The sequence below is a fragment of the Anomaloglossus baeobatrachus genome, chromosome 3 (assembly GCF_048569485.1).
Source record: "Anomaloglossus baeobatrachus isolate aAnoBae1 chromosome 3, aAnoBae1.hap1, whole genome shotgun sequence".
NCBI classification, from domain to species: Eukaryota; Metazoa; Chordata; class Amphibia; order Anura; family Aromobatidae; genus Anomaloglossus; species Anomaloglossus baeobatrachus.
The window spans coordinates 164,932,728-165,221,085 of record NC_134355.1 but is presented as its reverse complement, the minus strand read 5'-3'; the positions used below and the strand labels follow the sequence as shown (position 1 = coordinate 165,221,085).

At 46.4% G+C, this 288,358-nt stretch overlaps 1 protein-coding gene across 5 annotated transcripts; it reads left to right on the top strand.

The window, feature by feature from the left end:
* Positions 1-89,155: 89,155 nt before the first annotated feature.
* On the top strand, positions 89,156-261,203 carry RGS17 (regulator of G protein signaling 17). Of its 5 annotated transcripts, none has more exons than XM_075339568.1 (5): positions 89,156-89,465; positions 192,144-192,281; positions 213,364-213,441; positions 246,536-246,770; positions 259,259-261,203. In XM_075339568.1, the coding sequence occupies exons 1-5, from the start codon at positions 89,167-89,169 to the stop codon at positions 259,445-259,447; spliced, it is 939 nt and encodes a 312-aa protein (XP_075195683.1). In that variant the 5' UTR covers positions 89,156-89,166; the 3' UTR covers positions 259,448-261,203. The 5 variants fall into 5 exon arrangements, with proteins under 5 accessions (XP_075195683.1, XP_075195682.1, XP_075195687.1 ...); XM_075339567.1 differs by having other exon boundaries at positions 213,352-213,441; XM_075339572.1 differs by having other exon boundaries at positions 89,373-89,469; positions 213,352-213,441.
* The last annotated feature ends 27,155 nt before the right edge of the window (positions 261,204-288,358 follow it).

Here is a 288,358-nt window from a genome sequence, read left to right as displayed (position 1 = left end):
AACCAACCACCCCTTTCACTCACGGGCGAGGAGCGCCGCTCGAGTCCCCGGATCCGGCCCACCGCTCGAGCCACCGAGTAGGCGCAGCAGCGCCGGACCCGAGCGTTGGCGAGCGAACAGCAGCGGCGCCGTCCTCCCCGCCTGCGACAGCAACTAGAGTAAGTGATACTTTACAATTGGTGCTTGGCAGGGTTGGATTGGCCCACCAGGAAATTGGGGGATTCTCCGGTGGGCCTGCTCCCTGCCCATCTCCGCAGCTCCTGCCTCCTTCACATTATTTTCTGGCACTGCCCTGATCACGTGCACTGTTCATCAGCAAAAAATGTACCAACTGGTCTATGCAGCCAGCTGCTTATTAGGAGTACTCATCAACACTGCCATATTTTCATCAGTATTTTGAAGAATAAATGTTAATCTTTCTATTTTATACTGTGTGAGCTCAACTATGGATTTTGTGTTACAAATACTCATGATAAATGTTGACCAAAATATAGTCTTGTGTCCTGCTCTGTCTTCTAAAGGTATGTATCTACGATCAGGGTTATGTGACGTTGTGGACGCAGCGTATTTTCGCTGCATTCTCTCGCACAGGAAACTCAAGCGTCTATAGGAAATGTATAACATGCTATGAAGAAAAAGAGGAAATGTGCACTGCATGTCAGTGTGCCGCCCCCATGTCAGCAGCCGAGCTGCTCGGATCCGAGTTCTCAGTGGCTCGAGGGTCTCCGGACCCGGCGGTCGTGCGGCCACTCAAATGAAGGGGGTATATAGAAGGGATATTAAAGAGTTCGTGACGCCACTCGTGGTGTACGGTAATTTGGGAAGTACCGCCGCTGCCCCTGGGAGTACCTGGGGTGATGAAGTAGGGCAGCAAGGTGTAACCCTCCACGGGTAGTGAGGAAGGCCCTGGGACTCTGTGTTTGTTGGGGGGATTGCCGTGCGATGCAGGGGGTCACTCTGGTACTCACTCAGTCCATTAAGCAGACACGGTCAACTGGTAAAACAAGTCTCTGGACATTGCTGCCGCTGAGGGGAGCTAGTTCGGGTCCCGTCCCCAATGGTGCTGCCTGGTGATTCGTGACCTGCCTCCTGGCACTAAGTTTACTTCTCTGGTGGTCCCGGTAGTGTGAAACTTGCCAAGTCCCGCTCCCCACTATGGTAAGTGTGGGGGCTTGCTTTCAGGGCTCACGCTTGAGATTTTCTTGACCGTTTTGGATGGAAAGTTCTATCCCCCTCGTTGCGCTAGTGCCCCAATTTTGGAGCATTTGGGAACGAATCTTGAAGGCTCCGTTCTCCTCGGGTAAATTATTGGGTTGCCTGAAGCTACTCCCTGACCTAGGGTCCACGTACCCCGTCGTGCCTCGATCCAAGACCGCTGATGGTGCAAGGCCGCAGGCTGTCGACAGATCCGTGCCCTTTTCCATGATCCCCTGCAACCGGGGGTCCGACTCCTCTAGGCCCAGACTACCGTCTGCAACCTAAACAGTTTTCCAGGAGACCCGCTCCCGACCTTCTCTAACTTCCACTGCTCAGTCTACTCTCTCTTGACATTCCTCACCTCCCCTCTCCAACCCCCCATGTGTGTGACTCTATTCCACTCAAGTTGTCCACTGGTGTGTTTGGTGGGTGTGGTGCAGGGTGTATCTAGGATTTGATTAGCTAATGGAGGCAACACCATATGGTTAAGGACCCATAACCAAAAGGGAGGTGGATACTGCACTGGAGGGAAGATTGTGCAATACCCTGTGATGACCCGATAGTCCAGGGGCGTCACATCAGCGTTCACAGCTTTAAATGAAGCACAATGGGATTTCCATTAATCCCATCAACTGTTCTTATACTGTACTTTGCAGAATTTTGCACACAGCAAAAATATGCTGCATCATAAATGCTACTAAATCTGATCATGGACACAGCACAGTCCCTTAGTTTCCATTTCAGTACGGGGGCCATTGCTGTACAATTACATTACATTCTACAGTGTTGAGTTCTGCACTGGAAATTGGAATGTAGGAGAGCTATAAGGAGCATGAGCTCTGGTTGTCTGTGCATGTGTGCTGCCCCCACGTCAGCAGCCGGGCTGCTCGGATCCGTATCCGTGGTGGCATGAGGGATCTCCGGACCCGGGGGTTGGGGTTGCGCGGCCACTCGGAATAAAAGGGTGGTATTTACACGGGGAAGTATGTTTGAAGTTCGTGACGCCATCCGTGGTGTGTGGTGAGGGGGAGTACCACTGCTGCAGTTGCAAGTACATATGAACGGTGGTGTGGGCAGCCAGATGTTAAACCCCTCCACGGGTAGGGGAATGCCCCGAAACTCGATGAGGGTGATGGGGAGGCACCGTTGGGATGGTAGGAGGGTTGTTTGTGTATTTACTCAGTCCAACAACACTGACACCGACAACTGTGGTAAACTAAAGTTCTGGACACCGCTGACGCTTGAAGGGAGCACGCCTGGATCCCGTACCCGTTGGTGTTGCCTGTTAGTCTGTGACCTTTGCCTTGGCACCTCTTTCTCTATTTGGTCCCTACAGTGTGAAACTGGTCGGGTCCCGCTCACCAGTATGGGTAACTGGGTGAGCTTGCTCTCAGGGTTCACACTTGGGATTTTCTGGACCGTGTGAGTGGAAAGTCCAATCCCCCTCGTTGTGCTAGTACCCCGATTTTGGAGCGGGTGAAGAATGGATCTTGAAGGCTCCGTCCTCATCGAGTAAATTGCCAGGACGCCTGAAGCTTCTTCCTGACCTAGGGTCCACGTACCCCGTCGTGCCCTGGCCCCTGCCCAGTGATAGCACAAGGCCGCTGGCTGTCCTCCTCAACAGTCCGTGCCCCTTGTCACGATCCCCTGCGACCGGGGTCCAGCTCCTACCAGGTCCAGACCAACGTCTGCCTCTGCCACCTAGTAGTCTCAAGGAGCCCAGCTCCTGATCTCTTCTCACTCTCTCTCCTACAACACTTCACCGCCCCATGACCTCTCTTCTTGAGAGTCACTAACCGACTGACTGACTGACTCCTGACACTCCTGACCTCTCCTTAACTAACCCCCCAAGTGGGCAACCCTATTCCACTCAGGCCATCCACTGGTGTGTCTGGTGGGTGTGGTGCAGAGTGTTCCTAAGATTTTGATTAACTGGTTCTTGGCAACACCAAAGGTCAGGGACCCGTAACCAAGGAGGAGGTGGATACTGTGCAGAAGGGCAGATTGCACAATACTCTGTGACGACCTGATAGGCCAGGGCGTCATACATGTATATGCAAGTCTAGCGATTGGGTGCATGTATATGGTGTAAAAATTTCATCACCATATTTGCATCTCTTGCCCCAAAAATATATATAAAAAAAAACAACATTTTTTTCTGCCAGGAGGTATAGATTTGGTGCCGAAATCTGGTGCAGACATTTCAGCACCAAATTTGTACTGCCTGGCAGAAAATTGCACCAAAATTATGTCAAAACTTTTATTTTCATTTTTGGGAAAGTAGTGCATATGCAATGAAAGCTATTGCGCGGTACTGGAAGTGAATGGGCAGCCTGGAAGCAGTGTACAACTGCGTTGGAGCCTCGGTAATTACAGCGCGCCTGCTCGCATCTCCCTTTCCCTTCTACCAACATTTTTAATTGCCGATTTCTAGTCCCCATAGACATATGTGGAGATCGGCATCTGGCCAGTAACAAGAGTTTAAAAAACAGATAACAGGGACCCTCTGGTCCCTGTTTATCTTTGAATCTGCTCATCACTTGCAATCACCTCTCCACAGGATAAGTGATGACTTTTTGATCGGTGAGTGCCTGACCGCTGGGTCTTGCACTGATCACCAGCATCTGGAACTTTTATCCCCTATAGAATAGAGCTCATGTTCAACTTTACCACTTATCCCTCAGTCGCTGCGAGTGCTGAAATTGGCTTTTTCTGGCAGCTCCAAAGAGGACGACTAGAACTGCGGCAATTATCCGAACTGCCGCTGCATTTTGAAATGTGAATAAAAGTTCCCTATCAGGGACAAAGTTTCCCTATTCTTGTGATCAGTGCGGTTTCTAGTGGTCAGATTCCACCGATTAATGAGTTATCACTGATCCTGTGGATCCTTTGGATTGGTTATACCAAAGAACCTGTTTGATGCAAACTACTGTAATTGTACATCACAGGTTTGATGTGCGCAGATTAGATGTGCAGGAGCCTACTGTAAGCTGATTAAAAAGCTGGTGCAGGCCAGTATTCGGCAGCAATAGCAATTGCAGCTGCAAACAGCAGATTTAACAGGAGTCCAATAAACTCCTGATACAGCAGTTCAAGCTACAGCAGCAGCATAGATGGAACTTCTGGCAGAAGCTGTCCACGGCCGAGTAATTGCATCAACTCCAATCCAAGGTGACAATGTTGCGGGTGGAGGAGGGGACGCTGCGCTCTCCCACTGCTCGGGTCCGGCTGCCGCTGCTGCTGCAGCCGCTGCTGCTCGGTGGCTCGAGCGATGGGCCGGATCCCGGGGACTCGAGCGGCGCTCCTCGCCCGTGAGTGAAAGGGGGAATGGTTTGGGTTTTGGGGATATTGTCCGTGATGCCACCCACGGTTGTGGTGATTGTGTGGACACCACCGCTGCTCTGGACGGGGATCCCGGGAGCGGTGACAGGGAGCAGCTTTGTTGTTATTCCTCCCCTCCGTGGGTAGGGGGTTGGTTGTCCCGGGGCCCGGTGATGGGGTAGGGGTGGATGGCAGGCCGGATGCGGGGCCTGGTGAGGTGCAGGGTCGCAGGGGCAGCGCTGTGCCGCACGGCACGGTGGTACTCACTCAGCCTGATACGTTGACACAGTTCTCGGTAAAACACACGGCTGGAAAGACGGTTCCCACGGACGGCTGCTGTTGTTTTTCCCCGGTAGTTAACGGTGACTGTCTCTTTCCCTGCACCTAGTACTTCTGTTGGTTGCGATGGGTTCCCACCGGTAACCCGCTCCCCGACTTGGATATGGGCCGGAGGAGCCCCTCTTTGCCCGCAGGCGCTGGCCCTGAGAAACCGGTGCCTTGGCGGTGGCGGTGTCTCTCTCATACGGTTGGACTGTTGCCTTCAATCGGGACTTAGTTGTTTGGAGACCCGGAGGTCCCCTTCACTGACGGATTTGGCAAATTCACGGCGACTTCAAGCCTTGCTGGGATCCGAAAGGCCCCTGCCAATGGTGCTGGCTTCTCCTTGTGTACCAGTCCGATACCGCCGGGCCACCACCCGTCCACGGTCCTTACGGCAACTCTGATAGGCCAGTCCTGCCGTCTGCTAACCTTGCTGTGTCTGTCCGGGGCACACACCCGGACGCTCTCAGTTAGTTACTCTACTACCACTTTCCTCTTCACACTCTCCTGTCCAACACTCAACTGGTTTCTTTTCCCGCCTCCAGGACTGTGATCTCCTCGGTGGGCGGGGCCAACCGCCTGGCCCACCCCCTGGTGTGAACATCAGCCCCTGGAGGAAGGCAACAAGGATTTTTGGGTCTAGCTTGGATGTGCCTAACCGGGGTGTAGGGTGTGGTGATGTCATTACCTGTGACCCCTGGCTTGTCCAGGGCGTCACAACAATACTCAACTAAGAAAAACAGTAAGGAGGGCATTGCAAAGATGACTTCTGGTGATGACATTGAGACATTCCTGATGCTGTTTGAGCGGGTGGCAAAAAGGGAAAAGTTATTTCCAGAGCAGTGGTTGGAGGTTATGGCGCCATATTTGACTGGGGAACCACAGGAGGCCTATAATGGCTTTACACTGCAGTATGCCAAGGAGTACGGCAAGCTCAAGACAGAGATCTTGGCTTGGTTGGGCATAAGCGTAACCCAGGAAGCTGTGGCACCCCTGAGGCTTCAATTGTCACAGGGTACTGCACCTCACTTAAGGTAAATTACTTATCCTGGATCCAGAGGAAGTCAGTACCGGTTCCGCCACGCACTATCTCATACACACAACCAGGTTGGCCTCCCCACTGGGGACAGGCTAGGGTTGGGTCTTAAGGCAGTCACCAAATATGGGGGGCTGACACCCACTAGCAACAGGGAACTGGGGGAGGAACAGCCACCAGGGGGAGTCAGAAGCAACAACAGCTAGAGAGTTCTCTAGCAGGAGAGGAAGAGAGCAGTCGGGTTTTACCAGTGGCTCTGGTGGGACGCAGGAGTCAATACGGTCGCCGAGGGGAGAGCTTCATTGCTCCCTCGGGACCGGCGCTGAGCAGGGAGCAGAATTCTAGGGTGGATCATACTTCAGGTTGTCCACCAAAATCTGCAGGAAAGGAGTGCTACAGTGCTACATAGGGACCGGGGTCGTGTTCTATGGCAGGCCCTAAAACGGACCCATGGCACCTACATACGGGATGAGAGTAAAACACTTTTTCAATAACCGGGGTCACCAAGAAGCTTCAGGCTACGGGGATCCAGCACAAAGCGCAAGGAGGAAGGGCCCACCGTCCACTGTACCGGTTCTGACCTCCTATAATTGGGGGATATGATTTTTCTTTATTTTGGAACCTGTAGGAGAAAACAATGTCACCTGGTAGCATGGATGACAACCAGTTCACAACTAGAGAAACCTTGTCGCATACCGCGGTCAACAAGTTTCCATTTTCTGTGCTGGCTGGCCTTGAGGATGAAGTAGCTTCACCTGAAGTCAATGTTCCTGAGCTAGAGGTGTCCAGAGGAAATTTGGAACAGCCCAACTCAGGAATTCAACATTAAAAGGTGCTCTGGAAAATGTGATGATATTAAATGGGCTTTGGTCAAGAGGAGGGGGTCAATAGTCAATTTACTCATTTTCCATGAATGGGAATTTGTTGTATCAGGTAATTAAACAAAGAAATTAGTTAATATAGCAGTTGGTGGTGCTCGGACCTTATAGACACAAAATGTTAGATCTGCCCCATTCTCATGTGTTAGGTGGGCATCTGGGGGTAGAAAAGACCCAGGAAAGGGTCCCCCAAAGATTTTATTTGCCCGACTGCTGTAGAGAAATCCACATACAAGCTAACTTCCCCGGTGGATTATTTCCACAGTCCTCTAGTTCCGTTGCCTATCATGAGGTTTTGTTTGAACACATAGCTATGGACTTGGTGGAACCCCTGGTAAAGTCCGCAAAGGGGCATCAATACATCCTGGTGGTCCTGGGCTATGTTACACGGTAACCGGACTATGTAACATGGTTACCGGAGGCAGTGCCAATAAGAAACTCCCTCGCAAAGTGCATAGCTCAGGAGTTGGTCCATATCTTCTCTCAATTGGATCTGCCCAAGGAGATACTAACAGATTATATGATCACGTTCATGTTGAACGCCATGAGAGAATTATGCAAGGTACCACCGATCTTGCAGTTAAAGACCTCAGTGTGGCACTTGCAAACAGACAGACATCTGGATAGATTCAATAAAATCTTGAAGGCTATGCTGAAGAAGGCGGTAGAGAAGAACATCTGGGATTTGGTCTGTCTCCTATCCTACCTATTATTCTTCATTAGAAAAGTTCCCTAAGCCTCCACAAGCTTCTGCTTGTTTGAACTGGTATACAGTCTTCACCCTCATGGGCTACTGGATCTGGCAAAAGAGTCCTGGGAAGCTGAGACCACACTTTACAGAAGTGTGATATAGCATTTGACTCAGATGCAAGATAGGATTGCCAACATGATGCCCATTGTGAAAGAACATCACTTCAAGGCACAAGAGGTGCAGTTAAGGGTGTATAATCAGTTAGCCTTAGTAAGATAGTTCAACCCTAGGCATTGGGTACTCATGTTGATGCCCATGATGGAGAGCAAATTCCTGGCCAAGTGCAAAAGTCCATATGAAATGTTGGGTAATGTTGGTGAGGTCAGCTACTATGTTCACAAGCCAGACAGAAGGAAACCCTACCAGTTATACCATGTCAACCTGGTCATACCTTTTCAGGACTAAGAACACTTTTTAACTACTTGTCTGGTGGCCAAGTCTGAAGTCACCATGGAAGATATCAAGGTGGCATAAACCTTGTTCCAGTACAAAAACCAGCTGTGTCAGAAGCTGTTGCATCAAAATAGAGACCGGTTCCTAGAGTTACCAGGTCTCATGTAGGTTATTGAGCATGGATTATGTGATGCCCCTGGACTAGTCAGGGCGTCACAGGGGACTGCACGCTCTTTATTCTTAGTGCAGGACTCAACCCCTCTTGGTTCCGGGTTCCCAACTTGCAACACTGCCTCCGTCAGCATACAAAAATCCCAATCACACCTCGCACCACACCCTGTCAGGTACACCAGTGGGCTGCTAAGCTGGAATAGGGCCGCCCACCTAGGGGTCAGGCAGGGAGGTGGGAGGTGACAAGTCAGTTCAGTGGTAGCCCTCGAGCAGTGAGGAGCTAGGAGGGAGCATGTGGCTCCCGGGGAGGAGAAGATTGGGTTGCAGACAGTGGTCTGGACCGGGAGGAGTCGGAGACCCGGTCGCGGGATGTTGGGACTGGGTGCCTGGCTTAGTCTCAGAAGATGGTCAGCAGCAAGCACAATAGTTGGTCTGGGACCGAAAGCACGTTGGGGTACTGGACCGTAGGTCGGGGAGAGGCTTGAAGCAACCCGGCAATTAACCTGGGGAGGATAGGGCCTTTATAGACTATCTTCACGAAGCCCAGAGATCGGGGGCACTAGCGCAACGAGGGGGATAGGGCTTTCCAACCAAAGCAGCCCACTGAAATCCCAAGCGTGAGCTCCTGAGTGCACAGCTCCTTCACACAAAAAGTGGGGAGCGGGAGCTGGACAGTTTCAAGGTTTCAGACCACTTGGACACTACTAAAATTTGTGCACGGAGGCAGGCTCCGGACCATCAGGCAGTACTGCAGGGGACGGAGACCCAGATGAGCTCCCCCAAGAGGGCAGCAGCACCCAGAGACTTGGTTTACTACGTTGTCAGCGTCTGCTTTCCTTCTGAGTGAGTACCTGATCACTTCCTGCTCCCAGTGAGCCTGCGCTCCCCTGCAATCCCCTCATCATCCAGAGTCCCATGGCCCTCCCTACCCTTGGAGGGTAGCGTCATCTGGCTGCCCCAATCCATCACCATGGGTACTCCAACTGGCAGTGGCGGTACTCCGTTACCGCACACCACGGGTGGCATTACGAACTATCTAATCCCCTGGAAATAATCCCCCATTATATTTTAGACTGACCCTGAGCCCCTTATTGAAAAGTCAGGGCTGGTTCAGTACATCACCACTCTGGATCTGACCAAGGGTTACTGGCAGATTCCCCTGTCCAAGGAAGCCAAGGAGAAGACTGAAGTTAGCTGTATGTCAGGGTGCCTTTAGGGTTGCAAGGGGCTCCATCCACGTTCCAGAGAACCATGGATTAGGTCCTGACACCTAACAAGAAATAAGCAGTGGCCTACTTTGATGACATTGTCATATTCAGCCAGGATTGGGGAAATCACCTGAACAAAGTCTAGGCAATACTTGATGCTCTGAGGAAGGTGAGCTTTACCATCAAACTGAAGAAATGTGCCTTAGGGACAGAAGAAGCCAAATATTTGAGCTAAGTATGAGCCAGTATGAGTACAATAACCTCAGATAAATAAGGTAGAGGCCATATAGAGATGGCCACAACTCCTGTCAAAGAGGAAGATCAGAGTCTTTCTGAGCACAGTGGGTTATTATTGGAGATTGGTCCCCAATTTCACCCTGAAAACTGCCCCTCTGACAGACCTCCTAAAGTTTACAAAGTCAGCCATGGCTAAGTGGTCACTAGAAGCCGAGGATGCATTTCAGGAACTAAAGCTAGTACTCTGTAAACAGCCGTATTGGTAGTGCCCAACTTCACAAAATAATTCATAGTCTAGACAGGTGCAACAGATGTCAGGTAGAGTGCTGTCATGTCACAGGAGATAAACGAGGAGGAGTACCTCGTCATCTATCTGAGTAGGAAGTTGTCGTCCTATGACCGGAACTACTCTATTGTATAAAAAGTGGGCACTGAAAATTTTAAGCCATTACCTACTGGGCGGAGGTTTAAGTTTGTCTCTGATGATGCCGCACTGAAATAGATGGGAACAATACTCGGGTGACACAAGAGTTTCTATCCCTGCAAGATTTTAGTTTTCAGGTAGACTATAGGCCTAGAAAACATCATGGGATGCAGATGCCCTTAAAAGAGTACATTGTTTGTTAGCAAAAGCCTCTAATCTCCCAGGTTTTGAGCTGAGGGGAGGAAGTATGTAAGATAGAAGCGGGTTAGGTCCTAGACATTAAAACTCTAAGGAACTAATAGTGCTGAGAGGTTTATTTAACGGGCTTAGATTTTGGGTCTGGGTTTTAGGAACAGCAACTAGAGCTGGATGGGACTGGCCTTTCCCTTGACTCCAATTTCAGGATTCGGAATGAGATATAAAAGGTAGTTCACCTGCCCCATTGACTGTGTGGCACGAGAGGTGAAAACACCTCTGTTAATTTTGTCTGTAAGTCAGTGGTGGAAGACCTTTTGGAGATGACCTCCTTCTCAGGAGTTGAGTGATAGTTGGACATTTAGGCCCTTTGCGCAACTGCGCTTTTTGCCACGGATTTGCCACGGCTTTTGCTCCAGAAAAGGTGCGCTTTTTGTTCATAATGTTCATGCAGTCCTTCCCCAGCAAAATCTATGAGAAATCCAAAATGCTGTGCTCACACTGCGTTTTTTTTCTCTGCAGGTGTTGCTGCAGAATTTCTTTAGCAAAAAGAAGCAGCATGCCACTTCTTTTGTGCAGGTATCTGTGGTTTTGCCATTGATAAATGGTTAAAAACCACAGTCACAAATTTGCGGAAAATCCGCACCAAAACTTCACCAAAATCTCACCAAAACTGCAGTAAAACCGCATGCAGATTTTGGTTGCGTTTTTTTGCCATAGGTGCGGAATAGGTGCCAGAGGGTGCCGATTTTGTTTAAGAAACACATTTTTCCAGTGCGCACAGACCCTTAGGCTGTTTTGTTTTCCTTAACCTGTGTTGTTTTTTTTTCTTTTTGTTAAAGATTTATGGAATATAATCTACATGTTTTGCACCAAGCAACTTTGTGTCTGTGCCTACCTCAAGTCACTGCCAGAGTGAGTGATCCCTTACAAGGGGTATTTCTGTTACCCGTTCCCAGTGGTGTGACCTCTGGTATCTGCACTTATGTTGAACTGGAACATTACAGCTTTCTCTATTGACTTTTACGGGCATCATTTAGTATTGTATAAAATATAATGGTATGGTATTAGCCCCCAAATTTATTGTATTATTATTTATTATACTGACCATTGTTTTTTGGGTCTGTCCGCACGTTGCGTTTTTTTCTTTCATTTTGCTTGCGTTTTAAACTGCACTGTGTCAATGACAAAATGCACTTCCCAGCAAAGCCTATGAGAAATCTAAATTTCCATCCGTACGTTGCTTTTTTCTTAGGCAGAGTTTTGTTTGACAAATATTTGTCAAAATCTTTGCCTAAAAAAAACCCAGCATGTTCATTCTTTTTGTGTTTTGGTCACGTTTTGTCGCCCATTGAAATTGAATGAGGTGTGTTTAAAAAGCAACCAAAATGTTAGCTGTGCGTTTCCATCCCATTTTTGTTGCACTTTGGATCCGTTATTCTCAACAAAAATGCAGGTCACCAACTTTTATCAATTCTCTCTCTCTCTGTCTCTCTCTGCTTCATACTCACTGATAACCGACACGGCTGTCACACTGCACACTGCCCTCCTGCTTCTGAAAGTGCCGGCCACTCATTAGGCTCATTTCATATTCATTGAAACCCGCTCATTAGACTAATTTCATATTCACTGTTTTCCCTGCCCACGGCGCCTATACTTGGTTGCAGTCAGATGCGCCCCCACGCTGAGTGACAGCTGTCTGACTGCAACTAATCATAATCAACTAATCATAGCCGCTGGTGGGAGGGTCTATATCGTGCAGGAAAATAAATAATTAAAAAGAAGGCTTACGGTCCCCCTCAATTTTGATACCCAGCAATGATAAAGCCTCACAGCTGGTGGCTGGATTTTCTCAGGTTGGGGAGACCAACGTTATTGGGAGCTCCCCAGCATAAAAAATATCATCGAGCAGGTGCCCGAAATTGCCGCATCCATGAGATGTGACAGTCCCAGGACTTTACCCGGCTTTACTCGGCTATCCCAATTGCCTTGGTCGATGGCAGTCGGGGTAATAAGGAGTTAATGGCAGCCCACAGTTGCCACTAAGTCCTAGCTTAGTAATGGCAGGTGTCTGAGACACCCCCTTATCAAAAATCTGTAAATGAAAGTAAATAAACACAAACACCGAAAAATCCTTTATTTGAAATAAAAGACAAAAAAGCCACCCTCTTTCACCACTTTATTAACCCCCAAGCACCCCTCAAGGGCTGACGTAATCCACACGAGGTCCCAAGATACTTCCAGCACTGCTACATCTGACACTCACAGAGAGTGCCACATAACAAGACTGCCCACTGTCAGCTCCACACAGCAACTGAAGTGAGTTGCGCTATCAGGTTAGCCGCTGCAGCAGCTGGAGTCCTCCACCTGTGACAGCAAATCACCTAACTGACTGAAATGAGGAGCGCGATCAGCGGTGCTGTCACTCAGGGGATTTCTGGTCACAGCTGGAGTCCTTCACCTGTGACTGCATATCAGGCCGCGAAACAGAGACCGAACCGCGCAATGAGAATGAACACTGGCGAACCTCTGACATCCCAACTGTGGGCCCCGCACTATTACCTGTGTGGCGGCACTGACATCAGAGGTTCACCAGAGTTCATTCTGATTGCGTGGCTCTGTCTCTGTTTGCTGTCAGTGGGCAGTCATGCTTTATAGTGCTCGTATTGACAGGACAGGGATGTAGCAGAGCTGAATCGCCGTGGGACCTCGTGTGGATTACTTCGGCGATGCAGAGTGTGTTGGGGTTAATAAAGGTGTGAAAGAGGGTGTTTTTTTTGTATTTTATTCCAAATAAAGGATTTTGAGGGTGTATGTGTTTTATTTACTTTTACTTACAGATTAGTGCTGGGGCAGGGTCTCATAGACGACTGCCATCACTAATCTAAGACTTTGTGGCTGCTGTGGGCTGCCATTAACTCCTTATTACCCCGATTGCCACCGCACCAGTGCAATGGGAATAGCCAGGTCCAGCGCCAGAATTGGTGCATCTTATGGATGTGCTACGTCTGGGGCGACTGTGGGCTGCTAATAAATAACCATGGCCCTTCCCACCATAATAATATTAGCCCCTAGTTGTCTGCTGCATCTTGGCTGGTTTTAGAAAAAATGGGGGACTCCACGTCATTTAAAAAAAAACAACGTAATTTTCGGACTATAAGATGCACAGAACCATAAGACGCACCCTAGTTTTAGAGGAGGAAAATAGGAAAATAAAATATTAAGCAAAAATGTGGCCATGACACACTGTTATAGGGTGAGGATCTGCTGCTGATACATTATGGGGGTAATGTCCCCCAATTCTCTACTAAGGCACCCCATCCTGGTAATGATCCTCCTGCCTTGTATATGATCCCCATTCTTGTATATATATGTCCCTCATCCTGGTAAGTGTCCACATCCAGATACCGTATATGCCTCCATTCAGGTATATGCCCACATCCTGATACGTGCCCCAATTCTACTATATACCCCCATCCTGATAAATAACACCCATCCTAATAAATACCCCCATCCTGATAAATAACACCCATCCTGATAAATACCCCCATCCTGATAAATACCCCCATCCTGATATATGCCCCAATCCTGATATATGCCCCAATCCTGATAAATACCCCCATCCTGATAAATACCCCCATCCTGATATGTGTTCCCATCCTGCTATATACCCCCATCCTGATATGTGCTCCAATCCTGCTATATACCCCTATCCTGCTATATACCCCCATCCTGATAAATACCCCCATCCTGATATGTGCCCCAATCCTGCTATATACCCCCATCCTGATAAATACCTCCATCCTCATAAATACCCCCACCCTGATATGTGCTCCCATCCTGCTATATACCCCCATCCTGATATGTGCTCCAATCCTGCTATATACCCCCATCCTGCTATATACCCCCATCCTGCTATGTGCTCCAATCCTGCTATATACCCCCATCCTGATAAATACCCCCATCCTGATATGTGCCCAAATCCTGCTATATACCCCCATCCTGATGAATACCCCCATCCTCATAAATACCCCCATCCTGATATGTGCTCCCATCCTGCTATATACCCCCATCCTGATATGTGCCCCAATCCTGATATATACCCCCATCCGGGTATATGGCCCGCATCCTGTGACACATAAAAAAATAAACGTTTATACTCACCTTTACTCACTCCACGCAGCATCGCTCATCTTCCTGTCTGTGCTAGCAGCAGCGCCGCTGACCTGTGTGGAGCTATGCGCACAGCTATGACGTCATCGTTGTGTGCACCGCTCTCCACACACATCAGCGGGCAGGCAGACAGGAGGTCATCGCGATGCTGCAGGGAACGGTGACCGGTGAGTATACTTATTCACTGCCCCCTGCGCTGAGGATGATACGTGGGGGGAAGTGAATATTGCCACACATGATCTCTCTAGGCTGTAGTTGCCAGGGATGTTAATTATGCGTACATCCCCCGCCCATCATTCAACACACCTGTCAGCGCCGGCTTCAGTGCTGAGAAATGATGGTCGGGAGTATGCAGTGCATGTCAAAAGAAATAATGAGCGGGCCCACGTGGTCACGGTAGGCGCTGCTACAGCCTGGTCCTGCGCCGATGACCAGCTCTACCACCACCGCACCCCCTTTCACCGCAGCCATCGGACTATAAGATGCACCCCCCACCACTTTCCCCCAAAATTTTGGGGAAAACAGTGTGTCTTTTAGTCCGAAAAATACAGTAAATCAAATAATTAAAAAAAAGTGTGGGGTCCCCTCTACTTTTCATAACCAGCCAAGGTATAGCAGACAGCTGAGGGTTGCAGCCTGCAGCTGCTGTTTTTGTGTTGGATATGAAAAATGGGGGGAAACCACGTCATTTTTTTACTGAAAAAAAATTAAAAACCAGCTAGCCAGCTGGCTATCCCTCCATCAAACTATGCTTTCTATCTATTCTACCTGTTCTTTTTTATTATCTATTCTATATGTTTTTCTATCTATTCTATATGTTCTTTCTATCTATCAATTATCCTATCCTATCATATCTTATTTCTCCTTTAAAAAAACGCACTGACAAAAACGTATTGAAAACGCATCAAAAACGCATCGAAAATACATGCGTTTTTACCACGTTTTTTTGTGAAACGCGGGGTTTACAGTGGTCAAAGTCTTCCAGAGTGTGCATTTTTTTGTCAAATCAAGAACGAAATGTGCAGACATACCCTTACAATGTGTATCTTTATATAATTTTGGCTTGAAACTTTTGTCTTTCCTAGTAGTTACAGTAGTTATGTTTTGACATTTATGTTGTACCAAGGACGTGTTTCAGATAAATTAAAGTAACCAGATGAAACTAAAGAAATAAGCTATTTTACTGCATGTAAAACTCCACCTTTCATGAATAGGCTTGCTCTACCTTTATATTACTTTTTTTGCTTAATGTATATTCTATTTGATTTATGTAGCTACTAGCTACAAAACAAAATAGGTTCTATTTTCACACTGTATTATTTCTTTATGTGTAAAATAGTGGGAATGAATGAATTTTCTCACCTACAAATTATATTTCATTACATAGCATCCTATCGAGATGTTTTATGTTCATTGATCTCAGCATGATTCCTCAGTGGGATCACTTCGGGACTGAAAATATAACTAAACAAAATCCAACAAACTTTTAATATATACAAACCATTGGATGAATGATGAGCATTGTTTGGTACTACATTAATTACTCTACAAAATTTAAATCTCATCTGTTAGGTTTTCTGGTACCAGTAACTTGGTTCAGTCCTATATAGCAGATACCTTTTAGGCAGGGGTGTAACGATCATGGTCGCAGAGGTTGCCATCGTGACCGGGCCCGCAGGCTTAGGCTGCTTTCACACATCCGTTTTTTGCCATCAGGCACAATCTGGCGAATACCGGATAAAACGGATTTGGCGCCGGATACATTTTTATCCTCATTGAATTGTATTAGCGCTGGATTGTGCCGGATGCCCTTGAGTTTCATCCAGCGAAATTTCTGTGTTCGGCTGTTGGAAAGGATGCACAAGGGAACGTTTTTTGTCACCGGCAAAAAAACGCACCGTGCCGGATCTGTCATAATGCGGCAAAAAACGCATCTACCGACGTATCCGTTCTTTTAACTGAGCATACTCTGATGTGTAAATTCCTTTCTGTTTAGAAAATCTCTCTCTCTGTCTATCGGTCTCTGTCGATGTCGGTCTCTCTTTCTCTGTTGATGTCGGTCTCTCTCTCGATGTCGGTCAGTCGGTCTCTCCCTCTCACCCCATCCCTCATACTTACCGATCACCGATCACCGGCACGGCGCTGCATGGCTATCACACTGCTCCCGTGGCTTCTTCTGCTTTGAAAATGCCGGCCGCTCATTATTCCATCTTGTATTCACTGCTACCCTGCCCACCGGCGCTTATGATTGGGTGCAAAGGAAAGCGTAAAGTCTAGCTCGACCCCATGAAAGTGGGTGTTCTAGAGTAAAAATAGAGTAGTAGTAAGACTCTAAGGGGTAGTTTGCACACTACGACATCGGAAGCCGATGCTTGCGATGCTGAGCGCGATAGTCCCCGCCCCCATCGCAGCAGCGATATCTTGTGATTGCTGCTGTAGCGAACATTATCGCTACGGCAGCTTCACATGCACTCACCTGCCCTGCGACGTCGCTCTGGCTGGCGAACCGCCTCCTTACTAAGGGGGCGGGTCATGCGGCGTCACAGCGACGTCACACGGCAGGTGGCCAATAGAAGCGGAGGGGCGGAGATGAGCGAGACGTAGACACAGTCCTTGGTAAAACACACGGCTGGATGGACGGGGCCCACTGACGGCTGCGGTGGTTTCTGCTCCCGGTAGGTTGATGGTGACTGCCTTTCCCTGCACCTGTGTAGTGTGTACGGTTCCAATGGGTTCCCACCGGTAACCCGCTCACCAGCTTGGATGGGTGCTGAAGGAGCCCCTTTTGCCCGCAGGCTCTGGCCCTGGGAACTTTAGCCTTGGCGGTGACTGTGTTTCCCTTCATGGTTTGAGCTGTCGCCTTCTATCGGGACTTGGCTGCTGGGAAACCCAGGAGGTTCCATTCACTAACGGATTTGACAAATTCAACGGCGACTCCTAGCCTTGTCGAGGCCCGTAAGCCCTGCCGGATGGTGCTGGCTTCTCTTTGTTCACCGGTCCGGTACCGCCGGGCCACCGCCCGTCCACGGTCCTTATGGCTCACTTCAATCGACCTCTCCTGCAGACAGTCACCACCGTCTGCCAACCTTGCTGATCCGTCCGGGCCACACACCCGGAACAAATTCAGACAGTTGCTCCACTACCACACTTCCATTCCTCCAACTTCAAACTCCAACACTAAACTGCCTCCTTTTCCCGCCTCCAAGACTGTGAACTCCTCGGTGGGCGGGACCAACCGCCTGGCCCACCCCCTGGTGTGGACATCAGCCCCTGGAGGAAGGCAACAAGGATTTTATGTTTGGCTTTGGTGTGCCTAACCGGGGTGTGGGGTGTGTTGGTGTTGTTCTGTGACGACCTGGCTTGTCCAGGGCGCCACATTTCCCCTTATTAAAATGCAGACCGTCCGCGGGCTGCCCGTCCATCACCGGTTTTATTTTCACAAACTGGAAAAAGAATAAAACATATAAAAACAAGCATTCTCAATCTTCCCATAACGGCAGGCACATTTCTTAAACGTTACCAACATTTTAATACATAACGGTACGGCTTCCGCTCTCTCCCACCCAAACAACCTGGCCCTGATGCTGACCCTAAGCAAATGAGCAGCACCCCTTGACCCCAGTCCAGCACCAGATTGCCCGAGCGGGTTCTGTCCCTTTCAGGGGACCCACGTCCATGGGGGACCCCTGAACCCCCCGGAGGATCGCCACCGGTTACGGTAGTGGCGGGCCTGGGCCATCCCTTTCCTCCAGGCCCATCCTCCCAAATCTGCCTCTCCGGAGGCGGTCACGGTTTCAAGCCAACATTTTTATTTACATACCACAAGTTTGTGGTTGCCCTGCTAGTTCTCGGGCTTGTCCGTAGCAGTTTCTACGCGTAATTGCAAAACAGTCCCCACGGGGACAACAGTTGCCGGCAACGACCGGTTTAATCAAAGTAGTAAATCAGATGACATTTTCGGTTAATCATTCTTTTCTTATCATTCACAAACTTCTAACAGTACTGGTGGTCCCAACGGGAACAACTTTTAGGCGGAGGACCGCCGACTTTGGAGCGGCTACCACCGCAGGGGGTCGGCCCACTCGGGGACCGGTCGGTACATCTGGTTCTCTTTCCACAGGCAGTTCAGTCCAGAACCACTGACGGTTGTTAAGAACGGTGGCGGGGGCAGCATGGTCGGAACCCCCTCCTCCATCAGCGACATCCTCTCTTGACCTCCGGCTGCGGTGCCAGCCCCCGGCTCCCATGCAATCAGGGTCGGTTCTGGGGTTTGGGTGGACTGGTCGCGATGCGGCACGGCCGCAGCAGCCCCTTGCTCACGGGCCCCCACTACGGCAACCATCCTGCGCATCTCTGCCTTCCAGTCCAGCAACTGCTGCAGGCTCTGCGCCCTCACCTTCAAGCAGAACCGGCCCAGCTCCCGCTCCAGCCACGCAGCGGTCCCAGCGGGGAGCTCACCCAGGCCGCAGTCTTCGAAGGCTACTCCTCCTCGGTTTCCCCAGAGCTTAGACGCTCCGATAGCGGGTACTCCCGTGCTCCAATTCGAGGACGCCGCCATCTCTCCATCCGCGTCCCCCTTAGTCTCTTTCCGGCTCCTCCTCTACAGGGGCGGGGTTTAGACCTTCGCGCCTCCACTGCTCGAGGAGACGCTCGAGTGGGGATTTTTCGCGCCCAAGATGGCGGCTTCTCAAATTTTTCGGCCGGACACCTCCGGCGGTTACAAGGCACACCTCTACCAGACGGCAGAGCGGTAAGATCCTGTTTGTGACGCCAAGTTGTCACGGGCGGAGGAGGGGACGCTGTGCTCTCCCACTGCTCTGGTCCGGACGCTGCTGCTGCGGCTGCTGCTGCTCGGTAGTGGCTCGAGCGGTGGGCCGGATCCCGGGGACTCGAGCGGCGCTCCTCGCCCGTGAGTCAAAAGGGTGAGGATTTGATTGTGGGGATTGGATATTGTCCGTGACGCCACCCACGGTTGTGGTGAGATTGGTGACACCACCGCTGCTCTGGACAGGGATCCCGGGAGCGATGACAGGGAGCAGCCTGGATGGTAGTTCTCCCCTCCGTGGGTAGGGGGTTGGTTGTCCCGGGGCTCGGTGATGGGGGTAGGGATGGATGGCAGGCGGGTTACGGGGCCTGGCGAGGTGCAGGGTCGTGGGGGCAGCGCTGTGCCGCATGGCACAGTAGTACTCACTCAGCCAATGATGCACACAGAGTCTCCGGTAAAACAAACGGCTGGATGGACGGGTCCCACAGACGGCTGCGGTGTTTCTCCTCCCGGCAGGTTGATGGTGACTGCCTTTCCCTGCACCTGTGTACTGTAAACGGTTCCAATGGGTTTCCACTGGTAACCCGCTCCCCAGCTTGGATGGGTGCTGAAGGAGCCCCTTTTGCCCGCAGGCTCTGGCCCTGGGAACTTTAGCCTTGGCGGTGACTGTGTTTCCCTCTCTCGGTTGGACTGTTGCCTTCTGTCGGGACTTGGCTGCTGGGAAACCCAGGAGGTTCCCTTCGCTAACGGATTTGGCAAATTCACGGCGACTCCTAGCCTTGCCGGGGTCCGCAAGCCCCTGCCAGATGGTGCTGGCTTCTCTTTGCGTACCGGGCCGGTACCGCCGGGCCACCGCCCGTCCACGGTCCTTACGGCTCACTCCAATCGGCCTCTCCTGCAGACGGTCACCACCGTCTGCCAACCTTGCTGATCCGTCCGGGCCACACACCCGGACCAACTTCAGACAGTTGCTCCACTACCACACTTCCCTTCCTCCAACTTCAAACTCCAACAATAAACTGCCTCCTTTTCCCACCTCCAGGACTGTGAACTCCTCGGTGGGCGGGACCATCCGCCTGGCCCACCCCCTGGTGTGGACATCAGCCCCTGGAGGAAGGCAACAAGGATTTTATGTTTGGCTTTGGTGTGCCTAACCGGGGTGTGGGGTGTGTTGGTGTTGTTCTGTGACGACCTGGCTTATCCAGGGCGCCACATAAACATCCCGCCCACCTTCGTCCTTCCGCATAGCCGGTATGAGCCGCGGTGACGCAGGTAAGTTGATGTTCCTCGCTCCTGCGGCTTCTCACACAGCGATGTGTGCTGCCGCAGGGGAATAAGGAACATCGTACCGTCGCTGCAGCTACATTATAGAAATGTCGGACACTGCACCGATGATACGATTACGACGCTTTTGCGCTCGTTAATCGTATCATAAAGGATTTACACACTACAATATCGACAGCGACGCCGGATGTGCGTCACTTTCAATTTGACCCCACCGACATCGCACCTGCGATATCGTAGTGTGCAAAGTACCCCTTACTCTGGCACACCAAATATAAACGTGAAGGTAGAAAAAAAACTGGAGAGTTGCTTTCTTTGGTGATGCTTTAATGTGAAAATGTTACAAAATACACATACAGTCCATAATTCAATCCGACATTTCGGCCTACAATTTGGCCTTCATCGAGGATTTGTTATCTATAAACATAAAGTGAATATAGGGTATTCACATGAAGGGGATGTGAGAAAGACTGTATAACCTCTAACTAAGGTAGAGTTGGGTATATTGTGTGTAAATTTCAGGGTTTATTGATTGAGGGGGGAGAAATCTGGTGCTATAGGTAACTCATATATCATAGCGTAAGATACTGAGAACATGCATGATATTATCACATATGATACATAAAAGAAAACTATGTTGTACCATAAATGACACGGTCAGAGTATGTTACCCTGTACTTAAGCAGGATTCCAAGCTAGCAGCATTGGACCAATGGGGGCTACGGACAAGGAGTGTGAAGACCTGTGCACAGACAGGATCCCAGGCTGAGATGAATGAATCAGCGGAGTGTCACAAATTATGTGTGGACCTAAGGAGACATTAACATGGTGGTGTTTATGGCATTCAATATATGAAGATGTAAGATAACCACGCTGTAAGGCGACTCCAATATCATAGGGGTTACAATAAGGATCCTTAATATTTCAAAGGTATTGTTCAGACATACGGCTTCATCTGTCTGCTAGAAAGGAGAAGAAGGTATATCCATATCCAGCCTTGTGGATTCATATTGTGAACTAGGATAGTGTCAGGCAGCCTATCTGTGCACCTCCTGTAGGTCTGTGCAGAGGACTCCCCTCACCAGTGCGGACTGCACAAACCCACAGAAGGTGCATATATGGTACACCATAGTTTTCTTTTATGTATCATATGTAATAATTTCATGACGTATCTAAAAGGGATAATTGGGTCTCCAATGTACAAGACACCTCTTAACCACTCTACTTGAAATAAAGACATAACAACTTTTTATGGACGAATGGCCACAGCTTATATTTAAACGGTATACATGTATCAAAACTTGTGGCTCAACATGCCACCCTCTTTTAACATAAACCGATACATGTATACCCTCCCAACTGACAAACAACCGATAGGTCCGTCCAAGAAGCCAACAATCATCCTTATCCCCCGGCCGTAACATACAACCGGCCCAGAGGACCACCTCGGCCGTGACCAACCGACCCAAGGTGTGGGGAATAACGTTCCATCGTTAAAATACCCCTCCCCAGAACCTGCAGGACCTACGCCCACAAGTTCCCAATCCTGTCTGAAGCCACTACCCCTGAGTGACTTCATACTCCCCACCGACTCTCGGTGCTCCCGGCCTCTAGGAACGGACCTATCCCCCCGCTGCGACAAACAAAGAGCCACCATAAAAAAACATTTGTTGTTTTGTTTGTTTTTTTTTAATTTTTAATTTTTTTTTTTTTTTACAGTAAGGGCGGGTGGGCGGGCCACACAAGAATGGCACCAACGGCAAAAGAGGAGGTACTGTAACTAACTGCCCCTTATAAACCCCCCCCTTTCTCCCCACCCCTTATGACCTCTGGCCCAATCCTCGCCGCTCACCAAACCACCAATCCCCTAATCCCTTACACAGCCCTATTACCCTCCAAGATTAACCCCTTCCTACCCTCTACCCTCCCAATAGTCATGGGGCTCATTCACCCCTATGGGGCTCATTGCCCATCTTGACGTATCTAAAAGGGATAATTGGGTCTCCAATGTACAAGACACCTCTTAACCACTCTACTTGAAATAAAGACATAACAACTTTTTATGGACGAATGGCCACAGCTTTTATTTAAACGGTATACATGTATCAAAACTTGTGGCTCAACATGCCACCCTCTTTTAACATAAACCGATACATGTATACCCTCCCAACTGACAAACAACCGATAGGTCTGTCCAAGAAGCCAACAATCATCCTTATCCCCCGGCCGTAACATACAACCGGCCCAGAGGACCACCTCGGCCGTGACCAACCGACCCAAGGTGTGGGGTAATAACGTTCCATCGTTAAAATACCCCTCCCCAGAACTTGCAGGACCTACGCCCACAAGTTCCCAATCCTGTCTGAAGACACTACCCCTGAGTGACTTCATTCTCCCCACCGACTATCGGTGCTCCCGGCCTCTAGGAACGAACTTATCCCCCCGCCACAAACATACGTGGCTCGGGCGCCCCACACCCCCATGGCTTGCTCCAGACCATCCCGCAAACCAAGCATCCACAAGTCCAAGCCGATATCTGTGAGATGCACCCCATCTCTCCGCAAATATTGACCTGCCGACTCCTCCAATTCCTTATGTCGCACCACCAAAACCCCATTCCGCGCCACAAACCGGCCAATCGCCCTATTCAATTTAATACGTGCCCTGTTAATACGGTCGACCGACCTCCCAAAACGCCAGTTCTCACTAGCCACAATATCCGACCACACTATAATAATACCCGGGAATGCTTTCCACAGGTGCAGAAGATCCAGCTTAATGTCCCTTTTCAATTCCCTCGCTGTCCTCACCCCTAAATCATTTCCCCCAACATGCAAAATGAGAACATTAGGATCCTGGTCGATCCTGCTATAGTAAGCCACCTCTGGTCGAACTCTCCCCCAGGTCATGACCCGAATCCCGATCCACTTGACCCGCGCATCCGTTCTCGCCACTCCAAGTTGCCGACCGTCGGGACGCACATCCGCCCGCAACGCTCCCCAGTGAACAAAGGAATGCCCAAGAATCCACACCAGGCACACACCTAAAAAATATAAAACCAAGAATAAACAGCAACTGAACTAAGAAAACAAGTCTCAAAATAAACACCTATTAACCCCAGTAATTCCAAACCAGCCGAATCACTCCCCGTCACCCCTCAGCAGGTGCGGCCTTATGTACAAACGGAACATGGATGACTCCCATCTCCCAATGCGCCGTATACAATCATCGCTCAAACCCCACCTAGCCGCCTCTGTCACTGCCCCAATCCGAAAGGTGTGTGACCCATAGTCACCTGGCACCTCCCCCACTCATGCCAACACAGTTTTTAAAACCGCAATAAACTAGAATCTGGACAGTGCAGATCCATCCACGTGCCTCAAGAAAACCCCAGGATAACCTCCCCTTATCTTCAAAAACTCTGTTACCTGCACAACCGGGCACAATTGGTGGCCAGGTATCCCGTACAAAACCACCAGGCGCCCGCGCCCCACCTGATCCGTTTTGGAAAAACGTAATCGACATTCCACTCGATCTACTCCAAGCGTTACGTCTCCCAATAACAACCCTCCTACTACCTGCTTCGCCGGACTAACCAACTCGCCAATCCGAAAGGCCCCGAAAAAGGCCAATACAAATGCCACTGCAAACAACCTCTGTTCATAAGGGGACGCACACACTTCCCCCAAGCACCCCACTAAACGCACTAACAATGGAAGCGATATCGGCCGCCTAGTGTCCCGCGACCGCACCCCTCTTCTAAAACCCCTCATGGCCTGCCGCACCAGAAAATCCTTCGTGGCATCCCGCACCCCTTGCAACTTGAATAAAAAAGCCAAGGCTGACAACCGGTAACTCATTACCGATACGGACCGTCCCGCTGAAAAATCGCCACTAATCACCGCCAAAACCCCCACCACTCGGCCATTATAACCCGGCTCCATGAAATCCGACCTGCCTAACTCATCCCACTCATTCCACACTGCCTGGTATCGGCACCAAGTAGCCTCAGACACCGATCTCCTAATGCCCTCCAAAGCTACACCAATGCTAGATCCCACAACCATCCCGGACATTGTGCTCCATCGTCGTCTGCTCCCGGCACCAGCCTTCTGAACCTGCGAAACTGAAACCGAGACAGCGCATCAGCCACCTCATTCTGAACCCCCGGCACATGCCTCGCCACAACACAAATGTTCAGTGCCAAGCAATGGAGCACCAGATGCCTCAGATACCCCACCACCGGGGGAGATTTCGCTGAGAACGAATTGATAGAATGAACCACCGCCATATTATCACAATGCATGCAAACCTTTTTTCCCGAAAATTCAGAGCCCCACAGCTCGAGCGCCACTATGATCGGGAACAATTCAAGCAAAGCCAAATTCTTTACCAGCCCCTTCTCCTTCCATGCTTGTGGCCACTGTTCCACGCACCAATGAGTCTGGAAAATCGCTCCAAAACCCGTCGCCCCTGCCGCATCCGTAAACAGCTCAATCTGACTATTGGACATTGCCTTTCTCATCCACAGTGTCCTACCATTATACCTGTCTAAAAAGGAATCCCAAACCAGCAGATCCCCTTTCATCACCCTCGTCACTCTGACAAAATGATTCGGCGCTGTCACCCCAGCAGTCGCACTCGCCAATCTCCTATTACATATGCGCCCCATCGGCATGATGCGACAGGCAAAATTCAATTTACCCAAAACTGACTGCAACTCTCTCAGCCTCACCTTTTTAGCCTGGTATAATGAACGCACTGACGCTTTTAAATCCACCAACTTCCCTTCCGGCAAGCGGCATTCCATTGCCATCGTGTCAATTTCTATGCCTAAAAAGCAAAAGGCCGTCACTGGCCCTTCCGTTTTTTCTTTTGCCGAAGGAATACCCAAACTCTGCGCTATCCGCTGTAACGTAAACAACAACAACGAACAAACCGAAGACCTTGCCGGCCCAACACATAGGAAATCGTCCAAGTAATGGATCACAGAGTGAACCCCCGCCATGTCCCGGACTACCCATTCCACAAAAGAACTAAATGCCTCGAAATAAGCACAAGAAATAGAACATCCCATGGGCAGGCAACGGTCCACATAATACTCTCCCTCCCACATACATCCCAACAGGTGCAGACTGTCTGGATGCACTGGGAGCAAGCGAAAAGCTTCTTCCACATCCGCTTTCGCCATCAGGGCCCCACGCCCGGCCGCCCGCACCAAATCCAAAGCTCTGTCAAAAGAAACATAACAAACCGCTGACAGCTCAGGTGATATCCCATCATTCACCGATAACCCGGCCGGGTAAGATAAATGATGTATGAGCCGAAATTTCTTCGGCTCTTTTTTGGGAACCACCCCCAATGGCGAAATCCGAAGATTGGAAAATGGTGGGTCCCGAAACGGGCCCGCCATCCTCCCTAATTCAACCTCCTTGTCCAGCTTCTCTTTCACAACCTCTGGGTGTTCCCTTGCGGACCTCAAGTTACCCGGGCGAAACACTGGGGCCCCAGATTCAAACGGAATCCGAAAACCCTCAGTAAAACCCTTCCTCAATAACTCGGCCGCCCGAACATCCGGATACCTACTTAAATAGGGAAGCATCGCCTCTACCTTCACCGGCGTCCTCCCTTTTTCCAGCCCCCTCCCCGGGCTTACCCTTCCCTTTCTTAAAGCACTGGGACAAAGGATGGGAACCACCACACCCAGAACACTCGTGCTTGAAACGGCACGAGGCCCCGAATTTACACTGTCCCTCATTGAATTGCCAGCAGGCTCCTTTTCTCTGACCCGCCGGGGACCCGTTGCTTGTACCCGAACCCCCGGCAGCCCCCCGAAAGGGCTAGGCCGGGGCTGTCATTAACCTCATCCACAAGGAGATGTCCTTGTGGTCCCATTTTATTCCGGCCCGCAGAGCCTTGCACTGCCGAAACTGTTCGTCGTACCTCAACCACCCTAAACCGCCGTACACTCTATATGCCTCCCCAATCGAATCCATGTACCCGAAAAGTGCGGAACAATGTTCTGGCTCCTTTTCCCCAATGACGCTGGCTAGGATCGCAAAGGCCTGTAACCAGTTGGTAAATGTCCTGGGAATAAGCCTATACCTCCTCTTTTCCTCATCCTCCTTCTCCTTTTTTGAATCGCTTGGCTTCACCTTATCCAAGTTAAACTTCTCAAGGGGAAGCAGGGAAAAAATTTCCACATACTCCCCTTTCCATATCTTCTCCCTCACCTCCTTTTTTAAATGCACCCCCAGCGGACTCTCGAAGCAAACGTATACCTCGCTCCGCGCCCTATCATCTAGCCGCACCACCTCATCCTCTTTCTCCTTCTCTTTTTCCCCGTCATTTACCGCGTCCGACCCGGCCGCAACTCCTACCAACTGCCCTGCTTCTGTCGTCACTGCAGCTCCCTGCGTAGCAACACTCTGCGCCGCCACCCCCAGCGGCACGCCACCCGAGGGACCCACCCAAGCCCCCGCCGGAGAACCAGACCCACTCGTACCTGCTCGCTCAGCCGACAGCCCCCGCAGCACCCCCAATAACTGGCCCCAAAACTCTGCCCCCGGTAACGCCGACAGCTCCCCAACCCCAGAGCCCTGCGCACTCACAGACACAGAAGACACCCCCCCGCACTACCCGCAACATTAAGCATACTCGTCGTTCGCTCACCGGGCTGCCTCTGAATTGGATCCGGAACAGCCGTATCACGATTCTCCTGACGCTCCATCCGTCTTGCCGCGTTGTCGCTTCCATCCTCGTCGCCAGAGTCCGAATCGCCGCTGAGGACCTCAGGGGGGACCAGCAAGGGGACAGCCTGCAATTGGCGGCCGTCAACCCCCACGGTCACCGCACCCTGCTCCTCCAATCGCCTCCTGCTGGACCTTTTTCGTGTCGCCCGACGCGGCGTCCTGCCGCCGTCCACCCACGATGATCCCGAGGCCAACTGCTGCACTGCGGCTCCACTTGCCATCCCCACTGGTCTCCCTTCCTGCCGACTGCAGGAAGGCCGTCCGCCCTCTGATCGACGCTGAGTCCACCCCCCAGCACGATCCACGCTGGGGGGGACCGTCACCACTGACCGCCCGCTGTGGCCATGCCAGTTGCTGGACCCCTCCTCTGCAGCCCTTTGGCTGGTGATCTGCAGCTCCTGTGCTGCACTATCTGTGCGCCTCCCCTGCCGTCTGCAGGGAGTCTCCACCGCCACATTATTCTGCAGAGCTCTGCCCCCGGCCGGCACATCACCGGGGGCTGCTGTTAATCTGGTCCGGGGCCTTGCCGGCCGCGGACCGGAAGTAGGCCGCACACAAGCTCCGCCCACCTCCGACCCGCGGGATCTCCGATGAGGATTCCTCCCGGAGGCCGGCGAAGCTCCTGCAGGCTGGTGAGGGCTCCCCTGCCCCGGAGGGTCCCCTAAGGGGCTCCTGGATCTCGCTCCCCTCCCGCTGGGGGAGTAACGCTCCGGCGGCCGCGACCGCCGAGCGCGCAACACAGGTCCGGGTGCTGCAGCAGCAGCCACAGCAGAAGGCACCATCGCTCCGTCCCCACAGGCCGCACGCAGCTGCTCCCGCACCACATCCACTCCCAGGACTTCCGAAGCTCCACGGACCCACTCCAGCAGCGCCGCTAGGTCAGCCATTCTGGAACAGGCGATGCTGACCACACAAGAATGGTACCAACGGCAAAAGAGGAGGTACTGTAACTAACTGCCCCTTATAAACCCCCCCTTTCTCCCCACCCCTTATGACCTCTGGCCCAATCCTCGCTGCTTACCAAACCACCAATCCCCTAATCCCTTACACAGCCCTATTACCCTCCAAGATTAACCCCTTCCTACCCTCTACCCTCCCGATAGTCATGGGGCTCATTCACCCCTATGGGGCTCATTGCCCATCTTGCATGTTCTCAGTATCTTATGCTATGTTATATGATTTACCTATAGCGCCAGATTTCTCCCCCCTCAATCAATAAACCCTGATATTTACACACAATATACCCAACTCTACCTTAGGCCTGCAACACACATCCGTGCCTCCGGTACGTGTTTGGTACGTTTTTGCACGTACCGGAGACACGTTGACCAATGTTACCCTATGGTTGATGGCACACACATGTAAAATCACACGGAACAGTGTGTGGTTAGTACATGTGTGCGTTTTTCCACACGGTCGACATGTCCGTTTTTGGCCGTCAACACGCAGGCACGGACCCGCTAAAGTCAATGGGTCTGTGCCTGCATGGACGGCACACGTAGCATGTCCGTGTTCAGCACGTACCGTCCGTGTGCATTTTTAAACGAACGATGTCGGGTTGTTTTTTTTTGTTAAATGTCAGTCTACTTACCTTTTTTTCTGCTGTTCTCAGTCATCATCCCTTTGGCGCTCGGTCTGTATCTTCCCCTGTCGCATACTCACCGATCCCCGATCATCAGTGCGGAGAAGAACAGCTGTTCCAAAGATACGCGGCTTCAATTAATTTGAAAATGCCAGCCGCTCATTAATCAATCTACTATTCCCTGCTTTCCCCGCCCAGAGGTGCCTATGATTGGTTGCAGTTAGATATGCCCACACGCTGAGTGACAGCTGTCTCACTGCAACCAATCACAGCCGCCGGTGGGCGGGTATATACTGTGCAGTAAAATAAATAATTAATTAAATAAAAAAAAAACACGTGCGGTCCCCCCCAATTTTGATACCAGCCAGGGTAAAGCCATATGGCTGAAGGCTGGTATTCTCAGGATGGGGAGCTCCACGTTATGGGGAGCCCCGCAGCCTAAAAATATCAGCCAGCAGCTGCCCAGAATTGCCGCATCCATTAGATGCGATAGTTCTGGAACTCTACCCGGCTCTTCCCGATTTGCCCTGGTGCGTTGGCAATCGGGGTAATAAGGAGTTAATGGCAGCAACCCATAGCTGCCACTAAGTCCTAGATTAATCATTGCAGGCGTCTATGAGACACCCCCAATGATTAACCTGTAATTTAAAGTTAATAAACACACAGAACGAAAATTCCTTTATTTTCAATAAAACACACTAACAAATACCCTCGTTCACCACTTTATTAAGCCCCAAAAACCCATCCATGTCCGGCGTAATCCACGGAGGTCCCGCGTCGCTTCCAGCTCTGCCACATGAAGGTGACAAGAGCTGCAGAAGAACACCGCCACTCCTGTCAGCTCCACGCAGCAACTGAGGTGAGTAGCGCGATCAGCGATGATGTCACTCAGGTAACTCGCGGCCACCGCTGGATCCTCCAACTGTGAAAGCAAGTCACCCAAGTGACAGCGATGAAGTCACAGGTGAGTTGTGGTCTCGGGGGAGGACTCCAGCTGGCCGCGGGTAGCCTGAGTGACGGCAGCGCAAATCACGCTGCTCACTTCAGTCATTCAGGGGATTAGCGGTCACCGGTGAGTCCTTCACAGGGGATCGCTAATCAGTACGCGACACCCAGACAGAGCCGCGGTATGGCAATGAAGTCGGGTGAAGTTCACCCGAGTTCATTCTCATCGCGCAATTCTGTCTGCTGTCAGCCGACATGTATCAACGACATTGAGCATCACACACGGATCTTTTCACACGGACATTACACGTACGCATACACAGCCATTCCACATGCACACACGGCATGCATACGCCATCACACGGATGTCATACGTACCAGAGAAACGCCCATAAAAAATGGAACACGGACCCAAAAAACGAAACGTGAGACACGTACGTTTTTATGCGGAAGTGTGTTTTAGGCCTTAGTTAGAGGTTATACAATCTTTGTCACATCCCATTCTTCATGTGAATACCCTATATTCACTTTATGTTTATAGATAACAAATTCTTGATGAAGGCCAAATTGTAGGCTGAAACGTCGGATTGAATTATGGACTGTATTTGTATTTTGTAACATTTTCACATTAAAGCATCACCAAAGAAAGCAACTCTCCAGTTTTTTTTTTACTACCTCCACGTTTACATTTAGTGTGCCAGAGTTATGATTGATTGCAGTCGGACGCCCCCCCACGCTGAGTGACAGCTGTCTCACTGCAACCAATCACAGACGCCGGTGGGTGGGTCTATGTGTGTGTGTGTATGTGTGTATGTCCGCTAAAGGAATCCGCACCGTCACATTTACAATCATGAAATTTTGCACAGACACCTCACGTGACTAAGGAAACATCATAGACTATGTTTTGAGGGGAAAATTTAACCTCACACTTTACAGTTACTCACCATAAAACCTGCTTACACTGTAGCGCCCCTGAGACCATCAGGGTCCTACAAGGTTCTGCATCCCCACAAGAATGCAGGGCCTACCCTCTAAGGGACCCAGAACCCCAGTGCCGGTACCAACAAAAACCCAGGTAATCCCAGTTTTCCCCGACATTACCCCATACAATGGTAACCAGCTATGGTGGAACCAATGGATGGCTGCCTAGACGTGGAGCCAATCCAGTCCACTAGTTGACCAGGTGGGAGGGGAGACTGTGGACAGAGAGAACACAGGAAGTCAGGAGAGGGGACTGCAGTGACTGGAGGAGTGTGAAGGTGGAAGCAAAGTGACATCCTGACTCGGGTTAACAGTGACCTGGTACCCAGGAGAAGTGGTTGCCGGTGGAGTATTCCCGAACTACGCACTGACGGTGTATAGGACCCTAGGACAGGAAAGAGTTTCAAGGCGACCTGTTAACACCTGCACAGCAAGGGGACCACAAAGGACCTTGCTGACCCCAAAGAATCTGAAGACTCAGTAGCAAAGGGAGAACCAGGGACAGGACCAGAGACATCAACCCCACAGGGTTCACGCTACCGTCAGGCGGACAGAAGTAGACAAATCACAGAATGGGGACCCCCAGTTGTTCTATACCACGGGGACCCACTTACCAGAGACAGGTGCAGGGGAAGAAGGTACCAGAGAACTAGACTGGCACTGGGACAAAGGGGAACTGGAGGCGAAACCAGCCGGCCTCGGGCAACCAGACAACATCTACCAGCAGTGAGTAAACCAGTTGCACTGAACTTCTGTGTGGACTCCCTTCTTCCAATGCCCACTGCACCATACACCCTCTGGGGCAAAACCCTATTTGCGGAAGGTCTACCATTCAAGCTGCCAATATCATCAGCCCCAGTAGAGACATTCTGCAGTGGCGGCTCCCTATACGTAGCCGCAACACCGCAAGTGGTGTCAGAAGTGAACATTATTTTATTCTCCCCTGTAAATATCCCCATTACAAAAAGGGCCCAGGGCACGGAACCGGGTAATGGCCACCGCCGTGACATTCCCAATAGAGACTCTGCCCGGAACCAAGTACCCCATATCCCTGGGTGCTACAACATTAAAGTCAATGGAGCTGGGAGCTACAGGTCAATAGCTGTGATTGGTTGCTATAGGCAACAAAGAAGATTCTTTGTATAAGACAGCTTATGTGTGATGTAATATAATGTCAGAGGAGAGACGGACACACACAAAGACAGAGACACACAGAGACACAGACACACAGAAACACACTGTACAAACACACACAGAGACAGAGAACCACACAGAGACACAGAGATGAAGACACACACAGAGACAGATACACACAGAGACAGATACACACAGAGACAGATACACACAGAGACAGAGACACACAGAGACAGAGACACACAGAGACAGAGACACACAGAGACAGAGACACACAGAGACACAGACACACAGAGACACATAGACACACAGAGACAGAGACACACAGAGACAGAGACACACAGAGACACATAGACACATACAAAGACACAGAAACAAATACGCACACACGGAGACACACAGACACAGAGACACACACAGACAGACACACAGACTGATACAGAGACACACACAGAGACAGAGACACAGACTTACACACAGAAACACACACAGACACACACGTACAGAGACACACATAGAGACAGAGACATACCGAGACTGATACAGAGACACACAGACATACACAGAGACACACAGAGACTGACACTTCTGGGAGTGCCATAGGACCCGCGGCTTCGATCAGATAGCTCAGCCTGGGTTCTCTACAGCTACACGTGATTCCAGGGTCCGGGGAGAGTACAGGAAACACCCACGGCCCGTTCCACATTCCACATACACCGGGATTGGAGGGACCCCGACCAGAAAGGACTCACAGTGGGAACACCGGCAGTGACCTCGAATTGCTCGGGATCAACTGGGGCCCAGCAAGGCAGTGACCAGCATCTCCTGGGTAAACCAGGACTGTGAGTAAAGTAACCTTGAAACTGCAGAGACGGTGTCCGCCTGTCCTTGCCGGCACTGTCGCCCCGCGCTTCGGCGCCAGCCATTACTACTCCACTCATCATCCTGCCCGTGGCCCACTCCACCTGTGGGGAGCAAAAAACATCTTAGCTGCTACTACCATCAGCCCCGGAGGACAGCGATAGCAACGGAGGCTAATCCCTTATCGGGACTTCGGTCCAGGCACATTTTCTCTGTACTTTCACACTTCTGGGAGCACTGCAAGACCAGTGGCTTGGAGCAAGTTGCTCGGCTCGGGTTCTCACAGCTACACGAGATTCCAGGGTATGCGGAGAGTACAGGGAACACTCGCAGCCCATTCCATGTTCCACCTACACCGGGATTGGAGGGACCCCAACCAGAAAGGACTCACAGTGGGAACACCGGCGGTGACCTCGATTTGCTCGGGATCGGCTGGGGCCCATCATGGCAGTGACCGGCATCTCCCGGGTAAACAAGGACTGTGAGTAAAGAAAACCTTGAACCTACAGAGACTGTGTCCACCTGTCCTTGCCCAGCTCCGTTGCCCAGCGGTTCGGCTCCCGCCATTACTACTCCCCTCATAATCCTGCCCAGGGCCCGCTCCACCTGTGGGGAGCAGAAACATCTTAGCTGCTACGACCATCAGCCCCGGAGGACAGCGTCAGCAATGGCGGCTAAACCCTGGCCGCGTACTGCAGGTGGCGTAACGAAACAAATCCTCCACCATCTCAACCCCAACCCTTCTTTATTGTACACCTTGGGGCCACAAATCCGGGCAGGGCCATCTGTGACACCCCCAGACCCGACATCACCGAGCCTGGTGACAAGTAAAGTTAACACCTTGCCCCGTCGGTGCTACACATACATGTCACACGTACCGGAGAAAATACGGGTCTTTTATAAAAAGATTTTCTATATTTACCTGTATCCAGTTCTGTTTTCTTTGGCTCTGCTGCCTCCCGCTCCTGACCGCCGCTCATTATACGCACTGAATATTCACCGCAGTGAGGACCTGGAAACCGGAGCATTGCGGGGACAGCGCTGGGTACAGCACCGCCGAGGACAGCAACGCGGGGACAGGTGAGTATTCACAAAGCAAGCAGTGGGTGTGCAGTGACGTCCAGGAGGTCATTGGAGTTCCCAAAAAACTCTGATGACATCCTGATGACACCCGCGCTACAGCGGGTGTCAGGACGGTGACTTCACAGGTTCATCATAATTTACTGGAAACTGATGAGTCCCCTATGGTGTCCCCACAATAATCCGGCTTCCAGGTCCTCACTACACACAGAGACACACACACACACACACACACACACACACACACACACATATTGCACATGCATAGCACACACATAGCACACTCATGCATTCACTGAGCACATGTACACACATTATGTATTCACACATAGCAGACACACATGTATATAGTACACTGAGCACATATACACATACATGTATACACACATAGCAGGCACACATGGATACACTGAGCACATACACACACATAGCACACATGCCTGTATACACTGAACACAGACACACACATATGTCTTCACACACACACACACACACACACCTGGATACTCACCTGTCCCTGGCACTGAAGTCCCCATCGCTTCTTCGGCTTCCAGCTCCTCAGTGCGGTGAATATTCAGTGAGTATGAGTGGCGGTCAGAAGCTTTAGGCAGCAGAGCTGAAGACAGCACCACTGGATACAGGTAAATATAGAAAATCTTTTTATTTAAAAGACCTGTGTTTTAGCCGGGGTGTGTCACACAGATCACATCAGTGTGCGATCTGAGTGAAACCCGTGCTGCCGGAGAAAAAACGGACATGTCTCCGTGTGTGCGTGTGGGGATAAGAGGGGTCACACGGTCAATATATGAAAACACGAACATGTGAGTAACAGTAAAGAATAACATGGGTATATGTGGCATCCGTGTTAAAAACGAATGTCACACGTACCTGAAACACGGACGTCTGAAACCGACCTAAGGATAGAATTACTACCTACAGGCCTGTGGTTTCACGATCCCTATTGCAGCAGTTTGTCCTACACTAAATGCAGCTAAAAGAAGAATAAATTAAATTAAATTTTTTGTAGGTATCAGTAGCACATTGTGTAAAGCTACTATCACTGCCTAAAAACCTGTAATACACAATCAATACTCCAGAAACCTGTCCTACACTAAATGCAGGCAGGAGCAGTCTTAGTAAAGAACAAGTTACATTTTTAAGGTATCATCAGCACGCTGTGGAAGGCTAACATCATTACCTACAGGCCTGTAAAACACGATACCTGTTGTAGCAGGCTGCATAACACTAAATGCAGTTAAGAATTGTATTATTAGAGAATAGATTACATTTTTTTAGGTATCAGCAGCACGGTTTATAATGCTAGTGTGACGCCCTGGCCTATCAGGCCGTCACAGAGTGTTGCACAATTTTCCTTTCCATGCAGCATCCATCTCTCCCTTGGTTCCAGGTGCCAACCAGTGATGTGCTAAGACCAGCATGCAAACCCCACACACACTCATCGGTGGGAAAGTCCAATGAGGAAAGGGCCGCCCACCGAAGGGTTAGCAGACTGGGTGGGAGGTGACTAGTTAGTCGTCGGCAGAGGAGCAAGGAGACCAGTGGCTTTCAAGTAGCTCTCAGGGGGAGAGCAGGCTGGGAAGTTGGAGCTCCCAGAACAGCAAGAGAGAGCAACCTCAGAGAGTGAGGGCCTGTGAAGTAGAGGCTCCTGGAGGGTTGGACTAGACCAAAGCACACTAAGTAACATCACTGGGAACGGTCACCTGGACGTGCCCCCCTCAGCGTCAGCGGTACTGAACGACATTTGGTTTAATCACAGACAGTGTGTTTACTGACCTCCCAAATCAGCACAGCCTCATCCAGCACCACGACAACCAACTGAATTTCTCTGCTCCCTGTCTCCCAGGCCTACAGCCCATGGCTCCCCCTTACCACCATCACTGGGCTCCCGGAGCACAAACCCCCTACCCACGGAGGGGCTAAACACCTTGCTGCCATACCACCGCTACCGGGTTCTCCCACCAACAGCAGCGGTGGTACTCCATCTTACCACGCACTGTGGGTGGCGTCATGAACTTCTAGTCCCCCTGTACATAGTCCCCCTTTTATTGAGTGGCCGCATGACCCCCGGGTCCGGAGAGCATCCGAGCAGCAACACCTCAATTTCTGAAGTCACGAACAGGATTGCAAGCAGGACCCCAACTTACCTGGGTGACGTGAGCCTTAAGGGCCAAGAGAAGCGGGTCAGGAGTCCTTTTCCCGCCAATTCCGCCGTTTTCCCGCCATGTTTTCACGCCAAGACGCTGTCTTATCCGACAAAACGCGTGAAGCCTAAGCCCCGCCCTTCGTCTTGCGTGTGAGGCCAGAACCAAAAGTTACCAGAGGGCCACAGCACGTGAAGGAATGCTGCGAAAGACTGAGGGGGCGTGCCGGAATGTAAAGAGAGCGGAAGTGGAGCAGGGATGCCAGGACTCTGCAACAGCGTTCCTGGACACCGAGAGGCAAAATGTCTGCGCCAGAGGAACAGGAATCCAGCCATCCTGTACCAGGAACCACTGCCTGGCTGGAGCGAGAACTAGCCCGGTTCTATGTCCAGGTGCGAGTACAGTCCCTTCGTCAGATGGTGGACTGGAAAGCGTAGGTCCGGAGATTGGTGGCAGCAGTATGGGCCTATGAGAATCAGGCCGTGCACACAGAGCAGTGTTGGGAGATGGGAACGCAGACCCCCTTAACCTCACTGACCTGTCCGGAGCCGGAACCCGTCTTCAATGTGGTTGTGGAGCGCCAGCCAGCTTGGCTCCGTGAAGCTGCAGCCCCGTCGACCACACCACCTCCATTCCCACTTGTGAACCCGACTCCCGGAATGTGCTGCAGCTGTTCCTGGAATGCTGGCCCTGGAGGGCTGAGTGAACCTCAAGACCCTATGCAGCAGTGGTAGTTGAACATGGATAGCTACCCGCAAGTTAGCTAAAAGTTTTAAAAGTTTATATGGACTGTCACCCTTGTTGAACCTTCCCGTGTTCCTTGGAGAAGACCATCTGGATCCCCAGGTGGAGGGTGACAGGAAGTTCTGCTATAATTAGACTGCGCCCTCCTTGTTGAACCTTTTTCCACCCGTTGTTATAGGAGAAAGATTGCCAGGGCCTTGGACGGTGCTATGCTGGTAGACGGCACCAGGAGGCCTTGTTGGGGGTCGGCGCAAAGGGGCAACGGCTACCAGGTTGCTCAGGACTGTTACCAGAGTTGTCTGTTACAACACCTGGGATCTTAACCTGGTCACGGACCCACCATAGGTTTCCAGGGGATCAGGTTGTTTGGGTGGTGGGTTAACGGGATCCGGGACATTGGGAGTGTGGACTCTGAGTCTTTTTGCAGTGTTGGGAAGTGTGCCTCCCCTGTGAGGGATGGAACCTGTTTATACCATGTTATCCCTTTTTCCCTCCTTACAGGAGCAGTTTTAAATAAAACCTGATGTGTCCTGTAGCTCGGGGACTAGCTACGTTTAACCAAGGGGGAATGTGACGTCCTGGCCTATCAGGCCGTCACAGAGTGTTGCACAATTTTCCCTTCCGTGCAGCATCCATCTCTCCCTTGGTTCCAGGTGCCACTTAGTGATGTGCTAAGACCAGCATGCAAACCCCACACACACTCACCGGTGGGAAGGTCCAGTGAGGAAAGGGCTGCCCACCGAAGGGTTAAGCAGACTGGGTGGGAGGTGACTAGTCAGTCGTCGGCAGAGGGGCAAGGAGAGCAGTGGCTCTCAAGTAGCTCTCAGGGGGAGAGCAGGCTGGGGAGTTTGGGCTCTCAGAACAGCGAGAGAAAGCAGCCTCAGAGAGTGAGGGTGTGTGAAGTGGAGGCTCCCAGAGGGTCGGACTAGACCGAAGCACACTGAGTAACATCTCTAGGAACGATCACCTGGACGTGCTCCCCTCATTGGCAGCGGTACTGCAGGACGTTTGGTTTAATCACAGACTGTGTGTTTACTGACCTCCCAAATCAGCACAGCCTCATCCAGCACCACGACTACCAACTGTGAGTTTCTCTACTCAATGTCTCCCAGGCTTACAACCCACGGCTCTCCCCTACCATCACAGAGCCCCGGGGCATCCCCCTACCCACGGAGGGATTAAACACCTGGTAGCCAGCCCATCATGACCGGGTGCTCCCAACGGCAGTGGTGGTATTCCACCTTACCACACACTGTGGGTCGCATCATGAACTGTAAATATACCGTCCCCTGTAAATATCCCCCTTTATTGAGTGGCTGCATGACCCCCGGGTCCGGAGACCCCTCGAGCCACTGCGGATTCGGATCCGAGCAGCCCGGCTGCTGGCACCGGGGCGGCACACTAGGCCTACATGCCTCTTATGTACCATGAGTACTCCAGAAGCCTACCCAACACTAAATGCAGAATAACAACAGTATTATCAGGGAATACAGTAGATTTCAATTGCCCTGAAAAGGACTGTTTGTTTACTAATCACTAATCACCAGCCAGTACTGTCACTCTATAACACACTGTCCCTTCTCCAACAGACACTCTCCCTAGTCCCTACACTATGTTCGGTTAGATTGCGGCAAACATGGCATCTCAGAGACCAATCACAGTAATGCCAGTAGTAGAGATGAGCGTGTTCGAGGTTCGCCAATTTCATGTTCGAGTGATTTTGGGGGGTGCTCAAGATCGAACTCAAACTTGAGCTTTTTGCTAAAAGCTTGTTAGAACCGTTCTCGAACGTAACTCGAGCTATCAGCAAAAAGCCTAGCTATTTACTAGCTGGCTTATCACTATAATAGTGTGAGTCACTGTGATTCACACTATTATCAAATTTCAGCGTATAGTGTGCCAGGGGGGACGCAGTTTAGATCTGTGCTGCAGCTGAGTGCTAAGATAATGCCGATCGCCTTTTTTTTTTTTTTTTTTCCTAAGCGCGCGTGCAGTGGGGCGGGCCAGGATGTCAGCCAATCACAGACACACACAAAGCTAAGTGTACTTTTTGCCAGACAAGAAAGGGCATGTGTCATAGGCTGTGAATGTCACATGTCCTTGCCTTATAAATACGGCCATTTTCCCTCACGCCGCCATTATCTGCCTTCTGCGTGTGGGTGACAGTCACCGCTCACGCTGCTGCTGCCGTCACTCCTGCTGTGTGCGCTATAGACACAGCGCTGTAGAGCTCAGGGACTGCTGTTTATTTCAGGCCTTTTCAGGGCTGATTTCCAGGCGCTCAGAGCCATAGCTGCTAGGCATGTCCGTGCAAACGCTGTATACAGCTTTAGATAACAGCGTCTGTGTACCTCAGCTCTGGGAATTCTTTGCTGCATTTCATCATTAGGTGGGATATAATGGAGGCTTCCTTTCCTGTCCTGGTACCCACAGAACCCGGGCACTGTACCCACCTGCACACTTTTGCCTCGCTATTTTATTTGCCCAAAGAGCTGACACTTTTTCTGCCATTATAAAAGTGTCTGGAATACTACATTAGTGTTCCTTTTTCTGTCCACTGATCCACAAAACACGGGCACTGTACCCACCTGCACACTTTTGCCACGCTATTTTATTTGCCCAAAGAGCTGACACTTTTACTGCCATCCTAAAAGTGTCTGGAATGCTAAGTTACTGTTCCTTTCCTGTCCACTGACCCACAGAACCCGGGCACTGTACCCTCCTGCCCACTTTTGCTACGCTATTTTTATAGCAAACCGTGCTGAAACATAGGGGTACTTTGCACACTACGACATCGCAGGTCAAATTGAAAGTGACGCACATCCGGCGTCGCTGTCGACATCGGAGTATGTCAATTCTTTTTACTACGATTAACGAGTGCAAAAACGTTGAAATCATATGATCGGTGTAGCGTCGGTTATTTCCATAATTTCGGAAGGACAGAGGTTATGATGTTGTTCCTCGTTCCTGCGGCAGCACATATCGCTGTGTGTGAAGCCGCAGGAGCGAGGAACATCGCCTTACCTGCATCCCGGCTGCAATAAGGAAGGAAGGAGGTGGGCGGGATGTTTACATCCCGCTCATCTCCGCCCCCTGCTTCTACTGGACGGCTGCCGTGTGACGGCGCTGTGACGCCACATGACCCGCCCCCTTTGGAAGGAGGCGGTTCGCCGGCCAGAGCGACGTCGCAGGGCAGGTAAGTGCATGTGAAGCTGCCGTAGCGATAATGTTCGCTACGGCAGCTATCACAAGATATCACAGCTGAGACGGGGGCGGTGACTATCGCGCTCGGCATTGCTACCATCGGTTTCCGATGTCATAGTGTGCAAAGTACCCCTTAGTGGCATCCAAAAAATGTCTGCTATACTAAATTAGTGTCCCACTGGTGCCAAGCAAGTTCTACCACCTCTGCTTTCTACCCTCCTGCACATTTTAGCTTCGCTATTTTTATAGCAAACTGTGCTGTCAGTTTTAGGTCCATAGTTGCATTGTCAGGGATAGTCAGTTTTGGTTCTTCAGCTGTCAATAAAGCTAGACCACCTCTGCAACCTACACCACCTCTCCATTTTTGCTACCACATTTTAAGTGTCCAATCTGTCGCTAACAAAATGAGTGGCAAAAGGACAGATGCTGGTGGAAAGAAGAACAGGCGTGTTGGAAAAGGAAAAAAAGTTTGTGTCCGTGGGGAAGGTGGGAAAGGTACATTAACATCTGCTGAAGATAGGCCATCTTCCAGCAAAAGTAAGATGTCTACTACTTTCCGTGGAAAATCCGATGTGCTCCCTTTTTTTACGGAACAAAACAACTGGAACAAAGGTAGACGATGCACAAAAAAAACAAAAGCTTGAATGGATCTCAAGTGCTACAACAAGTGGCCTCTCCTCCACCTCAACTTCAAAATCCAAAAAACAACATTCCTCTGAGTTGTCATCCCAATCGCACTTGCTTTCTCCCAGCTGCTCAAGTCTCCACCCGCCCTGCAGAGTATGGTGTAACAGAGATGGCTGAGTCTGCAGAGCTGTTAAGTCACACTATAGGCTGGGAATCAGAGGTCTGTTCCCAAGCTACAGTGAGTACAGACCAGGAAATGGTCTGCAGTGATGCCCAGAAGCTTTGTGACTCAGATTCATGCCGTGATTACCAAGTTTCTGAGCATAATGTAGACCCTCATTCCCAAACTGTAACACCTGTTGGTGGAGACAATGAGGAACATACTGATGATGATGAGACGCAGATACCAGATTATGATGACAACTTAACTATTCAGTCAGGGCAGGAAGAGGTTAGGTCTGAGGGCGAGGGGAGTGCAAACACAACACTTGATGATGAAGTTCTAGATCCCACATACTGTCATCCCTCAGGCGGGCACTCGAGGAGGTCACCAGAGGTGGGGGAGGAGGATGCAACTGACGACGAAGTAACCTTGCGCCTTCCTGGACAGAGTTGGAGTACTGGAAGCACGTCAACAAGTGCATCCTCAGCCACCACTCTGCCTCTGAGCACAAGTCGAGGTGGGTCTGCAGGTCGCATGTCCTCTAAGCCTTGCATAGCTTGGTCCTTTTTGACCTTGCAAAGGATCTCCCAAATCATGTGATCTGTAAAATTTGTCGGCAATCTATAGGTAGAGGCCAAAACCTTACCAGTTTGACAACTTCTTCCATGAATCGTCACATGAATAACAAGCATAAGTCCCAGTGGGAAGCTCACTGTGCTGCAATGCGGCCTAGCGGAGCGGGCCAACCACCGCCTGCCCCTTCCAGTGCATCCATGCGCGCTTCATCTTCTATGACTGTGGGGACAGCTGTCAGACCTGTTCTTCCACGCAGACCTTCCACCACTTTAACCGCAACAGGCAGTTTGCTTAGTACGTCATCAGTTGGTTCGGAAGGGGAAACAAGTGCTAGTGTACAGCTCTCTGACATCGAGAGCACCAACTTTGGATGAAGGCAACATCATGTTTCCGCCTGCACTTTCCTCACAGACCTGGAGTTTTGCAGGGACACCCTATTCACCACTGTCTCCACACATCTCGGTCCCTCAGATGTGGACAAATAAAAGGTCATTTCCTCCAAGCCATGACAAAGCTAAGAGATTGACTTTAGCTTTAGCTTACAGCTCTTGGCTACCGAAATGCTGCCTTTCCGCCTGGTGGACACAGAGGATTTTCGAGACCTTATGTCCGTCGCAGTGCCCCAGTACCAGATGCCCAGTCGCCACTATTTCTCCAAGAAAGGTGTGCCTGCGCTACACCAGCATGTCGCATACAACATCACCGCTTCGATGAGAAACTCTGTGTGTGCCCGGTGCATTTCAACACCGATACTTGGACCAGTAAGCATGGACAGGGGCATTACATGTTGCTGACTGGGCACTGGGTAACCATGGTGATAGATGGAGAAGGGTCTGCTGAACAAGTCTTGCCATTCCCACGACTTATGCGTCAATCCTCTGTATGTTGAAGTTCCTCCACTGCTTCTGCCTCCTCAACCTCATCTGGGAAATAAAAGTCACACAGCGGATGAGTTGTGGTCAGCTCTGCAGTCCGAGTTTCGTAAATAGTTGTCTCCACTCAACCTGCAGCCAGGGAAGGCCATGTGCGACAATGCTGCAAACCTGGGTGCAGCCCTTCGCCGGGGAAAGGTAACACACGTGCCTTGTATGGCTCACGTGTTGAACCTTGTTGTCCAGCAATTTTTAACCCACTATCCCGGCCTAGATGGCCTTCTGCACAGGGCACCGTCACTCTCTACTCACTTCCGCTGTTCAACCGCCACAGCTGACCGACTTGCATCGCTCCAGAAGTCATTCGGCCTGCCGGTTCATCGCCTGAAAGGCGATGTGGCGACATGCTGGAATTCGACTCTCCACATGTTACAGCGACTGTGGCAGCACCGTCGAGCACTGGTGCAATACGTTATGACGTATAGCCTGGGCCATCGAGATGCAGAGGTGGGGCAGATCACCCTCATGGAGTGGTCTCAGATCAAGGACCTATGCACCCTTCTGCACAGTTTCGACATGGTGACGAATATGTTTAGCGCTAACAATGCCATTATCAGCATGACAATTCCAGTCATTTACATGCTGGAGCAAGCGCTAAACACTATTCGGAGTCAGGGGGTTGGACAAGAGGAAGGGGAGGAAGTACAGGAGGATTCATATTCAGAAGGGATACCAACATCTACAAGGTCCAGACGTTCATCATCACCAAGGCGGCAGGCATGGGACGGTGGTGGAGAGGGATTAACAAGGGCGCATAGTAGCAGACAAAATGTTGAGGAAGGTGCAGGAGACCAGGAAGAAATGGAGGACGAACTCTCGATGGACATGGAAGACTCAGCAGATGAGGGAGACCTTGGTCAAATTTCGGTTGATCGAGGTTGGGGGGAGATGTCAGAGGAAGAAAGCACGGTTAGCACCTCTATGCCACAAACACAGCGAGGACTTGGTCCGCATGGATGCGCAAGACACATGAGCGCCTTCTTGCTGCACTACCTACAACATGACCCTCGGATTGTCAAAATTAGAAGTGATGATGACTACTGGGTTGCCACACTATTAGATCCCCGGTATAAGTCCAAATTTTGTGAAATAATTCTAGCCATAGAAAGGGACGCACGTATGCAGGAGTATCAGCAGAAGCTGTTACTCAATCTTAGCTCGGCTTTTCCACCAAACACCAGTGGTGTGATTGGAGTCAATCTCCCAGTTGTAACTTGACAAACATGGGACTGTCTCGTCATCAACAGTCTAACCGTACCAGCAATTTTATTGAATCTTTTCATAATTTGTTTAGACCATCCTTTGCAAGGTCACCAGAGACAACAAGTCTGACACATAGTCAATGGCTGGAGAGGATGATACAGGAGTATCTCCAAATGAACGTCGATGCCATGACTTTGCAACTGGAGCCTTGCTCATTTTGGGCTTCAAATCTTGAAAAATGGCCTGAGCTCACCACTTACGCCTTGGAGATCATGTCGTGTCCCGCACCCAGCGTTGTCTCTGAACGTGTCTTCAGTGCTGCAGGTTGTGTGCTGACAGATAAGCACACGCATCTGTCCAGTGACAATGTGGACAGACTAAGGTTCATCAAGATGAACAAGTCATGGATCCGCAAGGACTTTACTACCCCTGTGTAATCCTGGGTAAAGGCTTGTGGATTTGGAATGTGCTTGATGCTAATGTACCTGTCAAGTTTGCAACTGGGACCCAAGTGATGCCACTTAAGTGGTGTCTGTGTGGCTCAAGTTTTGGAAAAAAGGGAGACTCTACTTGGAGTCCGCTTGCTGTGTTTTTAAAAATGAGCCAAGATGACCAAGTCTTGGTTCAGCAAGGACTTTGCTACATACCCTGGTGTCATCCTGGGGACAGTTAAGGCTGGCGTATTTTTGAATGTGCTTGATGCAAATCAAAACATCCTGTTTGCAACTAGGGCACAAGTGATGCCACTTAAGTGGTGTCTGTGTGGCTCAATTTTTGGAAACAAGGGAGACTCTGCTTGGAGTCCACTTGCTGTGTTTTTAAAAAGGAGCCAAGATGAACAAGTCATGGTTCAGCAAAGGCTTTGCTATACCTACCCCAGTGTCATCCGGGGGACAGTTAAGGCTGGCGTATTTTTGAATGTGCTTCATGCAGATCAACATGTCCAGTTTGCAACTGGGGCACAAGTGATGCCACTGAAGTGGTGTGTGTGGCCCAATTTTTGGAAAAAAGGGAGAGTCTGCTTGGAGCCCCTTGCTGTGTTTTACATGATTTTAGAAGGGCATACCATGCCAATATCTGTGTCTCCTCCTCTTTTTCCTCGTCCAACTGTTTAGTTTTCGCATGAGTATTTGTCCTTGTCACTTTCCCATGTGTTTGTGTTGTCTTGGGAGTTGTTTGTCACCTTTTGGACACCTTTGAGGGTGTTTTCTAGGTGTTTTTATGTGTTTATGATTGCCTCCCATTGTTTTCAATGGGGTTCGAGAGGCTCGTCGAACAGTTTGCCGAACTGAACTCGAACGTGGCCTCCGTTCGACGAACCGAACTCGAGTCTCTAGAGGTTCGCTCATCTCTAGCCAGTAGCAAACATATTTGCAGCATTACCATAATTGGATGGCAAATTCTACGAGGGTAACGTTCTAACTGGAAACAGGGGCTCCTAAACTGGCCCTTATCCCAGAGGTACTTCTGAAGGTGAAGCGGTCTGGACCGACAGCTTAGACCTGACTCCTGATCAGCCCTAAGTCTAATACCTCCTTACCCCCAAACCAGGAGAAAGCCGGGACGGAGTGGAAATCTCTCACAGAAAAATAGACTGAGGGAAACCCAAACACAAACTCATAGCAATAACTCACAGAGGTATAGACAAAATGTGCTCAGGAGTAAATAAAGGAAAAGAAAGAAATAATGAAATGACAAAAGTATTTCTACAACACACCAAAATAGCATCCAGCTGTTCATCAGAAGCTGGATTACCATGCACATAGATAGACAGTAATCACAAAAGATATTATTGCATGGAGGAGAAGATTCGAACATCTTATAAATGGGCAGAAGCTGCCGTGATAGTGTGACGCCCTGGCAAAACCAGGTAGTCACAGATAGGCCGCGGCATAACACCATCCCTCACTCAGGAAACACACAGCTGACCTGAAACCCTAGTCACCCCCCCTTAGGGAAAGATAGACACACTAGTGGGCGTGACCAGGCGGTTGGACATGCCCACCCAGGGGTCTAGAAAGCCCAGGGCGGGAAAACAAGCAGTTAAGCATACAGTCGATCCTAGAGTTCAAGTTGAGAGGAGTGTTGGCTGGAGCTAGGTGTAGCTCCAGCAGAGGAGGTTCAAGTTGAACAGGACCAGGGTTGGAGCCCTGGTGCCTCTGGCTAGGTGGCAGACGATGGTCTCCGTCAGCAGGAGATGGGAAGACAGCTCAGCAGAACCAAGGTGGACCGGGACAGGGTTGTAGCCCGCCGGTACAGACACGGTGAACCGACCCAGAAACCAGAGCACAAAGGGGGGTACTCGGACCCTCAAGCCAGGACTGGAAACAAGCGGACTGGTTAATTAACCGATTGAAGCCAGGATTATAGGTCCTGTCCCACCCAAAGTTCCTCATAGAAGACAACAGCCCACCGATAGGGATAAGAGGTCACCGCCAGGGCCCATAGATCCAACAGGCCAGCGTCTGCGGGCACGGCTTCTCAGGCCACATCCAGCCGGGAGCGGACTCCTGAGTTCCAGACTAGGAAGTCCACATACACAGTCAGTGCAGAGGAAAAGGATAGAGACCACCAGCCCAGGTGGGGGACCCGAATGCAACCGGCCACGGCACCGGCCACCAGCACCTTGGTTTACCAGAGACTCATGGGATTTATTGACAGTGAGTAATCAAGTATCCCCTTGCCATCGGTATACCCTGCACTAGACACTGGGTCCCGGGGCAACCATCCCTACCCACGGAGGGGTTAACATCCAGCTGCCACTACATCTCCCCCGGGTGCCCCATAACAGCAGCGGTGGTGTCCCAACTCACCACACACCGTGGGTGGCGTCACAAACCTAATACGGCCTACATCTACGTCCCCCCATATATTCGGCGTGTCCGCGAGACCCCCGGGTCCTGAGACCCTCGAGCCACCACCCCGGAAGGCCCAGACCCAAGCAGCGCCGGCGAAACCCATGACCCTAGCAGCAATTCCCAGACCAGCAGAAATTAACTCCTGCTAGACCGATCGTTAGTAAACACACAACAGATTGACACCAGTCTCCCAGTGAGCAACTCAAAAGCACCAGGTGGTGTGTCAAACTCTGCAGTGTGAACAGGGTCAGAAGGCCTAATGATAGCTGGTGAGTTTAGAGCTGTATACAGTGTGACAGCAGTCGCCGCATGTTTACTGGCTAATAAAATGTGAGGGGCGAGACACAAGGATGGCTCTTAGTACCAGAATACTCGATCGACTATCGAGTGTCTCCAGTACCGACAAGTGCCTATCACGCTCTCCCATCACTAGTAAAAAACAAATCTGTTTTAGTCTTCAAGGACACCTGCAAAAATTCCTGACTGTTGCACTATAGTTAATAACAAAATCTTGAAATCCATGCCATTCTTTTTCTCTTTTTGAAATGTATTCTCTTTTTGAAATTCATTATTGTACCTAAAACATTGACCCATAACTTGACCAGAATGACCACAGTACTAGCAAAAAAGAGTTGGAGCTCCGTGTTCATTAACCTCTCTAGGATACCTGCAAGCATGAATTGGAATAGGTTCACTAGTCAACTGTTGAAGAAGGTGCTACCAAAATACCCTTAAATGTGTGTCCATCTCAGTGATGCCTGTCTAGATAAATATCATGGGTCATGGGGTCATGGCCTCTTTCAAAGACTATGGACAGGAATTCGAAGCAATTATTTCCTGAATTTGACAGTACCTGACAGACCTTTTTCCGAAGAGCAGGGGCATTCCAGGAGGTCTCTACAGCCCAAAGTTTAAGGGGTACTTTGCACACTACGACATCGCAGCTGCGATGTCAGTGGGGTCAAATCGAAAAAGACGCACATCTGGCGTCGTCGTCAACATCGGAGTATGTGAATCCTTTTTACTACGATTAACCAGCGCAAAAGTATCGAAATTGTATGATCGGTGTAGTGTCGAGCATTTCCATAATGTCGCTGCAGCGACAGGTACGATGTTGTTCCTCGTTCCTGCGGCAGAACACATCGCTGTGTATGAAGCCGCAGGAGCGAGGAACATCTCCTTACCTGCGTCCCGCCTGCAATGAGGAAGGAAGGAGGTGGGCGGGATGTTTACGTCCCGCTTATCTCCGCCCCTCTGCTGCTATTGGCCGCCTGCCGTTTGACGTCGCTGTGATGCCACACGACCCGCCCCCTTAGGAAGGGGGTGGGGACTATCACGCTCGGCATCACTACAATCAGCTTGCGATGTCGTAGTGTGCAAAGTACCCCTAAGCTCTAAGCAGTAGTCCTCCACTCTACGACCTCTGTAAACCGATCTCTGAATATTAGATTCAGCTAAGGTGATGTTATCAGGGCCATGATAAATGAGGCCGAGAGCTGAGAGAAATACATCTACAGAGGCCAACTTTGTAGAATCCTCCGTTAAATAAAATGTGCAGGTCTGTGTATCTCCATGGAATAAAAACAAAATAAGGTTTACTTGTTGACTCTCAGACCTAGGGGATACTGAACGTGAATGGAAGTATAATTTACATAAAGCAGAAAAAAACCCCACAAAACTTACTTCCGTCACTGTAGATGCAATCTGGCAGGTTTACCTTGGGTTCCAACGTAGTAAACGGAGGACCTTGGTCATTAATAGCATCCGAATGTTCCCACTGCATTTGGTCCCTAATTTCTTCTACCTTGAGGGATAAGACCTGTAATTGTGCAACCACAGAGCTAACTGGACCCATATTGGTGCCCCAGAAAACACAAAATGGCCTGTCTATAATGTTACGGCTGAACCCTTCTACTCACATGGGAGATCTTAACCACAGGTCCCTATACATACTAGGAGTACCTTAAACCTGACCCTGTTTTGTCCCTGCCTGACCACGGAGGTTGGCACCCTAAAATTACGCAATGGTGCCCACACTCAACATCGGTTCATCCTGAGTGTCCTTAATGTATCCTACACCATATACCAAGGGTAACACAAAACACCAATAAACATAAAAGAAGTGCACACAGACAGATAGTGACACACAGGGCTAAAAATGTACATGGAAGACGGAAGAAACTGAAAGAAACCCAAAAACACTTATGGATTAAGTGTGTGATGCCCCTGGACTGGTGACCAGAAAAATGCCCACAGGAAAATTGCCCACAGGAAAAATGCCCACATGAATATTGCCCATAGGAAAAATGCCCACAGGAAAATTGCCCACACGGAAAATTGCCCACACGGAAAATTGCCCACATGGAAATTTGCCCACACGGAAAATTGCCCACATAGAAAGTTGCCCACACGGAAAATTGCCCACACGGAAAATTGCCCACATGGAAAATTGCCCACACAGAAAATTGCCAATTGCAGCATCAGAAAGTTTCAGATCTATGATATTTGAGGTGCAAGGTGAGGATGTTCACATGATATGTGAAAAATGTCCACAGAAAATTGCCAACAGACATGAATGCCCACTAGGATTGGGGACCATGTAACTCAGGATGGGAACATATATACCAGGATGGAGACAACGTGGACCATACATACCAGGATGAGGACCTTATATACCAGCATTGGGTCATATACACCAGGATGAGGACATATTCACCAGGATGATGGGCATATATACCAGGATGGAGGACATTACTACATAATGAAGGGGGAGGGGAGGCAGTTCATAAGTCTTGATAGAAGTTAGAACACTACAAGGGCCCGTACATGTGAGAACATGTGTGAGTGTGTGGGGATGGGGGGGCAGGTCCAAATTTCACACTGGGGCCCATTGGACTCTAGTTACACCACTGCAAAAACATATCATACATTCCCAGCACAAACACAAGGTAGTACACCTCTCTGCTGTGCCTTTGGGGCTTTCAGGACAAGCTATGGCTACTTTCACAATTGCGTTGTTTGACATCTGTCACAATGCGTTGTGTGACGCATGTGACGGATGCGTTGTAAATAGTGTGATAATAAAGGCAACAGATTCCTGTGAAATAACATGTTGCGTTAGTTTTCTTTAGCCGAGAGAGAGAGAGCCCCCATCATCACCGCACACACACAGGCACTACCGCCCCCATCATCACCGCACACACACAGGCACTACCGCCCCCATCATCACCGCACACATGCAGGCACTACCGCCCCCATCATCACCGCACACACACAGGCACTACTGCCCCATCATCACCGCACACACGCAGGCACTACCGCCCCCATCATCACCGCACACACCCCGGCACTACTGCACCCATCATCACCGCCCCCACCCTGGCACTACCGCCCCCATCATCACCGCACACACGCAGGCACTAATGCACCCATCATCACTGCACACACCGGCACTACCGCCCCCATCATCATCGCACACACGCAGGTACTACCGCCCCCATCATTAATACACACACCAGCACTACCTCAGTGACATCCCCGCTGACAGCGCAATTCACTTCAGTTGCTGTGTGGAGCTGACAGAGAGCGGTAATGGTCTGTGGCCGCTCCTGTCAGCTTCATGTAGCAGAGCTGAAAGCGTCATGGGACCTCTGTGGATCACATCGGATCTGGAGGGGTATTTGGGGATTTTAATAAAGTGGTGAAAAAGGGTGTATTTTTGTCTTTTATTTCAAATAAAGGATTTTTTTGGGTGTATGTGTTTATTTACTTTCACTTACAGGTTAATCATGGGGGATTTCTCATAGACGCATGCCATGATTAACCTAGGACTTAGTGGCAGCTATGGGCTGTAATTAACTCCTAATTACCCCGATTGCCACCGCACCAGGGCAATTTGGGATGAGCCGGGTAGAGTCCCGGGACTGTCGCATTTAATGGATGCGGCAATTTTGAGCGGCTGCTGGCTGATATTTTTAGGCTGGGGGGCTCCCCATAACGTGGGGCTCCCCATCCTGAGAATACCAGCCTTCAGCCATGTGGCTTTACCTTGGCTGGTATCCAAATTGGGGGGGACCGCACGCCGTTTTTTTAAAATTATTTATTTATTGTACTGCATGATATAGACCCGCCCACCGGCGGCTGTGATTGGTTGCAGTGAGACAGCTGTCACTCAGCGTGGGGGCGCATCTGACTGCAACCAATCATAGGCACCGGTGGGCGGGGGAAGCAGGGAATACGAGATGGAATAATGAGCGGCCGACATTTTCAAAAGAGGAGAAGCCACCAGAGCATGGTGACAGCTGTGCAGCGCCGCGCCCATGATTGGTGAGTATGAGAGAGGGGGTGAGAGGGAGAGACCGACCGACAGAGAGCGATAGAGAGACCAGGAGTGGTTTTAAACAATTTAGATCGTTCTGCTGGACATGCTGAGCATGTGTGACGGCCTGGATTAGCCAGGTAGTCACAGGTAGGCCCTTGCACAAACACCTTCCCCTAAAAAGGTACCAGCAGCTAACCTTAAAACACTGAGTCACCCCTCTCAGGACTTGACGTTCACACCCGAGGGGTGGAGCCAGGCGGTTGGCCACGCCCACCGAGGAGTTCGGAGAGCCTGAGGCGGGAAAAACAGAGAGTTCAGTGACAAGAGTGGAGGAGAGGGGTAGCAAAGTGTGCACGTCTGTCAGGGATCTGGGTTGGAGCCCGGATACCCTGTGGCCAGGGGGCAGACGGTGGTGGCCGCCTACAGGAGCAGGGATTACAGCCGGTGGAACCGTAAGGAACCGGGACCGGGTAGTGGCCCGCCGGTACCAAACCGGGGAACCGATTGGAAACCAGAGCACCAGGAGGGGTACTCAGACCCAGTACGAGGCCCAGAAGCCACTGGACCGAGTTGAATTCACTGATTGGGGTCTGGACTTTAGGTCCTTTCCTACCCAAGACCCGACTGAAGACAACAGCCCAACCAGAGGGATAGAAAGCCACCGCCCAGGCATCGAGATCCCACGGGCCAGCGTCTGCGGGCAAACGGGCTCTACTGGCACACACAACGCTGGGAAGCGGACTACTGTTGCTCAGGCATGGGAGTCACCATTTTACTAAAAGTGAGGTGCAGGAGAAAGGCGGAAACCACCAACCTGAAAAAAGGGGAGAAGCGCAGCCGCCTGCGGGCATCGTCCATCATCTTGTTTGGTTAACCAGAGACTCCAGTGTGTCTGTAATAGTGAGTACAACAGTTCCCTCGGGCCGCGCACCGCATCGCACCAACAAGCAAGCATGCATCCCCCCTCCTCAGCACCCTCGGGCCCCCGGGACCATCACCCCCTACCCACGGAGGGGTCAACACCAAGCTGCGCAACACCATCCCCGGGAGCCTAGTCAACGGCAGCGGTGGTGTCCATCCATTCACCACAACCCATGGGTGGCGTCACAAACTTAACCCCCAAAAACAGCCTCGGCCGTGGACCTCCCCACTAAACACCACCCCTCACGTAGCGTCAGCATCCCTTCAGAGTGACGTGACCCCCGGGTCCGGGAAGAGCTCGAGCCACCCACCGATGAGCCCGGATCCGAGCGTCTCGGCAAGCCCCGGGGCGGTACATATGCTCAGTAGAATGTGATGGAATGCATCAGCGGATTCCGCTGCTTAGCGCATAGCGGCGGAATCCGCCACCATAGACGATCATTAGACACTTTGGCGGATTCCAACGGAATCCGCCAAGGTGAGTTGTTTTAACAACACCAAAAACGCTACATGCTGCGTTCCCCCCTCCCGGTGCTCAGTCAAAATAACGACTCAGTGTCGGCCAGCGGATGAAACGCAGACACTGCGTCACAGTGCGTTGTCAATATAAGTCTATGGAGAATAGCGCAGTCCGTTAACGGACTACGCTATTTTCCATAGTGGCGGATTGCGATGAACGCAAGTGTGAAAGTACCCTATCTCTGCCAGCAGCACCCTGCTTTTGGTGGGCTCCCCTGAGATGATAATGTATTAGATGTGACCTGCAGTCACATGTAACTCAACAGATAATACAGTGATACTTTTGTGAGTACAGATAGTAGTGATTTCTCCTCTTGATCACACTGCTGCTGTTTCTGCATGTGCTGCTGGTTCTGCATGTGCTGCTGTTTTGGGCTAGTGGAAGGAGTAAGGCAGAATCAGTGAGATTAGAGCAGACTGTATCTATCTATTGCTGATAATGACAGACTGCTACAGACCACAGATCTTCAGCATTTTTGCAGTTTTGCACTAGGTCAACTGTAAATCTCAAGTTGATGACCTATTATGTGAACATCCTCACCTTGCACCTCAAATATCATAGATCTGAAACTTTGTGATGCTGCAATTGGTGATTTTCTGTGTGGGCAATTTTCCGTGTGGGCGATTTTCCGTGTGGGCAATTTTCCTTGTGGGCAATTTTCCTGTGGGCAATTTTCCTGTGGGCATTTTTCAGGGAACCCCCTGGACTATCAGGTCGTAACAGGGTATTGTACAATCTGCCCTCCCGTGCAATATCTACCTCCTTCTTGGTTATGGCTCCCTAAGTACATGGTGTTGCCTACATCAGCTAATTAAAGTCCTAGGTACACTCTGCACCACATCCACCAGACATACCTGTGGACGGCCTGAGTGGAATAGGGCTGCCCACTTGGGTGGTAGGTTAGGGGAGGTCAAGAATGTCAGGAAGTGTCAGAGGAAGAGAGTAGTTTTGGAAGTGAAGGAGAGAGGAGGTCAGGAGCTGGGCTCTTAGGTAGCTATATAGGTGGAAAACAGTGATCTGGGCCTAGAGGAGCTGGACCCCCGGTTGCAGGGGATCGTGGCAAGGGGCACGGATCTGTCGAGGAGGACAGCCGGCGGCCTTGCACCATCACCGGGCTGGGACCATAGCACGACGGGGTACGTGGACCCTAGGTCAGGGAGTAGCTTCAGGCAATCTGACAATTTAACCGATGAGAACGGAGCCTTCAACATCCGCTCTCCACCCGCTCCAAAATTGGGGTACTAGCACAAGGGGGATAGGACTTTCCACTAAAACGGTCCAGAAAATCCCAAGCGTGAACCCTGAGAGCAAGCTCCCACACTTAGCCAGAGTGAGGAGCAGGACCCGGCAACTTCCATACTACCGGGACCAACAGAGAAGTAAACTTAGTGCCAGGAGGAAGGTCACGGATCACCAAGCAGCACCAGTGGGGACGGGACCCGAACTAGCTCCCCTCAGCGGCAGCGGTATCCAGAACTTTGATTTATCCAGTTGTCGGTGTCAGCTTAATGAACTGAGTGAGTACGAAAGTGACCCCCTTCGCTTGGCACCCCCAAACATCATCACCGAGTCCCGGGGCATTCTCCTCTACCCAGGGAGGGTTCTAACACCTGGCTGCTCCATTCCATCACCCCGGGTACTCCCAACCGCAGCGGTGGTACTCCAAATTACCACATACCACGGGTGGTGTCACGAACTTTAACACAATCCCCTGTAAATACCCCCTTCTTTTGAGTGGCCGGACGACCCCCGGGGCCGGAGACCCTGCGAGCCATCACGGATCCGGATCCGAGCAGCCCCGGCTGCTGGCACGGGGGCGGCACAAGTGTATCCCCACCAAATCCCAAATTACATAGAAAGGGAGAATGTTGTGAGGGGAAATACACTAATAAACCACAGGGTAAAGCAAAAGTGATAACGCAGCAAGATTATTCTGAACTGAGAAGTTGGGATTTTAAACATCCATCAACCTAGGAATATAGCCAGCATGGAAGCATGTGCATAGCGTGTTTTAATAGCCTCTCCCAAGATGTGATCGTGCAGATAAAACAAGGAACTGAATACACCTGAAAGGAAAACTGTATTGGTCATAGGGGGAGCAAGGGGTTAGTGGATCCAGTGGACTGAAGGTATAAATCACTTGCCTGGAGGAGCGAACTAGAAAGGCTATGAGACTTCACTAAAGCCACAGGAGGTGATAGGTAGATAACAGAGGGCAGCTCCAGGGGATCAACGGTACCTCAGCAGCTGGCGCCATGGACACAAACAGTTTCTGATTGCAGAAGCAGCGACAGCACCTCTTATAGGAGTGGCCGGTGTTGATAGTTGCAAAAGCCGATATCGTAGGACGATCCCATAGTTTCATCTTGACGAACCCATGCAGTTGGGGGTGTCTCCCCTCTTACTAGGTCACTTGTGGTTTGCCATGGGATAGGGGCATGTTTCTATTGCGGTCTCAAGGGTCATTATATTGGGGTCTGTCCCTCGATGTCCAAAAAGGTATCACCATCTAAAAAGCTGCACCCCCCCAGTCATGTGGAGGAAAGCAAACAGGGTGTGTACCTTTACTGCATATAAACATCTCAGTTCATGATATGGTTTTCAATGAGAAAACTGAGAAAATTTCTATTCTTATGGACAGTGGTGCAGGAGCCAACATGGTAGACTCCCGCTTAGCTTAGATGCATGGCCTGGCCAATAGTCCTTTAGCGAGATCTATTCCAGCATTGGCCATCGATTCTGTCCCCCTCAGAGAGAATTTCCCAAGTTATATGTAATATAAACTTGCGGATAGGGATCACAATTGGCACTAGTCCTGTTAGGCCTTGGAGGATTTGCCCACCCCCATCATATTGGTTCTTGCCTGGCTGAAAAAACATAGTATGGCGATTGATTGAAAGTTTGGGAAGTTGTCATTGGGGCAGTTTTTGTAATAACAATTGTTTGTGTGTAACTATCTCCGCCATCTTGGTAAAACCTGCTCCCCCATTTCTGTCTGAGGTGAGTAAAGTGCTGCTGAGAGAAGGGGCGATAGTCTACTCTCTCCTCAGGGCTATACCAGGCCTCAGTGGGCCCCCGGGAAAAGTGATCAAGAAAAGGTGAGCATTTCCCTTAAGTGTCCTGGCCCTAAGGTTAAGGCTTTTAAGACACAGGGGGCACCTCTGTTGTCTGTCCTTCTAGAGGATTTCCTTCGCTGAACAATTGCATGCATTGTAATAAATGTTCAAGTGCAGACCTGTGTGTGAATGACTGTTTGGGTATCCACTAAAAAAACATCAGGAGAAAGTGTGCATCGGAGTCTCCGGGCTCTACGTTTATTGGTCCATATAGAGTGATGGACATAATTAATTCTATGGCTTTTCAGCTGGAGCTATCCCTAGCATTGAAGTTGCAAAATATTTTTCACATATTGTTGCTCAGGAGATTTGTCACGTCTCTGGAGCCTGCGTCATTACCATCACCATATGATTGTGTGAACCTTGAAGGATAGGTGTCAATAGAGGGGAACATGAGTGAGTTTGTGTGTCTCTTCCGTGGGTCATATCCATATGAGTCTGGTCTTGAGGGTCCCGAGGCCCCTCGTAGAAAGGGGTCACGAGTGTCTCTTGCCGTTGAGAGATTTGTAATGGTTCACATTTAGTTTTGAGGTTCTGCAATTTAAACATATATGCTTTCTGTTGGCACTGCAATGGTTAATCTTGTTTTTCCTTGCAGTCTACTGCTAACTAGTTGATCTCAGCTGCAGCAGATTTCTGACCACTTCCCTCCGCTTGAAATAGTCACATGATCCTTTATGTGACACGGGCTATAAATTCATTCTATACTGACCACCCAAAGAGACAGAAAGGTTCTTGTGAGTCTAAATATCTTGCTATTGGAGCCATGTTGTGTGCTGTCTGGTTTTTGACTACTACTGTTGGTTGATTATCCTCTTGTTGTCTGCCTTAACTCGTGTTGTCTTATACCCCCGTGTTAGCGTGCTATTTGATAGAGTTTTTAGTGTCTCCTGTTTGTCTATTTTTATGGGATTATCACTTTGGTCCCGGACCTCCAGTGAGGTGGGGGAGCGGGGATATTTGATCAGGGCTGGCCAGGATCAGGGTCAAGAAAGCGGTCCAGATGTCCTCACCATCAGAGGTATCTCTGCGAGCAGGGTTAACTAAGGCCCCCTAGTCTGAGGGCCAGTCTAGGAGCCCCTATCCCCTGTTATCTCCCCTCTGTGACAATTTCGGTTTCAGACAGACTTCAGGCTGTGAGCGGTGATGTCACTGAGTTAACCTGCGGTCACAGCTGGAGGTTCCCATGGTCCCCCCACCTTTGACTGCAAGAAAAGCCACCTCAGGTAAACTCATTGAACTCAGTGACCTTATCTCAGTTGAACTCATTGACTTCAACGAGACCTGCATGTCCTAGAAGAAAACCACATTTGTTTTTGGGAAGAGACGCCAATTTGGTGCTGAAATTTATACACGAAATTCCTCCACCAAATCTGTATCTTCTGGCAAAAAAAGCAACTAAACGTGATGCGGTTTTGATGCGATATTGATTGATTTTGTGTCAGGAGATTTGGTGAAGAAATTTGGCATATAAATGCCAGCACCAAATCTGCATCTCCTTGCAGAAAATCACACTAAAAACACAGTTTTTACACTATTTTGGTGTGGTGTTGTGCCAGGAGATCCAAATGTGGTGCGGAAATCTGGGACAGAAATTTCTGAACCAAACTTGCATATCCTTGCAGAAAACCACGCCAAAATGGCGTCAAAAATGTGATTTTTTTTTATGCTACTTTTTTGCCAAGAGATGCAGATTTGGTACTGGCATTTATACACCAAATTGCTATATCAAATCAGCATCTCCTTGCAAAAACCCGCATCAAAATTGTATTAAGTTTAGAAGCATTTTTTTTTTTTTTGCCAAAAGATGCAGATTTTGTGTAGGAACTTAGTGTATAAATCTGCATCTCATGGCAAAAAACACAGTTTAGGTGCGGTTTTCTGCCAGGAGATGCAGATTTGGTGCATAAATGTCTGCCCCAGATTTCAAAACCGCATCAAATCCCCAGCATCAAAACCGCAATCTTTTTTTTGTGTGATTTTCTGCAAGGAGATGCAGATTTGGTACAGAAATTTATACAGAGAAAGAAGAAATGCATAGTTTATTGGAGAAAATTAAGGGTGGTGGTGCACAAACAACCTGCTCTGGCTAGCAAGTGAAGAGCAAAATTAAGTGGAAAAAAATCCAGCACCAACATATAATTTATTGAAGCATAATTAAAAAGCCCATAACAAAAATTGTTAGGGCGGGTACAGTGCAAAGAAATGTCAACGTGTTTCAAGCTAAAAAAGGCTCTAAGCTATGAGTCATGATTAAGAGCCTTTTTTCACTTGAAACACGTTGACGTTTCTTTGCTATGTACCCGTCCTAACAATTTTTGCTATGGACTTTTTTAATTATGCTTCAATAAATTTTTACATTTTACTTGCTGGTGCTGTATTTTTCACCTTCTAATTCTGGAATTTATACACAAAATTTCTGCACCAAATCTGCATCTTCTGGCAAAAAAACGCATCAATTTTGCATCAAAACAGTATTGTGTTTAGATGCGGTTTTTTTACCAGAAGATGCAGATTTGGTGCAGGAATTTGGTGTATAAATACCAGCACCAAATCTGCATCTCTTAGAAAAAAAAATGCAGTTTTCTGCCAGGAGATGCAGGTTTCATTGTACTCAATGAGTTCACCTGAGGAGAGCTCACTGAGTTCACCTGAGATGAATTTACATGCGGTCACAGGTGGGAAACCTCCAGCTGTGATCACAGGTAAACTCAGTGACATCACCTCTCACAGCTGCGGCTCAGTCAGTGTCTGCCTGAAACCAAAGTGGGTGGTCATGATTTCTAATGTAAACCAACAGACATAGGAAGTCTTTTAAATTTGCCAAATAAATACCCCCTTATTTATCTTTAATTGGCTCAATAAGGTATGACAAAAAATGCATATATTGCCCTCACAGTAACGCCGCAGCCATCTTTGTTGTGGTGTTACTGTGATTGGCTTGGTCGCACAGCGTCATAGGGGCTATATAAGGCAGCCGCCATTTTGTCTGCACGCATTCATTCCTGAGCTCCCGGTGTAGTGAAACTGCTTTGTGTCTGGTACAGCGTTTTTACAGCCAACTAATACTAGTCCTTCTAAGGCTATGTGCGCACTTACCGGATTTTGCCGCGGATTTTCCGCGGATTTGCTGCATGTTTCGCTGCAGAAAATGTTCATAACATCTCTGCAGTGAATCACCAGCAAATCCTATGGAGAAAAAAAATCCTGTGCGCACTGGGCGGAATTTGACAGCTGCATGTTTTGCTGCGGGAATCCCGCAGCAAAAACAAGTGCATGTCACTTCTTTTCCGCACATCGCTGCGGGATTTCACTCCATTGACGCCAATGTTAATCATGAAATCCCGCAGGGAATAACGCAGGCAGCAAATTCTGTGCGGTTCACTGCGTTTTCCTGCGTTATTCCCTGCGGTATTTCGCGGTTTACCTCCGGTAATGTACATCGCCTGTCTGCGGTTTTGCAGGGAAGTGATGTCATTACAGGAAGAGGAAGCAAAGCAGAGAGTAAACACACACAGATCACAGACACACACACATCACAGACACAGACACATAGAACACACATAGAAAGAAAACGGAAATATAGAAAACAAAGCACGTGGGCTCCGCTGTATATTTACCGTCCAGCCGAGGTAAGCACACAGCGGCGGCCCGGTATTCTCAGGCTGGGGAGGGAAAGGGGCAGGGTTAATGTCCCCCGCCTCACTCCCCCTCCCGCAGCCGAGAATATCAGCCGCAGCTGCCCCGGCACTGTCGCATGCATTATGCGGCAATACCGGCGTGTCCCCGGCTCTTCTTGCCGCCGTGTAGCAGTGGCAGCAAGGTAATACAAGGGGTTAATGATGGTGGGGGACCACCGCCATTAACTCCAGGCTTGATCATGGCAGTGTCTATGTGACAGCTGACATGATCAACCCGTAAGTAAAGTGAAAAAACACAACACCGAAAAATCCTTTATTTTAAATAAAACAAACAAGCCTCGTTCACCATTTTATTAACCCCTCCCGCACCAAAGCTCCGGCGTAATCCACAGCTCCGGCGTAATCCACAGGTCCTGCGCTGCTTACATCCAGCCGTGACTGTCACAGCGCTGAATTAATGCAGCAGACAGCAGAGGTAATTACCGGTCATTTCCCACGGCCGGTAATGTGAACTCACTGCCAACCGTGGGAAATGCAGCGATCTGTCATCTATCTATCTATCCCTCTGTCTGTCTATCTATCTATCCCTCTATCTATTCTTCTGTCTATCTACTATCTCAGAATTAAATGACTTTTTTTTTTTTTTTCAATGTGCTTTATTGCATTGAATGCAATAAAGCACATCCCAACCCGCACGCGGCAAAACCGCGGCAATACCGCGAATATTACCGCGGTAAAACCGCAGCAAACCGCGGCAAACCGCATGCGGTTTTCGAGTGCGGTTTCCCGCGGTTTTTTACCGCGGGTGCGGTAATCTTTGAGAGCATGCGGAATTTTCTCAAGAAAATTCCATTTCCCAGTGCGCAGGGCTGAAAGTATTTAGCATTAGCTGTTAGGGAATGTGTAAATCATAGAAACAGGTATAGGGGCAGTGCAGTTCATTCTATGAGATAGTGTTCCTGCTGCAGAATCCAAAATAGTCCTTATAAGGGGTGAAGCTATTTAGCATTAGCTGTTAGGAACTGTGTAAGGCATAGAAACAGGTATAGGGACAGTGCAGTTTGTTCTATGAGATAGTGTTCCTGCTGCAGAATCCAAATTAGTCCTTTTAAGGGCTGAAGACAGTGTCCACTGTGCTAGCAGCTGTGTATATCATAGAACTGCTGCTGCAAAAAAAAGAAATCCTCTTCTTAGTGCTGCATATGCTCTGTTACTGCAGTGTGTGATATAGGGACAGCTAGGGACAGCTTACTCAAAGGCAGGGAGAGATTTAAAGCTGTCCTGACATCTGCTACTAATAATCAACAATCTCAGCACTGCTACATCCCTTGTGTCTGTTATACTAGCAATAGGTATTACAACTTGCAAAAAAAGGTCCCAAAATTGTAAAAACAAGTGGTTCAGGTGTAGTGTAGTGCCTGTCAGCCACCATCTCAATTCACAGTCTGAGTGTTAGCCAATTTTTATTAATACTTGCTGTCAGGGGAACAACTTCTGCCTCAAGGCCAGTACCTTCCTACCAGCCACCTAGCATATTTTGGGGGGCTTCATATCTTACAGAACCTAGATAGTGGCTTTCTGCAACTAAAGGGGGATTTACATGCAGCAATATCGCTAGCGAGCGTACCCGCCCCTGTCATTTGTGCATCACGGGCAAATCGCTGCCCGTGGCACACGATATTGTTAGGAGCTGTCACGTGGACTTACATGCCTAGCACCTACCTAGTGGCTTTCTGCAACTAAAGCCTGCTTTACATGTTGCAATTTCGCATACGATATCGTATGCGATTTGCAACGCCCCCATCGTATGTGCAGCACGTTCAATTTGTTGACCGTGCCGCACAAATGATTAACCCCCTTTACACGTACTTACCTTCCATACGACCTCGATGTTGGCGGCGAACGTCAACTTCCTAAAGTGGGAGGGACGTTCGGCGTCACAGCGACGTCACGCGGCAGCCGGCCAATAGAAGCGGAGGGACGGAGCTGAGTGGGACGTAAACATCCCGCCCACCTCCTTCCTTCCGCATTGTGGGCCGGGAGCCGCAGGACGCAGGTAAGATCTGTTCATCGTTCCCGGGGTGTCACACATTGCGATGTGTGCTACCCCGGGAACGTTGAACAATCTGACGTTCAATTCTAGGGAAAGGTATGATGTGTATGCAATGAACGTTTTAATGTTCAATCGCAATCGCACGTACCTGTCACACACTGCAATGTAACTTACAATGCCGGATGTGCGTCACTTACGACGTGACCCCGCCGACACATTGTAAGATATATTGCAGCGTGTAAAGCAGGCTTAACACACAGTCTCAATGTTAGCCAATTTTTATTAATACTTGCTGTCAGGGGAACAACTTCTGCCTCAAGGCCAGTACCTTCCTAACAGCCACCTATCATATTTTGCCGGGACTTCATATCTTACAGCACCTAGAAAGTGGCTTTCTGCAACTAACACATAAGGGTGCTTTACACACTGTAACATCGCTAGCGATCTTGTTAGCGATGTGACACGCTAGATCGCAGATGCGATCTGCCAAGATCACACATAGGTCATTTTTATAGTCGCATGTGCGATCTAGCGTGTAACATCGCTAAAGAGATCGCTAGCGATGTTGCAGCGTGTAAAGCACCCTTTAGTCTCAGTGTTAGCCAATTTTTATTAATACTTGCTGTCAGGGTCAGTAATTGTGCCTCAAGGCCAGTACCTTCCTAGCAACAACCTTGTAAAGTTTTGGGGGCTTCATATCTTACAGCACCTACATAGTGCCTTGCTCTTACGAAAACACAGTCTGAGTGCCAAAAAGCAATACAAAAAGACAAGTGTTGTCAAACCAGTTTTCTTTTGGGGCTGAAAGACATTCACAACATCTTTGTCGACTCCTCTAAGTGGTAGTTTGTCCAATAAAGTTACCTTTTGGTTTTTAGACTTACAGAAACCGCTATTGTGAGAAACAATTAACGCAAGTTTAACAATCCAGCATAAGTGTTGTTCCACTTCCTGTAGAAAAGGTCACGTTACAGTATTCACCTTGAATAATCAAACCAAAAAAATGGGAAAAAGAGGGGGTAAGGGCCATTGACGAGGTGGTAGTGACAGTGGTGGTCGCCCAAGCAGTGTGATCGAGCCAAAGAAAAAGGTTCCTGCTTTATCGACCTCTGCCTTCCTATCCGAATTTTCTTCTCAACGTGGGAAAGCACTCTTGCGCCCTGAACAATGCGAACAGGTAATGAGTTGGATAGCAGAAAATGCCTCCAGTTACTTGCCGAGTAGCAAATCCCAAGGGTCCACACAGACAGACTTGAGTAGCCCAGAGGCTGGTTCATCGAATCCTCAGCCTGGTCCTCCTTCCTCACAACATCAGTATTCTAAGGAAACATATGACACCAAAGCAGGTTACTCTGAGGAACTGTTTACAGGACTCTTTGACCTTTCTTGACTCTCACCGCGCAACACCACCAACGCAGGTGAGGCCGTAGTGTGCAGTGATGCACAGGTCTTTGAGCACCCAAGGCCAGAAGAAATCCATGTTCTTGGCCGTGACATGCTGGACAATCAGGTGGAAGTGTTGGAGGTTGATGAGACACAGTTGCCCTCAGGTCAGCTTCAAACCTCCATTACCAAAGATGTTGACCTTGAGGAATTTGAAGACGACCTTGTCGATGAGGAGGTGACTGATCCAACATGGACGGGTGGCATGGATTGCGAGAGCAGCAGTGCAGAAGAGCATGTGCCCATAGTCCGCAATAAGGCTGTAACACATAGAAGAAGTCAATCAACTGTGCACATGACACCACCACCTGTGGCATCTGAGTCCAAGGGTCCGTGCACCACCTGTGCCATCTCAGAGTCCAAGGGTTCGTGGTGAGATTGTGTGGGAGTTTTTTTCCAGGAGTCCTTCAGACCAAGTGGTTGCCATTTGTCAAATCTGTCAGACCAAGCTTAAAAGAGGCAAAAATACTTCCAGCTTGGGCACCTCCAGCATGAGAAACCATATGTTAGCCAAGCACACCACTAGGTGGTTGACAGCTCCAGGTGAAAAACACGATTTCCAGACTCAAAACTCTGCCACTTCCCCTGGGCTGCCTGCTTCCCAAACTAATGTGCAAGAAGGTGGTGCTGATGCCTCCTTCTCCCAAGCTGATGTTGGCTAAACTCAATCATCAACGAAATCAGCTTCGGTGTCCCAGCGTTCCGTTCAGTTGTCCTTACCACAGACCTTCGAAAAGAAGTGAAAATATCCCGTTACGCACCCCAGGGCAGAAACCATAACTGCACACATTGCACAATTGATAGCCCTGGAGATGTTGCCGTATCAGCTTGTGGGAACAGAGGCTTTCAGCGACCTTTTGGCAGTGTTAGAACATCGGTACTCTGTGCCTAGCCGCCAATATTTTTCTCGTTGTGCCGTCCCCGCGCTCCACAATCACATGTCCGTAAACATCAAACGGGCTCTCACCAACGCCATAACAGGGAAGGTCCACTTAACCACAGACACGTGGACAAGCGGAAGTGGACAGGGACACTACATCTCACTGACGGCACACTGGGTGAAAATGGTGGCGGCTGGTACATAGGTCGGGTCTTGTGTGGGAAAGGTCCTAAAGTCCAGTCCTCAATCAGTTGATTCGACTTAGCCTAGTGGGTTCTGGGCTTCGTACTGGGTCTGGGTCTCCTGGTGCTCCGGTTTCCAATCGGCTCCCCGGTTCGGTACCGGCGGGCCACCGCCCGACCCCGGTCCCTACGGTTCCACCGGCTGGAATCCCAGATCCTGCAGGCGGCCACCACCGTCTGCCTCCTTGCCAGAGGTGACTGGGCTCCAACCCAGCCACCTGAGTAGACTATTGGCAGGCCTGGTCACAGGTCTGCCCTAGAACTCGACTTGTCTCCTCCACTGTCAAAGCTACTCTCTCTACTCACTATTTTTCCCGCCTCCAGGCCTGTGAACTTCTCGGTGGGCAGAACCAACCACCTGGCTCCACCCCTCTGGTGTGGACATCAAACCTGGAGGGAGGTGACAAGGGTTTTGAAGTTTGGCTGCTGTCACCTTTCTAGGGAGGGGGTGTGTGTGCATGGGACTACCTGGCACGACCTGACTAGTCCAGGGCATCACACTTATCCTACAAATTTTTTTTTAAAAAAAGGTGTTGGTAGTACCTACTGATGCAGTGCTCCATAGTGTCTGAACCATTATCCCCTGGGGAAACTGAATGTATTAAACTCCTTGGCATGTTATGCCCTGTTGCTTATGCTACCATTTTTTTATTAAAAAGCTGTTGGGAGTACCTACTGATGCAGTGCTCCATAGTGTCTGAACCATTATCCCCTGGAGAAACTGAATGTATTAAACTCCTTGGCTTGTTATGCCCTGTTGCAAATCCTACCAATTTGTTTTTAAATAAGCTGTAGGGAACTCTTGGGAGTACCTTGTAATGCTTAGTTACATGATGTCTGGACCACTACACCCCAGGGGAACTGAATGTATTAACTCCTTGGCATGTTAGGCCCTGTTGCAAATCAAACCTTTTTTTTTTTTAAATAAGCTGTTGGGAGCTCTTGGGAGTACCTACTGATATAGTGCTCCATAGTGTCTGAACCATTATCCCCTGGGGAAACAAAATGTATTAAACTCCTTGGCATGTTAGGCCCTGTTGCAAATCAAAGCAATTTTTTTAAAATAAGCTGTTGGGAGCTCTTGGGAGTACCTACTGATGCAGTGCTCCATAGCGTCTGAACCATTATCCCCTGTGGAAACTGAATGTTTCAAACTTCATGGCATCTTATGCTCTGTTGCTTATCCTACCATTTTTGAATAAAAAGCTGTTGGGAGTACTGACTGATGCAGTGCTCCATAGTGTCAGAACTATTATCCCCTGGGGAAACTAAATGCATTAAACTTCTTGGCATATTATGCCCTGTTGCTTATGCTACCGATTTTTTTTAAAATAAGCTGTTGGGAGCTCTTAGGAGTACCTTGTGATGCTTAGCTAAATGATGTCTGAACCTCTACACCCTAGGGGAACTAAATGCATTAAACTCCTTGGCAAGTTAGGCCCTGTTGCTTATGCTACTAATTTTTTTTTTTAAAATAAGCTTTTGGGAGCTCTTGGCAGTACCTTGCGATGCTTAGGTACATGGTGTCTGAACAATTATCCCCTGGGGAAACAAAATGTATTAAACTCCTTGGCATGTTATGCCCTGTTGCAAATCCTACCAATTTTTTGAAAAAAAACAGTTGGAAGTACCTACTGATGCAGTGCTCTATAGTGTCTGAACAATTCTCCCCTGGGGAAACTGAATTTTTTTAAATCCTCGGTGTTAGCTAGTGGAATAAAGCCTGAGTTCCAGACTCAAAACTCTGCCACTTCCCCTGGGCTTCCTGCTTCCCAAACTGGTATGCAAGAAGGTGGCGCTGATGCCTCCTTCTCCCAAGCTGATGTTGGCCAAACTCAATCATCAACGACCACATCCGCTTCGGTGTCCCAGCATTCCATTCAGTTGTCCATACCACAGACCTTCAAAAAGAAGCGAAAATACCCTGTTACGCACCCAAGGGCAGAAACCATAACTGCACACATTGCACAATTGATAGCCCTTGAAAATGTTGCCATATCGGCTTGTGGGAACAGTCTTTCTGCGACCTTTTGGCGGTGTGAGAAAATGAATGCATTAAACTCCTTGGCATGTTATGCCTTGTTGCTTATGCTACCATTTTTTAATAAAAAGCTGTTGGGAGAACCTACTGATGCAGTACTCCATAGTGTCTGAACCATTATCCCCTGGGGAAACTAAATGTATTAAACTTCTTGGCATATTATGCCCTGTTACTTATGCTACCATTGTTTTTTAAAATAAGCTGTTGGGAGCTCTTGGGAGTACCTTGTGATGCTTAGCTACATGATGTCTGAACCACTATACCCTAGGGGAACTGAATGTATTAAAGTTCTTGGCATGTTATGCCCTGTTGTTATCCTACCATTTTTTAATAAAAAGCTGTTGGGAGCAGGGGGGGGCGTGGCCAGCAGGCAGCATGAGCGGTCGCACTTGAGAGCAGCTCCGTAGTCCAACGCTGATTTATCCTATTAATCCTGCCGAAATTGGTGCCTAAATACACCTCCGGATTACCTGTGGTGCGGTGATCATTCTGACCGGTAATATGAGTAGGGGTCGCAGTGCTGCAGCGGCTGAGAAGCTGAAGAAATTTGCCCGAGACTCCCAGCAAGATGGCGCCGGTAAACAGACAGAGCGGGAAGCCAGTGAGGCGGAGGAGGAGGAGGACATGGAGGCCGGATCCAAGGGATCGCAGGAGATGACCTTGCAGCAAGTCACTACGCAATTACTTGCAGCGATCCAGGATTCAAAAGTGTCGCTGACTGGCAAAATTGAGGAGGTTAAGATCGATGTGGGTCTCCTCAGGCTGGATTTTCAAAACCTAAGATAGCGGGTAAAGGAGATGGAGCAGCGGATCTCCACTCTGGAGGACGACGCAAGAGCGACGCCGGGCAGACTATCCTCTTTGGAAAGTGCGGCAAACAACTGGGCACAGAGGGCTGATGATCTGGAAAATCGCCTGCGTCGCAACAATTTAAGAATCCTAGGGATGCCGAAGAGCACAGAAGGGAGCGACCCATGTAAGTTCATGGAAACATGGCTTTCCGAAACTTTCCCTGATGCGATGTTATCAGCGGCCTTCGCCATAGAAAGAGCCCACCGGGTGCCGGCCAGACCTCCTCCTCCGGGAGCGCAGCCCAGACCCCTCTTGGCCCGACTGTTGAGCAGCAGGGATAGAGACGCGATCCTTAGTGCAGCGAGACGCAAGGGCCCGATCTCACATAACAACGCTTCCATATTGATCTTCCCTGACTTCTCTGCATCTCTCCAGAAAACAAGGGCATCCTTCATCCATGTGAAAAGACGCCTTAGAGAACACCAAATTGCCTACTCCATGATCTTCCCAGCTCATCTCATAGTGGTTCATCAAGAGCGTTCCCTGTTCTTCACCTCTCCTGCGGAAGCGGATGACTGGATCAACTCACTGAAAAGAAAACGCTGATGAGCTGCAGATATGGGCGACGTCCAGATGGTTGTTGTTGTGCTGGCACCGCGGTTTTGACCCACTTATTCCTTCTTCTCCGGAGTGAGGTCGGTAATGCGATTCTAATTCCTGGGACGTCGTGTCTGAAATCGCTGTTGCGATCGCTTTATGATCCTCCACTGCTGGTATTCGATGTCCCTTGTTACTGAAGGCGCAAATTATTTTTTTTCCTACTCTTCTTCTGTCGTGTGAGTGGAGCGGGGCTCGGGATCACTGATGCGCCCGTTCCCCGATCTCCTGGTTCCAGATCGCTGACAAGCTGATGATCATATCAAGATGCGCTGGTGCACTTGTGGCCCTCCGGAAGTATGTGAGTTACTGGGTGCGATCATTATTGGCCCTCCATTGAGCCGGTTTCCTGGTCGGCCCCCTCGCGTCTGGTTTGCTGGAGGTCGCGTCTTTGGATGTGACGTGGCCTGCGATCACTGCTAAGTTCAGTTTGAGTTCCAGATTACTTTGGTCGCAGGTGCGTCGCTTATGGGACCCGGACCAAGGTGAAGTCAGGCAGGACTTGGGCCAGACCGCTGCTGCGGCACCAAGAGCACTCTCAAGCGAACTCATGCCATCCTGTATTTCTTGATCCAGTACGGGACTTCGCTTTGGGTTCGCAACATTTGGCAACGCACTTAAGTTCATAATGTTGATTTCTATTGTAGAGCTGTATTAAGTCTCTTAAGCTACCATGTATCATAGTATCTTATAACCTAAGGCTACCTGCAAATTTCCCTTTCATTTCCTTCACACTTCCATTCCTTCTCTCCCCCTCCCCCCCTTGCTTAACCCCTTATCCTCCCTCTCCCCCCCCACTTATCCCCCCTTGTCCTCTCATCCCCCCTTCCCTCTTTAGGCCTCCCCTCTGCTCTTCCCCCCCAGCCTCACCCTCACCCCCCTCCCTCCCCCTCTCCCCCCCAGCTTCCTCCCATGTCCTCCCCCCTCTACATTTTTTCCTTTCTCACATTTCTTCCCCCCTCCATACTTCTCCATTTTCTACATTCTCCCTCCCCCCCCTTCCTCTTTTTTGTTTCTTTTTCTTCTCTCTTCTTCTCTCTCATCTGTCTTCTCCTCTCTCTCTTTCTCTCCTTCCCCTACCCTCTTTCTCTTTCCTTCTCCCCCCTTCTTCTCTCCCTTATTTCCATACCCCTCTATACTTGTTCTTTCTCTAATTTATGCATGTTAAATGGTATGTAGCAAGGTAATTGACAAAATTCAAGTTATTGGACTGCAGGAGACGCTTAAGTCCTTGTTTGAGGACACCCCTGATACCAAGTACACCATCTAGCCACGTTGGTTCACCCTAGTCGTTGCTAGGGAAAATCTCTCCTGGTCACACTACTGGACCAGTTCTTGTCGGCTGCGTAAGTGCAGCCGATTGTTTGCATTCAAGGGTACGTTTACCCAAGTTCTACTGTAGGTTAAGTTTTTGACATTTTCCATTCACTCTAGCAAGTGGTATCTTTCAATGGCTTTAAGCTTGATGACATGGAATGTTCGGGGACTGGGCACATCCAGGAAAAGGGCGGCAGTATTCGCACATATCAAAAGATCCAAAGCTCAGATTGTATGTTTACAAGAGACCCACTTATTGTTGGAGACCACTAGAGTGCTTCAGAAGCCTTGGGTTCAATGGTCAGCTCATTCTGTTCATTCCTCATATTCTAGGGGAGTATCAGTGCTAATCCACAAAACACTGCGTTGGGACCCGGGTAAGATTATAAAGGATAATGATGGGAGGTATGTGTTTATCCAGGCTCATATCGATGGGGTAATGATAGTGATCCTGGCCATATACATCCCCCCTGCGACGGGAATCTCGATACTGTATGAGGCGGCTAAGTTTGCCTCACAATTCCCACAAGCTTTGGTGCTCTGCATGGGGGACTTTAACTTGATTAATAACCCAGGACTGGATAGATTCAGCACCCGACAGGTCCCAATCTCGCCTACGATACAAACTAGACTGAGTGCATTCCTACAGGAGGTGGGATGGTACGACATGTGGCGGTTTTATAACCCAGTACTGAGAGAATATACATGTTATACTCCGGGGAAAAATTCCCTATCTAGAATTGACTACATCTGTGGAAACGAGAGAGTCTGTGCTCATATACAATCGGTATGTCACCTGCCCAGATCAGTATCAGATCACTCCCCGGTATTTGTAGGCATTAAATTGGAGGGATGTAAATCACACAAACTATCACGGAAAATTAACCCTTGGTGGCTTTCACTCTTTGGAACCAATGATAGGATTCCTGATCAAATCAGGGCATATACTGAGACAAATTCCATAGAAGAAAATCACTCGGCCTATTGGGATGCACTTAAAGCGTATTTGAGGGGATGTTGTCATTCCTCTATCTCCTATCTCAAGAAACAGGCGGCCAGAGAGGAGGAGGAATTGGCCACTCAAAATAGAACGCTAGATTATCGATTTACCTCGGACCCATCTGAGGAAAACAGATCTCAATGGCTACAGGCTGGGAGGAAATATCTTCTGTACTTGCAAGATAAGGCTAAGAGACATGTCTTCTTCACGAACCAGAGGTATTTTGAGCAAGGGAACCAATCTAGTAGTTTACTAGCGTTCTTGGTGCACCAATCCAATAGTTCACCTGCGGTCCTTAAGATTAGAGACCTTAGTGAGGAACCAGTCACTTCCGTCAATGGAATCCAGACTGACAGTGTCAAGGGAGGAGATCGCTGATTATCTACGAGGTCTGGAGTTTCCCAGATTGACTTCGGCCCAGAGATCGGCCTTGGATGAGCCCATTAGTATGGAGGTAGGGGCGATGGGGGCCCTTAACAGGGGTATGGTTTCCGGTCCGGACGGACTCCCGATTGAAATGTTTGACAAATATCAGGGGGGCGCTTGCTCCAGCCCTCCTGGAAACGGTTGAGGCTTCGTTCCGCAGGGGACGGTTGCCTGACTCTTTCTATGAGGCAACCATCGTTCTGCTGTTGAGACCAGACAAGGATCCATTGGACTGTGGCTCGTACAGACCGATCTCTTTGTTGAACTCTGACTATAAAATTCTCACCAAAATACTAGCAACTAGACTCAACAAAGTAATCTCCTCCATAATACATGAAGACCAGTCTGGATTCATTCCGGGTTGGAGTACCTCGGATAACCTGAGGAGGGCGCAGGTGGTCTTACAGATGGGCACCAAGTTAGGGGAGGATTGGGCTCTGGTCTCATTGGATGCGGCCAAGGCCTTTGACTCTATAGAGTGGCTATACCTGCTGGAATTACTGCGGGCATTTGGTTTCGGCAACGAATTCATTAGATGGATTGAGATTATATATAAAGCACCATCTGCTAACATTCAGGTGGGTGGCGGGGTGTCGGAAACTTTTCCCCTGGGGAGGGGAACCAGACAGGGATGTCCCCTATCCCCTCTCCTGTTCGCCCTGGCCATGGAGCCGTTGGCGGTGCGCATTCGGGCAGACCCAATTTACCGTGGAGTGAAGCACTGTAAGGGAGATGAACGCTTGTCTCTGTATGCAGACGACTTGTTATTGTTTGCATCTGATCCGGATTCCTCCATTCCTAGGGCTGTGGAACTAATTGACCGATTCGGGGAGTTCTCGGGCCTGACAATAAACTGGTCAAAGTCGTACCTCCTCTTCTTGTCTCGGGACAGAGAGGAAACGGCGAACACCCACATATGTAGGGTTCCAGTGGTAGATCACTTTAAATACCTTGGGATTATACTGTCAAGAAGCCCTTTGGAGATGATAGCAAGAAATATTGCCCCCCTGTTATCACACGTCGGGGAGAAATTTAATAGATGGAGCCAGCTCCCGCTTTCAGTGGCGGGAAGGATTAACCTCCTTAAAATGATAGTGCAACCAAAGTGTCTCTACATTACCAGCATGTATTTGTGCAGATCCCCCGCTCCTTCTTTCGGACCCTGGATTCCTTAATGATCACCTTTGTCTGGGGTGCTTCCAGATCGAAAGTCCAATTGGCCAAATTACAGAGACCCAAAGACCTGGGGGGTATGGCCCTTCCTGATCTTTATATATACTACCTGGCCGGACAATTGAAATATCTGGGTCAATGGACACTTTCTGGGCTGAGGGGTTCTCCGGAGGGATTCTTGGCAGAGTTCACGGGTGTGGATCTTCTATTGCCACTGTTGACAGATCAGAAGAGAGCCCCTGAGGGCCGTGTCCTCCCGATACACAAACTAGGTGCCAGGATTTGGAAAGAGGCTAAAGCCATATTCGGATTCCATGACATACCAATTGAGACCCCCTTATGGGATAACCTGGACCTTCCACACTTTTGTTGGTTGCCGGGTTTTGGTGAATGGAGGAATTGCGGAATAGTCTCCCTGAGTTCAATTGTCCGTGATGGTGAACTCCGCCCTTTTGCGCAACTGCGAGCGGAATTCGATCTGCCGGAATCTCACGGGTTTCAGTACCTCCAGATCAGGCACGCCTTTCGGGCTGAGTTCTCTGGTCGTGGGGCTAGATTCTCTTCCTTCCCAATCATTGGAATTTTCAGATCACAGGGCCCTGGCGGTCTTATTTCCAAACTATACTCCTCTCTCATTCGGGCCAAAGCCATGAACAGTCCTCTTTCTGTCCGGGAGAAGTGGAGTGCCAGGATTTCTGAAATTGATGATGTAGTGTGGGACGACATTGTCGAATCCCACACTCTGGTCTCTCCCGCAATTAATAATAGACTGATCCAATTATACATAATACACCAGAGTTATATCACTCCCCAGAGACTGAAAAAGATGAATAAATTGGTGGGAGTGGGTTGTCCGAGATGTGGGAGAGACGGTGCAGATTTCTGGCACATGATATGGGAATGCCGGGTCATTCACTCCTATTGGGGTGAGGTTATAGCGACTCTTTCAACCATACTTCAAAAAACGGTTACTATGAGCCCAATTCTGTGTTTATTCGGTGTGGTAGATGTACACTCCTGGTCCCAAGATGAGAATCTATTAATAAAAAAGGTCCTGTTTTTGGCCCGGAAGGGCATTATACTAAATTGGATGAGCACTCATCCCCCCACTAGAGCCTCTTGGATTGCATTGGTAAATGCTATAATTCCGTTAGAACAATTTGTATTTAAGACGAGAGGTTCTTTAAACAAATTTGACAAAATATGGGGCAGATGGTTGGGTTCACCCTTGACCGGGGGATCACCCGGTTCCCTGACCGATAACCTACAGTCATTACTGTCGCAGTAATAATTGATACTACCAGTGATGGGGAAAGAGAAATATGTAATCCATAAAACTCCGTATCAGCAATGTGACGTGGTCCCTGACACTTAGGTTGTACATTCCTTGTCAATATGGGCTTTTTGCCCCAGGTTGGATATGGCTCGCGAGCTGACACCTTTGAAATATCTACTGTACCAATGCCATACTGAAAGTAATAGATGTTGACTTGATTGTTGATGTATTATCAATCTAGCTATTAACCAATTTACACATATTATTATTGTACAAATTGCTGAATTGACTTTTGTTGTAATGATATACTTAACCTTCAATAAAACGAGTTTAAAAAAAAAAGCTGTTGGGAGCTCTTAGGAGTACCTTGTGATGCTTGGCTACATGGTGTCTGAACAATTATCCCCTGGGGAAACAAAATGTATTAAACTCCTTGGCATGTTATGCCCTGTTGCAAATCCTACCAATTTTTTGAAAAAAAAAAACCCCAAAAACTGTTGGGAGTACCTAGGTGATGCTTAGCTACATGATGTCTGAACCACTACACCGTAGGGGAACTGAATGTATTAAACTCCTTGGCATGTTATGCCCTGTTGCAAACCCTACCACTTTTTTGAAAAATAACTGTTGGGAGTACCTACTGATGCAGTGCTCCATAGTGTCTGAACCATTCTCCCCTGGGGAAACTGATATTTTTTTAAATCCTCGGTGTTAGCTAGTGGAATAAAGCCTGAGTTCCAGACTCAAAACTCTGCCACTTCCGCTGGGCTGCCTGCTTCCCAAACTGGTGTGCAAGAAGGTGGCGCTGATGCCTCCTTCTCCCAAGCTGATGTTGGCCAAGCTCAATCATCAATGACCACATCCACTTCGGAGTCCCAGCGTTCCGTTCAGTTGTCCATACCACAGACCTTCAAAAAGAAGCGAAAATACCCTGTTACGCACCCAAGGGCAGAAACCATAACTGCACACATTGCACGATTGATAGCCCTTGAGACTTTGCCAAATCGGCTTGTGGAACAGAGTCTTTCTGCGACCTTTTGGCGATGTGACAAAATGCATGTATTAAACTCCTTGGCATGTTATCCCTGTTGCTTATTTTTAATAAAATATGCCCTGTTTTTTAATAAAAAGCTGTTGGGAGAACCTACTGATGCAGTGTTCCATAGTGTCTGAACCATTATCCCCTGGGGAAGCTCAATGTATTAAACCTCTTGGCATCTTATGCCCTGTTGCTTATACTACCAATTTTTTTTAAAATAAGGTGTTGGGAGCTCTTGGGAGTACCTTGTGATGCTTAGCTGCATGATGTCTGAACCACTACACCCTAGGGGAACTGAATGTATTAAACTACTTGGCATGTTAGGCCCTGTTGCAAACCCTAACAATTTTTCTGAAAAATAACTGTTGGGTGTACCTACTGATGCAGTGCTCCATAGTGTCTGAACCATTCCCCCTGGGGAAACTGAATTTTTTTAAATCCTCAGTGTTAGCTAGTGGAATAAAGCCTGAGTTCAAGAGTGAAACAACTGCCACTTCCACGGTGCTGCATGCTTCACAAACTGTGGTCTAGGAAGCAGGTGATGATGCATCCTGCTCCAAACTTGCTTTTGGTCAGATGCAATCATCATCAACGACATCAGCTTCGATGTCCCAGTGTGGTGGTCATTTGTCCATAAAACATACATTTCTGAATCATTTGAATACAATTTGAATAGAGGGCCACTGGAGATGGTGGTGCTGGTGGGGGAGGAGAAGGAGGAAGAGGGCAAGGCCAACATCCAAATGGCCACATTGGCAATAGCACTGTAAAGTGTCATGGAGTACGTATTCCAACTTTCGCACTAATCATATAGGGGACGCAGAAAAGTCCAAATGACTGCCATCCCTCCCCAATGTATGTTATAGGGCCCACCTGAGAGCCCTATGAAGTCTGAGATTTGAGAACAGCCAGTGGCCCTTAGAGGGCCACTTGAGCCGGTGGTGCTGGTGGAGTAGGAGGAGGGCAAAGTCAACATCCCAACGGGCACATTGTAGCTGACCTTTTAAAGTGCTGTCAAATATGTCCCAAAAAAGAAGGTATGAGACAGACACCAATATGTAAAAAACGAAAAGTGTGAACATATGCTAAAGTGTTATTTTTTTGGGAGGTCGGGGCTTGATTTGACATTTTATTACATTTATTAGGCACTAGATCTTAGATTCTTAGCAATTTCCCCTGTTTACTTTGGTTTGAGAGCTGTTCTGGCCACTAAGTAAACGCCGTGTGCTGCTCTGACCACGTTATTCAAAGACACCAGAAATGCAGTCAGGCACATTCTACAGGCTGTACCCATTCTATTTTAGCCTTTTCCCATCGATTTTAGCCTTTTCCTCAGTCACCACAGGTCACCGACAGGTTCAACGTAAAATTATTTGAGTTTCCCATAGACTTACATTGGGGCCCGAATATTCGCGAATACTCGAATAGCGGCGAGGTATTCGGTGAATAGCTGTCAAAGCAAATAATAGGGTATTCGATCGTCCCTAGTAATGAACGAACCCGGAAGCAGTGTTAGGGTTCGTGCGCATGTTTAGCACTGGAGCCATAACTCCACCACCTCGCTCTGCCACCCCACCAGGTAATTTCTGGCTCTTGCATTGCACGTGCCAGCGATACTTTGGGTATCCATTCACACTGTGTTTTGCTGACATGGTCTCTCTCCTTATACTTTGCTTGCAGTATACTTATCCTTCCATACTCCTTTACCTTCCAGTCCCTTCTCCTCCACTTTACCACTGGATGGTCCGGTTTGCGGATGTGCCACTGTCCACCACAGGAACAAATTTTTACTTTTGCATACCCTTTGGCATTCCCTGTTTTACACAGGTTTATGTATCTGGGCTATATATATTTAATTTACTAATTTGCTGCTCTGGTTGACATTTATTAATGTGCTTGACAACAAGAACGTTTTCGGCCCAAAATTGGCGGCCCCCATGCAGCGGTGGATTCCGCGCCTGCAGTCCACACTACGTTCCTCCTCACATATGTTCCACTGAGGAAGGTCCAATTTTGGGCCGAAAACGTTCTTGTTGTCAAGCACATTAATAAATATACCTTTCATTAAATTCTGGGAGTGCCTTGTTACTTCTTGTTTACATGGCCTTGGAACCTGAAGTGCACCCCAGCATCCTTTGAAATTATACGAAGGAAGTGCCATTTTCTTCTTTATAGCTCTGGTTAACATTGGCACATCTGTTTACCGCACAATTCCCCCCCCCCCCTTTTTCCTTCCTTTCCCACCTCATACACATATAATACTGTGTTTTTTCATATACCCCATATGGTTTGATTTTGATAATAAGGGGGCTGCATTTTTTATGTAGGCACTTCTTGGCTTTACCCCTATGTTCTACGGTTTATTTCTAACCATACTGATTGGCTTTCCATCTGAGGTAGCTTTATCTCCTAATCTTTGCAGCCTTACCTCCGTGACCTACGACTATTTTCACGTACTATAACCTCTGGGTATGTTTTTAACAATTGGTGGGCTGCATATATAGTGATCTTTTGCCTTACCCTCGTGACCCATGACTATTTTCTAGTCACCTTGAATATTATTCTGTCTGGGGTAACCCCATTCCTTTAACCTTTGCAGCCTTACCTCTGTGATTCACGACTTTCATACACCCACTCCCCTGGTTACCTCCACACAACTACAGGGGCCCCTGTTGGCCTTTGGTCATCGTTGTGGTGTCCGGTTTTACTGCAGCCTTTTATAAGAGCCACTTACCTGGTTCTTTTACAAACCCCTTTTCATCTTGGCAGGGTTAATAGAGGTGGTGTTCTGGTTTTATTACAATTGTGTTCTCTATTGTACTCATCAATGTTATCCACCTACATCTCTTTGACCTCGATTTTATTCTCCTTGCAAATTTATTAACTGTTTTGATACTAATGATTAAATATTTTGATAATATTTTTCAATAAACTTTTATTCTTGTTTGCAATCATTCAAGGGCCATTTCCTTCTTTGTCCTCTTTGTTTCGCATGTTTAGCACTGCAGTGTAAATGCATGCGTCCTGCGTCCCCAGCACAATCTATGTAGATTGTGCATAATCCATGAGCACTTTGCTTTTTTCAACGCAGCGATTTGGATCCTAATGTGCCGCCCCCGTGCTGGCAGCCTGCCGCTGCTCGGGTCCGGGCCTTCCGGTGGGTGGCTCGAGGGTCTCCGGACCCGGGGGATCCTGCGGACACTCTGAATGAATAGGGCTGGGGGGTGGTGGATGTAGGACGTATATGTACGGGCTGGGCCGTACTAGGTTTGTGATGCCACCCACGGTATGTGGTGAGTTTGGACACCACCGCTGCAGTTACGGGGCACCCGAGGGAGATGTTGTGCAGCAAGCTGTTAACCCCTCCGTGGGCAGGGATGGTGGCCCCGGGACCCGTTGAGGGTTTGTTGGTGCAGGGAGATGGGCGACCGCAGGGTGCTGGTGTACTCACTATTGAAGGAAACACACGAGTCTCTGGTAAACCAAGGTAATGGTGGTCAGTGCCCGCAGCCGGCTGTGTTCCTGTCCCCCACCCGGCTGGGGGTCTCTGTCTTTCTCCTGCACTTTTTAGAACGGTGGACTGCCTGTGCTTGCAACTTCAGGAGTCCACTCCAGGCAGGTTGTAGCCTAAGGAGCCCTTGCCCGCAGACACTGGCCCGTGGGATCTCTGAGCCTTGGCGGTGGCCTGTTATCCCCCTTGGTGGGCTGTTGTCTTCAATCGGGACTGTGGGTGGGACAGGACCTCTAGTCTTGGCCTCAATCGGTTAATTAGCTGGTTCCAGTCGTTTCTGGTCCTGGCTTCAGGGTCCGAGTACCCCCCTGTGTGCTCCGGTTTCCGAGTCGGCTCCCCGGATCGGTACCAGTGGGCTACAACCCTGTCCCGGTCCACCTCGGTTCAACCGAGCCGTCTTCTCGGCTCCTGCAGATGCAGAGCGCCGTCTGCCTCCTAGCCAGTGGCACCAGGGCTCCTACCCTGGCGCCGTTCAATTTGGGGTATTCGCCTCTGATGGAGCTGGACACAGCTCCAGCCCACACTCCTCTCCAACTTGAACTCTAACAGAATCTAACTTCAGCTGTTTACTTTCCCTCCCCGGGCTGTCTGGACTCCTTGGTGAGCGTCTTCCAACTGCCTGGTTCCGCCCTCTGGTGTGTGTATCTAGCCCTGAGGGGGGGTGACTAGGGTTTTGAAGGTCGGCTGATGTCACCTGAGAGGGAAGGTGTTGTGTAGGGGCCTATTTTTGACTACCTGGCCTGGCCAGGGCGTCACACTCCCCCTTGGTTAAACACAGACCGTCCGCGGGCTGTCCGACCACCACCGGTTTATTTTGTTTAACTGAAAAAGATAAAAGTTTTTGAAAGACATATACAAGTATAATAACATATTTACTTTCATGGATATGCTGGTTTCTTTCCTTTCGGGAGGCAGCTTACTTAAACTTTGCATAAAAACATTTTTATTAACCGGGATGGGATGGGACCGGGTCCTTTTCACCTTAGCCCACCCAAACAAACCTAGCCCTGATGCCACCGCTAAGCACTGGTGCGCACCCCTTTTCCCCAGTCCAGGAAACGGGTTCGGATCTGGGTGTTGCCCAACGGGCCGGGTAAAAAGTTCCTTACCCGGCAGTCTCTTTCAGAGGCCCCACGTCCAGGGGACCCCTGACCCGGAGGGTAGTCACCGGTTTCCGTGGTGACAGGACCTCGGCCTACTCTGCCGCAGGCCCTTCCTCCAACCAGCCTCTCCTCTATTTACAAGACCCAATAGTTTTTGGGTTGGCCTGCAAGTTCTCAGCCATGTCTTTTTATAAGGGTATTGAAACGGGGAATATCAAAGGGTCCCAACGGGGAACTGAATTGATTGGTAGCCGGGAACCACTACCACTTTAATACTCTGAATCAGGTGAGAATCTCGGTTAATTGGAATTCATTCACACATCCATTTACACGATCAACATGCAACACCCCTAGATTGCGGTCTCCCTGTATCTGAGCGGGGGCTGACTGAAGTTAGGGCGTGTGGACCTTCTGAGCCCAATACTCTCGTGTGGGGCTAGTGGAGGAGAGGGGACGACAGGTCCCTCTTCTTGAGTGTTAGGTAGGGCTGGCAGAGACCTGCGGGGGCGTGGTGTAGGTGCATCCCTGGGCGCTTGCTCTGGTGACTCGCTGACAGACCTCTCTGGCTCTATCTCTTCTACGGGTTGTGGAAACATTATAACGGGAACAATTATCGCGCCATTCTACATAGGCTAATCAGCCGGAAAATCACCCATCACTGTGTGGATAACCTCCTTCTTCATTTACACGCTTGGCGTAGGAGCAGGAACCTCGTCCACCAGCTTCAGGGACCTTGGGTACTTCTTCAGGTTGTCCCTGGAAACAGTGGCTGTGGTCTTCCCCTGGTCACGACTAATCAGATACGTCTTCCTATCTTCCCATCTTGTAGGCTGTATAATGTAGGGGGTCCTCATCCACTGGTCGTCGAGCTTATGCGTTCTCCTTTTCCTTTTCAGCACCACATCTCCGGGTCCGAACGGGGCAGCCTGAGCCCGTTTGTTGAAGCGTTGTTCTTGCCTCTACGGACTCTGGCGCAAGTTCTTTTCCACATACTCTTGGATCTGCCGGTACTGCTTCAGTCGCTTGAGATCCCAATTGGCAGTGGAGGGAAGAGTTTCAGGTACTTCGACATCCAATTCTAAATCCACCAGCAGCCTTCCCGGCCGGGCTCTCATCAGGTACGCAGGTGTGCACTTGGTGGAGCTGCAGAGGATAATATTGTACATGTCCACCAAGTCGGGCCGCTTCTCGGTAACCATGCTGCCGGCAGAAGTACGCCTGAAAGACCCCGGCTGCAGTGTGGCCTGTTAAATCCTTGACGGGGACCACCACCATGAACCTTGAGTAGTGGTCTACGATGGTCAGAGCATAGGTATATCCGCTCCTGCTAGGCGTGAGCTTGACATGGTCCAGAGCGACCAATTCCAACGGCTGGCGGGTTACAATCGGCTACAGTGGGGCCTTCTGACTGGTTTCGTCCCGTCTTCTCAGCGCACAGGGACCAAACTCTCTGCACCAGGCCTCTAGGGACTCTCACATCCCACTCCAGTAGAAGCGCTCTCTCAGCAGCATCTCCAACTTCTTCCAGGCTCTGTCATGGTAAGCCTTCAGGACCTTGGGCACGCATGCCTGCGGCTCCACCAGCTGGCGGACTTTCTCATGTGTTTTCGGGTTAATCAATCCCCTATACAGCTTTCCTTGTTGCAGGTAAAGGCGGTCCCTCTCTTTCCACAACCGCTAAGCTTCAGAGGGGGCTGTAGGTTCCAGTCTGGAAGTGCCTTGGGCAATCATCATATTGACGAGCTGGACTGCAGGCTCCTGATCTTGAGCTTCCTGCCACCCCTGGCTGGGCATCGGGTCGAGGTTCACTTGCTGTTGACCAACATAGGGTTTCTCGTCCCTTGGCTGATGAAATGCGGGCAACTCGATCTCCTCCAGACCGTCTTCCTCCATTTCTTCATCGGGTAGGTGTGGCATTCGGGACAATGCATCTGCGTTGGTGTTCTTGCCCTGTACTTAATGGTGAAGTCATAGTTGGCTAGCCGGGCCACTCATTGCTGCTCCAAGGCCCCCAGTTTTGCCGTGTCCAGATGCGCCAAAGGGTTGTTGTCCGTGTAAGCGGTGATGCCAGGTAATGTTTGAACCTTTCTGTTATTGCCCAAATGAGTGCCAAGAACTCCAAATTGAAAGAGCTGTAATTCTCGGGATTCATCTCTGTCGGCCGACGCTTCCTGCTTGCGTAGGCGATCACCTTCTCCCAGCCATCTTGCATTTGGGACAGGACAGCACCTAAGCCCACGTTGCTGGCGTCTGTGTAAAGAATGAACAGGAGTCCATTGTCGGGATAGGCCAGGATTTCCTCCCCCGTCAGGGCCAACTTCAATTGCTGGAAGGACTCCTCGTGCTTCCCGCCCCAGGCAAATGGGGCTCCGGGAGTTCTGCCATTCTTGGTCTGTCCCACGAGGAGGTCTTGCATAGGCGCAGCCATCTTGGTGTACCCCTTGATAAAGCGACGATAGTAGCCCACCAGGCCCAGGAACTGCCTCACCTCTTTCACCGTGGTAGGTTGCGGCCAACTCTGGATGGCGGTGATTTTCTCGGGGTCCGGGGCCACTCCTTCAGCGCTCGCCACATGCCTGAGGTACTTCATCAGGTGTCACTTAGAGGGCTTTAACTTCATTCCGTACTTGGAGAGGGCTGCAAACACTTCTGCCAGGTGATCCAAATGAGCTTCATATGTCTTGGAATAAACAATCACATCATCCAGGTTCAGCAGAAAAGTCTCGAAGTTGAGATGCCCCAAGCAACACTCCATGAGCCTCTGGAAGGTTCCCGGGGCATTGCACAGCCCAAAAGGCATAATGTTAACTCGCAGAGTCCCATTGGAGTAGCGAATGCAGTCTTCTCGCGGTCTTTCTCTTCAACCGCCACCTGCCAGTAGCCACTAGTAAGATCAAGGGTAGACAAATAATTAGCAGTCTTGAGTGCAGCCAATGACTCTTCAATGTGAGGGAGAGGGTATGCATCTTTATGCGTTATCTGATTAATCTTCCGGTAATCCACACACATTCTCATGGTACCATTTTTCTTCTTCACCAGCACCAACGGAGCTGCCCAGGGACTACAACTATCAAGGATGACCCCTGCCTCTTTCATGTTCCTCAACATATCTTTGGCGCACTTGTAGTGTGCAGGTGGGATTGGTCTGTACCTCTCTTTAATAGGATTGATGTGTGCCTGTGGGGATATGGTGCTAAACCCCCTTAATCCTCCCGAAATCTAACGGGTGTTTGCTGAAGACCTGCCTGTACTCTTGCACTACCCGATATACCCCTTCCTTGTGATGTGTGGGTGTAGACTCGGTGCCGACATGCAACTCCCGGCACCAATCCTCTAACTGTTCGGGTGGAGGGTCGCTGCCTGACTGCGATGTGGTGATCGTGGAGGTTGTTTCATGGATGGCATGTGCGTCTACAGTGAACAACTTGGCTATGGTGGCATAGCAGGGTAGCCTAACCTCTTCCTCCCCGCAGTTCAGCACTCTCACGGGCACTCTCCCCTTCTTGACATCAATCACCCCTCTGGCTGCCATTACTGTGGGCCAATGTTCCGAAGACAGGGGCTCCACCACTGCCGAGTAATCTTGTCCCTGGGGATCTACTGCTGCCCTACACCAGATCATCATCTCACTCTGCGGCGGCATCACCAAAGGCGCCGAGTTCATCACTCGCACACCACCGATCTCTCCACCCGTCATGTTCACCTGTTGCTGCTGCAGGAGAGCCCGGATTTCTCGTTGCAGAGCCCTCTTCCGGCCCCCTCCCGCAGTGGCAGACAATTGTTGCAACAGGTGCAACACCTCTCCCATGCAGTTCTCAATCATGTTGGTCCCAAGGACCACCTTAGGATTATGGTCGCTAGAATTATTCTGCACCACAATCATCCCCTGACGTTTCAGCTCCGCTCACCCCACGGTCAAAGTCACCTCCTTGAACCCCACTTTGGTCATAGAGAGTTCATTGGCCGCAATGATTCTCAAAATGTCGTCCGGGGGGGCAAGTTCGCTCTCAGGCCAATAACGTTGGTATAACGCATAAGGCATAGTCGTTACCTGCGATCCAGTGTCGAGAAGGGCTAAAGTCGGGATACTGTCCACCGCCAAGGAGATGATGGGGCGACCTCCAACGTACTGATAACGTACTGATCCTGCCAATCAGCTGGGCCTTGAGGGTCTATTCCTGAGGATTGGCCCTTGGCCTCAGGGGTTGCTCGTTTAAAGGACACCGTTAGGAGTAGTGACCAGTCTTGTTACATTTGTAGCAGACAGGTGGTCCATACCGGTTGTCATTGTTCCTCCTCTGCTGCATCCAGGGGACATCCTCCGGGCTATCGCTGAGCTGCAGGGCGGCGAGGATCCTGGCGATGTCATTACTCAGGCGCTGGACTTGCGACGACAGATCTTCCGGAGCTCCGGTGGCTGCGGTAGGGGCCGGCAGGGCCAACAAGGGGGCTGCTACCGAGACGGGAGCAGTATCGGCCGGCCAAGATGGCGGGTCGGAAGCACCAGCATCCGCCGTCTGTAGTGCTTTAATGGCCCGGTCTTTTAGGACTGTAAAGTTCAGGTCGGCGCGCTCCAAAGACCACAGCCGTAGTTGCTTACGATCTTCGGCGGACCCCAGCCCCTGCAGGAACTGTTCTACCAGCATTTTGTTACTGTCAGTCTCATTGATGGGGTCCACCTGCCTCCTCGTATGCAAGGCCGTCTGTAGCCGCAAGGCATAGTCTCGGATACTGTCCCGCGGCCGCTGTCGGCAGTTATAAAACTGCATCCGTAACTCCGCTTCTGTGCAGGTTTCAAAAGCAATCTGGAGCTTATCAAAAATGGCGGTTACCGAGACCCAGTCCGCGTCTACCCAAGTCTCCACTTCCTGCTCAGTGGCGCTGGTCAGCTGCCCGAGTGCTACCGCTGCATGCTGCTTGCCAGTCATGGCGTACAAATCAAGGATCGTGCATCTTTTCTTCCGGAACACCTGCAAGGCATCAGGCTTCCCATCGTGCTGGGGTAGCCAGGCAGCACCGGGCACGTAGGGCAAGGAGATTGGCATTACCTGGGTGACCGTCGGTGCCACGGCCTCCCCCGCTCCTGCGACCAGAGCGAGACCTGCCACATTCCCGTCGTCAGGTGCATCTGCAGGCGCTGCCGCTCCAGCAGCCGGCGCCACTCCACCATCAGGGTTAGTTGCGGACATCTTCCCGCTTCTCCTCCTTGGTCTTTTCTGGCACTCCTCTTTCAGGCCTGTAAGTTTCATTTTTCGACTTCCGGCCTTACTTAACGGCCGTGTTCCCAGGGGGCAGGGCCTCGGCTTTTGCGCCCTTTTCTCGGGGAAGAAGACTTGGGGCGGGAATCTTCGTGCCAAAAGATGGCGGCAAGATGGCGGCTTCTGGAAACTTTGCAACGGATCACCGCTGACTTCAATACAAGGCGCACTTCCACAAGGTAAGTAAATGGGTAAGTATCCTGTTCGTGACGCCAAGTTTCGGGGTGTGCCGCCCCCGTGCCGGCAGCCTGCCGCTGATCGGGTCCGGGCCTTCCGGTGGGTGGTTCGAGGGCTGGGGATCCCGCAGACACTCCGAATGAATAGGGTTGGGGGGTGGTGGATGTAGGACGTATATGTATGGGCAGGGCTGTACGAGTTTCGTGATGCCACCCAAGGTATGCGGTGAGTTTTGGACACCACCGCTCAAATTACAGGGCACCCGGGGGGAGATGTTGTGCAGCAAGTTGTTAACTCCTCCATGGGCAGGGATGGTGGCCCCGGGACCCATTGAAATTCGCTTTGTTGGTGCAGGGAGATGGGCGACCGCAGGGTACTGGTGTACTCACTAGTGAAGGAAACACACGAGTCTCTGGTAAACCAAGGTGATGGTGGTCGGTGCCTGCAGCCAGCTGCGTTCTGGTCCCCCACCTGGCTGGTGGTCTCTGTCTTTCTCCTGCACTTTTGTGTGATGGTGGACTGCCTGTGCTTGCAACTTCAGGAGTCCGCTCCTGGCTGGATGTGGCCTAATGAGCCCTTGCCCGCAGACGCTGGCCCGTGGGATCCCTGAGCCCTGGCGGTGGCCTGTTATCCCCCTCGGTGGGCTTTTATCTTCTATCGGGACTTTGGGTGGGACAGGACCTCTAGTCCTGGCCTCAATCAGTTAATTAATCAGTTCCAGTCGCTTCTGGACCTAGCTTCAGGGTCTGAGTACCCCCCTGTGTGCTCCAGTTTCTGAGTTGGTTCCCCGGGTCGGTACCGGCGGACCACTACCCTGTCCCAGTCCACCTCGGTCCCACCGAGCCGTCTTCCCGGCTCCTGCAGATGGAGACCGCCGTCTGCCTCCTAGCCAGTGGCACCAGGGCTCCTACCCTAGCGCCGTTCAATTTGGGGTATTGGCCTCTGCTGGAGCCGGACACAGCACCAGCCCACACTCCTCTCCAACTTGAACTCTAACAGAATCTAACTTCAACTGTTTACTTTCCCTCCCTGGGCTGTCTGGACTCCTTGGTGGGCGTCTTCCAACTGCCTGGTTCCGCCCCCTGGTGTGTCTATCTATCCCTGAGGGGGGATTAGTAGGATTTGAAGGTCGGCTGATGTCACCTGAGAGGAAAGGTGTTGTGTAGGGGCCTATTTGTGACTACCTGGCCTGGCCAGGGCGTCACACTAAAATTTTGACCCTAATCCGTGCTTTCAAAAATGCAGCATGTCAATTAATTTGTGCGCTTTGGATACAGATCACACTCTGTCTATGGGAGAGACAGCATCCCGAGCGCATGAAATCGGCATGTAATCTGTTGAAACACTGCATCCATTATGCAGTGTTTCTGCAGCGATTTGAAGTACACATGTGCTGTCAAGTCGCTGCAGATATTTCAGCATTTATATGCGCACGAGCCTTTATAGCCGTGCCAAGTTTCCTGCTTTAACCATTTTGCTTCCTTTTTTTTTTTTACAGTGTTCTGCAACCTTTCAACAAGCTTTATTTGGGTGACAAACCCGAACAGGAACCGGACAAACAGTCAAAAAAAGGTGTTCGGCACAGACACCAAACTTTACAGTTTAGGTTCACTTATCCCTATTGAAAAGTTCTTTTCACTATTATGATATTGATGGACTGTTGTTAGACTAGGTCATATCAACATCAAATCCGTGGAGATCTAACACCAGGTGTCTTTACCGATCAGTTTTTACCAGTGTAGCACCCACGGGGCGACGAGTTAACTTTACTCGTCGCCGGCCTGGTGATGTCGGGTCTGGTGATGTCATGGGTGGCCCTTCTGCCCAGTTTTGTGGCCCTGAAGTGTACAATAATGAAGGTGGGTAGATGATGATGATGATGGAGGTTTTTTCTCGTGACACCACCTGCGGTATGCAGCCAGGGAATAGCCGCCACTGCTGTCGCTGTCCTCCGGGGCTGATGGTAGTAGCAGCTAAGGGGGGGAAGAGGAGGGGAGTAATAATGGCGGGCGCCTGCAAGGACAGGCTGACACAGTCTCTGCGGGTTCAAGGTTTTCTTTACTCATAGTCCTGGTTTACCCGGGAGATGCTGGTCACCGCCTTGATGGGCCCCAGCCAATCCCGAGCAATTCGAGGTCACTACCAGTGTTCCCACTGTGAGTCCTTTCTGGTCAGGGTCCCCCCAAACCCGGTGTAGATGGAATGTGGAACAGGCCACGGGTGTTTTCTGCACTCACCACAGACCCTGGAATCCCGTGTAGCTGTAGAGAACCAAGGCCGAGCTATCTGCTCCAAGTTGCAGGTGCTATGGTGCTCCCAGAAGTGTGAAGTAAAAGAAGATTGGACCAAGGTTCCAGGTGTGCCTCTCACCCCAAGCTGTGTCTGAGGTTGACTGACTATGTGTGAAGAGGCTCGTTCCCTTTTCCCCAAGTGGTGCCCACCCCCCAGGTGGTTGTCTTAGTGACCGGGAAAGTCCCATGCTTTGTGATGCCCACCCCCCTATCTACACTAGGCCATCCCCCTGTGGGAAAGCACCAACTTTGTTTTGTGTGTGAATGTGAGAAACACCAGCAATTAACCTCTGCTTACCTGGGATGATTACTATATCTTAAGGGAGATGCAGTACCCTATGGTGACTGAAGCCTCAGGTGCGCCATTTACCCCCACAGCAAATGGCAGCACTCCCGGGCTGCAAACAATGTTGGTACACCGCAATTTTTAGTATGCAATAAACAAGTTAACAATTTTCCCTTTATGGGAGACAGCATCAAACATTTCAACTAAATACCAGTTGGCAAGAAAAATCAAGTGCATCAAGTAAAACAAACATTAACATTGCATAGAAAAACAGTTATTCTTGTTTGACTGCTGGTGGTACCAGAGGATCGATCCCAGCCCCCAGGTTTAGAACACTCGTGAGACATCCTCTTGCAAAGTGCCCCGCTTTACCACAACAATGGCAAACGGGTGTAAGGATGTCAATGGTGTCAGGAGCGGGTTTCTCCTCAGGAGCAGCTCCAGAGTGCCTCTCTGGTAAAACACTCGGCAGAGGCTGGATCGCAATTACCTCAGTCTTTCCGCCATCATGGGGCTCCAAAGGTTAATACTGCCAACGATGGACTCCCCAGGGACCCGGGTGAGCCCCGGGGGCCATCGGGGAAGCATCGGTCATAAGGCATGCTTTTGACAGGTGCCAGAGTCCTTCCCTGCCGACACTCAGCAGGGTTGCTTCTTCTTAGCACTGCGGTGCCCACTTCTCTCCAGAAGCACAAAGCTTTGAATCCGGCTGCACAGGTGTCATGGGTGCGGTGTCTGGATCATCCTGGTCTTCTGTTTTAATCGGCAAGGTCTTTTCTCCCCGTCCTGCTTGGTTGGGTGGGTGGTACTTATCTCCAGCAGAAGGGACTCTGTTCGCGCACTTTTCGGGGTGCCGCCCATGACGGCACGTCCCCTTTTATTCCCATGTGGAATGATTAATGGCGACTGTCCTATTTCAGGGAAACACATTTCTGTAAGGCGCACAGTACCCGTTTAGCCTGGGCACATTATCCTGTTCGTGATTCCGAGGTGTAGCACCCACGGGGCACGCGGTTAACTTTACTCGTCGCTGGGCCTGGTGATGTCGAGTGTGGGAATGTCATGGGTGGCCCTTCTGCCCAGTTTCGTGGCCCTGAGGTTTACAATAAAGAAGGTGGGGGGGATGATGATAATGGAGGTTTTGTCTTGTGACGCCACCTGCGGTATGCAGCCAGGGAATAGCCGCCGCTGCTGTCACTGTCCTCCGGGGCTGATGGTAGTAGCAGCTAAGATGTTTACGCTTCCCACAGGTGGAGCAGGCCCCGGGGAGGATTATGAGGGGAGTAGTAATGGCGGGCGCCGAAGCGCGAGGCGCCGGCAAGGACAGGCGGAGACAGTCTCTGCAGGTTCAAGGTTTCCTTTACTCACAGTCCTTGTTTACTCAGGAGATGCTGGTCACCGCCGTGATGGGCCCCAGCCGATCCCGAGCAATTCGAGGTCGCTGCCGGTGTTCTCACTGTAAGTCCTTTCTGGTCTGGGTCCCTCCAATCCCAGTGTAGGTGGTATGTGGAACGGGTCGCGGGTGTTTCCTGCATTGAACGCAGACCCTGGAATCCCGTGTAGCTGTAGAGAACCAAGGCCGAGCTATCTGCTCCAAGCCGCGGGTCCTATGGCACTCCCAGAAGTGTGAGGTAAAAGAAGATTGGATCGAGGGCCCAGGTGTGCCTCTCACCCCAAGCTGTGCCCGGGATTGACTGTCTATGTGTGAAGATGCTCCTTCTCTTTTCCTCAAGTGGTGCCTGCCCCCCAGGTGGTTGTCTTAGTGACCGGTAAAGTCCCATGCTTTGTGATGGCCACCCCTATCTACCCCAGGCCATCCCCCCTGTGGGAAAGCACCCAACTGTGTTTTGTGTGTGAATGTGAGAAACACCAGCGATTAACCTCTCCTTACCCAGGATGAGTACTGCATCTTAAGGGAGATGCAATACCCTGTGCCGACTTAAACCTCAGGGGCGCCAGACCAGCTTCGGCAGCGACTGGATGTAAACATCACAAAGAGCTGTACACACTGCTACTCTGTCAAATTGTTTAGTGGCCACTGACAGTTCAGCTCCTGTTTGTTATCTGAATCAGAACTGATCTGCAGTTACAGTCAGGTCTCCAGTGCTGGGTACTGTGGATGTATTGTATGGGCATTGGATCTGTGAATATTTTTATGGGTGTTTTACAGGTTCTGAAATGTACTGCATGGGTGCTGCATGTTTGCTGATTGGAATCTATGACCATCCCTGACCAGTGTCCTAGATTATACTTACTCTCATTGGTGCCTAAAGCAGTGACATGTACAAGGTAGCACAGCTAAGTCAATGTAGCAGTGGTGTCATCTGTCACAATACATCATGATATCACAATATGTTTCATTTAGTTACAGTATATCTACATAGCTACTCTCAGCAGATATTAACTGCAATATGCAATTATATCCGTAATGTATTTTAATTATTGAAAGGAAACAAAAACACAGTTTTCTACTGTTTTATTAACCAGGAAACAGTCATTTCATTTACACTATAATGGAAGTGTCAGTATTAACACCCAATAGCAGCGAAATGGATTCATCACTGCAGTCTCCTGGAAATGGTGCCTGGGTCTAGTAAGACCCAAAACTCTGCAAAAGCACCCTCTGTTGGTAAAAAGGTCACATATTACCTTTACTGTAAAAGAAACAAATAGTGCAAACATGTAAACCATGAAAAGATAAATTAAACAAAAAGTATAATGCAAAATAACAGGAATGTAAAAAAATGTGTGTTTTCTACAGTAGTTAGTATAGGTCTGAAATGATTACATAATCAGTTCCAAGAGTGATTTCAACATTGCACAATTAGTATGTGATGTCTGTAAAGAGCAATGTGTGCTAAGCTAGTGAAATAGAAATAAATACCATATATTTATATGCTATATATGCACACAATATTGACATCACGCGGAACCTACAAATGGTGGACGTTAGCATATCAAACAACTATATATATATATATATATATATATATATATATATGTGTGTGTGTGTGTGTGTGTGTGTGTGTGTGTGTGTGTGTATATATATATATATATATATATATATATATATATCACTTAATAATTAACAGACTGACAAAATGGCATCTAATGATATAGATATATATATATATATATATATATATATACTACTGTGTGTGTGTGTGTATATATATATATATATATATATATATATATGTGTGTGTGTGTAAAATATCACTATATGCCATTGTATCTTTCTACCTGTGAATCTAATGTGAAGATGATTATGATGATAATAATGAACCAAAATTAAATATACATAAATGAAAAAGAAAAATGTAAAGAAGGACAGCTCCTGGCAGTGAATGGGTTAGTCCTTTCCATCCATTTTCCTGTTGAACCCTGATCAGGCTTTTTTGGGGGAGTTGGAGGGATCCTGGATGAATAGATGAGAGCAGCAGAGCCCTCCCACATCAGACTGCCCCACTCCAGGGGCTCGGAGTGAACCTGCAGCACTGCAGAAGTGTTTTGAATGGGAGAGGATGTGTAGAAATGGTTGTAACCTTCTAGCAAAGGATGTTCTGCTGCTCCCCTGCTGCTTGGTCGCGCAGGCGCAGAAGCTAACTGGTCCTCTCTTCCCCCCTCCCTTGGCTTCTCTCTCACACTCTATCACTCCCTCTATCTTCTATGCTTCTCCCTCTTTTCTCTGTTCCTCTATTTCTGCCGGCTGGGTGCTGAAGTTGGGCGGATGGCAACACTACATCTCGGCTAGAGAGCAGACGAGCCTCTCCTGGACAGCTTTTCTTCAGGCAGCAGCTGCAGCAGCCCCCATCCTCAGGCAGTGGGTAAGACCCCCCCCCCAATAATTCTCCTCCACCTTTAGCATCACTTCTGTATGTCCTCATTATAGGAAGCTGGCATCAAGAATGGCAAGAATCACAGCAGATCCACAGTGTAGAGGCAGCAAATGGCAGCATGTCATCCAGTGCTGCAGTGTTATTATAGCAGCCCCACCATCCTGCATATATATGTTGTACTATCTCCACTGCTGCACACACTGATGGCTTCACTGCTATGTGTAGTGTGTGGATTCACTGGGACTTCTGGATTGTGCATTTGTCTGCTGGTGCAGGAGCTGGATCTGTGATCTTTCCAGCATCACACCAGCAGCAGCAGCTAGGATGGATGGAGAGTGGAGACTAGCAGCAGCTGCAACAGATATGGGAGGGGAGAGAGAGGGGGCAAGAATCCCCCTCATCAGGAAACATTATCAAAACGTGAGAACTGGAGGCGGTGGAGGTGGATGAGGAGGAGGAGAGGGGAAAAGAAGCAGGGATGAGAGGCGGGGATGTAGGGAAAATGGTCATATATAGAGTGTCCCTATGTAATACACCTCTGTCCATATATATAGATAGATAGATATAGATATATGCACAGTACATAAGGTATTGTACTGCTATAGGACCAGAAGGATTCCCACTTCCTTTATCTAATAATGTAACTATGGGGCGATCAATATTCTGTATATGCGCCGCTCTCACGGTGAATTAAGGTCATTGTCGATTTCCTAGTGTATCCTAGTGAGCGGGGGGAGGAGGATGCATAGTATTTATGTCTTCTGTAATGCATTGCAATTAAACTACAGGAACGCCCATTGGATCCACTAGACGATGTTGGCAAATCCCTGTATGATCATTGCACATTGAGCGTTCACTATGTAAATATTGATGGCTGTTTAGTAAATACAGTGATTTGTGTTTTATGTTCGCTGCATCTTCTTAAGGAATGAGCTTCCATCTTCCTCCCCTTTACTCAAGATATTTGGTACACTTCGAGAGCGCTTTGATTTCCGGCATTTTATTTCATTTGTATCATTTTTATATTGTAGAGGAAAGCTTGTGAATAAATAGCATTTTTCTCCCTCTGGGTGAAGCTGATGACTGTACGTTGGTGATTGTAAAGATCAGGATGAAATGCATAAACGGTGGGATTTTAAGTATATATATATATATATATATATATATATATATATATATATATATATATACACACATACAGCATACTTTACGTGTATATATGAATAATACACATAATATAGCAATATGTGAAATGCCATTATTTGGATACACGCTGCTTTGTATCAATTTGCGGTTTGCCTCCCGTTAGGTTATGTCGGATGTAACAGTTGAAGGATTTGAGGGTTGACTTTAGCAAATCAATGCAACAACTGCAGGACTGGTTTTCCCATTTTATTCTATGACAAGGCAGATCAATTCACTTTTCTGTAAACAGTTATTGCAAATGTAGCTGGATCCTCATGTACCTCAAGGCCCAGAATACCTCTTAAAAGGGAATCTGTCACCAGGTTTTTGTCACCTAATCTGAGAGCAGTTTAATGTAGAAACAGAGACCCTGATTCCAGCGATGTGTCACTTACTGGACTGCTTAATGTAGTTTTTATAAAAATCCTTGCTATATCAGCAGGAGATTATCCCTGGAGGACTACTTGGCTGTTGCCAGGTAGTCCAACCACGCATTCAGCTCCAATTAACAGCTTTCTGCTTATGCTGTCATGATGTGATTACAGGTGTCACTCCAGGTACGAGAGGTTTCCTGGCACATGGCGCAAAACAGCAGGAACACCTGGGTAGTGTTACACCGAGGGAGAGGAAAACCCTCAGCGAGGAACGTTCGCAAAGGTGACACAATGCAACGATAGGCTCTTACACTAGGGAGAGGGGGTGGGGTCACCTCCTAACATTCACTTGAGGCTACTCCCTGCGCTCATTAACCTCCATAGATGGGTTCTTCCTCCCTTTTTCCTCTCATGTCCCTAGGTCCTCGCTGACTCTGAACTCACCCTGACTAGATGCTAGTGTTGTCATTAGAATAAGACAACATGGGGAAGGTAAGACAAACAGATGGGGAAAAACACAATGAAAAGCACTCCTTGGTTTCTTCAGTAGGGACCTTCACAGCTGCAATAGAAACAACACCACAGCTATGCAGCGATAAGTTCCTTCCTCATGTTCAGCTTAGTTATGAGCTATAGCCGGCATAAGAAGGAGGGAGGAGTGGATATTTATGTCTGAAAAGAGTGGCTGCAGCTGAGGTTACAACTACCTGTTATAGCTCTGCAGGGTAGAAATAAATCTTAAATTTTAACAAATACATTTATCTACACGTTTTGAGGTGATCTTGCCTCATCTTCAGGATTAAACCAAGCAGTGGGCAACTGTTCTGTTATATACAGTGCCTTGCGAAAGTATTCGGTCCCCTTAAATTTTTCAACCTTTTCCCACATTTCAGGCTTCAAACATAAAGATAAAAAAAATTAAATTTTATGGTGATGAATCAACAAGTGGGACACAAATGTGAAGTTGAATGAAATTTATTGCTTATTTTAAACTTTTGTAAAAAATAATAAACTGAAAAATTGGAGCGTGCAATATTATTCATCCCCTTTACTTTCAGTGCAGCAAACTCACTCCAGAAGTTCATTGAGGATCTCTGAATGATCCAATGTTGTCCTAAATGACTGATGATGATAAATATAATCCACCTGTGTGTAATCAAGTCTCCGTATAAATGCACCTGCTCTGTGATAGTCTCAGTGTTCTGTTTAAAGTTCAGAGAGCATCATGAAGACCAAGGAACACAACAGGCAGGTCCGTGGTACTGTTGTGGAGAAGTTTAAGGGCTTGTGCGTACGTCTGCGTATTGCATGCATTTACGCTGCGTCTAGCACTGCACAATCTATTAACATTGTGCATAATCCATCTGCACGTTGCGTTGGAGAGCGCAGCAATTTGGATGCTGAAATTTTTATCTAAATCGGTGCGTTCTAAAATGTAGCATGTCACTTCTTTCATGCACTTTGGATGCAGCTCCCACTCTGTCTATGTGAGAGGCAGCATCCTGGGTGCATGAATTCAACATTTTTTCTGCAGATTCACTACATCCATGACGCAGTGTTTCTGCAGCGATCTGAATCGCACATGAGCTGTCAAATCACTGCAGAAATTTCTGCAGTGACACGACACAATGTGCGCACGAGCCCTAAAGTCGGATTTGGTTACAAAAAGATTTCCACAACTTTAAACATCCCAAGAAGCACTGTGAAAGCGATCTTATTGAAATGGAAGGAGTATCATACCACTGCAAATCTGCCAAGACCCTCAAAAATTTCAACTCAAACAAGGAGAAGACTGAATAGAGATGCAGCCAAGAGGCCCATGATCACTCTGGATAAACTGCAGAGATCTACAGCTGAGGTGGGAGAGTCTGTCCATAGGACAACAATTAGTCGTACACTGCACAAATCTGGCTTTTATGGAAGAGTGGAAAGAAGAAAGCCATTTCTCAAAGGTATTCATAAAAAGTATTGTTTAAAGTTTGCCACAAGCCACCTGGGAGACACGCCAAACATGTGGAAGAAGGTGCTCTGGTCAGATGAAACCGAAATCAAACTTTTTGGGCACAATGCCAAACGATATGTTTGGCGTAAAAGCAACTCAGCTCATCACCCTGAACACACCATCCCCACTGTCAAACATGGTGGTGGCAGCATCATGGTTTGGGCTTGCTTTTCTTCAGCAGGGACAGGGAAGTTGGATAAAATTGATGGGAAGATGGATGGAGCTATATACAGGACCATTCTCTGTCAGAATCTGCAAAAGACCTGAGACTGGGACGGAGATTTGTCTTTCAACAAGACAATGATCCCAAACATAAAGGAAAATCTACAATGGAATGGTTCACAAATAAACATATCCAGGTGTTAAGGGTGCTTTACATGCTGCGACATCGCTGTGTGTGACACCGCAGGAACGGCGAACATCTCCTTACCTGTGTCCAACGGCAATGAGGAAGGAAGGAGGTGGGCGACATGTTCCGGCTGCTCATCTCCGCCCCTCCTCTGCTATTGGACGGCTGCCGTGTGACGTCGCTGTGATGCCGCACTAACTGCCCCTTTAGAAAGGAGGTGGATTGCCGGCCAGAGTGACGTCGCAGGGAAGGTAAGTCCGTGTGACGGGTGTTAGCGATGTTGTGCGCCACTGGCAACGATTTGCCTGTGACGCACAACCGACGGGGGCATGTACGCTCGCTAGAGATATTGGTACCGATATCGCAGCATGTAAAGTACCCTTTAGAATGGCCAAGTCAAAGTCCAGACCTGAATCCAATTGAGAATCTGTGGAAAGAGCTGAAAACTGCTGTTCACAAACGCTCTCCATCCAACCTCACTCAGCTCGAGCTGTTTGCAAAGGAAGAATGGGCAAGAATTTCAGTCTCTCGATGTGCAAAACTGATAGACACATACCCCATGTGACTTGCAGCTGTAATCGCAGCAAAAGGTGGCGCTACAAAGTATTAACTTAAAGGGGATGAATAATATTGCACGCCCCACTTTTCAGTTTATTATTTTTTTTATAAAAGGTTAAAATATGGAATTTTGTTCCACTTCACAATTGTGTTCCACTTGTTGATTCTTCACCATAACAATAACATTTTTATCTTTATGTTTGAATCCTAAAATGTGGGAAAAGGTTGAAAAATTCAAGGGGCCAAATACTTTCACAAGGCACTGTAATTCTGCTTTGTAAACTGCTAATAACAATAGCTGATAACACACAATTTACACATTGCCAATAGAGTTTACTTTACAAGTGTGAAAAAATAGCATTACTTATTTATGAATACATTAGGGTGCCACAGGGAACTGCATCCTTACCCAAGGGGGAAGCCCCAACCCCCATGGTTCCAGGTGCCCAAGAAACCGATGTCACTCCCATCTGCACTACAAAGCCAATCACCTCACAGCAGTCACTGCCAGACACACCAGGGGGTGGACAAACTGGAAATGGGCTGGCCACTGGGGACTGAACAGACTGTGAGAGGGAGACAGAAAGTGTGGAATTGAGAAGTAGGCTCCAAAGAGAAAGCAGCTGGGAAAGTGAGCTCCTGGGGAGCTAGGGACACTGGTTGGGTCGCAAACGGTGATTCGGGTCCAGAGGAGTCGGGGACCGGTAGCAGGGACATTGCACAAGGGTCTGACGGACGTAGTCTTGGAGGACTGTCGGCACCAGAAGGCCCAAAAGAACTGACCGGTACCGACGGGGTACAGGAACCTAGGTCAGGAGCCGATTCAACGTCCTAGCAATTCACCTGAAAGGGAGTGGATCTTCAAGGACTTCCCTACAAGCTCAGAGGTTGAGGGCATCAGCACAACGAGGGGGACAGGGGTGTATCCAGACACAGTAACCCACTAAAGTCCCGCATGCCAGCCCTTAAGAGCACACTACACATAGTGAGCAGGGCCCCCAACAGCTTCAAGCCACGGTGACCACCATCGGACCATAACTTGTGCATGGAGAAGGGCTCCGGATCACTAAGTGAAATCGATGGGACCGGGTGCTTGGACGGGCTCCCGGCATCGGCAGCTGTGCACAGAGACTTTGGTTTACCTGCAGTGTGTGTGTGTCTCCTTTCTAAACCTCATCCAGCACCACCACTACCCACAGTGAGTACCTTGCTCCCCTGCACCTTGTCATCCCAATTAACCACCAACACCCGGAGTCCGGGCCCTTCCCTACCTGCGGAGGGACTGACACCTTGCTGCTTCTTACCATCTGCCCCGGTACTCCTTCAGCAGCAGCGGTACTCCCATTACCGCAACCCGCAGGTGGTGTCACGAACTTATCCCCTGTAAATATCCCCTTTTTACGGATCAAAGCAGCCCGACTAACACCGGGGCGGTACATGAGTAAAATATACATTTCAAAATGAAAAACAATAAAAATCAAATTCGAAAAGATAAAGGAAACTTCTTTAGTCTCTCATTGCAGTTGCTGATGTTATCTTTAAGTAAGGGACCACGATAGTGATGAGGTAGTATTAATGCATTTTCCAAATCCCTGCTTATTCCCAGTCTATTTTCCTGACTTCAGCTGCATTGATATCAGAACATACTCATTTGGAGAACTGATAATGGCAGTGAAAAGGTCAACTGAGCGCCTCTGTTTCACTATCTCGGGGGATTAGCTGCTACATAAGATTGTTCTGATGAGCACAACACCCAGAGGATACAGATGCTGGCTCTATCACTTAGAGCGGTGCCGGGAGAAGCCCAAGGCCCCACTATTACAGTGCGCATCCAGTGGAAGGACTACCCCTCTGTCAAACTCTTCTCATGTGTCTGTTGCATACTGTTGACAGAAGCATGAAGGTAGCTCCGGTTCCATCACATGCAACAGGAGCTTGGCTATGTGTTATAGCTGGCTCCCGCTACAAAGGGCATGAGCACAGTTCATGTGCTTGCGCCTCCCATCAGATATAAACTGTGCCTCCTTATGCGGTAAGTGGCACAATCTCAGGATTAGCCTTTGTGTTAAAGGGAACCTGTCAGGTGCAATATGCACCCAGAACCACGAGCAGTTCCGGGTGCATATTAGTAATCCCTGCCTATTCGACCCTGTATATAGTAGTATAGATAAAGGGATCTTTAGAAAAAGTATTTCTAAAAATCTTTTATCTTATGCTAATAAGTATGGGTACTAGCCCCAAGGGCGTTATATCCCCTGACTAGTCCATACTCTTAGCATGTTAGTGTAGCACCCCACATGACCTGCAGAGCATAACTTGTCACCAGGCCAATGGTTTTGTGGGCTTGCTGTAAATGGCCTGACCCAGCTCCGTGGCCCCGTCAGCTACAGGCAAAGAGATAGTCAAAAAGGGGGATGGGGGGGTTTGCTCTGCAGTGCCACCCATTGTGCGAGGCCAGGGATTGTCGGGATTGCAAGATGTCGCTCTCCTCCGAGGTTGATGTTACCGCAGCTCAGATAGTCCAGCTCCCCACAGGTGGAGCGAGCACAGGGGAGGACGGTGGTGATGGAGGAAGGGCCGTTGGCGCCGAAGCGTGGGGCAGCGGCGCGGCAAATCAGAGTCTCACACAGTGGCTGCAGTTCCAGGTATTTTACTCACAGTTCATGTGCTGCGCCCGCAGAGTACCGACCATCGCCGTGATGGGCCGCAGCCGATCCTGGCTGAATCAGAGGTCAACACCGGTGTTGTTAAGCATGTGAGACCTTCCTCCTTGTGCCTTGTAGTGTGGATCCCCATGGCATGAAGCTACTTGGGGACCCCAGTGTCCTTGGCTTTAGTTACCATCTTGTATGCAGGCAGCGCGAAACTTGTTATGGACCTGACCGTGGCTCCTGTCTCTGTCTGCTGCTGTGCCTCGAAACTTTTGATGGTGGGCAATGCGACGTGAAATCCCCTTTACCTGCAGATTTGTTAGAATCCATGAAGGTTCCCCTAACGGAGGGTTCTGCACCCTGACTGGTGCCAGTCCCGAAGGGGCTGTTTGGGGCTCACCCTCCGGCTACCGAGTTGCTCCTCTCTCTCACAGTTCCACTCGGTCGTCTCCCTGCTTCTCTCTTTGTCCGTCCTGTACAAACTCAGTGCGGTATCATAGCCCCTGGTCCTGGGACTAATTCCTCCAGCCTCCTGTACCCAGGACCAGTCTGCTAAACTCTGCTCTCCTAAGGCTGTCTGCTCCCTTCTGTTCCAAAACTGTTTTGAGGTAAAACTCCTTCTAAAGTGAAACTGTGCTCGCTCCCTTCCCAGGTAGCCCACACCTTTTTGATGACTCATTCTGCCTGGGAATTTCCCAGCCTGGCTTCCTGAGTAATGTAAGTGCTGGCTCACTAACTGGGTGTTTATGTAAGTGTATTGTGTAAGCTCCCAGCTTCAGCGGTTAACCTCCTTTTAACCGGGATAAGCATTACACCTTAAGATAGATGCAATACTCTGTGGCGACTGAAGCCTCAGGGGCGCCACATTAGCACGCCCACAGGGGTGTACTAATATGCTATTGAATGCAGCGTCACTGGCGGTGATATGTGTGCCGCCCCTGCAGCGGATCGAACCGCTCGGATCCGGGGGTGGTGATTAATCGTAGCTCGAGGGTCTCCGGACCCGGGGGCGAGGGGCCACACTCAAATGAAGAAGGGGGTTATTTACAGGGGATAGGTATATGAGATAGTGATACCACCCGTGGTGTACTGCAGCACATTCCTTCTACAGTCCATTCCCAATGTCCCTCTCCTTTCAACCCCCCACCCAAACAACCTGAAGCCCATTGCTTCCTACTTGGTTCCGTGACAGGGTTGAAGTCCTGGAGGCATAAAAGACGACTTTGTAACAGTCCTTAGTAACCTGGTAGCCGTTATCCTATTGTGCCACCCCCCACCAGGGGTCCCTGGTGCCGCCTACCAGCGCTGCACCTTCCCAGACCCTGATGGTCCTTTTCTTGTAACAAAGCGTGGAAAAAGGTTCAACAAGAATGGCACAGTCTATTTGCAGCACAAACTTTCCTGTCACCCCCCAACCTGGAGGTCCAGATGGTCTTCTCCAATTAACACAGGAAGGTTCAACAAGGGTGAGAGTCCATACAACCATTTTCCAAACTCTTTATAAACTTGCAGGTTCCAGCTCCTCTTCTTTGCGGAGATGAGCGGCTACCCCTCTCCTGCGCCGCTCCCAAGCAAACACTTTTGTACGCAACCGCATCAGTCGCCAATGCCTTTCCTTTTCATGGGCGCTGATGTCAGGCTTCACCTCCACCACTGGGGTTGGTTGCAACTGGACTCCTGTGGCCCCAGCAGCCGCCGGGATGCCGCGCAGCGGCGAAGCTGGCATCTCTACAGGCTCCGCCTCCGCTATGGTGGACAAAGAAACCGACTGCTCCGCAGCCGGGGATGCAGAGTCCAGGAGCTCCGTATCAGGCTACGGGCCCGGTGATGTGGCCGAGTTTGGTCAGGCCAGTGCTGGGATAACCGCTGTCGTGGCCTGGCCTAGAAGGTAGATTCAGGGGCTCTGCAATCTGCTTCTTACAAACAGGGACTGGAGGTTCCGTCGCCGGTGTTGGGGTTGGCAGCTCGGCATCCGCCAAGGACGAGGGTGACGGTGGCTGAATACTTGCAGCGGGCAGGGGCGGACTGGACCCCGCAGCCGTATAGGCCGGGTCAACCGGGGCTGGGTAGCTGCTTACCGTCTCCTCGCGTGGGGCTTCTATGTCACGAGCTCGCACTGCCATTGCCAGGCTCCTCATCTCTTCCCTCCAATGATCCAAAATAAAGAGGAACTGCGTCCGCAGAGTTGTTTGGTCTCCTGCTCTATCCAGGCCGCGGTCCCAGGAGCAGCGCGCTCTGGTGACCAGTATCGTGCTGCCGCCATCTTACCTCTGCGGTGCCCAGGAACATTATCGCAGCGTCCTAGCGTCTCCGCTCCACTTCCGCTGCTACATCCTGTCACGCCCCCTTGGTTTTCGCCAGCCACTCACTGTCGCGCTGGGGCATTCTGGGAACTTCTGGTTCTGGCCAAACTCTCAGGACGAAGGGCGGGGCTTCGGCTGCGCACGCTTTTGGTCTAGCAGATGGTGTTTTGGTGCCAAAGATGGCGGAAAATGGTGGGAATGGGATTTTTGACAGGTGTGGTGCAAGGTTTATCTAGGGTTTGTGAATGCTGATGGAGGCAATACTGCATGATGGAGACCCAGAACCATGGGGGGTTGAATCCTGCACTAAGAAAAAGAGCATGCAGAACCCTGTGACAACCTTAATAGTCCAGGGCGTCACACATGCGTACCTGTGTCCACTGTGACCGCGCTTCTGAATGCCGGAACTTCTGGTCATGCGCAGTATGAAGCCGGGCGTACACGTCCCAGCTTCAGACAGGTCTAGTGCCCATGACTGGAAGTGCCTGGAATTCAACTCAGCGTTCACTGCGGACCCAGGTATGAGCGTCACTGCTAGTGAGGATGCATTGAAAAGCATGTTAGTACACCCCTGTGGGCGTGCTAACATGCTAAGAGGACGGACTAGTTGGGGGAACTAACACCCTTGGGACTAGTCCCCACGCTCATTAGCATAACATAAAGGATCTTTTTCTAAAGATCTCTTTATCTATACTACTAGTTACAGGAACGGCTAGGCTATGTGCACACGCTGCGTTTTTTTGACGCTGCGTTTTTAGCCGCCAAAAACGCACAAGAACGCACCCGCGGCAAAAATAGCATGGGTTTTTACCGCGATTTGCTGCGTTTTTGGCTGCGGTTTGCTGCGTTTTTGATCTCTGCGTTTTTCTGTGTTTTTCCAATGCATTGCATGGGGGAAAAACGCAGAAAAACGCAGGAAAGAATTGACATGTCAATTTTTTTTTTTAAGCTCAAAAACGCAGCTTAAAAAAAAAGCTGTGTGCGGACAGCAAAAATGAAAACTCATAGACTTTGCTGGGGAAGCAAAGTCATGCAATTTTGAGGCCAAAAACGCACCCGAAAAACGTGCAAAAACGCCACGAAAAACGCACTGTGTGAACTTACCCTTAGGTAGGGATTAGCAATATACACCCAGAACTGCTCGTGGTTCTGGGTTCATATTGGACCTGAAAATTGAGTGAAGGGGTTAAGTAAAAATAAAACAAATCTTGAAAAAAGCAGTAACATAGTCAGTAGTGTACATATGGGATGAGATGCCCCTTAGCAAAGATACAAAGTGATCTCCCTTAGGTACTTCTTGACCCTGCCACAGGAACTTACAATCTTTAATGCAAAGGGAAAGGGTACAGTAGACAAGGGTCTACAAGTATGTGGATAGTGACAGAAATGTCATAATTTACCCCTAGACACAAATGCAATGGATATAATACAAAACAGTCAAAATATAAAGTAAAGTGTAGACTTTCAGCTTTAATTTGAGAGGTTTAACAAGTGTTGAATTTTCACATGGTAGACATTCATGTGAAATCTCAGTATGACGTCTCCAAGTGCAAAGTATTGGAGGTCATCATTAGGCTGAAAAAAACAGAGAACTTTACATACATTTCCAATCAAAATTATTCAACCCGTATTGCAAATTTGGTGTATTAGCAAAATGTACAAACTTTTCACTGTTTGCAATTAGCTAATGAAATAAGAACAATTTAAACAGCAAGTGGTTTCTCCACCGTCAACACAAAATGCTACTTTTCCAAGGAATCTGTCACCACAGTTGACCTATCTAACCTATTAATATGGGCATACAGGTTATAGAATGCTGAACAATGTCCTACCTCATATCAGATGCCTTGTTGTGGATAAATCTTCTTTTATCACTTTATGTAAATGAGCTCTTCCAGGCTATGGGGCGGATGCTGCTTGGAAGATAACTCTGTCTCCAGGGCATCTGATATGAGACATATATGTCTGACATTTTTCAGCATTCTATAACCTGTATGACCATAATAATAGGTCAAATGTGGTGACAGATTCCCTTTAGTGACAAATATTGTTTCAGAATTATTTAACCCCTGTATAAATCCCTCATAAGAGCATATGCTTGCAAATCAGATACTAGTTCAAACACAATTGAAACACAGTTTCCAAATTCAACGTTAATGGGAGCCTGTCATGTAAAAAACACTTACGATTTTGTGTGGCCGCTGCACTGAAAGCCCCGCTGTCGGGAGAATATGAACTTTATGCCTGGGCTTTCTTTTATAGAGACGCTGTCAGCAAGACTTCAGTCACCTCTCTTTGGCCCCCTTCACACGCACATGCCTCCAGAACGTGTTAGGTCCTTTTCCTCACGTACTGGAGACACGGGCACACATAGACACATTAAAATCAATGGGTCTGCGCACACGTGCGTGTTCTGCCATGGACCGTGTGTACGTGTGGAGCATACGTGTGCCCGTGTGCTCCACACGTCAACATGTCCGTTTTTCTCTGGCATCATGGGTGTCACACGGAACACAAACGGACCACACGGAGGTGTTCCGTGTGACACGCGCCGGAGAAAAAACCCCCAAATCTTTACTCACCTTCTCAAGCCCTGCAGTCTCTGCCGCTGCTGTCACTTGCTGCCGACCGCCGCTCATTATGCTAATTGCATATTCACTTCACTGCGGCCGGAAGCAGCAGCAGGACCGGAGACCAAAGATCAGCACCACGGACAGCGACGCCAGAGACAGGTGAGCAGAAAGTTCCCGTTCTCCGTGTGTTATCACGGATAACACACACGGAGAACACACGTGTGCCATAAACACAGCTCACGGAGGGCAAGACGCACCTCTGACACGTCCGTGAAAAACGTGCGTGATTTTTCATGGACGTGTGAATGGGGCCTTTCATAGTGAGTAGTGAGTGTAATTCCGCCCCTGACACAGACTGACAGCCAACTCAGCAATGCAACAGTACAGTGACGGGTGCGGGATTACAGCCACTGCTCACTGTGTACAAAGCAGTGACTGACACTGTGTTGTCCACGCCCCTATGACTGAAAGCCCAGGGCTGCAGGGAGAAATAAGGTTCATATCCTCCAAGCAGTGAGGATATTAGTGTTGCGGCTGCGCAGTGCCAGAATGCTATTAATCTGTAAATTAAGCCCATATCTCCAGGTTGATTATGTTTTTTTACATGATAGATTCCCTCTATAGGAACACTGATACACTGCCTGGACATGACAGAAAGAGGCAGCTATCATTGATTGTCACCAGATTTCTGAAGATGCAGGTGGTCAAAAACCTTCTAGTGACTACAAAGGCCTACAGCAAGATTTTGTGGCAGTGGTGCAATGAGTTTGCACAGTGAGGTGCATACTTCCTGCTGAAGGTCTCCAAGACATACATATTTACTGCCCCAAAAGCCCAAGAAAAGTCTGCGCCAAAATGCTCAAAACCATATAAGTACGCCACAAAAGTTTTAAGGATTCTGTTCTGTGAAATAGTGAATTAAAACTGGAACTTTTCAGGCCTATAGGGTGCTTTACACGCTGCGACATCGCTAGCGATTGCTAGCGATGTCGAGCGCGATAGCACCCGCCCCCGTTGTTCGTGTGACATTTGGTGCTCGCTGCCGTAGCGAACATTATCGCTACGGCAGCGTCACACGCACATACCTTGTGAGCGACGTCGCTGTGACCGCCGAACATTCCCTCCCTCAAGGGGTTTGTACTAGGAATGTATAATATGTTTTTGTCTGTTGGACCAATAAAGTCTGCACAGCTATAAAGGGTAGGATGTTGGCTCAGTGATTAGCACTGTTGCTTTTCAGAGCTCTGGTCTTATGTTCAATGCCCACCAAGGACAACATCTGCAAGGAGTTTATATGTTCTCCACTTGTTTGAGTGGGCTTCCTCCGGGTTCTCCAGTTTGCGCCCACATTTTAAGGACATACTGATAGGAAATTTAGATTGTGAGCCCCAATGGGCTCATCCCAAGTGCTCTGGTGCTGTGGTAATCGGGGTATTAAGGGGTTAATAATAGCTCACAGCTGCCACTAAGCCCTAGATTAGTAATGGGAGGTGTCTATGAGACCCCACCCATTACTAATCTGTCAGTGAAAAGAAATAAACACAAACACCCAAAAAATCCTTTATTGAAATATAATAAAAAAATCACCCTTTTATTAGCTCCCAAAACACCTGATGTAATCCACATAACTCCCATGACGATTCCAGCTCTGCTACATCTGAAGTGACAGCGCGCAGCCATAGAACATGACTGCCAACTGTGAACTTCAGGCAGAGAATGAGCTGCGTGATGAGTGGTGACGTCACTTGAGTAATTTGTGATCACAGCTGGAGGTTCCCACAGTCCTCCACCTGTGATCGCCAGTAACGTCACCTGAGGTTACTCAGTTCAATGAGGTCATCTGAGGTCAGGTTACCTCAGGGTGTCAGTGCTCGGTTTCTTTTGAACCCGCTCAGATACAGACTTTTACTGTCCGGGTCCACCCATCACTAGTCACAAATCAATACAAGTAATTGAGTGCCTCGTTCTGGCCCTGTTCTGGCTCTCATAGACTTGTGTTGAGCACTTGTGATGTAACTTCTGACTTCCGGCCAGTCAGAAGTGCCGATCACAAGATGGTGCCATGAGATCAGGGCAATGAAAACGAGGGTATGTATAAAAGTAGGGGAAAAGGACTTAGTTTTAAAGGGAACCTGTCATAATCAAAAACAGCTTCTCCACTTCCGATCATGCGCAGTGAGCCCTTCTGCGTACACCCGGCTTGTGAGGAACACTGATGCTGCTGAAATGAGCAAGATTTCCAGGAACTGCAATGATGCCTTCTCATGGAAATCATGTCCTCATGGCCACAGCGGAGTGATAACATGGAAAGATTACTGACTTGACTGGGGAAACAACGCCACTTTGACTAGTCAAGGCCCAAATTTACATAAGAAAAATAGAGGTAATAAATGCTTTCTTTACACATTGATTTTAGAGAATAATGTTAAACAGGGCTGGTTAGTAATGGAATTTTGACCTGCAAATGTGAATGCTGCTGCCTGGATGGCATAAGGACCTGACAGATTCCCTTTAAAGCATGTGATGGTTTTGTGTTAAATCCGTTGTACTAGTGTACTGAGGATAATTATGACAATTCTTTTGCTGTCCAAATAATTTCAGACCCTGCTGTGAATTTACATTACATTATAAGCTTACATTGCATATTGACATTCTAAAAAACTGTCTGTTTCCTTTAATATCATCAGCCCTGACCTCTGGGACCATGGCTGCTGGGTAAAAAATACATACCCTCATGGAAAGAGATGAGATATGTCCATAGGCAGGGATGAGATCTGAACAAATATCCCCTCTACAGCTATGATTCTTGAGATCAGCTGGAGGGCTACGTTATGAAGAGGATTACAGAGTAAATGAGAGTACATTTAGTAATTTTGTGATATACATACATATATAAGGAAAAGAACTTTATTTAGGACTTGGACCGATTGGTGGCATGGGTAAGTGCTCCCTGGCATTGTGGTATGGCACTCACTGACCATGATTGTACCTGACAGGATGGCACTGGAATGTATGAAGATAAAAAAGTTCTTTGAGGGGGTATCTTAGCTATTTTAAATGCCAATTACCGGATTTTTCCAAAAATATGGCACTGTCTTATAATTTTTTCCCCGAAAAAAGCGCTAGGGCTTATTTTTGTGTAGGTCTTATTCTTGGGAAAATACAGTTGGGGGTAAGTTAACCCCCCCCCCCCCAAAAAAAGCAGACCCCCCCTTTCCCAGTACAATCATACTTACCAGAGCACAGACGTCAGATCGCACACACACACATCAGGTCGCACACGCAATCACATATCATATTTCACATAAATACTCACTCACTAGCCAAGGTAAAGCAAACAGCTTGTTGCTTTTACCATCACATCTGGCAATATGGATTGCTTCCGGACAGCATTGGAAGATGGGACAGTGGAGCACATTGACCTGCTGTGGAATGCATGGAAGACACGGTGGTAGAACGCATCTTTGTGTTCCACCGCAGGTCCTCTATGCATTCATCCGCACTGCATCCCAGGATTTTCTGGCGGCCAGAAGCAAACGGTGTCCCCCGATGTGGTGAATGTGTGTGCAATCTAATATGTAATTGTGTGTGTGATCTGATGTGTGTTGGTGTGCGATCTGATTGTGTGTGCAATCTGATGTGTGTTTATGTTTAATCTGACGTGTGTGTGTGATCTGATGTGTGTGCGATATGATGTGTGATTGTGTGTGATCTGATGTGTGCGTGTGTGCGATCTGATGTGTGAGTGCGCAAGCTGATGTGTGTGTGTGTGCAATTTGATGTGTGTGCGCGATCTCATGTGTGTGTTCGATCTCATGTGTGAGTGCGATCTGATGTGTGTGTGTGCGACCTGATGTGTGCGATCTGATGTGTGTGTGTGTGTGCGATCTGATGTGTGTAGGTGTGCAATCTGATGTGTGTTTATGTTTAATCTGACGTGTGTGTGATCTGATGTGTGTGCGATATGATGTGTGATTGTGTGTGATCTGATGTGTGCGTGTGTGCGATCTGATGTGTGAGTGCGCAAGCTGATGTGTGTGTGTGTGTGCAATTTGATGTGTGTGTGCGATCTCATGTGTGTGTTCGATCTCATGTGTGAGTGCGATCTGATGTGTGTGTGTGCGACCTGATGTGTGCGATCTGATGTGTGTGTGTGTGTGTGCGATCTGATGTGTGTAGGTGTGCGATCTGATGTGTGCAATCTGATGTGTTTGATCTGATGTGGGTGTGCGATCTGATGTGTGTGTGATCTGATCTGTGTGGGTGTGTGATCTGATGTGTGTGGGTGTATGATCTGATGTGTGTGGGTGTATGATCTGATCTGTGTGGGTGTGTGATCTGATGTGTGTGAGTGTATGGTCCACTGCAGGTCCTCCCATTCAGCATCTGGTGAGTATACTTGTGGGGTCTTCTGTCTTCTTTCTTTTGGGGGATGTCTGTATGGCGCTCCTGAGGCTGCCATTGAAATAGAGGTACTGCACCTCAGTCAGAGGTGTGATGCCCCATCCTGGGTAAGAAAGAGGCCATCTATCGGTTCATGCACCAAAAACCTGCAGACACCCAATTATTAGTTCACACATTAGATCAGGGGCGGGGCAGGTCCCATTAATGCTTAGCGACCAGTAGTCTGGTAATGGCACTTAAGTCCCGTGCACTGTCTCTAGAACTATCCAGGGGGTGGAGCTTAGTGGGTGAGCTGTCTGAGGTAAAATGGGCAGAGCTAAGTTTGAAAGTTGACAGTTGACCGTTGACAGAGTCAGTCAGTAAGGAGGAGGGAGACCGACTAGGGGTTCTGTCAACTCTGAGGAGAAGGAAAAAAGAATCCCAGTGACTTAGGGGAAGTGTGTCAGATACCCCTATAGTCGTGTTTCACAAGCAACATCTCAAAGTGAAGGGATTTGGTCGCAAAAGGGGTCCTGGACCCTAGGCTAGGAAGATACTTCAGGACGTCTTAGTAACACCGGAGGCCAGGGTGACTGTACGCACCTTCGGGCCACAAGCAACACACGAATCCGCTGGAAGGTGGCCACAAAGGACCAGGGAGCCAGGCAGGCAGAAATCCCTTTGAAGGTCCCGGAGTGAGCCAGGCAGGCAGAAGTCCCTTTAGAGGTCCGTGGCCCCTGGCTCAGGGCACTGTGTGTGGAGGTGCAGGACAGGAGGGAGAAAGTCAGCGCAGAGAGATGGCCAGGAAAGGCAAATAAACTGGTGTTCCGGTACTGGCCTCGGACTTACTCGGGGTCGGTGGTTGCCCATCACTGAGGATCCCAGCATACTGTGGATGGACTAAGCTGGCTGTCAAGCTTGAACTAATACACTGAGTAAAAAACTTGTTGCAAAGCCCTGGTGTTGTCTCTATTCCTCCTGCGTCATAGCCTGCCCTCATAGACTATTATTATTATCAACGGTTATCTCATTCCACCTGTGGGGAGTAAGAACACCTCAGCTGCACCCTCATCACCTGCCCTGGGAAACCTACAGCACAGCGGTGGCTCACAAAGCCGCAAAACCACAGGTGGCGTCACAAACGTTGAAAATATCCAAAAATAGAACTCCCATCATCATCCCCTTAATTATTAAAAAGACACTGCCAGGGTCACGGAGTACCCCCGGCCGTGGAGCAGGCGTGTCATTTACTTTCTATAATGAAGTGTCCTGCTGTATACTTTAGCATTTTTAGCTGCATGGACACTTCATTATTGAACCAGGGCTTATTTTCAGGGCAGGTCTTATATTTAAGCTTTAAACCGAAAATGCTGAAAATTCCTGCTAGGGGAGATTTATTTTTAGAAAAACATGGTAGTACTAAAAGATATTGTGGGCACTGTAGCTATGCACAAAGTAAAAGGGGTTTTTAATTCTCTTCATCTATCACTAAGATAAAACATTAAACTTACATGTTAAGGTACCGTCACACTAAACAACTTACCAGCGATCCCAACAACGATACAACCTGATAGGGATCGCTGGTAAGTTGCTAGGAGGTTGCTGGTGAGAGGTCACACAGTCAGACGCTCCAGCGATCCCACCAGCAACCTGACCTGGCAGGGATCGCTGGAGCATCGCTACACGGGTTGCTGGTGAGCTGTCACCAGCAACCAGTGACCAGCCCCCAGCCAGCAGCGACGCACTGAAGCGATGCTGCGCTTGGTAACTAAGGTAAATATCGGGTAACCAACCCGATATTTACCTTGGTTACCAGCGCACGCAGCTACACGTGCAGAGAGCAGGGAGCAGCGCACACCGCTTAGCGCTGGCTCCCTGCTCTCCTAGTTACAGCACACATTGGGTTAATTACCCGATGTGTGCTGCAGCTACACGTGCAGAGAGCAGGAGCCGCGCACACTGCTTAGCGCTGGCTCCCTGCTCTCCTAGCTACAGTACACATCGGGTTAATTACCCGATGTGTACTCTGCTACACGTGCAAGGAGCAGGAGCCGGCACTGACAGTGAGAGCGGCGGAGGCTGGTAACGAAGGTAAATATCGGGTAACCAAGGACAGGGTTTCTTGGTTACCCGATGTTTACCGTGGTTACCAGTGTCCGCAGAAGCCGGCTCCTGCTGCCTGCACATTTAGTTGTTGCTGTCTCGCTGTAACACACAGTGATCTGTGCTGCACAGCGGGACAGCAACAACTAAAAAATGGTCCAGGCCATTCAGCAACAACCAGCAACCTCACAGCAGGGGCCAGGTTGTTGCTGGATGTCACACACAGCGACATCGCTAGCAACATCGCTGCTACGTCACAAAAGTTGTCCATCAGCAGCAATGTTGCTAGCGACGTTGCTTAGTGTGACGGGGCCTTAACTCACCATTCCTAGGTCCAGCGCTGCCTCTTTGCCGCTGAATTGGTGATGTTACAACTACAGCACATGTGACCACTGCAGCCAATCACTCAGCTCAGTGCCTCTGCCAATGAGACCAGTGATAGGCTGCAGTGGTCACGTGTGATGAAGATGTATCTGTCACCAAACACCGGAGCAGTGAGAGTCAGCGCTTGTAAGTAACACCAGAGATTATTCATTTTTCCTATACAATGGAGATGGGAAATGTGCCCCCTGAAAAGCCCTTTAATGAATAACTAATATTATACAATCTCACTGTACAGACCTTTTTTAAATAGACTATGCATGATTTGCAACACAATTAGCTGTATGTAGGTATCTACATTTTACGTTCCGTGCTGTGATGATGGGCTACTAATAGAGTAGCACAAAAGTGAAGGTGTATATAACCCTAGTGACAGAAGTCTAGCTGAGAAAAGCTAAAAGTAACAGAGGGATACTTTACATGCAGCTTTGTTGCTGTGTGGGTGCTCTTTATTCACAGATTTTTGAATATGGCATTTGTTAAGTATAAATAAGTATGTAATTATGTGATTGTACTGCAGAGGTATTGGTTATTAGTATGATTTTTGCTTAAAGGTTAAAATAGACTTTAAGATCTGTGTCAATTTGAGTGTGTGAACAAATTGAACGAAGTACGGTAAATGCTTTCAAAATAAACTAACCCCTTCACCCCCCAGCCTGTTTTCACCTTCATGACCGGGCATTTTTTTTTAATTGTGACCAGTGCCAGTTAATAACTCTGGAACGCATCAACTGTGATTCTGCAATTGTTTTTTCATGACATATTGTACTTCATGTCAGCTATGAATATAGGATGATATTTTTTGTGTATATTTGTGAAAAAATCAGAAACTTGTCAAAATTTTGAAAACTTTGCAATTATCAAATTTTCCATTTTTATGCCCTTCACCAAATAAGTCATTTTCAGAGCCTGTGATGTGCTTTAACAGTGGAAACCCCACACAAGTAACCCTATTTTGTAAACAAGACCCCTCAAGGGATTTTTCTAGATATGTAGTGAGCACCTTGAACCCAAAGGTGCTTTAAAGAATTTTATAACGTTGAGCAGTGAATAAACAATCAAACTTTTCCGACAAAAAATTTGTTTTGGCCCTCAATTTTTCATTTTTTACAAGGGTAACTGAAGAAATTGCACCATACAGGTTCTTGTGCAATTTCTTCTGAGTGTGTTGATACCACATATGTGGTGGAAAACTACTATTTGGGTGCACAGCACGGCTCGGAAGGGAAGGAATACCATTTGACTTTGTGATCCCAGAATTAGCTAGAATTTTTAGTGGACGCCATGTCGCGTTTGCAGAGCCCGTGATATGCCTAAACAGTGGAAACCCCCAAACAAGTTATCCCAATTTGAAAACTAGACCCATCAAGGAATTTATCTAGATGTGTATTGAGCACCATGAACCCACAGGTGCTTAACAGAATTTTATGACGTTGAATGGTCCTTGGTTCCAATTTTTTTATTTTCACAAGGGTAACAGGAGAAATTGCACCATACAAAGTGTTGTGCAATTTCTCATTAGTACAGGAATACCCCATATGTGGTTGAAATTACTTTTTGGGCACACTGCAGGGATTGGCAAAAACCAAAATAACTTAACTAAGGAGTATTAACAAACAAAAAAACTTTAAAAAAAAACTAAAAATGTTTTTATTAGATTCAATTAAAATCTGGAATCCAAAAAAAACCCCCAAAACAAAAAAAAAATTAAGGTAAAGTGCTCCAGTATTTCAGGTAGGGATTGGACCACACGGCCTCCTACTTTCCCTACACTGCAGGGATCGGAAATGTAAGAGTACTATTTTGGGTAGAACAGATTGTGGATGTCGTGTCCCATTTGAAGATCTCCTGATATGCCAAAACAGCAGAAATCTCCCACTAGTGAATCCATTCTGGAAACTATAACTCTCAAGAAATTAATCTAGGGGTGTAGTGAGCCGTAAAGTTTTTTAATTTTGAAAAAGGGTAATAGGAAAAAATCGACCATACAACTTCTTCTGAGTTCGCCATATGTGGTCGTAAACTTCTTTTGAGGCTGTTAGGTTGACCTAACGGTCACAGCTGTTGCCAGCGATGTCCGAATGCAGAGAAGGTACCGGTGACCCCCCCTCTGCTACTCCGTCTCTGAAAACAAGCGAACGCCGTTATACACATAAGACTGGAGATGTGCGGCTCCGAATAGAAAGTGTATTGGTATTGTTTACATTACAAAGTTATACAAAGTTGATTAGGGCGTAACTATGCAACATACATATTCATTAAAGGCGTGAATTACATATTCCCAGCAAGAGAAATTAATATAATGACTTATACTCCAATAACAAGATGTTTTTCAGTCGTCTCTAAGTCAAAACATTCTGCGTCCTTGAAGTTGGTCTCACAGTTTATTACGCAAATAAGTCTGGTTCGGTCTTGTCAGGGAGAATGAATTTCTATTATTTTCTAAGTCAGTGAAAAAGGTTAACTCTTTCCTCACAATCCCCCCTATTGGCGTGATTGATGGACAGGGGGCCATCGAGAAGCTTTGGACTATAGAGAAAGCAGGCTGGCCTCCAGATACTTTCTGAGCCGCGGGTGTGCTCAGGGAGTGTCGTCTCACATCCGTCACCCAGGACTGCCTGCATGCCTCTCGATAGGAGTCTCATCATGATACGCCAAGGTGATTTCTAGAGGAAAGAGTAGAGAAGAGAAAAAAGGCATATTAGTGATTTCTTACGGGTGCTGAATAATCATTGTATCTACATTGCTTCAAGCAGCGGGAAAACAAAGCCATTAGCAACTTGAACACTACATAAGCAACTAGTAAACAGAGTAACACTTGGAACACTGATAGTCTGTTGTAACAGCCTCCCCATTGAAACACTTTGTTTATTGGGACTGGTATGGCTAAGTATGGCATGGAAGAGGCTGTCACAAGTGCGTGTGTACATATCCAGCAGTCTGTGATCTCAAGTTTTTCAGCTAACACTTCATGATGGGTCTCAAATGAATTCTGCCGTGGTGTAGAAGGCCCCAAAAAGGGAGTACACATAGAAATACTTATCAGCAGTATTAGGCCTTCTTGCAGTGGCTGGCATGGACCCATGTCGATCTCCCCTCAAGTTTGACGGAGGTTGGAGTGGTCAGCTGGACAGTCAAAGGCCCATCGAATCGTGGCTCAAGGGTCTTTCTCACGTGCTTCTTTAGGTAGACCCAGTCACCAGGCTTTAGAGAGTGGGTTCCTGGAATGGCATCAGGATCAGGTAGAGAAGAGTAGACCCTTTGGTGGGTTTCAGTTAGTCTGTTCTGCAGGGAAACAACATAAGATGTTAGGCTATCACATTGCAGGTGTAACTCCTGCGGGAAGTAGCATCCTAATCTGGGTGCACTACCAAAGAGTATTTCAAATGGTGAGAGCCTGTGCTTTCCCTGCGGGGTGGTCCTTACAGAGTAAAGAGCTATGGGGAGACATTCTGTCCATGGTCTACCAGTCTCCTCCACTGCCTTGGCTAGTTTGAGCTTTAGAGTGCCATTTAACCTTTCCACTTTCCCTGATGATTGTGGGTGGTAAGGCGTGTGTAAGGCTGACTGCATGCCTAACAGGGCACAGGTGTTCTGAAAAACTTGTCCAGTGAAATGAGTACCTCGGTCTGACTCTATGACTTCAGGGAGTCCAAACTGAGGCACCAGCTCACAGGCCAATTTCTTTGCTGTAATTCGGGCTGTGGCTGAACTGACAGGGTAGGCCTCTGGCCATCCTGAGAAGAGGTCTACACAGACAAGTACAAACTCGTAGATGCCATGTTTTGGCAACTGTATATAGTCTATTTATACTCTTTGAAATGGGGCAAACGTCTTTGGCATGTGTCTTTGCAGGGATTTAGTTAGCTGGCCTGGATTGTGTTGTTGACAGATGTGACAATCCTTTATTCTCTGGGAGGCGTATTGTCTGAAGCCGGGGGCTATCCAATATGGTTGCATCTGGTTCATGATTGAGTTTGTGCTACCGTGTGTGGGATAGTGGAGTACTTGGAAAATGGCAGGGAACCAACTGCGTGGCAGGACGGGAAGTCCGTTTAAGCGCCAAATCCCCTCCACCTTTTCTGCCCCCTTGGCCCGCCATCCGGCCTTTTCTTCCTCAGAGGCGTTTTCTTGTGTCTCAAAGAGGTTCTGCATTTCTTCCTCCGTCGTTGACACTGTTTCCGTCTCCTTCAAAGGGAGTAAGGCTGCTTGTTTTGCTGTTTGGTCGGCCAAGCGATTTCCCCTTGCCTCGGGTGTTTGAGCCTTGGTGTGGGCAGCAACCTTTATGATTGCTAGCTGTTTTGGTATCAAGGCTACTTCCATTAGTTTCTTCACTGAAGCTCCATGCCTGATGGGATTTCCTGTTGCTGTCAGGAATCCTCTTGTCTGCCAGATAGTGCCAAAATCGTGCACAATGCCGTGTGCATAGGCTGAGTCCATGTAGATGTTCGCTGTTCGTTCTTCCAGAAACTCAATTGCCCAGATGAGGGCAAGAAGTTCTGCTTCTTGAGCAGATATGCGTGGAGGTAGCGGTTGTTTGGCTAAGACTGCATATAGAGTCACTACTGCAAATCCGGTGTGGAACTTGCCTGCTTCATCAGCGTATCTGCTACCATCCACAAAAAGTTCAAAGTCTGGATTTGTAAGCGGTGTTGCCTGTATATTGTGCAGGGGCTTTGCCTCATGTTCAATGAGTTCCTGACAATCATGATCAAATGGTGCACTGGTACGTTTGTCACTCTCTTCTGTCCTCTCTTCTGTCCCCCCTTCTAAACTTGTAAAGATCAGCAGATCAGCAAGGTTTAGACTTGTAACTCGAGCAAATGAGATGTTTGGGGGTAGCAACAGCGTGCACTGGAGTCTGACCTGTCTTGCCATGGAGAGGTGTTTCAACTGCACTTGATTGAGAACAGCATAGATGTCATGGCTGGTAAGGATGGTAGTCGGGAAATCGAGTGAGATTTCAGATGCTTTCTGCAGTATATTTGAAACTGCTGTAACGGCACGGACACAGGTTGGTGCTGCTTTTGTGACGTCGTCAAGTTGAGAGGAGTAGTACCCGATTATGTGATGTTTGTCCGTCTTCTGGGTGAGTACTCCTACGGCAAATCCTTGAAGCTCTGCTACGAACAGATTAAAGGTGAGATCATAGTTTGGTAGTGCCAGAGCAGATGCATCAATCACTAGTTCCTTGAGCTTTTGAAAGTTTTGTCAAGCTTCTTCTGTAAGGGAAAAAGGAACATTCTTTGTGCAATCATACAGCGGTTGCATGAGTAGTGACGCATTGGGAATCCACCGTCTGCATTTATCTCTGCTTGCTTTGCATCCTACTTCTGCCAGAAAGGTAAGCATTTCTCTTCACTAGGGAAGCACAGTAGTAAATCATCCACGTACTGGTAGATGTACTGCGAGAGGTAGCGGGAGGGGGGATTGTCTCAGCTGCGGTGGCGTAATTCCAGGCTTGACTGAAACTTTTACTGTGGGCACGGGTAGTGTGCCGAGGTCAGTTTTTTATGTGGACCAGAGTTTTGCAGGAACTTGTAGAAGTATTGGATCCGTGTTTACTTCACGTGTAACATCAGATTCTGGTTGATCTTCTATCATCTGGAGAGTGCACAGGACTTCTTCTGGGATATCTTTTGGAATTTGCAGGATAGCAGATCCATCTTCATTGTAGACAATCTGAGCTTGTAGTCTTGATAGTAGATCGGCTCCCACTAGGGCATCTCCACCCAGGGGGGACACTAAGAATTTAGACACGAACATGTGTGGTCCCAGTTTCACCTTCAGTGGATGTGTTATTGGGATTATCTGGGCTTGTCCATCAAATCCGGATACTACAGTAGCTTCAGATGAGATGGATCCTTCAGGCACTAGGTTCCTGGGGTTCAGGAGCGTGAGGCTCCTGAGTCCACCAAAGCTCTTATTTCCTTGTTGCCAATGTGAAGGGGGACATGTATAAATGGACCTCTGGCATCCCTATCCCGTGCTGCCGCAAGTCAGGCAGTCTTCTCCTCCTGACTCTCGGGTCGGTTTTGAGTGTCCCTCTTCTTCTTTCTACAGTCTCTGATCACGTCCTCTGACTCCACAATAGTAGCAGGTCGGAGCCTTCTTTCTTGTACCTTCTGGCTGGCCGTCCACTGCTGCTATGACAACTTTCTTGTTGCTCCTTTTATCCTTTGCGTCGGTTTCTAAGCCACTTGCTTTGTTGACTAGAAGATCTATGTCTTCCATGTTCCTCCATTCTGGGCAGCACGCTTTCAATCTTTCTGCCAGAGGTGCATGTATTCCATCCATGAAGGATCTTACCATCAGGCGACGTATTGCACCCGCTTGTAAGTCCAGCCCTTCATTTGCGAATGACTGCATCAATCTGTAGTAAAATAAGCTGACATTCTGCACAGGACCTTGATGCACTGGTCCCATTGTGCCCTTAGTTCTTTGCTCCTGGGCGCAGAAGAGACTGAGTCTTATCATGAAGTCTTGGCCCGATTCCACATTACGGGTATCGTCCGGAGCATGTCCTGTCAGGTGGGCAGTGAGTTTGGCATACAGTTCGGGAGACATTTTAACTCTACACAAACCTTCCATGTCCAACCAAGTGCTTCTGTAGGAGACCTGTATTTGGTTCAGGTAACGTGAAAAACTGACTGGGTTTCTAGTCGGGTCTGGAGCATTTTGCTCTTCTTTCCACTACGGGATAAAGAGGCACTGGTGCTGTGGCTTGTGGCTTGTAGCTTGTGCTGTGGGGCTGCACAGGCTAGGCATGTTTCACTCCAGTCCGGATTTTGTTGGCTACAGTTTGTGCAGGTCCATTCCGGGGATCCTGCTATTTTTGGAGCTGTTCCAGGAGTAGCTGACAGGTACGGAGGAGGCTGCTGATTCTTATTAGCCTTCTTCGCAGCTTCTTCCCATGTGTCTGATTCTTCATGGTATATCCAACCTTGATCGTGGGCTGTTTTTGCCATGTCAGAAAGAGTTCTGACTAGTTCAGTCCATGATTTATCTGCTATCACTCCTGCTCTAGTAGCTGTTATTGTATCCCATTTGTTGGGGTCCAATTGATCCTTCCCCTTCAATCCAAATGTCTTGAAAACTTCCTTGGACTGACTGGCTGTTCTTTTGCCATGATAACACGTAATGAGATGTTGCAGGGTGCATCCAGCTCTTCTGTCTTTTGATATTCGTTGCCCATTCTTCTTCTTCTATCTTCTTCAGCTTTTAGACCCTTGAACGTCCTTTGGACTAAACCTACCTATCCTGGAGATACTCAGAGACTAACTCCTTTTGTATTCCTACCTAAGGTGAGGTCTAGAACCACCTTTCCTGGAAGTACCCAAAGACTGATTCTTGATGTGTATTCCTACTGAAAGGTGGTGTCCTAACTTCAGAGGGGGCTGAGAATGTTGAATGGCGCTGGGTTACCCTTCTTGTAACAGAGATACACTCTATATCCGATAGCAATGGCAAACAGGGCTATTCCCACTAACACTAGGGCAGTGAATATCACATCCATTGGACAGAGCAGGTACACTATTCCCTTTCAACACTCACTGATGTATGGGATCTATGACAACCAACAAGGACAACAGCACAGAAGTAAAGCGCAGGAGAGCAGACACACGGAGAGGCAGAGAAACACAGAGAAACAAACAAACAAGGCACAGAAAACATCAGCTGGCAAGGCTCTCTCAGAGTTCAGTGGAAACCCGCCAATAACCCAGTTTCTACTCACAGTGCACCTTTTGCGCGTTGAGGAGAGGGGAGATCAGATGTGGGGAGCATAAAGAGAAGAATAAGGTTCAACTCTTACCTGGCCAGGTGTTTCTGGTCCCCACGTCTGGTCCACTCCTCCTCTGAATGGCAAGATAGTCCACTGCGTCCTGGGATTAGAAACACGGGTCCCTGCTTTTCGGGCGCCAGATAATGTTAGGTTGACCTAACGGTCACAGCTGTTGCCAGTGATGTCCGAATGCAGAGAAGGTACCGGTGACCCCCCCTCTGCTACTCCGTCTCTGAAAACAAGCGAACGCCGTTATACACATAAGACTGGAGATGTGCGGCTCCGAATAGAAAGTGTATTGGTATTGTTTACATTACAAAGTTATACAAAGTTGATTAGGGCGTAACTATGCAACATACATATTCATTAAAGGCGTGAATTACATATTCCCAGCAAGAGAAATTAATATAATGACTTATACTCCAATAACAAGATGTTTTTCAGTCGTCTCTAAGTCAAAACATTCTGCGTCCTTGAAGTTGGTCTCACAGTTTATTACGCAAATAAGTCTGGTTCGGTCTTGTCAGGGAGAATGAATTTCTATTATTTTCTAAGTCAGTGAAAAAGGTTAACTCTTTCCTCACAGTAAAACACTCAGAAAGGAAGGAGTGCCATATCTTAGTTCAGATTTTGCTGGAAAGCCACATTGGTAGAGCTCCCCCATGAGAAACACCATTTTACAACCTTCAACCCTCAAAAAATTAATTTAGGGGTACAGTGAGCATATTGACGACACAGGTGTGTTACAAAGTTTTATAATATAGGGTGGTAAAGAAAAAATACTTACATTTTTACTACTATAAATTTGTTTTGACCCCAGATTTCCAATTTATGCAAGGAAAATAGGTGCAAAGGGCCCCACTATGTATTACACAAATTCTCCTGAATGTAGAAATACCCCATATGTGACTGTACAGTACTGTTTGCCCAAACCGCAGGGCTCAGGAAGGGAAGGAGTGACGCTTTGAAGCACAGATGTTCTTAGAATAGTTTGCAGAGTCTCTTAAGTGCCAGAACAGCAGAAAATCCCTAAAAGGACCACATTTTGCAAATTATACCCCTCTTGGAATTCATCAGTAGGTGTAGTCATGATTTTGTCTCTGGAAAACACCCATGGAGTCAAATGCAGTGAATGCTGCAGAGTTAAAAATTGTAAATAAGCCTTTGTAAAGCCCAGTAAGTTGTAGTGTCTGTATATTGTGCTCAGCTTGTGCTTCTGGAGACACACACCCCGTAAATAAGTGGGCTTCTGTGACGACCTGGCCTATCAGGTCATCACAGGGTATTGTGCAATCTGCCCTTCTGCACAGTATCCACCTCCTCCTTGGTTACGGGTACCTGACCTTTGGTGTTGCCAAGAACAAGCTAATCAAAATCCTAGGAACACTCTGTACCACACCCACCAGACACACCAGTGGACAGCCTGAAGGGAATAGGGTCGCCCACTGGGGGTTGGAAAAGGGAAGGTCAGGAGTGTCAGGAGACAGTGAGTTGAGTAGTGACTCTCAAGAGGAGAGGTCAGGAGCTGGGCTCCTTGAGACTACTAGGTGGCAGATGGTCTGGGTCTGGCAGGAGCTGGACCCCGGTCGCAGAAGATCATGACAAGGGACACGGACTGTCGAGGAGGACAGCCGGCGGCCTTGTGCCATGACCGGGCAGGGGCCAGGGCACGACGGGGTACGTGGACCCTAGGCCAGGAAGTAGCTTCAGGCATCCTGGTAATTTACCTGATGAGGTTGGAGCTTTCAAGATCTGTTCTCTACCCGCTCCGAAATCGGGGTACTAGCGCAACGAGGGGAATAGGACTTTCCCACGACATAGTCCAGAAAATCCCAAGTGTGAACCCTGACAGCAAGCTCACCCAGTTAGCCACACTGGTGAGCGGGACCCGAATAGTTTTATGGTAAAGGGACCAGTTAGAAGAAAGGTGCCACGGAAAAGACCACAGACTAACAAGCAACACCAACGGGCACAGTATTGAGGCGTGCTCCCTCCCTGCTGCAGCGATATCAAGAACTTTGGTTTACCACAGTTGTCGGTTTCAGCGTTATTGGATTGAGTGAGTACATACGTGACCCTTACCATCCCAACGGCACCTCCCCGCAATCCTCATCGAGTCCTAGGGCATTCCCCCTACTCGTGAAGGGGTTAAACACCAGGTTGCCCCACCATCGTCACCGGGTACTCCCAACTGCAGCAGTGGTACTCCACCTTACCACACACCATGGGTGGCGTCACGAACTGTCCATACAATCCCCTGTAAATACCCCCTTTTTTATTCCAACTGGCCGCGCGACCCCAACACCCGGGTCCGGAGATCCCTCAAGCCACCGCGGAACCGGATCCAGATCCGAGCAGCAGCGGCAGACTATGGCAGATTAGGCAGATTATGATGCTCAGTAAGGATGGGGTCATTTGGATTTTGGAGTGCAGATTCTTCTGGATTTCTTTTTTGAGGGGAGCCATATTGCTTTTCTAGTGCCTTTGTGCTACCAGTAACGTGAAAGCCCCTATATTTCTGTTAACAGATTACAGACTTGAATGGGGACTTTTTTTGTAGGTTGAGTTGAATGCTATTGTTGGCAATTTGGGTTACAGAACATTTTGGATCAGTTCACGTTTATCCTGTGCTCTATGCAGAGGATTTACAGTAACATTTCCATCTACATCGCCGAAATACGTGCTTCAGGTGAAGCTTCTAAAGCAGAGGTCTCAAACATGCGTCCAGCAAGCCGCATGCGACCCCCGAGGCTGCTTGTTGCAGCCCGCAGACCCCCTAACGATCGCAGCTCTATGCCCGGGAGTCGGCACCAGCAGGACTTTACTACAATGGAATCATTTGCAGTGCCATGCAGAGTAGCGCTCTGCACTATATCAATGGCTGCTGCCCGCCAATCAGATGCAAGGAAGTGATGTCGCTGTATGACGTCACGTCCTTGCATCTGATTGGCTGGTGGTAGCCATTGGTATAACGCAGACAGCTCCTCTGCGCGGCACCGCAAATTATTCAATTGTAGTAAAGTCCTGCCGGCGCCGGCCCTGGGCACAGAGCACCGATTGTCACTGGTCGCAAGAAGCAGGTACGTGCTCACATCAAGACCCACTGCATCCTGGACGTGGCGGATCCTGACCTGCGGGGCCGCAAGTCTCCTCCTTAGGAGACTGCAGCTGCCCGTGCCTGCGATCAGGGTTCGGGGTGCTGCGGTCTCGCTGTGTTCTCCCTAGGGAGGGCATGCGATTCTGCAGCATAAATTCACATACTGCGGACTCTGAATTTTTAGAAATCCCATCCACTGTGCTTGAACTGTACTTGCAATGTTTTGGACGCAGCTGAAAAATGCTGCATTCAAAGCGCTGCAAACACTGATCGTGGGCACACAGGGAATGGAGGAAAGGGGAGAATTTGCGTATTACTAAAGGATGGCCACAGTACCACAAGGATGAGCACAGTACTGCAGGACACAATACTGCAGGACACAATACTACAAGGTTGGGCACAATACTACAAGGATGAGCACAATACTATCGGGCACAATACTGCAAGGATGGGCACAATACTACTGGGCCCAATATTACAAGGATGGGCACAATACTACTGGGCACAATACAACAGGGCATAAGGATGGGTACAGTACTACAAAGATGGGCACAATACCACAAGGATAGGCACAATACTACAAGGATGGGCAAAATACTACTGGGCACAAAATCACAAGGATGGGGGACATTACTACAGGGCACACAGATGGGGACATTACTACAATATGTTGGATAAGATTACTATATGATGCTGCTAATCTGAAAACACTATTACAAGAAGGTGATAAAATTCAAAATATAGCATGAATTATTTCTTTTTGCGCCATTAAAAATGTTTTTTTTTATATATATATACATATATATATATATACAGTATGTATGTATGTATATATGTATATATATATATATATATATATATATATATAAACTTAACTAAACAAAAAAGAGCGGGTTTGTTCTAATAAACAAGCAAAAAATGTTCAAAAAAAGTGATCCAAATATGTATAGAAAAAAAGCATGGATTCTTTAAAAATGGCACTTTGTCCTGCAAAGATTGCGACCCCTCTCAATTTTATTTCTGTATGTGGCCCCTACACCCAGCTGAGTTTGAGACCCCTGCTCTAAAGGATTAATTCACTATGAAGCAGTATGGTAACTTCAGTCTCCATATGGCCTCTGTTCAGCGATGTCCTTTTTTCAAAGATGCACAAAATTGTTGTTGGGCGCACTTTTGTGCTCGCCTAAAAAGACACGTTAAAAGACAGACCACATGCCAGACGGTAGTTAAAAGAGACTCCTTCTATCTCATTACAATGAATTTTCTGGCACTTTTGTCTGAATCACATAATTCCCACTGTCAGCGCTCAGTTTAGTGTACGGATTAAATGTGAGCTGAGCCTTACTTCGATCTTTGGGAGGCAGAATAAACAAATCAACAGCAGTTGAAGAATTGGTTTTGTTTGTTTTTTACACCGTTTACCTTGCGGTATAAGTAATTAGGAGGCTTTATTCCTCAGGTCAGTATGATTACAGCAATACCAGATTTATATAGTTTTTTTCGGTTTGGTTACAATCACACAAAAAAATGCTTTTTTACAATATAAAGTTTTTTGCAACATCGAATTTTAAAGGCTTTTTTTTATCTTTCTGTTGATAGGGCTTGTTTTTTTACGGCATTACCGTAGTTGGAGTTTTTACTGGTTCCAGTTTGGGCCAAATAATAATTTTTGATTGCTTTGTATTCCTCTTTTTGTAAGACAGAATCAAGAAGAAACAGCAATTCAGGAATTGTTTTTTTGTTTTGTTTTGTTTTTTAACACCATAACACCATGCACCAAGTTATAAAAGTGATAACACGGCTTTATCCTTCATATCAGTACAATTACAGCAATACTATATTTATTATTTTTTTTGATGTTTTGAAGATTACACGATAAAACACATTTTATAGAAAAAAAGTTGTTTTTTGCATTGCTGTATTCTGAGAGCCATAGCTTTTTTTTTTTGCTGATGTAGCTGTATGGGGCAGGGGGGGGGCTTGTTGTTTGGAAGACGATGACATTTTCAATGGCACTTTTTATTAATATGTGACTTTTCGATTGCATTTTATGCCAATGTTTTGTCAGCTATGATGAAAAGACATAGTATTTGCTACAGTTTTTTATTTACTTTTTATAGTTTTTCCTAAAGTGGTTAACTAATGTGACTGTTTTATACATCAGGTTGTTCCGGAAGTGGCAATACCAAATATGTGTACTTGTTTTGTATATTTTTGTTTTTACATTAATATACGCATTTATTGGTATATTTTTTCATTTTATTTGTTTTTTATTTTTTTTACTTAGTCCCTATATAGTACCTCAACTTTTATTAGTCTGATCACTGGTATAATGTATTGAAGTATTGCAGTACATTATACCTGTCAATGAGATACTGACAGAAGGCTCTCAGGCCATGCTGCTGGCATCTGTTGGCCTGCCAAAGCTGTCTGACTTGGAGGTCATCATGATGACCTCAAGTTACTATAGCAACGATTGGGCCTCTGAGATCACGTGGCTGAGGTCCCAATCGGGTTGGTGTCACAAGTGTGTGGTGCCCTAGATCAGAAGGATGAAAGCAGATCCCTTTTAGAATCTGCTCATTGCTTATCCTAAGTATGAGCGTATTTAATTCATTTGGTGCTGAAGGGGTTAAGGTCTCTTTTCTGTAATGCTGAGACTGACTTGTAGCTGCTAATCTCAGCTACAGCCATGCCTTTCCGCTATATTAACCCACTCTTCACTCTTCACATCTTATATTACATGATTTAAGGAAAAAAAATATTTGAAGAACTCTCATTGAATCAGTTCACTATCTGGTCTAACAAAGTAAGACTAAGGGGTACTTTTTATGCGAGATCGCTAGCATTTGCTAGCAATGTCAAGCGCGATTGCACCCGTCACACGGCCGATATGTGGTGATCGCAGCCATAGCGAACATTATCGCTACGGCAGCGTCACATGCACATACCTGCTCTGCGACGTGGCTGTGACTGGCGAACCGCCTCCTTTCTAAGGGGGCGGTTCTTTCAGCGTCACAGTGACGTCACAGCAGCGTCACTGAACTGCCGCCCAATAGAAAAGGAGGGGAGGAGATGAGTGGCCGGAACATGCCGCCCACCTCCTTCCTTCCTCCTTTTCCGGTGGACGGAGGTAAGGAGATGTTTGTCGTTCCAGCGGTGTCACACATAGCGATGTGTTCTGCCGCAGGAACGACAAACAGCATCGTACCTGCAGCAGCATCGATATTATGTAAATGAACGACATGTCAACGACCAACGATTTTGCACGTTATTGCGCTCGTTGATCATCGCTCATTTGTGTTACACGCTGCGTTGTCGCTACCGGCGCCGGATGTGCATCAATAACGACGTGACCCCGACGATATATCGGCAGTGATCTCGCAGCGTGTAAAGTACCCCTAACACTATGTTGCCAACACTAGCATCATCTAAAGTAATAAATTATTGAAATCTTCTAGTCTGTTATATATTACATCTTTAGCTCCACATATGTTTCAGTATGTGGAAACTGATGAATGAGAAGTTATTTAACTAAAATTATATTACATCATCAACTATGATTAAAGGGGTTGGCCACTACTTGGAAAATGTCTTCTCATTTCCCATACTTGGCCCCATTAAAATAAAAGGCGTTTATCCTGTTTCCCCAAAAATAAGACCTACCCCGTAAATAAGCCCTGACATGATTTTACACAATTTTTGGAGTATGCTTGGAATATAGGCCCTACTCCAAAAATAAGACTTAGCTACAGAAGGGTCATCATTTGGGGCGAGTTAAACTGCACAATTTCTCACGGTCCTACTCTCTTAGGGACCCCAGAAGTTGTATTCTCAGGTTAAGATTCTTTAAGGACCTTTGATCACTTCACAGTCATTTGACCAAAGGTCTCTTAATTGCAGGAGTCTAAAATAACTGAACAGAGGACAGGCTGGTATTTAGGACTAGCATTAGAGGGAAGGAAGAGAAAACTGGTCAATTTATCAGGGCCCCCTTTCTCATAGGGGCCAAAGCATTTGTATCCCGATGATAACACTGCTTCAGGACCTTTGTGCCATCACATCATGTGATTAGGTTGTCACTAAAAGGTCTCCTAATTGCAGGAATCTAAAGCTGAAGAAGAGACAGGCTGGTATGTAAGTGCAGTGTGTGTGTGTGTGTGTGTGTGTGTGTGTGTGTGTGTGTGTGTGTGGAGAATTATGTTAATTTGTGGCACCCTGTGATTGAGTCACCACAAATAATAGCTACATGTGTATTTCTATATGTATAACATGTATTGCCAGCTTTAATGAGATTTGGGTTTCTCTGCTATTCACTGCATACAAATATTTGCCCATACTGCCTTACTGGGCTTTGTTCACCTGAGCTGATAACAAAGCTTGTTTGTGTGCCCTAGAAGGAGAAATTGGAGGAGCTTAGGTATGAGGTAAATTCAAAGTGTGGCAGTTGAAGTTGGTGTGAGGTGAAATGAGGAGTGTAAAATGGAGACAATCCTGTCCTGAGGAAACTTTTGACACCTCTGGAGGGGCCAGCTACAAATTGGCAGGGTATCAGTCCCTAGGCCACCTGGACTTTCAAGGTCAGTGGCAAACTGAGAGACTGCTATTAGCCTTTTCATAAGAAGCAGTGAAATTTGCCCAGGAGCTCAGCGACGTGATTGAGTCTGGAAACTTCTAGAAGAAACAGTGAGTTTTTCCTTAGAATTCAAATTGCCTGCTCACAGGAAGGGATTAAAAATCCAGAGTTTTCTTGTCTTCAAAGTCTTAGGATTTCAAGACACCTTTTTCCAGGTAGGGAAGTAGCAGCAGGAGGAATACATTACCACACAGCAGAGAAACCAAACTCTCATTGAGGCAGGTCAAAGCACCATCATTGTGAATGCTGTATGTTCCGGACTGTTCTGCAAAGCTTCAGTAAAAGGTAAAAGCTCCCTGTCCTGTCTCTGACTGAATTATTCTCTGCTGCACCATCCCTACCTAAACATCCTCAGGAATCAGCCCTAGTTGCAGGTGCGAGAGGATAATCCTCTAGCACTGCGCATCACCACTTAACTTCTGGAGACCGACAGCAATGCCCGGCCATACCAAAGCCGAACATCCCAACTGGCATCATGAACTATTTATTTATTTATTTATTTTAATTTTCTCTCCCCTTTTTGATATTATGTATTAACCCCCATCGCAAACACCTGTCTCTCGTGCCTAGTACGGCCACATCGCCACTTGGACCCACCACCGTGACATCAGAAGCCTTCCGGGGGTAGCACAAATTCACAGCACATTGCAAGACCAAATAGTTCAGTAATTAATAGGGATACAATTTGTAATGATCAGAGTCTTTTAGATGTCTTATAGATAGCATAGTCGTAGTAGGCATACTGTGTGAGATTAGACCAATATAGCACAGTTGTATGCATGAAGAAGTGCTTAGTCTTCGAAAACATTGAATTAGGGTGAGGAAGTTTGAAAAAGATTGACTTAGACATATTGCTGAGTGCCGATGGGTTGTCTTGGCAGACGAGCCTACTGAATGTCGGCCAACTTTGCACTCCTATAAACCTTTTCATAAGAGAAGCCGCTGGGGATCCACATGTATGATTAGTCTTCCATGGGGGTTGATCTTGCTTCTGGGTGTCAGTCAAATATATATGGCCGACATCATGCAGCCAGTGTCTGATATATGCTTCCCGTGAATCGGATGGCATGTATCATTTAAGGTAATCTATGGGGACTATAAGAACACTGTAGAAAAAGCAACTAAAAAGTTGAACTTGAATAACACTGCTTGGGATGTAGTTTCACTGAAAGTGATTGTCAAGGAGTAGGATGGTGTCTCCTCCACAGATCAGCTAGTATTGGCATGCATACTTCCATTGAAGTTTATTTTTCTCCCATGTAATACATGGTTATGCCAATTCCTGTTAAAGTGGTTTTCTGTGTGATTGGTGCCATTTTTTCTGTGAACAGAAACAATTCTCCCTCCTTGGGTCCAGTTGCTTTTCCCAATATCTCTTATAGTCTGTGGCATTGATGTCACGTCTACAGCCCTGCAGCCAATCAGTGAGCTCAAGCGCTCTGAGTGGGTCATGCTGTGTACTTCGGCAGCGCCAATGAAATCACAGAGCTATCGACTTGAAGTCAGAACTGCAGACAATAAAACTCACTGGGAGTAACATCATAGACTCAGCAATGGACCGTTGAGGGTATGAAAAGCAGTTTGCTTTTTTAAACCAAAAATCCCCTTTAAACAAGTGCTTACGCTCTGTGATGTCCATGTATTCTCAGAAGACAACCTCTTTACCTACTTTGTACTTGCAACCAATGGCCATTAATATGACAGATATATATCTTCACATCTTCCACCCAAGAGTGTCAGAAAGCTAAAGGCTTGATAGTACAGTATGTGCCAGAACTGTAATTGTGACGGCATTGTCCTCGCACAGTTAGAAATCTGCATGCTGATCTCTCCGATGACAGCTAATACTCATGTTCACATATTAACAGCAGAAACACTGTTCCTCAAGTAGTGGAAATGCAGAGGTAAAACCTGTAGAGCTTGGATTAGTACTTGATTACATTGCCATCTAGTGTCGTCTCAGTTTACTGACCTTGGTTGTGATTTTTTACTGTACCTTATTTTTTTACTGTAGTTATTTTTTTGTATACCGGTATAGAGCAGGTGGAGCAGTAAATACACATTATACATTAATTGAGAACAATATAATAATAATATTTATTTATATAGCGCTATAGGGGCTCACAATCCAAGTTCCCTATCAGTATGTTTTTGGAGTGTGGGAGGCAACCAGAGAACCCAGAGGAAAACCACGCAAACACGGGGAGAACATACAAACTCCTTGCAGATGGTCTCCTTGATGGGATTTGAAACCAGGACCCCAGCGCTGCAAGACTGCAGTGCTAACCACTGAGCCACCGTGCCACCCTATATCATCTCTATTCCTTCAGAAATGATTATGTGTCATATATTTATAAGAACCCTTGTAAGGACTACATTGCATTGAGGTTAAAAGAAATAGCTGAAAATATTTCTTCAGTCTCTTTATTTTTAGATAGGATATACACAAAAAAGATGCTAAAGTAATTTTTATTATGAGCTTTAAAATTGAATTTAAAAACAGTCCTATCGTTTAGCTTATAATCTTGATTTACAGGATATGTCCACCCTTAAAGACAAGAAGATTCCAATTCTTGACCCCATCCTTCCAGTTCTATAATTATCTCCCCGTGGACTGAGCTATCAGAGGTGATAGGATTCTTTTTACAAATGTAGCAGTTGCTAACATCACAAATGTATTGTGCCGTGGCAGAGTGTCATGGCGTGCTATGCTATTAACATGGAGTGCCAGCTGCTACATCTCTGACCACACAGTGTGTATTCAGAACAAACCATTTTATTTTATACTATTTAGAGCACAGATCCATGTTCGCATATTAAAGGGGTTGTCTGGTCTAAATCCACAAGTCGGCAGTTACTTGTGAATACAATTTTATTGAGTGATGCTGCACATTTCCAGTCGGAATGTGCCCAGGAGTATGCATATTGCATACTCGCGGCCACGTGACCACCATCCCCGGCTCTGACACCAACAAATCCTCATAGCACACAGTGCATGAAATGTATGGCTTCACATGGAGTTACTGCAGAATTATGGCTTTAGACAGGATAACCTCTTTAACATAACATTCATTAAGGTGCCTGTCCAGTTCGCGGTTTGAGTGATTTTGGGGGGTGGTCTAGTTAGAACTCGAGCTTTTTGCTAAAAGCTCGACAGTTCGAGTTACGTTCGAGAACGCTGCTATCAGCAAAAGCGTGGCTTTTTACAGCTACAGTGTGCAGAGAGCCATCGCTGGCAGCCTGCGGTAAGCTGGTAACCAAGATAAACATCGGGTATCCAAGCAAAGCGCTTTGGTTAGTAACCCGATATTTACCCTGGTTACGTGTGCAGGCAGCCGACACTTCCCCGCTCAGCTCGCTCCGCCCCCTCCTGCACGCGGCATGTACACACACACTCACCTGTCCCCAGCCATGCAGTCCACGACACTGACGTCCTCAGCACCACATGACCCCACTAGGCTCCACCCACTTCACACTCCGCCGCCCGCACACATGGCCCCGCTAGGCTCCGCCCACCTGGTACTCGGCACACATGGCCCCGCTAGACTCCACCCACCTGGCACTCTGCACACATTACCCCGCTAGGCTCCGCCCACCTGGCACTCTGCACACATGGCCCTGCTAGGCTCCGCCCACTTGGCACTCTGCACACATGGCCCCGCTAGGCTCCGACCACCTGGCACTCTGCACACATAACCCCGCTAGGCTCCGCCCACCTGGCACTCTGCACGCATTGCCCCGCTAGGCTCCGCCCACCTGGCACTCTGCACGCATTACCCCTCTAGGCTCCGCCCACCTGGCACTCTGCACGCATTACCCCTCTAGGCTTTGCCCACCTGACACTCTGCACACATTACCCCGCTAGGTTCCGCCCACCTGGCAGTCTGCACACATGGCCCCGCTAGGCTCCGCCCACCTGGCACTCTGCACACATTACCCCGCTAGGCTCCGCCCACCTGGCACTCAGCACGCATTACCCCGCTCGGCTTACCTGCGGTGATGAAGTCCCGCCCTCCCGACCTCAGCGCTGACACTGTCTTCCATGGCCGCCGCTTCACATCTCTCACTGCGTTCCGAGACTGTCACTAGCGGTTACGTCACAGGCTCTCGCGACACTTGGCTGTGAAGGTCATTGAACTCAGTGACAGGTCTGCTGTCAGCAGTGCAGGAGATCATCACCGCAGGTAATGTACCTCGCTGACAGCAGCACTTGTCATGCCCTGCAGTGACCTGGGCTGACCTATTGATGTTAGCTCAGGTCACTGCATTGCTCTCTGAGCCAATGGGGAACATTCTGTTCTTCATTGGCTGGGACAGTGACTATGGTATGGATCGTCATGGTAACCGCTTGGAGTACAGCAGACCTGGATTTGTTTTTCTTTCTAATAAATTGGTGAAAGAGGGAATGTATTGGGCAGTGTTCTTTCAAATAAAAATGTTTGTCGTCTTTTTTTTTTATTACTGCCTGGGTTGGTGATATCGGGTATCTGATAGACGCCTGACCTCACCAACCCCAGCGCTTGATGCCAGGTGACATTACACATCTGGTATTAACCCCATATATTACCCCGTTTGCCACCGCACCAGGGCACGGGATGAGCTGGAGCGAAGCAACAGGATTGGCACATCTAATGGATGCGCCACTTCTGGGACGGCTGCGGCCTGCTATTTTTAGGCTGTGGAGAGTCCAATAACCATGGACCTCCCTAGTCTGAGAATATCAGACCCCAGCTGCCTGCTTTACCTTGGCTGGTGGTCCAATTTTGGGGGGACCCCTACGTGTTTTTTTTTTAATTATTTATTTAATTTAAAATAACAGCGTGGGGTGCCCTCAGTTTTGGATTACCAGCCAAGGTGAAGCTGCCAGTTGTGGTCTGCAGGCTGCAGCCGTCTGCTTTACCCTAGCTGGCTACAAAAATAGGGGGAACCTCACGGCATTTTTTTTTTTAATTTATTTATTTATTTTGGTAAATACAAGGCTAAGCACCCCTTAGTGCCACATGAAAGGCACCAAAGGGTGCAAAATTACAAAATGCAGGAGAGTGGGACATTATGTGTCTTTCTGCCATTATAATGACAGAAAAGACTGATATGAAGTGTACAAGCACAAGAAAATTACCAGAGTGCTCTACGCTGTAAAAAGCAGTAGAAAATGGCACTGGAGTGAAAATGTGACCGCCTCATGTAGGATGAAGCTATGGATCCTGGGTAAATTTATGTATTTTCCCTCCTTCAGTTTTTTGGCAGTACGCCAAAAAAACGGAAGGCACACGGATGACAAACGGATGACATACGGACCGTATACGTGTCACGCTCCCGATGCCTCGGCACCGCTCCTTACCCACTGATCCGGTCGCACCTGCACGCCCCCGCTCCTTACCCACTGATCCGATCCATGTGTCCACCGGTCACGGCTGCCGCTCCCGCTGTTGCTCTTCGGTGTCCTGTCCCCAGTCTCATGTGTCTGACTCATGCTTCTGTATAGGGTCGGGCTGCGCCCACTCACCTTGTCTTTTGGGCCCAGCACTGCTGCAGCAGGATATGACATGAGGCTGTGTTGGGTATATAAGACTGGCCTTGCCATGTGGGCGGGGCCTGATCAACGTGTCTTGTAATCCTTGTCTTGAAAGCTAGGTGCTCAAGTCCCCCTTGTGCCGTGTCCTATGATCAATACTATTGCCTGACATTCCTACCCGGCACTTGTGCCGGATTCCTGCACTGTCTCCAGGAACTCTGAAGCCCCAGTGACTGTTCTACCCGTCCCCTGTGGGACGCAGTCCCTGCCACGCTAGTGCTCCAGCTACCGTGCACCCAGGCCTCCGGTGGGGTGCACGGCCCAGTGGATCCACCACCCAGACCTAACAATACGGAACGGAAACGGATGCCACACGGATGCACCTGTGAAAAAAACAGACCGTTTTTTGCGGACCGCAAAAACGGATCGGTCGTGTGAATGTAGCCTTATTCTAATCTGCCGTTTATAAAAAGCAGGCAGAAATAAGTGAATAGCGCCCCCCAGCGTCAGAAAATCTCCGGGGTTTTAGGGGTAGCTGAGACCCTGGAGATCATGATTCAGGACGGTTTGCCGGTCCCCGCTCACGTAATCACCAGTATACACCGTATACCAGTGATAATGTTACAGTAAATGACAGCGCCGGTAAAAAAATATTTATCTCCCATCTGGCATGAACAAACATGTCAGATGGGAGATAAATCTCCTCCCCGGTCCCCCGGTGTCGCCAAAGTGCCCCCCCTCGACCCCCTCCAGAAAATCCAAGATGGCCACGCGCACAGCAGCGCGCCGGCCGCATTCACCCTACTCCTCTGATTTCTGTCGCATGTGCCATGACTCATACGACAGAAAACTCCTCCCCAGGCCCTGCCAGGTCACCCCCTATAACCCCACCGGTGTTCCCCGGTGTCCCACGGTACCTGTGCAGCGTTGATCCCCCGCGGCCCCCTCCTTCACAATAGACGCTGCCGCATGCACAGAGCGGCTGTCAGCTCAGCTTCCTGTGTTCAGACACAGTAAGTGGCGGTAACCATGCATCTGTAAGCTACTGCAATGCCCTGTTCATGAGGTAAGGAACATAATTGATCAGGAGAGCTATACTACATTTACAAATGGAGGTATTTGCTATTTCTGTTGCCCTGCTTAACGACTACCAAACATGAGTCCGTTATACGCCACAAGAAAACATGTCTAAATAGCGAGCTTTGTTGTTTAGTATTCATTCAGCTGGATAACTGGACTTAAAGGGGTATTCCATCTCCATGATCCTATCCCCAATATATAGTAGGTGGAATAGCAATAATATCAGCAAATACCAATATTTGGAAATGTAGAATAGTTCTCCTGATTAGGCATGCCCTTACCTCATGAGTAGGACATTGCAGCTTTGGTAGCAACAGTTACGACATGGACTCTACTGCTGTGGACCCAGGGAGAGTGGGTGCAGATTCATTGCACCCACACTCCTCACATGGAGGGTCTGCACTCCTAGAAAATGGGGGATACGTTCCCTGAGCGTGTCCCCCCATATTCTAGATGGTCCAGAGTCATTGTGGGACCCCCTTATTTTTTTTCCTTACAATAAATTGGTGAAAGAGGGAATGTTTTGGAGAGTGTTTTTTCAAATACATTTTTTTTCGTCTATTTGTTTTGTTAACGCTGACAGTTTGTGATGTCGGGTATCTGATAGACGCCATTGCATCACAAACTGCTGGGCTTGATGTCAGGTGACCTTACAGCTAGTATCAACCCCATTTATTACCCCGTTTGCCACCGCACCAGGACATGGGATGAGCTGGGGTGAAGCATCAGGATTGGCGCATCTAGTGGATGCGCCAATTCTGGGGCGCCTGTGGCCTGCTATTTTAAGGCTGTGAAGGACCAATAACTATGGACCTTCCCACCCTGAGAATACCAGACCACGGCTGTCCGCTTTACCTTGGCTGGTGATCAAATTTGGGGGGGAATCTACTTTTTTTTTGTAATTATTGATATTTATAAAATAATTATAAAAAAAGAGCCTAGGGTGACCTCCACATTGGATCCCCAACCACGGTAAAGCTGCCAGCTGTGGTTTTCAGGCTACAGCCATCTGCTTTACCCTAGCTGGCTATCAAAAATGGGGGGACCCAACATCAATTTTTTTTAACTATTTTTTTAAATAAAAAAAATTAATGGGCTTCCCTGTATTTTGATTGCCAGCCAAGGTAACGCCAGGCAGATGGGGGTGGCAACCCATAGCTGTCTGCTTTATCTGCATTGAGAATCAAAAATATCGCGGAGCGCTAAGTCATTTATTTTAAAGAATAATTTTTACAGCACTGTGATGTCCAGCAATCAAAATACAGGGAAGCCCTTTTTGTTTTTAGTTATTTAAACAAATAATTAAAAAAATATATATATATGGGTTCCCACTGCATTTTTTGTATTGCTTGCTTAGGGTAATCCAAGCAGCTACTGGCTGCCAACCCCCACTGCTTGGTGTTACCTTCATTGGCAATGGAAAATCCAGGGAAGCATTTTTTATTTTTTTTGCCAAAAAACTACAAAAAAAATGACGTGCGCTTCGCCATATTTTTGTATGCTAGCCAGGTACAGCAGGCAGGTACGGGCTGCCCCCAACACCCAGCTGCCTATTTGTACCCGGCTGGGAACTAAAAATATAGGGAAGCCCTTTTTTACTTAATTCATGAATTTTATGAAATAATTAAAAAAAACAAAATGACGTGAGCTTTGCCCCATTTTTGTGTCCAGCCGGGTACAACAAGGCAGCTGGGGATTGGATCCGCATCACAGGTTAGCCCTAGGTTTCTGGGCCCCTCTGCTGCGAATTGCAGTCCGCAGCTGCCCCAGAAAATGGCGCTCTCATAGAAGCGCCATCATCTGGCGCTGTATCCAACTCTTCCAGCAGCCCTGAAGCCGGGTGGCTTGATGGGTAATAATGAGTTAATACTAGCTTTGTTTTACTAGCTATTATTAAGTCAGAGATTCTTAATGTCAGGCACGTTTGACCCGGCCATTAAGAATCTCCAATAAAGGGTTAAAAAAAAACACCACACAGAGAAAAAATACTTTAATCGAAATAAATACACAGACACATTAGAGACTCCATCTTTATTACCCCCTGTCAACCCTCCACGATCCTGCTCTTTTGTCTTCTTTCTCCTTCAACACAAGCAGCTCTGCTACATCAGACAGCATGGGAGAAAGGACGCTGTGCTCCGTGCAGAAATGCTCTGTGCAGAAATCACTCTGAGAGTGACCACAGGCTCCCGGCTGCAAGCGGTGGCATGGGTTGCCATAGCAACGCTGCTCCGATCACGTGATTCCGGTGCCGCTGGTAGTGGGACGTCACTCACCGCTACCAAGTGCGTTGCTATGGCAACGGTGATCTCCGTTATTGACCGGCTGTGTCAGCCGGTCAGGAGCTGGCTTCTGCGGACGCTGGTAACTACGGTAAACATCGGGTAACCAAGAAGCCCTTTCCTTGGTTACCCGATATTTATCTTCGTTACCAGCGTCCGCCGCTCTCACACTGCCAGTGCCGGCTCCCTGCTCCCTGCACACATAGACAGGCTACACATCGGGTAATTAACCCGATGTGTACTCTGGCTAGGAGTGCAGGGAGCCAGCGCTAAGCGGTGTGCGCTGGTAACCAAGGTAAATATCGGGTTGGTTACACAATATTCACCTTAGTTACCAGGCGCAGCATCGCTTCCACGCATCGCTGCTGGCTGGGGGCTGGTCACTGGTTGCTGGCGAGATCTGCCCGTTTGACAGCTCACCAGCAACCCGTGTAGCGACGCTCCAGCGATCCCTGCCAGGTCAGGTTGCTGGTGGGATCGCTGGAGCGTCGCTTAGTGTGACTGTACCTTAAGGGAACGGGGAAGCAGACCGGGGAGTCGACCGTGTGCTAGAGCATGTCGCCGGTACACGGCATACACAAACGTGCACCGTGTAACAGAGAGATGCAATGACAGGTCCTAGCGTGACGCGTCATAGTCATGTGACCAGTCTGTAGCCAATGAGATAATACACGTGACTGGTCACATGGCTATTTTGACGTCACGATAGGTCCTGCATCACTGCTGATGTTCCCGGAGGACGCAGCGATTACCGATGGAAAAGCTGCGGGAGACAGAGTGCAGGACGCATCACGGGGACAGGTAAGTGTTATGGCAATGTTTATTAACTGTATGTGTACATTTATAATGCGTTTTTTTGTGTTTGTGATTGCCTCCCATTGTTTCCTATGGGTTTGAGTGGTTCGCCGAACCGAACTCAAACCAGACCTCGGTTCGGCGAACCAAGTTCGAGCCGAACCGCGACTGGTTCGCTCATCTCTAGTTGTGAGCCCTGTGTGTATAGTTTATACTAGATTTGGTTTACTTCTGTGGTTTAGCTCTTCTACAGCGTAGCTTATTTTTCTCTTACCCCTTATAAAATATGGAGATAATCATGGACAAAAAGTGCTGAATAAAAATGTAAATTTTATACTAACAATTAAAAACTAAAACGTATATATTAACAAAATAAACAATGTGATAACATGTATAAATCACATAAATACATCAAGTGCTAAATGTGCAACAATAATTTACCAATAAACTGAAAAGAAGGAAAATATTGAGGTACCATATATTCATGTGTATATAAAACCTCAGCAAGTCACAGAATAAGTATTAATGGGAGATTGCCCTGAGTGCCACAAGGAATGGGTACAGCGATCCAACAAATCAATGGAAGTCTGGCATAATGCCTGATAAACAGTCTAAGTGTCGAACAGACTTTCAGTTTAAGTACCTGTGCAAAAGCTGTAGTAGTGACACCAGGACGTTCCTGGTAATTAGACCCCGATGCACGTTTCACTTGTTATCATTGCTTACATTGTCAAGGGGAGTACTGTGATTTTTGTACATGCTTTTTGGCACACGTGCCGCTGATCAAGAGAAATCATCTGCCTCTACCACAGCATCAGGGTCCAGTGCGCTTGTCAAGGAGAATCCAGCCGCTAGACAGATGCAAAAGGAGTGGAGGAGGAGTCCATCAGTAGGGCGCATGTGCACACCCATGTCATTGTAGAAATATTACCGGAGTCCAAGGATACGAGGGGCTGCTAATAAGTCTTTGCTTTACCCAGAAAGAAACGAGATAGGATGATGAAACTTTACATTTATTCCATATACTCTTCACTGATGTCAACACACTTCGATATTCCAAGCTCTGTAAGCCTAGAAAAAAGAAGGATTTTGGTTGTGCCTCAAAATAGGCATCCATAGCAGCCGTGGCATCAGAAATGGTGTGAAATTTGGCACCCTTGAGGTGTTTCTCTAGGTTTTGAAACAGATGATAGTCGGAGGGAGCTAGATCTGGTGAATAAGGTGGGTGGTGGCCCAGCTCTGCCAGGTTTACCGTGGTTGCTTCTGCAGTGTGAACAGATGCATTTTCTTGCAGGAACAAGATTCATTTGGTCAGCTTGCCACACCTTTTGGCCTTCTGAGCTGCCTTCAATTGGTCCAAAAGTTCAATGTATTATCTTGCATTGATGGTGGGACCCTTTTGAAGGTAGTCCACTAGCAGCACGCCCTTCTTATCCCAGAACACAGACACCATCGCCTTAGTGGCTGATATTTGCACCCTGAACTTCTTTGGACGAGGAGAACCACTGTGCCTCCACTCTTTTGACTGCTCCGTTTTCAGGATCACACGAATAAATCCAGGTCTCATCCATAGTGACCAGGCAATCCAGGATGTTCTTATCAGTCTGCAAACATGACAAATGGACTGGGAAGTTTTCACTTGCATGCTTCTCTGATCTGTTGTCAAACATTTGGGGACCCACTTTGCAGAGCTTCCTCATGTCCAAATGTTCATGGATAATGATACAAACATGTTCATGGGAAATCCCCATGATGTCTGCTATTCTGCTATTGCTTTAGCTGAAATTCGTCGATTTGTGACGTGGCACGGGGTGGTAGTCGTGGGCGAGGTATTTGTCTGCCGCACCCCGGTACGCTACATGAAAATGGAAGTCCTGGCTGGGTGTGTGGTGTTGCATTCTGGAGGTGATACGCCTTTGCAGGCCGCATGTTGCCGGTGGTTTTGGCTGGCCAGGACCAGATAGTACACAGCTCATTGAGGGAGACCACAAGTTCATAAAAAATGTCATTTTACACAACATAAACTTGTCAACACCAATGTACATTAGATAGTGGACATAAGTCTTCTTACATGTTTCAGTGTCACAGAGGAGCATACAACCTTCCGTTCAGTTGTTCCAACCTCCAAAAGTCCTTTTCTTCCCTTCACTACCCAGCCTAGTATCACATCACAGTCCTTGGAAGACTTTCTACTCCTCAAGCAGTTCCACGTCTTTTCCCTCTTAGAGAGATTTTGCCAATATGGCTGGACCGACCTATAAGCTACTCAAGACGCCTCAGGGACACCTGCTTAAGACACTCACGTCGTTCCTTGTCCTGCTCTCTCTTGCACCAGACTTGTCATTCTCTGTCAGTCGTTCCTTCTATTTCTTGGTCACACTATTTTATGTCATGGTCTCCCTCTTTTCTTGTCACCCATATCATGTGGCTCTGCTTCTCCTCAGACCTGACGTCTGTTCCTGTCACAGACTAGGCCCTCACTGACGTATCCACAGCAACCGTTTCTCTCCCTCAGCCATAGCTCTTTCCCTATTGGCTAATCCTAGAATCCCAGCTGTCACCTGTCTGTCACCGGCAAATTTAACTTTTCACCTGCACCTATAACACTAATAATACCTTATTAAGCATTATTCATTATATACTACATAACATTACACCTTATACCAATACACATACTGTACATTACATCTTCAATACTGCTATACCTCTACATAGTAACATTCTGTACTCTGCTACATCTTATACATTACAATATGCATAAAACTCTAATACATCCTTATAAAATACTATAAAGATTAATAAACACGTTCTAGAACCATGTTATGTCTTCTGGGGGGTTTCTTCTCACGGGGGCTCGACCACCCCCTTACAGATTCTCCAGTATAAGGTTGTGCAACTGATTCGACAATCTTCGGATCAACCACTCTCGGTCGTCCAGGACGTTCCTCATCATTGGTGCTGAAGTGGACCCTTTTAAATTTGCAACCCAGTTCTTAACTGTGGAACTGAAGGGCATTGATCCCCCAATGACTGCGACATATGACCTTCATAGACTTTCCTTGCAGAAACAAGAATTTTATCACTCCTCTGCTCTATGTTACTGGGAATATTGCATTGTTTTCCCGTTCCCCTCTGGTAGTTACAAGATTATACCATAACCAATGGAAGTTGTGTATCTCGTTCTTACCTCTGCCTGTTTACTGATGACTCTTCTGACTTCCAATTTCGTCTATTGTCTTCCTTCTTGGTTCTGACTTTAGTCCTTTACTGACAATTTTTCTGATTTATGAATTTTGTCTTTTTTCTTACTTTCTTGTCCTGTCTTGCCAACCTGACCAATTCTGCCAGTTTTCTCCACTAGCTATTCTGAGGGCTCAACACAGGACCCCTTTGTAAGTCCAGATCCCTGAACAGGGTGTAAAGGATGATGGCCAGAGCTCTCTAGGACCTGATAGTGGATGAGAAACTGTGGAAAGAAAAGCGCAATAGGGTCTTACCCCAAAAAGGGAGGAAGATATGTAATAAAAACACACTCACCTATAATGGTTGTGCCAGTCACAACCACTATACAGGCATATATAAGATCCAGGTCCAGGCAGCAGTCCCAAAGTTGGCTGATAACAGAGAGTGATAGAAGAAGGGTCTTAATTCCGCGCCAAGGACTCAATGGATCCAGGAAGAGATTAATGCTTCTTTAATAACATGCACAAGTCTACGCGTTTCTGGAGACACAGCTGTCTCCAGAAACGCGTAGACTTGTGCATGTTATTAAAGAAGCATTAATCTCTTCCTGGATCCATTGAGTCCTTGGCGCGGAATTAAGACCCTTCTTCTATCACTCTCTGTTAGGACCTGATAGTGGAAATAGATTGTGCCAAGGCTGTCCATGTAAACCCTATTTAGAGCTGCCAGGTAAACACAGGCACAGCCCTATTACACTACTATTAGTAACATAATCTGCAGTAACTATCTGTAAAAATTTACTGTATATTGCTTTACAGAGGTTTTCCCAAAATCGACACCTGTGTATATGGTAGGCTTCATGACTCATGACTGGCAATAACCACTCAGTAGAGTCATGATGCCAGCAATATAGCATGTGACCATAGTGGTTTGTGTGTTGGCCACATAGAGCACAGCAGGAGACTCACCATTGACTTGCGAGGGCAAAGAGTACGTAAACATTATTTCTTCTGTTGATTTACATTATTGGCAGGTTTTGTAAAAAAAATTCTAAACATTCAAGGATACCTTTAAAGCTTATTGAAAGTATTTTCCACAAAGTTTCTTAATGCATAGCAATCTTTTTTGTTATGATTAGAATCTATTTGCCATATTCTCAATAGTAAAGGCCGCTTTACAGAATTCGTGACGCACATCCATTCTCGTTAGCGACGTCATTGCATGTGAAACGCACGAGCAACCGCTAGCGAGCAAAAATACTTACCTTATGGTTGCTTGTTGACACGGTGCTCTATTCCCGATTATCGTTGCTGTTGCAGGTACGATGTTGTTCGTCGCTCCTGTTGCAGCACACATCGCTATGTGTGACACCACAGGAATGAGGAACCTCACCTTACCTATGGCCGCCCGCAATGAGGAAGGATGGTGGTGGGCGGGATGTTCGTCCCACTCATCTCCACCCCTCCGTTTCTATTGGGCGGCCGCTTAGTGACGTCGCTGTGACGCCAAACGAACCGCCCCCTTAGAAAGGAGGCGGTTCACCGGTCACAGGTACGTCAATAGGCAGGTAAGTAGTGTGACGGGTCCGAGCGATGTTATGCGCCACGGGCAGCGATTTGCCCATGACGCACAACCGACGGGGGCGGGTACGCTCGCTAGCGAGTTCATAGCATGTAAAGCGGCCTTAAATTTTAATGTGATCCTATTTTATAAAGTGTCATAAAGATTTAATTGGATGATTTTCAAATAGACTTATGGGTGGTAGTTCTTTGGATCACTGAAATCAATCTCAAACCATTGTGATAATTAGTTTGCCAGGTGAGCCCAATTAAAGGAAAAATCCTTAAGAAGAACGTTCCACATTATTAAGCAGCCTACAGGTTTCAAGCATATGACTTTTTAATTAGGTTTTAGTTCACTTTTTTGTCAGCTGTACGATGAAAAGACATAGTTTTTGCCACATTTATTATATTTTTTTACGGTGTTCCCTATGTGGGTTAACTACTCTGACAGCTTTATACATTGAGTTGTTTCGGACGCGGCGATACCAAATATGGGCACTTTATTGTTTATTTTTGTGTTTACATAATTATGCATATATATTTCAACAAAAAGAGAAAAAATAGTTGAACTGCTCAAAAAAGTGTAACATTTATTATACAGTTAAAAAATTACATAACATATACAGAACTTACAGGAACACATATCATAAGGAAAAGCAGCCAAGGAAAACAATGGTGGACTTATTGCAGTTAGATACAGATACACATGCTAAGTATACCGTATTTTATGTTTTATTAGACTCACCGGATTACCACTAAGACTCACCCCAAATTTTGAGCTAAAAAAAGGTAAAAAAAAAAATATGGGGTCCGTTTTATAATCCAGTGGTGTCTTACCGGAAGGGGGTGGCAGTGGTGGTAGAGTGGGAGTCACAGGAGGCAGTAGCAGTGGTAGAGTAGGTTAATGCTTCAGGCGGTGCAGAGGGGGGCTCCGATGCTCACTGCAGCACTGTGTGCTCTGGTGGCCAGCTCTGCTGTGTGCTGGGGCGGCCGGAGCTGCTGTGTGCTTGTGCTCGCTGCAGGCAGAGAGGCACTAGCCATTCTGAAGATGTTGGTGGTGCGGGCAGCTGAAGTCGGCGCTTATGCAGATGCCGAGAGCTCAATCTGCACACGTGCCAACTCTGGGCTCCATTATTTGTAGAACTTACCACTGACATATTCAGAATGGCCCGTGCCTTGCTGCCCGCCCGCCGCACAGAGCCTCGCCGCTCGCCTGCCTCACAGAACCTCGCCGCCCATTGCACAGAGCCCCTCCACCCGCCCGCCTCACAGAGCCTTGCCGTCTGCCCACCACACTGAGCCTCGCCACCCTCCCACAGAGCAGCGCCCGCACAGTTTTGTCCTGCCTCCTGTAACCATACTCGACCGCCTTCCGGTATGCTACATTTGGAATTTAAGATGCACCCCTCATTTTTCTCCCAAATTTTTGGGAGGAAAAGTGCATCTTATAATCCAAAAATACGGTATTTATGTAACTAATAATATCCCCATTGGGTGTAACACAATGTTCATACTGAACCCAAAGTTATATAGTGCATCCAGATAAATAGGGCAGAGTAGAACATCATAATCCAATGTCCCAAGTACAATTAATTAATTACATCAATAAAAGTATTATTCCAAAGTTATATAATACAAAAACTATCCATAAGTGGGAAAGATCAAAAGTGGACAAAGGGTAAGTGGATAAAGTCCACAGTGCTTACAGTACCACAGAAAAAAAGGAGAAAGTAAAAGGCATCAGGGAAAGAAAAAACCCTTTAACATCGCAAAGTGCTTCAGCAGTAATCTTGCCGTAATTGTAAGAAACTTGAGTAATGAGATCAATCAATTCATACTCATACTATACCATATAGGAATATTAAATGGTGCAAGCAGGTCCGTCACATAAAGGAAGGAATCCTCCAGAATGAGTCCTCAACATAGATTTCACAATGTTGCAATATATGATTGCTTTATCAGGGGAAGGAATGAGGATGCACTTGTGAAAGAGATCCTTAATTACTGTGTATTCATTACACAGTTGCGACCCATCGATGATGTCAATAAACATGGCGCATGAACACCCTGACCACGTGTGTCACAGGCTCCCCTCAGCATCAGCACAGCTGCACATGTGTGGCAGGAATGTGTCTCCATAGCTCCCAGGCCTGCATGAATGCCGTCACGACATCTAGAGCAGAACGAGGAGAAATGCACGGGGAGCGCATGCTCACACAAATACGGCAGAAGTACAAGATCAGAACCAAATGCCACATACAGTGTGTCCACCCATATCCTGTCCACCGCCATTAACTTGAGACAGCGGCATCTATAGGCATAGAAGGGGTGTCTAGGTATAGTAAGGTAGCCATGCGCTACGCAATGAAACCAACTATTGCGCCACCTGGTGGAAAACAACAAAGTTAGCATTTTTACCTCCAAAATAGAACAAGATAGAGAAAAAAAGTGAGTTAAAAAATTGTAGGGCATCATCAATTCAATACGAATTGACATCTTGCATACAGAAATGCTATGATATGAAACCCATGACCCACCCAAAACATTGAATGCTTGTCACTATAGCGCTCATTTAACTTTGATGCACAAAAGGGGCCACCGTCAGCTGCAATGCACATCTGGACTCTGGACAGCATACTGTATCTTGCTGCACATTGTGAAATATGGTAGGTGACACGTTTGCACAAGCATCTGTAATACGTCGTCGTAGGTCCTGCAATGTTGGTGGAGGGGTCGCATACACCTGCTGCTTGATCTGACCTCACAGAAAGAAGTCCAATGGGGTCAGGTCAGGTGAGCGTGGAGGCCACTCCACACAGTCACCATACCCAATGACTTGTAGGAAGGTTTCCATGAGGTATCACTTCACGTCCGCAGCCTTGTGAGTTTTACTCATTCTAATCATAGCATGTCTGTATGCAAGGTGTTGATTCGTATTGAATTGATGATGCCCTACAACTTTGTAATTCACTTTTTTTCTCTATCTCGTTCCGTTTTCGAGATAAAAATGCTAACTCCATTGTTTTCCACCAGGTGGCGCTATAGGTGATTTCATTGAATAGCGCATGTCTACTTTACTATACCTAAACATCACTTCAATTCCTATAGCTACCGTCGTTCTCAAGTTAATGGCGATGGACAGGATATGGGTGTTCACGCTGTATATTAGTAAGACAAGGTGTTCGTATTAGGCTGGTGGAGACACAGAAACATCTTCTACAAGTGGATACACTTGCCTTTCTCCACAATTGGCATCGAATGGAAGAAATGCGGACATCCCTGACAAGACATCCGATTAGTAGGATCTATTTAAAGGGAATCTGTCACCACTTTGACCTTTTTACATTGTTAATATGGGCATACAGGTTATAGAATGCTGACAATAGTCTTACCTTTATGTCTCATATCAGATGCCTGATCTTTTATCACTTTATGCAAATGAGCTCTTACAGGCTATGGGGCGGCTAGTGCCCAGAAGATAACTCTAAGGGGCATTACCAGTGTGATATGTGATGGCCGCTCTCTGCTCTCACTGCAGAGCTGTGTGTGATTATAACTGACACTTCTGCAGGGTCCTCTCAGCTTCAGCCTCCATCTCACAGGCAGACAGTGTTGCAATATTGCTGCAATGAAGCAGAGCCCAGAGAGTTGCAAAAAATATCTTTGCATGAACTCAAATATAATTTCTCCTGTTTTGTGTCAGTTACTTGTCTCACACTGGTAATGCCCCTTTTATCTCTGGAGGCGGAGTTATCTTCTAGGTAGCATCCGCTCCGTAGCACTCATTCACTCATGTTTATTTTAATGTAAAGTTAAAGGGAACCTGTCATCAGAAATGTTGCACTAAACCTTAAAGATTTCCCCTCTGCAGCTCCTGGGCTGCATTCTAGCAATGTTCCTGTTGTTCTTGTGCCCCCTTTCTGACCAAAATAAAGACTTTGTAAAGTGGTACCTTTTTGTATTCAGATCTTGATAATGGTACATGGGGGCGCGCTCTCTGGTGTCCGTTAGTCTGCCTCCCTGTTGCTTTAGGCCATCCCCCACCGCACAATTTCAAAGAGGTGACGTGAGGTAAGCTGGCCAGCGCTTGCGCAGAACGGTGGAGGCGGCAGTGAAAGCGCGACCACGAGTTATGGGCGGGTACTTGCTGATGAAAGTCACAGTGCCACCCATAATCTCGCGCATGCGCAAAACGTCACCAGTGGTCACACTGTGCACATTGCACAGTCCCGCGAGAGTGGCACAGCGCATGCGCGAGATTATGGGCGGCCATAATCTCGCGCATGCACCGTGCCACTCTCGCAGGACTGCAATGTGCAGTGTGACCGCTGGTGACATGTTGCGCATGCGCGAGATTATGGGCAGCCATAATATCGCACATGCGCCGTGCCACTCTTGCGGGACTGCAATGTGCAGTGTGACCGCTGGTGACGTGTTGTGCATGTGCGAGATTATGGGCGGCGCTGTCATTTTCATCAGCAAGTACCCACCTATAATCTCGTGCACACGCTTTCACCGCCGCCTCCACCGCCATCTCCACCGTTCTGCGCAAGCGCTGGCCAGCTTACCTCACGTCACCTCTTTGAAATTGCGCGATGGGGGACGGCGTAAAGCGACAGGGAGGCAGACTAACGGACACCAGAGAGCCCGCCCCCGTGTACCATTATCAAGATCTGAATACAAAAAGGTACCACTTTACAAAGTCTTTATTTTGGTCAGAAAGGGGGCACATAAACAACAGGAACCTTGCTAGAATGCAGCCCAGGAGCTGCAGAGGGGGAATCTTTTAGGTTTAGTGCAAAATTTCTGATGACAGGTTCCCTTTAAGTTAGGAAGTTCTCTTTATAACTGGCGAAGGAAACTGTAGATCCTCGAGAAAGCTTTTATGAATTTGAAGAGAAAATTAATCGCCTTCACGCTACTGTTCTAGTTAAAATCCAACATACTGTGCTACAAAGCAAGACGAGTCATTGTACTGTCGAGATGCAAGAGCTAAGATAGAATTGGAAGATAGATCTGGGAGGAGCGAAATATGCTTTAAGTGTGCAGTGTAAATTAATATAGGCCCTTTTTATGGCTGAACACATCAGGATAAGCCATCATCTAAATGTACCTTCAATAAAATACAGCCATATAAAAGGAAACTATAGAACTGCTTAGAGGGATATCTCCTTTTCATTGCATAGTAACTCTACACTGTTGTCTTTTATGTGCATGTCTGCTTATAATACACCCATAGTGTTCAACTACCTGAATGGTTCCTTAGTGCCAGTAGCAGAAATCAACATCCTTTCTAGCATATTAAATTCATGACAGTTTACAATAAAAGAGCTTAGACAACTGGGATTTATGCAGGAATCTCAAATCCTATCCTTTTAAATTTATAAATGTCATTTTAAGGGCGTATCACTTGGACGATGATTGCATTGTAATGGGATCAACAATTCAGACTGCATCATTAATGTAGAAATGGATTTGAATACTGTTTCAGCAATTGCCCACAAGGGGGCAGTGTCAGACTGTACAATCACAAACACAGAGCTGGGAAATCCCCTACTGCAGCTTGTGTGTGAAAACCAGGAAGAAAAAAAAGTGCGGGAAGGTTGTTCAGCTCCAGAGCTCAGCCAGAGGAGAGCTGCGTGTGGTCTCCCTGAACAGAGGGCTCTTTTGCCACCGGAGACTTGGAGCAATCACCCTGTGGAAGTGGTTTCTGCCATTCCCGGTCTGCAGGACTTTGTTTTCACCAAGGATCTAACCGGACTGCAGAGCATCGCAACCAGAGTGTAAGTGCAGGGGCTGTGACCTCCCTTCTTCTGCTCGGCGTGCCCCAGGACTAAAAGACCGATTAGAATCCGTTACCAGCGGGGGAAGATCAAAGGAAAAGACCGAGGAGCTGCATCCCTTCAGCGCTGCACCGGGACCCATCATCGTGAGACTCCAGGCCTGCGACGTGGGAGCGGCATCTTCTTCCGGGATAGACTGGTACGTGATTGTAGGGAAAGTAAGGGAAAGTTGCCGCCATTTCTTTGTTGTTGTTTTTCCTTTCTTCTTGCTGCGTACCCGGAAGGAGTGAAAATCCAGGGACTCCATTATACTCATGTGCGCAGATAGTTCGGTTGATTGTATTATAAATATGTTTCCTAGTAAAGAAATGTTACTACCGGTAAAATCTGAGTATGGGGATTTTGTTGGAATAGAACATACACACACACCCGCGGCCCTACCACCGGTCGCTTCATGTGGCGTAGTCGGCAGGATGTGTGACCAACAAAATCATCCCCCAGTAGTAACTTATAACCGGACGGCTCCCCCGCCGTCTATTGTCAATCAGGTGAGAAAGTTTGACGGACGGAACTATCCTGTAACTGAATGGACTGAACAACTTAAGATAGTGGGGGAAATGTATAACACTGATCCTAAGACCTTAGCAGAAATGGCCATGCTAACATTAGAAGGGGAAGCGTGGACGACAGTCAGGCTGGAGACGGTTAGGGGCCAGCGTACGTTGGATGACTTGGTGCGGGTGCTGGAGAACACCTATGGGCCGACCACATATGCGGGAACATTGCGCTATATGTTCTTCCGGCGTACTCAACTCGAGTCGGAGGACATTCCTCAATATGCCAATGCCCTTCAAGTGCTACTAGAACAAGTCGGTAGAAACGAAGAACAGATAGCTAGTACGGGTACCCGTGACCTGGTGTTGAGAGATCAGTTCGTGACCGGATTGAGAGACCCGTACCTTAACCGCTCATTGCAAGATCTACTCCGGATAAATCCGGCCTTTACGTTTGCTGAGGCCAAACAAGAAGCTATAGAACGTTCAAGGGGACCTGTCGTGGAGACACAGACATATACCGCGGTTTGCAGGTCCATATCTGGTATCGGGACTCCGAACAGCAACATGGAAGAACTGAAACAGATGGTGGCAGAGTTGCAGAAACAGGTGTTACAGCTCACCTTAGACCAACAGGCGGGCCGGCAAGCGAGACAACAACCCAGCCGGCCGATGGGAAGATGCTGGACATGCGGTGATCCCCGCCATAGAGCCAACCGTTGCCCCCAGAACTTTCAAGCTCCTCCACAGTCCGATCTACCAGAACCAGCAAGTCATGTCCCACAACAGTGGCCGCCTTTAAACTAGACGCCCCTGCCAAAGAGGCTCACTCGGCAGGGGATGCCAAAGAGAGGGGTGTAGGAAAACAGAGCCAGCCACGGAACAAACTTGCATCAAATAGCCCCACCCTGGAAGTATTACTGGAAGGGATCGCCGTACAAGGGTTAATGGATACTGGGTCTCAGGTATCCACCATCTCCGAGCAGTTCTACGAAGAATGTCTAAAGCCGCGGGTTGCCTATGACCCTGATTCCGCCATCAAGATCAAAGCAGCCAATAATCTACCCATTCCGGTGACGGGAGTTGCCTGGATGAACACCGAAATCTGTGGCCAAGATCTCGGGAAGAGAGGGATAATCGTGGTCAGGGAAGGCTTTGGATCAGAAACGCCCATGATTATTGGGATGAACATCTTGAAAGACCTGAGTCTGGTGTTGTTTACCAAGAAGGGGCCCAAGTACTGGCAAGAAGTGACCGCACATAGGGCCACCCGCCGTGCCTTTCAGCAAGTGGTCCGGACCTGCAACCTCCAGCGAATGACAGAAGAACAACTGCCGCTGGCCACGGTCACCGTACCCCGCCATACTAGGATCACCTTACCAGCTGGGAAAGAGACAGTTATCTCACTACCCCTTAGCACCATGAGACAGCTTGAAGGCGTGGAGGTGCTGATTGAGCCGCGCTCCCCGAAGGAAGGGAAGCTGAATCCACTAGTCGCTCGAACTCTAGCAGTAGTGAGAAAGGGAAGAATTCCTGTCAGGCTGGGCAACACGGCTAACGTGAGCGTTGACCTAGAAGCCGGGACACAGCTCGCCCGAGTCTACGCTCTAACCGAAGAGGTGAACCCTATGAGCCCCCTCCAGTTTGTACCGTCTACAGAGGGAGATTGGACAGTGACGGTCTCTGCCATGGCCGCTGTCGCGGGTGACACCAACGCGGGGCGAGAACTACGAGAGAAGTGTCAGTTGGACGTATCCCAATACTCCAAACGGGAGGTGTCCCAGGTGGAAGAGCTACTTCAAGAGCATCAGGCGTCCTTTGCCCGGCATGACACCGACTTTGGGTGCACCACCAGTATCAAGCACGAAATCCCCACCGGTGACACTGCTCCTATCCGTGAAAGGTACCGCCAAATTCCTCCCCAGCAATACCAAGAAGTGAAAAATATCCTGAATTCCATGTTACACGCGGGAGTGGTACGGGAAAGCCAGAGCCCCTGGGCGGCACCGGTAGTGTTAGTCAAGAAGAAGGACGGATCCCTGAGATTCTGTGTGGACTACCGCCGTTTGAATGCTTGCACCATCCGGGACTCGTACCCTTTGCCAAGGATCGAAGAATCCCTGACAGCCCTGAAGAAAGCCAAATACTTCTCTTTGTTGGATCTGGCCAGCGGATATTGGCAGGTACCTATGCATGAGAAAGATAGAGAGAAGACTGCTTTCATCTTACCCATGGGCCTGTACGAGTTCGACCGGATGCCCTTTGGTCTGAACAACGCGCCGGGGACTTTCCAGCGGCTGATGGAGCGCTGCTTGGGAGACTTCAACTTCGACTTCACCCTCATCTACCTGGACGACATTGTAGTCTATTCGGCCACATTTGAAGAACACCTGCAGCAGCTGGGCCGTGTGTTCAGTAGGTTGAGAGAACATGGCCTGAAGTTGAAACCCAGCAAGTGCCGTCTTCTGCAGCCCGAGATCAATTACCTGGGCCACCGGATCTCACCCGAAGGTGTCCAGCCATCTTCAGAGAAGATAGCCGCCGTACGGGATTGGCCGCAGCCCACAAACGTCAAGGAGGTCAGGGCTTTCCTGGGGTTGGCCGGCTACTACCGCCGGTTCGTCAAAAACTTCGCCCGACTTGCTGCACCCTTGCATGACCTGCTTCGAGGGACCACCAACAGCCCCAGAGGTCGACCCATCAGCTGGGGACCCAGCCAGGAAGAGTCCTTCCAAGCCCTAAAGGGTGTCTTAACGTCTCCCCCCATCCTGGCATATGCGGACTACAACCTGCCCTTTCAACTACACACCGATGCCAGTCTACAGGGTCTAGGGGCAGTACTCTCACAGGTACAAGAAGGCAAGGAACGGGTCATAGCCTATGCCAGTCGGTCCCTACATGAGGGCGAGAAGAACCCCACCAATTATAGCTCGTTCCGGCTGGAGCTGTTGGCCCTAACGTGGGCTATGGCGGAGAAATTTGCAGGGTACCTCACGGGGACCGAAGTACTAGTCCTGACCGATAACAACCCGTTGGCCCATTTAGAAAATGCGAAGCTCGGAGTCATGGAGCAGCGTTGGATGGCTCGGCTCTCCAAGTTCAATTACAAGATCAAATATAGGGCTGGAGCTGAGAATCAAAATGCGGACAGCCTGTCTAGAGTGTCATACCCCTTACTCAACCGAGACCGGGATGAAGAATTAGAAGGGGACGAGACGCCTGACTTTGCAAAGCTCGCCCAACAGATGGTGGATTACCGCCAGTTCGTTGTGGGCGAAGCTGGAACTCCAGTGGGAGTCGCCTTGCCACCCCAGGAGTGGTGCAGGATCCAGGACCAGAACCCTGAATGGGCTCTACTCAAACAATGGGTGAAGCGGCAGCAGAAGCCTCCCGCCGATATACGGGCACGACTGTCTACCGGGACCTTGACCCTGCTCAGTCAGTGGGACCGGCTGATTCTGAGAGAAGGAGTGCTATACTGGAAGGTTCTCTTGTCGCACATGCTGGAGGAATGCACACAAGTTGTGGTGCCTGATCAATTGGCCCGTGAGATGGTGGCCTGTTACATCTCGTGGCTCTCCTGAGGCAAGGACTGAGGCAGTCTCCCATTCCTTGCCTGCCACGAGCGCTCCTGTTCAGCAGCGCCGAAGGTCTGCCAGACTGCGCAGGAGATAACTTCTCAGAGAGGCAGCAGAAGGGTGACACCTAGTGGTTCTCCTGTTACAAGGAGTGAAGCAGTCTCCCATTCCTGGCCTGCCGCAGACTCTCCTGCTCAGCAGCCCCGAAGGTCTGCGAGGCTGCGCAATGTGCAGAGGTTTACTGCTCAGGGAAGCAGTGAGACTTCCGTTATCTCTGCACATTGTGAGACCGAGGATCCCGCCTCTATTTCCCAGAGGCAGGAGGGTGAGCATGTGCAATGCGTGGTGGGTTCTGATTCGCCCACTGACGTCACACGGCTTGATGACAAGGCTGGTGATGTGGTGAATCCTGACTGGCCAGGCTGGGACGTCGTGGACCCTGATTGGGTCAAGTCCGTCATCTCCGCCTCGCGCCCGCCCTTGGGTGGAACGACACCTCCTTAAAAGCTCCTCCTGCCATCATGGCGGCGCGCGACCGTCCTTCTATGTTTGGATGTCTGGCAGCGAGCTGCCACGCCACTGCTCAGGCATTACTGTCTTATGTGGGCTTGGCCCTTGCTGCTTAGGCAGCCCCTGGTTTGCAGGCCGTGTTCCTGCCTTGCTGCTCCGGCAGTATCCCCTTCAACAGGCCGTGTTCCTGTCCCAGGTGAGCTCCTCAAGTCTCCACCGGACTCACCTGGTTATTGAAAGCACACGTGCGTGGGCACCTCTGTGCTACCCTCGTGCCATATTCTCGTGACTTCCACTGGCACACATGCGTGGGCACCTCTGTGCTTCCCCGTGCAACAGGTACACCGAGCCGTGAGATCCGTGCCATACAACCCTCACGGGTTAGGGCAGATCGGTGTACATAGATCGTCTGTGACATTCCAGACGATCGCTAGCAGCAACCCGCTCACTCTTCACCCACCATAGCGGCGGTCCCTTACACCGCACAGTGGACCTTGACCGGCGGAAGCTGTCCATTTCCCATCTTGGCACGCTTCCCCGGGTCCCCCTCGTAACAGTGGCCCAAGCCCACAAAAGGAATGGACACTTCGGAATAGACAAGACCTTTCGGTGGATTCAACAGTCCATCTATTGTCCGGGGCTCCGCAAGCTGGTTGAAGACGTCTGCCAGACCTGTCGCACCTGCGAACTACACAAGTCCCCTGAGCAGCGTGCACCTGTTCAGACAATTAAAACATCCAGGCCCCTTGAGCTGTTGATGGTGGACTATCTGCTGATTGGGACGGCGAGCAGTGGCTATCAGTACTGTCTAGTCATGGTGGATCACTTCACAAAATTCGCTGTCGCTACGAAAGACCAGACGGCTGAATCGGCTGCTCAGGCCATCTGTCGACAGTTCATCCATGTCTACGGGTGCCCGGAGAGGTTGCACTCCGACCAGGGGGCTTGTTTCGAAGGCCGAGTCATCGAAGAGCTGCATCGGATGTATGGGATCCAGAAGTCGAGGACCACTCCTTACCACCCACAAGGGAACGGTGCATGTGAACGCTTCAACCGGACCCTACTCCAGCTGATCCGCACCTTGGCCGATGATAAGAAAGACCAATGGCCCCAATTCCTTCCTGATCTAGTATGGGCCTACAACAACCAGGTCCACTCTGTGACTGGCTACACCCCACACACCCTTCTCTTTGGCCGCCCCGGAAAAGGGGTCCATGACCTGAACCTATTCCGCCCTGGAGATGATGTCTGCCATAACTACCCCTCCTGGCTAAATGCTCACCGACAGAAGATGGAGACTGTACACCGGCTGGTGAGCCAACAAATCCGGGGCCAGATACATGCTGACCCACTCCCCGTGCAAGAGCAGCCCTTGAAGTTGGGACAGCTAGTCCTGCTCCGTATCAAGAAGCCCCAAGGGAAACTTCGAGCCAAGTGGGAGACTGAGGTCTACCGGGTAATCGAACGCCCCTACCCCAACGGGCATGTATACCGAGTGCGGGGTGAAGACAGTCGCAGCATCCGCACTGTGCACCGAAATATGTTGCGTCCCTGCCGATCCCAGACTGACTCCCCTACCACAGTACCCGGAGGGGGTGACGCTACCAACACGACTGACGTCACGGACGTTTCCCAGCATAGTGATCACATTGACTCTGAGATCGGTGACCCACCTACACAACCCAGTTTTTCCCCCGGAGTGCTGACTGAAGTGGGGCGTAAAGACAGTGACAGGGAGGGGAACAACCGACCCTTGAGACGCACTGACCGCACCACTGCTGGGATCCCGCCCGGGCGGTCTTACAGGGACAAGTATGTATGGCCCACTTCTCAACCAACCCCTGTGACATCTGCAGTCATCGCTGCCTGGGAACCGACGGTAGTTGACAGGGACTGCCAACCTTTAAGTGGGGGGGTATGTATTGGGATCAACAATTCAGACTGCATCATTAATGTAGAAATGGATTTGAATACTGTTTCAGCAATTGCCCACAAGGGGGCAGTGTCAGACTGTACAATCACAAACACAGAGCTGGGAAATCCCCTACTGCAGCTTGTGTGTGAAAACCAGGAAGAAAAAAAAGTGCGGGAAGGTTGTTCAGCTCCAGAGCTCAGCCAGAGGAGAGCTGCGTGTGGTCTCCCTGAACAGAGGGCTCTTTTGCCACCGGAGACTTGGAGCAATCACCCTGTGGAAGTGGTTTCTGCCATTCCCGGTCTGCAGGACTTTGTTTTCACCAAGGATCTAACCGGACTGCAGAGCATCGCAACCAGAGTGTAAGTGCAGGGGCTGTGACCTCCCTTCTTCTGCTCGGCGTGCCCCGGGACTAAAAGACCGATTAGAATCCGTTACCAGCGGGGGAAGATCAAAGGAAAAGACCGAGGAGCTGCATCCCTTCAGCGCTGCACCGGGACCCATCATCGTGAGACTCCAGGCCTGCGACGTGGGAGCGGCATCTTCTTTCGGGATAGACTGGTACGTGATTGTAGGGAAAGTTAGGGAAAGTTGCCGCCATTTCTTTGTTGTTGTTTTTCCTTTCTTCTTGCTGCGTACCCGGAAGGAGTGAAAATCCAGGGACTCCACTATACTCATGTGCGCAGATAGTTCGGTTGATTGTATTATAAATATGTTTCCTAGTAAAGAAATGTTACTACCGGTAAAATCTGAGTATGGGGATTTTGTTGGAATAGAACATACACACACACCCGCGGCCCTACCACCGGTCGCTTCAGCATCATAGTGCACGGACTGGCCGGTGGCTCTTCTGAACCGATCCTGACAGCATGTATACAGCAGTCACGCTTGGGCTTTCACAGAAACTTCATTAAGACTTGCTCAGTTGAACGTGTTGCATGGACGGACGCCTGCTGTCTGAGTGATGTTCGGACAGTACACTGGCCAAATGTAGTTCTGTAAGGCTGTTCAGGTAATAGTTTTTTTTTGCATAGACAAAATATCCATGTGAAAAAAATCTCAGCATGCATTATCCTCTTGTGGGTCTCGGATGAGATTCATCCATTCAAGCCTATGGGTACCATTTACCTTCAGTTTCTTTAGCAAAGCAGTAGTCATCATGGTGGTGTGTTTAGGGTCTTTATTATGTTGGAAAAATACCCAATGGCATAGTTTTTGATGGGTGGGGATTATGCTCTGCTTCAGTATGTCACACATATAACTCCCCATAGCTGGCAGCATTCATTCAGCGCCAAACCATGACACTCCCACCACCATGCTTGACTGTAGGAATATACACTTTTCTTTGTACTCCTCACCTGGTTGTTCCCATACACCTGTTACAGTATCAGACCACAACACATGGTTACAGTAATCCATGTCCTAAATCTGCTTGTCTACAGCAAACTGTTTGCTGACTTTCTTGTGCATCATCTTCAGAAGAGACTTCCTTCTTGGACGATAGCCATGCAGACCAATTCGATGCAGTGTGTGGTGTATGGTCTGAGCACTGACAGGCCGACTCTCCACCCCTTTAACCTCTGCCTCAATGCTGGCAGCACTCATGCGTCTATTTTGAAAATACAACATCTGGATATGACGCTGAGCACGTGCACTCAACCTCGTTGGTCGACCATGGTGAGGTCTGTTCTGAGTGGAACTTTCCCATTTAAATCATTGCATGGTCTTGGTCACAGTGCTGCAGCTCAGTTTCAGGGTGTTGGTAATCTTCTTATAGCCTGCACCATCTTTATATAGAGTAACAATTCTTTTATTGAGATCTTCACAGAATTCTTTGCCATGAGGTGCGATGTTGAGCTTCTAGTGATTAGTGTGAAGTATGAGTGTTAGCGAGAACCCTGCTCCCCATTCACATCTCAGACCTTGTAACTCTAATGAATCACATGACATTGGGGAACAATTTTGCCATTTTCACTTAGAGGTATACTCATTTTTGTTGCCAGTGGTTTTGATATGGATGGCAGTGTGATGAGTTATTTACACTGTTATTCAAGCTGGTCATGGACTACTTTACATTGTCTCAAAGAGACCAATGATAAGTTCTAATCAGCTGAAGTATCGAATTTCCACTCCACACATGCCATGGGCGTTAGATGACCAATTTTAAAAGTAAATAAGGGCAGATGGACAGGCGCTGCTAATAGAGACAGCCAGAGCATTGTTAAATAACAAAGATTTTATTGTCATTATATGTTTCTGGGACGATCCGTTCCCTTCCTCAGGTGCTTACATGGATAAGAGTTCTATCGGTCTAACTGTAGTGCAAAAAGGACACTTGCTGGTATTATTTGTTGTACTTTAATGAGTATAAGCTCCTATTGATACAGTGCGTTTCAGCAGAAATGCTTTCATCAGGTATCTGTGCGGCGTCACAGCGACGTCACTGAGCGGCCACCCAATAGCAGCGGAGGGGCGGAGATGAGCGGGACGAACATCCCGCCCACCTCCTTCCTTCCTCATAGCGGCCGGGAGGCAGGTAAGGAGAGGTTCCTCGTTCCTGCGGCGTCACACATAGCGATGTGTGCTGCCGCAGGAGCGACGAACTACATCGTTACTGCTGCAGTAACGATAATCAAGAATGGACTCCCATGTCACCGATGAGCGATTTTGCACGTTTTTGCAACGATGCAAAATCGCTCATCGGTGTCACACGCAGCAACATCGCTAATGCGGCCGGATGTGCGTCACAAAATCCGTGACCCCAACGACTCCGCATTAGCGATGTCGCAGCGTGTAAAGCCCCCTTAATAAATTCTTTATCATTCAACAACCCTTTACCTTTCTCTATCAACAGCATCCGTCCATCCGCCCTTTTTTATTTTTAAATTATCTTCAGTGTTGTCCCATAAAAAGATGTAATAAAATATTTTCAAAAGTAAGAGTGGTGCACTGACTGTCATGTAAACCCCTTTCCTGGGAGAGCTAATTTGGGGTGAGATACAAGGAATTTCTAGATTTGTCATTGTTGGTCAAAGTACGTGGTCAAATTAATAGCCATGCATCGGATACAAGAACACACAGCCGGTATCTATCATTGTAAAAAAGGCTTGTCCAAATCTCAGATGCCAAGTTGTAAGTATTTATTACAAGCACAAAAGAATAGGGGATGACTTAGTATGCAATCTAAAAGACATATAAGTTTGGAAACAAAAAGCATAAAACATAGATTCTGCTGAATTACTACAAACAAGATAAGAACTAGAAAGAAAAGGATTAGCTCACGCACGCTCAAAGTCCATAATTTGAATGGCATTCAGGCCTAGCGGGTGCTCATCTAGCTGATGAAACAAAGCAGAAATGGTAGATGGAAATAGAATTCCAGTTCATTTACTCAGGCAATTTTTAGTAAAAAAATGTTTTCTTTACTTAGGCATCATTAAAAAATATGAAGAGCCAATCAAATCCATGGGAAAAGTTATTAAAACAGCATGACGCTATTCTAACACAATTGCCCTTAACCATAGGATGAATTAAAATGACGAATACTATCATACTATCATATATAGATGAAAGACACCCAGTCACTTCAGTTAGAAGTTGAACCAATAGGAATACTTAATAATCATTTTTTTTAAATTAATACCATTGGAGTACTTGGTATTTAAATTCAAACTCCAAAATGCTTCACCCACTAAAAGGTTTTTTCTGACAATTACTGCCCCTATTTGTATATGTTATTTTTTCCAAGGCAAAAAATCTGAAGTCACAACCTTTGTGATCATGTGCAAAATGTTGAGATGTAGAGATGGGCGAACCTGAGGTTTGGTGTTTGTACCAAACACAGACTTTACAAAAAAACAGGAATTGGAGTTCGTAGTTCGGGTGCTTTATGTATTGAAACCACTCGCTCGAGCATCTCTGTGCTCGGGTATGCTTGGTTTTCAGGCCAAAGCAAGCTGCTTGCAGTGTTTGAATGGCTTGCATTGGGGGTAACAACAGCGTGATCGGATGTAGTGCACACCAAAAAAAAAAAAACAAAAGCTGTCCTACCTCTCCCAGAAGTGATCTGTTTATGGCTGGGTGGATGGGATGGAGACATGAACTGCCCAATCAGGGATTTGAACCATTGAGATTCAAGTCAAGTCCCGGTCCCAAACCAAACTTTATCTAAATGTCCAACAACTCACTTATTTCTACTCCTGCGTATGACCCATTGTTGTCCTTCATGTTAGTGAGGTGCTTGGCTTTGCACCTTTTTAATTTGCATGCTGTGCAGCCGACATACAGTGCCTTACGAAAGTATTCGGCTCCCTTGAACTTTTCAACCTTGTCCCACATTTCAGGCTTCAAACATAAAGATAAAAATGTAAATGTTATGGTGAAGAATCAACAACAAGTGGGACATAATTGTGACGTTGAATGAAATTTATTGCTTATTTTTAAACTTTTTAAAAAAATAAATAACTGAAAAGTGGGGCATGCAATATTATTTATCCCCTTTACTTTCAGTGCAGAAAACTCACTCCAGAAGTTCATTGAGGATCTCTGAATGATCCAATGTTGTCTTAAATGACTGACGATGATAAATATAATCCACCTGTGTGTAATCTAGTCTCCGTATAAATGCACCTGCTCTGTGATAGTCTCAGTGTTCTGTTTAAAGTGCAGATAGCATCATGAAGACCAAGGAACACAACAGGCAGGTCCATGATACTGCTGTGGAGATGTTTAAAGCTGGATTTGGTTACAAAAAGATTTCCAAAACTTGAAACATCCCAAGGCGCACTGTGCAAGCGATCATATTGAAATGGAAGGATTATCATACCATTGCAAATCTACCAAAACCCGGCCGTCCATCCAAACTTTCATCACAAACAAGGAGAAGACTTCCAACAATTGGTCTTCCAGCAAGACAATAATCCAAAACATAAAGCAAAATCTAGAATGGAATGGTTCACAAATAAACATATCCAGGTGTTAGAATGGCCAAGTCAAAGTCCAGACCTGAATCCAATCAAGAATCTGTGGAAAGAGCTGAAAACTGCTGTTCACAAACGGTCTCCATCCAACCTCACTCAGCTCCAGCTATTTGCAAAGGAAGAATGGGCAAGAATTTCAGTCTCTCGATGTGCAAAACTGATAGACACATACCCAAAGCGACTTGCAGCTGTAATCTCAGCAAAAGGTGGTGCTACAAAGTATTGACTTAAAGAGGACAAATAATATTGCACGCCCCAATTTTTAGTTATTTATTTTTTAAAAATGTTTAAAATCAGCAATAAATTTCATTTAACTTCACAATTGTGTCCCACTTGTTGTTGATTCTTCACCATAACATTCAAATTTTTATCTTTATGTTTGAAGCCTGAAATGTGGGAAAAGGTTGAAAAATTCAAGGGGACCGAATACTTTCGCAAGGCAATGTATCTGACATTGCATTTAATACAGTAAACAACATGGTGCAAGTTGCAATTGATGAAATCACTCATTTTACAGCTCGCAGCATTAGGATGATCAAAAGATAATGTTTTATATTTAGCTAAGCTGCAGACATTACATAAACTTCCGCCGCATTTAAAAAACCAAAACCTCCTTCTGAGACAACAAAGTGGTAGCAGTGGCGTAACTAGAGTTTGATGAGCCCTGGTGCAAAATTTGGACCGGGGCCCCCCCTCCACGTATACTGACACTTAGGGTATGGGATAATGACACTGACACTCAGGGTACAGGATAATGATGCTGACACTTGGCTCTTACCCTCAGCACCCAGATTTCCCATGATCTGAAATCCCTCTATCAGCACACAGCTTTCCCATGTTCTGATATCCATCTTGCCCTCGGCACCCAGCTTTCCCATGCTCTACTATACATCTTTCCCTCTGCACCCAGCTTTTCCATATCAGAGCATGGGAAAGCTGGGTGCTGAGAGATGTACAGCAGAGCATGGGAAAGCCGGGTGCTGAGGGAAAGAGCCTTTTTCCCTCAGTGTAAAACATTCCCATCCCATTCTTGTATCATTGTCCCCGCTCGTATATAGTTCTCCAAAGACTATAATGGCCCCCATATAGCCTTCCATATAGTATAAATGGTCCCACATAACCCTTCATATATTAGAATGCACCTCCCTAGTCCTCCATGTATTATAATGCATTTCCCTTAGTCCTCCATGTATAATAATTCACCCCATAGTTCTCCATATATTATACTGCACCACAGTCCTCCATGTTTTATAACGCACCCCCATAGTCCTCCATGTATAAAGTAGCCTCCATAGTCCTCCATATATTATAATGTAGCCCCAATAGTCCTATATGTATTACAATGCAGCCCCATAAACCTTCATATTGTATTATGCAGCCCCATACTCCTCCATGTATAATGCACCCATATAGTCCATGTATAAGGTGTCCTTCATGTTTATTATGCAGCCCCATAGACCTCCATGTTTAATGCATCCCCATAGCCCTCCATGTATCATGCAGCCCCATATACCTCCATGTATCATGCAGCCCCATAGACCTCCATGTATCATGCAGCCACCCCCCCAGGGCCTCCATGTGTCATGCATCCAGCCCCCCCAGGGCCTCCATGTGTCATGCAGCCAGCCTCCCCCAGGGCCTCTGTGTCATGCAGCCAGCTCCCCCAGGGCCTCCATGTGTCATGCAGCCACCCCCCCCAGGGCCTCCATGTGTCATAACATGGCCTCCATTCAGCCAGCCTCCCCAGGGCCTCCATGTGTCATGCAGCCAGCCCCCCAGGGCCTCCATGTGTCATGCAGCCAGCCACTCAGGGCCTCCATGTGTCATGCAGCCAGGGCCCCCCTAAGGACTTAATGTGTCCTGCAGCCAGGCCCACCCCAAGGACTCCATGTGTCCTGCAGCCAGCCACTCAGGGCCTCCATGTGTCATGCAGCCAGGGCCCCCCTAAGGACTTAATGTGTCCTGCAGCCAGGTCCCCCCAAGGACTCCATGTGGCCTGCAGCCAGCCCCCCGGGCCTCCATTTGTCCTGCAGCCAGCCCACCCCAAGGACTCCATGTGTCCTGCAGCCAGCCCCCCCCCCCCAGGGCCTCCATGTGTCCTGCAGCCAGAGACTCCCCAAGGACTCCATGTGTCCTGCAGCCAGCCTCCCCGTGTACTCACTGATTTATGAAAAAAAAAAAAAAAGTACTCACCTCTCTTCCCCTTCCACCGCATCTCTGTCCTCACCTCTACTTATTTCACCGCTGCTCGTCCTCACTTCTGTCCTCATTCCCCCGTGGCTCCGGTCGGCGTCCTCCTGCGCTCTGAGCTCTCACCACACACAGCAGTCGCACAGGAGTGACGTCACCGCGCAGGCACGGGGGAAGAATGCAGTGTGCGGTGACAGGAGCGCGGTAACGCCACCGCTAACAGCAGGCAGGGGGGCCTGGTGTCAGCGGCGGCGACCGGGTCCTTTAGCGGCCGCCGCGCCGCGTGGTCTGCGGCAGAACAGCGCAGCTCCGCTCACAGAAAGGAACTGGCTGCTGATCTGCCGGGCCGCCGCGGGCACCTAACTTCCCGGGCCCGTCACAATGACGAACGCTGCAACCGCAGTAGTTAAGCCCCTGAGTGGTAGTAATAGTCTTGCCCTAAAGACTTGGAGATAGCATGTTGTCTAGGGAAGCGCCTCTCCTGGTCACATACAGTATTTACAATCACCCTTCATGGATTGTCCTGGTTGATGACAGGAAAGTATTTAGAAACTATTTTAATGATCTTCCTATATTGTATGCTGAAAGGTGGTGAGAAAGTAACACATGAAGAAGTCTGATTTTTAATATTTGTGAATTTCTTATACAGGTATTTCTCCCAGGATTGGGTATTAAACCTATCTAATGCAGTATTAATGAGTGATTTACATAACCTCAAACAGATATTTAGTGTTGGGGAAATAGTAACTATTCGTGTTCAGATTGTTCATGATAAAACCCAAAGTACTTTTCCAGTGTTCCTCACGAACTGCGAACCTAATGCAAGTCAATGGGGAAATTGATCATTTTTTTGCCATGATGAATATTGGAATAGTACTCGGTATTCGGTAAGCATTATCCGAACTTGAATAGTTAGGCTATGTGCCCACGGGAGCTTGCTCCTGCGGATATATCCGCAGGTTTACCGCAGCAGCTCCCCAGAATCCGCAGCTATACATAGCTGCAGGATTTCAGCGGAATTGTTGCGGTAAACCTGCGAACATTCATGCGATTTACCTGCGGAAGTCCCGGCCTCTATCTCCATAGTGGAGTGCCGGGATTTCCGCAGTTAAATCCACAGGAATAATTGACATGCAGTTATGTTCGGCTGCGGGACATCCGCAGCATATTCCACAGTCGTACATTCCGTAGCATGGACATAGCACTCCCCATGTCCCATAGGATAGTGTCTGTGCATGCTGAAACCTGCGGATTTATCTGGAAAATCCAGATAAATCCGCTGGTTTTCTGTGGCAAAATCCGCAGGATCAAGCTCCCGTGGGCACATAGCCTTACTATCCTCCCATCTCTACAGATAATCTGTCCCATATAACCTTGCTCTCTTGGGAGAAAATGTTACTGTTAGAACAAACTCAGTAGCCAGTCGTATGTCCCGGCTTCAGAGAGGAGTAGCGCCCATGATTGGAAGTGCAGACAGCTTCTGATCATGGGCAGTGAGCGTTTTTGAAGCCAGGTACGCATACACCCGTCATCAAAGAAGCTCAATGCTAATGAGTACAAAACTGCGAGCATGCGCGGCTTTGTATCTCATTGCCATGGTGCTGGCTGTTGTAAAGCATGTTATCACATCAACAGGGATTGACTAGCCAGGAAACTAACGCCCCTGCAACTAGTCACTGCCATCATTAGCAACTCATAAGCGATCTTTAGAAATTGTATGCTATTATATGCTGGGACAATTAGAGTGGAATTCTAGATATGCACCCAGGACTGCTCAGGGTTCTGGGTGCACTGGGGACCTCACAGGTTCCCTTTAACTCCTTAATTGCTGTAAATTGCATACTGCTGAGATGTTTACCATGAGTAGTTTTTTGAATGCTGTCATAAAGAAACTTGAGATCACGCTCAACAAGCATTGAACAAGATCTAGAGCTGCAACTCTGGATTTCATAGGACAAAAAACTTTTATGTAATATCACCACTCAGAGGGAAAATTTTGGCACTTTCCGATTGTATATACTGTAAAGACAAAAAGGTACATTGCTCTTTATACAACTTAATCACAAAATTAATGTGCAGAAAAAGGAATATCACAAGAAGGGTTAACAGATGTATCAGATTCATTTTTAAAATGTCTTTTGACAGTGAGCAAGTGGGCAAATCTATGAGCATCCTGGATGGTATTGAAGAGATCGAAATTCTGGCTGGGAACAAAATTTAACTCTTTAGCCAAAATCCCAATTTGTTCAGGAGACAAAATGGTGGCAGACAAAATAAACACATATTTGAGACAGGTGTTTAGTGCTGAAATCTCTTCTTCATGGTAGGATATCTTCTATGAGCACCTAGACCAGGCTCGTGCGATTTACCTCCTCCTCTGGCAATTTTTGAAGTGGTTTTGACATGTGAGGAATTCGTATGACAAGTGGCAGTAAATGTGACAGAGTAGAAATCAAGAGTCCTGATCAGGAATATGATACACGCTTGCTCTGGTCAGTAGAATTAATAGAGCGTGAAGCTTCAAGAGTCCGTTTTTTTAATATGGATCTGGCACCAGGATTTATAAAGCCATCCCTCAATGTAGCAACACATAAATAAAGCCAATATGCTGCGTTATTTCTTTTCTAAATAACACAGAACCTATACAAAACACAGTCTTCATATATATATATATATATATATTTATATATATATATATATATATATATATATATATATAAAAATTAAATCAACGTATAGAATAATAACCATAACAATTCCTACCTTTATATTATTTATAGACAATTTATCCATCAGCTAATATCCCATGCAATGGTATCCTGGAGGGGATAAATTCCCTTCACCGACTGATATCTTGTTTGTAAATCTCATATATACAGTGCCTTGCGAAAGTATTTGGCCCCTTGAATTTTTCAACCTTTTCCCACATTTCAGGCTTCAAACATAAAGATAAAAAATTTAAAATGTTAATGGTGAAGAATCAACAAGTGGGACACAATTATGAAGGTGAATGAAATTTATTGCTTATTTTAAATTTTTGTCAAAAATAAAAAACTGAAAATTGGGGCGTGCAATATTATTCGGCCCCTTTAATTTAATACTTTGTAGCGCCACCTTTTGCTGCGATTACAGCTGCAAGTTGCTTGGGGTATGTGTCTATGAGTTTTGCACATTGAGAGACTGAAATTCTTGCCCATTTTTTCTTTGCAAACAGCTGGAGATGAGTGAGGTTGGATGGAGAGCGTTTGTGAACAGTAGTTTTCAGCTCTTTCCACAGATTCTCGATTGGATTCAGATCTGGACTTTGATTTGGCCATTTTAACACCTGAATATGTTTATTTGTGAACCATTCCATTGTAGATTTTGCTTTATGTTTTGGATCATTGTCTTTTTGGAAGACAAATCTCTGTCCCAGTCTCAGGTCTTTTGCAGACTCCAACAGGTTTTCTTCAAGAATGGCCCTGTATTTGGCTCCATCCATCTTCCCATCATTTTAACCAACTTCCCTGTCCCTGCTGAAGCAAAGCAGGCCCAAACCATGATGCTGCCACCACCATGTTTGACAGTGGGGATGGTGTGTTCAAGGTGATGAGCTGTGTTGCTTTTACGCCAAAATATCATTTGGCATTGTGCCCAAATAGTTCGATTTTGGTTTCATCTGACCAGAGCACCTTCTTCCACATGTTTGGTGTGTCTCCCAGGTGGCTTGTGGCAAACTTTAAACAACACTTTTTAAAGATATCTTTGAGAAATTACTTTCTTCTTGCCACTCTTGCATAAAGGCCAGATTTGTGCAGTGTATGATTGATTGTTGTCCTATGGACAGACTCTCCCACCTCAGCTGTAAATCTCTGCAGTTCATCCAGAGTGATCATGGGCCTCTTGGCTGCATCTCTAATCAGTTTTCTCCTTGTTTGACATGAAATTTTTGAGGGACAACCGGGTCTTGGTAGATTTGCAGTAGTATGATACTCCTTCCATTTCAATACGATCGCTTGCACAGTGCTTCTTGGGATGTTTAAAGTTTTGGAAATCTTTTTGCAACCAAATCTGGCTTTAAACGTCTCCACAACAGTATCACGAACCTGCCTGTTGTGTTCCTTGGTCTTCATGATGTTATATGTGCTTTAAACAGAACACTGAGACTATTACAGAGCAGATGCATTTATATGAAGAGTTGATTACACACAGGTGGCTTATATTTATCATCATCAGTCATTTAGGACAACATTGGATTATTCAGGATCCTCAATGAACTTCTGGAGTGAGTTTGCTGCACTCAAGCCTGAAATGTGGGAAAAGGTTGAAAAATTCAAGAGGGCCGAATACTTTCGCAAGGCACTGTATTTAATAGAGGAGCACTATGATATTTTGCAATTGTGTTAACTGACTGCCTTTGGTTCTTGATGTTACTTGTCTCTTTACATAGTGTCATCAAAACAAATATACCAGTTCTCGCAGGTACATACCCTAGTAGTACCAATATTTCCACCTATAGGATGCCTTGCAGAATGCCCATTGTTCTGTCCCCACTTAAAGGCGATGGAAGGTGCGTAGTTGTGAGAGGTTGTGAGAATCTTACCTTCGTTTTTCCTATAGGTGGGGCAGACAGGACCAGAGCACTCCAGAGTGAAAAATGCACATGCTGAGATGAAACAATGGTGGTTTATTTTCTCCAAAGGTTAGGACATGCAGAGTGCAGTAATCCAAGTACTTGGCATTGTAATTCTCAGTGATGCTTGCCTCTGAAGCTACTACGTGGTCAGAAGACTTTGCTCCTAGTAGCTCCAATCCAATATGGGAAGTTGTACTCACAAACTCTGCTTTGGAAATGAACATCCCAGGATGTGATGCAAGAGGGTCATCAGACACTCCCATGGGCTGGACAAAAGAAACAGAGGAGCTGAAAGGTCTGACCAGTAGATGGCAGCAGAGACAAGCATGAAAAACATTAAATAACAGTTTTAACTAAGACAAATAGAAACAGCACACTCCCCGTCTGAAATTCACTTTGGGGATTTCACTATTGAGTCCATAATACAACCTGAAAGGAAAGGCATGTTAAATGCAAAAACAAGCTCAATTGAGTCCAAAACAAGAAGGATGGCTCAAAGTTCAGGTCCGGTAGCGTTCATCCTGTAGGGACGCTCTCTATGGGCAAAAGCAGAACAAGTTCGTGGATTGGCCTTGCAAAGGTCTTCGTCTCACCTTTCCTGATGACCTTTAGCTCCACCTTGCGAACATTACCATCCTGACTAGGCAGTATCCTAGTAATTAGTCCCATAGGCCAGTCAGTCCTTTCTGTGGTCTGATCTTTCATGAGGACTAGGTCTCCTTCCTTGAGGTTCGGCTTGGGATGTCGCCACTTCTTTCTTCCTTGAAGAATGGTGAGGTATTCCTTCCTCCATCGGTTCCAGAAGTAGTCAGCCAAGTATTGAACCCGTTTCCAGTGTTTTTGATAAGTGTTCGCGTGGGTGAACTCTCCGCTGGGCATTACCGCGTTGTCAGTTTTTTGGGTAATGAGAATAGTAGGAGTTAATATGGTTGGTGTTTCTGGATCCATGGTCACCGGCACAAGGGGTCTTGAATTGATAATGGCTGAGACTTCAGCTAAAAGAGTGACTAGAGTCTCATGTGTGAGTCTTGAGGAATTGACGTCCATTAGCATGGAGTTCAAGATGTTGCGTGAAATCCCGATCATCCTCTCGCAGGAGCCTCCCATGTGAGAACTGTGAGGGGGATTGAAGATCCAGGTGCAACCTTTCTCTGCCAGCTGATCTTGGATAGGCTTGGTGTCGATGTTCAGTTCTCTACATGCACCGACGAAGTTGCTTCCACGGTCAGACCTCAGCTGTTTCACTGGTCCTCTGATGGCAAGGAACCTTCTCAAGGCGTTGATTAGGCTGGAGGTATCCTTGGACTCGAACACCTCAATATGAACGGCTCGAACACTCATGCAGGTGAATAACACAGCCCACCGCTTGCTGTTTGCTTGGCCTCCGCGAGTTCTGCGTGTGGACACCATCCATGGTCCGAAAACGTCTAGGCTCACGTAGGTGAAAGGTGGCTCTGTGGAAAGTCTGTCTGTAGGCAAGTCAGCCATTTGCTGGTACAGTTGTTTTCCTCTCACTTTACGACAGTGCACACAATCATGTAGTATTCGTACTACACGTCTCTTCATTCCAATAATCCAGAGACCTGCAGACCGTAAAGCACCTTCTGTAATTTGCCTGCCTTGGTGTTCAGTATTTTCATGGTGGTGTCGGATCAGCAAGACTGTAATATGGTGTTTGTTGGGAATGATGAGAGGATTTTGTTCTGCAACTCCGAGATGAGCCTGATTTAAACGACCACCAACTCTTAGTAAGCCGAAACTGTCGATGACTGGGTTTAAATTGGCGAGAGGACTTCTTAATGGAATCTGCTGTTTGTTGTATAAACACTTCCATTCTATGGCGAATTCACTCTGTTGGAGGTGGCGTATTATGAGGGACTCGCTATGGGAGATGTCCTCAGCAGAAAGGGCTTTGTGGCAGACATGCCAGCGATGACAGTCTTTGGTTTTAAGGTCAGTACGACAGCATCTGGCGATATGCACTAACCTAGCGACAGTCCTGACGAGCCTCATCCAGCTGGAGAAACGTTCAAAACGTTGGCAACCAAAGTTGGAAGTTTTTTCTGCACTGGTGGCCAGGGTATTGACTTCAGCTCGGACATCTGGATCGTTGTCTGGATCTAGGATGCTGAAGGCTTCCTGGAAACCTTCTTATGATGGTCTCAGCAGGAACTCTGGACCTGTAAGCCAAGAAGAGTTAGCAAAAGAACTTATAGACATAGGTCTAGTTGTGTGATCTGCTGGATTCAGTTCAGATGGTACATAACGCCATTGTTCTGGTTTGGAGGATCTCCTGATCCTTTCAATGCGGTTACTGACGTACACATAAAATCGTCTTGATTGATTGTAGATGTAACCTAAAACGACCTTACTGTCAGTGTAGTATTGGACCTCATCTATTTCGACACACAGTTCTTGTCGTATGAAGTCGGCAATTTCCACTGCCAAAACGGTGCCACAGAGTTCCAGTCTGGGAATGGTATGGTCGGGCTTCGGGGCCAGCTTCACCTTGCCAAATACAAATCCAACGTAGTTTTGTCCGTTGGGGTCTGTCACTTTCAGGTATGCAACTGCTGCTATAGCTTCTGTGGAGGCGTCTGAGAAGATGTGCAGTTCCTTCTTTATGCTAGAGGTGAGGGAGATTTTGAGATAACATCTTGGGATGTGGATGTTGTTCAACCCACACAACGACTGTTTCCAAGCTTCCCATTTTTGCTGTTTGTCGGAAGGGAGTGGGGTATCCCAGTCCTTGACGGTTTCAGAGAATTGTCTCAGCAAGGATTTGCCTTGTATAGTGATAGGCGCCACAAATCCCAGTGGGTCGAACAAGCTGTTCACTATAGAGAGGACACCACGTTTTGTGAATGGCTTGTCTGAGCAACTTACTTGAAATCCGAAGGAGTCGGCTGCAAGATCCCATCTGATGCCCAGGCTCCTCTGCACGGGTGGACTCTCTAGCCCCAAGGCAATGTCCTTGAACCCAGGGGCGTGATCACCCGACTCAAAGGCTCTCATTACGGTCAGGCTATTGGAAGCAATTTTGTGTAACCTGAGTTTTGCCTGGGACAAATAGAAACAGCACACCCATCAGCCACCCCCCTATGCCATCAATATTCTGGGGTGGTTGACTGTAGTTCATTTATACAGGGAATGTTTGGGGAAAGTATTTATATTTAAGTCACCATGAAGAAATATGAAGGTAGCAGGTGTAAGGCATGGCAAGGGGCCAGTTCCTCCTCTGCACCTGGGGAAGCCATTTATAGGCCTGTTGACCATATACTAAATATAAATATATAAATCCTTAGGCAGTATGCAGTTTATGATGTCAGTAGGTCTCCCAAGACAACATACCTAAGTCAAATGTCCTTGCATTGGAAGTTTGGCACACCAAGTTCGGTTGTTTTGGAAACTGACCTGATTCCATCAGCATGTCTTAAAGGGAACCTGTCATCAGAAATTTCGCCCAAAAGCTAAAAGATTCCCCCTCTGCAGCTCCTGGGCTGCATTCTAGGAAGGTCCCTGTTATTATTGTGCCCCATGTGAGACCAAAATAAAGACTTTATAAAGTTCTACCTTTTTGTATGCAGCTTCTGTAAATTCGTCCCGGGGGCGGGCTCTCTGCCGTCCGTTATTCTGCCTCCTGGTCCTGTATGCCGCCCCCATCGCTCCTTTCCATATCTGATGCACCGCCCACTGCTCCAGCCATCCCCGTGCATGCCCAGTGCCAGTCTCACAGGACTGAGCACTGTGACTGCTGGTGACGTGTGCGCAGGCAAGTGATTATGGACGGGACTGTGACTGTTATCAGCAAGTACCCGGCCATAATCTCTTGAGCGCGCAAACCTCTCCAGCATTCACACTGAGCTCAGGATTTATGCTAGACTGTATGGGCTGCTTTCAGGGATGACGTCCCTTTGTCATGTGATAGTATTTCGAACACGCCCCTATCACATGACAAAGGGACGTCATCCCTGGAAGCAGCCCATACAGTCTAGCATAAATCCTGAGCTCAGTGTGACGCTGGAGAGGTTTGCGCGCTCAAGAGATTATGGCCGGGTACTTGCTGATAACAGTCACAGTCCCGTCCATAATCACTTGCCTGCGCACATGTCACCAGCGGTCAAACTGCTCAGTCCTGTGAGACTGGCACTGGGCATGCACGGGGATGGCTGGAGCAGTGGGCGGTGCATCAGCTATGGAAAGGAGCGATGGGGGCGGCATACAGGACCAGGAGGCAGAATAACGGACGGCAGAGAGCCCGCCCCCGTGACGAATTTACAGAAGCTGCATACAAAAAGGTAGAACTTTATAAAGGCTTTATTTTGGTCTCACATGGGGCACAATAATAACAGGGACCTTCCTAGAATGCAGCCCAGGAGCTGCAGAGGGGGAATCTTTTAGCTTTTGGGCGAAATTTCTGATGACAGGTTCCCTTTAAGACTCAAAATGGTTATTAAATGTGTAACAGCAATAGCCTTCATGTAGTTTAGACAAACGGCAGCTCTCAAAAAGGAAGAAGCACCATTTGGAATTCAAAATTTTGCTAAAATAGATTGCGGACATCATATATAATGACACAGAAGGGGCTATTACTAAAGTTTGTGCAATCATAATAGTCTGTAGAATAATTGATGATTTGATGTATTGCCTGGTGTCATTGTCAAATTAAATGTAAGTTGTTGCTTTGTAATACTGTGATGCCCTGGCAAAACCAGGTTGTCACAGATGACTGTACCCCTCCAGGGTAAAGGAATCCCCTTCTCCTTAGAATTCTACCAACATCCCACACACAGGTACAAACACCAGCCACCTAGTTACCCCCCCAGGACAATAGGGACACACCAGTGGGCGGGGACCGGCAGATGGTGATACCCACCTAGGGCTTCTGAGGTGTCAGGGGAGGGAACCAGTTAGTCAAGTCTGGAGAGATGAAGTGAGAGGAGTGTAGTGGTGGTCGGGGGTTGGAGCTCCCGAACTACCTGAGCTGACTAGGTGGCAGATGGCAGAGCAGGGCCACAGGCGACGGAGATCCCGTCGCGGGAGATCTTAAGTGAACCAGGGCAGGGTTGTAGCCCGCCAGTGCCGACAGCTGTAATCAGGTCCTGAGGCCATACACAGTCGGGGTACCTGGACCCCAGAACAAGGACAGCTTTAAGCACCTTCCTAATTCACCAGCAGGGGACAAGATTCCAGATCCTGTCCCATTAGCAGCCTGGATAGAGCGAGACGGCAGCCCAAAGCGGGGGATAGGGGGTCTGCATGTGCCTACAGAGATCCCAAGGGTTAGTTCTCGCGGGCCACAGCTCCCACAGCAAAGACACAGGGAGTGGACTTACCCCGTTTTATGCGGACTAGTCATCACACAAAGAAACAACTCAAAAGTGCAGGAGGAAGGGCCCCTGTCCTGTCACCAGTGTGCGGAACCCGAGCACAACCCTCCAGAGGCAACCGGCATCCGGCCTTGGTTTACAATAGGACTCTGTGTGTTTACTGACCCTCCAAATCAGCACCAGCTCATCCAGCACCACGACTAACAACTGTAAGTTCCCTGTTTCCTGCCTCCTAAACACTGCTCCCTGCAACCCCTCACAATAGCCTGGGCCTCGGGACTACACCTCCCCTACCTGTGGAGGGAAACCCACCTTGCTGTCCTGCTCCATCAGCCCCGGGCACCCCCATATCTAGGCAGCGGCGGTGTCACCATCTATCACCGCTACCCACGGGTGGCGTCACTGACAAAGCCTCTATTCCCTGTAAATAACCCCTTTTTCACTCGTGGGCGACGGACGGCTGCGCGAGCCCCAGATCCGACTGCCACTCGAGCCACAGCAACTGCCTGGATCCGAGCGCCTCGAACGGCCCCCCTATTGTGGTCTGTTCCCCACCTGCGACAATACAACTGGAGACCAGCAAGTGGTGGTATGTGTTGGCAAGGGATTGTATTGGAGGAAGTGTGATCAATATCCTCTATAGTCTGGTCACTATAGTAACCAGGGAGAGTTGACAGTTGGCAGTTGAGACAAGCCGAGCTGGAGGTGATGAGCAGGTTACAAGGGCTGCTAACGTCCTGTATCTTACCAGAGCTGTTGCTTTTCCAGAGTCTTTGTTCTACCAGTAATGTGGGGATCCCCGATATTTCCAGTGACATATGACAGACCTCAGTCGGGGCTGGTTTTGTGCAGGATAAGTTAGGGGGTTTTGGTTACATTTTGGGGTACATACATTTAGCTGAGATCATATTCTTATTTACTTATCTGAGCACTTATTTTGTGGTTTCCTTGTAAATGCCATAAAAATGCGATTCGGGGAAATATCCCAACAGAACCACTCACTCTAAGGCACATGTAGACACTTCAGACTCCGTTTGGTGATATCTGTCTTCTTAGCCGTGCACAGAGCTGTGGTTGTCGACAATTGTGCACTAAAGAGCCAGCTAAGATAATGGGACACCACCGAAGCAAAGATCAGACGTGGTCTATAGTGTCTCCATCTGCCTCATTATAGTGAGTGGTTCTGTTGGGGTTTTGTCTGAATCACAGAAACCCTGATGTAAGTGCTCTGCGGAGATCACAGGATAAACATGAACTGAGCCTTAAGCGGGGTTTACACGCCATGACATCGCTTACGAGATGTCGTTGGGGTCACGGAATTTGTGACGCACATCCGGCCTCGTTAGCGATGTTGTTGCGTGTGACACCGCAGGAACGACCTTTAACGATCAAAAATACTCACCATATCGTTGATCGTTGTCCAGTCGTTCATATCCCGATTATCGTTGCTGTTACAGAAAGCAGGTTGTTAGTCGTTCCTGCGGCAGCACACATCGCTACGTGTGACACCGCAGGAACGAGGAACAACATCGTACCTGCGGCCACACGCAATGAGGAATGAAGGAGGTGGGCGGGATGTTCGTCCCGCTCATCTCCGCCCTTCCGCTTCTATTGGGCAGCCGCTTAGTGACGCCGCTGTGACGGCGCACGAACCGCCCCCTTAGAAAGGAGGCGGTTTGCCGGCCACAGCGACGTCGCTAGGCAGGTAAGTATAGTGTGACGGGTGTTAGCGATATTGTGCGCTATGAGCAACGATTAGCCCGTGAAGCACAACCGACGGGGGATATCGCTGCGTGTAAAGCCCGCTTTATTCTGAAATTTGGCAGGTAGAATGAACAAATAGTTGTATAAGAATCGTTCCTATTTTTATTTTTGCAGTATTAGTGATAATATGTCATTTATTCTTCGGGTCAATGCGGTAACAACAATACCAAATTTTTATGTTTTGCTGCTCTAACACACTAAAAATGCTTTTTACAATAAAATGTTTTTTTCATTGCTATATTCTGAGAACTTTAACTTTTTTATTTGGCCTGTATGGGGGCGTCTTTTTTGCGTGACGAGTTGGAGATTTTTTTGGTACAATTTTGTGGTATAAAACATTTTTTGATTGCTTATTATTGAGATTTTTCAGATGCAGAAAGAACAAAAATCAGCAATTCACTTGTTTTTATTTTTATTTTTTGCGCAGTTCACATGCTATGAAAGTGATAAGAATGATTTTTTCTTTGGGTCAGTACAATTTTAGCAATAAAAGATTTATATTGCTTGTTTATGCTTTACTACTTTTATAAATTAAAAACAAGATTTACGAAAAAATGAATATTTCTTCAGCGCTCTATTGGGAGACCCAGACGATTGGGGTATAGCTACTGCCCTCCGGAGGCCACACAAAGCACTACACTAAAAAGTGCAAGGCCCCTCCCCCTCTGGCTATACCCCCCCGTGGTATCACGGGTTCTCCAGTTTTCAAGCTTTGTGCGAAGGAGGTCAGACATCCACGCATAGCTCCACAGATTTTAGTCAGCAGTAGCTGCTGACTATTTCGGATGGAAGAAAAGAGGGCCCATATAGGGCCCCCAGCATGCTCCCTTCTCACCCGTGGATGGTGTTGTAAGGTTGAGGTACCTATTGCTGGTACAGGGGCTGGAGCCCCACATGCTGTTTTCCTTCCACATCCCCTTGTAGGGCTCTGTGGAAGTGGGATCCTGCCGGCCTCTAAGCTCTGACGCCGGGCTCCATCCACAGACCCATAGCACCTGATGGATACGGAGCAGGAGTACAATCAGGGACATGGCCCTGCATCATACAGGTACTCTGTGTTCCCGGCAGGCACAGACACACTCCGGGCTGGCTGGGTGTTGTAGTGCGCCGGGGACCGTAACGTTGGAGTTAGTGTTCCTACAGTTTACTGGGGGACTTTGTGTTGTGGGAACGCAGCGCCGACCCCCACTGGACCGGGCGGCGCTGCTGTGACTTGTGGTGCGCCGGGGACACGCCGACCGCGCTTTTACGGCGGCGGCGTTTATAAATCCAGTCCCCGGCTTTTGCGGCCTAGCTCCGCTTCGTTCCCGCCCCCACCCTGTCAATCAGGGTAGGGGAGAGACGCTGTTTCGCAGCAGCGACGAGGGCTGGAGCCTGATTTACATGCTCCAGCCCTCTCACTAGGCACAGAGGGAAGCAGGCTTCCCGCTCTTAGTCAGGAACGCCCAGGGCCCGCCCCCCCTCCTCTCCCAGGACGCCGGCAGCCATTACATGCAGTCTGGCTGGAGGAAGGAGGCAAGGCTCTGGGAGACCTGGACTAGGGGGCTTTTGGAGATCACACACCCGCTCTTAAGCGGGCGGTAAGCGGCTTTTCAGCTGGCCCCTCTAGTGCCTCAGTGTGTATTGGTGTACTGTGTCACCAGATATATATATTTAGTTATTTCTTGCACTGTAAGGTCGCTTCCTGGCTGGATACCCCAGATCGCTCTGAGGAAGCAGCAACATGTCATCCACAAAACGCAAGGCTGCCAAGGCTAGGGCTGTGTACACTGCGTGTGCTGCATGTGGGGCTGCTCTACCAGCAGGTTCCAAAGACCCCCATTGTGTGCAATGCTCAGATCCGGTGCTGCTTCGCCAGCCGGAGTCCGGAGAGGTAGTGACCCAGGCTGAGACGCTTGTAAGTCCTGCCCCGGTGTCAGGGACAGACTTTGCAGTTTTTGCTGATGGAATGTCTGTGACTATGGCAAAGATCCTTGAAACTTTGCAATCCATGACTGGGGCTCAGTCTATGGACACGGCGAGGTCTCTGTCCTCTAATCCCCCTCAGTTGGAATTAGTCCAGACTGCAAGGGGGTCCCCGGCTTCCCAGGCTGAGTATTATGACTCAGATGATAGCCCCAGCCACCCTAAGCGAGCTCGCTGGGAAAGACCCTCAACGTCATCACACTGCTCAGGGTCTCAGCGCAATCAGTCGCCCTGTGATGCGTCTGAAGAGAGTGATCAGGAGTCTTATCCTGGAACCCCTCTCAATCTGGATACCCCGGATGGGGACGCCATGGTAAACGATCTTATCTCAGCCATCAATAGACTGTTGGATATTTCTCCCCCAGCTCCTTCTGCAGAGGAGGCAGCAGCAGAGCAGGAGAAGTTTCGTTTCCTCTATCCCAAGCGTAAATTGAGTGCTTTCTTGGATCACTCTGACTTCAGAGAATCAATCCAGAAACACGACGCTCATCCAGAAAGGCGTTTCTCTAAACGTTCTAAGGATACACGTTTTCCTTTCCCCCCTGATGTGGTCAAGCGCTGGACCCAGTGTCCAAAAGTAGACCCCCCGATTTCCAAACTTGCAGCTAGATCCATAGTTGCAGTGGAGGATGGCGCTTCACTTAAGGATGCCAATGACAGACAGATGGACCTTTGGTTAAAATCTGTCTATGAAGCTATCGGCGCGTCGTTTGCTCCAGCATTCGCAGCCGTATGGGCGCTCCAAGCTATTTCAGCTGGTTTAGCAAAAGTGGATGCTATCATACATCCAGCGGCGCCGCAAGTGGCGTCCCTTACCTCGCAGATGTCTGCGTTTGCGTCTTACGCTATCAATGCGGTCCTAGAATCTACCAGCCGCACCTCAATGGCGTCCGCCAATTCGGTAGTTTTGCACAGAGCCTTGTGGTTAAAGGACTGGAAAGCAGATGCTGGTTCCAAAAAATGTTTAACCAGCTTGCCTTTATCTAGAGATAGACTGTTTGGCGAGCCATTGGCTGACATCATTAAACAGTCCAAGGGTAAAGACTCTTCTTTACCCCAGCCCAGATCAAGCAAACCTCAGCAGAAAAAATGGCAGCAGAGGTTTCAGTCCTTTCGAGGTTCGGGCAAGACACAATTCTCCTCGTCCAAAGGGACTCAGAGGACGCAAAGAGTCTCAGATTCCTGGCGGGCTCACGCACGCCCCAAGAAAGCAAATGGAGGAACCGCTTCCAAAGCGGCTACCTCATGACTTCCACCCCCCCCCTCCGCATCTCCGGTTGGGGGCAGGCTCTCCCGCTTTTCCGACATTTGGACGTCACAGGTCAAAGACCGGTGGGTGACAAACATTTTGTCTCGCGGGTACAGAATCGAGTTCAGTTCTCGTCCTCCAGCTCGGTTCTTCAGAACCTCCCCACATCCAGACCGAGCAGATGCCCTGCTGCAGGCGGTGGACTCCCTAAGAGCGGAAGGAGTAGTGGTTCCTGTACCGCCTCAGGAACAAGGGCGAGGGTTTTACTCCAATCTCTTTGTGGTTCCAAAAAAGGACGGCTCGTTCCGTCCTGTTCTGGATCTAAAGCTGCTCAACAAACATGTGCACGCCAGACGGTTCCGGATGGAAACCCTCCGCTCTGTCGTTGCCTCAATGTCTCAAGGAGACTTCCTTGCCTCAATAGACATCAAAGATGCTTATCTCCACGTGCCAATTGCTACAGAACATCAACGTTTTCTACGTTTTGTGATAGGAAACGACCATCTTCAGTTCGTAGCTCTGCCATTCGGTCTGGCGACAGCCCCCCGGGTCTTCACCAAGGTCATGGCGGCGGTGGTAGCAGTCTTGCACTCTCAGGGACACTCGGTGATCCCTTACCTAGACGATCTACTTGTCAAGGCACCCTCTCAAGAGGCATGCCAACTCAGTCTACATGCTACGCTGGAGACTCTACAGACGTTCGGATGGATCATCAACTTTCCAAAGTCGAATCTGTCACCGTCACAGTCGCTAACGTATCTTGGCATGGAGTTTCATACTCGAGCAGCGAGAGTGAAGCTTCCGCTGAACAAGCAGCGGTCCCTACAGACAGGGGTGCAATCCCTCCTTCAAGGCCAGTCGCACCCCTTACGGCGCCTCATGCACTTCCTCGGGAAGATGGTGGCAGCCATGGAAGCAGTTCCCTTTGCGCAGTTTCATCTGCGCCCACTTCAATGGGACATTCTCCGCCAATGGGACGGGAAGTCAACGTCCCTGGACAGGAAAGTCTCTCTTTCCCAGACGGCCAAGGACTCTCTACAATGGTGGCTCCTTCCCACCTCATTGTCTCAGGGAAGATCCTTCCTGCCCCCATCCTGGGCAGTGGTCACGACAGATGCGAGTCTGTCAGGGTGGGGAGCAGTGTTTCTCCACCACAGGGCCCAGGGGACGTGGACTCCGCAGGAGTCCACCCTTCAGATCAATGTTCTGGAAATCAGGGCAGTGTATCTTGCCCTACTGGCCTTCCAACAGTGGCTGGAAGGAAAGCAGATCCGAATCCAGGCGGACAACTCCACAGCGGTGGCATACATCAACCACCAAGGAGGGACGCGCAGTCGGCAAGCATTCCAAGAAGTCCGGCGCATTCTAATGTGGGTGGAGGACACAGCATCCACCATATCCGCGGTTCACATCCCAGGCGTAGAAAATTGGGAAGCAGACTTCCTCAGTCGCCAGGGCATGGACGCAGGGGAGTGGTCCCTTCACCCGGACGTGTTTCAGGAAATCTGTCGCCGATGGGGAGTGCCGGACGTCGACCTAATGGCGTCCCGGCACAACAACAAGGTCCCGGCATTCATGGCGAGGTCGCGCGATCAAAGAGCTCTGGCGGCAGACGCATTAGTTCAAGATTGGTCGCAGTTCCGGCTCCCATACGTCTTCCCACCTCTGGCACTCTTGCCCAGAGTGTTACGCAAGATCAGATCCGATTGCAGCCGCGTCATACTCGTCGCCCCAGACTGGCCGAGGAGATCGTGGTATCCGGATCTGTGGCATCTCACGGTCGGTCGACCGTGGTCACTGCCAGACCGACCAGACTTACTGTCACAAGGGCCGTTTTTCCATCAGAATTCTGCGGCCCTGAACCTGACTGTGTGGCCATTGAGTCCTGGATCCTAGCGTCCGCAGGATTATCTCAAGGAGTCGTAGCCACAATGAGACAAGCTAGGAAGCCCACGTCTGCTAAGATCTACCACAGAACGTGGAAGATTTTCTTATCCTGGTGCTCTGCACAGAGAGTATCCCCTTGGCCTTTTGCATTGCCCACCTTTCTTTCCTTCCTGCAATCGGGGTTGGAAAAGGGCTTGTCGCTCAGCTCCCTTAAAGGGCAAGTCTCGGCACTATCCGTGTTTTTTCAGAAGCGTCTAGCACGTCTTCCTAAGGTGCGCACGTTCCTGCAGGGGGTCTGTCATATTGTGCCCCCGTACAGGCGGCCGTTAGATCCATGGGATCTGAACAGGGTACTAGTTGCTCTCCAGAAGCCGCCTTTCGAGCCTCTGAAAGAAGTTTCCTTTTCTCGCCTGTCACAGAAAGTGGCGTTTCTTGTTGCGATCACATCGCTTCGGCGAGTGTCGGAGCTGGCAGCTCTGTCATCCAAGGCTCCCTTCCTGGTGTTCCACCAGGACAAGGTAGTGCTGCGCCCCATTCCGGAGTTTCTCCCTAAGGTCGTATCCTCGTTTCATCTTAATCAGGATATATCCTTGCCTTCCTTTTGTCCTCATCCGGTTCACCGGTATGAAAAGGACTTACGTTTGCTAGATCTGGTGAGAGCACTCAGAATCTACATTTCCCGCACGGCGCCCATGCGCCGTTCCGATGCACTTTTTGTCCTTGTCGCTGGTCCGCGCAAGGGGTTGCAGGCTTCTAAAGCCACCCTGGCTCGATGGATCAAAGAACCAATTCTAGAGGCCTACCGTTCTGCGGGGCTTCCGGTTCCTTCAGGGCTAAAAGCCCACTCAACCAGAGCCGTGGGTGCGTCCTGGGCATTACGACACCAGGCTTCGGCTCAACAAGTGTGCCAGGCAGCTACCTGGTCGAGTCTGCACACTTTCACCAAGCATTATCAGGTGCATACCTATGCTTCGGCGGATGCCAGCTTAGGTAGAAGAGTCCTGCAGGCGGCAGTGACACCCCCGTAGGGGAGGGCTGTTTTGCAGCTCTAACATGAGGTATCTCTTTACCCACCCAGGGACAGCTTTTGGACGTCCCAATCGTCTGGGTCTCCCAATAGAGCGCTGAAGAAGAAGGGAATTTTGTTACTTACCGTAAATTCCTTTTCTTCTAGCTCTTATTGGGAGACCCAGCACCCGCCCTGTTGTCCTTCGGGATTTTTTTGTTGTTTGCGGGTACACATGTTGTTCATGTTGAACGGTTTTTCAGTTCTCCGACGTTATTCGGAGTTAATTTGTTTAAACCAGTTATTGGCTTCCTCCTTCTTGCTTTGGCACTAAAACTGGAGAACCCGTGATACCACGGGGGGGTATAGCCAGAGGGGGAGGGGCCTTGCACTTTTTAGTGTAGTGCTTTGTGTGGCCTCCGGAGGGCAGTAGCTATACCCCAATCGTCTGGGTCTCCCAATAAGAGCTAGAAGAAAAGGAATTTACGGTAAGTAACAAAATTCCCTTCATTTTTGCATTGCCATATTCTGAGAGTTGTAACTTTTTTATTTTTTTCCAAATTAGCCATATTAAGGTTTGTTTTTTGTAGGACAATTTGGCATTGTGATTTGTAAAAAAAAACATCTTATGTATGAAAACATAACATTTTTTAAAAAAAAATCATGATTTAATCACTTTTAATTACATTTTTTGTGTGTCATAATGAAAATGCAACATTATTGGCATTTTTCTTATTAGATTTTTTACAGTCTTCGCTATATGGAATAAATTACATGACAGTTTTATAGTTCTGGTTCGTTCTGGTTTCTTTTTTTTTTGTTTTGTTAATTTTTGTTTTAGCGTAAATGCTGCATTTTTAGTGGCAAAATAGGTTTTTGTGATTTTTTTTTTTATCATTTTGTGTTGGACATGATTCTTTTTTAGTCTGATCATTGGTCTCATGCACTGCTATACTCATATACAGCAGTGCAGGAGACCTGTCAATGATTCACTGGCTGTGCTTGTAACACCCTTCTTTTAGCAAGATCTAACAGGCCACTGTATACTGGGGTCATCTGATGAGAGTTCCATAGCAACAATCGGCAGCCGTGATTGCCATTGCGGTTAGCCAATCCTTCAAAGGGGGTCTCTCAAACCACTTATAACCTCTTAAATACTATGACAGTGGTATTTAGGGGGCTAATCGGGTCATGGCCTATGCCTGTGGGTATCAGCTGTCATGTACAACTGTCACCCGCTGAATTTTCACCCTGTGTGGCAGTGCTATTCACTTATTCCATTTTAAAATGGCAGTAAGGAATAAGTACCCTTAATGGCCGCTATTTTAAAACTTATTCTCTGTCATAAAGGGGTTAAATGATAATCAAAACAAGGTATAAATTATACCATAACATCATTTTTGTGATATACAGTAAAATGACATCAAATACAAAAATGAATAGTTATTTACCAAGAAGCCCAAGGAGCCGAGTAACCATCATATGTGGTTGTACATAAGACTATAGTCTAGTGCTATCAGCTATTCACCCAGGGAGATCCACTCATTAATAGCAGTTTAAAAGGTATGTCAGAAGCAGATCAATAACTATTGCTTCTAAATACATCTGAATCACTTAGGAGGATTGCCACTAAAATTAAGCTGTGGTGTGTGTTATAGATAGCTACAATGTAAACCATCGTCTGTAGAAAAAAAAAAACAAGCAAAATCAATACAGCAATAGATAAAGTAAATACATAATGGTCTCTTTATGCTGCCTGACCTCTAACCACCAATGAATTACTGGTGGTGTGAAAATTTGTACAAAATCTTAGGCGGGCTTTGCACGTTGCGACATCGCAAGCCGATGCTGCGATGTCGCACGCGATAGTCCCCGCCCCCGTTGCAGCAACGATATCTTGTGATTCCTGGTCTAGTGAACATTATCACTACGCCAGCTTCACATGCACTCACCTGTCCTGCAACGTCTCTCTGGCCGGCGTCCCGCCTCCTTCCTAAGGGTGCGGGTCGTACAACGTCAGAGCCACGTCACACGGCAGGCGGCCAATCAAAGCGGAGGGGCGGAGATGAGTAGGATGTAAACATCCCGCCCACCTTCTTCCTTCCGTATAACCGCCGGCGTCAGGTAAGGAGATGTTCCTCGCTCCTGCGGCTTCATACACAGCGATGTGTGCTGCCGCAGGAACGAGGAACAACATCATACCTGTCGCGGCAGCGTAATTTTGAAAAAGTCGGAGCCTACACCGATGATACGATAACGACACTTTTGTGCTCGTTAATCGTATCATCTAGGATCTACACACTACGATGTCAAAAGTGACGCCGGATGTGCGTCACTTTCGATTTGACCCCACCGACATCGCACGTGTGATGTTGCAACGTGCAAAACCGCCCTTAGAGTCATTTCCATCATGACAATTCCCTCTGGATGAGTATTATCATTGTTGCCTCGTCATAACTCATGTGAGAGCCATGTGCTCGTCAGTAATGCCTATTGTAAAATGTTGGTACCAACAGCATGTACATTTACTGATCATTTTTATAATGTATAGAATCGGTAAAAAATTAAATTTTTCATTTTTTGCTGTAGACATTCAGAATCTAGCAAATTTCGATAATTGGTCTTTGTACACAAGCCTTAAAAGGGTTGTATGGGCAATTTTATTAGATGTGTGAATAGGCTACTGAATGCTGACAATGTGCAAAATACTGTACAGTTGCCTAGATACAGCGCAGCATCGTGTGACCAGCCTTATTCTGAATTCTAGAAAAAATAGTCACGTTTCAAATAGTAAGAAGCACTGATTTTCCTGTACTGAGACTGGTCACCATGTCACAACTGACGGCACAAACAATCTCAAGCAGATACTGCGCAAGTGCAGGAGGCAGTTTGTTAAACTGCTTGAGCTTCTGTCAATCAAAACTTATGCAGAGCCCAGCAGTGGATGTGACTGTCATTGGCTGCTGCACTTTGCATAGGTTGTGACTAGAGATGAGCAAATCAATTCAATTTAATTTGAAATCATGTAAAAAAATTTTGAAATGCACAGGTCCATGTGAATTTAGTAGGATCTAATCCCATAACCAATATTAGGGTATGTATGACTCGCACAATTATCAGATTGCATCACCCGGGCAAGGCCACACACTCTTTTGACATGAGCGGGTCGGCTGCATGTATTTCTATGCAGCTGACATGCTCCTGTCCGAAGAGTGTGATGTTACCTGGTAATGCTATCCGATAATCGTGCGAGTCATACACTCGTGTGAGCATACCCTAACAGAAAACTTGGCACATGGGAGTTAATGTGAAAGAATGGTGATTTTTATTTCAAAACAGCACCAAACACAAACGTTTTGGTCTGTAATGGACCTTCCTCAGTGTCCACTGGTGGTAGAGTGTCTCTGTTTCCTAGGAGAGGCAAGTGTTACAGTGTTTTCTGCAGTGTCCACCGCTGTACTGAGTGGGGCGGGCTGCCATGTTCTCATCAGACATGCTGTCCAAGGGTGGGAGTTGTGGGTAATTTATTCTCATTATTTGTGAGGTTGGCGTGATGTTATCATCGGATGTGCTGTACAAAAAGGGGGTTTCATATATTCTGGTCAAATGTACTATCTAAGAATGGGGTTGGTGTTATATTTATATTAAGTTCTATCTATAAATTACACACAATATACACATTAATAGTAAGATAGATTATAGACGAACAATTTGATTTGCACTCCTCCTTGGCTGGCAGCCTCTTCTTTTGATCTTAAACACCACTGGTGCTTAGCAGGTCGCTTGACATCATGTCCAACTGTTGGGTTGTCCATTACATGGGTTTTCCAATGAACAAAGTTAATTTTAAAGTTGATTTTAATCAATAGATCTTGGAATAATAATAATTTCTACAACCGTACAGGGACATAGTCTGATCATACCACAGCTCCTGGGCAGTGGTGGATGCAAAAGAGAATGTACAGATAGCACAGCATGTGATCATAGCTGATTCTTTTTGTGAGGTAAGGCATTTCCCTGCCTGTTTTTAAAAAATGTTTTACCTCAAAGACTCATTTGTGATCCCATGCGGTAATGTCTATACACTCTTTTGCTTCCTCCCCTGCCAAGGAGATGTGGTATGATCAGACCATGTCCCTGTATGGTCAGACACGGCCATTACACAGCACATAGCAGGGACACATATATACCATTATCTCAGCACAGGGATATTTTGTTAAACACATCCAATTGTGGAAATTATTATTATCCCAAGATCTATTGATTAAAATGAACTTTGTTTTTGGGACAAACCCTTTAAGCTCCAGGAGCGTCAAGGATGCAGGGCTGAGGATGCCAGTTGAAGAAGTGAAAAACTGCTAAGGAGGTCCAGAGTGGGCTCAGGAACAGGGCAGCACAAATCAAATTGCTCCTCTCTAATACTGAGGCAGAAAGATATACATGCATGCACACATTATACAAACTGATCAATGAAGTAGACAAGCAGATAGGTGTATAGAAGATGCAATATATTCCCTAATAGCTAAGTGCTTTATTAAGTTGATTCCCAATTCAAAGGTCACTGATTCGAATCGAGGAGCAGCTTGGAAGATTTCCCAAGAAAAGAGTCTCATTCAAGAAAATTGCCAAACTACATCATGTTAGTGCCATGACAGTTAGAAGAATACAAAATGAACTCCATAAGTTGTATACAAAAAGTTGGCCATAATATAGTATAGTACAATATAGTACACCGAGGGCATAGCTCAATAGTATCCCCCAGGAAATATGCCTACTTCTTAAGGCATGATGAACAACAGGAGAAGAAGGATAAAGATAACACACCAGCATGGCATTGGATTGAAAGAGGTGGCAGACTAGAGGGGGCACATGTAAAAAAGAAAGTAGATAAGTTTGTACCTGCAATCAGGCCTAAGAAGATTGTGCCCCATATAGAACAACCGCTATTATCTGTAAATAAGGTGTAAATGGTGTGTTATCTTTAAAAATTTAACATATAGACTTTATGCATATTGTCATCAATTATGGTTGGTTCTGTGTGGTAATTTCTTTACCCCTCTTTTTCCACATTCACCTTAGACCCATCCAATACACTGTTGTTCTTAATATTTTTCTAATTGTCTTTTAAACTCATTAAAATTTATATTTTGCAATATTTTGTGCCTTATCTACTTCTCTTGTTCAAAATGAACTCCATCCATCCATTCAAAAGCCAAAAGGTGGACGTGCAGGCAAAATATCAATGCCAACAATTCAGCTAATCACATGGTCTATCACTTCTACTACGACATCTACAACAGTAGAGGTGGCTCGTATGCATCTTAATAATTAGATCAAAGACTTCCGTGCAAGCACCATGCAATGCACGTTACACAAGTTTTGAATGATTGCTGGAAAAAAGGTGAAGAAGCCTTGACTTCACTATTGTCATAAGAAGTGACAGCTCGAATTGGCAAAGAAGTACGAAAAGTGGACAGTAGAAGATTAAAATGAATAATTTGAAGCGATGAGATGAAAGTCAATAAACTAATCTCTGAGGAGCGCAAATGGGTCTGGAAGAAACAAGAGAAAAAAGGGCTAACAGATCGAGAAAATTGAAGGAACTGTCAAATTCGGTTGAGGAAGCCTGATGATATGGGGATGTTTCTCAACCAAAGGCATTGAATACTTGACCAGGATTGAGGGTGGTGTCAATGCTGAGTGAGTATCCTACAAGACTAGTTACTTCGTACACTCAAATACTATGGGTTTGAAAAGATGACATAGTGTTTCAATAGGACAGCAACCTGAAGCATACACCGAGATTGGTGAAGAAATAGTTCAATCACAATGAAGTAGATGTGCAGGATTGACTCCCATAGTCCCCAGTCCTCAACCCAATTGAACACTTGTAGGTAGAGTAGAATAATAAGCTGTATGCATACCTCAGTGAGTCGACCAGTATGCACCAACAGTGGGAGCGTGTTGAAATGACCTGAGATCAGATTTTGATTGAGAAATGCTTGAGTCTGATCGAGAGCGTCTCCAGAAAGGTTCAGGCAGTGTTGAAAGCCAAATGCGGATTTACAAAATGCTAAACAAATAATGCAATTTTTAATTTAGATTTTTAGGAGCAAAACAGTAACAATGCAGTGACATGAGAAGAATTAAGTGCTAAGTAGTTAAGAGAATCTAATTTATGTATGAGATAGCCAAGATGATTGTCTATCAAATGAAGATAGTCTCACACTCAAAGCTGTAGTTATAGATCTGAAAATAAGGAGCGCTGATAGTGTAACACCAAAGTGATCAGTGGGGTATATCTGGAAAATATACACTCACCTGGATCAGTTGTGACAGTCACAACCACTAGTGCGCATGAGATAATGGCGTCTGCTGCAGCCCCACGTGGATGAGCATACACAGAGACACTTGTTGTTGATGCACTGGTCCTGAGGAAGAGGTTTCACCTCGAAACACGTAGACCTATGAAATAAAAGAATACTCATCTTCATCAACATTATACGTCTTCATTTGGCTGATGCGCAGCATTAACCTTTTCTCTGCCCTATCTTGTGTACTCAAAGCTGTAGTGAATGTTGAGCTGTGGAGCCTGAAAGTAAAAGTCCAAAACATTGAAACCCTTTTGCTTGTCAGTGTATATAAGTATTGCAGGTTCTCTTCTTTCCAAACAGACTGAACAGCACTCCTGTTTTCAAAATGGTAGTTGATAGAGCATGTGGCAAGACCTGTCCAGTCTTTCAGCCTCCTCCAGTACAACTTTCACATAGTAAAATTGTTTTTTTTGAGAGGCTGATGAACGTGTCTAGGCACAATCTCCTCCGTCAACTGCCATTTTTAAAGCAAGAGAGCATGTGCAATATGGAAGTACCCTGCAATAACAAGTAGATGGCATTCCACAAAGAAGGTGATTTATTTTCATATACAGTAGATAAAGTGGACAACTCTTATAAAGATGTTGTCAGGTCTTCTAATGAATGACCATCTAGTCACTCTATGTGTTTGCAGACTTATGATTCCTTACAGATTGCATATGCTTGTTAAGATTCACTGGTATTGCTTAAGATGAGGGACTAAAAGTATTTGATTTGTGTACATTTGGTCTCATGCTGACTAGGCACGTATTGCTTCTCTCAATTTATTTGTATTAATTTAAGCCCATCATGTGTAGTCAGACTGTGATTGGAAGAATGCAAATCACATACTTGCGGTCATGTGACCGCCAGCTCTTACCGTCAAAAGGTGAATCTTGACAGCATGCTCTACACTGTCAGGATTTAGAAGTTTCATCAGAAGACCGGACAACCCTTTTAAATAAATAAATTACAATTTAGAAATCTGGTGCAAACCTTTGGGCAGGTTGTCGATTATGTGAAGTATTTTCTAAAACACATCAAAATATTATCATTACAATTTTTTTCATTTAAATTATTTCTTTTCATAAAGCTAGACTAATCTAATATATAAAACTGAGTGTGTGTATGTATATGTGTGTGTGTGTGTGTATGTCCGCTAAAGGGATCTGCACCATTGCATTTACAATCACGAAATTTTGCACAGTCACCTCATTTGATTCAGGGAACGTCATTGACTATGTCTTGAGGGGAAAATATAACCCCGTACTTTACAGTTATTTGCCAAAAAACCTGCTTACATTAAAGTCAATGGAGCTGGAAGCTACAAGTCATTAATAAGCAATGAAGGACATTCTTAGTAGAAGACAGCTTATGTGTCAGTTAATATATCGGTAGAGACAGACACACAGAGACAAAGACACGCAGAGACAATACACACAGAGACAGAGACACACAGACACAGACACTAGTTTAACAAATCCCAAGCACACAATCAAAAACAACAGGGTAATGCAAAAAGTGGTTTTTTATTGTGCAAGCAGAAAGAAAATGCCACTACCAATTAAGCAAAGCCAAAGCAAAGCCAACGTTTCGGCCTTCACAAGGCCTTTGTCAAGGACTTGCGTTAATCAGAGAGTGACTGGTATAGACGGATTAAACGTCCGATAAACGAGCCAATGGTAGGGCGTTTTGCTTTTCAAGAATAACTTGCAAGAATCAAGGAGGCATAGTAGGTGAGTGGGTAGGTGGAAGAAGTGCCTTACAGAGCACAGGGGCATGGGGACAGGGTCCCAGAGGTGCAGACAGGAGGCATGCCTTGGCTTTGCTTTGGCTTTGCTTAATCGGTAGTGGCATTTTCTTTCTGCTTGCACAATAAAAAAACACTTTGCATTACCCTGTTGTTTTTGATTGTCTGCTTGGGATTTGTTAAACTAGTGTAACGCCCTTTTCCCTTAAGCACCTCCCCCATACCCGCAGTTGAGCCCAGCTCTACCCTGTACACAGACACAGACAGGCACAGAGACACACACAGAGACACAGACAAAGAGAGACACACAGCGAAACAAAGACAGAAACACAGAGACAAAGACACACACAGAGACAGACACAGTCAAACACAGTGACACACACAGATCGATACAGAGTCAGAGACACACAGACAGACACACACACACACACAAAGACAGAGACACACAGGAACTGATATAGAGACAGAGACACACAGACACATAGACACACACAGAAACACACACAGATACACACCCAGAGACAGAAAAATATACAGAGACAGAAACACAGACACACACAGAGGCACACAGAGACAGACACACAGAGTCACACACACACACACACACACACACACACACACACACAGACAGGAGAGTGTTTTGGCTTGCAGAGCCAGCAAGGGCACTGAGAAATCCAGGGAGCTGCAGAGTCTCCTGAGGATCTGGACCATCAGCAGGTGCCACTGAACGGAGCAGTTCCTAGGACCTGGCCGGTGAGCCCAGTGAGAGAATCTCCCTGGACATCTGGACTCGAGGGAGCCAGATTTACAGCCTGCAGAGCTAGCAGCAGGTAAACTCCAAGAAAGGGGCTTATGTGACTAACAGAGTGCTCCCCAGGACCATGCAATTATTCAGCCTACACACACAGAGACAGGGATACACAGAGACACACAGACAGGGACATACAGAAACAGCAACAGGCACAGAGACAGACACACAGAGACACATGAACAGAGAGAGACACACAGAGACCGAGACATACACAGAGACACACACATACAGAGACACACAGAGACGCACAAAGAAACAGACACACAGAGACAGAGACACACAGACTGATACAGAGGCAGAGCAGAGACACACAGAGGCAGAGACACACAGAGACTAAGACACACACAAAGAGACAGAGACAGACACAGAGACACATACGGAGACAGACACACAGAGACACAGACACATAGAGACACAAAGAGACTGAGTTACACAGACAGACACACAGATACACAGACAGAGACACACAAAGACACAGACAGAGAAACACAAAGACACAGACACACAGAGACAGAGACACGTAGAGAACAAGACACACACAGAGACAGACAAAGACAGTAACACACAGAGACATACACACATAGAGACACACACAGAGACAAAGATACACAGAGACAGACACAGAGATAGGGACACACAGATACAGAAACACACAGAGAGAGGCACACACAGAGACACACACAGAGATAGAGACACACAGACACAGAAAGAGATACAGAGAGGGAGACAAACAGACAGAGAGGGTGACAGACAGATAGTGAGACAGACAGAGAGGGAGACAGACAGGCAGCGAGGAATTCAGAGAGTGGGAGAGAGGGAGAGGGAGAGAGACAGAGAGACACTTAGTTGCTATCCTGGGCAACACTGGGTACTACAGCTAGTCTAATACAGTATATAAAGCTGAGTATATGCCCACTAAAGGAATCCGCACCATCACATTTACAATCACAACATTTTGCACAGCCACCTCATTTGACTCAGGGAACGTCATAGACAATGTTTTGAGGGAACATTTTAACCCCGCACTTTACAGTTATTAAAACTTTAACTTTCTGTTTGGATGTGTGAGGTAATATATTGGCTGTTTTGACAGTTAGCCTGTATATTTATTCGTGGCCTATGTCAACCAATCACAGATCTGCTTCTTTTGCTACTGGTCATTAATAGGAGCTCTGATTGGTTACTATAGTATAAAGAGTTTATGTGTCAGTTAATATAATTTCGGTTGTGAGAGGGAAAGTGGGAGACAGGAAGAGAGGGAGAGTGGGAGATAGGGGGAGTGGGAAAGGGAGAGACTCAGTTACTATCCAGGGCAATGCAGGGTACTACAGCTAGTTATAATTATCATTCCCTGTCATTGGTCCATGTAAAACATGGCGGCAATCAGCCAACAAAGAAAATGCATGTGCCATTTTTGTATTGATACTAATGGTGGTAGAGATAGACGTCTGAGGGGCCCCTTGCACACTACGACATCGCAAGCTGATGCTGCGATGCCGTGCGCGATAGTCATGCTGCAATATCATGGTGATAGCTGGCGTAGCAAACATTATCGCTACGCCAGCTTCACATGCACTCACCTGCCCTGCGACGTCGCTCTGGCCGGCGACCCGCCTCTTTATTAAGGGGGCGGGTCGTGCGGCGTCACAGCGACGTCATACGGCAGGCGGCCAATAGAAGCGGAGGGGCGGAGATGAGCGGGACGTAAACATCCCGCCCACCTAATTCCTTCCTTCCTTCCTTCCTTCCTTCCACATAGCTGGCGTGAGCCGCAGGACGCAGGTAGGAGATGTTCCTCGCTCCTGTGGCTTCACACACAGCGATGTGTGCTGCCGCTGGAACGAGGAACAACATCGTAACATCGGTCATTCCCAATTCATGGAAATGACCGACGCTACACCAATCATGAGATCACCATCAAATAATTTCGTTGACTGCTAATTAGGGCTCCAAGATGAAAGCTGGAATCTGAAAGACTTGCTTGGGGCAAACCCCCCTTGTCTTTTACTAACCCTAAATCAGCATATCAGACATGTATGTCTTCCATGGAATTAAAAAGCCCTTTTGTAGATCCTGAAAAGCAGGCTGCTAGTAATGAATGCATAGAGTTGTTATTTACAAAGCAAAGAGAAAAGAAACAATGTATCTAAGCACAAAGACATTTAATTCCCCCAAAAATATGTGTATTGCATTTCTTCCTCACTATATATCATCATAATTAATCACTAAATCATTATTTATTAAAACCACACAAAACAACTCAACAAATGTTTCTTTTGAAGCCGACCAACGTTTTGCTGCTGGAATAAATGATGTAATTAGCAGATGAAATTTGGATGCAATGAATCAAGTCTGAGAGGCATATTTCTTCCCCTCCAATCTTTGATTTTTTTTTTTCATAATTTATTCTTTCTATAGAGAATCCAACACATTGAACAAGAGTTCTGTGATGACAGAATAGTCTGTTGTGTGTTTGTAATTATTCTATGGGTGCATACAGTGTGTGAAATACGGAACCGACAAATGAAGTGTCAAAATATAACCTATATTACATGACATTCTGGTCATTTGCCTTGTTAAATATTTGTTTACTACTGTAATCACAATAAATTTGTACTTTTTCCAGAGAAGTAAACATGTTATATGAAAATGTTTCCATTTTTAGGAACCAGAGTGACACCCCTTTTGGACATTGAATTGGCCAAGACTTTATGAAACAATTATATCTATCTATAAGGCAGCTACAGTATTCCATTAGGCTAGTTTCACACTTGCGTTGAACGGTATCCGTTGCATTGCGTTGTGTGATGGCTGCAACGGATGTGTTGCATATAGTGGCACAACGGATGCAACGGATGCTGCAAAACAACGGAATCCGTTTTGATTTTTTTTTTTTTTTTTTTTACAGTTTTACCGGTGGCAGACTATTGTGAACGATCAGCTGATCGCATCCAGTAGCCGGCCGCTGGGTGATTAGCTGATCGCTCCCTGCAGCCGGCTGCCGGGTGATCAGCTGATTGCTCCCAGTAGCTGGCCGCCGGGTGATCAGCTAATCGCTCCCTGCAGCCGGCCGCCGGGTGATCAGCTGATCGCTCCCAGTAGCCGGCCGCCGGGTGATCAGCTGATCGCTCCCTGCAGCCGGCCGCCGGGTGATCAGCTGATCGCTCCCTGCAGCCGGCGGCCGGTCGCTCAGCTGAGCGCTGTCACTTGCCGACGGCCGGGCGCTCAGCTGAACGTTCGGCCACCGCAAGCCAAAATAAAGTTTGTGATTTTAAAAAAAAAAAAAAAGAGCATGCGTAGTGAAATCCAGAGGATTCCGCTGCTCAAAACAACGTTACATGCTGCGTTCCTCCCGCTGGGTGGAAGCAACGGAGCGTCGCCCAGCGGAAGCAACGCAGGTCCTTTTGGTACAATCCGTCAACCATACAAGTCTATGGGAAACAGCGGAATCCGTTAACGGATTCCGCTGTTTTCCAAAAGGGCGGATTGTAACGGAAGGAAAATAATGCAAGTGTGAAAGTAGCCTAAGTTAAATTAAAGTAAACAAGAGATAAACATGCTGCTGGGTCAACAATGGGACACCTATCATTGAGGACCTTTATAAAGGGAATCTATCACTAGATTTTAGCATCTGAAAGCAGCATAATGTAGAGGCAAAGTCCCTAGATCCAGTGATGTATCAATTACTGGGCTACTTGCTGTAGTTTTGATTACTGTTTTATGTGCCATAGAGCTTCCAGTTTTCTGAATGTTGGGCTCTGTATAGCGCCTACACTCATGATTGACTGCTTTCTGTGTACACTGCTCATAGCCATAATGCTGATATTCAGTGGTGGGGGCAAAGTTTTACACAGCTCATGAACATGGAGGACAACATGGTAGGAGGTTTATTTGTCCTCCTGTGATCATTTTTATCAAAACTACAGCAAGAAGTTTAGTAAGTGACACATTGCTGGAATCAGAGTGTCTGCCTCTAGGTTGTGCTTCTCTCGAATTAGGTGGCACAAATCTGGTGCCAGATTCCCATTAGGACTGACCAAATGAAACACCTTGGAGCTATGTTACAAACATTTATGGATATGTCACACAATCACTGTGGCCAATCAGCAGCCTCTTCACCTTCCCTTCCTTCAAACAAATCAGACATCTGGAGGAAGTGAGACAGCAGCCGCAGCTCTGACTTTTTTCAGATGTCAGTTTCCGCAGGATAGGACAGTGAAGGAACCGCTGATAGGCTGCAGGCATCATGTGTCATAATGTCACAAGAGCCCCAGGAGAATGAGTGCCAACACCCAGTGTTGCCAACTTGACTTTTAATTTTTTTCTGGACAGCTTACTAAAAATGATTTACAAACAATGTGGATTACACCCATGCAAGCTATTCCTACAATGTTTGCTGTTTTAGCTTTTTTTAAAGGATAAATTATTTGATGCTTTCTGCTAATAGTTTTGATTTAGCTTTCATGCTGCATTTCTAATATTCTAAATCCAATCAATATTTGGTGTGACCACCCTTTGCATTCAAAACAGATCAAGGCATCAATTTTCCTAGTTACACATGCCACAGTTTTTGATGGACATCAGCGTACAGACAGCATGTAGACTTGTGCAAATCCTCCTGTCTTCATATAGTCCTACTCAAACTCAATGATGTTGTGATCAGGCGTCTGTGGAGGCTATATCATGACTTCCAGGACTTCTTGTTCAGTTTTTTGCCAAGTACAGTTATTAAAGGTGTTGTCCAGTCTTCTGAGGACAGTCTGCAATAACTGCATGTGACCATTGACTTCTAATCCTTATATCATGCGATGCACATGCTGACAGGATTGCTGGTGTGAGCAATTTCCATACATTCGGACACACACCAAAAATACATGCTCGTCTTCTCTCAATTCATTTATGTTAAGAAAAGTCTGGCACATTTAGTTGGAATATGGCTTGAAGCAGGCAAATACTTGCAATCAAGTGACAATGCTGGTGAATCTTGACAGTGTGCACCAATCCTGACAACTTGTTTAATGATATTGATTTTATGTTTAGGGTTATTGTACCATTACAGAATAAATTTGGAGGCAATTATCCCCCTCCCTGATAGAATTGCATCATGATAGATAAATATCTGCCTGTATTTCTCAGCATTGAGGACAACAAGAAGTGGACAATGTTGAGACCCATAAAAGCAGTGTTCGGTCAAATAACCTTAGTGCACCACATGAAAGACTGGCTCCTTTTGAAATCAGAAGATTTCCATCAGCTCAGAACTGGCAACAGCCAATGGTAACCAGCTGTACCCATCTACTATTTGAAAAAGCCTGGCAAAAAGTGGTCTTCATTGAAGAGATGCGACCAAAAACTTGCCTTACACAAGGCTCTATTTCAGCTTTGGACTGAAAACAAATTGAGGGAGACAAAAAGCGCAGATAGAGTCTGGTATGTGCGCACGTTGCTTTTTACCTGCTTTTTATCTGCTTTTTACCTGCTTTTTTGCTGCTTTTTCTTCTGCGCTGTTTAATGCCAAAATGGATGTGTTCTTCTATTCAAGCAAAGTCTATGGGAATTTGGGTTTCTTGTTCACACTATGTTGTTCAAAATGCTGCCTTTTTGTGGCAGAACTTTGGTCAAAAACTCAGCTTTTCAAAGAAGCAACATGTCAATTGTTTTTGCCATTTGGGTTTTGCACTGCAAAGCTGAGTTTTTGACCAAAGTTCTGCCACAAAAAGGCAGCATTTTGAACAACATAGTGTGAACAAGAAACCCAAATTCCCATAGACTTTGCTTGAATAGAAGAACACATCCATTTTGGCATTAAACAGCGCAGAAGAAAAAGCAGCAAAAAAGCAGGTAAAAAGCAGGTAAAAAGCAACGTGCGCACATACCCTTACCCGAGTAGAGTAGTGGATATGATGGGATAACCTGTAGTAGTCGTGAAAGTCACAACCACTGTTAAAACGTGTACCAACGGCTGCTGCATCTACCCGGTGGAAGATGATAGATGCAGATCAAAGAAAGGGTTAAACGCTGCACTTACATTGAAGAAAATCCAAGACCAAATGGATAGGAATCGGGATCTTTATTCATCTACGCATTTCAGAGATTATTTTCCTTCTTCAGTATCAAAAATCACATTGGGATAAACAGAGAAGGTATACAGTGCCTTGCGAAAGTATTCGGCTCCCTTAAATATTTCAACCTTTTACCACATTTCAGGCTTCAAACATAAAGATAAAAATGTTAATGTTATGGTGAAGAATCAACAACGAGTGGGACACAATTGTGAAGCTGAATGAAATTTATTGCTTATTTTAAACTTTTTTAAAAAATAAATTTACTTAAAAGTGGAGCGTGCAATATTATTCGTCCCCTTTAAGTTAAAAATTCAAGGGAGCCGAATACTTTTGCAAGGCACTGTAAATATACCCAGGGTAACTGATTCTTTGTGTGTGTGTGTGTGTGTGTGTGTGTGTGTGTGTGTGTGTGTGTGTGTGTGTGTGTGTGTGTGTGTGTTTGCTGCCATATGCATAGAGTTCACAGTTTGCATTCAACATCAGACACAAAACATACAAAATTAGAGAAAAATCTAAAATCAGTCTAAAATTCATCTACAGTTTAAAATTCAAAAGTTTAAAATTATGTCTTTTGTCTCATTTTAGATGTGTTTTAAACTGTGAACTCTATCCATGTGACAGAACACACACACACACACACAAGAAAAGCATTAATTACCCTGGGTGTATATATACCTCCTCTGTTTGTGCCTGTATCCCAATGGGATTTTTGGTCCTGAAGAAGGAGAATAATCTCTGAAACACGTAGACGAATAAAGATCACAATTCTTATCCATTTGGTCTTGGATTTTCTTCAACGGAAGTTCAGCGTTTAACCCTTTCTTTGATCTGCACCTATCATCAACTCTAAGTCGAAATGTAAAATATATGGCTGTAACAGAAGGTAGTTTGTCGCCGAAGGCTTTGTTAGCAGTACTATCATGCGTGTACCTTACAAGTTTAAAGCTGCATTTCTGAAAATGGAGTTGGAAATTTTTAATTTTCTTAGATGTACAGGAAGATATGTGTCCCTTATGCAGTATAATCAGGGATGCATCTCATTGGTTCTAAATTTATTCTGCAGCAGAACGATGACCCCAAACATACAGACAATGTCACTATGAACTATTTTCAGTGTAAAAAAGAACAAAGAGAGATGATATCGCCCCCACAGAGCCCTGATCACAAAATCATCAAGTCTATGAGATATTCCACAAAGAAACAGACGTATTGCATCTACATCCACAAAAGATCGGTTGTTAGTTCTTCATGATGTTTCGAAAAAAACTCCCTGTTGAGATCCTTCAAACACTGAGTGCAAATGTACCTAGAAGATTTGATGCTGTTTTGAAGGCAGAGGGTCACATCATATATTGATTTGTTATATAACTATTTTTTTGTTCATTCCCTTTGCATTTTGCTAATTGATAAAAATGAACTTAATACTTCTATTTTTGAAAGCATTCTTACTTTGCAGCATTTTTTCCACGTATGCCTAAAACGTTTGCATAGTACTCTATAGAATTGTGTTTTTTGCACATCATGTGCTCATTTATTAAAATGTATTTGTATACAACCATTTTTCAGCCTCAGAAGAATTGCTGAAATGAGAAAGAGGCAGCAGTCACAAAATGAAGAAACTTCGACGGTACCACAAGCTCCTGGAGGGAACCAAAGGCCGAATACTTGCTGCTTCTGCTGGTGCTGTTGTTGCAGCTGCTCATGGTATGTCTTGCAGTATATTTGCTACCTTAGATGATACAGGTAAATAAAATAAAGTAAAGCTCACCATTGCTCTGAATGAATGACTGAATATAATATAAATACATATATTATACGTATATGTTATCTGCTATCTACCTGAAAAAGACAATGTGTGCACATACCCCAATGCGTATACTCGTGACAAAATTATTGCAAAAAATTCTGCAACTTAAAGTCCATAAATCTAAATGGGGTTATTTCTGCAGCTTTGCGTTTCTGCCTGCCCCTTTCAGATAATTGGGATGGTCATAGATATTTCTGAACAAAGCTGCCTCCTGTAAAATTTATACATCATAAGGCAAAAATTACAGGGAACCTGTTATCTAATTAATGCTGCCTAAATAACATTTGAAGCTAGGTATATTTTCTCTTAAATTCTCTGCCATAGAAAATATAGATACAAAACACCAGTGACCATGGCCAGAGATGAGACTAGTACTACACTCACCTCAGCCGAATTTCCCAGTACAGCTGTAGGCAGTTTACTGCTCTTGCATTATAGGAAAGATCTGTCAATCACTTTAAGCAGCGCTAGGAAAAGCTGGTGGGGAGGCGCTGGACTAGTCTCCTATCCGGCTATGGTTCCCGGCTGGATCTTATATGTCTGACTGTATGTCATCACTAGCTTTCCCTCTGATTTACTAGTTCCTTGGAGATGTTCTAGAAATAGTGACTTGATTCTTCTGTGCAACAGAACATTTGAGCTCAAATGCTAAATACACTATTTAAAGGAGGCATTTGTCTATTTTGATCAAAAGTGCACTGGACTAAAATGTACCAAATTCAAGCATCGGAGCCAGAAATGTACCCCAACTATGAGCAGATTTGTCTCTATATTTACACTATTTTCTGGTGTATATTTTACTGTGAATCAGATATAGGTATATATATATATATATATATATATATATGCAGTATATATAGCTGATATCGGCTGTGTCCTCTTTCGCTAAGTCCAGTCACATTACACTGGCAGGACATACAGTATGCACACCAAAAAGTTGTAAAATATTTGCACAACTATATGTGCTGTATTAAACAATTAAGACTGTTAAATAATGGTGCAAAAAATGCTAGTGGGCCAATGTAGGCTTGATCGATTTTCCTACAGAGCGTTCATCCATCAAATTGCCATCGCAAGATCAAGCTTAAGGCAGTTAAAAGAAAGAAGACTTTTATATATCAGCTTTTGGCCTCCAAATCTTTGGTAAATTCCCACGAGGCTTTTTTAGGATTAGTTTGGAAGCCCTTTAGATGCACATCACATCAGCTACTGAGAAAGGTGAGGGGGTATATGTTTACGATTGTCATGGATGCATAAGACAGTTGGCTCTAATGGCGAAATGTTTTTATTTGGTCTTTTCTCTTTTAAAATGTTAAAAAATATTATACCTGACCACACTGAAGTTATTTAGCTTAAATTCTAAAAATTTACCTTGTTGTCTATAGCAAACAATCAAACCACAGCTATGATTCTTTAACTTTTCTGGGATAATATAAGCTGCAATATGATTAGACTACGAAGCAATCTTTTTGCATTTCAACAATTTTGATAAATAAGTGCAACAAAAAGTTTCATGATTACTCTGGGATAGCAGAGAACTGGGGCCCCTAAGCTTTCCCTCAAGCTAAGGGGTCCTATGATATCTCAGGGATACCCCTAATGGTAGGGATGCCCGAGTCTGCTTCCTGGCTCTGCTCCTGACTAGTCCTGATGTAATTCCCCCTGCCCCGAGAGATGGATGGGACATGAGTGTAATGAAGTCACAGATATAGACAGACAAGGGAAACTTAGATTCTGTCACACAGCATGCACACACACATAGGTAAAGACAATCAAAGATATTCAGAAGGAAACACACAAGAGTTGGAAGACAGCTACAAAAAACAGGGGTAAACTTCCACAACCACAGCAAGCAAATAGTATAACTTTCACCAGACAATCTGGGACACCACACCACATAGACTGACATAGACACTATAGCTGGCATGGGTAGAAGATTTCATCCAGATTAAGTAAAAGGGGAGCAGATGTGATTGGCTTCCCCACCCCATGTGATCACAGGAACCTAACAAGCAGACTAGGAAAGATTAACTCCCATTAGTTAGGAGGACACCCGGCGAGCGACGAAACACACAGGGTAGACTAGGAAAACAATACAACGGTTAGCCCTTGCGCCAGGGGAGGTGAGCAAGGTCAGGTTCTAGCACTCACTTGAGGCTGAACCCCGCACTCCCTAATGTCCCCATGCACCGATCACATGCCTAAGCTCTCGCTGACCCTAAATTCACCCTGGCTAGTGAGGGTCAGCGAGACGTTAGTACAATGAGACAACACGAGATAGGAAAGATAATGGGTGGGGAAAGACACAACAAAAAGCACTCCAAAGTTTCTTCAGTAAGGAACTTTGTATCTGCAATAGAAACGACACCACAGCTATGCAGGTATGAGCTCTTTCAACATCATCAGCATAAGTATGAGCTGTAGCCGGCATACGGAAGAGTGAGGAGTGTATATTTATAGCAGAAGGGAGTGGATGCAGCTGAGATTATAACTACCTGTTAGATCACTGCATGATAGAAATTAACCTTAACCCCTTCAGTTCCAGATGGAATTAAATACTCTCCAACTCAAGGTAAATGGTGAGCAGGCAATAAAGTGAATCTGCCATCCACAATGCGCTCTGACCTTCTGAACCTAGATTGCCCCAAGATCATATCAAGCCATGCCAATCTCATGACAATTGAGCTCTGGAAACTACAGATCTGTAAGGTTTACTTGTATCGTGGGCAAAATCTTTGAGGATTTTCTGAGAAATGCTATCTGGGAGTTACTCAATAAAAATAACCTGATAACTCAGTATAAGCATTTTTTATGAGAGAAAAATCCTGTGAAAATAAACTTTGTATCTTCTACAAAGAGGTAAGTCATAGGAGCAGAAGAACAGAATTCAATGCAGTGATGGATTCATGACATAAAGGAAGACAAAGAAAACAGTTTTTTAAGTCAGCTCACCAGTCAAACAGTAGTGTAAGTCCAAATCCCTTGTGATCCACGCCCGGAAAGGTAGAGGCCACCGCAGGTACAATACACAAAGAAAAAGAGATGTTCCAGCGAAGATTCCACATTTGGGAACATACTGTATGGGGATTCTTCGCTGGAACATCTTTTTCTTTAATTGCTTCTTGTCTTCCTTTAAATAATGTACCTTGTTTGGTATTAGGACATCTACATGTAGCTGGTTTCTAGCATGGATTCTGTCATTTTACTGGAAAAAATATTCAGCATGTCGTGTTATATTTTCTTACCAATTAGCTGCAGCAGACGATACCGTAGCAGATGTCTGCTGCAGCTAATCAGTAAGATCAGCTGTTCTCCAGTCCTGTTGTGACACCGCGCGCACTCCCGCTGTCACAACGAGATCTGAAGAAGCGAGGGCGCATGTTCCGCCCTTTCAGACACCATACTGTGTAATGCGGGCTTCAAAAACATGGCGCCGGAGATAAGTGCTATGCGCAGGCGTCAACTCTGACACCGTGTAACTGATGAGAGAAATTTGCATACAGCCAGAGAGAGGGAGGAACAGGCGGTGGGGGGAGGGGGGCCGGGAATCATGTGCATAACCCTTCCCGGATATTATCTGGAAAGTTGCACACTTCAATCAAAAAGTAGATGAATTTTCAAACTTCATAAACTTGGATTTCACAGCCTAAACATCCAAGCTGCCCACTAATGGTATGTACAGCCTGTGCCTGATAGTGCCAGTACTGCACTGGCTGCACCTTATATACCAAAATCCTGATGTTTGGTTCCCTTTAAGAGTAGTAGGGCAGTGGACCTCTCTGCCTCACAATGTTGTGACAGTTGATTCAATGTCAAGTTCAAGCAGGGCCTGAATGCCTTTCTTGAAAATTCTCATCATGTCCGGCCCTAGAAGTGTGCGATTTTTGCACCAGCCTCCACATTTCAATTGCACTGCTGATCTCTACTTATGTCCCATGTGGTTAACCTACACCATTTCCTTCATTGATATGGGAATTTGGAAAGGGAGGGCCATCTTCTGACTGCTTTTAGTGGATGCTTCTGTGCATACAGTACAGTGGCATGCAAACGTTTTGGCACCCCTGGTCAAAATTACTGTTATTGTGAACAGATACAAAAAAAACTTGACACACCAAAATGTAACGTTTCGACTCCTATATTTGGGTCTTCATCAGACACAATAGATTCTTGGGTAGGAATATACCTTTAAGATGATGACACTGTCAAAATCACCGTGAGATCTATAGATAAATCAGACCGCTGTTCTGTATAGATGAAATGGCGCTGTGTTGCAGAACATCTTACGTGCAGGGAGGAGAGCGCATATTTCTACTCAAGAATCTATTGTGTCTGATGAAGGGGACCCAAATGAAGGGGTTAAAAACGTTACTTTTTTGTATTTTTTGGATTGCTGGTATAATAAATTTTTTATATTAATTTTGATGTGCCAAGGTTTTTTGTATCTAATGATGGGTTTGAACCATTCTTGAACACTCATAATTTCAAGTGTGCCATAAACCTTATTCTACTTGTTATTGTGAACATTTAAGTAAATTAAAGATTAAATATTCTCTAGAAGGCATAATGTTAAAGATTACACATTTCCTTTGTATTTTAGGAAATAAAAAAAAAATGTAATCTTTTACATTTTAAAAATTACAAAAAGGAAAATGGGCAGATGAGAAAGTTTGGACACCCTTGGAGATTTCTACGTTAAGATAACTTTGACAAAAGTTTTAGACCTTAAATAACCTGTTAAGGTTATTGCTTGGATCAAGCGGCGAGCGGGGGTGCATCCAAGGGTGAGGTGGACCCACTGCACCACAGGGGGTACCAGGACCTACCTAGGCAAGGGAAGGGCGAAATCCAGGGACTGTGGCAGCTGAGCCATGGCTAGGTAACAGCATGACAGGGGACAGGCTAAGGTCAGAAAGGACTGGCACGGACACAGTACAGTTCAGGAACGGATCAGAATTAGGCTGGGTCCAGGACACAGGAACATACTATGAACTCAGGAAGGACAGATCAGGGATTCAGGCTGGTCCCAGGACACAGGAACTCATGCAGGGCAGATCAGGGATACTGGCTTGTCCCAGCCACAGAAACAGACGGGAACAAAGGACAGCAGACGCTGGAACAGGACAACAGACACTGGAAGTAATCAGACTTCACATCGGGCAAGACTCCAGACATCAGGCAGAGGTCCTCACACACCCAACATGAAGCAAGGCACCACACATTGGGATAGGGTTCGTCAGAAACCAAACATTGGGCACAGCTCCACACATAGGGCAAAAGTCATCAGACACCGGACATCGAGCACAGCTCCACACATCAGTCAGAGATGGTCAGACATTGAATATAGGGCAAGGCTCCAGGTATCAGGCAGAGGTCGTCGGAAACCGCACAACAAGCAAAGCTCCAAACATCGGGCAGAGGTGGTCAAACACCAGATATCAGGCAAGGCTCCAGACATTGCGCAGAGATCTTCAGTCACCAGACATCGGGCATGGCTCCAGGCATCAGGCAGAGGTCGTCAGACACTGGACACTAGGCAGGGCTCCAAACATTGGGCAGAGGTCTTCAGACACTAGACATCAGGCAAGGCTTCAGACATCGGGCAGAGACTGTCAGTCACCAGGCATGGCTCCAGGCATTAGGCAGATGTCGTTGAACATCGGGCACAGGTGCAGCCACAGCAGGCGTAGACCGCAGCAGGACGGCGCAGGCACAACAGGCATGGACCATAGAAGGGTGGTGTTGGCACAGACTGCAGCAGGTCTTTGCAGATGCAGCAGGGCGGTCAGGCACAGCAGGCGTGGACCACAGCAGGGCTGCGCAGGCATTGGGGGCGCAGACTGCAACAGGGCGGTTCAGGGATAGATTGCAGCAAGGTTGGTCAAGTTCAGCAGGCGTGGTGTTACGGTTGCTGTGGCTCTGGAGACTATGTCCGGATTTCTTGCTACTGCACATGTGCAAGCGCTGGAGACTAAGTCCTATCTTGGAGCCATTGCACATGTGCGGGTGACATCATCGCTGACACGAGGTCAGATGTCTCTGACACCTTCTAAGCTGATTGACCACTGGTCATGTGCTTGTGACACGTGGTCACATGTCTCTGACACCTTCTATGCCGATTTGTCGCTGGTCATGTGCTTGTGACGCTTTGCTCGGTGATAGGCCAGCGTGACGTCATTGCTGTCATTCTGGCAGCGGATTGGCTCTGGTGTCCTCCATCTTGGATGAGGCACAGAGTCTATATAAGACCCTGACGCACGCCGCCCGGCGCTCAGTCCTCTTGGTTCATGTATGAGGGTAGACGCCCTGTGCACGTCCCTCTAGGCATCTCTCTGTCTATGTTAGGTGAGCGCTACCGGCAGGGTAGCGTTCTTATACCTTACAGCTTCGGCTGCAGTCCGTATCCTTACCTCTTAGTGGAGCGGACATAGGCAGGTGCCTGAGGCACATGGTCCGGCTGGGCCTTGTGATTCTACTCGTAGGTGGACGTTGCCGCTAGGGTAACGTTCCTTATACTGCGTCTGGCAGTTGTTCGTATCCTCGCACACTAAGGGAGCGAACAGAGGTAGGAGCTTTGTGCGGCTTATGCTGCTGTCCGTCTCTTTTGCACCACTAGAAGAGCGGACCTAGGCAGGTGCCATATCTAGTGGTATGTGTCCTCGCACACTAGTGGAGCAAACGCAGGTAGGAGCTTTGTGCAGCTTACGCTGCTGTCCGTCTCCTGGCACCACTAGAGGAACGGACCTAGGTAGGTGCCATTTAACACTTACTGCTTTTGTCTCTGTGATCTTTAACAGAGACCATTCCACATACCCTCCAAGTAAGGGAGGAATTGCTTTATTTTCTAATTATATTCCTCTGTGAGTATAACAGAGGTATTGCACTCTGCACTTGTGCTATTATTTTTTACAGTGGCACACTTATATACCCCTTATCCTCTGCCATAGTCTGCAGCAGAGTCTTTGCACGGTGGACCCTGACTGTCTGACATTCCTTTAGGTTTTATTATCAGACAGCCCCCCGTAACATTAGGACTGAGCCAAGGGTCTGGCAGTTATGGCAGAATATCAGCAGTTACACCGTTACATACAAGTACTTGAGTCGCGGCTCAAGAGTATAGAGGATAAACCTCAGACCATGGTGACATCTGCACATGATCCTCGACTTGCTCTGCCAAACAGATATTCTGGCGATGCCAGATCATGTCGTGGTTTCATTAGTCAGTGTCAGATACACCTAGAGGTCAACTCTTCTCGCTTCTCTACGGAGAGGTCCAGAGTAGACTTTATCATCTCCTTACTTCAGGACAAAGCCTTAGAATGGGCGACTCCCTTATGGAAGCGCTCTGATGTGGTTACTCTGAGACATCAAGACTTTCTTGATGCTCTTAAAGCGGTATTCATGGGTCTGCAGGTTACCCATGATGCGGCCCTGAGACTCTTAGATCTATCTCAGGGTTCGTTATCCACTAGTTCTTATGCCATTGCTTTTAGAACTCTGGTGACAGAACTAGATTGGCCAGAGAAGGTGTTGATTCCTATCTTCTGGAGAGGGTTGGCAGGCTATGTCAAGGATGCCCTTGCTACTCGTGAGGTCCCTGCTTCTCTGGAGGACTTGATCACAGTAGCAACGAGGATCGACGTACGCCATAGGGAACGTAGACTCGAGGTCTCTTCCTCATGCCCTAAGCATCGGGCTATTCCAGTTGTTGATGGTCCACTACCATCTTCCTCAGCATCTGAAATATCTCCCACTCCTATGGAGTTAGGTCATACGTCCTCCAGACTACGCAAGTCTGGTCCTCCTATATGTTACGTATGTCGTCAGGCTGGGCACTATGCCAACAAGTGTTCTAGTCGTCAGGGAAACTCCCAGGCCTAGTAACCATTAGAGGGGGGTTACTAGAGACGTCTTCTGCACCCTCTAAGTGTAGTATCCCAGGTCAGCTCTCATTCTCTGAGAATACATGGCCTATTATGGCTTTTGTGGATTCCGGAGCTGACGGGACTTTTGTGTCCTCAGGATTTGTAAAAGGACACAATAGTCCCTCTATCATGTTAGAGGCGCCTATTCCTGTCCATGTTGTTAATGGGACTATGTTGTCTGACTCCATTACATTGAGGACAGTTCCCTTGCGCCTTTCCCTGCCTCAGGGTCACATAGAGGAGATTTCTTTTCTTGTTTTGCCTGAGGGTATAGACGACGTCCTTCTGGGTCTCCTATGACTTCGGACTCATGCTCCTCACATTGACTGGGAGTCCGACAGCATTATTAGTTGGGGTTCGAAATGTCAGTCCCGATGTCTTCCCTTACCACCTAAGGTCGTTGCGGTTGCATCAACTGATCTCTCTCCCATACCTACCCCCTATTTGGATTTCGCTGACGTGTTCTCCAAACAGGGTGCTGAGGTTCTTCCACCCCATAGGCCGTATGACTGTGCCATAGACCTTATCCCAGGTTCGGTTCCACCTAAGGGCAGGGTTTACCCCCTGTCGATACCTGAGTCGGAGGCCATGTCGACCTATATAAGAGAGAGAGTTTAGAGAAGGGGTTTATTCGTAAGTCTGTCTCTCCCGCGGGAGCTGGGTTTTTCTTTGTTCGGAAGAAAGAGGGTGATTTGCGTCCCTGCATAGATTACAGGGGTCTCAACGCAATCACAATAAAGAACAAATACCCGTTACCTTTAATTTCGGAGCTCTTTGACAGACTGAGGGGAGCTCAAGTTTTTATGAAGTTGGATCTGCGGGGTGCGTATAACTTGGTACGAATTCGAGAGGGTGACAAATGGAAGACCGCTTTTAACACCCGAGACGGTCACTATGAATACCTCGTCATGCCTTTTGGTTTATTTAATGCACCCGCAGTATTTCAGGACTTCGTAAACGATGTGTTCAGGGATTTACTGTTATCCTCCGTCGTGGTGTATCTGGACGACATCCTGATTTTTTCTCCTGATCTGGAGACTCATCGTCAGGATGTCGTTCGTGTCCTTTCCCGTTTAAGGGAGCACTCTTTGTTTGCTAAACTCGAAAAATGTGTATTCGAGCAGTCATCCTTGCCTTTTTTGGGCTACATTATCTCACAAGAGGGTCTGGCTATGGATCCTGCGAAGCTCTCTGCTGTCCTGGAATAATGGTCCGAACCTCATTCCTTGAAGGCGGTGCAACGCTTCTTAGGATTCATAAATTATTACAGGCAGTTCATACCCCATTTCTCTACTTTGGTGGCCCCTTTGGTGGCCTTGATTAAGAAAGGTGCTAATCCAAAAGTCTGGTCTACTGAGACATCCCAGGCTTTTGAGGCAGTAAAAAAACACTTTTCAACTGCTCCCGTTCTTCAAAGACCCGATGAGAATAAGCCCTTCCTCTTGGAGGTTGATGCCTCTTCAGTGGGTGCTGGTGCGGTCTTGTATCAAAAGAACGGTGCAGGTAGAAAAAGGCCGTGTTTCTTCTTTCCTAAAACCTTTTCACCGGCAGAGAGAAACTATACCATTGGGGATAGGGAACTGCTCGCCCTGAGATTAGCCTTGGAGGAGTGGCGTCACTTGCTGGAAGGAGCGAAGCATCCTTTCCAGGTCTATACAGACCATAAGAATCTGACGTACTTACAAACCGCTCAACGTCTGAATCCTCGCCAAGCCCGCTAGTCCTTGTTTTTCTCCCGCTTTCACTTCTCCATCAACTATCTGTCTGGGAGTAAGAATAACAAGGCAGATGCTCTGTCTCGCTCTATGGTTTCTACCCAGGAAGAGATTGACGAACCTCGTCTTATCCTTCCCTCCAGGGTTTTTCATACGCTCTCCCCTGTGACGTTAGACCAAATCCCACCGGGCAAGACCTTTGTGCCGCCTGATCGACAGAATGATATACTGTCGTGGGCCCACACCTCAAAGGTGGGTGGGCATTTTGGTATTAGGCGGACACGAGAGTTACTGGAGAGGTGGTATTGGTGGCCACACTTAGCCAGCCACGTCAAGAGATATATCGGTTCCTGATACTCGTGTGCTCGTAACCGTCCATTACGGCAGAGACCGGCTGGGCTCTTGCATCCTTTACCAGTGCCAGATAGACCATGGGAGGTGGTAGTCATGGACTTTGTGGGTGATCTTCCGTGTTCACAGGGACATAGATTTGTGTGGGTCATTACGGACCATTTCTCCCGGATGGTTCATCTCGTACCGTTATCGAGAATTCCGTCTTCCAGGGTACTAGCCAAACTATTCCTCAAGCATGTCTTTAGGCTTCACGGGATGCCAGATCGTATCATTTGTGATAGAGGCCCGCAATTTGCTTCCCCTTTCTGGCGAGATCTTTGTAGCCTTCTGCAAATTGAGTTGAATCTCTCTTCGGCATACCATCCGGAGACCAATGGTTTCCATGATTATATACCTTCGACACTTTGTTGCTGAGAACCACGATAACTGGTCCTCCCTCCTACCCTGGGCAGAATTTGCCCTTAACAATTCGCTGGCTGAGGCCACTGGGCAGACACCATTCGTACTCAATAATGGGCAACACCCTAGGGTACCGGTACCGTTTCCCGCTGCTGCACCTTCTCCTCTTGTGGCCGACTGGGCAACTAATGCCAGAGAGGTTTGGGATCGGACTCAAGAGTCGATCCAAGCAGCTAAGGACCGTATGAAGACAGTGTCCGATCGGTTTCGTCGCCCGGCTCCTGTCTTTTCTCCAGGGGATTTTGTGTGGCTCTCTGCAAAACACGTGAAACTTAGAGTGAGCTCTGTCAAATTTGCTCCTCGCTTCCTGGGTCCTTATGAGGTTCTTCGACAGGTAAATCCTGTAGTCTACCAATTGAAGTTACCCGTCCATCTTAGGATCCATGACAAATTCCATGTTTCACTGCTGAAGCCGGCTATTTTACCTCACGCTCGTGAAGTGCACTCTCCTGCCTCTGATTCCTCTCGCTCTAGCTATGAGGTACGAGCCATAGTTGGTTCTAAGATGGTTAGAGGGCGCAGGTTCTTCTTGATAGATTGGGATAGCTATGGCCCGGAACATCGCTCATGGGAGCCTGAGGAGGCTGTCCATGCTCCCGATTTAGTTGCCGAGTACCTGCGTCGCCGGGAGGGGAGCCCTTGAGGGGGAGGTACTGTTACGGTTGCTGTGGCTCTGGAGACTATGTCCGGATTTCTTACTACTGCACATGTGCAAGCGCTGGAGACTAAGTCCTATCTTGGAGCCATTGCACATGTGCGGGTGACATCATCTCTGACACGAGGTCACATGTCTCTGACACCTTCTATGCCGATTGGTCGCTGGTCATGTGCTCGTGACGCTTTGCTCGGTGATAGGCCAGCGTGACGTCATTGCTGTTATTCTGGCAGTGGATTGGCTCTGGTGTCCTCCATCTTGGATGAGGCACAGAGTCTTTATAAAACCCTGACGCACGCCGCCCGGCGCTCAGTCCTCTTGGTTCATGCATGAGGGTAGACGCCCTGTGGCACGTCCCTCTAGGCATCTCTCTTGCATCTCTCTATGTTAGGTGAGCGCTACCGGCAGGGTAGCGTTCTTATACCTTACAGCTTCGGCTGCAGTCCGTATCCTTACCTCTTGGTGGAGCGGACATAGGCAGGTGCCTGAGGCACATGGTCCGGCTGGGCCTTGTGATTCTACTCGTAGGTGGACGATGCCGCTAGGGTAACGTTCCTTATACTGCGTCTTAGAAAAATATATATTTCTCTTTTCCCTGAAGAAGGAGACGGCTTATGTCTCTGAAACGCGTTGGATGCTGCAATAAAAAGAGATTTTAATTCAACATACATTCCGACAACAGTGGCTTCTTAGCGCGGCTAAAACCCGATTCTCATATATATGTGTGCATATATATATTTTTCTAATACGCTTCCCCGGGGCCGCTGCTTGAACCACGCGTACACTCATATGCTTTAAAAGGGGTTGTGACTGGCACAACCGCTCCAGGTGAGTGTATCTTTTTACATATATATACGGTTAATACCGGGTAAAACCCTATTTGCGCCTTTGTTTCCCCCCTTCCAGAAGTTTATACTGCGTCTGGCAGTTGTTCGTATCCTCGCACACTAGGGGAGTGAACAGAGGTAGGAGCTTTGTGCGGCTTATGCTGCTGTCCGTCTCTTTTGCACCACTAGAAGAGCGGACCTAGACAGGTGCCATATCTAGTGGTTCGTGTCCTCGCACACTAGTGGAGCGAACACAGGTAGGAGCTTTGTGCGGCTTACGCTGCTGTCCGTCTCTTTTGCACCACTAGAAGAGCGGACCTAGGCAGGTGCCATATCTAGTGGTTCGTGTCCTCGCACACTAGTGGAGCAAACGCAGGTAGGAGCTTTGTGCGGCTTACGCTGCTGTCCGTCTCCTGGCACCACTAGAGGAACGGACCTAGGTAGGTGCCATTTCACACTCACTGCTTTTGTCTCTGTGATCTTTAACAGAGACCATTCCACACACCCTCCAAGTAAGGGAGGAATTGCTTTATTTTCTAATTATATTCCTCTGTGAGTATAACAGAGGTATTGCACTCTGCACTTGTGCTATTATTTTTTACAGTGGCACACTTATATACCCCTTATCCTCTGCCATAGTCTGCAGCAGAGTCTTTGCACGGTGGACCCTGACTGTCTGACATTCCTTTAGGTTTTATTATCAGACAGCCCCCCGTAACACGTGGACCATAGAAAAACGGTCCAGACCCAGACCGCAGCAGGGCAGTGCAGGTACAGCAAGCGTAGACTGCAGCAGGGTGGTGCAGGCACAGCAGGCTTGGACTGTAGCAGGGTGGTGCAGGTACAGCAGACGTGAACTGTAGCAGGGTGGTACAGGAACAGCAGGCACACCAGACTTCAGGTTCAAAACACAAACAGGACTTTATTCACAGATACAGGACACAGCAGGGCTACATCAACAGGACACAAACTGGTACCAAGGGAATACATAGACATGACTAGTGCTGGATACAGACAGAACAGAATAACAAGGCAGGACCAACGCAGAGCTAGGTTAGGGAACCTAAAGCAGTGCTCGGCCCTGCCTATCAGGAAAGAGCAACTTTTATACCAGATGCCTCCCAGCCATAGGCAGGGAACACCAATTCAAGTTGTGCGCACCACCCCAATATAAGTGGGGAAGGTGAGCGTGCTTTATTCTTTAGCTAGGAACCCAGCACAAAAATCTCTGGGCCTGGGGCCCAGTGACCGAACACACGTGAACGGCCATACAGAACAGCAGAGGACCACACAACACGTGAGTGGCAATGCAGCAGAGCAGGGAACAGCGCAAGCAATCATAAAGGAAACTGCAATGTCCTTCTTCGACAGAGAGGCAAAAGGACGGGTAGTCTTTTGAAATGCATTGGAACTCTTTTGCAAGCAGCGGGTACCCATAGTGAGCCTGCTACAGTGCGTGATGTCACAGCATTTTCAAAGTATGCCGCTCTTTTACACAGTAGAGGTGCTGCCTGCATACCGACACTTCTTTCAAGACTCCAGGATGATAGGACAGGAGGATAAGCACACTCATCATCCACGGAGGCAGCCCTCTGCCACTCACCATCTGTACAAGCGCACAAGACTTTCTAAAGTAAGTGGTGCGCTCATCGCTATTCAATTAGGCTATAACAATGGCATCTGACTACATCACAATGTAGGTTTCCTCTGTTCCAGAACCTTGAGAATTTAACCTTTTAACCCTGTAACAGCTACAACAGGGGTATTTGATTACATAATGTAATGTGTGTTTCCTCTGTCCCAGTACCTGTTTTAAAATTAAAATATACTAGGGGAAACCAACCCTTTTGCAACAATAGACTTTCTTAATTGTTTTCAATTAGGAAATCAATTTACCTTTACAGATTATTCTGACTATTTAAATCCTAGGGGTCTTTATTTTCTATGAGCTTCTGTTTTTGTTCATATTGTCTGGGAAGCGCAGTGGCCCACCAACGATTACATCTGTAAAAAAGCAGAAGTTGAAAAGAGTATGGCTTCTACAAAGGGATAATGATACTAAACACAAGTCAAAATCCACAATAGACTACTTCAAAATTTGCAAGATGATGGTTTTACAATGGCCCTCACAGTCCCCTGATCTGAACATCATTGAAAATCCATGGCTAGACCTCAAAAGAGCAGTGCATGCAAGACGACCCAGGAATCTCACAGAACAGGAAGAATCCATGAAAATCCCTTAAATAAGAATTCAAAGACTCTTGGCTGACTACAAAAAGCATTTGCAAGCTGTGATACTTGCCAAAGGGGGTGTACTAGGTACTAACCATGCAGGGTGCCCAAACTTTTGTATTGGCCCATTTTCCTTTTTTGTTAATTTAAAAATGTAAAAGATTAAAATATTTTTTTTGCCTAAAATACAAAAGAGATGTGTCATCTTTAACTTTGTCTTTTAGAATTACTTAATCTTCAACTTGCTGTCACGGAAGGGAAGAGAGGCTATGCCAGCCATATAGGACAACACACAGGAAGGGGGAAGGAATGCCTTATAGCTAGGGAAAGGGGGAAGTGGTAAGCCCTAACAACAACCTTCAGCTCACCCTCACTGCCCTCACCCTCACTGAAACATGACGGCAATCACCAGAGCTCTGGTAGATAACAAAACACAAACACTTATTTGAGCGGCAGCAACCACAGAAGTCTCTGGTGCAACAGAAGACGACCTCTCCAGAGCTTAGCAAGTAACAAACTATAAGCCGCACCCAAACCACCCCAGGGTGAGGTTAATAAAGGAAGTCAGAGAATAGCAAATGAGAGGCAGGATGACAGTTTTCCAGGGTTATAGAGTCCGCCTGCTGCAGAAATAGGGAATTGTCAGATAACAACACTTGCTGCCAATCTCTGTGATCTTCTTGCACTCGCTGCCACTGGATTATCAGCTGGCCGTGATACCTCCATGGCAGGCTGTGACACATCCTTGACACATGCTTTTTAACTGTTCACAATAACTGTAATTTTCACCAGGGGTGCCCAAACTTTTGCATACCACTGTATGTGATTAAATTTATAACTTCCTACTAATATTACAATGATTTGCATTTTTTTGCAGCAAAATACTGGTAATGCCATGCTGTACCAGTGTACAATCTAATAATGTACAGCGTATTAGTCTTACTCCTAGTAGCCATGGCTTCCTGCCAATAACACTTGTAGAAAAATGAAGGCATGATGTTACAGCTGTAGATAATTATCATTTCAAGCAGAATTAATGCCTAGTCACCAGCAGATGTAAGATCAGATATTATACAGTTACATGCTGAGAAGAACTGGCACACAAGCTCACAGTGACATAAAGTCTCCCCTCAAATTGATGGGTATTGACACACTGAACACTGAGCCTGCTACTCACTGACTATATAAACTGACAATCGCATTGATAGCAAACAGTGGGCAGCTACAAAGAGCGAAGTACCATTCCCAAGAACACATTATTCCATACTTTGAAACATAGGTTTGGTTTGGAAACATATATAAAGATATATTGGAAAACCGTCCATTAACAATTCCATGATGTAATATTAATAATTAGAAAGGCTCCTTTTCTCTACTGAGGAAAGGGTCACTGATTACTGTATTTGTTGGAATATATCGCTAGAATATACGTCACACTGTGTGGATATGGTGCTCGGATAGGAAACCGCACCATATACAAATAAACTGTATGAAAAAAGGGAAAAAAGAATATAGCACTCACCGGTTTTTTGCTGTGCAAGGTGCAGTTTATTCAATGGTGGAGGTTACATGTGTGGAGAGGGCTGGTAGGGGAGGGAGTACACGCCGTACGTGTCAGACGACGGCCGTTTCGCACCTGTCTGGTGCTTCAGCTGGTCAGTAGGACCAGCTGAAGCACCAGACAGGTGCGAAACCAACCAGCTCTCTCCACACATGTAACCTCCACCATTGAATAAACTGCACCTTGCACAGCAAAAAAACGGTGAGTGCTATATTCTTTTTTCCCTTTTTTCATACTGGATGGCACTTGATTTTTAAATATATGCACCCCGGAGCTGTACTGATTCAAGCCTTTAAGCAAGAGACTCTTCCTGTAATGGATACAATGGGTGCTGAGTAGTGCCCTGGATTTTTCCCTCTCACAATTTTGAAAATACAAATAAACTGACTTTCACATAGTTTCCTGTCTCCAATCCGTCTGAAGAAGGCCTTGCTGACCGAAACATTACATATGTCAGTATTGCGATTTCCACTAAAACCTATAGCTCTTGATTGATTAATAAGGGCCAGATTTCTTTTCTATATTTTTATTAGGGGGAATGGTACCCTTCTTACTTTTGTTTGCCCGGCATCTCTGCCAACCACACAACTACAACACAACCATATTCAAATGAATTGGAATGAGATGCAGTACTGGCACAGTATAATATCTGAAGTAATGCTGTGCAATGAAAATCCAGAGAAAATCTTCATTTTCAGTCTTCATTTTTTTATGAGAATATCCCCATCTGTAATACATTTATATTTGGTTTATTTTAAAACAGTGATTCACCAGTAATCAAAGTTTAAAAGTAAATCTCCATTGTTTTTATGTAAAAAAGATATTGAATTCTTAGTGGTTAAGTAGTTGAATGGTATACATAGAGAAGCAAAAGGGTAACAATGTTTGAACTTTTCATTTTCAGTCTCTATGTCTCACCTTCCACTACAGCTTTGAGCGTGAGTCTACCTTCATTTTATAGACTATCATCTTGGCTATATTGTACATAAATTTAACTTGCAGCTATTTAGCATATGATAAGTCATGCAGATTATTGTCATGTCACTGCATTGTTATTGTTTTGCTTCTAAAAATCTAAGTTTCAATTTTCATTATTTTGTGAGTATTTTGTAAATCTCCTTTGGCTTTCAACACTGCATGAATCTTTCTGGGCATGTTCTCAATTAGATTTAAGCAAGTCTCGACAGAAATCTTATATCAGGTCTCATCTACACTTTTCCAATCTTGTGCATACTGGTCGACTCACTTGGGTATGTATACAGCTTTTTCTTCAACTCTATCCACAAGTGTTTGATTGGGCTGAGGTCTGGGGATTGTGGGGTCCAATCCAGCACATCTACTTCATTGTCATTGACCCATTTCTTTGCCAATCTTGACTTATGCTTTGGGTCATTCTCCTGCTGGAACACTATATGGTACTTTTGATACACATAGTACTCGGGTTTACAAAGTAATTCGTCTTGTAGGATACTCCCACATAGCTCAGCATGGAGACCACCATTGATCCTGGTTAAGTATCTAATGTTTTCGGCTGTGAAACAACCCCATATTATCAGGTTTCCTCTACTGAACTTAACAGTTCCTTAAATTTCTTGATCCATTAGCCCCTTTTTCGCTTGTTTCTTCCAGACCTATTTTCACCCTTCAGAGACTATTGTATTGACTTTTGTTTCATCACTCCAAATCATCCATTTACAATTTTCTAGTGTCCACTTTTTGTACTTCTTTGCATACTCAAGCCAACACTCCTTATGACAATATTGAAGTTGAGGCTTCTTCATCTTTTTTCAGGCCATCATTCCAGACTCGGGTAACGTGTGTAGCAGTGTAACGTGTGTAGCATGGTGCTTGCACAGAGAGTCTTTGATCTCATTATTATGACGCATATGAGCCACCTCCACATCTGTAGTTGTCACGCTAGATCTGATTGACTTTGTGATGAGTTGACTTATTGACTCCTATATTTTACCTGGATAGGCCACCTCTTGGTTTTTCAATGGATGGAATGAATATATTTACTCACATATAGCTCAGCATTTAGACTACCATCAATCCTGGTCAAGTTTCCAACACCTTTGGCTATGAAACATCCCGATATCATCAAGCTTCCTCCACCAAACTTGACAGTTCTTTCAATTTCTCAATTCATTAGCCCCTTTTTACCTTGTTTCTTCCAGACCCTTTTGCACCCATCAGAGCGTAGTCTATTAGACTGTCTAGACTGTCTAGACTGTCTAGACTGTCGCCTCATTACTCCAAATCACCCGTTTGCATTCTTATATTTACCGCTTTTTGTACTTATTTGTAAACTCGAGTTGAAGCTTCTTGATCTTGAAGCTTGATATTGAAGTTGAGGCTTCATTACCGTTTTTCGTGCCACGATTCTAGACTTGTGTAATGTGTGACACACCAAGAACTAATAAACCTTGTGATTAGCTGAAATGATGACTGATATTTTGTCTGGACATCCACCTCTTGGCTTTTGAATGGATGGATGGACTTCATTTCATATTCTTTCAACTGTCATGGCACTCACATGATTCTGTTTTGCAATTTTCTTTGCCAAGAGACTGCTGATAATGAACTAGATTATGCTGTTTCTCTTTTCTTGGGAAATCTTCTTCATGGCTGCTCCTCGATTCGAACCAGTGACCTTTTTCTTGGGAAAAAAATAAAATAAATAAATAAACAAATAAAACACTGAGCTTATAGGGCATGTGAAAACAGGTTGTAATTTTAGTATACAGGAAGAAAAAAAATTCAAACACCAGGTGCGAAACAGTAACAATGCAGTAACATGATTTCCATAGCTAATCATATGCTACATACATAGTTGCAAGTCAAATTTATATATGAGATAGCCAAGATGATTATTTATATGATGAAGATAGTCTCACGCTCAAAGATGTAGTGGATGGTGAGATATGGAGCCTGAAATTCAAATGTTCAAAATATTATTACTCTCTTGCTTGTCACTGTATTTGTAGGCCATGAGTTCCTCGCCGGTCTTGATGAGGGACACTCCTGATTCATTAAAAGCAACTGAGTGGCTGAGTGCCCCTGCCTGGATGAAGATTTTTGGTCTAAAGAAAGCCACAGCTGGTCATGAATTAGATAGGCTGGGCATCATGCTCCCACCGTGCCCCAGCCCACTCCAGCTCTGCCCATTTCAGCAGAACTAGAGACTGGTGTGAAAACACCAACATTTCCATTAATTTCAGGCTACCTCATTGCAGTGAACTATGATTTGCTCTAATAAACATCAGAGTTTCAAAGAAAACACTTTTTGATAAAAACTAATGCATAGGGAGAAACGCTTGGACATGGGAGAGATGTCTGTTGGGCAGCTTCCATCTGACATACTCCACCTGTTGGCTCAGCAGAAATGAAAGGTATTTTACTTAACGCAAATATGGAGAGTCTTGTCAGTCAAGTCTCCTCATGCACTTCTCCTCATGCCTAGCACTTCTCCGCATTACTCTGAAACACTGCACAATATGTCATGGCCGCATAAAAATTGCTGACAGGTTCCCGTTGAATAATTATTTATTTCTATGATTTTACTTTAACAGATACCACATTTTTCACCATGCCTTGAGTTTCCACATTACAAGTTCTCCACACATTAATGATGTAGATAAATCTTTTCCCATGGCGTCATTTGCTAGTCAGAACAGGTGTCACCACATGATTGCAATGTGAAATGAAAGTCCCGTTGATTTATAGCCAGCATGTGAAGTGACATGGTAACTACCAAATGAAATAATGAAATCACAACCCAAAAATCCTGACACCTGGACAACCAAATAAGACGAGGGTAAATATCTTACCTTTGTGATCCCATAGACACTGTTCCGAATTGAAGTTGTCTTCTTTCTCCTTAAAGCAGAGGTTGAAAATGCCATGTATAATGCATGAGAACTATTTGTTCTCGTGGAGAAGGTTATGCTTTATAAATATGATGCCTTACAAACATACAGAGTCTTAAAGGTCTGTATTAAAAACTAATGTTGGATCCATCTGCTTGTTGTACACGGTATATGCAAAGAGCTACTTTATATGGTACTAACACCATGAAGGGTAGGCAGGTATATCCACCAGATAATTGTCGTATTTCGCCAACCCTTATCAAAAAAGAACACCTGATTCTTGTGAAGATAATTTTTCATTATTTAGGAAAGATCTAAATAAATCTTGCCTCTTTGAAATTCCTTTATGTGGAGTTCTTAGGCCTCGTTCACACATCAGTGTTTGTATGTCAAAGCTAGGAGAGAACACACTCATGGTTTTGGCATGCCGATGAAATACTGAGCAAAAATACTAATGTGTGAATGAGGCCTTAAGGTTTTTCTTGACTTGTTTTATTTAGCACTTAATACCTGGATGGCTCTGTATGATCTGCCCTGCTATCTGTATTAATAATTATTCCCTCTTAGGTTACAACAAAGAGAATATTCAAAGACTAGAAAGACCGAAACATCTCAGCCCATACTGCAGGGAGACTATGAAAGCATAATACAGGGAAACGTCTGAGATTTCTTTGCAATGTGGGACCTTACTAGGCAGATTATAGGGTGATGGGAGAATTTTTAAAGGAGCTGTATGAAAGCACTCCTGTCGTGGTGTCTGTGTGAGACTGTAGCTCAGTCCCTTCCGGTTACTTCTATACATACAGCACAAGAAAACCAGATATCTTTCTATAATGTTGTACGAATTCTTTAACTTAAAGAAGTTGTCCACTACTTTTACATTGATGGCCTATCCTTAGGATAGGTCATCAATGTCTGATTGGCCAGGGTCCGACACCCTGCACCCCCACTGTTTCCGGTGTTAATGGTCGTAGCCAGAAATGCTCATTTCCGGAGCTGCCCTGTCTCCTGATAGTGACCGTGGCTGGGTACTGCATATCCCCTCCTATTGATTGGAATGGTATATGGATACCCAGCCGCGGTCACTGTCAGTTGACGGGCCAGCTCTGAAACTGAGCATTTCCGGCTGAGTGCTGCTACCACTGGCATTGAGAACAGCTGATCGACCGCAGTGCCAGGCATCAGATCCTGGTCAATCAGCTATTGATCACCTATCATAAGGATAATTCAGCAATGTAAAAGTAGTGGGTAACCTCTTTAAAAATACTTGAAATAATATCCTTCGGGGACATATTCATAAATGTACATTTAATAATTTTGTTTGAATTGCTTAACTTTCTCTAGACAAAATAAAGTGTTGTACTACATTGCAGCCTCACTGTTAGGAATGAAGATAGAGGTGAAAATTCAGGAAGAACGCCCCACACGACAAAGATGGAGAATATCCAAGCCGTAGAAGAATGGTGAGTGTACATTTCATTGCTAATTTGACGGTATAGCAACAATTCGAATAATTCAAGTTTAAAGAGAAATTTTCCCGTACTCGTTCTTTTTTTAGGATAACCACTAGGCATGAAGTGAGATGAAAGACTTTAAAATCTATTCTCAGCCCAAGCATTCGGCAGTGTTCTCTGCTGAACCCATCACATGCTTTTGGTTTCAGGAGTCTAGTGACAAAATTCTTCCTAACTACTATGAAATGTATTAGTAATGACAAGCCCAGTAATTTCATGGAAACAAATTTTGATTAATATTATTTATTTTGTATTTTTTATAGTGATATCTGTTTCATATTAAAGCTATTTGCCTAAAAATTATGTAGAAAAATCTTGCATCTCTTGCATGGTTCATCCATTGCCCACAGGGACAGGCTTTCTATCGAATTTCTCTAAATATTGGATGTTCCCTGTGGCTGATACTTGGACCACGTTGACAGCAAAGGTTGACACGGGTTGAAAGAGACAGTTGAGTATATAGTTGTAAAAAAAATAACAGTATTGACCAATAGTACAAGATTTGGAAAGAATAGTTAAATGTTAAATTGCTTTGCTACAAAGAGTGGACATTTGATATGTAATAATGCTTTATGCTCTTGTCTTGCATTTCCAATAACAGAACAATTTTATATTTTTCCTTAGATCTTTGCATTGTGTTATTCCTCTATTATTCGTTCTGGGAATGTATAAAAGAGTTGACAACTGGGCATTAGAATTCCCATTGTCAGTGGCTGTGTCACTTCATGGTTTGAGTTTGTCCGATCAGTGCTTAAATTGAAAGCGTACGTTTAGACAAATGTATTTTTGCTCTCTGTGTGGAGAACATAAAATGCAAACACCCTATCACACCGTGTTTGACTCTAAACTTGCAGAGTTGTCGCTGTTCACACTGCAGAATTTGACACTCCACATTATGCTTTCTATGGTGCTTCTGAGTTGCACTAACAAGCTTGAGTGTCAACCTGCTGTGTGCTCATTAGTGCTCGGGGTTGCAGTAGTTAATACCTGCTAGCCTGCTGGTTACTTCTTGAATCACATGTTGTGGGAGATCTATCACAGTTACTCCCCGCCTTGTTAAGATGGTGGAACCTGTTTTTCCATGCCGACTACAGCTTTTGCTAAACCAGTGTGGTATTCCAGTTGCTGGTGATTTATTGTGCACTGCTTGCTGTGCTGTGGAAATCTTCTCGTTGTCTGGTTATTTCCTCCCTGCTCTTTATTTCCTTCTTATCATGTATTGTCTTATATCTCTGTGTATACTAGCTGTGATAGAGTTTTTGGTTTCTCCGTTTGTCTATACCTGTAGGTTCAACCACTCCTGTGCTGGTCCTCTCCAGGGATGGGCGAAAGGGGTTATTAGATCAGGGCTGGACAGGAGCAGGGCAAGAATGGTGACCCAGACATCTTCACCATCAGAAGTATTTCTGGGATTAGGGACAGCTAGGGCCCCCTAGCCTGAGGGCCAGTCTAGGAGCCCCGGCCCTTGTTATCCCTTCACACTCCATGATACACACCTTATTGGCATAGGAAATAGTAACACACGGTTTTCAATTTATTTTATTTTCACGAGGACCAACAGATAAATGGCTACCATAACCTCAAAATCCATTGATTTCAATAGAAATTGTGTATGCTTATCCTTATGATGTCCTCAGCGCCACATGGCCCCGCTCAGCTCCACCCACCTCGCACTCTGCCGTCCGCACACATGGCCCCGCTTGGCTCCACCCACCTCACACTCCGCCGCCCTCACACATGGCCCCACTCGGTTCCACCCACCTCACACTCCACCACCCGTACACATTACCCCGCTCGGCTCCACCCACCTCGCACTCCGCCGCCCGCACACATGGCCCCGCTCGGCTCCACCCACCCCGCACTCTGCCGCCCACACACATGGCCCCGCTCAGCTCCACCCACCCCGCACTCCGTCGCCCGCACACATTACCCCGCTCGGCTCCACCCACCTCACACTCCGCCGTCCGCACACATGGCCCCGCTCAGCTCCACCCACCTCGCACTCCGCCGTCCGCACACATTCTCGGTGGCCGACTGCTGTGAGCGATCAGCTGATCGCTCTCATTAGCCGACCGCCGGGAGATCATCTGTTTGCTTTCAAAAGCCGGCCGGCTAATGAGAGCGATCAGCTGATCGCTTTCTCTTTTACAACGGAGTCCGACAATGAATTCTATTCTTGTCATCCGTTCTACAACGCATCAGTCACAAGTGTCAAGCAATGCATGTGACTGATGCAAAACAACAAGAAAGGAGAAAGCAATCGCACATGTATCAGATGCACACCAGAGTATAGGATAAAAAAATGCCTTTATTGTATACCAATCTTAAAAACATTTAAAAAAGGTGCAAAACATACAAGCCACCAGAGGTGGGGGCAAAAGTGCTCTGGGCAAAAAAGTCACAACAGCATAACAATGATAATCACATGCATGAGTAAAACAATCGCAAAAAATGCTGTGGCCTGCCTGCCCTGGGCATTTCCTTGTGCCATTTTAGTGCCTATTCTGCATAACCATTATTGATCATTTGGGGTATTGTATTTCTCAACCAGATTTTTGTGCAGACTCCTGTCAGTACTAACCCCTTGGCATCTACATGGGTTACATGTACTGCACTTTCTCATACAGGTTTAGGGAATGTATTTAGGTCACTTGGTATGGTATTTCTATTTTGAGATCTTTCACTCAGATTTACCTTTTTTGCGTATTTAGGATTCATATTCTGGATTATTGTATCATTGTTATTCATCATTTGCGCAATTTATGCATTTGTGACCCTCCCTCTGTACTATTATATTTATTATTCCTCTCTCAGAATATTGTATACAATTGTCTGATTCATGTTACCTCCATTACCCCTGGTTGTCCAGATCCAACACTGTTGGGCACTCAGCATTATATATTGGCACTCTCTTTCACAGCATTTTTTGTGATTGTTTTACTCATGCATGTGATTATCATTGTTATGTTGTTGTGACTTTTTTGCCCAGAGCGCTCTTGCCCCCACCTCTGGTGGCTTGTATGTTTTGCACCTTTTTTAAATGTTTTTAAGATTGGTATACAATAAAGGCATTTTTTATCCTATACTCTGGTGTGCATCTGATACATGAGCGGTTGCTTTCTCCTTTCTTGTTGTGTCTATCCATTCTACCGCACCAGGTAGCACCCTTTTTGGTATCACCCTTTATTTATTCTAAAATGTTTGTGCGCTCCTACTAAAATTCATACTGATGCAAAACAACGGAAATGTTAACCTAGCCTTACCTGCGGTGATAAAGTCCTGCCCTCCCGACGTCAGCGCTGTCACTGTCCTCCATGGCCGCCGCTTGTCACATCTCCTCTCGCTGCCGACCCGAGACTGTCACTAGCGGTGACGTCACAGGCTCCCGCGATACTTGGTTGTGAAGGCGGAGGTCATTAAACTCAGTGACAGCTCTTCTATCAGCTGTGCAGTGATCACTGCAGGTAATGTACCTTGCTATCCTCCTGACATCAGCACTTGTCATGCCCTGCAGTGACCTGGACTGACATATTGATGTTAGCTCAGGTCACTGCACTGCTCTCCCAGCCAATATGGAACATTCTGTCCTTCATTGACTGGGACATTGACTATGGTATGGATCGTCATGGGAACCCCTTGGATTACACCAGACCTGGATTTGTTTTTCTTTCTAATAAATCGGTGAAAAAGGGAATGTTTTAGGTAGTGTTTTTTCAAATAAAAATGTGTTTGTCGTCTATTTTTTTTTTTATTACTGACTGGGTTAGTAATGTCAGGTATCTGATAGACGCCTGACATCACGAACCCCAGGGCTTGATGCCAGGTGACATTACACATCTTGTATTAACCCCATATATTACCCCGTTTGCCACCGCACCAGGGCAACGGGATGAGCTGGAGCGAAGCACCAGGATTGGCGCATCTAATGGATGCGCCACTTCTGGGGTGGCTGCGGCCTGCTATTTTTAGGCTGGGGAGAGTTCAATAACCATGGACCTCCCTAGTCTGAGAATATCAGACCCCAGCTGTCTGCTTTACCTTGACTGGTGATCCAATTTTGGGGGGACCCCCACGTGTTTTTTTTTTTTTAATTATTTATTTAATTTAAAATAAGAGCGTGGGGTGCCCTCAGTTCTGGATTACCAGCCAAGGTGAAGCTGCCATCTGTGGTCTGCAGGCTGCAGCTGTCTGCTTTACCCTAGCTGGCTATCAAAAATAGGGGTAACCCCACATCATTTTTTTTAAAATTTATTTATTTTTTTGGCTAAATACAAGGCTAAGCACGCCTTAGTGCCACATGAAAGGCAGCAAAGGGTGAAAAATTACAAAATGCAGGAGAGTGGGACATGATGTGTTTTTCTGCTATTGTAATGACAGAAAAGACTGATATGAAGTGTACAAGCACAAGAAAATCACCAGAGCACTCTACACTCTGAAAAGCAGTAGAAAATGGCACTAGAGTGAACATGTGACCGCCTCATGTAGGTTGAAGCTATGGATCCTGGGTAAATTTATGTATTTTCCCTCCTTCAGTTTTTTTGCAGTACGCAAAAAAACGAATGACAAACGGATGACATACGGACCGTATACGGAACGGAAACGGATGCAACACGGATGCACCCGTGAAAAAAACGGACCGTTTTTTGCGTACCGTAAATCGGATCGGTCGTGTGAATGTAGCCTTATTCTGATCTGCCATTTATAAACAGAAGGCAGAAATAAGTGAAGAGCGCCCCCCCAGCGTCAGAAAATCTTCGGGGTTTCAGGGGGTAGCTGAGACCCTGGAGACCATGATTCAGGCGGTTTTTTTCCGGTCCCCGCTCACGTGATCATCGGTATACACCGTACACCGATGATCACGTTACAGTAAATGACAGCACCGGTAAAAAATTATTTATCTCCCATCTGGCATGAACAAACATGTCAGATGGGAGATAAATCTCCTCCGCGGTCCCCTCCTGTCCCCCGGTGTCGCCAAAGTGCCCCCCCCCCGACCCACTCCCGGAAATCCAAGATGGCCGCATTCACCCTACTCCTCTGATTTCTGTCGCATGTGCCATGACACATGCGACAGAAAACTCCTCCCCAGGCCCTGCCAGGTCACCCCTTATAACCACACCGGTAACCTGTGCAGCGTTGATCCCCCGCGGCCCCCTCCTTCACAATAGATGCTGCCGCATGCACAGAGCGGCTGTCATCTCAGCTTCCCGTCTTCAGTCTCAGTGAGTGGTGGTAACCATGCATCTGTAAGCTACTGCAATGCCCTGCTCATGAGGTAAGGAACATAGTTGATCAGGAGAGCTATACTACATTTCCAAATAGAGGTGTTTGATTTTATAGTTGCCCTGCTGAACGACTACCAAACATGAGAGTCCGTTATATGCCACAAGAAAACATATCTAAATAGCGAGCTCTGTTGCTTAGTATTTGTGACGACATGGGTTAAAGTTTCTTAAAATCCAGCCAGACAGCATGATAGATTGTCTATAGACGGGGGAGAAGTCCCTCATTGTTTTTACAAGACTCTTGTTGACTCAATGTACTTGTGTTGGCCACTGAAAGCTAGACGTATTGTAGTTGTGTATTGATAATGTAATTACCTTAGTAGCCATTGTCTAGACGGTGACTCCCAGTTTACATGTACACCCTCAGGCTTTCTACCCATATCATTTAAATGAACATTGTCCATGCAGCTTGAAATTCCTCCAATGGGAGAAGCAATCTTGTCCAACCAATCGATGAGGACACAGTGTACCCAAGTGGAAGGTTGTGGCTATAAAAAGGACTTCTTTAAGCCACCAGGGTTGTTGATGGTTGTTGGATTCAGTCTAAGCTCTTTGGAGCTGACTGGAGGATCAGGACATCTTATGGCTTCAATCTAGGGACTCCGGATCCGGTTGGAGACCATATCCACAGCCTAGGGATTTCGACTCCGGCTGCCAGGATTGTAACAGCAAACCAGGACTACCTAAGGAGGACACGCAGCCCGTGTCTCCACAGTATTCATTCAGTTGGATAACTAGACTTAAAGGGGTATTCCATCTCCAAGATCCTATCCCCAATATATAGTAGGTGGAATAGCAATAATATCAGCAAATACCAATATTTGGAAATGTAGAATAGTTCTCCTGATTAGGAATGCCATTACCTCATGAGCAGGGCATTGCAGCTTTGGTAGCAACAGTTATCACATGGACTCTGCTGCTGCGGCCCCGGGGAGAGTGGGTGCAGATTCATTGCACCCACACTCCTCACATGGAGGGTCTACAATCCTATAAAATGGGGGATACGTTCCATGAGCGTGTCCCCCCATATTCTAGACGGTCCAGAGTCGTCGTGGGACCCCCTTATTTTTTTTTTTTTACAATAAATTGGTGAAAATGTTTTGGGGAGTGTTTTTTCAAATAATTTTTTTTTTGTCTATTTGTTTTGTTATTACTGACAGTTTGTGATGTCGGGTATCTAATAGACGCCATGACATCACAAACTGCTGGGCTTGATGTCAGGTGACCTTACAGCTAGTATCAACCCCATTTATTACCCCGTTTGCCACTGCACCAGGGCACGGGATGAGCTGGGGTGAAGCGCCAGGATTGGTGCATCTAGTGGATGCGCCACTTCTGGGGCGCCTGCGGCCTGCTATTTTTAGGCTGTGAAGGGCCAATAACTATGGACCTTCCCACCCTGAAAATACCAGACCACAGCTGTCCGCTTTACCTTGGCTGGTGATCCAATTTGGGGGGGACCCTACTTTTTTTTGTGATTATTAATATTTATAAAATAATTATAAAAAAAGAGCCTGGAGTGACCTCCACATTGGATCACCAACCATGGTAAAGCTGCCAGCTGTGGTTTTCAGGCTACAGCCGTCTGCTTTACCCTAGCTGGCTATCAAAAATGGGGGGACCTGACGTCATTTTTTTTAACTATTTTTTTAAATAAAAAAAATTAATGGGTTTTCCTGTATTTTGATTGCCAGCCAAGGTAACGCCAGGCAGATGGGGGTGGCAACCCGTAGCTGTCTGCTTTATCTGCGCTGAGAATCAAAAATACTACGGAGCGCTGCGTCATTTTTTTTAATGATTTATTTTTACAGTACTGTGATGTCAGGCAATCGAAATACAGGGAAGCCCATTTTTTTTTTTTAGTTATTTAAATAAATATTTAAAAAAAATATATATGGGCTCCCGCTGCATTTTTTGTATTGCTAGCTAAGGGTAATCCAAGCAGCTACTGGCTGCTAACCCCCACTGCTTGGTGTTACCTTCACTGGCAATGGAAAATCCAGGGAAGCATTTTTTATTTTTTTTACCAAAAAACTACAAAAAAAAAGGATGTGCACTTCGCCATATTTTTGTATGCTAGCCAGGTACAGCAGGCAGGTACGGCTGCCCCCAACCCCCAGCTGCCTATTTGTACCTGGCTGGGAACTAAAAATATATGGAAGCCCTTTTTTTAATTATTTCATGAATTTCATGAAATAATTAAAAAAAAAAACGACGTAGGCTTCGCCCCATTTTTGTGTCCAGCCAGGTACAACTAGGCAGCTGGGGATTGGAATCCGCAGCACAGGTTAGCCCGTGGTTTCTGGGCCCCTCTGCTGCGATTTGCAGTCCGCAGCCGCCCCAGAAAATGGCGCTTTCATAGAAGCGCCATCATCTGGCGCTGTATCCAACTCTTCCAGCTGCCCTGGTGATGGTGGCTCGCTGGGTAATTATGAGTTAATACTAGCTTTGTTTTACTAGCTAGTATTAAGTCAGAGATTCTTAATGTCAGGCAAGTTTGACCTGGCCATTAAGAATCTCCAATAAAGGGTTAAAAAAAGACACCACACAGATAAAAAATATTTTAATAGAAATAAATACACAGACACACTTAGAGACTCCATGTTTATTACTCCCTGTCAGCCCTCCACGATTCTGGTCTTCTGTCTTCTTTCTCCTTCAACCCATGCAGCTCTGCTACATCAGCAGCACTGCATGGGAGAAAGACGCTGCTGCTCCCCGTGCAGTCTTTTCACTCCGTGAGTGATCAGAGGCTGCTGGTTGTAAGCGGTGACGTCACCGCTGACAGACGGGTTACCATAGCAACGGTGCTCCGAACACGTGATTCCCGGTGCCGCTGCGTGCTGTAAGCGGTGACGTTACCACTGACAGACGGGTTACTATAGCAACGGTGCGCCGATCACGTGATTCCCGATGCCGCCATTTACCGGCTGTGACAGCTAGTCCCTGCATGTGGCTGACTCTGTAAAGAGCATCCACATGCAGGAACGGGAAATCGACCATGTACCAGAGCATTTCGCCGGTACACGGACATGCTCAAACGAGCACCGCATACCGGAGAGATGCACTGACAGGACCTAGTATGACGTCATAGCCATGTGACCAGTCTGTAGCCAATGAGATAATAGACACGTGACTGGTCACATGCTATTTTGACGTCACGATAGGTCCTATCATCAGTGCTGGTTAGTGACAGGACGCAGCAACTATCGAAAGGAAAAGCGGCGGGAGACAGAGTGCAGGATGCGTCGCGGGGACAGGTAAGTGTTATGGCAATGTTCATTAACTGTGTACATTTATAATGTCTTTTTATGTGTTTGTGATTGCCTTCCATTGTTTTCAATGGGGTTCGAGAGGTACGTCGAACGGCTCGCCGAACCGAACTCGAACGCGGACTACGTTTGACGAACCGAACTCTAGAGGCTCGCTCATCTCTAATTGTTAGATTGTATTATGGCACAATCAGTCAGGTGTATAAGAGGTCAATGATCGCGTCACGATTCTTGTACTGGCCGGCGTCTCTCCTGACCAAAGTGTGATAGCTGCATAGAAATACATGGTGTCACTCTTGGGTCAGGAGCGCTGCCGGCCAGTCCAATGCAATCGCCGTCCGTGTTATTTGGCCATGTTACCACGCCCTTATACTGAATAACTCACTATGGTTTTGAACTTTATTCACAAAATACAATTAAATGAAACTTCAATGAAATCTAAAAATTGTTAGAAAAATGTTAACGAAAAACACTGATGACAAAGCGGTTCAAAACACAACGAAAAAATGTTGATGCTTACAACAGGCCATGAAAATGCCATTAAAATGGACCAATTTATTAAGCGTCTTTCTTTTGAAAAGTGGAAGTTTTTAACTAATGAAAAAAGACACAGTGTGAACTTCACTGGTCAGTTTATGTGAATATTCTAAAAGATTTCTAAAAATTGTATATTTTGCCTCCTTTTTGGCATAAATTTTGATGAATTGTAAAGCACATTACTCCCATGTAAGCTCTGTCCACTTTCAAAAAGTGGATGGAGCATGCCCCAACTGGTGTAAAAACACTAAAGCCCGCTTTACACGCTGCAATGTATCTTACAATGTGTCGGCGAGGTCACGTCGTAAGTGACGCACATCCGGCATCGTAAGGTACATTGCAGTGTGTGACAGGTAGGTGCGATTGCGATTGAACGGTAAAACATTCATCGCACGCACATCGTTCATTTCTCTAGAATTGAACGTCAGATTGTTCATCGTACCTGGGGTAGCACACATCGCAGTGTGTGACACCCCTGGAACGATGAACAGATCTTACCTGCGTCCTGCGGCTCCCGGCCAGCAATGTGGAAGGAAGGAGGTAGGCGGGATGTTTATGACCCGCTCAGCCCCACCCCTCCGCTTCTATGACGTGACGTCGCTGTGATGCCGAACGTCCCTCCCACTCCAGGAAGTGGACGTTCGCCGCCCACAGCGAGGTCGTATGGACGGGTAAGTACGTGTTACGGGGGTTAATCGTTTGTGCGGCACATTCAACAAATTGAACGTGCCGCACATACGATGGGGGAAGTTACGATCGCATACGATATCGTATGCTGGATCGTAAGGTGTAAAGCAGTCTTAAAAATGGCAAAAAAAATTGTGCAACTTGCGCCCAAAAACTTGCAGCAGTTCAAAAATTTTGCATCAAGATTCTGGTGAAATTGATGATTTCAGACTCGTGTGCTTTTTTCATTTTAAGGACATTTGTTCCAACAGGTTTTAATTTTTTTATTCTAAGACAATAAACATTAGGTTGTTTGGTTTTTTTACTCCTATAGAGGTGCCCATTAGATAAACTGCATATCTAAACCATGTCACATTCTGAAAAAATGTCAAAAATTTCTAAGGTCTAAAACACACTTCCGCAAAAAAAACGTCCGTGTGACACGGTCTGTTTTTCGGGTCCGTGTTCCGTTTTTTTGGGGCGTTTCTCCGGTACGTATGGCATCCGTGTGATGGCGTATGCGAGCCGTGTGTACGTGTAAAATGTCCGTGTTTGTGTCTAAAATGCCCGTGTATATGTACGTGGAATGTCCGTGTGGAATGTCCGTTTGTGTGTTGCACAATGTCGTTGATACATGTCGGCTGACAGCAGACAGAGTTGCGCGATGAGAATGAACTCAGGTGAACTTCAACCGACTTCATTGTCATGCCGCGGCTCTGTCTGTGTGCCGCGTACTGATTAGCGGTCACCTGTGAAGGATTCACCAGTGACCGCTAATCCCCTGAGTGACTGAAGTGAGCAGCCCTCTCCCATACTTACTGCTCCCCGATCACCAGCGCAGCGAGGAACAGCTGTGCAGAGAATACGCGGCAACAATTACTTTGAATATGCCGGCCGCTCATTAATCAATCTCGTATTCCCTGCTTTCCCCACCCACAGATGCCTGTGATTGGTTGCAGTCAGACACGCGCTATTCCCTTCATTAGCTGCGTGGAGGTGACAGGAGCGGCTGTGTCTTCTGCAGCTCTGGTCACCTTCATGCAGCACAGCTGGAAGCGACGCTGGACCATCCTGGAGTACGCCGGACATGGAGGGCTTTTTCGGGCTTATTAAAGTGGTGAACCAGGGTATATGTTTGTGTTTTTTTTTCTAATAAAGGATTGTTCGGGTGTGTGTGTTTATTTACTGTAATTTACAGATTAATCATGGAAGGTATCTCGGGGAGACACCTTACATGATTAGTTTAGGACTTATTGGCAGCTATGGGCTGCCAAAAACTCCTTATTACCCCGATTTGCCAATGTACCAGAGCAAATCGGGAAGAGCCGGGTACAGTCCCAGAACTGTCGCATATAATGTATGCGGCAATTCTGGGCGGCTGCTGACTGATATTGTTAGGCTGGGGGGCTCCCCATAACGTGGGGCTCCCCATCCTGAGAATACCAGCCTTCAGCCGTATGACTTTATCTGGCTGGTATTAAAATTGGGGGGGACCGCACGCCGTTTTTTCTAATTATTTATTTATTTATTTTACTGCACAGTATAGACACGCCCACCGGCTGCTGTGATTGGGTGCAGTGAGACAGCTGTCACTCAGTGTGGGGGGCGTGTCTGACTGCAACCAATCACAGGCGTCTGTGGGTGGGGAAAGCAGGGAATACGAGATTGATTAATGAGCGGCCGGCATATTCAAAGTAATTGTTGCCGCGTATTCTCCACAGCTGTTCCTCGCTGCGCTGGTGATCGGGGAGCGGTATGAGCCAGGGGAAGAAAAAAAATGAGCGCCAATGTAAGTATGACTGAGAACAGCAGGAAAAAGGTAAGTATACTGAATTTAATTTAAAAAAAACAAAAAATAAGATCGCTAGTTTAAAAACGCACAGGCACGAAACGTGCTGAACACGGACATACTCCGTGTGCGGTACGTGCAGGCATGGACCCATAGACTAAAGCGGGTCCGTGCCTGCGTGCTGCCAGCCAAAAACGGACATGTCGTCCGTGTAGAAAAGCGCGCACACGTACTTACCACTCCGTGTGTACGTGTCTCCGGTACGTGCAAATACGTACCGCACACGTACAAATTAAACGGATGTGTGTTGCGGGTCTAAAGAAGAAATCTGTCTAGTGAATTTTGCAATGTATTATAGACTTTATAATATTATTTGGCCTCAAAAAAGAAAGTTTTAGCTCAGATTCAGCCTGCTCTGGATATGCCGCTTTCCTGCATTTTTTATCAGCTTTCAACATACAGCTCTGGCAAAAATTAAGAGACTACTGCAAAATTTTCAGTTTTTCTGATTTTTCTTTTAATAGGTATATTTTTCAGTAAAATGTATTTTTTTGTATTCTTTAAACTACTGACAACATGTCTCTGACTTTCCAAGTAATAAATTGTATTTATTTTTTGAAAATGAGAAATGGTCAAAATAACAAAAAATGCATTGCTTTCAGACCTCAAATAATGCAAAGAAAACAAGTTCATAATCATTTAGAAACAACAATACTAATTTTTAACTCAGGAAGAGTTCAGACATCAGACAGCTTTCATGCGTCTTGGCATGCTTTCCACCAGTCTTTCACACTGCTTTTGGGTGACCTTATGTCACTCCAGGTGCAAAAATCTTCTTTGTTTGATAGATTATGACTATCTATCTTCCTCTTGATTACATTCCAGAGGTTTTTAATGGGGTTCAGGTCTGGAGATTGGGCTGGCCATGGCAGGGTTTTGATGTGGTGGTCCTTCCTCCACACATTGATTGACCTAGCTGTGTTGCATGGTGCATTGTCCTGCTGGAAAAAACAGTCCTCAGAGTTGGGGAACATTGCCTGAGCAGAAGGAAGCAACTGTTTTACAAGGATGACCTTGTATGCGGCTTGATTCATCCATCCTTCGCAAAGTTTAATCTGTCCAATTCAAGGCTTGCTGAAGCATTCCCAGATCATCACTGATCGTCCACCAAATTTCACAGTGGGTGCAAGACACTGTGACTTGTACACCTCTCCAGGTCTCCATCTAACCATTAGACGATCAGGTGTTAGGCAAAGCTGAAAATTAGACTCATCAGAGAAGATTACCTTACTCCAGTCCTCTATGGTCAAATCCTTATGGTCTTTGGCAAACTTCAGGCTGGCTCTCCCTTGCTTCTCATTAATGAAATCCTTTTTTCTAGCTTTACATGACTTGAGCCCTGCCTCTAGGAGCCTGTTACGAACTGTTCTTGGTTTGCACTTCACCTCAGCTGCCATTTGCCATTCCTTTTGTAGGTCACTTAATGTCATCCTGCAGTTCCTGAGTGACATTCGAAAAACATGATAGTTATCCCAGTCAGTGGAGAGTCGCTTTTGCCCTCTGCCGGTCTGTAGCTTTGCTGTCCCCAATGTCTGCTGCTTGACCTTGTTGTAATGGACTGCTGTCTTAGAAATTGTAAGAATGTAAGCAACATGACGTTCACTGTATCCTTCTGCTAGTAAATCCAGAATTGAGCCCTTCTTTTCCTCACTCAAGACATTTCTTTTCATCTCCTTTGGCATGGTTAAAAGTTATTTTTTCATCCTATTACTTTTAGGATATTACTAGCACTTGTTTTGCCATCTAGCTTGTCCTCTTGCAAGAGGATTGTGAGGACCACAGTAGTGTTTTTTATACTTTCCCTCGTTAAATAAGATTTGGTTCAGAAGTACATTAAATAGAATGAGGTATACTCTGGTTGGAATTCAGCTGACACTGGAATGGAATTGCTGTCACACATGTAGAGAAGCTATTTTTATAAAACTGTGCAGTGGTCTCTTAATTTTTGCCAGAGCTGTATTTAAAGAGATTGTCCAGTCTTCTACTAAAAGTCTGCAGTCACTCTATGCAACTGCAGACTAATGTATCATTACAGCATGTGCACCGCATGCTGTCAGAATTCTCCAATATTTCTGCCGAGAGCAGGTGGTTACGTGACCACAGGTATGCAATTTGCATACTTCTGGGCATATTCCATCTAATCTTGTCGCCCTTAATCAGTACAAGTGAATTGAGCAAAGCTGAGCACATCTGCCGTCTCGGTAGCAATACCGGAGAATCATGACAGTGTGCCGTGTGCGCGCTTGTAAGGAGTTAGAAGTCTGCAATCACATAGAGTGACTACAGACCTTTATTAAAAGTTTGGATGAGTTCTTAACCCCTTCACAACCTTGGACATATCTGTATGTCCAAGGCCTTGTGTGTCCCTTTAATGCAGGCTTTCGTGGCAATTCTGCATCTTTCCCTACACACGATCTGGTCAGACAATATGTGCAGCTGTCAGGTGTGGGTGGATTGGACAGTGTCAGCTTCAACTACTACAATCAATAAAAAGTGCAAAAAAGTTTTAAAAAATATGAAAAAATAAAAAAAAATAAAAGTTCAAATCACCCCACTTTTGCCCTATTGAAAATAAAAAATTAAAAAAAAAACAAAAAACACATATTTGGTATCGCCGCTTTCCGAAATGCCCGATTCATCAACTATAAAATCAATTAATGTTATCGATAAAGGGCGTAATAAGAAAAAAAATCAAAACGGCAGAATTATTATGTTTTTTGTTAACCGCAACATTGCAATAAAATGCAATAACAGGCGATCAAATTATCACATCTACCGAAAAATGGTATAATTGAAACTGTCAGGTCAAGACGCAAAAAAAAAGCCCTCACATAGCCCCATATTCCAAAAAATGAGAATGCTCTAGGAAAATAGCAACAAAAGAGCAATTTTTTTTTTTTTTTTTTTTTACAAATTTCAGAATTTTTTGCCCCCAATTAAATGAAAATAACACTATACATGTTTAGTGTCTATGAACTCGTACTGACCTGGGAAGTGATAATGCTTAATGCCAGGTCAGTTTTACCATATAGTGAACATGGTAAATAAAAAAACCTCAAAACAATCGTGAAATTGCACTTTTTTGCAATATCAATGTACTTTGGATTTTTTTCCCCTTTTTCTAGTGCAATATGGGGCAGAATTAATGGTGTCAACTTGTCCCACAAGAAACAAGTCATCATATGGCTATATTGATGGAAAGATAAAAAAGTTATGACTCTCGGAAGAAGGGGAGGAAAAAACAAAAACAAAGAATCGCTGGGTGAAGGGGTTGAGGCAAGTTTTGCATGATAAAAAAGAACAATCACAAAGACTTGATAAAAACACCACAAACACATTATAGAGCAGATTTAGCAAGATATATGTCTTAACATATTGGCCAGAAAAATATTTTAACCCAGTAATTGCTGGCGTACACTATCATAAAACTGCTGAGTGTTGGGTGTCCATTCCCTCTATTAGTGAAGCAATTTTTGCTGACATGTCTCGCATAGAAGGATTATAACTGTTGCCTATGTGCGAAAGAAGTCTCAGGTTATTTAATTTATTACTTTTTAATTATTACAATACATTTTCAGATGCCGATGATATTTAGTATTCAGCTAATTACAGCTTCAGACTTTTTTCATCTTCCCCAGGAACACTCTTACCTGTTCTCATGTGAACACTAGCACTTTGGAGTAAGAATGCGGCTGGTTCTGGGATATTGCAGTGGAATGCACGCGGCACACGTTATGCATCTAAATTCCACAGAGTTCCCACAGCATCTGAGTCTGGGAAATCCTCATGCTCTGGGAAGGTAGAGCACATCTTTATTTTGGCCTACAACCAAAATGGAGTTTAACCTCTATGTAAAAGCAGCCAAAAATCAGAGATCAGACTGTTTGAAAACAGCTATTTTAAACTCAGTGTTTCTTGGGAATCAAATATATGTTTATAAAGCCAGACATTAAGATATGTGCCCACTGACAGTATATGATCAGTGGGAAAATATTCTCCTGAAGCAGAGTGCTGAGTATACCAGCTAAGGTCCCTTTCAGACGTCCGTCTTAAAACAGGTACAAGCCACACGTACCAGTATGTTCATCCATGTGTCATCCGCGTGTCATACGTGTGACATCCTTGTTTGCATACGTGTGACATCAGTGTGACTGGTACGGGTAAAAAATACATAATACTGAAATTGATGGTTTTTTAATGTGTAAAAGATGGGCAAAGCCTGAAAAACTATAAATGGATATAGAAAGAGAGATAGAACAGATAAGATAGATAAATAGATAGATACATAAATAGATAGATAGATAAATAGATAGGACAGATAAAATAGAGAGATATAAGGAAAGAAAATAAGAAAGAACATATCAAATAAAAATAAAGAGAGAACAGAATAGTTCAATAGATAGAGATAGCTAGCTTGGCCAGCTGTTTTACATCATTTTCATTTTTTAATTTAATAAAAAAAATGACATGGGATCCCCCCAATTTTCATCTCCAGCACAATAACAGCAGCAGCTCGAGGCTGCAACCCTCAGCTGTCTGCTGTGCCTTGGCTCTTTATTAAAAAATAGTGGGGATCCCACACTTATTTTTTACATTTTTAGATTTTTTTTTGTTTAAAAAATTACATGGGGTCCCCCCATTTTACTAAACCCACCCAAGGTACAGCAGACAACTGGGGGCTGACATTATTAGGGTGGGAAGGGCTATGGTTATTTCCATTAGATGTGCTAATTCTGGTGTTGGACCCGGCTCTCCCCATTGCCCTGGTGCAGTGGCAAACGGGGTAATATTTGTGGGGTTGATGCCAGCTCCAGCTGGCATCAAGCCTTGGTATTAGTATTGGGTGACGTCTAGCAGACACCCCCATTACTAATCCAGTAGTTGGAAAGAGAATAAAACAGTTTATTTGAACAAAAAAAAAAAACAACTCCAGCACTTGTTCACCAATTTATTTGTTATTTTAAACAAAAAATACAAAGGGTCCCCCGTAATCCATGGTGAGGTCCATCGACGTTCCCCAAAAGCAATCTGAAAAGACATAGAAAGAGAAAATTATTCAATAAATAAAGACAAAATACACCCTCTTTTCCAATATATTTCCCTGTCAAAGCCTTAATCCTGGTCCGCCGTAATCCAATTAGGGGGGTCCCAGGTTGATCTCATACTGCTGGCACATTCAATGGAGAACCGAAGTTCCCCATTGTGAGAGCAGCCCCTGTAGGCACATACACACTTCTGTGTATTCTTTACTGTGGTGACCTGGACCCATAGGGTCAACCCAGGTCACCGCAGGAGTGCCCTTATCAGTGTGTGGGCAGGCATGGCAGTGACATCAAGGGTTAATCAGAGTTCACAATGAACTCTGATGAATCCGAGAAGTGACAACCGCTACACTTGCGGTAGTGCGGGTGTCACTGGGGTGTCCTCAGGGTGTCATCGGAGTTCCTTGGATAATCCGATGACCCCCTGATGTCACTGCAGACACACACTGCTGGATACTCACCTTTCCCCAGCAATGCTGTCCAGGCGCTGGTGTCCCGGCACTGCTCCTGCTTCCAGCTCCTCAGTGCAGTGATTATGCAATGAGACTAATGAGCAGGGGTCGGAAGCGGAAGGCAGCAGAGCTGAAGACAGCAGCACTGGAGACAAGTGATTATGGAAAAAATTTTTTATTTTTGCAAAGACCCGTGTTTTCTCCAGTACGTGTCACACTGATGTCACACGGATTACATCAGTGTGCGATCCGTGTGACCCCCGTGCTGCCGGAGTAAAAATGGACATGTCTCCGTGTGTGCGTGCTGAGTCACGCAGGGTCACACCATCCATGTGGAAACACGGCCGTGTGAGTAACTCCAGAGAATAATATGGGTATGTGTGTCATTCGTGTTAAAAACGGATGTCACACGTACCTGAAACACGGACGTCTAAAACCGGCCGAACTACATGGACATGTGTGAATGCACCAGAACATACATGCTGATTTGCAAATTGTGACTGAATATCTGAAAATCAGATAAACTTACACACTGGGACCATTAGCATTGAGGTGACGATGTCTATGTAAGGCTATGTGTGCACTAGAAAAGTGATTTTTCTCAAGAAAATTTCTTGAGAAACTTCTGGGAGTTAAAGATTACGGCACCTGCGTTTTTGCCGTGTTTTTGCCGCGTTTTTTCTGCGTTTTTTCCGCAGGTTGGTCCCTGCGTTTTTTTATGCTGTAACTGCAATAAATAATATAGATAATAGATTATCGATAGATAGACAGACAGATAATGGATAGAGGGAAAGATGGATAGATGGATAGATAGATAGATAATAGCTAGACAGACAGATAATGGATAGAGGGAAAGATGGATAGATCAATAGAGAGATAGATAATAGATGAGAAAGACCTATATAATGTCCCACCTCCCTGGATATTCTAAGCTGGCACCCTTTAGTGACTTTCATCTGGCACTAAAGGATGCTTAGCCTTGTATTTAGCCAAAAAATAAATAAATAATTAAAAAAAAAACGACGTGAGGTCCCTCATATCTTTTGTAGCCAGCTAGGGTAAACCAAATGGCTGCAGCCTGCATACCACAGCTGGCAGCTTCCCCTTGGCTGGTAATCCAAAACAGAGGGCACCCCACGCTGTTATTTTACATTAAATAAATAATTTAAAACAAAAAACTTTGGGTCCCCCCCAAATTGGATCACCAGCCAAGGTAAAGTGGACAGCTGTGGTCTGGTATTCTCAAACTAGGGAGGTCGACCGTTATTGGACACTCCCAAAGCCTAAAAGTAGCAGGCCACAGCCGCCCCAGAAGTGGCGCATCCATTAGACGTGCCAATCCTGGCGCTTTGCCCCAACTCATCCCATTGCCCTGGTGCGGTGGCAAATGGGGTAATATATGGGGTTGATGCCAGATGTGTAATGCCACCTGACATCAAGCCCTGGGGTTAGTGATGTCAGGCATCTTTCAGATACCTGACATCACGAACCCAGTCAGTAATAAAAAAAAAATTGGCAACAAAAAAAGTTTTATTTGAAAAAACACTCCCCAAAACATTCCCTCTTTCACCAATTTATTGAAAAGAACAATCAATTCCAGATCCGGCGTAATCCAATAAGGGGGTCTCACGATGATCCATACCATAGTCAATTGTTGTGAATGTCAGTTATGCTTTGGCTGCTGGGAGGCTCCCTCTTGTGGCCAGGAATGGTTTGGACACAGACCAGGTGTGTTGAGCAATGGGCATTTCCATTGCTAACTCTCTGCTTATTTAAATCCTGGTCTGATAGCAGGCTTTGCCGGATGTCAGTTGTTCTTTGTTCACCAGCCTGCTTTATTCTGCTCCACACCACATCTACCCCAGATAAGTGCTTTGCTCTTTATTTGTTGTTTGGTTCTTTTACTCTTATCTGAGTTTGTCATATGCTGTGGTTGATTTCAGTTTATTTGCATGCAGGGATTTTCCCTCTCAGTTGCTTAGCTGGGAAACTCCCTGCAGTTTTGTTTGGAGTATAGCTCCTATAAGTCCATGTGTTGGTGGCTTTTTGAATTTGTAATGATTCTTGTTTTCTGTTCATTGGTATGACAAGAGCGCCTGGTATAGGACGGAGTTCACATCGTGCGATCTGAGGGCCTTTTTGTACTATCAGGAATTTGCAATTTTGCAGGGTTTTTCTCTGGCCACCATCAGCCCCTTTCCTGTCCTTTCCTATTTTAGTCAGTGGGGGCCTGACCTTTTGCTAATCCTATCATCTATCTGTGTATTGTGTTTTCCTATATCACCGCAGTCTTTGAATGTGGGGGGCTTGCTATTCTTTGTCTGTTTTTTGAGGCAGAGAGTTGTTCATCTTTCCTTCCTTTAGGATAGCTAGTTCTCCGGCTGGGTTTGCGGTGCACAGGATGTTAGTTCACCCATAACTGACATTCACAACAGTCAATGTCCCAGTCAATGAAGAACAAAATGTTCCCCATTGGCTGGGAGAGTAATGCAGTGACCTGAGCTGACATCAATAGGTCAGCCCAGGTCACTGCAGGGGATGACGAGCGCTGCTGGCAGGAGGTTAGATGAGATCATTACCTGCAGTGACGATCTTCTGCTCTGCTGACGTCAGCGCTGTCACTGCCTTCTATGCCCGCCGTGTTTTCACAGCGACGTCACATGGCAGGCGGCCAATAGAAGCGGAGGGGCGGAGATGAGCGGGACGTAAACATCACGCACATCTCCTTCCTTCCTCATTGCAGGCGGGACGCAGGTAAGGAGATGTTCCTCACTCCTGCGGCTTCATACACAGCGATGTGTGCTGCTGCAGGAATGAGAAACAAAATCGTACCTGTCGCTGCCGCAAAATTATGAAAATGACCGACACTACACAGATCACCGATTTACGACGCTTTTGCGATCGTTTATCGGTGCATCTAGGCTTTAAACGTTGCGACATCGTAACTGGCGCCGGATGTGCGTCACTTTCGATTTGACCCCGACGACATCGCAGTAGCGATGTCGCAACGTGCAAAGTACCCCTAAGAGTTCACTCCCATTTGCAATTAAAAACAGCAAGTACAATCTGATAAAAAGAAATTGCATTGCACTCTCAGCAGTGTTATTAAATGAGGCAGTGTTCATCTGCAAGTTATTCCTCAGCTTCTATCAGGCTGAGGAAAACAATCCCAGAATGCTGTGTATGAGCACATATACAGTGCCTACAAGTAGTATTCAACCCCCTGCAGATTTAGCAGGTTTACACATTCGGAATTAACTTGGCATTGTGACATTTGGACTGTAGATCAGCCTGGAAGTGTGAAATGCACTGCAGCAAAAAAGAATGTTATTTCATTTTTTATTAAATTGTGAAAAGTTTATTCAGAGGGTCATTTATCATTCAACCCCTCAATCCACCAGAATTCTGTTTGGTTCCCCTAAAGTATTAAGAAGTATTTCAGGCACAAAGAACAATGAGCTTCACATGTTTGGATTAATTATCTCTTTTTCCAGCCTTTTCTGACTAATTAAGACCCTCCCCAAACTTGTGAACAGCACTCATACTTGGTCAATATGGGAAAGACAAAGGAGCATTCCAAGGCCATCAGAGACAAGATCGTGGAGGGTCACAAGGCTGGCAAGGGGTACAAAACCCTTTCCAAGGAGTTGGGCCTACCTGTCTCCACTGTTGGGAGTATCATCCAGAAGTGGAAGGCTTATGGAACTACTGTTAGCCTTCCACGGCGTGGACAGCCTTTGAAAGTTTCCACCCGTGCCGAGGCCAGGCTTGTCCGAAGAGTCAAGGCTAACCCAAGGACAACAAGGAAGGAGCTCTGGGAAGATCTCATGCCAGTGGGGACATTGGTTTCAGTCAACACCATAAGTAATGTACTCCACCGCAATGGTCTCCGTTCCAGACGAGCCCGTAAGGTACCTTTACTTTCAAAGCGTCATGTCAAGGCTCGTCTACAGTTTGCTCATGATCACTTGGAGGACTCTGAGACAGACTGGTTCAAGGTTCTCTGGTCTGATGAGACCAAGATCGAGATCTTTGGTGCCAACCACACACGTGACGTTTGGAGACTTGATGGCACTGCATACGACCCCAAGAATACATCCCTACAGTCAAGCATGGTGGTGGCAGCATCATGCTGTGGGGCTGTTTCTCAGCCAAGGGGCCTGGCCATCTGGTCCGCATCCATGGGAAGATGGATAGCACGGCCTACCTGGAGATTTTGGCCAAGAACCTCCGCTCCTCCATCAAGGATCTTAAGATGGGTCGTCATTTCATCTTCCAACAAGACAACGACCCAAAGCACACAGCCAAGAAAACCAAGGCCTGGTTCAAGAGGGAAAAAATCAAAGTGTTGCAGTGGCCTAGTCAGTCTCCTGACCTTAACCCAATTGAAAACTTGTGGAAGGAGCTCAAGATTAAAGTCCACATGAGACACCCAAAGAACCTAGATAACTTGGAGAAGATCTGCATGGAGGAGTGGGCGAAGATAACTCCAGAGACCTGTGCCAGCCTGATCAGGTCTTATAAAAGACGATTATTAGCTGTAATTGCAAACAAGGGTTATTCCACAAAATATTAAACCTAGGGGTTGAATAATAATTGACCCACACTTTTATGTTGAAAATTTATTAAAATTTAACTGAGCAACATAACTTGTTGGTTTGTAAGATTTATGCATCTGTTAATAAATCCTGCTCTTGTTTGAAGTTTGCAGGTTCTAACTTATTTGCATCTTATCAAACCTGCTAAATCTGCAGGGGGTTGAATACTACTTGTAGGCACTGTACAAGTGCAGCTCAATAAATTAGAATATCATGAAAAACTTACCGTATTTTTCGGACTATAAGATGCACTTTTTCCCCAAATGTTGGGGGAAAGTGGGGGGTGCATCTTATAGTCTGAATGTAGGGCTGCGGTGAATGAGGGTGCTGCGGTGGAGCGGGTCATCGGCGGCACGAGCAGCCTGCCGTGACCACGTGGACCTGCTCATTTAATATGCACTCCCATCCTCCTGCCCATCATCTCTCAGCGCTGAAGAAGGCACTGACAGGTGGGGTGATGGGCGGAGAATGTGCGCATATTAAACAGCCTGTTGCCCTGGCAACTACAGCCTGAAGTGATCATGTGCGGCTGTATTCACTGCCCCCCGCCATCATCATCAGCGCGGAGTGCTGTGAATCAGTATACTCACTGGCCACGATCCCTGTAGCCCCACAATGTCCTCCTGGCTGTGCCGGCGGCGGCTGTGTGTGGAGACTAGCGGTGCTCACAGCGATGACGTCATCGCTGTACGCACGTGTCCACACGCAGCCGCCGCTGGCACAGACAGAAGGACATCACGGTGCTGCAGGGATCGTGGCCGGCTCCACACTCCAGAGTTGCTGCTGACACAGACGGAGGAGGAGCGATGCTGCAGGGAGTGAGGTAAGGTGAGTATGAACGCTTATTTTTTTTATGTGCCACAGGATGCGGGCCATATACCAGGATATGGGGTGTATAGTAGGATGAGGGCATATATCAGGATGGGGGTATATGAGCAGGATGGGGGTATATGAGCAGGATGGGGGTATATGAGCAGGATGGGGGTATAGTATGAGCATGATGGGGGTATATAGCAGGATGGGGGTATATGAGCAGGATGAGGGTAAATGAGCAGGATGGGGGTATATGAGCAGGATGAGGGTATATGAGCAGGATGGGGGTATATGAGCAGGATGGGGGTATCTGAGCAGGATGGGGGTATCTGAGCAGGATGGGGGTATCTGAGCAGGATGGGGGTATATGAGCAGGATGGTGGTATATGAGCAGGATGGTGGTATATGAGCAGGATAGGGGCCATATGCCAGGATGGGGTATATAGCAGGATTTGGCCATATGCCAGTATATAGCAGGATGCGGTCATATGCCAGGAGCAGGATGGGGGCTATACTAGGATGAGGGACATATATTGTATATACAAAGCAGGAGGATCATTACCTGGCTGGGGTACCTTAGTAGAGAATTTGGGGACATTACCCCCATAACAGTGTCAGCAGCAGATCCTCGCCCCATAACAGTGTGTCATGACCACATTTTTTGCTTAAATTTTTATTTCCCTCCTCTAAAACCAGGGTGCGTCTTATAGTCCGAAAAATGCGGTAATTTATTTCAGTAATTCAATACAAAAAAGGAAACGCATATATTGTATAGAGTCATTACACACAGTGGGATCTATTTCAAGTGTTTATTTCTGTTAATGTTGATGATTATGGTTTACAGCCAATAAAAACCCTAAAGTCATTATCTCAGAAAATTAAAATATTATATAAGACCAATTGAAAAAATGATTTTAAACTCAGAAATGTTGGTGCCTACTGAAAAGTGTGTACAGTAAATGCACTCAATACTTGGTCATGGCTCTTTTTGCATGAATTACTGCATCAATGCGGCGTGGCATAGAGGCGATCAGCCTGTGGCACTGCTGAGGTGTAATGGAAGCCCAGGTTGCTTTGATAGCAACCTTCAGCTCGTCTGCATTGTTGGGTCTGGTGTCTCTCATCTTCCTCTTGACAATACCCCATAGTATCTCTTTGGGGTTTAGGTCAGGTGAGTTTGCTGATCAATCAAGCACAGTGATATTGTGGTTATTAAACCAGGTATTGGTACTTTTGGCAGTGTGGACAGGTGCCAAGTCCTGCTGGAAAATTAAATTTCCATCTCCAAAAAGCTTGTTGTCAGAAGGAAGCACAAAGTGCTCTAAGATTTCCTGGTAGACGGCTGCGCTGACTTTGTTCTTAATAAAACACAGTGAATCTACACCAGCAGATGACATCTGTGCAGCTCTGATCAGCAGAAATGAACAAGCAATCAGACTGTTCAGTGATAAAGTCCCCTAGGGGGACTTGTAAAATAAATAAAACAATTTAAAAAAATGTTTTTAAAAAAACCCTAAAAGTTCAAATCACCTCCCATTCGCCCCATTGAAAATAAAACAGCTAAAAAAAATACACATATTTGCTATCGCTGCGTTCAGAAATGCCCAATCTATAAAAATATAAAATCAATTCATGTGATTGGTACATTGCGTCTCTAGAAAAAAATTTCAAAGAAATGCCCAAGGTATAAAAATATAAAATCAATCTGATTGGTACATGGCGTATCTAGAAAAAAATTCAAAACGCCAAAATTTTGGTCGCCGAAAGATTTTTAAAAAATGCAATAACAGTTGATCAAAATGTAGCATCTGCACAAAAATGGTATAATTAAAAACATTAGCTCAAGATGCAAAAAATAAGCCATCACTGAGCCCCAGATCCGAAAAAATGGAACAAAAGCACCATTGTTTTTTTTGTACAAACTACTGAATTTTTTTAACCCCTTAGATAAAAGTAAAAGTATACATATTTGTTATATACAAACTCGTACCGACCTGAAGCATGATACCGGCACATTAGTTTTACTATATAGTGAACATGGTGAATAAAATATCCCACAAACAATCATGCAATTGCACTTTTTTTTTACAATTTCACCAAACAATTTTTTTCCCATTTTCCAGTACACTATATAGTAAAACTAATGGTTTCATTCAAAAGTACAACTTTTTCTGCAAAAATAAGGGGAAGGGGAGTGAAAATCGCCCAGGTGTGAAGGGGTTAATGAACAAATATTTTTATTTTTTTTTCACTGTGCCTTTCAATCACAGCAATGCCAGTAGCAAAGATGGCTACAGCATTACTGTGATATGAAAGCAATCTCTGCAAGTTTAGTGGCTGAAAATCAGGCACCAAACATGTGGGTGAGGGCATTCGAAACTCACGAGGCGAGAAGCAAAAAGCTCGTAGAGAAATAGATATCGTGAATAGTACCTTCATTTTTGTGCGAGTAACAAATAGTGTCAAGTATATTCACTCATCACTTGTAATAATCCATTCAATCCACATAGGCAAACAAATCAAACCATAGATGCCCATAAATGTACAATAATGTGAAATGATACAGGCAAAATGTATTGGACATGCTTACTGAGATTTATTTAATACTTCGTAGAAAAGCCTTTTTTGGTGACGACTGCTTCAAGACACCTACTGTATGGAGAAACTAGTTGCACCCATTGCTCAGGTGTGATTTTGACCCATTCTTCCATACAAAAACTCTTCAAATCCTGAAATTTCCATGTGCTCCTTCTATAAACTTTGAGCTGTAGCTTGTTACATAAATTGTCTATTGCATTCAGGTCAGGTAATTGGCTGGGCCATTCTAGCAGCATTATTTCTTTCTCTGAAACAAATTGAAAATCTTCTTGGCTGTGTTTTGGGATCATCATCTAACTGAAATGTCCACCCTCATTACATTTTCATCATATCTTTACATGGCAGCAGATATTTATAAAGAATGTCTCATTATATTTGTCCAGTCATCCTTCCTTCAACCATATGAAGTTTGCTAGCCCTACACCATAATGGTCCCACCTCCAAACTCCACTGTTGGCATCGCTTTTTGGGGTGACATGCAGTGCCTTTTCGCCCCCAAACATGGTGTGTATTATGGCATCCAAAGAGTTAAATTGTGGTCTCATCTGACTAGACTACATTCTCCCACTATTTCAAAGGTTTGTCTAAATGTAATCGTGCAACCTTTAAACGCGCTTGGACATGTTTTTAGTTCAACAATAGAGTCTTGCTTGGTGAACGTACATAATAGAGGTTCATTGCATTACTTATTGTTTTCTTTGAAATAATTGGACCTGCTGATACCTGGTCTTTCTGTAGGTCTCAGAGTAGGTGGCCCTTGACTCTTAAGCTGGTGTCACACACAGCGACAACGACAACGACGCCGCTGCTACGTCACCATTTTCTGTGACGTTGCAGCGACGTCCCGTCGCTGTCGCTGTGTGTGACATCCAGCAACGACCTGGCCCCTGCTGTGAGGTCGCCGGTCGTTGCTGAATGTCCAGCTTCATTTTTTGGTCGTCACTCTCCCGCTGTGACACACACATCGCTGTGTGTGACAGCGAGAGAGCGACGAAATGAAGCAAGCAGGTAGCAGGAGCCGGCGTCTGGCAGCTGCGGTAAGCTGTAACCAGCGTAAACATCGGGTAACCAAGGGAAGACCTTTCCCTGGTTACCCGATATTTACCTTATTTACCAGCCTCCGCCCTTACTGCCAGTGCCGGCTCCTGCTCTGTGCACATGTGGCTGCAGTACACATCGGGTAATTAACCCGATGTATACTGTAGCAAGGAGAGCAAGGAGCCAGCGCTAAGCAGTGTGCGCGGCTCCCTGCTCTCTGCACTGTGACATGTAGCTGCAGTACACATCGGGTTAATTAACCCGATGTGTACTGTACCTAGGAGAGCAAGGAGCCAGCGCTAAGCGCGGCTCCCTGCTCTCTGCACATGTAGCACAGCGACGTTATGATCGCTGCTGCGTCGCTGTGTTTGACAGCTAAGCAGCGATCATAACAGCGACTTACAAGGTCACTGTTACGTCACAGAAAATGGTGACGTAACAGCGACGTCGTTGTCGCTGTCGCTTAGTGTGAACCCAGCTTTAGACAACTCTTCTGATAATACTTATTACTCCTTTGTCTGTAATCTTGTGGGGAGCACCTGGTCATGGCTGGTTTATGATGAAATTATGTTCTTACCTCTTCCAGATTATGACTCCAACAGTGCTCAATGAAGCCTTCAGTAGTTCAGAAATTCTTCTGTAACCAATGCTAACAGTATTTTTGACAGCAATAAGGTTGCAAAGATCTTGAGACACCTCACTGGTTTAACCCATCATAAGATGTTTCTTGTGTTGCACCTTGGTAATGAGGCACCTGTTTATAGTTTATAGGCCATCAGTTGAACCAGCTTGCATTACTTTTCAGTAAGTAGCAGGATTGCTTTCTAGTTACTGGTAGATTTCAGTTGGTGTCATGACTTTTGCACCTTTCTTCATGTGTTCAATACTTTTTCCCTGTGTAATTTCTCATTATTACACAACTGAATGTATGGATACTGTGATTTGCTTTCTTTGCCGTTGTGGATTCAATGGATTGTTACCAACATCTGGTGAGAAATTCATGCCAATAGCACCTTTAGAAATATATTTAATTAGAAAATTGGTGATTTGTTCAATACTTATTTCACATACGTAGCGAATATATATTCATTACATGTGTAGGAAAAGCCATTTCAGCATCTGAGTAAGAAAGGATTCATTACAATATGGGTAGTCAAACTTTGCAGTGCCATACTACAAGATTTAACAGTGACAACTACTGTGTTATACCATGCCTGATGAAGAGACTTGAGTAGTCTGGAAAGCTTGCTATTTATTACCATCTTCTCAGTTAGCCATTAAAAGGTATCAACCACTGAGGACTCTCAGTTCTTTTAAACATTTTTTTTCTATCTACTGTCTAACACGGTACAAAGATATATTTTACCTGTAACTACTGTAGAATTTAAAGAGTAATTGTTGGTTTAAAGAGAAAATGTCCACAAAACTAGACCAATCCAAATTATTAATATGGGCATACAAGTTATATAATGCTGTAAAAGTCCTACCTGTATGTCTCATATCAGATGCCTTATTGTGGATAAATTTAGCTTTATCACTTTATGTAAATGAGCTCTTCCAGGCTATGGGGTGGATGCTGCCTGGAAGATAACTCCACCTCCAGAGCTTATTTTAAATAAAAGGGGCGTTCCCAGTGTGATGGCCGCTCTCTGCTCTCACTACAGTGTGATGGCCGCTCTCTGCTCTCACTACAGTGTGATGGCCGCTCTCTGCAGATGTTTATTATACCTGACACATCTGCAGGTTCCTCTCAGCTTCAGCTTCTATCTCAGAGATAGACAGGGTTGAAATATCGTTGCAATGAAGCAGAGCTCAGAGAGCTGCAAAAATTGTGTTTGCAAGAAGACAAATTTCATTTCACCTTTTCTGTGTCAGTTACTTGTGTCACACGGGTTACACCTCCTTCTATTTAAAATACTCTCCGGAGACAAAGTTATCTTCCGGCAGCATCCGCCCCATATACAAAATGACAGTTGGAGCTCATAAAGTTCTACAGAGAACTGTAAATGTTGTTTCAGGAGAACTTGCAGCAGAAGGTCTTTGTCTGCCTCTAGCTTATCCATCCTGTACCACTTCCATAGACTTTTAAAAGCACCAACTGTAATTTGTTCTCTTAGTAATGTTAAAATGTGTCTTCACTGAACATAGATTTTACTTCTGAATTGAAAGCGAAGGATCAGTTAAGGTGGAGAAAGAAGTAGATTCCTCTGATAAGATATATTGCAAAGTTGCTGATTTTCATGGGTACTATTCATGTATTAAACACAAATTAAAATGGAATTTACTCTTTAAAAAAGGTCTAGATCAGACCTGGGCAAGGGGCGGCCCGCGGGCCACATCCGGCCCGCCTACTCTCTGTGACCGGCCCACCTGGCTCAGGGCGTCCTTGCTGGCCGGTAAGTGATGAGGGCAATCTGACCTGTTGTCCAGAGCTCCAGGCTCCGGGAGGCCCGTGGTCAGATTGCCCTCATCACACGTTGCGTGCCGGGCAGGGAACAGAGGACAGATCCTGCAGCGCCGCACAGTGTAGGCAGCGGAAGGCAGGAATCTGTCCTCTGTTCCCTGCCTGGCAACTTTCTCTGTGACACACACGCGCGCCCTGATGTCGTCAGTACGGCGCGTGTGTGTGTCATTTGAAAAGTTCCCGCCCGGTAGGAGAAGAAGCTGCAGAAGCAGGGGCCCGTACGGAGAGAAGCAGTGGCGGGGCCCCTACAAGAACAGCGGCGGGGCCAATACAAGAACAGCAGCGGCGGGGCCCCTACAAGAACAGCAGCGGTGGGGGCCCATACAAGAGAAGAAGCATCTCAGCGGGGGCCTGTATGGAGGTACCTGAGGAGGGAGAGGTGAGTAATAACCCGAGGGGACAATGGGGGGGGGTTAACTGGTGAGTAATATTTGGGTGTAGTGATGTAGTATATAGGAATGTAGTTTTACAGGTGTAGTATATAGGGGTCTAGTGATGTATATAGGGATGTAGTGATGTATATTACATGTGCAGTATATAGGAGTGTAGTGATGTATATTACAGGTGCAGTATATAGGAGTGTAGTGATGTATATTACAGGTGCAGTATATAGGAGTGTAGTGATGTATATTACATGTGCAGTATATAGGAGTGTAGTGATGTATATTACATGTGCAGTATATAGGAGTGTAGCGATGTATATTACAGGTGCAGTATATAGGGGTCTAGTGATGTATATGGGGATGTAGTGATGTATATTACAGGTGCAGTATATAGGAGTGTAGGGATGTATATTACATGTGTAGTATATAGGAGTGTAGGGATGTATATTACATGTGCAGTATATAGGAGTGTAGCGATGTATATTACAGGTGCAGTATATAGGGGTCTAGTGATGTATATGGGGATGTAGTGATGTATATTACAGGTGCAGTATATACAGTCAGGGCCAGAAATATTTGGACAGTGACACAAGTTTTGTTATTTTAGCTGCTTACAAAAACATGTTCAGAAATACAATTATATATATAATATGGGCTGAAAGTGCACACTCCCAGCTGCAATATGAGAGTTTTCACATCCAAATCGGAGAAAGGGTTTAGGAATCATAGCTCTGTAATGCATAGCCTCCTCTTTTTCAAGGGACCAAAAGTAATTGGACAAGGGACTCTAAGGGCTGCAATTAACTCTGAAGGCGTCTCCCTCGTTAACCTGTAATCAATGAAGTAGTTAAAAGGTCTGGGGTTGATTACAGGTGTGTGGTTTTGCATTTGGAAGCTGTTGCTGTGACCAGACAACATGCGGTCTAAGGAACTCTCAATTGAGGTGAAGCAGAACATCCTGAGGCTGAAAAAAAAGAAAAAATCCATCAGAGAGATAGCAGACATGCTTGGAGTAGCAAAATCAACAGTCGGGTACATTCTGAGAAAAAAGGAATTGACTGGTGAGCTTGGGAACTCAAAAAGGCCTGGGCGTCCACGGATGACAACAGTGGTGGATGATCGCCGCATACTTTCTTTGGTGAAGAAGAACCCGTTCACAACATCAACTGAAGTCCAGAACACTCTCAGTGAAGTAGGTGTATCTGTCTCTAAGTCAACAGTAAAGAGAAGACTCCATGAAAGTAAATACAAAGGGTTCACATCTAGATGCAAACCATTCATCAATTCCAAAAATAGACAGGCCAGAGTTAAATTTGCTGAAAAACACCTCATGAAGCCAGCTCAGTTCTGGAAAAGTATTCTATGGACAGATGAGACAAAGATCAACCTGTACCAGAATGATGGGAAGAAAAAAGTTTGGAGAAGAAAGGGAACGGCACATGATCCAAGGCACACCACATCCTCTGTAAAACATGGAGGCAACGTGATGGCATGGGCATGCATGGCTTTCAATGGCACTGGGTCACTTGTATTTATTGATGACATAACAGCAGACAAGAGTAGCCGGATGAATTCTGAAGTGTACCGGGATATACTTTCAGCCCAGATTCAGCCAAATGCCGCAAAGTTGATCGGACGGCGCTTCATAGTACAGATGGACAATGACCCCAAGCATACAGCCAAAGCTACCCAGGAGTTCATGAGTGCAAAAAAGTGGAACATTCTGCAATGGCCAAGTCAATCACCAGATCTTAACCCAATTGAGCATGCATTTCACTTGCTCAAATCCAGACTTAAGACGGAAAGACCCACAAACAAGCAAGACCTGAAGGCTGCGGCTGTAAAGGCCTGGCAAAGCATTAAGATGGAGGAAACCCAGCGTTTGGTGATGTCCATGGGTTCCAGACTTAAGGCAGTGATTGCCTCCAAAGGATTCGCAACAAAATATTGAAAATAAAAATATTTTGTTTGGGTTTGGTTTATTTGTCCAATTACTTTTGACCTCCTAAAATGTGGAGTGTTTGTAAAGAAATGTGTACAATTCCTACAATTTCTATCAGATATTTTTGTTCAAACCTTCAAATTAAACGTTACAATCTGCACTTGAATTCTGTTGTAGAGGTTTCATTTCAAATCCTATGTAGTGGCATACAGAGCCCAACTCGCGAAAATTGTGTCACTGTCCAAATATTTCTGGACCTAACTGTAGGAGTGTAGGGATGTATATTACATGTGTAGTATATAGGAGTGTAGGGATGTATATTACATGTGTAGTATATAGGAGTGTAGTGATGTATATTACAGGTGTAGTATATAGGAGTGTAGTGATGTATATTACATGTGTAGTATATAGGAGTGTAGTGATGTATATTACAGGTGCAGTATATAGGAGTGTAGTGATGTATATTACAGGTGCAGTATATAGGAGTGTAGTGATGTATATTACAGGTGCAGTATATAGGAGTTTAGTGATGTATATTACACGTGCAGTATATAGGAGTGTAGTGATGTATATTACACGTGCAGTATATAGGAGTGTAGTGATGTATATTACACGTGCAGTATATAGGAGTGTAGTGATGTATATTACAGGTGCAGTATATAGGAGTGTAATAATGTATATTACAGGTGCAGTATATAGGAGTGTAGTGATGTATATTACAGGTGTGGTATATAGGAGTGTATTGATGTATATTACAGGTGCAGTATATAGGAGTGCCTCCCGCTCCTGACCCCCGCTCATTCATCGATTATTCACCGCACTCAGGACCTGGAAGCCGGAGCATCGCGGTGACAGCGCCGGACACAGCACCGTTGAGGACATCACCGCAGGGACAGGTGAGTATTCTGCAAGCACAGTGACCTCCAGGGGGTCATCGGAGTTTCCAATGAACTCTGATGACCCCACTGGGACACCCACGCTACAGCTTCACGGGTTCATCAGAGTTTATTGGGAGCTGTGACGAGTCCCCGAGGTGCTCCGGCTTCCAGGTTCTCAACACACACACCTGTATACTCACCCAACGATGCGGTCCCCAGCGCTGTCCCTGCTTCCAGCTGGTCACTGCAGTGAATATTCAGTGAGCATAATTACCAGCGATAAGGAGCGGGAGGCAGCAGAGCCAGAGACATCAGCGCTGGAGAGAGGTAAATATAGAAAATCTTTTTATTAAAAAGACCCGTGTTTTCTCTGGTACTTGTCACACTGATGTCACACAGATCACATCAGTGTGCGATCCGTGTGACACCAGTGCTGCTGGAGAAAAAAATGGACATGTCTGCGTGTGTGCATGCAGGGCCACAAGGGGTCACACAGTCCGTAACTTACTGTTTGTTTATGAAGGGATAGTATATATACTGTATACAGTATTGGGTAAAACTGAGTTAATTATATTAGTCCGGCCCTCTAAAACCATCCCAATTTCTCATGCGGCCCCATGGGAAAATTAATTGTCCACCCCTGGTCTAGATGCTTTTTTAATAACTCATTATCATCATGGGTTATAATAATCTCATGACAGATAATGAATAATAATAAGTGATCAGGTAATAGTAACTATTCATGTTTGGATAACGCTTACCGAATACCGAATACTACTTCAGTATTCGTCACAACAAGAAAAATGCTCCATTTCCCCATTGACCTGCATAAGGGTTCATTCATGATGACTATGGGAATAGCACTTTGGGATTCATTACGAATAATCAGAACACGAACAGTTACTATTCGCCCATCACTAATAATTAATGATTAAAGGTTGGATTTGTGTATTTTTTGAACCTACGGTATGTAAATCTGCTATAACCTGTCTCTGTATATAGTGTAACAAGTGCACTGTATATGTAGGTGGGTCGAGGTGCTACTGAGGAGCCCATAGTGAAATTCACATACTGCGCTGGGGGTTAGTCCAAGTCTGGTTAAGATACTGGTGATTGTACGACCTCTTTATAGTTTCATTTGTCTAAAAACCATACACTCTGTATAATCAATGCAATTGGTTCACAGTGTATACAAGAGTATACTAATAAGACATCTTGACTTTCAGCCAAATTCCAACCATGGAGGAAATTCTAACTTGGTCTCACAATTTCGACAAGATGATGAAGAGTCCTGCGGGAAGAAATCTCTTCCGAGAATTTTTACGCACAGAATACAGTGAAGAAAATCTACTTTTTTGGCTTGCATGTGAAGACCTAAAGAATGAACAAAACAAGAAATTAGTTGAAGAAAAGGCTAGAAATATATATGAAGATTACATCTCCATACTTTCACCAAAAGAGGTAAGTCCTTCCTGTTAGATATTTCCTTTCCATTGATGAACCATGAAAAATTATAAATGTGTTACACTTATAGATATGTATACTTTGTGTAAAGATTATAATGGAGCCAACTTGTCTAAATTACCTCTTTGGAAGAAAATAATAATAGCCAAAAAAAAGAACATTTTAAGTAAAAACTATTTGTTGGCTAGAAGGATAGAAATGAGAAGCCATAAAATTTGCTGAATTTGATCAGTGATAGATAACAAGAAGAAAGGTATTAACTTAAAGGTATTCAGAATTTTGTAGCTAAAACAGGAGCATAATTAATATTTGAATATCACATTTAATAAGTAATTACCTGCTTAGTATGCTTAAAAAAACCTGTCAACATGAAAACGTAGCCCAATCTGCAGGCGTCAAATTATAGAGAAAGAGAAGCTGAGTAGATTGATACATAGTTTTGTGAGAGAAATATCCAGTGTAACCTGTGTATCTATCGTTTAAACCTCTGTCCTTTCTGGGATTTTTGGTCCAGTGGGTGGTCTTTTCAGTGATTGACAGCTTTTTTGTGTAAATGTAAATACAGATTTCTCTCAGTCACTGATAGGACCGCCCACAGGACAAAAAATCCCAGAAAGGTCTGAGGTTTAAATGATGAAGACAAAGATTATACTGAAGCTTTTCTTAGGGCTCTTCTCCACTTGCGTTAAAAAAAACATTGCAATATCATTTATTTTAAAAACAATATAAAATGTGTTTGAACATTTTTTTTTTTTAGTTTATTCTGTAGCCGCTGGGGGCTGCCCTTTTTATTTACTGGTGTGTAAGAGTCAGAGCACAACGCTAACACACATATGTGTGATTCAGCCGATTTTCTCCAGTTCGAAGAAACCATTCCCTGAACCGGCAAAAAGCAACACCCCCCCTCACACCTGTTCTGCGGACCCCCTAATTTCAATTGAATGTGCATTCTCGGACTCATGTTCCCCTGAAATATATTGCAATGCAGTAAACCATTCCTGCACTGTAATAGTTAAAATAACCACCAGCTTATTAGAGACTAACAGCTGATGCCAATGCACCTGTCGCCGGTATCAGCTGTCAAGCTATCAGTATCAGAGGCCGGCAGCTAACTTCAGTGCTCACGCTGCCGGTGGCAGCCGCAAGACTATCAGAAGATGGTGTCTGACGTCAGAACATATGCCATGTACCAGGCCCATCTGTGCCACTAATAAAGCAATAAGAGGACACTGCTGGACTACAGAAGGGTAAGAATAATTTTTTTATGTTATTTCAGAATTTTATTCATTTGAAGAAAGGAGGGATGCCATATGGGAACCAATATGAGGAATTATATAGGTACCAGGATGGATGACATATGGGTACCAAGATGAGGGATTCCATTAATACCAGGATTGGGGATTATATGGGTTCCAGGAAGGACGACATATGAGGACCAAGATGGGGGATTATATGGAGACCAGGATGGATGACGTGTGGACCAAGATTGGGGATTATATGAATACCAAGATGGGGGATTATATAGGGACTAGGATGGATGACATATGGGTACCAAGATGGGGGATTATATGAATACCAGGATGGGGGTTTATATGGGGACCAGGATGGGGGATTACGTGGGGACCAGCATGGAGGATTATATAGGGACCAGGACAGAAGACATATGGGGACCAAGATGGGGATTATATAAATATCAGACTGGGGGATTATGTGGGGACCAGGATGGATGACATTTGGGGGTCCAAAATGAGGGAATATATGAATACCAGTGTAACGCCTGCCTGGATCCACAGACTCAGATGGGCTGTAAAAGGGAGGCTAGAGGGAAGCCACTCACCAAGCAGGACCCCCAGGACCCTGAAACCCTTTAAACCCTCTACAGGGATTTGGAATTACACAGTGCCCTGGAAATCACTACCTGTGGAAGGCTGCAGTCCGTTGAGACTAGAAGTCAGGCAGGGTCAAACCAGGAATTGCGTAACAGGGACAGAATCGGCAGGCAATGACGTAGTCAGCAAACGTAGCAGAGGTCAAATCCGGATCGGGCAGTGAGGTACAAAAACAGTAGGCAGGAGGGTAGTCAGAAAACACGCAGAAGTCAACACACAGGAATCACCAAACAGAATAGGACATAACAGGAGCCAGGAAAATCAGAACTATCTCTGGCAGTGGTCATGTGACAGGAGGGGGAATAAGAAGGGTGTGGTATCTTCCCATTGGCTGTAGCTGAACGCTGGCAACTTCAGCTGGAAGACACATGCCACCCACAGTCTGCCAGCGGTACTGCAAATCCCAAGTTAACCCAGCCCAGTGGATGATCGGAGTCTGCTACCACCGCTGGCATTGACTCCTCTCCCATCACTAGCACCATCCATGGCAGGAACACGGCGTCGCCTGGCGATCGAAGCAGAAGTCGCTGGAGCAGACTCCGGCGGTGACGTAACAGTACCCCCCCCCTCCATGAGGGGCCTCTGGACCCTCAAAACCCGGCTTCCCAGGAGATCGGAGGTGAAACCGCCGGACCAGACCCTTAGCATGAATATCGCTCGCACGGACCCATGACCTCTCCTCAGGGCCGTAACCCCTCCAATGCACCAAATACTGTACCGCCCCTCTGACAATACGGGAATCAAGTATTCTTTGTACCTCATACTCCAAGTTACCTTCAACCAAAACAGGAGGAGGAGGGTCACTGACTGGGTGAATGGGGACACGATATAACTTGAGGAGGGACTTATGGGACACATTCGATATCTTAAAGGATGGGGGGAGTTGCAGGCGGAAAGCTGTGGGATTAATTACCTCGATTAGCTCGTAAGGTCCAATAAATCTCGGACCCAGCTTAGCAGACGGAATGTTGAGTTTAATATTCCGTGTGGATAACCATACCTTGTACCCAACTCCAAGGCTAGGGCCCTTGAAACGTCTCTTATTAGCAAAGGAGGCTTGACCAATCTTTGCCTTCTTCAGGTTCTCTTTCACCTCAGACCAGATAGTCTTCAATTTGTCCACAGTTGATTCAGCCTCAGGAGTATCCACCACAGCGGAAGAAAAAGAACCAAAGCTTAGATGCAACCCTAAATTGCAGAAAAAGAGGGTAGTCTTGATGGATTCCTGATACTGATTATTGATAGCGAACTCAGCTAGCGGCAGATATTCCACCCAGTCAGACTGACGGTCAGACACAAAACACCGGAGATATTGTTCAAGGGTTTGATTGGAACGTTCGGTCTGACCATTGGTCTCTGGGTGGTAGGCAGATGAAAAAGATAGCTCTATATTGATCTTTTTACAAAACGCCCTCCAGAATTTCGAGATGAACTGTGTTCCTCGGTCAGAAACAATATTTTCTGGAACCCCGTGTAACCGCACAATATGCCTAATAAACAACTTGCTAAGAGTTTCAGAATTGGGTAATCCGGACAGAGGAACAAAATGACACTGTTTGCTGAATCTATCCACTACTACCCAGATACAGGTCTTCCCTTCTGAGGGTGGAAGGTCAGTGATGAAGTCCATGGAGAGATGTGTCCAAGGGCTTACTGGAGTAGGTAGTGACTGGAGAAATCCGGCAGGGCGGTTACGGGGTGCCTTGGCTCGAGCACAAGTTTCACAAGCCAGTACTAATTCCTTACAATCTTTCGCTACGGTTGGCCACCAAAAATTTCTGGTTACTAATCGGAGGGTATTGCCGATACCATGGTGACCTGCCAGCACAGAATTGTGGGATTCCTGGAGTACCCGTAGGCGAAGTGAGGGGGCGACAAACAGTTTATGGACAGGAGTGGTTTCAGGAGCTTGGTCTTGGGTATTATGGACCTCTTCTATCAAATCTAAGGAAACAGATGACATAATAATGCCTTTAGCTAAAATATGCACTGGTTCAGAGTTTTCAGACTGAGAGGGACAGAAGCTACGGGAAAGTGCATCAGCTCTGGTGTTCTTGGTACCGGGCCGGAATGTTACCACAAAACCAAATCTGGAGAAGAACAATGCCCACCTAGCTTGCCTAGGATTGAGTCTCTTAGCAGATTTCAGATAAGTGAGGTTCTTATGGTCTGTGATGACTGTGACCTTATGTTTGGCGCCTTTGAGGAAGTGGCGCCATTGCTCGAAGGCCCATTTAATTGCCAACAGCTCACAATTACCAATGTCATAATTTCTCTCTGTGGGAGAAAACTTGCGGGAAAAGAAGGCACAAGAACGAAGCTGAGTGACAGACGGAGTACCTTGTGATAGCACCGCTCCCACTCCAACCTCGGATGCATCGACTTTCACAATAAACAGACGCATAAGGTCAGGCTGAACCAGAATCGGGTCTGAGGAGAAACATTCTTTTAATTTTGAGAAGGCATGGATCGCCTCTGGCTTCCAATTAACCACATCAGCCCCCTTTTTAGTCAAATCGGTGAGGGGTTTGGCAATTTTGGAAAAATCTCTAATAAATTTGCGGTAATAATTAGCAAACCCAAGGAAACGCTGCACGGCCTTCAGAGACTTGGGTTGTACCCACTCCTTAATCGGTTGAAGCTTAGAGGGATCCATGCGGAAGCCTTCTGCAGACAATATATAACCCAGGAAATTAACCTCTGCCTCAAAAAAAACACATTTCTCATATTTAGCAAATAGGGAGTTCTCCCTGAGTCTCTGGAGTACAGTGCGTACATGTTGGACATGTGACGTAGCATCAGGAGAATAAATCAGGATGTCATCCAGATAGACCACCACATATTGACCACAAATATCTCTGAAAATGTCATTAACAAAGTTCTGGAATACAGCCGGCGCATTACTTAATCCAAAAGGCATTACCAGGTACTCATAGTGTCCCTCTGGAGTGTTAAATGCCGTTTTCCACTCATCTCCTTTTCTGATGCGGATTAGGTTATATGTTTCCCTGAGATCCAGCTTGGTGAACCACTGGGCTCCTATGAGCTGGTTAAACAGATCGGGGATGAGTGGCAGAGGGTACTGATTCTTTACAGTAATAGCATTAAGTTCACGGTAGTCAATACAAGGTCTGAGGCCACCGTCTTTCTTATCAACGAAAAAGAATCCAGCGCCGACTGGTGACCTGGATGGTCTGATGAACCCTCTCTGCAGACTGTCTGCTATATAATCTTTCATGGCCTGACGCTCCGGACCAGAAAGATTATACATTTTACCCTTGGGGAGTCGGGAATTGGGGACGAAATCTATGGGGCAGTCATAATCTCTGTGCGGAGGTAATTTTTCAGATTCAGATACAGAAAAGACATCAGCAAAATCCCTGAATGCATGAGGTATGAAGATAGGTTCAGCTCTAGTCAGGTTAACAGATAAAGACATGCACGTCTCCTGACACTCAGGGCTCCAGCGCACAATCTCACCCTGGTGCCAGTCTATGACCGGGTTATGTTTGCGCAGCCATGGCATGCCCAATACCACTGCTGACATCAGATTCTCAAGAACAAAAAATGACACTGATTCTACATGCAGAGCACCAACAAGCATGGAGATCTCTAGAGTTACAAAAGTAACCACATCCTGAGTGAGAGGGGTGCTATCAATAGCAGATATTCTAATAGGTGCATTTAACTTTAGCAAAGTCAAACCCAGCTCTTTTGCTACAATAGTGTCTATAAAATTACCAGCAGAGCCACAATCAACAAAGGCATGCAGCCGTACAGATTTTCCCTGGTGAGACAATGAGACAGTTAACATTAACCTCATAGGGTCTGCAGGAAGTACCTGGGCACCTGAGCGGGTATCCTGGGGTGGTGCTGCTGCCTTGGAAGCGATTGCCTCTCTGATCCAAGCACTCCATGTTTGGCTCTACAACGTGATCTGCTCCCTTGCAGTCGACGGGACTCTGGACATGCTGAGATAGGTGCTGCAGCAGGGGCTTGGACCTGAGCAGACCTGAGATGCTGCACTTGCTGTGTAAGTCCATGTACAAGGCCAGAAAGGGTGTGCACCTGATTTAGCACAGCATGGAGAGAATCCATTTTTTTTTTCTCTCTCCTAGTTAGATGGGCCAGAGATAATGTAACGCCTGCCTGGATCCACAGACTCAGATGGCCTGTAAAAGGGAGGCTAGAGGGAAGCCACTCACCAAGCAGGACCCCCAGAACCCTAAAACCCTTTAACCCCTCTACAGGGATTTGGAATTACACAGGGTCCTGGAGATCACTACCTGTGGAAGGCTGCAGTCCGATGAGAGTAGTAGTCAGACAGGGTCAAACCAGGAATTGCAGAACAGGGACAGAATTGGCAGGCAATAACGTAGTCAGCAAACGTAGCAGAGGTCAAATCCGGATCGGGCAGTGAGGTACAAAAACAGTAGGCAGGAGGGTAGTCAGAAAACACGCAGAAGTCAACACACAGGAATCACCAAACAGAATAGGACGTAACAGGAGCCAGGAAAATCAGAACTATCTCTGGCAGTGGTCATGTGACAGGAGGGGGAATAAGAAGGGTGTGGTATCTTCCCATTGGCTGTAGCTGAACGCTGGCAACTTCAGCTGGAAGACACATGTCACCCACAGTCAGCCAGCGGTACTGCAGATCCCAAGCTAGCCCAGCCCAGTGGATGATCGGAGCCTGCTCCCACCGCTGGCATCGACTCCTCTCCCATCACCAGCACCATCCACAGCAGGAACACGGCGTCGCCTGGCAATCGGAGCAGAAGTCGCTGGAGCAGACTCCGGCGGTGACGTAACAACCAGACTGGGTGATTATGTGGGGACAAGGATGAATGACCCACACTGACGAGCAAATGGGTAACAATGTTTAGAACGTTTGATTTTCAGGCTCTATATCTCACCATTCCTTTCAGCACTGAAATTAAGACTACCATCATTTTATAGATAATCATTTTGACTATCTCATACATAAATTGGACTTCCAACTATTTAGCATATGATTAGTTATACAGATTCTTGTCATGTTAATGCATTGTTACTGTTTTGCTCCTAGTGTTACAAAATCTTTTTAATTCAGTATTCTACAAATTACAACCTGTTCTCACAGTCCTTAATAGCTCAGTGTGTTATTAGATTGATTCCAAAGTGAAAGTTCACTAGTTTGCGTCGAGAAGCAGCCATAAAGATTTCCCAAGAAAAGAGAAACAGCATCATCCAGCTCATTAATAATGGTCTCTCGGCCCAAAAAAATTGCAAAACTGCATCATGTGAGTGCCATGGCAGTTGAAACTATACGTAATGAAGTCTGTCCATCCATTCAGAAGCCAAGAAGTGGACCTCCAGGCACAATATCAACTTCAACAAATCTGCTCATTACAAGGTCTATTATGGTGCAACAAACACGGCAGTGGAGGTGCCTCATTTGCTTCGTAATAATGAAATCACAGATGTCCATGCAAGCAGCATGCAACACATGTTACACAAGTCAAGAATGGTGGCCCAAAAAGAGTGAAGCAGCCTCGACTTCAATATCATCATAAGAAATGCTAGCTTGAGTTTGCAAAAAAAAAGTACAAAAAGTGGACAGTAGATGATTGTAACATGTGACTTGGAGCGATGAGACGAAAGTCAAGAGAGTAGGCTCTGGTGGTTGCAAATAGGCCTGGAAGAAACAAGGGAGAAAAGAGGCTGACGGATCAAGAAATTGAAGGAACCCTCAAGCTCGGTGGAGGAAGCCTGATGATATGCGGTTGTTTCACAGCAAAAGGTGTAGAATACTTTACCAGGATTGATGGTGGTCTCAATGCAGAGCTATACAACTCTGGCAAAAATTGAGACCACTTTAAAATCTTCAGTTTTATTTATTTTTCTCTTCATAGGTATATTTTTGCGTAAATGTACCATATTTTTCGCTTTATAAGACGCTCTTTTGTTCCCCCAAATTTTGGGGGAAAGTAGGGGGTGCATCTTATAAGCCGAATATACGGGGGGGTGTATATATATATATATATATATATATATACACTGCAAGGTCCAGGGGAGGTGGGGGCGCTGCTGGGGGCAGGTGAACGCTGCGGCGGCAGCGTTTGATCTCCTGCTCCCGCTCATATAATATGCACAGCCAGTGTCCATCTCCGATGGTGCTGAAATCGCACCGCAGTGAGGGGCTGGGGCAGCAGTGCATATTCTAAGTCTCTGCACCCCCCTGTGATGGCACATGCCCCCCCTGTGTTAGATTTGGCCCCCAGGCTGCTGCTCATTCTAAAATAAAAAAGCTTTACTTACCTCCTCCAGCGTTTCTCCCCGGTGTCCCTGCTTCCACTGCGATCTCAGTCTGCTGTGCCGATCACATGACCGTCACCAAGAACCAGGAAGTGGAAGAAGAGAAGCACGGAGGGAGACAGGAGGGAGCTCAGCGCTGGAGGAGGTAAGGAAAGAGTGTTTTATTTTACTATGGGCAGCAGCCTGGGGGCGATATCTAACACAGGGGGACTTGTGCGATCTATAGGGGCCATGGGCAGCACCATGGGGGCGATATCTAACACAGGGGGACTTGTGCGATCTATATAGGGGCCATGGGCAGCACTATGGGGGCAATATCTAACACAGGGGGACTTGTGCGATCTATATAGGGGCCATGGGCAGCACCAGGGGGCGATATCTAACACAGGGGGACTTGTGCGATCTATAGGGGCCATGGGCAGCAGCATGGGGGCGCTATCTAACACAGGGGAACGTGTGCAATCCATAGGGGGCCATAGGCAGCACAGGGGAACATATGCAATCCATAGGGGACCATAGGCAACACAGGGGAACATGTGCAATCCATAGGGGACCATAGGCAGCACAGGGGAATGTATGCAATCCATAGGGGGCCATAGGCAGCACAGGGGAACGTGTGCAATCCATAGGGGACCATAGGCAGCACAGGGAATGTATGCAATCCATAGGGGGCCATAGGCAGCACAGGGGAATGTATGCAATCCATAGGGGGCCATAAGCAGCACAGGGGAACGTGCGCCATCACAAGGGGGCTATATTCAATATAAGGGAGCCATATCCAGATTAAGGGGGCTAATTTTAGGATGAGGGCTATGAGGGACATATACCCTATATAATTTGTTAGAGGGAAACTGGCATTATAAGATGGACCCCATTGAACATTAAAAAAAAAATTCTCTTTTCCTTCACCAAATTTGGGGTGCATCTTATAATCAGGTGCGTCTTATAAAGCGAAAAATACGGTATATTGTTCTTTTATTCTATAAACTACTGAAAACATGTCTCCAATTTTTCAAGCAATAAATTTGGTATTTATTTTCTGAAAATGAGAAATGGTAAAAATAACCTCAAATACTGCAAAGAAAACAAGTTCATAATCGTTTAGAAACAATACTATCTTTTAACTCTGGAAGAGTTCAGAAAACAATATTTTGTGGAATAACCATGATTTTTAATTACAGCTTTCATGCGTCTTTGCATGCTTTCCACTAGTCTTACACACTGCTTTTGGGTGAACTTATGCCACTCCTGGTGCAAAAATGTAAGCAGTTCTTCTTTGTTTGATGGCTTGTGACTATCCATCTTCCTCTTGATCACATTCCAGAGGTTTTCAATGGGGTTCATGTCTGGAGATTGGGCTGGTCATGACAGGGTTTTGATGTCGTGGTTTTTCATCCACACATTGATTGACCTAGCTGTGTGGCATGGTGCATTGTCCTACTGGAAAAAACAGTCCTCAGAGTTGGGGAACATTGTCTGAGCAGAAGGAAACAACTGCTTTTCCAGGATGTATGCTGCTTGATTCTTATGTCCTTTGCAAAGTTTAATTTCCCCAATTCCACCTTGCTGAAGAATCCTCAGATCATCACCGATCCTCCACCAAATTTCACAGCGGGTGCAAGACACTGTGGCTTGTACACCTCTCCAGGTCTCCGTCTAACGATTAGACAACCAGGTGTGGGGCAAAGCTGAAAATTAGACTCAACAGAGAAGATTACCTTACTCCAGTCCTCAATGGTCCAATCCTTATGGTCTTTGCCAAACTTCAGCCTGGCTCTCCTTTGCTTCTCATTAATGAAAGGCTTTTTTCTAGCTTTACACATCTTGAGCCCTGCCTCTAGGAGCCTGTTACAAACTGTTCTTACTGTGCTACATCCTCCCAGCTGCCATTTGCCATTCCTTTTGTAGGTCACTTGATGTTATCCTGCGGTTGCTGAGTTACACTCGAATAAGATGACGGTCATCCCGGTCAGTGGAGAGTCGCTTTTGCCCTCTGTCGGTCTGTAGCTTTGTTGTCCCCGGTGTCTGTTGCTTCACCTTGTTGTAATGGACTGCTGTCTTAGAAATTTTAAGGATGGAGGCAACATGACGATCACTGTATCTCTCTGGTAGTAAAGCCAGAATTGAGCCCTTCTTTTCCTCACTCAAGACTTTTCATTTCATCTCCTTTGGCATGGTTAAAAAGAAATTTTCATTCCTATTACTTTTGGGATATTACTAGCACTTGTTTTGCCATCCAGCTTGTCCTATTGCAAGAGGATTGTGAAGATCACAGCAGTGTTTTTTATACTTTCCCTTGTTAAATAAGATTTCGTTCAGGTGATCACCTAATCAGAAGCACATTAAGTACAATGAGGTGTACTCTGGTTGGAATTCAACTGACACTAGAGTTGAATGGCTGTCAGACATGTAGAGAAGCTGATTTTTATAAACCTGTGCAGTGGTCTCTTAATTTTTGCCAGAGCTGTATTTAAAGGGATTGTCCAGTCTTCTGCTAAAAGTCTGCACTCACTCTATGCAACTGCAGACTAATGTATCCTTACAGCATGTGCATGCTTTCAGATTTCTCCAATGTTTCTGCCAAGAGCAGGTATGCGCACTTAATTTTTGCCAGAGCTGTATATATATATATATATATTTTAATTTATTTTTTTTTAAACAAAGTAGAAAAAAGCATTGCACAGCAGAAAATCCTTACATACACCAGCTTCCCTTCTCCTGTGTGACAACCTACTCTAAATTAGTGCATATAACAAGACAGATGTCAGCAGTAACGAAGACTAGTGAATACATTAGACTCGTCGACCTTGTTATTAGGACTTGCTCAGTTATTTGTGCAGTTTTCCTCAGCAGACATATACATGCATACTTTTAAACAAGGACAGCATATTCCAAGTGACAAATATACAGTTTAATTTATGAGTTTAATTTTTTGCGTGACTGAGCTGAGCATTAAAATTAATTTAAATGCTATTAATCCGTCCCAGCCCCTACTTAAGCCCCTCCATTCTGGTGTATGGCTCCCATCCTGGTACTGTATATGTGATCACCCATCCTGGTACATGGCCTCTCATCCTATTACATGACCCTTCATCCTGGTATATGGCACCCCATCCTGGTATATGGCACCCAATCCTGGTGCAGTACATTTCCCCCATCCTGGTACTGTACATGGCCCTCACCCTGGTATGTATAGTCCCCATCCTGGTACATGGACCCCATCATGCTGTACACTTATAAAAATAAATGATACCCTGCCTTTGTTCCCAGCACTGAATCCTCTTTTCATACCGTCAGCTAATCAGCGTGTGAGCGCCCCCCCATACTCACTGCTCTCCCTACCTTGGATGCAGTGGCTCTGTGATCACGTGTGCCTGCTCTTTAAGTGCAGTGACTATTCACTGCACTTTATGAGCCAGCACATGGGATTTCCCTGGCTGCAGTAATGACTGTGTGATCCTGTGTGCCCGCACAGCAAATGCTGTGTGATCCTGTGTGCCCACTCATTAAGTGCAGTGAATACTAATGAGCCAGCACACACGATAGCCCTTGCTGCAGCGTTTGTTGTGTCATCCTGTGTGCCCGGTGCCCACTCATTAAGTGCAATGAATAATGAGCCGGCACACAGGATCACATCGCAGCTGCTACAGCCAGTGCCTCCAATACCAACATTGTGCACTGTATATCAAACATGTCTTACCAATTACAGTACAGTGCAGTACGCTGCAATGACAAGAAACCGTGACTATTTGAATTCACGGCGTCCTTGTCATTTCCAGTCAAGCAACATCTGTCATCCCTGGCTCGCATGATAAAGGACAAAAAGATACTGAGCAATAGCTCCTGTCTTGAAAAATTTGTATGTTGGTTCACTGTAGCTTCAGTATCTCTCCCACTACAGCTTGACATAAGGATTTAGGAATTACAACTGTTTAATATGTAGCTGCCCCTTTTTCAAGGGTAGAGCGCCGGGCTTGTTGCATCTAATGGATGGAGTACTCTAAAATTACCCTAGGGAAATTTTTACAATATGCAAGAGGTTCCATGAGTGTTTTTTAGAATGAACATGATGTAGTGTTAAAAATTGTAGAACTTGCAGACTGAGTTGAAAAACTATTTTAAACCTGATTTTGTATTACTGTTTGAGCTCTATGTATTATATTACAAAAAATTTTAAAAGCTGGTGTAAACATCTACGTTATGTTTTTGTAGTGTGTTTTTTTAACAGTACTACCTATATTTTTCTGCACAATCAGTTTAATTTAAAATCCAGTTCCCATAACTTGTCTGTATCAACAGGTCAGTCTTGACTCCAGAGTCCGGGAAGTGATCAACAGGAATTTGTTAGACCCAACACCTCATATGTACGAAGATGCCCAACTTCAGATTTATACCCTGATGCACAGAGACTCATTTCCACGGTTCTTGAACTCACAAGTATTTAAGACTGTTCTTGAGAGTACAGAAGATTCTACCAATGACTCTTAGCTGAAAACTTGGACAAATTATACGGGGGTTTTATCTCAAAAAAGAACAAATATGTAGTTTAATACCATCCTACACTGAGTTCCTGGAGAACTCCAGTTGTGCACTACTCAGGCTACTGTGAAGAATATACCAGAAAACTGCTTTCTGTCTCCATTTCCCCAAGGTCTTTCATGCTTGATTTTAAGAGGACAAAAAAACCAACACTGGAATTGCCACGTTTGTTTTCTACACAGTTCACTTGAGCGTAGGACATAATGATCTATTTAATGGACTATAAAAATACAAATTGTTTTAGCTCATTCTGCATGTGTACAAATAGACATTCTCCTTAACCCACACACACAGACAGACGTTGCAATATATAGGCAATTACATTAATCATGTACTTAGCACTATTTTATGTGGAACTCCATTGTACAGCGGAACAGACCTTGGCTTGGTTGTCATTTTCATACTTGACAGATGAGACTAATATGATATTAAATGATATTTTTTTTCAGTGGTCTAAGAGAAGAGATATTGGAAAGCCAATACTCGAGTAAGCGTATAACTCTCTTGATGAAGTAAAGGAGTTAGACGTGGGATTACTCACAGATATTCACTGCCAAATGTGGCTTTTTTTATTTTTGTTACAGAGTTCGCAATGTCAAAGAAGCACAAACCACATAAAGGATATGTCTGGATGACCAAATCTTTAAGCTGACATTGTTTATTGTTGTTATGAAAAAAATAGCATATTTATGTACATTTCAGATGTCATATACATAAAATGATTTAATAAAACTGGTTATCCAGTTTTAACAGTGTTGTCTAACATAATGTATTTCAGCAAAAAAAAAAAAAGAAAACGAAAAAAAAAACATGAAATAACAAAGAGCTTGATACTTTAATATTTTGAATAAAATAAAATGTTTACCTATATGTAGCATTTGAAACATTTTAATGGAAAGAACTGTCTTTTAGATTAATATTACTGTGTGCAAAATGCTTTGAATGCTTGGTTTAAGTTTCTCAGAGGAGTTACTGTACTTTTTTCGACAGTTACATAAACTTAAAAGTTAAGCTCTCAGCTTCTTCGCTTATTGTACCTCTCCTTGAAAATAAGGGAAGCTGTAGAGGTCAGCAAGAATACCAAATTTTTTTTTTATTTTCTTTTTTTCCGAATTATAAGATAGCAAGCCAGTGTTTTTGCTTGTACTGGCTAAATTATGGTTTTATCACTGTTTTTTTGTTTACTATCTATTTAAACTGCCTTTATATTTAACTGTGTGCGTATGTATATCTATGTTTTTAGGTAGATACACATATACACACTTGACTACTGACATTTACTTTTTGAAATATAGTAAAATATAGAATATTAAGTAAAGCAAGGATATAATAAGGTTATCCATGTTTCAATTTTTAAACAATAGTGGGAATTAAAAAAAAAGTAAAAATTAATTGCATGAATTCTAAAGTGGCAGACTGGGCCTTACATTGTTTAAAACTTTAATGTTAACTACATGTTACTACCTCTATTTCTTATTTTATTTTTTAATTATTTTTTTTTTTTTTTAGCCATACAGGTTTGATCATTTTACTTGAAGCATTACCTTTTTGTTTGCATGATTTCACCGATATGACGATGTGTACCATAAATACTTTACATTTGTGTCTTGTACAGAAATCAGGAGAAATGGATATAAAGGGCTATTAAATGCTCCCTATGCAAATATTTTACTTATATTAGTATTAAAAATTGAAAAAAAAATTATATATAGCATTTAAAGAAACAATAAATTAAAAATAGTTAAAGAATAGATTCTGTTTACACTGAGACTACTGAATATTCTGAATTTAGATATTCAGCACTTTTATTATTTATACCGTTGTAGATAAAGTGAAAAAAATAAATATTTATTATAATAATTTCTTTAGTATATATAAAAAAAAGTTTTGACTAAAAATGTCATTGTGCTATTCACTATTATATTCATATTGGTTTTATCTGCTCACCAAATAAATAAGGGTGAGACGACTCTCAGTTAAAATATATATGTACGTAGCAAAAAATTTTGTTTTTTTTCCGAGAATGTGAAAAATAGAATTTTTCCTAGTATTTTTTTGAATTCTCTCGTTTTATTATCTACAGATACAGTTCTGCTGTAGAACTATTTTTCCTAAATGAACTCGTATTTGCTGTGTGTTTCTATTTTTTGGTGTCAGAGATGTTATGGTGCTCAGCGCGCAATAACACAGTACAGGTATGAAATCTGTATAGACATTAGAAAATATGTACAGAAATGAGGGCAGGATTTTTACTTACTGAAGACGGCAGTAGTTGTTAATGACATTTGTTTACAATATAAAAAAAATAAAAAATAAGAGCTTATTTTTGCATGAAAAAGTTCAAAAGTTCCGCGAGGAAAAGCTTTATTGTGCCATATGATGGGACTTACCAAATCTCCCATTTTAACCAATGGAAGTATAAAACTGTGTCCCAAACGCGAACAATAAACTATGGACATGAGCTGAATTTGTCCCTTCCTTTGAAAAATTAAATGATCATGTTAATGGCTTAACACTTCATTGATAATTTCTAAGTCCCTATACTTTGAAGAGCTTTGAATGCATGAGAATTCTATTTATTACAAGGCATTTATTATTACTGCTGAGAAAAGTAAAACTGCATGGGTTGTGCTTGTACCAGAGTATTTTTTACTGGTTAGGAAAATGCACATGTGTTATGTTGCTGTGTCCAACCTTAGAATATTTAAGTCAGCGGGCACATCTTTTTCAGAACATATATCAAAAAGTGCAGTCAAACTACTTTGCTATATTCCATTCGCCAATTCCTTTTCTCTGTAATTGGTTGAATAGTTTAGTGTTTTTGTGGATCATTTAGATTTTTATCCAGATCAACGCACAAAATATGTACAGGAAAAAAAATCTACTGAATTATCCAGATTATTGACTGAACGGTAATCTGTCAGCAGGTTTTTATACCATCTATGATGTAGGCAGAGACCCTAAATCCAACAATGTATCACTTAGATTACGAAATGCAGCCATTCTGATACAATCAGACCATTTAGATTTAGTCATGTAGCAAAGTCTAGAGAACTGTCTCCCCCCACACATTAGGCTCTCAATAGAGATTGTACATTGACAGTGAGGTGTCAATCAGAGGAGGGGGCGTGTTGGACCGCTGTACACGTGACATTGTAGTAATGATAATCACTGATAAAGCCTTTAGTTTAAGTAAACAACAGCACACAGCCTAATAAGAGAAGCATAGTTAACTTTTGTTTGTTTTTTAACCCCTACAGCATGCTGTCCTCAGATTACATAGCAAAAACCTGCTGACAGATTCCCTTCAACCACTGAAATAATATGTTAAAAGAAAAAATAGGAATAGTATATGTCCATATCTCAACTAAGCTTTTTCTTTATAGTAGACCCAATACATGTTATGTAAAAAAATAATTCAGGAATTAGGCTCTGTTCACACTACTATGATGTATTTGAATTTTAACAGAGTCATTTTCAAATGGATTGCCAATTAATTCTAATTGATCATATTGACTTACAATTAGGTCCTTTAGGTTCCCTCAGGGTTCCGTTGTTTTTGACTATACTTTTTTTACTGTCAGGAACATGAGAACCCTGATGTGAAACAGAAGTGTTAATGGAACTTTAAACTCAAGATTATATTTGTTTCTTAATACAACTGTGAAGTCAGTATGCAGCATGGAGGATAAGATTGTGGGTCAAAAAGTTGGTATTACCATAAATGATCATTTTAGGTTAAGGCCTTCATATTTTGGTTTCATAGCCTTGGCTACTACTTTAAAACCCTAGTTTAAGGACTTCAAGACCATAATTAAAGTAAAAAATAATTTATCCTCACCTTTCACAGCAGCGCTGTTTTAGCGATATTTGTGCCACAGTTCCTGAATAATTAAGTATTTTGGGCATCAAAAAAGCAACCATTCATCAGCAACAGCCCTTACTATTTCATTAGATAGGATGTACAATTATTGGCCATTCATTGACTATTGCAATCCTGTGACACAATAATTCAGGTCAATCTCCGAGAACTGTGGCGCCAACATCGCTGGAATGGCGATGCTGCAGGAGGTGAGTATAGATTGAAATAATTGTAATCCAGCAATTATTAAAATGGGGTAGTCTATTACTAATATCCCCTTTAATAATTTAGGTTTTTAATTATACATATTGTATCATTAACTGGCTCTAATATAAATGATTATGGGCCTTGTTGAGTGAATGGAAAGACCAGCCTTGATGACATGAATATCCTATTGTCTTACTTGTCTTGTCCATTGTTGAGGTATGTTGTATCAAATATTAACTATCCAATCATCTGAAACCTACTCTACAATCAAATTTTTTAAAAAAAGATAGATTTTTTTAGATCATCTCTTCATTTTTTGCTTTCTTTCCATTCTCTCACTTTATGCATTAAAACTTTTTTGCACTTTTTGTAAGTCTGACTGCACCTTTGTATTGTAGAGATTAGTTGACCTCAATTGAGTGAATAGGTATATAATTTATCTCTCTACTTTTGCTCATGAGCTTCAGGAGAACAAACTTTTTTGTGTGTCTCAGGCCACATTCAAGATATAACTATTTTTAGTATTACATTTTCAATTTATAAAATCTTAATAGTTGGTATCTTACAGAAGGTCAGTACCTGAAATATGCTTAAATGCCTAATAATATTTCTGATGTGTATGTATGTGTGCATTCATACATTTAATTGTGTAAAATTGAGGCCAACAATCTCATTTTTTTAAAAAAAGAAAGCTCCGCATTCAGATGGTGCTAGATTTAAGCCATTTGCCTTTGCACTGTGGCTATTTTGATGTCTCAACACAATAAGATAATTTGTTAGAGTTCCAGATATGCCAAAGATGCTATATTGATACAACAGACACTTGAATATCAGAATCCTTGAGAAACAGTCTTGAAATTAATTCTCCCAATATTCTAAGCCCTCCCTTCATATAAATATCCAAGCTATATATGAGCACAGAAGGTCCAGTGAAGCTCATTAGTATTGGTGAATCTTGACTTGAAGACGTAGCTCGATTTGTGTTTTCTGTCTTTCTGCATCAGGTTAAAATCTGGACCATAAATTATGGAATTTGTCCACAGCATATTGCATAGACTTTTCAAAAAACACTCTGTGGCTTCAAATTGACACTAACTTCAAATAACTTTAAAGGGTATTTGTCACCTCGGAAAATGTTATTTACCTACAAATATAGGGTGAATCGGCAGCAGCACAATTCTGCCCGACCATATTACTGAAAGTGAGGTTACTGGGAGAAACCAATTTCCTCCAATGAGCTGCCAGCTTTCAGTCATGGGGGCGTGCAGGAAGTGTCTAGAGACACCAATTAGTTTACTGTGACCGGTGACTGTAAGCATGTCCCAACACTTTGATTGACAGCTGGCTCTTCAGAGCATTTGCTGACTATAGCCACCCTGAGGTAACAAGACCAATTAACTTTTTTTTTAAGATGAAAAACAAATCCAAAGAAGAAGCATGCTTACTTAATTCTAACTTCTTGATAAAAGGTATTTTCACCGAAATCCCTGATACGTCAAGCATGATTGTTTCGGTTTAGCAATTGGCATATATTGTACTCTTTCCAGAAATGAATATCTGAAAACCAAATAACTTTTAGTATTCTAGCAATTTCCATTCTATTTATTTATTTGATAGCACTTTGATTTTGGAAATTTTCATGATGGGAATTGCTGGCGCTTTTATTAAAATGGAAATATGAGTTGTATTTCCCTTTTTATGTATGTCTAACAATAAAATGAGTACAGTATTTAAAATGATTTAAGTGCTTTGTGCATTAGTCTAGCCATCTAATTTTCACTGCTAGGAAGTTCAGCATTATAACTTTAGCAAAAATCTTTTTGTTATATTATCACAAATGGATGTACTTTGTTGCGCTGTAAAAGTGGATTTGTCACTATTGTTGTAAATTCAAATTAAGATGTGAAACAAGCAAAAAACAGTTATAGAAAAGTATATTAAACCATATTATATTACGTTCTGAAATGTTATGCTTAAAAAAAAACAGTTTTGCACCTTTTCTAAAATAATAAAGTATATTTCTTTAAACTGCTCACGTTCTTAGTGTTACAGATTGTGCGCTTCGAAAAAATAGCAGCTAAAGTACATAAGTGGGATACATGCTTGACAGCAGTTCATTTATTTTGTATCTTCAAGCATATGTGGAATTAATTACATCTTACGAATTCGAATAAATCTACAGAAAAGTTCAATAGCTTGTAAATGCAGAGCCTTACTTAACTTGCACTGGTTCTAAAGGGTACTTTACACGCTGCGATATCGGTACCGATATCTCAAGCGAGTGTACCCACCCCGTCGGTTGTGCGTCACGGGCAAATCGCTGCCCATGGCGCACAACATCGCTAACACCCGTCACACGGACTTACCTTCCCTGCAACGTTGCTCTAGCCGGCGATCCGCCTCCTTTCTAAGGGGGCGGTTCGTGCAGCGTCACAGCGATGTCACACGGCAGCCGTGCAATAGCAGAGGAGGGGTGGAGATGAGCGGTCGGAACATGCCGCCCACTTCCTTCCTTCCTCATTGCCGGTGGACGCAGGTAAGGAGATGTTCGGCGTTCCTGCGGTGTCACACATAGTGATGTGTGATGCCACAGGAACGACGTACAACCTCGTACCTGCAGCAGCAGCGATATTTTGAAAAGGAACGACGTGTCAATGATTTTTCACGTTTTTGCGCTCATTGATCGTCGCTCCTTGGTGTCACAGGCTGCGATGTCGCTAACGGCGCCGGATGTGCGTCACTAACGACGTGACCCCGACGATATATCGGTAGCGATGTCGCAGCGTGTAAAGCACCCTTTAGTCCCAATCTGTTTTGTAGATCAGAACTGCATTCACAATTCTTCATGCCTCAGTACAGAAGTCTTCGGTTTTTGGATTCACTGTCTATATAAAGTTAGCTCTGATAACTTGCATGTTGGTAAATCTGAAAAGACTTTGCTTCACACATGACAGCATATTTGTCTAATCATATATAATTATTTATGTCAAAAAGGATCCACACCTTTGGATAATTTTAAAGGGAATCTGTCAACAGGTTTTTTGCTATGTAAGCTAAGGAAAGCACGCTACAAGAGTTAAAACATAGAGTTCAGGGATGCCTGTCTTGTCAAGGTCCGATATGTTATTTTCAATGTTTGTTTAACCCCTTTATGACCTTGGACGTATATATATTTGCTTTTGTCATGTCCATAATAACTCAAGCAACAAAATTAGCATGCTAAGAAAGAATTTCTATTTTTTTTTTGTTTCTTTGGCTCTGGAAAATAGGAAGAAAAAGCAATCTATACCACACAAACCACAAAATGGTACCATTAAAAATTACAGCTCAACCTACATAAAACAAGTTGTCATACACCCTTCCCTGAAAATAACGTGAACAATAAATTAAAAAAAGGATTTTATTGCGTGAAAGTAATTAAAAAATGTACAAAATTGATATCACCACGTTGGCAACACTAAGAAATAAGTTATCCAGCTTTGTAAATGATAGAATATAAAATAAGAAAGCAATGACAGGGTAGCAGTACTAATGAGCAAGTGTGCTCACCACTGCTCGATATTTGATCCAGCATCGGAGTGCCCATTACCCTTGTTACTTGATTGAGTATCACATGTGGTCAAGTCCCCACCCCACATGTTTTGCAGCCGTTGGAAAGCCAATCAACTTGCGGGGTAGCCATTTTGGTTACTGGCATTACTGTGATTGGCCAGCACATCTTGCCATCAGGTCTTATGTAAGACCCGGTGACTGGATGCTCAGCATACTCTCCTCTGCAAGTAGTACAGAGTACAGAGTTGATCTATGAGCTTAGATTACAGCAGGCATATGGGCAGTGTTTAATTGCTATTGCAGTAATTGTACACTGCTGCACCATTAAAAACAAAAATCCTTTTCAGGGCTACTTTCTGTGCTTTCTTTAGTAAAATCACTGCTACCTGCATTCAGTGTAGGGATAGCTGGTGGAGTAGGGATAGTTTTTGATTAGAGGCATATAGACAAATTGCCTTACTGTCCTTCTATATGTATACTACTTCTGCAACCTAAAAACAAAAGCTGTCTTTTCCCTATTAAGTTTGCAGGCATATATTAAATACCTAATTCAAAATATGCTGGGTAAGGGACGGGAAAGTGGACAAGCTGCTCATAGTGCATGCAGAAGCTGAGGCCAGGTGAAACTGTGCCTGCTGCAGGAGCAGAGCAAACATGCTTATCCATGAGACCCTGCTTCCGTGCCAACTTTGCAGGGGGCTTCGGGACATCACTTTTTATGCCAAAACAGTGTGAACAGGTAGTCATTTAGATTGCAGATAATGCCTCCAGTATGTTTAGCCTGCATCACACTTTCTTCCAGTATCATTAGCCAAGAGTCTGGACTACATAATCTCCACTATGATCCTCTTTCCTTCCTCCATGGCAAGTCCCAGGAGACAAGAAATCCCAACTCGGTCACTTCGAGGAGCTCTTTACATTTATTGGTTATTACCTCTCAACCTCTACGTTTCAAGAAGGACATGAGGAAATAGTGTGTAGAGATCCCAAAATATTTGAGCAGCCACAGTCAGAAGAAGATGATGGTGTGCAACTGCAATTAGTGTCTCCAGCGGTTGATGATGAGACACAGTTGCCAACAAGTGATGTTGTTAAGTCAACAAGTCAGGAGGACCAGAATGTGGAAGTGGAAGTTAAGGTGGTGGACGATGAAGTCACTGACTCAACCTGGGAACAAGCCATGCAGAGCAAAGATAGCAACCCAGAGGAGGAGGGATCCACAGCCCAGCAACAGGCAACAAGAGGCAGTGGTGTGGACACACAGAGATGTCAGGAAACTTTCCCAGTGCATCCATATGCAGCAAATTCCCAGGCCAAGGGTTACATATTCCCCAGTCTGGTGTTTTTGTAAAGAAAGTGCAGGCAATAATAAAAATGGTCATTTGAAACCTGTGCCATACGAAGATCAGCAGGGGCCTTACCACTACCAGCCTGACCATTACCAGCATGCTTAGACACAATGCTCAGGCATATGTCACAGCACCCTAATAGGTAGGCTGAACACCTGGGTACACAGTCAGTATCTATGGGTGAAACCACTTCCTCTGCCTTTGTGATTGGCAATCCCATGTCCAGGACACAGGTGTAGATGCCTCCCGTCCTGCACCTGTCATTGCATATTTACAACCACCATTAGCAACCATGTCCACTTCCTTGTCCAAGCTCAGTGTTCAGCTGTCCTTACCAATCCAGGCCTTGGAACTCAGATAGAAAAACACAGCCACTAAGCCACAGGCCCAAACATTAACACTAGAAGTCCCAGAGAGGGGTCATTTAATATTTCTACCTTTGGAACCCAGAGACGGGTCAAATGACCTGAAGGATTTTAGCTAACATCCTATAATCACCGTCTTTTGTACTGTAATTAAGGCCATTACTGTTGCATCACAGGAGGTTGCTGTTTTCCATTGAGTTTAGCCATTTAGTTTCTAGTTAGTTCTATTCAGTTTGGATTAAGGGTCAATTGACCCTCTATCGGGACTTCAGGTGAGCTCGAAATTTCTGGGACTTCTAGTGTTAAACAGATACATGTCCAGACTGCGTGCCCTGGAAAAGTTGTTTAATGGACACTATGGCTTTCCGCAGCCTGATAGTGATGGCTGTCCCTTGGAACTTGGTCCCCAGCCAACACTTTTTCCCTATGTGCTGTGTCTGCCTTGCATAAACACATGTCCCATAACATCACCCGTACCCTAACCAAGTCAGTTACTTGAAAAGTCCACTTATCCACTAACACATGGACAAGTGCTTGTGGCCAGGAACATCACATTTCCCTGACAGCAAACTGGGTGAACCTTGAGGAGGCCAGGACTGAGTCGGACCCCAGGACAGCACACATGTTACCAATGGCTATTATTGCAGGTCATAGTTCCATGAGGGTTTCCCCTACCTCCTACATCAGTTCTTTTACCTCTTCCTCATCCTCCATTTCCAAATTGTACATATCAGTCACAAGGTGAAAGTACTGCAGCACTGCCTTGGTGAGGCTCCAACAGGCTCTGCTGAAATTAATTTTCTTTAGGTGAAATACAACACACAGCCGCAGAGTTTTGGAAAGCTCTAACAGACCAGACAAATCTATCACTTTCACTTCTGAACCTACAACCCAACCAGGCATGGTTGTGTGTGATAATGGCCGTTACCTGGTGGCGCTTCTGAAGCTTGGCAAGCTCACACAAGTATCATGCCTGGCCTGCATGATCAACTTAGTGGTTCAGCAGTTCCTGGATACTTTCCCAGATGTGGCTGAGCAACTTGTGAAGGTACGCCATGTGTGCCCATTTCTGCAAGGCAGCTACAGCTGCCACCGGTCCGGCAGTGCTGCTGCAGTCCTTGCAAGTGCCAACTCAATTATTGGTGTGTAACGTGCCCACATGCTGAAACTCCCCATTACACATGTTGGCAAAGCTTTGTGAGCAGCAGAGGGCAGTAGTTGAATGCCAGCTACAACATGCCCATTGGTATTCCAAGCAGCCTCCGCACATTAGAGCTGAGTAGTAGGCATGGATGACTGACATCTGTGAGGTTCTTCAAAACTTTGAGGAATCAACCAAGATGCCATAATCAGCATAACCATCCTGCTTTTGTGTCTACTCAAATGCTTGCTGCTCTAAATTAAAGTGGTACCTTTACATGTGGACCAGCTGTAGATGGAGGAAGAAAGTACACTGGGTGATATTACCCAGCCTAATTTAATCTTCTCAGCGTGGATTGACTGATAATGAGGAGTAGGAGGTTAATGAGGAGGAGGAGGAGGAGGAACAGGAGATGGTTTCTTGCACTACACAAGGCACTAACCACACCAGCATCTTTCTGTCTGTTCAGTGTGGATGGGTTAAGGAGGAGGAAGAGATGGGGAGTCATCCTCCTGGTGGGGCCAGGGACGTCTTGCCTGTTGGGATTCTGAGAGTCTGACACACATGGCTGACTTTATGTCCCACTGTCATTCCCGTGAACCTTTTATAATATGCATTTTGGCCAATGCTGATTGGTTGTTCACCCTTCTCAACTCACAGTGGAAGGAGAACTTTGTATCTCTCCTCAAATAATTAGTGCAAAATTCCCCTCTTATAATGCTGGCAGCTGAGGTCATAGTTTGTTTGGCCAGGCAAGGAGGAGAGGTGAGGGAGACATGCACCAGGTGCAACAGAGGCATTGGAACACTATCAAAAGGTTTTGGACAGTTTCATTAAACAATCCCAGCTCCCAGGCCATGATGCATGGATAAATCAAACAGTATGAGAAGTTGCGATGAATTCCCATAAATAAAGCATAGAGGTGCAACAATATAAAATAAATTATTTTATTAAACCAAGTTTTTTTTATAAATATTAAAAATACTACAAAAACAAGAAAAATGAGACCAAAATCACAACCGAGGTATCAAAATAGAGAATAAATACACAGATACATCTCTATAAAGTGCTGCCCATTCCAAATAGTAACACCATACAGTGAAACCTCAGTAACCGAGTTAACGAGAATTTCACTTAACAAGCAAAGCTTTCTGTAAATTTGTAACTCGGTTTACAAGAAAGCTTTGCTGTACGAGCAAAATACACACCGCACACACTTCCGGTTCCGTACTTTCACCGTGCTCTAACCCGCTCTTCCAGTCCACACAAACACATACAAACACGCACAAAACACACAAACAAACACGCACACACATACAGTATTATGCTCACCTTACCTTCCATTCCATCGCCGGCCTCGTGGTTCTTGTAGTTTGCCGGTACATCGCGACGAGTGAGGAATCCTCGCGGCGAACTACAAGATCCAGGAGGCCGGCGATGGAACGGAATGTAAGGTGAGCATAATATGTGTACCTTCCATTCCATCGCCGGCCTCCTGGGTCCTGTAGTTCGCCGGTATAGGCTGTGCATCAACAACCATAGCGATGAAGCAGGAACCTCCTCTGTCACCGCTACTCAAGGACAGCGCGCTGACCAATCAGAGACAAGCGACTCCTGCCTTTGACGTCAGCGCTCTGGGTGCGGAAGTTCCTAGCTCTTCGTGATGGTAACCCGATACACAGCCTGTACTAGCGAACAGCAAGTCCCAAGAGACCAGCGATGGAAGGTAAGGTGAGCATAACATGTGCGTGCGTGCTTTTGTGTTTGTGTGTGTTTGTGTGAGTTTGTGTGTGCTTGTACGTGTTTGTGTGTGTTTGCGCATGTGTGGAATGACACAATAGGGGACCAGGATGGGACATTTAACAAGTTGTGGAACAAATTGTCTGCATTGCAATGATTTCCTATGGGAAATCTTGCTTTGCTGAACGAGTAACTTGGTTAAGAAACACACTCCCAGAATGGATTGTTCTCGTTAACCAAGGTTCCACTGTACACTATAAATATAATAAATAACAAATAAATAGTTCTTGTGCAAAAAGGCAGTTCAATGAGGTAGATATATGCAAAAACCAGTATAAAATATGACACTGCAAAGTATAATGCCCAAACAATTAATGAAAAATATTTTACAGGAGACAATCAGGTCTATAAAGTCCGTATTTGAAAAAGTGCAAAAAATATATTGCCTGAACGTATAATGCAATATCACCTATTTGCCACAAGATGGCAGTAGAACCCCAAAGGAAAACGTTACAAACAACATTAATTCCCCAGTATGAGAGTCAATGTGAAAGTAATGCAAACCAACTGGCACAAACAAGGTCTATACAGAGTGTAGCATAATTTAACCAATAGTAAGGAAAAAGCCCATATTACCTCAGAGATAGTTCACTGATGTCTGTGACCCTGGACAGCGAGTGGCCCCTCAACCCCAATGCACGTTTCACGCTTGCGTTATCAGGGGGCATCATGATGCATGGGTAGTCTGACATGGAGGGAAAAGTTATGGAAAATGGTGAAAAAGTACCTAGCCGACTGTACTGGCATCTTCTGTGATTCTTCTGTGCCCTACAGCTATTGGGTATCCAAGCTGGATTTGTGGCATGAACTCTCCTTCTACGTCTTAGAGGTGCGTTTTGTCAGAGCAAGTTTTTAGCGCTGCCAGTAGCATCCACCAGTGCATCAAAAATGCTGACAAGCTGGCTTTAATCAAAATGAACAAGGCCTGGATTAGCCCCGACGTCTTAAATCCTGCAAATGACAGCAGTGGAACATAAAGCCATTTCTAATGTTTCTTTTTTTTCTGGTATATTCCCATCCAAACCATTCCACCCAAACAAGGATACACAGTTCTTGTTTTTTTCTCTTTCGTGTCTTCCTCCTCCTCCACCATATCAACAGGGCCATGATGCGACCCTCGGTATTTTTCCAGGGTGTCTATGATACCTACCTCTACAATTCTCTTCCATATATATACATGTAAACCCCCCCACCCCTTTCCCCCAGGGGTTAAGGTTTTTCAGCCCTTGCACTTAGTGAAAAGGCTTTACCAGTCTAGGAGATCCACTTCTTAATAATTGGAAAAAATTTAATTCTGAGGCTTTCCTCCACATGTCTTCCAGGTTGTATTGCAGTCCCTCCTAATTTTTGGCAGCCCTTGCACACAGTACATAGGCTTTACTAGACTTGGAGTCCTACTCCTTAATAATGGGGGAAAAAAATCTGATGTCCTCCTCTACGTCTTCCAGGGTGTATTAGAATCCTGCCTTCTAATTTTTGGCAGACCTGGCATATTTTGCATTGGCTTTACTAGTCTTGGAGTGCCACTCCTTAATGATGGGAAAAATTGTTTTCTGAGGCCCACCTATGTGTCTTCCAGGGTGTGTTGGAATACCTCTTTCTCATTTTTGGCAGCCCTTGAACATAGTTTATGGGCTTTACTAGTCAAATTCTGAGGTCCTTCTCTACTTGTTTTCCAGGGTGTATCAGAGCTATAATTGATGCTCAAGGCCACATGACAAGTTATTGAGACATTGACATTTTTGGAGGGTATACCCACCACTGTAGTTAGCTTTTATTTCAATAAATTGTATGATATGAGATCTCCTTTGCATGCGTCTACTTAAATGTACTACGTTTATGATAAAATATCACTGTAGCATTAACTTTTTATATTTTCCATACATTTTACTTGATAACCTAATATCCCTAACTTTTTTGCGATTAGTGTATTGCCTGCAAATTTTTTTTTTAATTTAAACTGAATTGGGAGCGGTATTCTGTTTTTAATATACAGTATCACAAAAGTGAGTACACCTTTCACATTTTTGTGAATATTTTATTATATCTTTTCATGGGATAAAACTATAGAGTTTACACTTTGATACAATGTAAATTAGTCAGTGTACAACTTGCATTACAGTGTAAATTTAATGTGCCCTCCAAATAACTCAACACACAGCCATAAATTTCTAAACTGCTGGCAAAAAAAATGAGTACACCCCTAAGTGAAAATAGCCGAATTGTGCCCAGTATCAATATTTTGTGTGGTATCCATTATTTTCATGCTTAACTGCCTTGGGCTTGGAGTTTACTAGAGCTTCACAGGTTGTCACTGTGATCCTCTTCCAGTCCTCCATGAAGATATCACGGAACTGGTGAGTGTTAGAGACCTTGCGCTCCTGCACCTTCCATTTAAGGATGCCCCACAGATGCTCAATAGGGCTTAGGTCTGAAGACATGCTTGGCTAGCTCAGCACCTTTACCCTCAGTTTCTTAAGCAAGGCAGTGGTCGTCTTTAGAGTTGAGCGCGGTTCGTGGTTCTCCAGTTCGCGGCTCGAATGATTTTGGGGGCTGTTCTAGATCGAACTAGAACGCAAGCTTTTTTGCAAAAGCTCGATAGTTCTAGCTACGTTCGAGAACGGTTCTAGCAGCAAAAAACCCAGCTAATTCCTAGCTGGCTTTCCGCTGTAATAGTGTAAGTCACTCTGTGACTCACACTATTATGACATTTCAGTGTATAGTGTGCGGGAACAGCGCATTCAGATCACTGCTGTTTGGATAATGGCGATCGCCATTTTTTTTTTTTTTCCTTCTCTTCCTTCCCTAAGCGCGCGCATGTAGTGGGGTGGGCCAGCATGTCAGCCAATCCCAGACACACACACACAGCTAAGTGGACTTTTAGCCAGAGAAGCAACGGCATGTGTGATAGGATGTCCATGTCACATGTCCCTGCATTATAAAACCGGACATTTTCCTCCAGCACGCCATTATCTGCCTTCTGCGTCCTTGGTGTCAGACATCACTGGCACAGCTCCTATCACCGATACTGCTGTATACGCTCCATACACAGCGCTGGACAGCATAGGGATAGCACTTTCTATCAGTCCTTTTAAGGCAGGGTCAGAGCCATAGGTGACAGGTCCGTGAAAACAGAGTTTAACAGCTACACAAGATGACAGCGTCTGTGTAGCCCAGGTCAGGGATTTCTTCGCTGCATTTCCCCATTAGGAGGGATAGAAAGGCAGGCTTCCTTTCCTCTACCCAGAGACCCACAACCCTGCAACTGTACCCTCCTGCCCTTTGCACACTCCAACTCATTGTTACTAAGCCATTATACTAGCAAACACTGAGTGAACTTAGTGGCATCCTAAACGTGGCTATTGGACTTCTGTATAGTCCCAGTAGTGCAAAGATATTTGCAGCACGTCTGCCTGCATTGCACACTCAAACTCATTATAACTAAGCCATTATACTAGCAAACACTCAGTGAACTTAGTGGCATCCTAAAAGTGGCTATAGGACTTCTGTATAGTCCCAGTAGTGCAAAGATATTTGCAGCACGTCTGCCTGCATTGCACACTCAAACTCATTGTAACTAAGCCATTATACTAGCAAACACTCAGTGAACTTAGTGGCATCCTAAACGTGGCTATTGGACTTCTGTATAGTCTCAGTAGTGCAAAGATATTTGCAGCACGTCTGCCTGCATTGCACACTCCTACTCATTGTTACTAAGCCATTATACTAGCAATTTATGCTGCCAGTTTAAGGGCCGTAGTTTCATTGTCAGGGATATTTATTCTTTATTATTCTGCTGTTAATAAAGCTAGACCACCGCTGCAATCTACACCACCTCTCAATTTTTACTACCACGTTTTCAGTGCACAATCTTGTCGCAATCAACATGAGTGGCAAAATGACAGATGCTGGTGGAAAGGGGAAGAGGCGTGGTGGAAAAGGAAAAAAAGGGTTTGTCCATGGGGAAGGTGGCAAAGCTCCATTATCATCTGCTGAAGATAGACCATCTACCAGCAAAAGTAAGATGTCTACTACTTACCGTGGACAATCCGATGTGCTCCCTTTTTTACGGACACAAACAACAGGAACAAAGGTAGATGATGGCCAAAAAAGGAAAATGCTTGAATGGATCTCAAGTGGTCCAACAAGTGTCCTCTCAGCCACCTCAACTACCTCATCCAAAAAACACCAGTCCTCTGAGTTGTCATCCCAATCAAACTTGCTTTCTCCCAGCTCTGAAGTCTCCATCAGCCCTGCACAGTATGGTGGAACTGAGATGGCTGAGTCTGCAGAGCTGTTCAGTCACACTATAGCCTGGGAATCAGAGGTCTGCTCCCAAGCTACAGTGAGTACAGACCAGGAAATGGTCTGCAGTGATGCCCAGAACCTTTGTGACTCTGATTCAGGCCGTGAGGACGAAGTTTCTGAGCATAATGTTGACCCTTTGTCACAAACTGTAACACCTGTGGTTATAGACAATGAGAACATACTGATGACAATGAGACGCAGATACCAGATTGGGATGACAACTTAAATATTCGGTCAGGGCAAGAAGAGGCTCGGTCTGAGGGGGAGGGGAGTGCAAACACAACAATTGATGATGAAGTTCTAGATCCCACCTACTGTCAACCCCCAGTCAGGCACTCGAGGAGGTCAACAGAGGCGGTGGAGGAGGATGCAACCGACGACGAAGTTACCTTGCGCCTTCCTGGACAGAGTCGGAGCACTGGTAGCACGTCTACAACTGCATCATCAGCCACCACTCTGCCTCTGAGCGCTAGTCGGGGGGGCTCAGCAGGTCGCATGCCCTCTAAGCCTTGCCTAGCCTGGTCCTTTTTTGACATAGAAAAAGATCACCCAAATTATGTGATGTGTAAAATTTGTCGTGATTCTGTTAGTAGAGGTCAAAACCTCAGCAGTTTGACAACTTCTTCCATGAATCGTCACATGAATAAATATCATAGGTCCCAGTGGGAAGTTCACCGTGCTGCAATGCGGCCTAGCGGAGCGAACCATCCACGGCCTGCCCCTTCCAGTGCATCCGCGCGCTCTTCATCTTCTAGGACTGTGGGGACAGCTGTCACACCTGGTTTTCCACGCACAACTTCCACCACTGTAACCGCAACAGGCAGTTTGCTTGGTAGGTCGTCAGTTGGTTTGGAAGGGGAAACAAGTGACTGTTTACAGCTCTCTCAGACATCAATAGCACCAACGTTGGGTGAAGGCAACATCATGTCTCCGCCTGCACTTTCCTCACAAACCTGCATTTTTCCAGGGACACCCTACTCAACACCGTCTACACACAGCAGCCAGATCTCTGTCCCTCAGATGTGGTCAAATAAAAGGCCATTTCCTGCGACCCATGACAAAGCTAAGAGGTTGACTCTATCCCTCTGTAAGCTCTTGGCTACCGAAATGCTGCCTTTCCGCCTAGTGGACACACAGGATTTTAGAGACCTTATGTCTGTCGCTGTGCCCCAGTACCAGATGCCTAGTCGCCACTACTTCTCTAAGAAAGGTGTGTCCGCGCTACACCAGCATGTCGCACACAACATCACCGCTTCCTTGAGAAACTCTGTGTGTGAATGGGTGCATTTCACCACCGATACTTGGACCAGTAAGCATGGACAGGGACGTTACATGTCGCTGACTGGGCACTGGGTAACTATGGTGATAGATGGTGAAGGGTCTGCTGCACAAGTCTTGCCGTCCCCACGACTTGTGTGTCAATCCTCTGTGTGTCCAAGTTCCGCCACTGCTTCTGCCTCCTCCACCTCATCTGGGTCCTCCACCTCCGCCCCAAGCCTGCCTGGTCAGTCCACCAGTGTTCTCACTGCGCAGAAGGAATCACGCACCCCTCATTACTATGCTGGCAGCAGAGCGCAACGGCATCAGGCGGTCTTTAGCTTGACATGTCTTGGTAATAGGAGTCACACAGCTGAGGAGTTGTGGTCAGCTCTGCGGTCCGAGTTTAATAAATGGTTGTCTCCACTCAACCTGCAGCCTGGTAAGGCCGTGTGCGACAATGCTGCAAACCTGGGTGCGGCCCTTCGCCTGGGCAAGGTGACACAAGTGCCTTGTATGGCTCACGTGTTGAACCTTGTTGTCCAGCAATTTTTAACACACTATCCCAGCCTAGATGGCCTTCTGACCAGGGCACGAAAACTGTCTGCTCACTTCCTCCGTTCAACCGCCGCAGCTGAGCGACTTGCATCGCTCCAGAAGTCTTTCGGCCTGCCGGTTCATCGCCTGAAATGCGATGTGGCGACACGCTGGAATTCGACTCTCCACATGTTACAGCGACTGTGGCAGCACCGCCGAGCCCTGGTGCAATACGTCATGACGTATAGCCTGGGCCAACGAGATGCAGAGGTGGGGCAGATCACCCTGATGGAGTGGTCTCAGATCAAGGACCTATGCACCCTTCTGCACAGTTTCGACATGGCGACGAATATGTTTAGCGCTGACAATGCCATTATCAGCATGACAATTCCAGTCATTTACATGCTGGAGCACACGCTAAACACTATTCGGAGTCAGGGGGTGGGACAACAGGAAGGGGAGGAACTACAGGAGGATTCATATGCGCAAGGGACAACAACATCACCAAGGTCCAGACGTTCATCATCACCAACGCGGCAGGCATGGGACCATGGGGGACAGGGATCAACAAGGGCGCATAGTAGCAGGCGAAATGTTGAGGAAGGTGCAGGAGAACATGAAGAAATGGAGGACGAACTGTCCATGGACATGGAAGACTCAGCGGATGAGGGAGACCTTGGTCAAATTTCAGTTGAAAGAGGTTGGGGGGAGATGTCAGAGGAAGAAAGAACGGGTAGCACCTCTATGCCACAAACACAGCGTGGACTTGGTCCGCATGGCTGCGCAAGACACATGAGTGCCTTCTTGTTGCACTACCTCCAACATGACCCTCGTATTGTCAAAATTAGAAGTGATGATGACTACTGGCTTGCCACACTATTAGATCCCCGGTTCAAGTCCAAATTTTGTGACATAATTCCAGCCATAGAAAGGGACGCACGTATGCAGGAGTATCAGCAGAAGATGTTACTCGATCTTAGCTCGGCTTTTCCCCCAAACAACCGTGCAGGTGCAGGGAGTGAATCTCACAGTTGTAACTTGACAAACATGGGACGGTCTCTTCATCTTCAACAGTCTACCCGTACCAGTAGGACTGTATCTGGTGCTGGTAAGAGCAATTTTATGGAATCTTTTCATAATTTTTTTAGACCCTCCTTTGCAAGGCCACCAGAGACAACAAGTCTGACACATAGTCAACGGCTGGAGAGGATGATACAGGAGTATCTCCAAATGAACATCGATGCCATGACTTTGCAAATGGAGCCTTGCTCATTTTGGGCTTCAAATCTAGAAAAATGGCCAGAGCTCTTCAGTTACGCCTTGGAGGTTTTGTCGTGTCCAGCTGCCAGCGTTGTCTCTGAACGTGTCTTCAGTGCTGCTTGGTGTGTGCTGACAGATAAGCGCACGCGTCTGTCCAGTGACAATGTGGACAGACAAACGTTCATCAAAATGAACAAGTCATGGATCCACCAGGAATTTACTACCCCTGTGTCATCCTGGGGAGAGTAAATGCTTGTGGATTTGGAATGTGCTTGATGCAAATCTAGCTGTGAAGTGTACAACTAGGGCACAAGTGCTGCCACTGAATGGGTGGGTGTGTGTGGGGCACAATTTTTGGAAAAAGGGAGACTCCGCTTGGAGTAACCCTTGCTTACATAGTTTTAAAAAATGATCCAAGATGCATACAGCTGGGATCAGGAAAGACTTTGCTACCTACCCCGATGTCATCCTGGGGACGGTTAAGTATGGCGTATTTTTGAATGTGCTTGATGCAAATCTAGCTGTGAAGTGTACAACTAGGGCACAAGTGCTGCCACTGAATGGGTGGGTGTGTGTGGGGCACAATTTTTGGAAAAAGGGACACTCCGCTTGGAGTAACCCTTGCTTACATAGTTTTAAAAAATGATCCAAGATGCATACAGCTGGGATCAGGAAAGACTTTGCTACCTACCCCGGTGTCATCCTGGGGACGGTTAAGTATGGCGTATTTTTGAATGTGCTTGATGCAAATCTAGCTGTGAAGTGTACAACTAGGGCACAAGTGCTGCCACTGAATGGGTGGGTGTGTGTGGGGCACAATTTTTGGAAAAAGGGACACTCCGCTTGGAGTAACCCTTGCTTACATAGTTTTAAAAAATGATCCAAGATGCATACAGCTGGGATCAGGAAAGACTTTGCTACCTACCCCGGTGTCATCCTGGGGACAGTTAAGTATGGCGTATTTTTGAATGTGCTTGATGCAAATCTAGCTGTGAAGTGTACAACTAGGGCACAAGTGCTGCCACTGAATGGGTGGGTGAGTGGGGCACAATTTTTGGAAAAAGGGACACTCCGCTTGGAGTAACCCTTGCTTACATAGTTTTAAAAAATGATCCAAGATGCATACAGCTGGGATCAGGAAAGACTTTGCTACCTACCCCGGTGTCATCCTGGGGACGGTTAAGTATGGCGTATTTTTGAATGTGCTTGATGCAAATCTAGCTGTGAAGTGTACAATTAGGGCACAAGTGCTGCCACTGAATGGGTGGATGTGTGTGGGGCACAATTTTTGGAAAAAGGGACACTCCGCTTGGAGTAACCCTTGCTTACATAGTTTTAAAAAATGATCCAAGATGCATACAGCTGGGATCAGGAAAGACTTTGCTACCTACCCCGGTGTCATCCTGGGGACGGTTAAGTATGGCGTATTTTTGAATGTGCTTGATGCAAATCTAGCTGTGAAGTGTACAACTAGGGCACAAGTGCTGCCACTGAATGGGTGGATGTGTGTGGGGCACAATTTTTGGAAAAAGGGACACTCCGCTTGGAGTAACCCTTGCTTACATAGTTTTAAAAAATGATCCAAGATGCATACAGCTGGGATCAGGAAAGACTTTGCTACCTACCCTGGTGTCATCCTGGAGACGGTTAAGTATTGCGTATTTTTGAATGTGCTTGATGCAAATCTAGCTGTGAAGTGTACAACTAGGGCACAAGTGCTGCCACTGAATGGGTGGGTGTGTGTGGGGCACAATTTTTGGAAAAAGGGACACTCCGCTTGGAGTAACCCTTGCTTACATAGTTTTAAAAAATGATCCAAGATGCATACAGCTGGGATCAGGAAAGACTTTGCTACCTACCCCGGTGTCATCCTGGGGACGGTTAAGTATGGCGTATTTTTGAATGTGCTTGATGCAAATCTAGCTGTGAAGTGTACAATTAGGGCACAAGTGCTGCCACTGAATGGGTGGGTGTGTGTGGGGCACAATTTTTGGAAAAAGGGACACTCCGCTTGGAGTAACCCTTGCTTACATAGTTTTAAAAAATGATCCAAGATGCATACAGCTGGGATCAGGAAAGACTTTGCTACCTACCCCGATGTCATCCTGGGGACGGTTAAGTATGGCGTATTTTTGAATGTGCTTGATGCAAATCTAGCTGTGAAGTGTACAACTAGGGCACAAGTGCTGCCACTGAATGGGTGGGTGTGTGTGGGGCACAATTTTTGGAAAAAGGGACACTCCGCTTGGAGTAACCCTTGCTTACATAGTTTTAAAAAATGATCCAAGATGCATACAGCTGGGATCAGGAAAGACTTTGCTACCTACCCCGGTGTCATCCTGGGGACGGTTAAGTATGGCGTATTTTTGAATGTGCTTGATGCAAATCTAGCTGTGAAGTGTACAACTAGGGCACAAGTGCTGCCACTGAATGGGTGGGTGTGTGTGGGGCACAATTTTTGGAAAAAGGGACACTCCGCTTGGAGTAACCCTTGCTTACATAGTTTTAAAAAATGATCCAAGATGCATACAGCTGGGATCAGGAAAGACTTTGCTACCTACCCCGGTGTCATCCTGGGGACAGTTAAGTATGGCGTATTTTTGAATGTGCTTGATGCAAATCTAGCTGTGAAGTGTACAACTAGGGCACAAGTGCTGCCACTGAATGGGTGGGTGAGTGGGGCACAATTTTTGGAAAAAGGGACACTCCGCTTGGAGTAACCCTTGCTTACATAGTTTTAAAAAATGATCCAAGATGCATACAGCTGGGATCAGGAAAGACTTTGCTACCTACCCCGGTGTCATCCTGGGGACGGTTAAGTATGGCGTATTTTTGAATGTGCTTGATGCAAATCTAGCTGTGAAGTGTACAATTAGGGCACAAGTGCTGCCACTGAATGGGTGGATGTGTGTGGGGCACAATTTTTGGAAAAAGGGACACTCCGCTTGGAGTAACCCTTGCTTACATAGTTTTAAAAAATGATCCAAGATGCATACAGCTGGGATCAGGAAAGACTTTGCTACCTACCCCGGTGTCATCCTGGGGACGGTTAAGTATGGCGTATTTTTGAATGTGCTTGATGCAAATCTAGCTGTGAAGTGTACAACTAGGGCACAAGTGCTGCCACTGAATGGGTGGATGTGTGTGGGGCACAATTTTTGGAAAAAGGGACACTCCGCTTGGAGTAACCCTTGCTTACATAGTTTTAAAAAATGATCCAAGATGCATACAGCTGGGATCAGGAAAGACTTTGCTACCTACCCTAGTGTCATCCTGGAGACGGTTAAGTATTGCGTATTTTTGAATGTGCTTGATGCAAATCTAGCTGTGAAGTGTACAACTAGGGCACAAGTGCTGCCACTGAATGGGTGGGTGTGTGTGGGGCACAATTTTTGGAAAAAGGGACACTCCGCTTGGAGTAACCCTTGCTTACATAGTTTTAAAAAATGATCCAAGATGCATACAGCTGGGATCAGGAAAGACTTTGCTACCTACCCCGGTGTCATCCTGGGGACGGTTAAGTATGGCGTATTTTTGAATGTGCTTGATGCAAATCTAGCTGTGAAGTGTACAATTAGGGCACAAGTGCTGCCACTGAATGGGTGGGTGTGTGTGGGGCACAATTTTTGGAAAAAGGGACACTCCGCTTGGAGTAACCCTTGCTTACATAGTTTTAAAAAATGATCCAAGATGCATACAGCTGGGATCAGGAAAGACTTTGCTACCTACCCCGATGTCATCCTGGGGACGGTTAAGTATGGCGTATTTTTGAATGTGCTTGATGCAAATCTAGCTGTGAAGTGTACAACTAGGGCACAAGTGCTGCCACTGAATGGGTGGGTGTGTGTGGGGCACAATTTTTGGAAAAAGGGACACTCCGCTTGGAGTAACCCTTGCTTACATAGTTTTAAAAAATGATCCAAGATGCATACAGCTGGGATCAGGAAAGACTTTGCTACCTACCCCGGTGTCATCCTGGGGACGGTTAAGTATGGCGTATTTTTGAATGTGCTTGATGCAAATCTAGCTGTGAAGTGTACAACTAGGGCACAAGTGCTGCCACTGAATGGGTGGGTGTGTGTGGGGCACAATTTTTGGAAAAAGGGACACTCCGCTTGGAGTAACCCTTGCTTACATAGTTTTAAAAAATGATCCAAGATGCATACAGCTGGGATCAGGAAAGACTTTGCTACCTACCCCGGTGTCATCCTGGGGACGGTTAAGTATGGCGTATTTTTGAATGTGCTTGATGCAAATCTAGCTGTGAAGTGTACAATTAGGGCACAAGTGCTGCCACTGAATGGGTGGATGTGTGTGGGGCACAATTTTTGGAAAAGGGACACTCCGCTTGGAGTAACCCTTGCTTACATAGTTTTAAAAAATGATCCAAGATGCATACAGCTGGGATCAGGAAAGACTTTGCTACCTACCCCGGTGTCATCCTGGGGACGGTTAAGTATGGCGTATTTTTGAATGTGCTTGATGCAAATCTAGCTGTGAAGTGTACAACTAGGGCACAAGTGCTGCCACTGAATGGGTGGATGTGTGTGGGGCACAATTTTTGGAAAAAGGGACACTCCGCTTGGAGTAACCCTTGCTTACATAGTTTTAAAAAATGATCCAAGATGCATACAGCTGGGATCAGGAAAGACTTTGCTACCTACCCTGGTGTCATCCTGGGGACGGTTAAGTATGGCGTATTTTTGAATGTGCTTGATGCAAATCTAGCTGTGAAGTGTACAACTAGGGCACAAGTGCTGCCACTGAATGGGTGGGTGTGTGTGGGGCACAATTTTTGGAAAAAGGGACACTCCGCTTGGAGTAACCCTTGCTTACATAGTTTTAAAAAATGATCCAAGATGCATACAGCTGGGATCAGGAAAGACTTTGCTACCTACCCCGGTGTCATCCTGGGGACGGTTAAGTATGGCGTATTTTTGAATGTGCTTGATGCAAATCTAGCTGTGAAGTGTACAACTAGGGCACAAGTGCTGCCACTGAATGGGTGGATGTGTGTGGGGCACAATTTTTGGAAAAAGGGACACTCCGCTTGGAGTAACCCTTGCTTACATAGTTTTAAAAAATGATCCAAGATGCATACAGCTGGGATCAGGAAAGACTTTGCTACCTACCCCGGTGTCATCCTGGGGACGGTTAAGTATGGCGTATTTTTGAAAGTGCTTGATGCAAATCTACCTGTGAAGTGTACAACTGGGGCACAAGTGCTGCCACTGAAGGGGTGTCTGTGTGGCCCAATTTTTGGAAAAAAGGGAGACTCCGCTTGGAGTCACCTTGCGGTCTTTTACATGATTTTAGAAGGGCATGCCATGCCTATATCTGTGTCTCGTCCTCTTTTTCCTCGTAACGCTGTTTTGTTTTCGCATGAGAATTTGTCCTTGTCACTTTCCCATGTGTTTGTGTTGTGTTGTGAGTTGTTTGTCACCTTTTGGACACCTTTGAGGGTGTTTTATAGGTGTTTTTATGTGTTTGTGATTGCCTGCCATTGTTTCCTATGCAGTTCGAGTTCGGTTCGTCGAACGTTCGACGAACCGAACTCGAACGGGAGCTCTGTTCGGCGAACCGACCTCGAGCCGAACCGCGACCGGTTCGCTCATCTCTAGTCGTCTTGGAGGTATATTTGGGGTCATTGTCATGTTGGAATACTGCAATGCGGCCGGGTTTCCAAAGGGAGAGATTCTTGCTCTGCTTCAGTATGTCACATTACATGTTGGCATTCATGAATCTCTCAATGAACTGTAGCTCCCCACAGCCAGTCGCACTTATGCAGCCTCAAGCATTGACACACCCACCACCATGCTTGGCTATAGGCAAGATACACTTGTCTTTTTACTCCTTACCTGGTTGCCACCACACACGCTTGACACCAGCTTAAAAAAGTTTATCTTGAGATCATTAGACCATAAGTCATGGTTTCAGTAATCCATGTCCTTAGTCTACTTGCATGCAGCATACAGTTTGCTGAGCTTCTTCTTCATTATCTGTAATGGTCGTGTTGCAACACACAAAGGATATCAGTAACACACAAAAATCTTCAACTGACCCTGCTGGTTCCTGTACAGATTAGAGATCCCTGCCCAGGGGGGGCGAGGCCTGGATGGCAATGTGAGGAGATGTGTCTCTGGAGGTCTCCTGCAAACACCCACAATAAATACCTGAACACTGCTGTTATCGCTGCCTCAGCCGGCTGTCTGGAAGTTAAGGTGGTGGGGATTTGTCTGGGGTGAGTCTGGTGGATCCAGAGTGGTGCCATGGTCCGTCGCAGGCAGAAAGACACTGGGGCGGGAGAAGTCCCCAGCTCTCAAGATGGTGCCATGATAAGGGAGGACGCTGAGAAAGCTAATGCAGCCTGTCCGCAAAGAATGCAGGTCACTGCAAGGCTGGAGAAGTTTGCTTGGAATTCAGAGAGATCCCTGCAGCATACAGATAACGGAGGTGAGGAGGAGGAGTGGATAGATGCTGCCAGCTCTGATGAGATGGGGGATGGTGGAGAGCAGCAAGATAATACACGGGAGGTGGCGAAAGCACATAGTGTAGAGGAGGCTACAGAAAACCCCACTCTAAAGGACGTTTTTGTAGTGGTGTCCTTTTGCAAACAAGCACTGACTACCCTGACAAAACAAGTTACAGGAATACAGGCAGAGGTGGCTGGCATTAAGGAAGACCTCAAAAAAGCTGACCTGAGAACAGGAGCTGTGGATGAAAGAGTTGGGATAACAGAGGATCATATCACAAAACTACAATAGTCTGAAAAAACATTTGCACAGCAGATAGCTGAAATCATGGCAAAAAATGATGACTTAGAGAATCGCTCTAGAAGGAATAACATCAGGATTGTTAGCATCCCTGAGAAAGTGGAAGGAAGAAACCCCACTGAATATGTAGAAGGCTGGCTCAGGGGGAAAATTGGTGCTGATGCCTTATCCAAACTCTATGCCGTGGAACGTGCACACAGTCCCGATGCAGCCACAGCCAGCGGGCAGGGGTCCTCACACTATGCTAGCCAAGCTCCTTAACTACAGGGACAGGGACACTATACTACGAAAGTTAAGAGACATGGAGGATCTTATGATTGACGGCCAGAGAATTTCCATACACCCGGACTACTCCATTTCTGTTCAAAAGCTACGTATGACTTTTACTGGAGTAAAGAGGCGCCTGCGAGAGATTGGGGTGCAATACTCAATGATGTTCCCGGCAAAGCTAAGAGTGACGGCGTTGGAGTGGGTGCACTTTTTTACAACTCCAGTGGAAGCCATGCAGTGGTTGGACGCAAACGAAAAGTGGATCCGTGTGAAGGAATGAGCTGACTGTCTGAATCTGCAGTGTATTAGAGAAGGCCGGATGAGGCTCTACGACATCCTTAGGAGCTTACAGGGGACCCTGCTTGTTTTTTCTTTCTCCCCCCTTTTTTTTTTTATTTTATCTCCTCCTTCCCTTTGGGATTGAGGTAGTATGCAGGGGGAATACGAAGGGTTTGATGTGAGCTTCGCAGGACATGCGGACTGCCTAATTAGGCGTGGTGGTGGTATTTACAATTAGAGATTCCAGTTTAATTACTGTTCGCCATTTTACTGTTATATTAGTTGAGTGGAATATGATTATACATAGAAAGGGTGGGAGTGGAGAACTGTTGGAAAAGAGATGAGTTTCAAAATGTGTCTAAGAGGGGAAGGCGAGGGAGGTGGGGAGGAATTTAGATCAGAATCCTTCAGTAATATGTCTACTAGAAACGCATCTAACAAAGGAGACAACACATGTTTTAAATAGGAGATGGGTGCAGAAGGCCTATCATTCCACCTTTTCCAAGTCTGCAAGGGGTGTATCACTGCTGATCCATAACTCTGTGCAATATGAAGAGATAGAAGTGTATGTGGATAAAGAAGGACAGTGTGTGGCTGTCAAGTGTAAAATATTTGGCAGACTCATATGTATAGCTGCAAAATATATACCACCTCCATATACGTGCACCAAACTAAGGGAGATAAGGTAGTTTTCTGAGAAGGGGGGAGTAATCCTTTTTTACTGGTGGGGGACTTAATGTGATAGACCTGTACTGGGATAGGAGTAGTAGACCTCCAGGTATTCAGAATAGTTGTATGACTTCGTTTGGCACTCTTATTGGGGAACTTGGAATGGTGGATGCCTGGCGAGTGAGGAATGGGGGGGTATCATGCTTCTCGTGTTACTCGGCTTCACATAACACTTTGTCCCGCATTGACATGGCTCTAGCTAGTGTTCTGATGGACGCAATGATAGGCGAAGTGCAATATTTGACAAGAGTGATTTCAGATCATAGCCCGATTTTAGTGTCCATGCGACGGGGGACCCTGAAAGGGGGAAGGAGGGGAGAGTGGAAGCTTCATCCAGCATGGAGCTGTCATATTAATATGGGTAATATAGAACGGGATCTCGGGGAATTCTTTATCCACAACGAGGGTAGCACTGGTCCCCTGGTGGTATGGGATGCGATGAAGGCATACCTCAGGGGGCTCCTGTTCAGGGATATCTGTAAACGTAAAACACAGATGAGGCAGGATGAGAAAAATAGCCTGGAGGCCTTAGATGAGGCAGAGCTGGAAGCAATTCGGAGTAATACTGTGGACGCGAAGCAAAATCTTAGGCAGGCACATGAACAGGTTAATAAGATGCTTTTGGAGAAGGCGGTAAGGAAGCAGGCATTCCAAAAACTGCATTTTTATGAAGATGGAGAAAGAGTTGGTCATCTATAGAGTTGAGCGCGGTTCGCGGTTCGAGGTTCTCCAGTTCTAGGCTCCAGTGATTTTGGGGCCTGTTCTAGATCGAACTAGAACTCGAGCTTTTTGCAAAAGCTCGATAGTTCTAGAAACGTTCGAGAACGGTTCTAGCAGCAAAAAACAGCTAATTCCTAGCTGGCTTTCCGCTGTAATAGTGTAAGTCACTCTGTGACTCACACTATTATGAAATTTCAGTGTATAGTGTGCGTGAACAGCGCCTTCAGATCACTGCTGTTTGTATAATGGCGATCGCCATTTTTTTTTTTTTCCTTGTCTTCCTTCCCTAAGCGCGCGCGTCTTGTGGGGCGAGCCAGCATGTCAGCCAATCCCAGACACACACACAGCTAAGTGGACTTTTAGCCAGAGAAGCAACGGCATGTGTGATAGGATGTCCATGTCACATGTCCCTGCATTATAAAACCGGACATTTTCCTCCAGGACGCCATTA

What these genes read in the sequence shown, in the direction of transcription:
- RGS17 (XM_075339567.1), top strand. Translation starts at nt 89,167, where the DNA reads ATGTGTAGAAATGGTTGTAACCTTCTAGCAAAGGATGTTCTGCTGCTC. An exon ending in ATCCAAGCCGTAGAAGAATG is followed by an intron (nt 213,442 to 246,535) that starts GTGAGTGTACAT and finishes CTTGACTTTCAG; the next exon opens with CCAAATTCCAACCATGGAGG. An exon ending in CCATACTTTCACCAAAAGAG is followed by an intron (nt 246,771 to 259,258) that starts GTAAGTCCTTCC and finishes CTGTATCAACAG; the next exon opens with GTCAGTCTTGACTCCAGAGT.